This window comes from Ostrinia furnacalis, unplaced genomic scaffold (assembly GCF_004193835.3).
Source record: "Ostrinia furnacalis isolate ACB-3 unplaced genomic scaffold, ASM419383v2 OfSCF0641, whole genome shotgun sequence".
Taxonomy (NCBI): domain Eukaryota; kingdom Metazoa; phylum Arthropoda; class Insecta; order Lepidoptera; family Crambidae; genus Ostrinia; species Ostrinia furnacalis.
Genome location: NW_021130880.1, coordinates 1 through 218,130, shown reverse-complemented (window position 1 = coordinate 218,130; position 218,130 = coordinate 1). Strand labels below are relative to the sequence as shown.

General features: G+C 36.9%; 8 protein-coding genes and 3 non-coding genes across 15 annotated transcripts; 8 read left to right on the top strand and 3 right to left on the bottom strand.

Annotated features, from left to right (window-relative positions):
- Nucleotides 1-81: 81 nt before the first annotated feature.
- LOC114366616 (putative serine protease K12H4.7) lies at nucleotides 82-1,206 on the top strand (the record flags this gene model as incomplete). Its single annotated transcript, XM_028323546.1, has 1 exon — nucleotides 82-1,206. A coding segment is annotated over one exon (1,099 nt), but the record flags the coding sequence as incomplete, so codon positions are not given.
- A 9,730-nt stretch (nucleotides 1,207-10,936) lies between these two features.
- LOC114366615 (putative serine protease K12H4.7) lies at nucleotides 10,937-12,683 on the top strand. Its single transcript, XM_028323545.1, has 2 exons — nucleotides 10,937-11,825; nucleotides 12,660-12,683. The coding sequence occupies exons 1-2, from the start codon at nucleotides 10,941-10,943 to the stop codon at nucleotides 12,681-12,683; spliced, it is 909 nt and encodes a 302-aa protein (XP_028179346.1). The 5' UTR covers nucleotides 10,937-10,940.
- A 510-nt stretch (nucleotides 12,684-13,193) lies between these two features.
- Nucleotides 13,194-14,335, top strand: LOC114366614 (putative serine protease K12H4.7). Its single transcript, XM_028323544.1, has one exon. The coding sequence runs from the start codon at nucleotides 13,194-13,196 to the stop codon at nucleotides 14,304-14,306; it is 1,113 nt and encodes a 370-aa protein (XP_028179345.1). The 3' UTR covers nucleotides 14,307-14,335.
- Nucleotides 14,336-16,190: 1,855 nt separating this feature from the next.
- On the top strand, nucleotides 16,191-17,637 carry LOC114366619 (putative serine protease K12H4.7). Its single transcript, XM_028323550.1, has one exon. The coding sequence runs from the start codon at nucleotides 16,201-16,203 to the stop codon at nucleotides 17,635-17,637; it is 1,437 nt and encodes a 478-aa protein (XP_028179351.1). The 5' UTR covers nucleotides 16,191-16,200.
- Nucleotides 17,638-18,531: 894 nt separating this feature from the next.
- exp (expansion) lies at nucleotides 18,532-122,795 on the bottom strand. Of its 3 annotated transcripts, none has more exons than XR_003657032.1 (9): nucleotides 113,869-114,006; nucleotides 89,366-89,523; nucleotides 59,595-59,667; nucleotides 56,013-56,180; nucleotides 50,593-50,791; nucleotides 27,875-28,125; nucleotides 23,654-23,744; nucleotides 20,285-20,698; nucleotides 18,532-19,650 (listed from the first exon to the last, which is right to left on the bottom strand). XR_003657032.1 is itself a non-coding variant. In XM_028323542.1 (9 exons), exons 1-9 carry the CDS (start codon nucleotides 122,763-122,765, stop codon nucleotides 19,535-19,537), a joined length of 1,410 nt encoding a protein of 469 aa, XP_028179343.1. In that variant the 5' UTR covers nucleotides 122,766-122,795; the 3' UTR covers nucleotides 18,532-19,534. The 3 variants fall into 3 exon arrangements, 2 of the variants coding, with proteins under 2 accessions (XP_028179343.1, XP_028179342.1); XM_028323542.1 differs by lacking the exon at nucleotides 113,869-114,006 and adding an exon at nucleotides 122,658-122,795 and having other exon boundaries at nucleotides 20,453-20,698; XM_028323541.1 differs by having other exon boundaries at nucleotides 20,453-20,698.
- A 2,561-nt stretch (nucleotides 122,796-125,356) lies between these two features.
- LOC114366617 (putative uncharacterized protein YOR053W) lies at nucleotides 125,357-128,592 on the top strand. 2 transcript variants are annotated; one of them, XM_028323548.1, is made up of 2 exons: nucleotides 125,357-125,422; nucleotides 126,213-128,592. In XM_028323548.1, the coding sequence occupies exons 1-2, from the start codon at nucleotides 125,360-125,362 to the stop codon at nucleotides 126,411-126,413; spliced, it is 264 nt and encodes an 87-aa protein (XP_028179349.1). In that variant the 5' UTR covers nucleotides 125,357-125,359; the 3' UTR covers nucleotides 126,414-128,592. The 2 variants fall into 2 exon arrangements, with proteins under 2 accessions (XP_028179349.1, XP_028179348.1); XM_028323547.1 differs by lacking the exon at nucleotides 125,357-125,422 and adding an exon at nucleotides 125,430-125,526.
- A 15,345-nt stretch (nucleotides 128,593-143,937) lies between these two features.
- daw (activin beta chain dawdle) lies at nucleotides 143,938-158,903 on the top strand. Its single transcript, XM_028323549.1, has 5 exons — nucleotides 143,938-144,340; nucleotides 154,814-154,920; nucleotides 156,267-156,485; nucleotides 157,436-157,714; nucleotides 158,179-158,903. Exons 1-5 carry the CDS (start codon nucleotides 144,025-144,027, stop codon nucleotides 158,338-158,340), a joined length of 1,083 nt encoding a protein of 360 aa, XP_028179350.1. The 5' UTR covers nucleotides 143,938-144,024; the 3' UTR covers nucleotides 158,341-158,903.
- Nucleotides 158,904-160,915: 2,012 nt separating this feature from the next.
- On the bottom strand, nucleotides 160,916-196,347 carry ClC-a (chloride channel protein 2). Of its 2 annotated transcripts, none has more exons than XM_028323540.1 (18): nucleotides 196,263-196,347; nucleotides 195,391-195,479; nucleotides 194,000-194,121; nucleotides 192,370-192,471; nucleotides 191,198-191,300; nucleotides 186,342-186,470; nucleotides 183,659-183,821; nucleotides 182,107-182,198; nucleotides 180,478-180,616; nucleotides 176,268-176,371; nucleotides 174,975-175,181; nucleotides 172,766-172,859; nucleotides 171,344-171,488; nucleotides 169,732-169,843; nucleotides 168,145-168,261; nucleotides 165,593-165,688; nucleotides 164,924-165,010; nucleotides 160,916-164,590 (listed from the first exon to the last, which is right to left on the bottom strand). In XM_028323540.1, exons 1-18 carry the CDS (start codon nucleotides 196,318-196,320, stop codon nucleotides 164,426-164,428), a joined length of 2,124 nt encoding a protein of 707 aa, XP_028179341.1. In that variant the 5' UTR covers nucleotides 196,321-196,347; the 3' UTR covers nucleotides 160,916-164,425. The 2 variants fall into 2 exon arrangements, with proteins under 2 accessions (XP_028179341.1, XP_028179340.1); XM_028323539.1 differs by lacking the exon at nucleotides 196,263-196,347 and adding an exon at nucleotides 196,145-196,206.
- On the top strand, nucleotides 176,905-176,986 carry TRNAS-GCU (transfer RNA serine (anticodon GCU)). Its single transcript has one exon. It is a non-coding gene; the product is annotated as a tRNA-Ser (tRNA).
- TRNAS-GCU (transfer RNA serine (anticodon GCU)) lies at nucleotides 178,018-178,099 on the top strand. The gene has a single exon. It is a non-coding gene; the product is annotated as a tRNA-Ser (tRNA).
- On the bottom strand, nucleotides 185,580-185,661 carry TRNAS-GCU (transfer RNA serine (anticodon GCU)). Its single transcript has one exon. It is a non-coding gene; the product is annotated as a tRNA-Ser (tRNA).
- Nucleotides 196,348-218,130: the final 21,783 nt, after the last annotated feature.

Here is a 218,130-nt window from a genome sequence, read left to right as displayed (position 1 = left end):
ACTTGTATTGTACCTAGACAACTATAATCCCTTTGGGTTTTTTTCGGGTTTGGACAGTTATATAATCACGAATTTTGCAAGTGAAGTTAACGCTACCGTGATGATGCTAGAACATAGATTCTACGGTAAAAGTGTTCCTAACGGCGATATGAGTGTAGAGAACTTGGCTTACTTAAGTTCGACGCAAGCTCTTGCCGATTTGAAAAACTTCATAGAATATGTAAAGCGTGCAGATCTTTATAAAAATAGCAAAGTCGTTGTCTTCGGTGGTTCATACTCAGGAAATTTAGCCACCTGGGCGAGGATGTTGTATCCCGATTTAGTAGATGCAGCCCTATCAAGTAGTGCTCCCCTGTTAGCTAAGTCAGATTTTTATGAATACCTTGAGGTAGTTGGTGATCTTTTCAAGAAATATGGATCCTCTGCTTGTTATGAGAAAATAGCTGAAATTTTCCAACGCTACGAAAAGTTACTGAAATCTGATGAGGGAATTGAGCAGCTTAAAAAAGAACATAAAATTTGCGAATGGACTAATATGAAGGTCCTGGAAAACCAACATACCTTTTTTTACTATATCTTAATACATTTAACATCTATGGTACAAAATCCAAAACAGATACAATATTGGTGTGATGGTTTAATCACTTCAAATAATATTCATGATTGGAAGTGGAACAAGCAATTGCAGTTTGAAAAATCACATTCCTCTTGTTTTAACTATGACTTTGCCGATATGATTGAACATAAAAAAGAACATTTTTATTTCAAACCATGGCTTTATCAGACTTGTACCGAATTTGGTTATATGGAATCCACTTCATCGAATAATCATCCTTTTACAAATAACTTACCGGTATCATTCTTTTATAAAATGTGTACAGATGTATTTGGCCCAGAATTTGATCAGGCACGTATGGAAGATGGTGTTAAGAAAACCAACGAAAAATATGGTGGCCTGACGCCAAATGTGGACAGAGTAGTTTTCATTAACGGAGACATGGACCCATGGCACAAACTTGGGGTTTTGACAGATCTTTCAGATGAAGCTCCGGCCAGGGTCATACCAGATGCGGGTCATTGTTCAGACCTCTGGCTTTTCGGTGAAGACGATATACCCGAAAAGGTTGCAGAGGTCAGAGAGTTTACGAAGAAGAAACTAAAGGAATGGATTGGAATGTAAAATACTCTCTTTATCAAGATTGTTGTGTATTTGGATGCCACTATCAGGGTTGACATTTTAATATATATTATGTTTATTCGGGATGACCTCTAGAACTGTGACGCAAGGTTCCACGTGTCGAGAGACAGATCAGCTTTAATTCCAAGCAGATGACAGAAAGAAGATACGAGTATGAAGTACCTAAATGCAGTATTATACATAATCTTTATAGCTGCAAATGATTTGAGACCATACTGTGTCATACTTTTTTAGTTTGAATGAGGTGTACCCAAATAAATTCTAAATTCGAAATTTTATTGCAAATAAAGTATTTATCATAATGTGTCTTTTATTTTACGACCGGTGTACCAAGTTTACCCATACATAGGTAGTACCTAGTCTATATCTTTACTTCTACAGGGTGGAAACGATAAGTGATCTCACTCGATTATTTCTAAACTATACAAGATATCGAAAAAATGATTACTGATCTTGAAAGTGCTTCACGAGTTCTTTCAAACAATATCAATAATAGGTTACAGAATTAACTGGATCTATCCAAAAATTCAATGTTTTCAGCCTCCATACTAAATGTAGGTATGCCACTATGCCAGCCACACAATATTAGAAGTGTTAACTTTTTTATTTTAATTAATAAACACTTAAAATTAACTCGTAAATTGCATTCTTATTTAAAATTATTATAGAGAACAGTGGTTATAGGCTTTACTTGCTATAATATTATCAAGAGATGAGTGCCGTGACTGCGGCAGTACTAAATGTATGCAAGCTGGAAACATTGAATTTTTGGATACATCCAGTTTATTTTATAACTTATTATTGGTACCGTTGGATAGAGCTTGTGAAACACTTTCAGGATCAGTAACCAGTTTTTGGATATCTTGTATAGTTTTTAATATACTGTGGTTTTACTAAATGAATGGAAATATTGAATTTTCAGATAGGTCCAGTTTATTTTGTACCTAACCGTTTATTGGTACCGTTGGATAGAGCTCGTAAAGCACTTTCAGGATCAATAACCAGTTTTTGGATATCTTGATAGTTTAGAAATAATCGTGTGAAATCACTTATCGTTTCCACCCTGTATATACTATCTATACTAATATTATAAATTCGAAAGTAACTGTCTGTCTGTCTTGCTTTCACGCCTGTACCACTGAATCGATTTTGATGAAATTTGGCATAGATATAGTTTGAGTCCCGGGAAAGGACATAGGATAGTTTTTATCCCGGTTTTTGAAACAGGGACGCGCGAGATTAAGTTTTTCTGTGACAGACAAAATTCCACGCCGGCGAAGCCGCGGGCGGAAAGCTAGTTATTCCATAAATCAATTATGAAGTACCTACTTAGATAACAAGAACTACGAGTAGGTACGCAGGTACAACTCATGTAACGTTTGTCGCACTCACGTAGGTAACCCAACACTATGGCTGGATTGCACCATCTTACTGTAACAGTAACTACGACAATAACCGGTGTTCTTTTGTTTGACAGATTTATGACGTTTGTTAAAGTTAAGGGAAGATGGTGCAGCAACTCAGTCTTAGTCACTCAATATTTCAAGAAAATATTTACACCAGGAACTCTTTTTATAAAATAATTAAGGTAAACAGCGTTAGTGCTAGTTGCATAGATTGTGGAGTTCATAAGGTTTCAGCTATTCTGGACCATGATAACAGCTGGAATGTCACTAGCACATATTCCGAGTCAGCACTGTGAATACCAAATGCTTGGTATCTTTAAGATATAGATGACCCACGCTGAACTGTCCCACCAAACTCAATGACAGGGGGGGCTAACATCGTTCAACTATATGGTTTCCAACATGGCAAAAATCGGAACCAGCGATCCGATATTGACGGTGGCGCCCCGCTGTGTGCAATGTCATGGATAGGACAGTTCAGTATTTTGGAACTATATCTATCACTAAACCTCTAGACGTTAGACAGACGTAAGCAAGACGCTATGCCACTTTTGCACCTAAGTCTTCGCTTAAACCTCCTTCTGTTTATCTGTCCACCATCGCGCTGAAATGACTTCTCAGTCTCTCTCAATTAATATTAGTAGCAACACGCATAGAGAAGACTTGACTTTTCTTCACCTTTATTAGGAAATTACTTAATCGGTAAACTGTAAAGTAGTGTTCTGCTTAATTTAATTCAAACAATCTGAGGGTACGGGAGTGCCCTCGCCAAGACGAGCCCAGCGAATCGCAAGGGCACTCGTATGTAGTTAGGTAGGTAGGTAACTATGGTAACTATAATAATTGTTGAAATGCATAGTCAATTTTTGAATACTAGGTACTCATTAAAGTTTCAATTGCATAGCTCTTTTTAACACGTTGAGTGCGAAACCAGGTCTATAGACCTTGTGTACGTCTCGCTTACCGTGCGGCTAAGAAAATTATAGTCTTCCTTGTCGTGCGAAAGGCATAACTTCAATTGGGTCCGGTGTAGGAAAGTGATGAATATATATCTATGATGTATTCTTAAAATAGAATGTAATGATGTACCTACCTTAATACCAGGTTTTTAGACCTGGTACCGCACGGAAGTAATAAAATGTCTTCACAATGCGAAACCAGGTCGAAGCACCTTGTACCCTGCGCACCTGGTACCGCACCCCACGCTAGCTTCGTGCAGCCAGTGTTGCCTCGCATTCGTAAGAAACGCACATGTCGACATGGCGTCAAGAGAAACAATCAAAATCAAAACTGCAAATTGATTATAATTTAATTTGCTACACGATTTCTTGCTAATTTAAGTAATGTTTTTCATGACAAACATTTGAAGTTGTAACTAAATGTTATTAAATAATATGTTTTCTTTAAATATAGCTTATTTAAGTATTTATGCACGTATGCCATATTTGTAAAATATTTAGACTAAATTATTAAAACATCTTTGTTTGTTACTTTTTTAAATTTTTATTAAAACTTAATTTAAACTATCGATATTTGTATTTCACATCCCTAGAATACCCACCAGACTTCCCTACTTCAGTGCGGCACAGGGTGCATAAGCCTTGTATTTTGAATATAGCTATAATTTTTATACTAAACAAGTTATTCACGAACGCCTTCAGGTGTATGTCAATAAATGCATTATTATTAATATTCAAAGAAAAAAAACACAATATCTATTAACATGAAGCCAAAAATAAAATTAATATATCTTAAATATTACAAGGTCTTTAAGCCTTGTGCCGCCACAATGTAAGTTTTAATACCAGGTTTATTGANATTTTGTCTGTCACAGAAAAACTTTATCGCGCGCGTCCCTGTTTCAAAAACCGGGATAAAAACTATCCTATGTTCTTTCCCGGGACTCAAACTATCTCTATGCCAAATTTCATCAAAATCGGTTGCGAGGTTTAAGCGGGAAAGCGTAACAGACAGACAGACAGACAGACAGACAGACAGACAGACAGACAGACAGAGTTACTTTCGCATTTATAATATTAGTTGGGATAAGGATACTTCCATTTATTATATTTTATAGTAATTTTTCAGGCTTCAAAAGAAAAAAAGTTTATTTTTGTTATTAAATTTAGACTGATGTAAAATTTTGTTTAAATTTTAAGTTTGATTTAAAGGCTGATTAAACCAAAATATCTATAAATATAAAACTTGTTTTAATTTTTTTATGCAGTTAATACCTTAACGTATAATTTAAAGCAAATTATAGTACAATATAGCACACAATTATACTATAAAACACGAGCTCAACTTTCGGTCTGAGAGACCGTGCGCGGGTATATGTGTAATGCTTTTTGGCGCGGGTATACGAAGGTTAAATTATAGGGTCTAGGACTAAATTGTTTGTGAAGATAATAATATAATTAATTTTAAAATTAAAACACATTTTATACTCGACTTTTGAAAGAGAATTCTTGTAATCAAATTCCAAAGGCGACATTCATAATAATTAATGGATAACAATAATCGAAAAACTTTAAAATTCTTAGTGCTCTCACAAATCTCTCATGCAGAAACTCTCTTCTCTTCTTCTAAATATTATGTCAAAATGATAATTTTATTCTTGAGTTAAAAGATTTAAACGACGGTATTAAATCGTAGGACTGATTTTTTCCGACAAGTGACAATGTCATACAATGATTGTGTTGGTAATACACAAACACAATGCGGGCTGCGTTCACTTTGACCTGACCGCAGACTTATGGTTACCTACATAGATTGGAGATAGGTCCAGCTGTAGACTGCTGTTGTTGCTTTGTGCCGGAACCAGCACTCCCATTCTTACTATGGATGTCATAAAATGCTATTATGGGGCCAACATGCGAGCATCAGGCTTCTCAAACCCCTCTGGCCAGCGTGGGGAGTTAAAGCTTTTTTTTCGGACGGTCTATGCTGACAGCCGTGAGCCGCTTTTTCAGCTTCACCGGGCAAGTTAAGCAACGAGCCTAAGGGCGCCCCCGAGTGGGGCTCGAACCTCGGCCTAGGCCTAGGGCGTTGCTGGGGGACGGTAACCTAACATAGGTTTGGGGAGAGAAGCCAGAAGCGGCGGGCACGCGCCGTACCGCGCATCCTCGCGGCGAGCACGATATGTCAGTTGGTATGCAGTGGTGGCAGTTTTCGCGAGCTGTTGGGCGGCCTCGATGGCTAGGGTGATGTCTTCGTCAGGTTCGCTGATGAGTTATAGTCTGAAACCTTTTTGCCTCTGGTACACACCTTTATTAGAGATGGTGGTGCAGTTGAGACATTATATTTATTTATATTTTAATTTACTTTTTGGTTTACCAGTGCTGTTACTGACTATTAGAGTAGTATCTAAACTTACAATATAGTTTTAAGAGGGCATCAATCAAAATCACTTTTGACTGATTTTTGCAGTCGGAAGTGGTTTTGATCGATTATGAGTTTTGACTGAAATATATTATATAGCCTGACCAGGAACATAAAAACCCTGGCACAGAGGCGCGTCAATTGCATTTGATAGTGCAACANAGTTAGAAATTTGATATCATCATTTTAAATTTTTTAATTTTCATACAAAATAAATTTTATAAAATCCGGTTTGTATGAAAATTAAAATGATTAAAATGAAGATATCAATTTTCTGACTTCACCATACCATTTATATGCCCATGTTAACATGGGCTATTGTCGGCTCATATACCCATTTACCTAACACCCTGTATAGTTAAATAAATGAAAAATGTTAAAAAAAATATATTGGAGCTCAGAGTTATATTTTATTTTCTGTACTTAGCCCACTGTAGTACTTTTGTAACTCTGCATCAAAGCGTTCTCGATCGACAAAACTAGTATTGCTCACTGATTGTTCGTTTATTTCTCCATTTCACTCATCATAAATAAAATGACTCGTTATAATGAGAATTATTACCAAACAAAACAACAATTATTGCTAATTTTACTACTGTAAATAAAGAAAAACAAGTACGGACTAGATAGATTTCTTTACGTTTAAACCGGTAATGGCGGCGGCCGGGTGGCGGGGAGCGGTATAAAAGCACGTGAGTCTTTTAACCAATCAACGTACACCTTGCCTTTGTCGGATGATTTAACGGCAAGACGCCGTAAATTAATCAACTTACTAAAATACATACGTTAAATAGTACATTCCAAATGCCGTTTATTATTTTCCGAGAGTTGATCAACTACCTAGAAAATTGATCAACTTACGAGTCTTGTTATTTTCCGGTGACATATAGATAGTATTACCGTGGCTTAACTGTAACAAAGCATTCAAGTGATTTTCGCACACAAGCGGAGCCGCGGTCAAAATAAAGTTGATGTAGCATATAATACATAATTACCTACTGGTTAGTAGATTCATATTTAGAATTCTGTACTAGTTATCTTAACTATGCAAATAAAGTTAACAATCATTTAATTTTAATTACATCTATTTCAATAATTCAAAGTCGTTAACAATAAGAAACATACCTAAATAAATTAATAAAATGTATCCAATAAAATCAAAAGAATGTAGATAGCTACGGGAGGGGAAATAAGGACTAGTTGTGTTTTTAATTCACACATAAATGATTAATCTAATGTTTTATTGCTTTACTTACTTTGATAAATAAAAATGTATACGTTTTTTAATTTTTATTTTATAACACGTTGCTCGTGCATTAAAGCGACAGATAGCGTAGACGGTGTGAGTCGCGGCGTTTTCCTAAGGTTTTCTTAAGGCTATGTTCAGATGGCAAAATTTTGACGCGCGTTTTCAAATCGCGCGACTAGACATCGTAGTATTTAAGGNGCACTAGATAAGTAAAAGTTGAAAATATATTCCGTTATTTATTTACTAGGCCTTTGCAATCAGTATCCAAATTAGGAGCGAGTCAGAATCAGTAACTTAATCGATTTACGTGAAAAAAACAATTCACATTTTTCATACTTAGGCTCGGCGCAAATGGGCCATTTAGAATTAAATTTTCAATATGTTTCTTCGCGAAAATACCAAAGTTGAGAAAAATAAGATAAAGTGGTATTGATAAATTGTTCTAGAGAGCTTATTAAAAAATGTGAATATACGGATTACAAATGCCCGTATATCATGATTGATATTTTCGGAGTCGGTGACAGCCTACCTTTTGGTGATTCGTTTTGGAGTTGGTTTTAATTTTTGGTAAAAATTAATTTATTTCATGCCTTTAATAGACTATAGGTACTCAATAGACCTTGTTGTTGCCACTGAAGGTGCATAGGTACACAGTACATTGATACCATATTTTTCATGTTAAGTGCAAATAAACTTCCCTAAATTACCTAACCATGAAACGTACCTATAGTATATAATAATTAAAAAGTTTCGTCGATAAAAACTGAAATCCTCTTATAAGATGATGAATTTTGGGAGCATGTCATGAAACTAAAATTATTAGCATACAAAAACTTGTTTAAAAAAAAAAAGGTTTTTTCTTTTAATTTATTTTTTTATATAAGATGCGGAATTTGCTGCGGCGTAGTAGCAAAGATTTTTCGTTATGTAGCTCGTAATAATTTCGAAGATTAAGGATGTTTCCTGGGTAAAGCAAGAGTTTGAATTAGTCCGTCGGTCAACTTACCAAAAAAATACTTTAAATGTATTTTTCACTTTTTTAAACTTATGAAAATTTAAAGAGATAAAGCGCGCCAAAGTTCAGAAGAGGCCCATGACGTTAAGGCGTGCTTAAAATTGTTGCGATTTGTGACGTCACGCGGAATTTCATCGCATCATAACTTCGTAATTACTTGTTTGTTGACAAATAAAAACATCCCGTGTCCAATATTTTTTGATAGTGTAATTGACGGACTAAAAGTGTTTTTTTAAGAAACTAGCCTATTCCTACGGCCACATTCCAGCTCCATCATCAGACCCTGTTTGCCTTTGAGAATTAAAGTAGGTAGGTACTCGTGATTTTTAAAGTAGCTTACTTAATATTACTTAGTTATATTTATATAAATAAATAAATACAAATCAAAGGAGTCTAAACTCGATGGAATCGTTTAATCCCGGAGTTGCTATGGGGCCACTGGCATTCCAGCTCTATCATCAGATCGATTCCATGTCATCACAATATTGCATTGTCATCCGAATTACATGTATATCCAAAATTTTAACTCAATCAGTTGTTGAAGGATTTCTAATAAAAAGACGAGATTAAACACATTTTCAGTTTATTCTTCGACATAGACAAAAGAAGAAACATTTCCTTTTTTAAACCATAGACAATACTACTATGTGTTCCAATACCTACAGTTGTCGTCAGGAAGTTGGTCTAACAAATTCAGCTTGCAAGATTCCACCCGAAGTTACCTACATATTACGTTCAAATTTCGAGAACGGCTGAACCGACAAAAACATTAGAAAATTTACGAAAAAATAAAAATAAAAATGTCCCGTACAAAATGTTCATGGATTGTGTTATTTTTATTAAATACCTTTACGCCTGAGTTAAATGACCCCGACATCAAAGTTCATCAATTCAAGTTTAAAATAATAGGCAGTAATGTCATGAAAAAAGAGCTTCTATTCTGTATCTACCTATGCCCGTGTAATTTTGATTGGTGTCAAATCGGAGTGTTCGTGCGGGGTGCGCGGGTGTTTCGCGCGGCGTGAAGGTCAAACGCCCAAGGTCATTGAGGACTCTAATCGCCTTAAATACAACAGCCCCCCTAGACAAAACGCACTTTTTGATCGAATCGAAAATCGAATCTGTCAAAACTCCATACAAAAAAGGGGCTTTTCGACCACTTTTCGACTGGTTTGCGATCATAATTTGCACTTTGTCTAGACCCACTGATCACTCATGAGCGCACGTTAACGCACGTCAGCGAAGGTTGTCGCGGCGCTCAGAGAAAAAGTCTTTAGACGCAGGCGATCGCGGGTTGACGCGCGCTTTGACAGCTGCTATGTAACGTCTGTTGACTGTTCAGATGAACGCGAGCTTCCATCGCGATAGCTTTTTCCACGTCCATTCTCTAAGCTCTATCGAAACAAACTGACGAGCTCCTCGCAACGCGTGTTAAGTAGCGCTTGTCATATGGACTCTTTAGGCTATGTTCACATGTTCACCCAATTTTGAAAAATAGTCTCAGTTTTTTTGCAACATTATATCCGAATCTGAGAGACAATTAATCTAAATTCTTTAATTACTTTAGAATGTCTATAAAATCATTCGACTACTTGTTGCAACTCATCCAGGATGAAGCAAGTCGCAAAAAAAACGTGCAATTGCGATGGAAGCGCGCGCTCATCTGAACAGTCAACGGACGTTACATAGCTGTCAAAGTGGAGAGGGTCATTAATTATACACATATTTTCTACTTTTCCGAACATTTGCACGAGAACGGTTTGTTCAAAACATATGAATTTGGTCTTATTTAATGCAGAATTAAATGCCCTTCAACCAACAGGAGGACCACTTTTCGATAGGGTAAGTCCTTTAGGCGGTATAACCGGAAAACCTAAAAAGCGCCCCTTTCGGGGGCCCCACCACTTAAGCACAACTCCGTCGAAGTCGAAAACCTAGGAGAGTCTTAACAGGCAACTAATGAAGCCATTAAAGCATTAAAATCTTTTGTAGGAATTATTTCCGATTTAAAATCTAATTCTACTGGCCTATAAGGTACAAATAGGCGGTCTTATCGCTATGAAGCGATCTCTTACATATTTTATGCTTAGGTATAAAAACGGTAAGTACCTACCTGGCTTTATTAGCTTAAGCACAACTGAATGTACACTTGGTCAATATTCACCAATGTTTTAAAGAAAAAAAGGCCATTTTGAAAAGTGCCCCTTTTTCCCCTTAGTGACGTGTGCTGTTCCACGTGATTCAAGTCACGTGGAACAGCACACGCCAGCCTACCACCTCGACTTGGTATATAAATAAACCCTGTGTTCGGTTACCAACATACAGTTGTGTTCTTCAATATCAGTAACAATGATATTTTTGAAAGGGTTGTGGTTTTACGTTATAACCCTCCTCAATCTTAAAACTTGTTATGGATTCTTCCACTTCGAAGGAGATCATCATCTGCGAGATGATTCACCGCCAAAACCTGATGTAATACCTATTTATGAAGCTACGATGACGCAGCCATTGGACCACTTCGATCCTGCGGAAAATAGAACATGGGAGATGTATTACCACTATTTCAATTATACACATTTTAAACCTGGTGGGCCTCTTGTATTGTACATAGGAGGCAATCACCCCTATTACATTAATCAGATCGACAATTTTGTAATCAAGAATTTTGCAAAAGAAGTTAACGCTACCGTGATGATACCAGAACATAGATTCTACGGTAAAAGTGTTCCTAACGGCGATATGAGTGTAGAGAACTTGGCTTACTTAAGTTCGACGCAAGCTCTTGCCGATTTGAAAAACTTCATAGAATATATAAAGCGTGAAGATCTTTATAAAAATAGCAAAGTCATTGTCATCGGCGGTTCATACTCAGGAAATTTAGCCGCCTGGGCGAGGATGTTGTATCCCGATTTAGTAGACGCAGCCCTATCAAGTAGTGCTCCCCTGTTAGCTAAGTCAGATTTTTATGAATACCTTGAGGTAGTTGGTGATCTTTTCAAGAAATATGGATCTTCTGCTTGTTATGAGAAAATAGCTGAAAAATTCCAACGCTACGAAAAGTTACTGCAATCTGACGAGGGAATTAAGCAGCTTAAAAAAGAACATTCTATTTGCAAATGGACTGATATGAAGGTGCTGGAAAACCAACATTCCTTTTTTTACCACAAAATATCAGACTTTTCAAATTGGATAAAACTTAATAATCCAACACGGATACAAAATTACTGTAATCATATCATTACTTCAAATAGTATTCATGATTGGAAGTGGAACAAGCAATTGCAGTTTGATAATTCGTATCCCATTTGTTTTAACTATGACTTTGCCGATATGATTGAAGATATAAAAGAAAATGTTTATTTCAAACCATGGCTTTATCAGACTTGTACCGAATTTGGTTATATGGAATCCACTTCATCGAATAATCATCCTTTTACAAATAACTTACCGGTTTCATTCTTTTATAAAATGTGTACAGGCGTATTTGGCCCAGAATTTGATCAGGCACGTATGGAAGATGGTGTTAAGAAAACCAACGAAAAATATGGTGGCCGGACGCCAAATGTGGACAGAGTAGTTTTTGNCTTTAAGATTTTTATATTTTACAAGTATTCAAACATTTAGATAATAACGTTAAAAACATTTAAAAATCGAATGAGAACGTTTTCGACTTCTCCGCGGACGAAGTCGCGGGCAAAAGCTATTTGTAAAATAATTAGACTAAATTATTAAAAGTGCCTACCCAAAGTCATTATTCCACGCGGACGAAGTCGCGGGCACAGCTAGTAGCTCATAAGATAGGCCCCCACAATCAGCATATCTTTTTCATAAAGGTTACTAAACCTTTGTTTGTCACCTGTCATCCGCTTTGCAACGGAGGGATTAGTCGAACCTTAACTTCGAACTCCTCCTATGTTCTACTGATTAATTTCGTTGCGGGTCCAATGACAGTTGAACTTTCCCCCGGGACAAACTTGACCTTCACTGGTTGGGTTTTTTTTGGCGGTCAAGCTGTAGATCCTGGCTACACAGGAGTTGCAGTGGTGGGAAAGGGAGGTAGGAATAGTCCCGTATAGCTCCTTGCATGTGCCACCAACTATATTAAATAGAGACATACAAGGATGCAAATTTCGTTGAACTTTGCGCCAGTTTACGTCTTGCACTTGCTGTTAAATAATAAGCATACAAGCTACTTTTCCGTTTTACTTGCATGTATTTCAAACAAAAAGAAAGACTGCATCTAAACTATTTTACTTAGTTGTGGCGCTTTATCTCGGGCTTGTTAAAATGCAAAAAAAAAATTAAATAAACAGCCTATTATGCTTAATAATATTATTTGTCATTTCACCTACCCTATATTATAGGGTAGGTGAAATGACAAACCAATTTCCAATTGTTAATAATTCACAGTGTTTGTCAACAATTAGTGGCTAATGCTCTTATAACAGTTTTTAACAAAAGTTATAACATTTCAGCGAGTTTGTAAAGAAAAACAGGATTTTTTTTAAAAGTGCCCCTTTCTCCCCATAGTAACGTGTGCTGTTCCACGTGTCTTGAAAGCCTCGACTCGGTATATAAACCCTGTGTTCGGTTGACAAAATATACAGTAAGTTGTGTTCTCCAATATCAGTAACAATGATATTTTTGAAAGGGTTGTGGTTTTACGTTATAACCCTCCTCAATCTTAAAACTTGTTATGGATTCTTCCACTTCGAAGGCGATCATCATCTGCGAGATGTTTCACCGCCAAAAGGTGAAGTAATAGTTATTGACGAAGCTACGATGACGCAGCCATTGGACCACTTCGATCCTGCGGAAAATAGAACATGGGAGATGAATTACCACTATTTCAATTATAAACATTTTAAACCTGGTGGGCCTCTTGTATTTTACACAGGAGGCAATCACCCCTATAACATTAATCAGATCGTCAATTTTCTAATCATGAATTTTGCAAAAGAAGTTAACGCTACCGTGATGATACCAGAACATAGATTCTACGGTAAAAGTGTTCCTAACGACGATATGAGTGTAGAGAACTTGGCTTACTTAAGTTCGACGCAAGCTCTTGCCGATTTGAAAAACTTCATAGAATATATAAAGCGTGAAGATCTTTATAAAAATAGCAAAGTCGTTGTCTTCGGCGGTTCATACTCAGGAAATCTAGCCGCCTGGGCGAGGATGTTGTATCCCGATTTAGTAGACGCAGCCCTATCAAGTAGTGCTCCCCTGTTAGCTAAGTCAGATTTTTATGAATACCTTGAGGTAGTTGGTGATCTTTTCAAGAAATATGGATCTTCTGCTTGCTATGAGAAAGTAGCTGAAATTTTCCAACGCTACGAAAAGTTACTAAAATCTGACGAGGGAATTGAACAGCTTAAAAAAGAACATAAAATTTGCAAAGGGACTGATATGAAGGTCCTGGAAAACCAACATACCTTTTTTTACTATATCTTAACATATTTTACATCTATGGTACAAAATCCAACACAGATACAACATAACTGTAATCATATCATCACTTCAAATAGTATTCATGATTGGAAGTGGAACAAGCAATTGCAGTTTGAAAATTCACATCCCATTTGTTTTAACTATGACTTTGCCGATATGATTGAAGATATAAAAGAACATTTTTATTTCAAACCATGGCTTTATCAGACTTGTACCGAATTTGGTTATATGCAATCCACTTCATCGAATAATCATCCTTTTACAAATAACTTACCGGTTTCATTCTATTATAAAATGTGTACAGACGTATTTGGCCCAGAATTTGATCAGGCACGTATAGAAGATGGTGTTAAGAAAACCAACGAAAAATATGGTGGCCGGACGCCAAATGTGGACAGAGTAGTTTTCGTTAACGGAGACATGGACCCATGGCACAAACTTGGTGTTTTGACAGATCTTTCAGATGAAGCTCCGGCCAGGGTCATACCAGATGCGGGTCATTGTTCAGACCTCTGGTTTTTCGATGACGACGATAAATCCGAAAAGGTTGCAGAGGTCAGAGAGTTTACGATGAAGAAACTAAAGGAATGGATTGGAATGTAAAATACTCTCTTTATTAAGATTGTTGTGTATTTGGATGCCACTCTCAGGGTTGACATTTTAATATATNAAAATACTCCCTTTATTAACATTGTTGCATATTTTGATGCCATTATCAGGGTTGACATTTTAATATAATTATGTTTATTCGGGGTGACCTCTAGAACTATTTTTTCTTGGGTTTTCCATACTGATACAAACCTCCACGACTCAAGTGATAGCACAGCTTTTAATTCCAAACAGACGACAGAAAGAAGATAAGAGGCAGTAACAGTAACTGCCTTAATGCAAATATAATAAAAAAACAACAACTCTATCTTTGACAAAATCCTCATCGGTTTGTGTCATTGAGATACTGTTCACTTACGTCAGAATGAGGTTTACCCGCATAAAATACAAAATTCGAAATTCCATTGCAAATAAAGTATTTATCATACTCGGTGTCTTTTATTATTTTACTAACACACAACAAAAAAAAAAATGAAGTAGCTACCTACATAATGTTATTTTTAAAGACATTTATTTGAAATGAAATGAAATAAATTTATTTGCTTCAATTTTGATTGAGTAATACATTAAGGTGTTCTTAAAATGGTTTGTTCGTCAAAATCTACTTTATAAAAGCATGCAAACATTTTACATAATAATTTAATAGTAGGTATATAATATTCAATTTAATTTTATTTAATACATTAATATAATTTACATTTAAAATTAAATTTATTTATTGAAATAGGTAAGTGCAATTGACAACAAGCGATGCCATTTTATTTCATTTTAAGTAGTTAGTGTAAGTAGATACAGTGTACCTGCCTACAAAATAATTTATGCTATCGCATTAGGTTATTGACCTGTAAAGATAGTTTAAGTTGGTGAAAATAAATAAATAAATAAATAAATTTTTGAGTTGACATCAAAATCTACGTAGATTTTGATGTCAACTCAAAAATGGCATCGCTTACACCAGATTAGCCTACCTACTCTTAATCACAAAAAAAAGTTCGTAACCAGAACTACTTTATGTACTTAGGCACATACAAAGAATAAGTTGGTACTTATACACCATTCACTAAAATTTTTATGAATATTATCATTAGTAAGGTTCCAACATAGTGCTAGAACAAGCAAAAAGAAGAGTGTGTTAATACGAAGTTTATCAAGGTATCCGCTCGTAATTTTTTAAAATATTATTTTAATTTTGGTGGATGTTTACGAACATTTCTATAATGAACAAATGTTAAAAGAAAAATAGGCCATTTTGATAAGTGCCCCTTTCTCCCCTTAGTGACGTGTGCTGTTCCACGTGAATTGAATGACTCGACTCGGTATATAAATCTTGTGTATCCGCTCGCAATTCTGGTGGGTGTTTTATTTTACCCATGATTTTACGAACATTTCTGCATTCAAAATTAAACTATCATCTGTTTAAAAATTAGCCTCTGGTGGTTAATGGTTACTTAGGTAAAATAAAGAAATTAAATTTAATATACAAATTGGTTAACTTTGGTCATTGGCATATAATTTATATATGTTCAAAATTTAATTGCTAATTTAAGTAGGTAGTAGTTTTAATCACTTTGATTTTAGTTATTTCAATAAATTGAAGCTTACCCTTTGTATCTTTAACTCAAAAAAACTTAAAAAAAATAATTCACATTATGTTTTGAGCCATTGTTGTACTGATGGCCAACATTACTCAGATTGCCTGTAATTAAAATCTGTATAATTTCGGTTACTTTTTGTGTTCTAGCTACTTAGGCTACATTCAAGTGTGGAAGCTGAGTGTGAAAACTAACCGTGATAAGAAGCTTACGCCGAGTTTTCAGTGAGGTTAAATACTAGAGCTGAGCACCCGTTACGTGAAATCATTTCTGATTACCAAGTGCACTCATCGACTATGCTGTTTCTGTGTTTGGCAGTTGTATTGTTCAACACTGGCCGTACAAATGGCCTTTCGTTTCACAGTTTCGGCAACGAATTTGAATATATAGCGACAGAAATGAACGAATCGCTAGTAAATTTCGACACATCAGCTGTTAAAACGAGTTGGATGAGACAACCCGTAAACCACTTTGATCCTATTGATACACGGACATGGAAAATGAGGTATTTTCAAAGACATGACATGTGGAAACCAAAGAAGCCCATATATTTATTCTTGGGCGGCGAGGGTCCAGCAAGTCCTGTTTTCTTGAAGACCGGCATAATGTACGATCTAGCAAACGAGACGAATGGAGCTATGTTTGCATCCGAACACAGGTACTATGGGAAAAGTAAGCCGTTTCAAAATTTCACTTCAGAAAATTTGGCGTATCTGAGCGCTAGACAAGCACTTGCTGACTCAGCCAGATTATTGAAGTTAATTAAATCAATGCCTAAATTTAGATCATCGAAAGTAGTGGTAGTTGGTGGATCGTATTCTGGAAATTTAGCTGCGTGGATGAAATTATTGTACCCTGAACTAGTGGATGCAGCAATAGCAAGCAGTGCGCCCGTTTTAGCGAAAAAATATTTCTACGAATACCTAGAAACTGTTAGCGATGACTTCGAACAATACGGACCTGCCGGCTGTTGGGACAAAATTGCTGCAATGTTTTCAAGATATGAAAAACTTTTTCAGAGTGACGACGGAATCGAAACGTTAAAAGTTGAAGAGAATATTTGCGATAGTTGTGATATGAGCAAATCGGAAAATAGGGAACTTTTCTTCATGGAGAAGGCCTCCCAATTTATGTATCGAGCCCAGTATGGTAATCCTGGAGTCATCAAAGATTATTGTGAGAGCAACTTTACTTCGAATTTTAGGAAAGTGAAAAATCAAAACTTAATTTGGAATGAAAGAAGCGAGTGTTATTACTATGATTTCGATGAGATGATTGTAAGTATTAGGAGCATTGATTGGTTGACTGCTTGGATCTATCAGACTTGCACCGAGTTCGGTTACTTTCAAACTGGGTCTTCTGATGACCAGCCGTTTACTAAAAACATTTCGGTAGAATTTTACTACAGGATGTGTACCAAGTTGTTTGGGCCAGACTTTAATGAAGAAAGAGTTGACAGAGGCGTTAGAGATAGCAATAAATTGTATGGAGGTTTGAAGCCTAACGTGAGTCACGTTGTGTTCGTAAATGGTGACATGGATCCATGGAGCAGATTGAGTGTCCTAGAAGACTTGTCCTATGAATCGCCAGCCAAAATTATCAGTCAATCGTCGCATTGCAGAGATCTGTTTTCTGATAGAGAATCGGATCATGAGGAACTAAAAGATGCAAGGGCGTATATTAGATATCTCATTAAAGATTGGATTGGTGAAGGCAATTATAAAAAACCATAAGCCTTTCTAAAGGTTTTCTATCTTGATGAACGAATACATTTTTGTCAAGGATTTGAAATAATAAAGCAATTAATTACAAAATTATTGTATTTATCCATACACGTTTCCTTAAAATAGGTTACTCATTATCCAACACCCTGCGTTACATAATACATTTAGGATGTTGATAAGTATTTTTAATGTTTATACTAGTATATTCGTTATATAAGTGTACAAAACTGCTATTAAACTCTAAATAATAATACAAATAATTATTTAATTTAACAACAATGACCTTTATTTAAGTAATTTAGAACGAATCTAACGTCTCGACAGTTCCAGGACTAAAGAAGAAAGAGAGTCTAGACCAAATTTTAATGTTGTCATTGTCTAAAACCTTCGAAAAAATATTTGGAAAATTCAAAATAAGAGCAATTTTATCACCTGACGACGACTCAATTTATAAATCCTTTATTTCATGTATTCTATTTTAGCATAGTCGTAAAAAGATACAATGGTAACCTGCGTAGCACCTCCGAATATACAATTTTGAATGTACATTATTTACTGCTGTTTATAAAAATATAACCACATTATATTTTTCCAAAAAAGACTACTGTTAAAAGAATAATAGTCCCTTTAAGAAACATAATTTTTTAACAAGCTCAAATTAACCACATTTTAACGTTGTATTAAAAGTACAAAAATAAAAATGTGACATATACATTAATATAAAAAATCTTTTACAATAAATTACATACAAATTATTATTATTAATTGTACAGAACTAAATATCCATTACACGTAATTGAGTATTAAAAGATATTGTAACATATTAAAGTGATACACTGTTTTTTTATAATAAAATGATTATACTCGAATATATTTACAAAAGAGCTTATTTAACTTAGGTACTAAGTTTATATTATTGCTTTCTATAACAACTACACATGTATGTGATTACATTTAACTTATGTTGTGACAAAGACTTGTAAGGTACTTATTAATAAACATACAAAATAACTCCTAAACTATGAAACAATTTGAAATAAAACTTGGTATTTACACGGAAAATTCCAAAGTTGTTGCTAGTCAATTGAAAATACTATTAAACATAAATTACATTATTTATGTCACAAGCCGTTTTCTATGTGATGTTACAGTATTAATTTACTCTGTGTGTTCTCTGTAACATCTTTTATTTCTTTTAAATAAATGAAAATAAAAGAGACAGAAGGTGTGAGAACACTGCACGAATTTGGATTTCAACATTTACTAGTTCCTAATAAATCATTCCCAACCCTGTATTGACTAGGATTGACACCTTAAATATTAAGAAAGAAAAACCTTAATAAACAAAATCAAGTATGAACACACTGATATCGTCGAAAGTGGCAGTGATTATTTAAAACACACAATATCTTAAATACTTAATTCTAATCATGTATCAAAATGGTAAAATTCGCGTCTTACAAACTTCAATCTTATCAACAAAAACTACACAAGTTAAAGTCTGCGATGGTTTTAAAAACTAAATTCGTAATTTTACAGCATTGCCCAGTTCAATTCGTTTGCTCTTCAAAGCGATTTTTGAGTGATACATTGTCAAAAGCTGCTTTGAAATCGATAAACAGAAAACGATTTGACTAATAATTTACAACTGTGTTATATATTTACATGTCAGGGCATACTGTCTGAATATCGCTACGTCTATTTGTTAGAAAACTCGAAAGTTTAACATCGATGTGACCATATTCAGTAAAACCAATCACAAGGTCAACCTTTGAGATAATCAATCAAGCTACAGATTCTAAAATTTCTTCAGACAATTGTCTCGATAATAATTTATATTTTTTAGATTATGTCATAGATTGGTCTCGTGGTTTTTAGTGGTATTCTCCAGTGCAATTGATGGGGTTTAGTCCCATTCTCCGATGAACATGTGGCGAGCGTTGGGTGCCGGTGGAGGCGGGAAGCCGCGGCCAGGCATGGGTAGTCTGCCGTATATCGCGTATGGGTCATAGTGATCTCCATCTGCAAGATTGTGTCCGTTAGTCGTGCGTGAGTGGGGGCCAATGATTTATACAGGTGTGCCTTTGCTTAGCGTTAAACTTTTCAAATTTGCGTATGCATTAGACGTTAATACTTCTTTTTAAGCTCCAATTTTATTATGTGCGCGATGTACGATCTTTTAAACCCAATCAGTGAATTTATTCTTCCGGCTTAGGTTAAAGGGCAAGGGCACATCTTAGATAAATCAATGGTGTGATGCTTCATCCAAGTGGTAACGCCTGCCTGTACAATCGCAGTGGCTTGTTCATATACGGAAACGTTGCAGCGATTGTATTCACTGTCGATGTGTTATTCGTCAAACGTACGATTTTAATCTGGGTAAATCAGAAACTACGGTCAAAGGTGTTTAAGGAAAGTTTCAATAGAACATTCGATAGAATTCAAAGGACTACTAACACTACCATTCATAGCAAAGCTTGCAATGCTGAAAGATTGGGATGCGCAGACATAAGAGAACTAGGAAAGAACAGTATCAGAAGATTGTAGTAGTAAGTGAACACAGAAGTGTAGAAGTGAAGATAAGTGAGTTAAGATACCAGCTACAGGCAGAAAGTGCTACCAAGCTAAGCGTTTGAAATACGGAAAGTTTAAATACCAAGATTGGAGCGGAGATTCCGCGCCGAGGCGGTGTGATTTTAGTGCGGGGTTAATCTTATGTACACCTAGCGCGGTTGCTGGATGACGATCGGTCGCAGCCGTTGGTCCCTGTTAGGATAGAATTGGTACATGAGCTTTTCCTTTCTGGGGGGTCTTTCGTACGCACCGATTCCGCTCTCGTAGGAGCGAGCGTGCCAGAGCGCCGCGGGGGGCATGGGAGCGTGGGCGAAAGGGGCCATGTGTGGCGGGAAGGGGCCAGGGTGGGCGTGGGCCACGCTGTAGCGCTTGCTGGGAACGGGCATCGGCGCCTCCTTGAGGGTCAGCCGCTCAGTCATCGCCGGCAGAACTTTGGCCCCGTTCGTCTTTACGAAGTTGGGCACGCGGGCGCGCAGACCGCAGTAGTACGGGTCATCTGAAACAAAGTTGCACGGAAAGTTAATTTTTTTTACAGTCAAAATATGATTGTGATGAGGTGGAAAATTGTGTATGAAATATATTATTACAAAACGATATTTTAATATTTTGTAATTCAACTATGTCACTCAATGAATTTTAAAAACTGAAAATTATTTTCGAACACCCTTATTGCTTGAATTTTATTAACTTATATTTACTACAAATTAATTGACGCTTAATTCAATGATGCTATATGTAAGTACTTATTAAATAAATTCGTTTTCGCTTGCTCCCGTAAAATTTATTCAAACTCAGAAAACCCCATAACTAAACACTTGATTTGACCCTTAATAAATGTGGACCTAGAGTAGATCCTTGGGGAACCCCAGTGGCATTAACGCGGCAAAATGTTAATCGTGTTGCTGCGCACACTCACAACACGCGTGCACGTTCCTCGTCCTACGTTCCAAATACCGCCAATCCAAATATCAAGGATATGCCGAAATGCCAACGAGGTTGCGACACCGGAGCATTGTCTCGGTGTAACCTCTGCACTGAATAGTGTTGCTATGATGACAGACGATATAATTAAGCTGAAACTAATAAATCCTGCGCGTGAATTCAGATTATACAGGAGATGCAGTGCTGTAAATGTATGGAGTCCCAAAAATCACAATTAGTGTTGTGTGGTTTTGAAATTATACTTAGCTAAATTTCGTGTTGTGTACGTAGCTTTTCAAAAAAAATGTTTTATCAACTTTGAATTCATTTTTTTAATCAATTGATTATTAAAAAACATTATTTGAATTATGAACGATATAAAAATTATGAAGGCCTTTGTTTTCTTAATTGGGATTTTATAAAAAAATATTTCACCAGTTTGTGACCTTCAGCCATCACATATTTGATGAATGAAATGCGACGCTCTTCAAACAGGCATAGTGAAGTGAACTAGAAACGTCACACTCGATCATACATACTGAATTGAGAAACGATAAACGTGACTGGATACATTTGCCCCTAGGTAGAGTCAACACTTTGGACACTATTACAACAAGCTCTACATAGATTTCAATCAGGATCAAATGTCATAATAGCCACGGTTGATTTGTTTTATAACCACTCATTGCAACACCTTTTATGATTACTAGAACGCATTGGATATTTGGATATCATGCAACACTTTGTTTACATTTTCTCGAAGATTTCCACTATCCTTAAGAACTTTTTTCCCCAGGATCTAGCGACCGACAAATCTTACACCTTTTGATTTTGCCGCTCGCGTTTCTTTCTTGAAGCAATCATATTTCAGAGTTTTCAATGTTATCGAGTATATTAAAACGTATAAATTCAAAAAGGTACTTTAACAAAATTTATAGAACGCCTTTTGTGCCTTATCAGACCGCGTAAAAGCTTTTCTGGGCTGAATGTGAATTTCGCGTTTAAGTAAGAGCCCTATCACACATGCGGTTTTTCAAATAAGTAATAGGTACCCACTACAGCAAAAAATTCTTAACTATACTTAATTATACTCCGGACAAATATCTTATGAATTTATGCTTCTCAATCCCCTGTTCTTTCTTTTATGAAGGTGTCACAATATTTCAACTGAATTCTATAATGTTTTCCTAATAGAATACAGTGTTTTACATACAGGGTTGATAAATGATAAATGTAAAAAGACACGTAATAAGTTTTTCGTGTTTGGACTTAGAATATTAATACTTATTAGGAAATACCATATTCTGAAGACAATTACCAAAATCTAAATAATTCCCATGTGTCATCCCCTTATTCTCTATTTCAATATTTTACCCCGAGGGCGGTAAATCTGAACGCTGGACGTGTATTTATAAATGATGATCTGTCGGCCCAACACTGATATTGATATAATGTTCACACTTCGCCTTGTTCACTTCAGTCGGCCACCATAAATACAGGGCAACTGACAGGTGTCAGCCTTACACGCGCTATACAGGTTAATACACGACAGATTCCCTTGATAAGCCAAGAATTGCTATTCGAGAGGCTATTTACGTAGATAATCCTGAAAGAAGACCTTTTAATGTCCATCCGGCAAATGTCAGCAATTTACCATCCCGTAAGATTAAAGTGTTGGACAAAATATTAAAATGGTTACTAGCACCTCAGGTGTTGGTAAAATAAAAATAAGCAATGATTTATAGGGAGTAAAAATGTTGATACCTACTTAGTATCCTTAAGTAAGGTTATATTTTTTGTCTACTTACTCTCACTTCCTATAGTAGGTAACTTTTTTAGTTTGGTAAAGTTTGGTTTGGGTTTTTTGGGGTATTCTGTTTTTTTCTTAATTCCATGTGTATGAATAGTAGGTACTTCATTTTATTGTATACCTTTAGCAGTAAATACATCTAGTTTTCTTAAATTTATGACTTCTCTGCTTTCAATTAGTGAAATAACTTAAACGAATTAAACTGAACTTTTTAAAACAAGTTTCATTAAGGCAAGTATTTATTGAGGCGTAATGCCCAAACATAGGCGATGCCATTTTAGACGCGTGCGCCGCCTTAAATATACTGTAATAGCCGACGCTGGCGGGCATACTGTTCAAGGTTCGACTCCTGCACGGGACAATTTATAGTCGCCTTGTAATTAATGCTGCAATTGTTGAGTATATTTTGAATTTTTTTCGGTTTGCTTTTACTTTCGCTTTCGTTGGGGTTTATTTTTAGATGGTTCTAAAAATAACTGTTTACTCAAGGCACGGTTCTTTTGATTTTTAAAAGTTCATTCATGGTTAAATCTCCAAGGTATAACTTACTAAAACTGAGTTGCACCATCTTACTTTAAACTTTAACAAACTTCAAAAATCTATCAAACTCTATACCAAAAACACCGGTTATTGTTATAGTTAGTACGGTTAAAATAAGTTGGAACAACTCAGCCTTAGTTTTTACTCAGTCTTTGGCAATATTATTATCAATTAACTTACCATATTTCTTGTTGTCTTTGCCCTTGTCAGATTTGCCCCTCGGGAACTGCGTTGGGACGCGCCCGTTCTCCTCTATGTCGTCGTAGTCCGGCTGAAAAGGAGATATAAAAATACAATTACACAAGTATATAAGAATTTCAATATATTTATTTATAAACGACACATAAAAAGGTAGGTCATATAAAGCTTATTGTACTTTTTTATAGTAACTTGGGTCTACGATTATAGTATGACGATGAATGATGCTCATCGCCCTATAGTTTGGTACCTCTATGTAAATTTTATTTTATTTGTATTTATACAATCTTACTTCATAGTACAAAAATTTAATCTGATAAATTAGTATTAGGGTCAACTAATATGTTTAAAAAAATAAACAAACATTAGACTCTAGAAGTCGTTTCTAAAAACAAAAAATGGAGTTACAATAAAATGCGTAGGCGCAGTACAATCTTTTAGCACAAGATCCGATCGCATCTGCAAGCTCATATAGTAGGTGGATCTTATCACACAGCGCGAATTATTAGCGCCACCCTGTATTTCCCTTTTACACTAAATTACATTGCGATAGATATAGGGTGTGAATAAAATGTTAAACTACAACGGCGCGTACGCACGAACAAAGTTTACTACGGAATATAGCTGTAAGCATAAAAGGTTTTCTTGAGTTTTTTTTTACTGTTAGCTATATTGTAAACAAAATACAAATAAAGGCAGACTTAAATGGAAATACTTCGCTATTCAAAATATGAAAGTGTTATATTCAATAGGGTTAAAAATAGAACGTCTTTTATCAATGCCCTCTGTACTAAATCTGCCGATATAGAAATTGTAAGTAAAAGACATACAAAAGACATTGTTCATTTGTATAACTGCAGCCGCCTCGATGGCGCTTCGCGTAAACGAATAAGAAATATCGACATCGAATATCGATATTTATCTCGGAGGTGAGATTGAAGCGAGATATTGGGACGTCACTATCGCGTCTTTGAAAAGTCTAGTTCACACTATATCAGAGGAATGGGAGTCCTTAGAACATTGCTACGAATAAAACCTCCTTAACAAAGAATAATAATCATGCATCGATTTTTAACTCATTTTCCAGTTATCGTTGCGTAGGTAAGAGATAATAGTTTAGGTACTGAAAAAAACTTGATACTTATCTAATTCATACTTCAAAACAAAAATCGATATCAAGATGTAAAGTAGTTCAATTTTAAACAACGACTCCTATTGATAAGTATCAGAAATCGACAGCATTTCAAATGTTACATAAAACAAGATTACGTATTAAATCTGAACCGGTGAACTAATCTCGATAGCCCAGTAAGGATCAATTTAGCGATGATTTACATAACATCTGTCGGTGACATATGAGATTAGAATACTAATGTCAGTCCATCGGGCGGTATTGTTGATCCATCAGCTATCGTAACCCGTCCTGGTAACGAATTCCGAATAACTTGGGCAATAAATATTTTATAACATCCGTTCAGATATTTTAATGTCAAATCAATTAGTAATGCAGACAATGTGAGAGTATGTGGGGATCGTTTAACATATTTTTTTATGTGGTTAATGTGTGATAATATCTAAAATTTGTCACTTCTTAACCCTTTCGTGTTGCCTCTGCTTTTATAACCTCTCAGGTATTTTATGTATGTAAGTTAAGAATTAAATCTAAAAGCGTTAAGTAAATGTAAAAAAATACCAAACTAAGCTTAGGAAGAACGCTGTTAACAGACTTAGGTATATTAGTTACTTTTCCGATTATTTTGTACCCTTGTCAAGATAAATGTCTCACATCAATGGATTTTGCGATCTTTAGCTAAGCGTTTTCGGAAACATTTTTCCTGTTCACCGACCGCTAAACGAAAGAAGTGATCATTCACTCTAAATCCGATTACGTTAAGGGATTCAATCTGCATAAATTGCATTTTATCATTAATATATTGCATTTATTTTATCTTGTGGTTGACAAATGAGGAACTTGGAACTCTTTTATTGGAGTTTTTGGGAATGAATTTGATTTAGTTGTTATCAAATTATGATTTCGGTTTATTTTTCTAAATATATTCTAAATTATAATCAGTGGAAAGCTATAAGTACTGACTTTTAAACTGAAAAGAAATAAAAAAACACTCGGAATATAAAAGCCAAAAAATATAATACTCTGTCCCTACGGCTTTATACATATACAATCGTACATTATAATTTGTACCATATCAGCGATTAAGACAAACATCACGGCAAACATGAATCGGAGGCGTCAGAACAAAGTCAGTCCCCACACCCCACTAGTTGCCTGTTTCATCCTTCATGTAACTTTAATTTTGCTTCTCATTTCAACCTCTTATTCGCTGGTGCGTTTTTATTTCAAAATCAAATTAAGATGGCGGAAAAAAGTGTGGAACAAATAAGGCTTGCTATTATTTTTAAAATTGCATCAATTATAGTAAAAGAAAAAGTGAAACGTAAATTGCTGTAAATCTCTGGATGTGCGACTGGGCAAGTGAAATTTTAGTTCCACTTATGGTGTTGCTTTGATTCGACTCCGCCAGTTGTATAGAAAGTTAGAATGACAAGTTTTTGTAAACTTGCTCTTACATTGAAGTAGATAGACAATGACATGCAAAATGTTAATAATATTAGCAAGTAATATTAATATTCTTTGTTGAGATGTCTTGTTATTTATTTAGCAAATCAATGCAGCTTTTGGGGAACTGATATCATTGGAATATTATATAATTTTTTATTTATAAAGTTTTAAAATGCTAACTTTATTGTTTCAAAGTTGGTATACAAGCAAACTTCCACATAATATGGCTCTTACAAGTACTACAAACGTTCATGACTGTGGGTATTAATGATCGTCAATAAAATTGATTTGTTGCAAAACAATACCTACTTATAATCAAATTAAGTACCTCTTTTCCCATACGAATATCGTCAAATAGCATAATTTATTACCCAAACCATTTTATTTCCTCAATTTATTTCGGGACCTCGCCTTTTTTCTTCCGGACCTTAATGCATGAAGTAATGACGTTGTAATGCACAATGCAATTTTCACTTGCAACAAATTACTCGGGGAATCCAAACCGCATTCGATGTGTATCGAATTGCAAGTGGCTTGTATGAAATCAAGTTTGCATTGTTCAGATGCGAGTGAATTGAATCAGGTGTCGTTATTAAAGTCAATGTCAAAACTGGGGAAAGAGCAGTAGTCTCGTATCACAATTGACTTTCTGTATAAGCTGTCATAAAGTGCCTGTCCATAAAATATGTAGAGCAAACGGAACCTATGACGTCACTTTTTCACGAACTGACTGTATTAATTTCAGTGCCATTACAGAGCCAATAAAAATCAAATGCCTTTGTCTCTTGAAGTTGACAGCAGGGTTTTAAAATTAGTTTTTATAGCTCAGACGGCAGAAGAGATGAAATATCTCTCTTTCTCACAGTGTGTATGTGTGTGTCTAAGAGACTACTATACACATTCTGTATCGTTTCATAGTGTTTGTACTTACTGAATCTGTGTCTATTACGCGTATATGAAGGGCAAAGCAGGCTCGCTTCAAATGTGTTGAAAATTGAATTACCAGTGGCCTGTGGCAAAAATTGCCTTATGATTAGCCCCTCGGAATTACTTACATAATATAAAAATTGCTTTATTAGATTTGTAACGATAAACGTCATGGCGTAATAGTCAAAATGGTCGATAATGTTGAAAGATTTTCAAATGCGAGGACAATGCAGGTCAATTGTTTTATTATGATAGTTATAGTTCGATTAAATGATATGTTATGGGAATTAAATGAGGCTTTTATTATGCTATAGGCTGTGGTATTGGCGTAACGTGATTACACACACGAAAGTGTACTATAATAAGCAATAAAGTATTGAGTATTGATCGCATTAATTTGGATACTCCAATTTCTTTAGTTCTGTAAGAGTGTTAAAAATGTGCCAGAGATCCAGGAAGTCCCGATAAGATTTTTTTTATTCCCATTTTCTGGTAAACAATAGTTACCAAATCAGAGCCCGCCTACGTATTGTTACAAGTGCTACAGTTATAATTCTGAAATCGCTTAAGTAGAGCGTTTTTTGTACGTAACAACTAAGTACTTTGCTTCACGAAACTATTTAAAAGTTGTTAAGTTTGTTACTTTGTCTATGCATTGAGATAAAATGATTAATAAAAATTACAACCATACAGACCTTGGGAATATCAGCGGGCCCGTAGCCATTCTCCCTAGGCGGCAGCTTGGGAGGCTTGTCGCCTCTCCTCTGGCCCATCTGCATCATCAGCTGCTCCCTCGTAGCCGCGACCACGCCGTGCCCGTTGTGGCCGTAGCCGCCTGAACTGCCGCTCGACCCGGAGCCGTTGGCGTTTGAACTGGCAATGCTGTAGGGGTCTTCATCCGGGATCGGGATGCGAGGCCGGTTCTTGATGTCCATGGGTCTTTGGACTGTGGAAGAGAAGGTTTGGTTAGAAAATACTGAAGTGAGAATATAAGACGTACAATAATGGCTATTATGACAAAAAAGAGCATGATAATTATAGGGTAATTAAAGTCCTTGGACTAATAAAGATTTTTTAAGAAATAAAGCGTGATTTTCGGTGACATTATCTATTTCTATCCGAGACTTGTGAACCCCTGTGTGTGTGAGATTTAAAGCAGTTTATATGAGAGATAAGTATAGCCTGTCCGTGTTTTTTTTTTTGTTAATGACACGTACAGGCCCTAAATAATATAATAATAGTCCTTAATAGTTGCAAAGTAAAATGTATTTGATAACGTTCAAAGCAACTAAATTACCCGTACAAAATTAACAAACTGCACCATAAGGTCCCAGCACCGACCGTTCACAATTGGCAACATTTATCCGTGTTGCAACTTGGAGCAGCATGAGTGGAGTCGTGATGCTCAGATCGGATGGCAATCAGACCTGTTCACGACTCAACCTATGGTTATTAGCCGTTTAGGGACCGAACGTCATTATTTCATCTCGCACTAAATGTGCATAAACGAAGGCAGAACTATTATAGACAATTGTTTGGATATTGCGAGGTTTTTACGTAATTTTTATGGGTCTTTAAGAATTACAATATTGTGTCAATTCAATAAAATTCATTTTGGAAATTTATTGTCCTTTTCTGCTTCTGAACAATAAAGTACCAAGGTTGGTACTTTATCAATAATAAGAAGAAAAATGCCAGCCTTTTTTAAAAGTTTATTGGTTTTGCGTCGCAGAAGATGCTACGAGGAAGTCTTCATTTAAATGTAGTTTATTGTAAGGTAACCACCAATGTTTAATTTTTAGTTCAGTATAACCAACAAAGTTAAGATACATTTCTAGATTTTTATTACTTGTGTTTATTTTTATAAATAAGCTTCAAGAACAAAGAATCGTGAGGTCGTTCGTAGATTATTCCATAAACAGACATTATAAGACGAAACAAAAACTCATATTATTTAGCCAAACGATTAATTGAATCATTTTATGAGGATCCCATCTTTTTATAGTTGCCTTAAAATGGCAGTTCGAACTACAGCAATAAAAGTTTCTAAAGCAATTTTATCGTGGCCATATATTTCATCACCAAATAGAGCCAAATTATGTCTCATAAAAACAGTTCAATATTTGCACAACTACATAATTGATTTATAGGTATGTAGATACGCACCTATTCATAACATTCCTTAGTTTTTCATATGTAGTTTTCGATTCTTTAGTCCTTTTATAAGCTGCTCAACTACCTATTTCAGAAAAGTTCCAAAACCCAAGGGGGTTCCTTTGTATTATTTCAGGCATTATATTAAAGAGTAGAAACCTCCTATAATTTTATGATCAATATAGGACTTTTCCCATTTCTGCATCTTCTGTAGTCAGGTAGGTACTACTCATATTCATATTATTTATTTATTTGCTCACTAAGTGTAGGCACTACTTGACCATTAGACCTCACTTTAGTCGGGGAATTATTCTCAATGGATCCGCAACAAAATTATCAGAAGCTTTATTTCCAGTCCAAAGCTGTGTTGACAAGTGACGACCAAAGGCACGGAGAAAGCTTTAAGAAAGTCTTGCTTTATATGCCTCATATCAAGTCATAGATAATAATCGATTGCTCTTCAACAAAAGTGTTGTCCTAAATGTTTGAATACATTCTGCATTAATTACCGAGCATGATCGAGCTAAACCATAATAAATTGAGCAACTCCAAAAGCAATAGCCAATTACTGAGCTACCCTAATTACGAACGCTTTGATTGTAATTATTAGTTGAATGGAAGGCAGTGATTATGATAATCTGTCTATAAATCGCCGGAATGAAACTTAAACAATTGAACTATGGGCGACTGGTTTTAACTTGGGATTAGGAAGTTGCGCTAATAGCTTAACATTAAATAAATTGCTTTCGTGGAGTGCGGTATGACAAAATATTGTACGAGACATATTAAATGTTTTATAGCAATTATTATAACTTAAGTAACAATGGTTTCAATTATATTTACAGCAAGGTCATATCAAAACGATTGTTAATATGCTGTATTGATTGTATTGACTTTGCGATACCTAGTTTTAAAGGAATTACCGAGAGACAGCCTAACTATAAGTAAGTACATCTTTAACTTACGTAGGCATTATTTTAAACTAGGACTGAGATTTTAAGCCGCGTGTTACCATTGTTTATGAAACTTCTCAGACAATAAAACTGACCAAAGCTAATGTTAACTTAAAACAGTGATGTTATGGACAGATATAAACATTTCGCACATCTCTACTTTAAAAGATGTCGTCTGGAAATACCGCAGACGATATGCCCCAACGGGATTAGAATCCAGATTAGTTTACTCAATGTACAACAAAAATAATACAGAAAGTCCACTCCATTTAAACAATGAGACGACGTTTAATAAAATACCATTACTACTACTTACTTGGGTTGGGACAGCAGCTCTAATAATTTCATGAAGCTTCAGTACCTGTCTCTCAAACATTCAAACATCATCAGCATTTAATTTTGAGGTGTGAAAAAATATCTAAATGAAACTGACTTTACATAACTTGAAGTGTAAGATTTTCAACCGACTTCAAAAAAGGAGGAGGTTCTCAATTCGACCCGTATGTTTTTTTTTTCTATGTTTGTTACGCGATAACTCCGCCAATTATGAACCGATTTGAACAAATCTTTTTTCGGCGTATAGGTAATATCTCAAGGGTGGTCCCATTTAAATTTAATAATAAAAAAAACAACCCCCAAGGGTGGAAAATTGGGGATGAACTTTTTTATACGCAATATCTCCGCCGATTATAAATCAATTTGAACGGTTATTTTTTTGTTGAATAGGTATTATCAAAAGGGTGGTTTCATGCGAATTTGAAGAAAATATTTCACCCCCAAGGGTGGAAAATTGGGGATGAACTTTTTTATACGCAATATCTCCGCCGATAATGAACCATTTTTTTTTGGTCTCAGTGTACTGCCTACCTTCAGTGGTAACATCAAGGTAATAATTAGTTAACTAAAAAGCAAGAAATAAGTAAAATTTTATAAAAAAAAATAAAACCGACTCCAGGCAAACTTTACATGTTTCATAATCTTGGCACCGACTCCAGAAGTATCAATCATGGTATACCTACATAAATATTAATAATTAATTCGTCCTAATAAATAAGTAGGTAATTAGTAATTATTTTTCTACGTTTTAGTGTAGGTTTTTTGGAGTCGGTTTTATTTTTTTTTAATAAATTTTACTTATGTTTTTACCTAAGCATCATTATTGCACTTAATGTTATCAATTTATTACACTTTATTGATAATTGCTTGGTCATTAAATGCCCGTTGTTCAGTTACGCCAAATAGATCAAACTTCAGATACCTACTCGAGTGTCAATGTCCTTACCACAAAATGGAATTACTGCGCCTATTTACACTGTGGCCAATGACCGGCATACAAATTAAAGAGACCACTGATACGGCGATTACTTCTATGCCGTGAAAAATACGTGGGTCTATTCACAATGTGGGTATGAATAAATATGGCGTGGATGGACGAAACAACACAAGAAATGTTATCGGAGAAACAATAAAACAATCTAGGCCGTTAATATGTGACTAGATCATCAACGATATAAAAAATAATGCTCAAACACTAGTAAGTGTTTATGTGTCTTTTTTCTATAAATAACCACTCTACTACTTGATTTTGAGTAGGGTCGTGTCGCCTGTTGGCGTCCAAATGACGAATTACAAAACAATGGAAAATAAAATAACCATGAAATGTTGAAATTATAATCAGGTTATCCCCTGAATGACAGGTGACATTTTAATGTGTTTTCTATTTTTAAAGAGTGATCCGTCAGTAGGACCCAACTGGATATCTTAGCGTAACTCTTATTTGCAGACAAAATAACATGCAAGTAATTAGAAAATATGGCAACTTTGCAGTTTTAATAAATGCTATTTCGCAAAAAAAAATGTTTAGTATGATTTGCCGTCGACTGTACATAAGTATCATTCAGACTGAAAANTGTCAATTAGTATTAATTGAAGCATTATTCAATAAAATTCATTTTGGAACTTCATTGTCCTTTTCTGCTTTCTGCTTCTGAACAATAAAGTACCAACCTTTTTCTTCTTATCAATAATAAGAAGAAAAATGCCAGCCTTTTTTAAAAGTTTATTGGTTTTGCGTCGCAGAAGAAGCTACGAGGAAGTCTTCATTTAAATATAGTTTATTGTAAGGTAACCACATGTTTAATTTTTAAGTTCAGTATAACCAACAAAGTGAAGATCATTCTACATTTCTAGATTTTTATTACTTGTGTTTATTTTTATAAATAAGCTTCAAGAACAAAGAATCGTGAGGTCGTTCGTAGATTATTCCATAAACAGACGTTATAAGATGAAACAAAACTCATATTATTTAGCCAAACGATTAATTGAATCATTTTATGAGGATCCCATCTTTTTATAGTTGCCTTAAAATGGCAGTTCGAACTACAGCAATAAAAGTTTCTAAAGCAATTTTATCGGGGCTATATATTTCATCACCAAATAGAGCCAAATTATGTCTCATAAAAACAGTTCAATATTTGCACGACTTACATAATTGATTTATAGGTATGTGGATATGCACCTACTCATAACATTCCTTAGTATTTCATTTATATTTTTCGATTCTTTAGTCCTTTTATAAATAAGCTGTTTAACTATCTACCCATTTCAGAAAAGTTCCCAAAACCCAATGGGGTTCACCATTGTATTATTTCAGCCATTATAAACTTCCTACTATTTTATGTCCATTTATAGGACTATTACCACATCTGCATCTTTTGTAGAGTCAGTTACTACTCGAACTACTTGACCATAATTAAATTAGACCTTACTAAAGGCTGAAAATTAGGGGAAAATTATTCTCAATGGTCTCTAAATTATCAGAAGCTTTATTTCCAGTACAAAGCTGTTGACAAGTGAGGACCAAAGACATGGAGAAAGCTTTAAGAAAGCCTTGCTTTATATGCCTTATATCAAGTCATAGATAAATCGATTGTCCTAAATGTTTGAATACATCCTGCATTAATTACCGAGCATGATCGAGCTAAACCATAATAAATTGAGCAACTCCAAAAGCAATTGCCAATTACTGAGCTACCCTAATTACGAACGCCTTTGATTGTAATTATTAGTTGAATGGAAGGCAGTGATTATGATAATCTGTCTATAAATCGCCGGAATGAAACTTAAACAATTGAACTCTGGGCGACTGGTTTTAACTTGGTATTAGGAAGTTGGGCTAATAGCTTAACATTAAATAAATTGCTTTCGTGAAGTGCGGTTTGACAAAATATTGTACGAGACATATTAAATGTTTTATAGCAATTATTATAACTTAACAACCAATTGTTTCAATTATATTTACAGCAAGGTCATATCAAAACGATTTTTAATATGCTTTATTGATTATTGATTTTGCTTGTATTGACTTATCCATGTCTAGTTTTAAAGACATTACGGAGGGACAGTCTAACTATAACTAAGTAGGTACATCTTTAACTTACGTAGGCATTATTTTAAGCTTGGACTTAGATTTTAAGCCGCGTGTTACCATTGTTTATGAAAGTTCTCAGACAATAAAACTGACCAAAGTTATGTTAACTTAAAACAGTGATGTTATGGACAGATATAAACATTTCGCACATCTCTACTTTAAAAGATGTCGTCTGGAAATACCACAGACGACATGTCCCAACGGGATTAGAATCCAGATTAGTTTACTTGATGCATAACAATACATTAAACAGAAAGACCACTCCTCCACTACGCATAGTATAGACCATAAGTAATAGTTGGAATAGTAAGTTTTTAGATTATGGTTACACGAAATCTTCAGGCTTTAGTCTCATCATTTCAGCATTAGAATGTAGTAGTAAAGCTGAACACTAAGATTCACAGAAATTATTGGTAATTGAACATAAGCGTATAAGAGTAAAACTGACTCTACATAACTAGAAGTACTAAACAAAGTTGTCTTTTACCAAATTCTTCTTTACACTGACTGAATGCCGATAATTTATAAACTGAGATTAATTTGACTTTGATAAACAATTTCTAGATCATCAAGACTTGTGTTTCAGCAACCTTACCTACGCTAGTGTCAATGTCCTTGCCACAAAATAGAATTACTGCGCCTATTTACACTGTGGCCAATGACCGGCATACAAATTAAAGAGACCACTGATACGGCGATTACTTCTATGCCGTGAAAAATACGTGGGTCTATTCACAATGTGGGTATGAATAAATATCGCGTGGATGGACGAAAGAACAAGAAATGTTATCGGAGAAACAATAAAACAATCTAGGCCGTTAATATGTGACTAGATCATCAACGATATAAAAAATAATGCTCAAACACTAGTAAGTGTTTATGTGTCTTTTTTCTATAAATAACCACTCTACTACTTGATTTTGAGTAGGGTCGTGTCGCCTGTTGGCGTCCAAATGACGAATTACAAAACAATGGAAAATAAAATAACCATGAAATGTTGAAATTATAATCAGGTTATCCCCTGAATGACAGGTGACATTTTAATGTGTTTTCTATTTTTAAAGAGTGATCCGTCAGTAGGAGTCGTTTTCAGACAAAATAACATGCAAGTAATTAGAAAATATGGCAACTTTGCAGTTTTGATAAATGCTATTTCGCAAAAAAAAATGTTTAGTATGATTTGCCGTCGACTGTACATAAGTATCATTCAGACTGAACACAATGTATATTTAGGTCATTGTTCGCCTTCCAATATCTTATGTAAGGGACAGAAACTTAGAATGGTAACATTAGTGATTTTGGAGCTCAATTTGTGCGATATTGGATCGCTTTCGCATTTCAATCGTTCGCTTCCTATTATTGGCTCGCGCTATTTTGCATAACGACAGTCACGATTTTTCTAAACTCAAATTATTTTTTGAATCCGAATTCCGAAGTAATGGATTATGGAGAAATGGTGCCTTCTCAACTGAATCACAAGATACTGTCTTTAGCAGCTAACTGCAAAATAAATGCAGCAAACAGAAAAAACAGAGACAGTTTTTAATAAGCATTGACTGCGAAGCGAGTTGGTTACGGAAGCTCCAAAAAATTGATAAATTTTCGTCCAAAATAAATATATTATAGATGATAGCTTTTATACATGCATAGTCGCATACACATTAGCAGTTCCATGGATTTATTTTGTCTTAAAGCATTCACTCCGGCAGTAAGCCAAAGGCTTAAAAATTTTGACCAGATCAGAGAGCGAGAGATCAGATGAAAACGCAATAGTGTAAATAGCAATAAAATAAACGCTAAACGTCAATGCTACAATTAAATGTATCATATCTGCATCCGCCCTAAGCTTTGACACAGTCACGAGTCTATTGACCTTCGAATCGAAAACGAAATCGCAATGGCATGCGAATGGTGTTCACAATGCAACGGATACAAAGAGTGATACACGAGATTATCGATAACGTTAGGGTGTGTCTTTATTGAGAATCGAGAAGCATTCGGAATCGATTTTATTGAGGATGATGCGTTGTAATTTCCGGTGCGTATGTGGCGTGGTCGGTGGTCCCAAAATAAAACAGGAAAATAGGCCCTTAGTAATTAAATTTAATGCCAATGTGGTAATAATGTAGGCACAAATTTTTATTAGGTATGAAAAATAAAACAGATATTTCATTGTACATTTGTAATGCGCGTGAATTATCTTAACTCCATGTGTACGCTGCACAATAGGAATCACTTATTAGACCCAGTAATGCCGATCTTATCGATACTAATGTTATGAACGCTTATACACTTCAGTCAATTTAACGCAATCGTAATAAAGCATCCATTCGGTAGGATACGTGGAAGGTCAAAAGAGGTGAAAATAACAAATCAGCCGATAAACCTACCGACCACGGAGTAAACGTTTTTAGTTAATATCTCCTAACCTTCTGGTCCCCAGTAAAGTGTCACGATTTCTACACAGAGAACATTAGTTTTGTTGGCCAATAGATTTATTTTAGTTCCTCATGGCGATAAACAGTGACCAGACCGCGTAACCACTAGAAAATCTAGGAATGGATCTTATCCGAGCTGGAAAATCAAGGGAATCTAGCTGTGCGGTTTCTTTCCCATGATTTGAACAAAACCAATATTGGTTGGATTGTTGCTAACTCGGCAATATGGCTTGGATTAGAAATTTTCTTTATGGCTAAAGTGGAATGAGATGCCACAATGGCGGCTACTGAGAAAAGATGCGGTTGCATCCTATGAGAATTGAATCAGATGCGTAATTTGATATAAAATTAGGTTCCGCATTTTATCTATTGTTGCTAAATTGACAATTGAATTGTAAAGTTTAGGTAGCATCAAATGAAAGTGTGTTATGAAACATCCAGACAAAAACTACTTTACCAGTGCATAATGTTTTACTTTTTTTCCGGTACTAATAAAATAAAAAAAAAATTGTGCAGTTGAAGATAGAGAATACGAATTTCAAAAAAGTTAAAGTTTATCGATACTAAGTTAATTATAGAATAACATAGTGCCAGTACGTGCAGACCAATTAAGTAGGAGCAATCATCATCTGTTCGATCCGGAAGCGATCTGGATGTCATTACACCTGGCCGACGATTGGTCGATCACCTTGCATTATGTGTGGAAGTGTGAGTCGGACTCGAAAATGAAGGGTTCCGTATTCTTGTTAAAGATTTGACATCGTAAATTTTTATGCTTATTTGAAAAATTGTTGAAGAAACGAAATCTCAAAAACCCTGTATATGGGTAAGAGTCCCGAAAGGTTTATTATTTACTCAGCATCATGCCGAGGTGTCACTTGTGTCGAGGTGTAACAGAAATATACATTTTGTGAAAATTTGAACTAACTAGGTAATTAGGTACCTTCATCATTATTATCGTACCTATATTTTATGAAATAGCTGACAGACAGAGATAACGGTGAATTAATAATTATTAATTATAATAGGTCCCTCCTTCGAGTAGGTACAGAACTCTAAGAAACCAGTCCAGCTCCACAAAACTCCTCAAAACACTAACCAATTACCCACAGACACAGATGATCCTGCTTTTAAGGTCGACTCAAATTATCGGTTTGCATCAATATTTTTTATCGTCACACCCAAAAGAGACGGAATTAATGCAATTAAACCATTCATGGACTGTGGCGTTGATGACGTAGTTCAGTGTTGCCAAATACAAACTTAATTTGTGTTTTGTTGCAGCAATTGAGATGTTTCTTGCCAAAACTTGGATGATTTGTGATAATGATTAATGATGGTCTTCTAAATAAGGTGCTGTGGTTTTTAAATCCATGAGAAAAAAGGTCTTGGGATGGAAATTAATCACTGCCTGGTTAGAAGTTCAGAATCCATTTCCTTAAAACTTAACACAAAATTGAGGGAATGAAAAATACACGACCTAATTTTTACATACGAATGGAATTTGAAGACTTTTATCTAATAAACTTACATAATAATACCCTGGTTACAATATACCTACCTATGGACAGGTAACTAAGATCTACTAATGTTTCTTTTACAATACTTGATTTATCACCCAATATAAATGAAAATCTTCTTGCTAACGTTAGACGTCAGAAAAAACCTTATAAAACATGTTGTTTTATAATTTTCTGATTAAAGGTTTTAGCTAAGTCTTCGCGTGAGAACTCTTATTGTAAAATTTAATTTCATACATTCGTTAGCGTTAATGATAATTTTGGAGGTCGGCGTATTGTTAGTCGTATGCGCGGGCGCAGCTGAAGGCAACTGTATCAGCAATTAGAATGCAATCCTCTTTGCATTACTGTACTAATCTTATTTCCCCTTTGTGTCTTTGGAAATAGAGATCATTGTAATGCCATTTGGGTGTTGATGATTGTATATCATACTCCGATTCAATGTTAATTATTTTGATGCGGATGATGTATGTTGATGAAGTACTAGGAATATACTTCCTATAGGTACGTTATAATAATGTACACTTTCATACATGATGACGAATGTACGATTAATCAAATTCTTTCTAAGCCATTGAAAGTGAGAAATCTTACAGGTAATCATACAAAAATAAAAAATATAGAGTCGTTTACTATCTGCAAACGTTTTGTGTCAAACAGTTGTAAACATAAATGATGACCTTACGGGCATTATTATCTAGTAACAAAAATGTTATCTGTAGATAACATTCAATTCAATTTGTAATCAAATTAGTAAACGTTAAACGTTTCATCGAAAATAAGTTTCTCAATCGCTTGAGAATCCAAGTTAGTAATGGTTGTATCTTTATTCATTGCGCTTGATGGCTACCACGATATTCAACGCGCATCATTAAACGTTTAAGGCGTGTTGATAAATGTCACAACACTAATGGACCATTTTTCTGTTCACAGATAACGTTATGCATTTGAACGCGACCCGCGATATTTCTCCGTCCGATTGTGTGCACTTGGTAAAGGGGAATCCATATGGCAGGTAAAATCACGTTTTTTGCTTCTATCATTCACGTTTGATTTGATCTTAATCATCGATGTCTTAATGGATTAGGGTATTTTATCGTATCTATAACCCTTTAGCAGACAATGCATTCAAGAGCATATTTAATCTGAACGTTACGGCCTTGATTAAAGGTCAAAAAGGTGAATTTCAACTTAATTAAAGGTCTGTTAAAAGGTTGGGACCATACACGTTATTGATGTTTAAAATACAACTTTGCTATAGATTAATGTCCTTATAGAATTGATTTTTATTTTATTTTTTATTAGCTCTACCATTCACAACAAAATGCTTGATTAATTGAAACCTACTAACTTTTACGACATTACTCATACATCTGTTTCTGTGTGAAAGTGCCCTTACGCTATTTATTCGCTATGACACGATACTGCGCCTGCGTCTCCGTCGCTTTGCGATTTTTCCACAGATCTCGTTTTCTACGCCATTGTCCGCTCAGTGTGAAACCTCGTGCTCCCATTGTCAGTCTAATGGTGCCGGATTCGAATCGAGAACGATTGTTAAATGGGGCAGTACCATAGATTGATGGTCCCCATGCAAGATCTAGAAAGACATTTCTAACGTTTAGTCTCTAGTCCAGGCAACACTTATCAAAATGTCGTGCGTAAGGATCAGGTGGTTTCTTTATGGAAGGCAGTGTAATATGAATAGGTACTTTATGAGTTTAATAATAAGGTTTTAAAAATAAGTTATGACCAAATACATCAGAATGATAATAAAAAGGAACAGTCTGACAGAATTGTTATCATTGACATGAAACAAAAAATACAAAAGTAATTTTTAACTTAAAAATATTTCCTGAGAATATTGTTAATCTCGAACAATAAACTATGTCAGAGTTTTGTGACAACGTTATTTTTAAAACATCCTTTTGATAAAATAAAAAAAGTCGCCAAGAAGCGTGATAAAGTTGAAGTAAAATTCAAAACAATAATGACTGCGATACTTTGTCAAAAGCTTAAAGTTTTTCAAGTTTCACAAGACATTAAAAAAGCATTTTTAAGTTAGATTTTTTTGAGTATTTATGAATGCTTCAATTATAGGCCTGTAATTGGTTTTACACACGTTTTATTTGTAACCATTAGTGATGTCTTAATTTTTTAAAACTGTTTTAGTTAGTAGGTAACCCAATGCGGAACTACACTCCATTTCGTCAACTGAACACAACTAATTTAAAATTAAATTAATCAAAGAAATACAAGTTCAATTATTTCCTGGTTCGACTTTTTGTAACTCATGTCCCACGTTGGTTGTTGAAACTTAAATTTAATTTTATTGTGCCTTTAATTTGTATATGCTCAGACGTATTACATTTTATTGTGGATGCTAACAACATTTCATTTAAATTAGTTTTTTTACAGCCCACAGACTGCAGACTGTTAGTCGGCCGATAGTTGGATCGGGCTGTTCAGTATGAACATGCATGAACATTACACCAATATGGTATCGGCCGACTAAAATTTTGCATTAAAAATTGTATAAGACCATGTTTATCTTTTATTTTCAATGGAAGAAGAATTAAATTACTTAAAAATATAAAAAATAAAGTGCCTATTACCTCAATCGTCAATGTCAATCAAGATCAAACGAAACATACCTACGAATATTAGTCAAAATATTGTAAAACTTTTTTGACCTTTGACGATGAATAATAGGCTGTTCCGAACCTAATGAAGCCAAATTAGCGAAGAGCAAAAACCGTCGATAGATCATAATCTGAACCCAAACTTCGATCTCGTTAAATACTTATGTGAAACACAGTAAAATAGTTGAACAGTAAGTTCGTCTTTCTTTGGATATGTCATGAGCCTACTTGTATGTAAAGCCTTACACACTCTTCTTAATTGATCAAGTTAAGATTGATTTTTACTCTGATTCTATGTTTCCACTATAATTTGATGCAGTAAATATTACGGAAATTTATCAATGGGTAAATTATAGTACTTACTCAATAATTACTCTTTAGTACGCAAGTTTATGTAAGAGTAAAGTTTCTGTAATAATTTACACTGTGCTTTAGTTTTTAGCGCGGATATGTGAACTTTTTGCATGTATTATGAAGTAATACCAACATCCTATGATATTTTTATAACATGTAGGTATGTACGCAGTAAATATGTTAATTCTCATACTAACGCTACATTTCTGGCAACGTTACATCTTAGTCCATTTAATTGAGTTGTAAGTTATTTAAAATAATATTTGAAGAAAAAAACGAATGAGTCGTTTAATGGTGATTTAAACGAATCGTAAAGTCAAATGGATCAGATAAATAAAGCTTCCGTTTCCATAAAAAATGTTTCATTTAACCCTTATCTTGGCATGACCAAAAATTCACTACGATTTTAATTTTTTTGATATTTATGAGTTAAGTATGATCCTAATAGGCCAATAAAAATGTTTAAAAAAATATATTGTTTTCAGTTTTTCAGAAACCAGGTGTATCATATATGATACACTGCCAATTTAGGGTATAGAAAATTAAAAAGCTAAAATATTCAAAAATTTATTTTGAATGAACAAAAACATACATAAATAATTTAAAAAGGTAATTTTTAAACTTCGTTATCAAAACAGAAACTCAGAGTGAAAAGAATATGCTAAATCAAATTATAGCAAATAATAATTACTCAGACTCTTTGCTTTTTATACTTACTAATAATGATAAAAGTCATAAAATCGAATAACTTTTTACCACACATAAAAGTTGATTATATTTTGTGCATTTTATATGTATCTGCCCATTTTTCTAGTATTATATTTTCCACAAGAAGTGAAAATAGGCCAACATTGTCATACTTGACGGCATCAGAAGGTAGGTTGGATGGAGTTTAATTGATTTTTGTGAACTAATTGCACTCCACAAGCTTTTTCACTCTAATTACTGTATTTCCTACTAATGTAACACTAATATCTTTTAAAAATACGCATTTTTCTTAAATTATTATTTAAAAATACATCACGAAGCACTTGGCAATGTAACATATATGATACACAGGCACATGGACGGTTATAAAATCGGCAAGTAGCAATACACACCATCCAAACCAAACGAAAAACACAGAGTAATCCTTCTTCTGTAAACTACATACAGAAAATAACACAAATATTTTGTGATATCTCCAATATACAAATTAAATTACCACGCGTTTGAAGTCAACATGCTTAGGTTATCCAATTTTGACAATAACTGACAGCCGAGTGCATTTTTGTGTGAATAGTTTTTTTTATCTCATTCTATGATATATCAGGAACGGGTTATGTATAAAATAAATTATTTATAATGCTTTCGCTGCCCTCAGGATTTTTTAAATTATGATGTATCACCCGTGTTACGATGCCAAGAAAAGGGTTAAATCCAAATTTGAAACAGTAGATCTTTCTCAACAACAACAACTCAGCTGTTAGGAGTTTGTAATTTTCTTAATATCATAGTTCTCAGAAATTTGCGTAAAGTATCATTAAACCTAGACTGTGTGAGAAACGTAGAAACCCGAGCCTTTCCAATAACAAATTATTATTGTCTGTCTATCGCAATAGTTATGTTATTATGACTCGCTCTAGCTTTCCAATTTATGGCTTTAGTATGATTGTAAAGAAGAATAGGTAAATATTGATAATATTATATTATTTATTAACAAAGCTTCAATAAACGTATACGGTGCTTAACGCCTACATAAGACTGCAAAAAAGACAAATTGAATTCGAAAGATTTCTTTCTACGGTTGGAGTAGTGGCAGTAGACGGCAATGAAATCACCTGCCACAAACATACACTTCCCGGGTTCAATTTTAAGTGGGGGCAAACATTTTGTGCTTCTATTTTTTTTTGGTAAGTAGTAAGCTACCACCATCTTAGTATATCAGTCGTTCATCTTAGTATATGTTTTAGCATAGGTAGGTACATCTTAGATTTTTGGGTAGGTAGTTGGGCTTATTCAAAATAAGTAAGTTCATAAGTCATATACCTACATATAAATTGTCAGTTTCCCGCTTCTAGCCTTAAGAACATGCGTAAGAGCATAGAAAGTGACAGTCATAGAGAATTACTCAGGAGCCAAGGCCGAATATGACGCGGGCGGATACGGCTTAACTTATTAGTATTAATGTACTTAACAGTAGCAGTGGGCAAATGTCAAATGATTTCTACTTTAGTCATTTCGGCCTATACTTTTTAATTGCAAGATATAAGGCGAGTTAAACACGGGCTGGGTTGCACGACCAACTTTGACCGTAACTTTGACGATAACCAGTGCTTTTGGTATGGATTTTGACAGATATTTGACGTTTATCAAAGTTAAAGTAACTGGTGCAACCCAGCCATATACTTTTTGAACTGTAGGGCAATTAAAATTTTACTACCTCCAACTTCCAAGGTTCAGTTTTATTGAAACAAACGTAGATTTTTGCAACGACTGTGTTTTATTTCTTTCATTTATTAGGCGTTACAACTGACTAATGTAATAGGTTTTGTCATGATTAATTAAATGAAACACAGTTTGAATTTCATAAGTTTATTTTGTTAAGTGGGGGTATTGATATTAGAACTTCTTTGTAACAAAATATATATTGTTTATGGTAGCATGTGAAAGAAATAAAACACAGTCGTTGCAAAAATCTACGTTTGTTTCAATAAACTCTGCGTCTGCTACTGCTGATGCCGCTAATCCACAATCTGCTTCCTTTGTCATAAGCTTGTAGACTCCATTAGTCAATTCTGCAGTTGCAACCAGTACATTTTTCTTGTTTCTGATGTAACAATGTCTTTCATTGAAGTCAACTTTGTTCCCATTGTTAATCAATGCACTTACTGATAGCAAATTTGTAGTTAAACTTGGCACACATAGCACATCTTTGATTGTCACATCGTAGTCATAACTAGTAGTTATCTGTACGTCTCCGGAGCACACAACTGGCACTTTCGTATCATTTGCAACAGTTATTTCTGATAAACTTGGAGAAAAATTCGCGTTGTTTATCCAATTCTTGTTGGCTGTCATATGTGCGCTGGCACCAGAGTCAACGTACCATTCAGTTTTATCGTATGTACCATTCAGAAATACCACACTGAATGTGTGGCGACATCTACTCGCCACTACAAACTAGTCTACCAACAGATGGCGCTGTCACTACTACACTATGGCACACTCCGCCGCTCATACAAACCTGCATCGCGGTGACGGAGTTTTAGATCCTGCCAAAGTATATATAGACAAACCAAGATGGTGTAAANTAAAGTCATCGAACGTCTCAGTCATTAATTTAGTGCCACTAGAAACACCTAGTTGATCAAAACTGGGTATTTTGGGTTATTTTTAAAGACAAAAAAGATATTTGGACTATTATGTATTGAAACAAACGTAGATTTTTGCAACGACTGTGTTTTATTTCTCATGCTACCATAAACAATATTTAATACATATTTTGTTACAAAGGAGTTCTAATATCAATACCCCCACTTAACAAAATAAACTTATTAAATTCAAACTGTGTTTCATTTAATTATTCATGACAAAACCTATTACATTAGTCAGTTGTAACACCTAATAAATGAAGAAACCTATAATGCTTACACGACATTAATCCCTTTGTCAACAAGTCAGCAGGCATCTCATTTGAACACAAATATTTAATTTCAATAATCTCATCTTTAATATAATCTCTAATAAAATTATGTCTGACATCAATATGCTTTGACGTATTATGACATTGGTGACTTGTTGCCAAACTTATCACAATACAAAGTTATTACTTCTAATTTGCCTGTAAACTCATAAATATATAGCCTCTCTAGCAGCCTATCTATATCTATAGTTTTACAATCTGACATTTGGAACTTAGACAATAACTGCTCTATATATTGAAGCTGATCTACAGTTATTACATTGTTTTCTCTATCAACATTAACATTCATGCCCAAATAACGTTTGACAGGTCCTAAGTCTTTCAACTTAAATTCTGAACCCAACATATTTTTTAATTGTTCAATTTGCAAGCTATTATTAGAAAATATAAGAAAATCATCAACATACAAGCAAATTATGATCTTAACATCATCATCAAATTTTGTAAACAAGCAAGGTTCAAACTTACTAATCTTGAAACCTATGTTAACTAAACAATCTTTTACTCTTTCATACCATGCTAATGAAGATTATAACTTATGGTTTCCACAAAACCTATCTCCTCCATACCTGCTGCACTGCTAGTGCATAGATTTGTGAAACCATACTTTTGTGGTGGTCTCCTCTGTCTCTTCGGCCTGGTATTTGGAGTCTGAGTAACTGGATTCACATCTGAAGTATTTGTTGCTTCTCCACCATCTGCACTTTCTGACGATTGTGAGACTGTAGTTGCAGTGGTTGGACAGTTCAGGGATTCTTGTTTCACATCCCCCACTGAATCCCTATCCTCTGCACACACCACAGCTTCATCATTATTCAGGACCCAGATATTGTTGGAATCTTCATCTGAAACTGTCAGTCCTGTCTCTCCTTCCATCACAATAACATCTCTGCTGGTGTATACTGCATTCCTTTTTGGATCATAGATGCGGTATCCTTTCACATTCTCGGAAAATCCCACAAGTATCTGTCTCTCCGCTTTTCTATCCCATTTCAACCTGCGTTCTTTTGGGATGTGGACCATTACGGGACTTCCAAATAAACGAATGTGACTTAAGTCAGGTTTTTTGCCATGCCACGCTTCATATGGTGTCATATTTTTCAAGCTTGAAGTTACACATCTGTTCTTCAAGTAAACAGCTGTGTTAGCTGCTTCAGCCCAGTACTTTTTCTCGAGTTTTGCATCAAACAACATGCACCTGGCCTTTTCAATGATGGTTCTGTTGGCTCTCTCACTCACTCCATTTTGTTCTGGCGAGTAGGCATTCGTTCTTTGATGAACTATTCCATGGGTCTTCAAATAGTTCTCAAATTCTCTACTACAAAACTCACCGCCATTGTCTGTGCGAAGTACTCTTATTTTTCTGTTTTGCTGATTTTCTGCAAATGCTTTGAACTCTTGAAAATACTTGAACACTTCATTCTTATTTTTCATGAAATATATGAATGTCATACGGCTGTAATCATCTATGAACAACACAAAATATCTGGCACCTCCTATGGATTTCGTTTCCATTGCACCACAGACATCTGCATGTACTATCTGTAGAGGTTCTGCACTTGTGTTACTTGAATNTTAACTTAATTTAGGAAAAGTACATAAATCAGATGCGATTATTTTCACAGTAACCCAAACATTCTGCTAGTAACGTACTCCACCCCTCTGCAAATACGTCACATTTTGGGTTTTGGTCCAGGAAACGATTGAGAGCACTTAATGTACGTGGTATAAGTGATTTCGATCTTGAAACCGTACGACACGGAGGAACAGCAAACAATGCATGCCTTCGACCACGATAATAGTTGTTGGGTGCGAACAGCCTCAGTAATTGATTGAGTAAGCCAGACATGTTAAGTCTGCCGTGTAGCAGCTTGAGGATGAAAACAATTTGTTGCATAGACCTCCTAACTTCCAACGAGTTGTACCCAAGACACCCAAGAATAAACGAGGTGGGATATAAATATGGATAGTATCCATAGACACGTTTATAAAGAAATCTTAGAAAAGCCTTTTGCACCTTCTCCAACAATAAAATATAGGTGACTTCATAGGGGTTCCAAACACACGCGCTCGATTCCAGTTTACTGCGAACAAGTGAGTTGTATAAAAGATTTATAACACACTGGCTCCGGAAATCGCGAGCATTTCTGAGGACAAACCCTAGTCTTCTGAAGGATTCTCTTGCCGTTATCGTCATGTGATCATGAAAGGTGAGCTTCCGATCGAAGGTGACTCCCAGATCTTTGACAACTGATGATCTTGTTATTTTATAAGATTTGTTACTAAATCTTAACACAAATATATTTTTTTAATTAAATCTACTAATGACAAGACAACATGCATTTTTATCCTATTTCATTCATAAAGTATTTTGTTTGTCAAAATAAAATAAAAATTACAATCACAAAATACATTCACAAAACTAGATAGAAATTCTAAGTAGGCAGTTGTAATGAAAATAGGGTCTACAGGTGGGCAGCCCTATCGCATGTTGTCATACCGTGACGTTCCGCGCGGCTGTTGACATTTATTTCAAAAATATGGTCGAGTTGGAATACTGTATAGATAGTATTACCGTGGCTTAACACCTGTATTTGTAGGTATTTAAGTAAGGCTCAGTTGCACCATCTAAATTTGACCGTAATTATTACGATAACCAGTCATTTTTGTATGGAGTTTGACAGATTTTTAACGTTTGTTAAAGTAAGATGGTGCAACCCAGCCTAAGACTGCAAATAAGACAAAAATACGGAAATTTTGTTTGTATGGTTGGAGTAGTGGTAGTAGATGGCTTAGTAGTAAAATCACCTGCTTCAAACATACACTTCCCGGTTTCAATTTTAAGTGGGGGCAAACATTTTGTGCTTCTATTTTTTTTGGTAAGTAGTAAGCTACCACCATCTTAGTATATCAGTCGTTCATCTTAGTATATGTTTTAGCATAGGTAGGTACATCTTAGATTTTTGGGTAGTTGGGCTTATTCAAAATAAGTAAGTTCATAAGTCATATACCTACATATAAATTGTCAGTTTCCCGCTTCTAGCCTTAAGAACATGCGTAAGAGCATAGAAAGTGACAGTCATAGAGAATTACTCAGGAGCCAAGGCCGAATATGACGCGGGCGGATACGGCTTAACTTATTAGTATTAATGTAGGTACTTAACAGTAGCTAAGCAAATGCCAAATGATTTCTACGTTGGTCATATCGAATATTTTAATTTTTAATTGCATATGGCGAGTTACGCACAATCACTGCGATGTATGTACCTACCTAACGATATAAATATTCAAAACGGTCAGATGCTAAACCTTTTCTTAGATAGAGTTGTTCTTAAAAATCTCAGAACGTGATGCTGCTAAAAAAATCTAGGAGTTCTGCTTTCGATGTCACAGAATCTGGTCTACCATGCTTTTGAGGGTAAGTGAAGCATCAATTTCTTTATTGAAAATTTTGTTTATAAAAGTAATTTACAGTGGCGGATCATTTATTGTGCCATGTTAGACGTCTATGGTGGTCAGAACCAAGGTTGAGACCTTATTTTATTAAATAATCAACGAAATAATATCGATGTGGTATTCCACATCGACGTTGTATGATCTGATACAACCCATACGATAGAAGAAAGAAGAAGTACACTGACCTGGAGGCAGCTTCGACTTGAGCATGTCCATAGCGACGACGTTGATGACCAGCACCCATATCGGGCACTCCAGGAGCTCTCCCTCCGACTTGACGAAGGCCACCGCGCTCAAGCACTGCGTCTCAAGTCTCCGACGATCAGGGTACGCACGGCGAAGCTCCCGGTTCACGTTCGACTGGAATTTCTTCATGTCGAATAACTGTGGAAGAAAATAATATGGTTAGTTAAGAAAAGTTTCGTTTTTAAAAGTGTATGTAATGGTTCGACGGGCCTAAATATTACTTGTATCATGAACTTAGGGTCGGCTTCATAGATAAATACTAGATATGCGGGATAAAACGTGTTACATTATTTACAAAATATATTTACATTGTGAGACTCATGGACCTATAAAAAAAGTCGGACGGATTCTCATCAACAAAATACTGTGACATTAGGATACACCAGCTTTCCTGTACGTACAGGCCGGCACGCACACATTCACACCCTGACGCACCACTTCGAGTGCAAACTTCACACACAGTTGACACATTTAGGCGGCGAAAAAACAACACGAATACGACATGTCTTGTGTGATGAAATTGTGTAAAAAGCGTGCTGTTCTTACAAACAAAAATTAAGGAATCACATTTCACAGGTAAAATAATAATCCAATCACTTATTTCCCGAGATTAAAATATTGAAATTAATTGAAATCAAACGTCATTCACTCGGAAAAATAATACGTCAAAGACCAGTGTTCTCAGTTATTTACGTGGGAAAATTACCCGAAATATGTGAAATTAATAATAATTTTAGGACTTTAGTTATTTATTACGCATACTATAGAAATAAAATAATTTATCATAATAATTGTGTTTTAATGGGATATAANAGATCCTGCCAAAGTATATATAGACAAACCAAGATGGTGTAAATTGGACCTTGGTCCCCGAGCACAACACCCGCTCGGAAGGAAGCACTAACATCTAGCTTCCTTATTGTGGATGAACATCATATCCCACAAATGCATTGGTTTCCTTTTTCTTTAACAACGGACACTGATTTCGATAATGCCCCTCTTGTTTGCATTTGTAACAAGTGATTTTCTTTGTTGATGAATTATTAACTGTCACTGTCTTTTTGTTGACATATGACGGATCACCATATTTTTTCGGCTTAGTGTTGCCAGAGAAAATTTTGTTTTTCGCTGCAAATGCTGTTCCACTAGTACTGCCTTCAAAGTCACTTGCAACTTCCATGTCGAGCAATTTTGTTTTGATGACATCTGCAGTTATCGAAATCCCCGAATGTTCAATTGCCATGATCATTGGAGTATAACGTTCAGACAATCCTGCCATTAATAATGACCCAACCCATTCATCAGTAATTGTAAAACCCGTGCCATTTAACCGTTGAGCCGTTTCGACTATTTGCGTTAAGTAGGTAGCCATTGAGTCGCAATTTTCGAGTCGTATAGATATCAAATGTCGAAGTAGGGTTAGTTTCCTTGAGAAACCAGAGTCATCGAACATGGTCTTCAGTGTATTCCATAATTCTGCCGAGCTCTTAGTGTTCTTTATGTGCACGTACAATGCTGGGTCAATCGTCAATATTAGCTTTGCCTTCGTTTTTGCGTCATCTATCGGTTTTAGTTCAAAGTCATCCGTTGGCTTTATATACATAACCATGCCTTCTAAAACCAGTAGGTTTTCTGCCGCAAAACACCACTCGTCGTAATTCTCCCTGCCTTTCAATTTTGGCACATTAGCAATATAGTTCGTAGCCATTCTGTTTCCGCAAAAATAACGTAACACAATTTATCTATTTTGTACTAAAATAAATCTGATAAAATTGTTTAGGCCCATAACCTATTGAAACAAACGTAGATTTTTGCAACGACTGTGTTTTATTTCTTTCACATGCTACCATAAACAATATATATTTTGTTACAAAGAAGTTCTAATATCAATAAGTTTTGGGAGAGTGAGATTCTCTCAACTTTGGAGGTAATCGGTGCGATTCCCAAATGAGTCAATATGGTGTGACATCACTTTGTGTATTTGTTCTTTATTTTATGAAATCACAAGCTTTTGCCCGCGGCTTCACCCGCGTGACATTTCGTTTGTTACAGATCGTCATAAATTATAGCCTATGTTATTCTGGGTTATAAACAATAATACTGTAAAGTTTGAACAAAATCCGTTCAGTAGTTTTTGCGTGAAAGAGTAACAAACATCCAGACATCCAAACTTTCGCATTTATAATATTATAGTAGGATAGTAGGATGACCGTCCGAAAAATAAGTGTCAAAAGCCTAAAGTATGGCGGCTCTAATTAGATGTATACTTATTGGTTTGCCATGCATCAGAAAGCCCGTGAAGATGACATGTCAGATGCATATGGCAGTTCATTAAGTCTGGCCAGAGTTGAGACCTTAGTTGTTACAACGTTGTCCAAAAGATAAGGAGACATGTAAAGTGCCCCATATGGGCTACCTTTTTTTATTTTACTACATTTTGACGTTCATAAGTGCCACCAGTGGTCTAAATTGAATAAAATATTTTTGATTTTGATTTTGATTTTTGATTTTGTTGGTAGAAGAAGAAGAAGGACTCACCTGGAGGCAGCTTCGACTTGAGCATGTCCATAGCGACGACGTTGATGACCAGCACCCATATCGGGCACTCCAGGAGCTCTCCCTCCGACTTGACGAAGGCCACCGCGCTCAAGCACTGCGTCTCAAGTCTCCGACGATCAGGGTACGCACGGCGAAGCTCCCGGTTCACGTTCGACTGGAATTTCTTCATGTCGAATAACTGTGGAAGAAAATAATATGGTTAGTTAAAGCAAAGTTGAGTATTTAAAAACGATATGAGGGCTAAAACGTGTTATTATTACATATTAGAATATAATATATATAATATTTTAGACGTGACGAGACGTGGAAAAATATTGCGTAAAAATTCAAGAGACAAGGGCGAGAGAAAAAACAAAAGAACATCGATATGCTTGTCGACAAAAATAATGCAGTTTTCTTTTCTTGGTGGCCAGTGTCACGCAGCCAAGGAGGCGGTGGAGCGGCCGCAACAGTGTGACGGGGACATCCCTGCGATTTAGTTTTTTTAAAGTTCCAAATTTGAACTGGCAGCAAAAAATTAATCAATCACTGCTAGTGGCCTAAAACGCAGAGCCGCTTAGCGTTTTCAATGTAATGAATATTGTTACGCATAATATCTTAGCGTGAGGGATATTAACAGTTGGTTTTGTCGCATTTTTTGCCTTATAGCCTTAAGCAGAAACTTATTTATAAACTAATTATCGGGTAAGTGTTTACGTTACCCTGAAAATCACTTTGAACTCTACTTATCACAAATCTACTTTTTTAGAGACCGTTTTAAAATTAAGTAGCTCAGTGTAAGTACACTATTATTACGCTGATCATACTCGTAGATATATTCAATGCATGTATTACAAGTTACTTATAATAAATCATTAGCAATAATCGGATTCTGTTAAAAAGGCATTAAAGCTGCATTAGTAAATCGAAATAAAAAATCACGCAACAAAAAATCATCTACTTATCTTTTGTTAAGCGTGTATTACAAAAAGTGACGGCTGCAGTTTTTATCTGTATTAAGCAATTTGATCATACACGCGATGGTGATCTAAACAAACAATCTAATAAATGAATGCACTCGGAGATGTTATCTAAATTATTATTACATCACAATAGAGCAGTCGATATTGGATAATGAAAAGACAATCGATCATCGAATCATGGTCCAGTCATCCGACGAGTGCATCCTAAAATTAAAACTCGATGAAGCGGAACTGCTCGGTGCTCGTCTTATAATGTAGATAATAATGCAGTAACTTCCATCCCTGTTGTTTGTTTTGGTATTATTCAATGGTGTTTAGACTAAGATTTAAGCTAAATTAAGACCTTACATAGAATAAACGGCCTTGAATTATCGACTGTAAAAATGCTCTCCTATTAGTAGGTACTAAATAAATTGCTGCAATGTATGTGTTGATTTTCAATACCTTTAGACCTTTTGAGGTTGGGGGCTTTCGACTTTGATTATTAATTATACAGAATCATTTTAGACAAATTCTGCTAGCGTTTTTTGTCGTCCTGAGAATAAAGATATTTGTCAATTTTTGATACCTCTCTAAACGTGAGCCTTTTACCTAACATTGAATTGTGTGTAATTTGGATACAAAAACCATGTAATTATTCTCAAAATTCTTTAAACTATCAGCTCTATTAGCAACAATGAGTTTTTATTTAACAATACACTTTTTGTGGAACCTATACTAAGCGTGAAGACTTCTTAGAATCTAGAACTATTGCATTAGGGTCATCATCATCAATATCATCTTCAATCGATAAAGGTTTACTTTTCAACATATTCCTATCATCTCTATGATTCTTAAGGAAGTTAGCATTGCTATTAGCTTTTGCAATTGACAATGCGTAGTCTGGTATTGAGATTTCAGTCGTTGATTTTTCACAATTTCGTTGTTCCAACCCTATCAATACTTGAATAAATTGTTATTTTGATTCATAAATTACTTGTTCCTCTGTATCTACCGGCCTTTATAAGACTAATTCTTTATCAGCCAGTCATCTCAACTCGGACTCTTAAATCGAAACTGTTCTAGTTTAATAAAGATCTTTCTTATTTAATGGGGACCAAAGCAAACAAAGCCGAAAGTGCCGCGTCAGATGCATCGACGAAATTGAATGAGGCTTATGAAGTTGTTACATAATCGGTGCACTTTCGACTAGTGCTGTTACATGCCTCAATAGCTTTTCTATCGATATAGATTACTTTAAAAATTAGATTTAACTGTATATATGGATTAGAAATGAACAATAATGAATTCTAAATTCCTAACAAACTCTTTTGCAGTTAATGTTGCAGATAAGTAGTACGAACATTTGGTAAGGCGATTTGATTGCATCAGATACACCTGTCAGTGTAGCCTATTTGCTTTCCAAAAGCAAATGATGGTAAAAAGCATAAGATACACGTTTTGTTCTGTAGGATATTCAAACTGTGATTAACTGTGGCATCTTGAAAAATGCCAATCCTTATATTAAGTACCTTAACATAACAAATTATTGTGATATTCTCTGAAGGTTTACTATAGGAACCTAATTGCTATTGTTATTTAAACTGAATGCCAAAAAAGAGCTCAATTTGTATGCCACCAAATTCAATTTTCCTCCAACACTAATCGGAGCGTTTGAAACATCACTTGCATCAAGCGGCCTGTCGGCCGGTGCGCAAGATTCGATGCTATCTAAAAACACAAAACCACCGCCTACGCGTCTCTTAGCTCATCTTTCGGCCTTCGGTGCGTATGTTGATGCGTTTTTGAGATTCTTAATTATTACCGGAATGTTCGTGGTACCTACGTTACGAAATGGACATACCTACAGCTCCGGTTAATTGAGCCACAACAAGTGATGAATTGTTTACGAAACACATCGATGTATACGAGTCATCTAAGTTGACATGTGATGATAACATTGTACCTATCTTATTAAAAGTCGCAAGGGAATTCGGTGTGGGAACACGGATTGCATTGAAAAAATCCCAGGTATCAATGTTGCTACATTGTATTGTTTGGAAGATCGAAATTACTAACTACTATGGAATTATCTAGCATCAAACTAATAGTCCCCAATTTCAATTTGTCTGATCCCTTATCTCAAAGATAGTGTTGTTTCTTGACTAATTAATAAAGATAGGAGATCTCGTATCTCTTAAATATCATTTGACATTGGAAAGATGTCAATTAAGTTCCAATTTATAGTATCAAACTAACTAGATAAACAACTGATATCTATTAGATCTGAGACTGAGAGATATGATTAATTATTCTCTTGATACAATACCTATTTATATTTTTTTTAGGTAGGTAGGTTTTTCTAGGTACAGTAAGCACGTCGTGTGGATAATTACAAATAATTTCTGGGATTCTTATTTACGTCTTTATTTTAATATATAATGATCTGTAGGAACTAGCACAATTTATGGATTGACACTAAATTGTATATTCAATCAGGTATAGAACAATGCTTTTCCTTTTCTACATATTCGCTTTCCTCGCTCCCAAGGAAACAGTATAAGCGCCAAACAAATAAATGAAGCAATGATCATTCTTTTCCTTGCCTAATGTTGCTATCTTCTCTATTGTTCTTGCAACTGGCTTACGTAAAACCCGAGTAGGTAATGGTCTATGAACCAGTGATGTATCTTAGCCGGTTCACTAGGAAGTGAATCTTCCATTGTTCGATAACACGTCCCTATTTCGGACGCGTTATCGTATTGTTCATTCGCGTGTATTAATTAAAATACGTGTAATGGACTGTGTTCAATTTCAGTTATGTAACTAATACGGTCAAGACGCAGCATTTACAGTTTAAAAGATTGCATCTTAATTTAACTACAATTAATTACAGTCCGCTATTATTTAACTCAATATTTACCTGTGATTTACCCCAATATTTGAAAATATCGAAATCCTCTAAAACTCCAAACCACAGTTCCAATGCCAAGTAATTTAAATCCAGAAAAAGAAACAAATGAATAAGCAATTTGATGTCATTACCAGTGTGTACTTTCCAGATTAAGCAATTCTGTAACAGCTATAAAGGAATTATGTGGCAATGTCATGGTCAGCCCGAGCACTGATGTGATGCGTTCTAAATGACCAGTGCAGCACAATGCAACTCACATTAGAGTAATGCACGGTCTTTTCGACTTTTTGTAACGATCGTTGTCTTAGAAAAGTCTTGCGTAAGAAGAAAAGGGAGTATTAGTATCAATGAGAGATGTAATTTGTACATTTGGGTCATTAGCATTTGAGGCATAAAGCACTTTGGTTAAAATATATCTTCAACTTGCTCGAGTATCTGTAGCATCATGACTTATGTGTAAAAGTATTTCAACACTCTTCTGACTACTTCTAATGTAGTGTATTTCAAAAGAAAATATCTGGATTAAAATTACATTAAGACATAGCATAAACACCTTTATAATTTATTACAGTTTTGCGAAAAAAATACGGAACTTAACAAGCTTCAAGTGGATCGCAAGATCTCATCATCATCATCATCATTTCAGCCATAGGACGTCCACTGCTGAACATAGGCCTCCCCCAATGCTTTCCATGTTGATCGATTGGCAGCGGTCTGCGTCCAGCGCTTCCCTGCTACCTTTACGATGTCGTCGGTCCACCTTGTAGGTGGACGTCCCACGCTGCCGTACGCCGACGTACCGGAAAACGCAAGATCTAGTTTTGGATTTTTTGTTTGTACTGTAATTATAGTTACTTTATAAAGAGGTTTGTCGTCAGATCACAAGTAACTAGCCTTCATATTATGAGCCAGTTCATTCACCTCTTGGACTTCATCAGTTCAGTTTGCAAATAACAAAAACATTTCCTATTCTTTATAAAGGGCAAAACAAGATTAATATACTCCAATCTGGTTTTGAAATACTCGTTACCTTAGATTTTGCGTAGTTCTAGTTATGTTTGCCACAAAATTATACATTGGAATTACTATATCTCAGAAGTAAAGTCATTATGTAGGTAGGAATTATACAGGAGAATTTCGACATAGCTTTGTATGCTCCCATCTCGACAGAAATGATTACTTGTAAACATCCATTTGGTTGGCTTGGTACCAACTAATGCATTTTGGACGTGGAATTAATAGCTTGAGCTTTGTAATTTAATAGTGATACAAACAACTAATCTGTGTGTGCATTTATGTATGAGTTGCAGCAAACGAACTAAAGCTATCAAGAATTATGTACGCATTAGTATGAGTAAGTTTGACAAACATGAAAATAAAGAAGTTCTTGGCATAAGACTGGCTACTTTGCAAAAGAGTTGCAGTTAACTATAAAGTACCTACAAACTGTGAGTCTTTTTGTTACACAAGACTATAAAAATAACGCCACTTGCTGAAAAAAAAACTAGGTGCCTTAATTTGAATTACGAATGATAGCAACATACCTTAAATATTTTTTCCTGCTCCAGCGCGTAGCCAGGCAGTTTCAGTATGTCCTGTCCTATAGCTGTCTCTTCGTTGCTGGTGGCTGCTGTACTCTTCACAAACACACTACTCTTGGAGTAGCGCCTGACGAGTATGTTACCGGCGTCGTCCATCTTTATTTTGACACCCTGTTGAAGAAAAATATATGACGGCATAAGCACTAGGAATTTTAAAATGGTAGAGGAACCAATTTCTTTTCTTTGAAAGAGAGTCATCAAAGCTCTTTGACATAATAGTAATCGTTTGATTGTCATTATTTATTTATCATCAAAGCTGCTTATTGAGTTTGAGTAACATCATTCGTATCAAAAAATGTAGGGACATTGACTCTAACAGAACATAATTAAAATCTGTTAGTTTAACCCACAAAAACGCACATTAGCAGGTACCGAGTGCAGTGTTGTTTACAATAAATTGGGGGACAATCACCTTATTTTTTGCAAATGCCGTTATGTTGATGACATCACAGTTATGTCCTTATATTGCTAACAAAATTGATTCAAGGTCATCGACACACGGCTGTACGGTTTTTGTTTGTATAACACCATTTGTCTTATGATGATTTACGACATGACAGGAGTGCTCAACAATGGAGTAGGTTCCAATAATCGTCTGACCTATGACATCAGCGACCTTAGCCACATTGGTGCATGTCATACTACAGGCATTGTTACGACTAATTTAGATGGGAAACTATTTTTTACAGAATTACCAAAACTCAAGGAAGATAACATTGAGATATAAATTGAGGTAGATGATTTTTTTCACCGGTGTGAAATCGAATCTGTAAGCTATTTTCGACTTTGGATGCGGCAAGATGTAAATCCGTGAATATAATTTAAATGATTGTTATAAATGGCTTTAAATCTTATAACACAATGTTATTAGCATGTTCATCGTTAAACGTTCTGTCAATATGATTTGATGGATAACATTTTAATAAAATAACAATCTATCAAGATATCATTAAACGGGAAATGTGTGCTTATGACTTTATAATAAGTAGCTTTTTAAAGTCTGTTGTAATGTTGTTTATAATGCACTAGCTGTGTCCGCGACTTCGTACGCGTGAAAACCCGTTTCCGCAACATCTTTCATTTTTGCTCTGCACCTATTACTCGTAGCGTGATGGTATATAGCCTATAGCCTTCCTCAATAAATGGGCTATCTAACATTAAAAGAATTTTTCAAATCGGACATCACGCTAATAAACAAACAAACAATCAAACAAACAAACAAACTCTTCAGCTTTATAATATTAGTATAGATTTCTAGCCGCAGCTGAATTCTAGTATTATCCAATATGGCAGCGTAACCTTTGTCTATTTGGTACACGTCCTTGCTATTTGTAGAGAAACTCGAGACGCATCGCTTTAGCTAGACAAAATAAAAGTGTATCAACTTTATTCAAATCTTTGGGACAAGGTCGACTGGTGCTGCATCATAGCCACTTAAGCTTGTAGTGCTCAGCAAAGATTAAAGTTTTGATATTATTGTTTACCAAAACATTGTAATCATGAATTTATACATTTATAGTCACGAGAAAATTCTTTAAATAAAAACACTTAACGAAATAATTCGCGCTTAAAATCATTAAATCTTCATGAATGGTTATTCATGATCCAATTGACTTGCAGTTTTACCAGCGCGTCCGCAATTACCTGCAGTTAGAAGGAAGTGTAGCAACCAATTGACGAAACGTTAATTGTCGCGTCAGTTTCGAATACCGTCTGCTCATCCAGCCGATGATAATTTAATCGAATGGGCTTTTGATCCACAATCGATTTTGTATCGGACCGGTCGCATCGTTTACTTTGATCAAAGTGAAATACTTCAGTATTATTCAGTACTTTTTTTTTGGAAAATAAATTCAAAATGAAGTGTTTACTATAAAGCTATTTTAATGGACAATACTTTTAAAAACTATTTAAAATTACTTATTTTAAATATATTTTTGTTATAGCATTAGAGCGTGTAGTGCATTGTCCTAATCACGCTGATGTCAATAGATATTATTTTTAGTAAGTTCAATGTGAAAATCGTGAAGAGATAAAAGATAAAGGTAATTGGAAACAGGTAGCAGATAGGTAGAAATGGCGCAGTCAGAATTATAATATTCATAGATCGAATTAAAGTAGCTCTTACTATGTTTGAACCTTGCAACTCGATTACATCATTACGATTGACCATGAACAAAATATCTAAGTAAATCAGGCTATAACGTTCAGGTAAGACACGGGTTTTGATATATAGAACGTGCTCCGTATCGAATTGTGGGTGGATCTAAAATATAATTTAATATGGAATGGTTTGTGCATAGATTACAAAAATCTGACCTCACACAGTTGTTACCCATGATATTTGAATTTGACCAAGACTACTAAAATTTAGATACGGCTAATAAAGCTGATGTCTACTCTGATTACGCCTATGGCCTTACGTTGTAAGAAAACTATGTATTATTTTTTATTTTACTATGAGTACATAATATTTATGGTAATTACGCTCTACTAGATTCATTTTTGAGATTTTTTGATTTGTACATTACTTTTCTTACATTTTTTAACTGTTTCTTTTTTCAATAACTATTTACCATTTTCTCATTCTATGTATAAAAAAACCTTTTTATTAATGACCACAAACATAGTGGAAAAATTCTAGTATAGCCGCATTCATTTATCAGTTATTATCAAAATCAATATTTTACAAATATTTTTTGTTTACTTCATCGGCTTAAAAGCTATTCTGTGTAAACTTAATCAATACAATTCCCATATCAGCTGACCTTGTATTGGACAGCTTGTTACCGCATCTCATTTGTGTCAGAAGTATTTTCGGATCTATTGTTCACACCGTTTATTTTCAATGAACCGTACCGGGTTACATGTCTGATTTGATAACGAGATTTTGCACGCGGCAACACTTCCTTGAACAAATTATTCGATTTTACCTATTGTTTTTTTATCTATAACATACTCAGTATTTACGCCGTGCACATTTGCAAGTATGATTTCGTCTACAATCTGATTTGTAGTAGTATCATCATAAATAATTTTAATCTTCTCACCGATCTGGTTTTCGAGCAAGTGTTATTATTTTAACAGATTTTGATTTGATACATATGACTATTGCAGTAGTGGGTGTACTTTGATTAATTTACTAAAATACATGGTCATCATCTAAACTATTAAATGATGGGGTCATCATTTAAGATGGAATACTTGTAAAAAATTAGTTTCATTCGATTTAGGAGTTGTATTGTATAGTCCAAGTTTGATTGCGTCCGTCTAACTAGTCGTGACCTCATCAATGTTTTTAGCTTTGTGTCATCATGGGCATGGGAATCATAAAGCTCATTAAAATAACACGCTGGTGTTAATATTATGTTTTGCTTTACATGCAAATATACCTTTGACATGCGAGGAATCTCTATTACCCATTACGAATTAAGATATTATTATAAGAATAATTCTTACTAAATTATTAATAACTTACGGTCGTGCTGATTATACAGTATTTATAAATAATGGTTTGTGACTCACCTGTCCTATATGCCTTTTCACTTCATCTGTTTTCTGATCTCTGTGTGGATTGTTGAACCCGCAAAGGCCAATTCTGTAAAGACAAAACACAAAACATTAGTCAAATGCAAAACAGAAAGATTTGGATTCACATCGCGTGAACCATAATTTCTGATGTGATGATTTTTGCATTGCTTGGATCTCAGCCAAAAGAATTTATATGTATAAATGAGTGAAGTGCGAAAAAACCCTTTTTAGAAATAACCGTCCTATTGTTTGCACGCGTTGGAAATCACAGGAGTAATTTACATGTAGCCATTCACTGTCACGCTTCTTAACTATCAATGGCGATGTATTGCGCTGCAGCGCTTTATTGAAGTGTCTTTGGAATCTACTATTTAAACGTATCTTGTCCGATATTCGGTTCTCATGTAACAAATTGAACAATGACGACATCGGAATTTGTGGTGCATTAGTATTTTGTCGTCGTCCTGTATCGGAATATTGTTTTCTTAAAACCGTTCCTTGGCATTGGCTGAGAACTCTCATTGTCATTCCGATTTGGTCCGAAGGTTCGTCTGTGCCTACCGATTGGAAATTTCTATTTGATTCAAATACCGTTCAAAGGTAAACTTTTCTATTCAACGCGTGTAACAATTAAGTTTGACGGTGGATTGAATAATGTGATTTTAACGAAAGTTGTGTGTTGTCACGCACATGGAGAATACATATGACGATATCATTTGCGAGAGAAAGTCAAACTTTTGAATGTAGCCTCACAATGTAAGGAACATAAAATGAAGTAATTACTGTAGAAAAATAGAATCGTGTTAAATTAGTGAACGATGCAGTTCCAAGTAGAATTAATCTAGCAATTGTAGATCCTTCAACTGCAAAATAATTGGTATGATACCGAATACGTGTAGCAAATTCATGGTTCAAGTACCGATTACTATACAAGAGTGATAATTTAATAGAATCTGGGCAACAATGGAGGTATACGTGATCACGTAACGGTGTATTATGTCTAGGCGTATATTTAATTTGACCTTAATGCATAGCGTGTATTATAGAAAAGGAAAATTTAGGTCAAGTTGCATTGTTTATAGAAAAAAATCTTTATACACATAGAAACATACAAAAGTGTTTGTCACTCAATAAATGAAGTTACAGGTTTTTGCCTATACAGTAGGTAGGTACGTGTCTGTCATGATTTTCAAGGACGACCATTTTATATTTTGACCAGTAGAAAATGCATTACAGTTTCACAAGAAGGCAAAGTAAAAAATATCGATAAGACCTTTGATTCTGTATTTCTTTTATTTGCTAATTTTGTGTGGGGTACAATAAATATTATCTATCTATCTATTGTATTGATCTTGATATTTATTTGCCATGCCAAAACAAACATAAAAAGGAGTTATGTATCACAAAAACGTCTATCAATGAGTTGCCATGACTCTATGTGATTGAATAAGGCACAAAGGTCACGTGTCAAATGTTGTGGGTTCATGTGGGTTTGCTGTTACTTGAATATAACCAGCTATGCTTATATTCATAATACCTACCGACTATTTTGAAAAGTGACATTAAGAAAACTCACTGGGTATCGAACTCAGGACCTCTAAGTCTAAGACAGCTGTTCTTATCTCTAGATTATCATTTCTGAGCATAATATGAGGGCGCTCAAGCCTTTGAGTCCGATAAGCAGAGTTTTTTGAGCAGCGCCCCTTGTGAGAAATGTAGCTACTGCGAAGTTTACATTATGAGTAGAGTACTAGTTTTTCGAAGTATCGAACTCGAAGCCCCCTTGCTAATTACCCATAACTTGTTGGTTTCTCTCATTTATATTACTTACAAGGCCGAGTAGTATGTGTTCAGTTAAATATTACCTATAATTGATAAATTACTCCCCATGACTAAGCAATCACTCTAAAATATTTTAATTGTTACTAGCAAATGACAATAGCGACCTTTAGTTTATAAATGGTGTCCAACAAGGTACGGCCCAACTTTCGACAATCCATCGATCACGTTTTAATTACAAGTCGCAGATAACTTATTGTTAATTACTTGGTAATTTATCTACTAGTTTATGTTTGTCGCTTTGTTTTGTTGAAAGTAAAAACGATTGCTAACTTAGACTGCAAACGGTCGAATAATAATTTCCGATTTATAATAATAGCTGCATTAATAAAATTATAAGTAATTTATAACTTGAATATACTTGAATGTAGTGCAAAACTTATAAACAAGATTTAATAACTAACCCCTTTACTGATAAAAAGTTACACAGTTGCTGAACACTGTTTTAAAATTACATTTCCATACTAAACGTCACTTTAAAACACTGTTCAACGAGCGTGTAAGTTTTATTAGTAAGGGGGTAAAAGTTGATTCTTCCAAGGTTTTTTCATGTAGGCTTTAGGCTTTCATAACTCTGGATCCAACAATTTCTAGGGATTTCTACATTTTTAGCATCCCGAGTGTCGAAGGTATTAAATAATTATGTCCATTATTTGTATCCCAACAGGTAGGTAATTTTAATTTAGCGTTACCTCAATCACTCTCGAATATTCCATTTTAGTTATGTCTTGAGATTATTTTACACAGCACATCAGATTTTACATTTCTGCTGCAAAATATCATTTATCACAACTGCATAAGGTATCCCAGTGTAAAACATGATGTGGTTTCAGGTATATCAAATGGTCGTCGAACCAATAACGCGACGGTGAGCGGCGGCCTTGCGACGCGGGCGCAGTCGGCGCTACTATGTCATTTCGCGCACGTGGCGCCCTCTATCTTGATCTTTAATTCTTTAATTTAATTAATAGTTTGGATTTTGTTTGCGCGAATACTTTTCATTTTATGGCTTTGTTTAGGTATTAAAGTAAATGCAATTAATAAGACATAAGTAGGTACCAACTTTTTAGTATCATTAAAAAACTACACTCTACACATACTCTTAATGTTATCAATTTATTCAGGTATTTATTATTGCAATCGAAAAAAGTAGTGGTAGTTCACAAGTAGGGTTTACCTACTTAATTTTACATTAGGTTAGGTATAAACAAAACTGACATTCACTTACATGATTCAAGATACACGGACATACATATTATGGAACAACATTAAAGTAAATATTTATCTGCGTCATAAACATTATTTTGAACAAACTTTTTTATCTTACAAATACATCTGGTGGATTCTTTTGTCATTTTCGCAAACTGTTGGAGAAGGTCTGTTATAAACATAATAATCATAAAGGTGTACAATGTAGGTTTCCGTGTTTAACCAAGTTTTCTTAATGACAAAGTACGCTTCTTTCTTTTCTTTTTAGATACGAATATTTTATCCAAGCATAGTATTAACGTTACATCATAACTGTGATTGTGTAGATGTGTTTCCTCAGAAAAATAATGCTTAAAAAAAGTAGTAAGAAACAAGTAATTATTTTACATTGAAGGACATGTAAAATAAAAGAAAATATCGCGTAAAGGCTTACTCTTGTTAAAACTGATTTTGTAGCACCACAATTTGAATTATATCTAGGCAAAATTAAGGTTTAAAACGTATGAAAAATATTTCTACATTCTTAGGATTGGCAGCACTACCTACAAGCCAAGTTGTGCACATGCGTGACTAGGTTCAAGGATGTGTCAAATAATGAAATGCTACCTCCGATTCGATTTTGTTCCGATATCTAATTCAATTATGTGTTATTTTGCCATTAACTTCTGCAGTCACGACTTGAAACTATGTAAATTGGTTGACTTTGACGTTTAATTGGGGGTGTCAGGTGATTTTCTTTTGTATTATTTATAAATAATAATTGCCGCAACTGGCTGTAATTTTAAAATATGCGTACTAACTATTGTTATTGTGGTAGAGCCTTGATTGAATTATTGATAGAGAATACGTTTAATATTACGCCTGCGGGTATCTAGATAATTTGATCTGACAAAATACGTTTCGCCCCTTGATTTAATAGAAAAATACAAATTGTGACGTCACTTATTTATTAGCCAATTTCTTTAACTAATTAATGATAACTTATTTATTTCTTCAAAATCGATGGAGCATTACTACCGTTTTTCTTGGGATGCTTACATCCAGCAGTGGATTGTCATTGATTAAAATGATGATTATCTTTTTAAGGAGACCTCTGCCTTGGAAATAATTGTCAAAATAATGATGAAACTTCTGCCTTGGAAATTAATTAGTGTCAATTACCTACTATATCCAAATTGTCTCTACAAAAAGATAACAAGTATGAAAGTCGGTAAACTTAGTCCAAAACAATGGTCTTCCGGGAAAGTTCACGGCAGTGGTGATTGACAGTTTGACACTGGTTCAAGGGTGCTCGATCGGAACTCGAACCCGCGCCCGTGAAATCCGCGAAAATGCCCATTGTTTACCGAATAAACGTGTCACAGTTCATTTGGCACTAATTCTAGGCCGGAGAATGTTTACAGTTAGATAGATATTTTTAGATCGTAAGTAAATTATCGTTTAGTTCCTGTAATAATTTTAAAATTAATTAAAGAGTAAGAAACACAACAACACAAGTAGCCTAGATTACTCCTATATATTTTCACCATGGGTAATTTAAGATGCGAATTATAGCAATTTACCAATAAAAGAACAACCCAACTACATAGATATTTATTTAAAAAAAAACTCGTCAGAAATCTTAAATGGATATGATTCTAAATACTTAATTCACGTTAGTAATTTGAAAATAAATCCTACTTCCTACTAATATTATAAATGCGAAAGTTTGGATGTCATGATGTCTGGATGTTTGGATGTCTGGATGTTTGTTACTCTTTCACGAAAAACTACTGAACGGATTTTGTTGAAACTTTACAGTATTACTGTTTATAACCCAGATTTACATATAGGCTATAATTTATGACGATCTGTGACATACCAAATTTCACGCGGGTGAAACCGCGGGCAAAAGCTAGTTACGAAATAAGTAAGTAAGTACGTAGACATTCACATAAATAAGTAATCTTCTAGTTTATTACCATCCACAACACTAGAGAAAGGGGTTTCCAGCAATTATTTAGAGTTTACATAATCCAAACAATTTTCCTACCGAATAGGTATTATCGTTGTTTCCGCCCAAGTATTTTAAACGTTTCCTGTGCTATAATTATATTAATTATCAATTGAGACAGTGAAAATTCTCTTTTAATGACAATATTAAATTAATGACCAAATAAAACCGCAATTTGGAGAGTTGTTTTTGGTTAACATTGGTACTACTTTTTAAGAAAACGTGCTGATAAAATATTTTGTTACTCATAACGATAATCGAAAAGAAAGTATGACGATCTTGGTTGTCAGTTTGCATTTGTTGACAAATACCAAGGTTAGTGATGTTCTGATTCGATGATTACGTATCGATAAATTGGAGTTTAATTTCTTCATTTGCTTAATGATCCACACGTAACGTTAATATTAATAGTGTTAAGTTATGCCGCATTAAAACATGGTAGAATCTGTTTGCATGCCTTAATTGATTTTGACGTGAACTTAACACGGAACAGACTACGATTGTAACAAAAAATATCGTGACCAATTATTTCCAAAAAAAATTGCTAAATTTCACACCGCATAGTTTTTATCAATAGTAGGTAGATGCGTAACGCAAAACATAATGAATGATACGACTAAACGCGAATTGAATTTGATGGACGCCTATCATAGAGGGTTAATCGAAGTTTTGTAAAAAATCTGCAGACCAGCAACTTTATTATTGACTCTATCAAAGTAAATGGTTTGCCAAATTATAATATCGTGATCAATTTATAAATGCATAATTTGTACAATAACTTACTGAAATCATGTAAACCATGGTCTTTCTCATACAATTAAATTCATGTTTTAAAAATGGCATCTCCAAAAATCACAAGTTAACTTCACCTTTCTTTAATAACAGACAATTAAAGGACCAGCGAAAAAACAGAAGCCAAAACGCAAATTACAGGAACATCGACATCGATTATCGAAATTGCAACAATCCATCGATAACAAGATTTAAGTGTCTGCAGCGCGGAAATCACTTTCGTTCGCGGAAGCGGCGCGCGCGACGAAAGTAAAAGTTGATCGGCGGGTGCCGGGTTAGCCGCAGTTCAGACATCAGAGTTTACATTTTCGTTACAAACTCGACCCTATTACAACGACGTAAGATGCCACTGTATACCTTGACGTGATGTCGTCTGTAGGTACATGCGATTGGTGGGAAACCTCTTAAGGCTAGTGTTTATGAAGATAGCTTCGAACACTTTCTTGTTAACATACGTTTTGTTAAGACTATGTCCTTCTTTCAGAGGATGTCAGAGACAAAAATGAAAACATAAGGCCACCCCAAACCGTCTGAACATTTTGATTCTGTTAACAGAAGCAAGAGAGGGCCATTCTCCTACAGAGAAGACTGAACGGCCTGACGATGGTGACGTCATTTATTACATTTATTTAGGTTGAACTTACTGAAAAGTTAAATTTATTTAATTCCTAGCAGTATTAATTTCCGAACGTAATATCTCCGGTGCTTTTAAGTTATTATTCACAACTCTGTTAAAATAAGTTGTAATATTATTAAAAACATATTTTTATATTTTAAAAAGAAATCGTTTGCCTTAGGGTATTCAAATTAGCGCAGTGTCGGCCGCCTACTGGCGGTGCTGTGGTGGTTATATGAAAAAAAAATTGCTGATAATTTAAAAGTACCTTTAGAGGTATCCTTCCGTTTGGCCANAACGATTATTTTTTTGTTGAATAGGTATTATCAAAAGGGTGGTTTCATGCGAATTTGAAGAAAATATTTCACCCCCAAGGGTGGAAAATTGGGGATGAACTTTTTTATACGCAATTTTTTTAATTTTAAGTTTTTTTTTGTGTTCACGCATTTGAAGTCGGTTTTTTTTTTAAGGAAACTTCTGTCTTGGAAATTAATTAGTGTCAATTACCTCTATATCCAAATTACGTCTCTACAAAAAAGGTAACAAGTATGAAGTCGGTAAACTTAGCCCAAAACAATGGTCTTCCGAGAAAGTTCACGGCAGTGGTGATTGACAGTTTGACACAGGTTCAAGGGTGCTCGATCGGAACTCGAACCCGCGCCCGTGAAATCCGCGAAAATGCCCATTGTTTACTGAATAAACGTGTCACAGTTCATTTGACACTAATTCTAGGCCGAAGAGAATGTTTACAGTTAGATAGACATTTTTAAATCGTAAGTAAATTATCGTTTAGTTCCTGTAATAATTTTAAAATTAATTATAGAATAAGAAACACAACAACACAAGTAGCCTAGATCACCTACTCCTATATTTCACCATAGGTCATTTTAAGATGCGAATTATAGCAATTTACCAATAAAGGAACAACCCAACTAGATATTTACTGAAAAAAAAACTCGTCAGAAATCTTAAATGGATATGCTTAATACTTTATTCACGTAAGTAATTTGAAAATAAATTATGAAATAAGTACGTAGACATTCACATAAATAAGTAATCTTCTAGTTTATTACCATCCACAACACTAGAGAAAGGGGTTTCCAGCAATTATTAAAATTTAGAGTTTACATAATCCAAACAATTTTCCTACCAAATAGGTATTATGGTTGTTTCCGCCCAAGTATAATAAACGTTTCCTGTGCTATAATTATACTAATTATCAATTGAGACAGTGAAAATACTCTTTTAATGACAATATTAAATTAATGACAAAATAAAACCGCAATTTGGAGAGTTGTTTTTGGTTAACATTGGTACTACTTTTTAAGAAAACGTGCTGATAAAATATCTTGTTATTCATAACGATAATCGAAAAGAAAGTATGACGATCTTGGTTGTCAGTTTGCATTTGTTGACAAATACCAAGGTTAGTGTTGTTCCGATTCGATGATTATGTATCGATAAATTGAGTTTAATTTCTTCATTTGCTTAATGATCCACACGTAACGTTGATATTATTAGTGTTAAGTTATGCCGCATTAAAACATGGTAGAATCTGTTTGCATGCCTTAATTGATTTTGACGTGAACCTAACACGGAACAGACTACGATTGTAACAAAAAATATCGTGACCAATTATTTCCAAAAAAAATTGCTAAATTTCACACCGCATAGTTTTTATCAATAGCAGGTAGATGCGTAACGCAAAACATAATGAATGATACGACTAAACGCGAATTGAATTTGATGGACGCCTATTATAGAGGGTTAATCGAAGTTTTATAAAAAATCTGCAGACCAGCACCTTTATTATTGACTCTATCAAAGTAAATGGTTTGCCAAATTATGATATCGTGATCAATTTATAAATGCATAATTTGTACAATAACTTACTGAAATCATGTAAACCATGGTCTTCCTCATACAAATAAATAAATTTCATGTTTTCAAAATGGCATCTCCAAAAATCACAAGTTAACTTCACCTTTCTTTAATAACAGACAATTAAAGGACCAGCGAAAAAACAGAAGCCAAAACGCAAATTACAGGAACATCGACATCGATTACCGAAATTGCAACAATCCATCGGTGTCTGCAGCGCGGAAATCACTTTCGTTCGCGGAAGCGGCGCGCGCGACGAAAGTAAAAGTTGATCGGCGGGTGCCGGGTTAGCCGCAGTTCAGACATCAGAGTTTACATTTTCGTTACAAACTCGACCCTATTACAACGACGTAAGATGCCACTGTATACCTTGACGTGCTGCCGTCAGTATATGCAGTTGGTGGGAAACCTCTTAAGGCTAGTGCTTATGAAGATAGCTTCGAATGACTATGAATTATTGATGTTTCATTCAGACGCTTTCTTGTTAACATAAGTTTTGCTAAAACTATGTCCCTCTTTCTAGAGAGTGCAGGTCAACTCCATTTTCCTCTGGTAGGAGAGATCCACAACAAGAAGCTTTTGGATCTACAACTACTTACTGGATCACATAATGGAAAGTGATTATCACTTGATGATGATGCTCGTATTAATACATTTACAAACATAATTATTTACTCTGAAGGTCTAAGTTTACATAGGTAGAGCTTACTGAAAATTTTTATATTTTTGAAATAGAAATAATTTGATGTCTAGCGGAATATTAATTTCTGAATGTAAGATCTTTAGAGCTTTAATATTATTCACTGTTCTTGCTAAAATAAGTTGTTATGTTATTAAAAACATATTTTATATTGGAAAAGAAAATCGTTTGCCTTAGGGCATTCAAATTAGCGCAGTGTCGGTCGCCTACTGGCGGTGCTGTGGTGTTTATATGAACGAAAATTGATAATTTTAAAGTGCCTTATTATCTTTTCAAATACATCGTATAACTTCTCCTTAAATAAAGTGTCATCGATGTTATTCTTTTTTACTTACAGATAATCCAACTGTGTGAAAACTGTATTGTTAATAGGTATTTAAGACGCTAGTGCATAAGAAATCGCTTGTTCAGTAAATTATGACAGTTATGAGATAATACCAACTGTGAAATAAGAAAACAGCGTTGAAAATATTTACCTATGCAGTTTTAAAATTACTAACACGTAAATATTATTGTTTATCGAAAATGAATACAGTGAAGTGTTGAACATAAATATTATGTTCATGATATTTCACTTGCAAAAACCAAGCGCCTCAGGTGTATACGGAACACTACCCTACGATTCATCAACTTTTTAAGTGAAATATCGTATAATGTTCAGTATTATGAATGAAAAAATAACAGCATCAAATTATTTTATCGCGACAACTCAACGCATCGCGCCGCCTTTACCTAATACTACATGCGTTATTATTTCACTTTTGACTGAGCACATTGTAGGTATTATTAACCTAGGAAAAATAATCTTCCAATAAGTACCTGATTCAAATTCAAATTTTTTGTAGTTATATTAAGTATTTTACATAAAGGTCTAAGGTCTCCACACGCAAAGATGTCAGAACTACAAGTAAGTAAGCCCTTTAACAATGAAAAAATGGCGAATGCTTAATTGAAAGTGAAAAGTCAGAATCAAACAGTTTCCTGCATCTTTTTATTTCAAAGTTCGTAAACTTAGTTTGGCTTAGTTTGGTTGAACGAATAGTTCAACAATCACCATCTGGCACACATAACCAAAATGGCATCTTGATCAGTGAAAGCATAACATTACATTCTCGTCTCTCTATAATTGATTTGACAGAAGCCTCGGGCAGTATGACAGCTCTTGATAATAGGGTCCTATCACAAAGGTCTGTAATTGACCGCAAATTATATATTTATAACAATGTTAGACAACAACAGGAAGTAATGCTCATAATACATGTTTGCTTAGTGAAATAGTGGTTATGTCTTCGGTCAATCCTTGTCAAACGAAGGTTTCATAACATAATACTAATTGAACGTTTCCAATCCTTTTGTTGTTATCACATATCCATCCAATTTCAACGGACTATGATGTGAAAAATTCACTAATATTGTACAAAACAGTCAACTATCAAACATCGATTGGGTAAAGATGGGCTTATAGCCTTTCTTCACCATCTAGTCTAGTCCAAAAGCACCCTTTTGCAAGTTTATAATAACCGCCAAGAACTCGAATTAAAGGAATTTCAAGAATGCACACCCAAGTCCCAAGGTCTCTACTATACATAATAGGTGGTTCTTTACAAGTTTCACGCCATACAATTAGATGTATGATAATTATTGTAAAATTGTAACGGACAATAGCAGTTACAAATGATACAGAGGTCAGAACAGTGTTAGATGGACAATCGGATCGTCCATTTAACGGACGCCCTCCACAAATTCAATTTAACACTTCATAAACTTGTTGTAGGTCAACAATGTACACGTTATTAAGAACACAATAGGGCTGCGGGCACACAGTACGAGTAAAACAGACAACACACTTCGTGCAGACAAATTATGTTTCAAAAGATCAGTTCCAACTGAGATTAAACTATAATTAACTATTAATATTTTGGAGTCTTATTTGGTTCCCATACACGTTTAGATAATTTTGCCCTTGTATAAATTCTCAAGCCTAGAAGTTTCAAAAGTTCCAGACTTCAATTACTTGCAACAAGGTAGGTGCTAGTACATTATTTGTTTCAAAACGAACCAGTAACTTGAAAAAACCGATCTTTCGAGCAATCGTTTTACAGTGTCATCCGAATAGCTATACAAAATTATTTGGCTTTACAGTTAAAAATCTATAAATTCATATTATTCTAAACTCCAAGGTGGCTAACTGTTCTCTTTTATCCCACAAGAGATGTGATCCATGAAACCGAACCGATGTTCGAGTATGTGCCAAGGACTGAGGAGATTGTCCACGGATGCGCCTCTCTGTCACCTTGCTTGCAATCACAACTGGGTCGATTGAAGATCGGAACGCGCACGACTCGAGATATCGATACGATTCGATTATAGTGCGCTAATCGATTTAGTGTTTGGGTGATGATTGTCACTTAGAGGAGATAATTAATATTTCTATGGCGTTTGAGACATCTTTATAGTTAATTTGACAAATCATTCAATAGCTGATGACGCTATTTGACTGACAATTTTTGAATATAATAAAATAATAACTAGATCACTCGTAATAATAATACTAGGTAGTATAGGGTGTGCAGAAAAAGTGACCTACATAAGAGATGCGATCGGTAATTTATAATAATTTCAACAAGTTTGTAGGTATTACCTAAATGAATAGCGCATTAAACAATGCATATTTTGCACAACTAAGAGGGTGCTAACTCATTAGAATTAACACCAAATCAATTTACAATGTAAATTAAAAGGAAAAGAACTTAGCATAAAACAATACTGATTAACGAATTAAAAATTTCCGTGAAGGTAATATTGACCTGCTTTGCGTAAACATAATAAAATCATGACCGAATTTCTCCGTATTTTGGATTATTTACACCTCTACCGTAAAGCAATAAGATTTAAAATGGCTTGGAGAAATTTGAACGCAATAAAAAGTAGCTGTTTACTAAATATACCGCTTCCGCGGCTACACTTTCCGTATTGTCGATAAACCAATAGATCGATGCGTTAAATCAATTTACCACGCTTCGATAGCAATACTTTATTTTTATCAATTCTATGCTAATGACTTTATCACTGCTCTGTTTACTATCTAGAACACTATTACGAGTAAATGAAATACAACGATCATTGAATTTTCTACTCAGTGACCTTTGGGAACCATTTCTTTGTTGTGTTTCATGTTTTCTGTAAAAACATGGTATAACCGGTTTAATCTACAAAAAATTGAGGCATCGATTGGATGATTGACATCGTAATGTTTCTAGAATATAAACAGTTTTTTTATTGCAAATATAATAACAGTACTTTGATCTTTGATTTTTAGCAATGATCGATCCATCTGATTATCTTTTCAACTTTTGCCCTCCCCATCTTTAGGATCAAAATCGAGCGGCGCCCATTCATCATCTATCTTGACATTTGGTTCATTAAATGGGTTGTTACGTTTCCCAATATGATCATTACCGTTCGCTCTAGGTTCGGTAGGTTTTGTAACTAGACATTTACCAGACACAGTCAAATGCCTGCTTCAGGGCGCCATGCTAACTTTGGTTGCTCAAACATTATTGGCTAGAATTGATGGATTTGCCTGCTTACTGTGAAAAATCGTGACCATTGTATTAATGTAGCCGCTTGCAAATTGTGTCTTTGTTAGTTGATCGGATTTATTAGAATCGTGGCTGTATAGTGCAACTGGTTCGTTATTAGCTTCATTAAATGCAAATACAGTTAAAGCTGTATGTGAATGTAAGGATAGCTTTAATTGAAGTCAAATGCTTAATCGTGATCTGATAAATGTTATAATTCGCCGGGACTGTGAATTATGCAATATAAAGAAGTGCTTATAATATCGCAACACTAATCGTTTGTGTTGAAAGGATCTTAGTAAAGTTGTGGGTGGAAACACCGCTGATTGCTTTTGATTTACAACAATTTATGAATTTACTTCTGCCATGTTCGGGTACGCATTTGAAGCATGGATAATGTGCAATAACTCATTGTTCCCATAATTCTGTCGATCTAACATTTCGAATTTTCGACTGTTCAACTGCACCGCGGCAAAGTTCAAGACAAGCATAAATTTCGTAAACTGCACCCAGTTGCTGTAAGATTTATGTCTCGTTTTCTGTTAACCTCTAACATTTTGTCGGAAGCCATCATTTTTCTTAGAGCATTAGTGTCCGGAAAACGTTGATATTGGGAGAGGAAATACGGAAGAAATAATAGTTATGACGCAAAAAATAACTAATGGGTATTTCTACATGTGCATACTTTTGAGCATGCAAATCCGGGACCATGGACTATACAAAAAGCAAACTAAAACCAACATTAAACACCTAAGAGTACTCTTATCAAACATGCTTTCACGAATGGATTTATCGCAGCGATTACTCAACGTTTTGATACGTTCTGTCAACGCGATCATAATTATTAGACTCTCTATGTCCACGCACAATGCGAGCCCAGGCAAGCGGCCACATACCTCACTCGCACAATGACCGCACTAACTTCACTAATGCACAAGAAATACAAATCTTGACTTACAACGTCACATAAATACACCAAGAAAGTGAAACCGTTGGATTTATTAAATTAAACCAGTCACAGCAGAAAGTAACGATCACACACCACTGACAAGTTGCTGCGCCCACAAAAGCGACATTGTTTGTAAAACCGCTCATCTTGATCCCGAGTTAAATGTAGATTTTGTAGATTAAGCACATAAAGGCTAGAATAAACAACAAATTTTGCAGTAAGCATAACATCTAAACGGTGGTACAACAAGCATTGTAAAGGCAAAAGAATTCGTGTTCTGGACACAAAAGCAAAGAATATAATTTAAGTACATTAATGTCTGAGGAGGTCCCATTTAATTTTGTAAAATGATTCAATTCAGTCAGAAAATTATTTTTAAAGCACAGAACGAGAATTTATTTTATTTAAGCCATTTTTAATGGTCGGAGTATATTTTTACACAAACGATTACCTACATTCGTAATGCTTGAAAGAGTTTATTTATGATCTGTATATTTACAGAGATTTATAATATTGTATGTAATGTGTTATAATGGAAGAATTTTAACTACTTTTATACGTTACTATGTTATGAGCGTTACTATTAATTTACACTCTAGTGCAGTTATCTGATCCGCTGCCAGCGTTTAGAGTTCAACCGTTCAGATTGTGAGTTGTCGGCCTTCATCACACCTACTGAACCATTGATACCAGTTTGAGAACAGGATATCGTCGTCACGACATTTTTGTCTCAAATTTGCATTATTTTAAGATTCCAATCTCTACAGATGATACTACTATCAACATACTAAACGATCACTAGAAGCATCAATATTTTTTGAAGACTCTACTACTTTGAATTGTATTTCCATATCTATATCACTATCTTTTACGGATCCTATTAAAGTGATAATATCACTAGTTTTTATATCCAGGTATAATTGAGACATCCAAGTGTATTGAACTGCTTCCAACATTATTGTTAGTTCATTTCGACTACCGAGCATCTTATTAGTTTCGTTGATTTAATTCCATCTGATAATATCGTTTTTTTCGTTGTTACTATTGTGTTTCTTGTGCTTTAGTTTATTAACATCGTTATTTATCGCTGTAATGTTTTTAGTCATGATGTATTTGGTAAGCTTTTGGTATGAATTGTTAGGTTTGTTTTTAATGTCTAGCCTAACGAATATTTTATGTCAAAAACTCAAGGCCGTTCTCATAATAAAGAGACGTAAAATTACAAAATTGCATACCCAGTTGAATTGTACTTTCAATTTATCCTTTGAAATGAAAACTCCACTATTCGTTCGGTGTTTTATTTGGTTATTTTGCAAGGTTGGCAATTAAGGTTAACGAGCTAATAAAATGTTGGTGTTATGTATAATTATAACGTCTTAATTACATTTTTGGCGATNTTGGCGAACTTATTACGTTACTAGAGTTTGATTTTGATTCCTTTTATGAATGCAGTTTATTTAGATTTCGTTTTTGCAACATCAATTTTCTATTCATTGAATCCCTTTTCGGCGCTCAGTGGACTGTGGTTCAATTAATAAACTTCTTCTATTTGGGCAATCTAACTTAATCATAGATTGCATTCGAGCTCTTTATTTTACAAATTATGTACGAATTGTAAAACAAACTTAATTTCATCGTGTTCATAGGTGACGTAATCTTTGCTCAATCTGTTCTATTTTATTGTTAGTACCTATGTGCTTTGAAAATCTACTTTCAGTTAGTAACAGATTAATTTAAAAAAACATATTCGCAGATAAATTAATAATTACTACCAGCAATTAAGTGTTAATAAACTGCACAAGTAACGAATCGTTAATTCGTTACCCTTGAAATATAGCCCGAAACTGCGAACTAGTTTCTAACGAGACTTGAACTAGTTTTTATTACAGCTTGGACCTTATGAAACCTGTCAATCTTCCAATGAATAGACGCTGACATTTTGTTAAAAACATTGTAGGCTGTTGCAAAGATTCAATTTTGTAACTGATTGTAGCAAAGTAATGGTTACCAAAAATACTGATACGAAATTAATTTAAAAAACCAAAAACTTTACATTTCATTGTAATAATTTTAAGACTTAGTTTCTTTTAAACTAGGTGGACAAACTAGACCTCATAATGGCAAGGTAGCAGGACGGCGCTGGATGCAGGCCGCTACCATTCTGCGGCTAATCTGGAAGTCAATGGGGGCGGCCTATGTTCAGCCTATGGACGTTCTGTGGCTGAAATGATGTTGATTTTTTAATTACTCTAAGTTTCTTTTATACTGAATTACTGATTGACTAATACGCAATATCTAGTATTTAGGCATACGCAAATAACATAAACACCAAAGTTAATTAGCTGTTAACATATTCCTTCACTCTCTATGCAAATGTACGGCCATTACTTTGACAAATGCCACAACTGAATGATGTGTCACAACATGCATTTATAGCATGAGATTGCGCTTGGAACTTGGTATTATTTGCTATTCAACTTCATTTAGCATCCTGTTATTTGCTTATTAAGGTTTGACCGTTAGAAGATGGACCTAAAGGTTACTTGACCAATTTAGGAGGCTCTATACTCACTTAGGCACAACATACGAAATAGTAAAGCATAGGAAGTATTCAATTTGGGGCTTATTTTTCAATCGTCAGTCAAATGTTTTTGTCTGAAGAATACGTCTTGTTTGATATTTTAATGGATTTTGTGTTGAGGAGTACCTGTATGGTAAAATTACTTAGGTAAATAAATATTATGTAAGAAAAGCACGTGTCGATTCACAAATCAGCTTCATAATAGAAAAGGTAAAAGTTTAAATATCTAAACATTATTATTTGATGTTTACAAAGTAGGCATATGAATATGACGTAGTGAACAGACTAATGATGTTAAAAAACGTATTCTGCCTACTCATTTTTCCGACATTAAAATACAACTATTTCAATCTGCATATTAAGTTTATTTAGAAACATGTCTTACGATACTCTTAACTAAGAGCTTAAAGGTTACTTGACCAATTTAAGGAGTCCATATACTTAGGTTTCGACATCGGATGCGCTGATATACCGACGATCACAGAGAGGTCAGTTTTGTAATAGATGGACGATGTTGCAGGATTATTTATACTTATGAAGATTTTGATGCAATATTACCATTTATGTCCTATATTAAATTAGTGGCCGGCAAATAAACTAACGAAATTATAGGCCTTTAAGTCACTTAGTTTGTAACCAAATTCTTCTTGAGAAATAATTTCAATGGTTGGTCATTATTGCAAATTATACACACTTTGGGATGGATTCCTAAAGTTACAAATCAACCTGAAGATCTAAAAAAATTACGATTCTGTTCTGTATTAGTTAAGCATGACAGATGCCTATGGTGGCTCAGGCAGTCTAACCCAAACCAATGTTATGATCTTAGTTAAACTCTTATATTCGTTTATTTAGAGACTAGATGAGTGATTTGAATCACACCTATTATTGTTAGCTGCAAGATTATGATCAAAAGCTGAAGCAAACAATATCCCAATCTATTAAAATCCAAAAAACTATCAACATTAAACCAAAGCCACACCTTAAATGATTAGCCGAGGCGTCATGTCGCTGGTTAATATAAGTTTCCGTGCCTGCAGTCAAAAGGTCGTTGTGACCTCTTGTCTACTCGTATACTAATATTATAAAGATGAAGAGTTTGTTTGTTTATTGAACATTAGAATCTTAGAAACTACTGGTCCGATATGAAAAACTTTTTGTGTTGGATAGCTCATTTACCGAGGAAGATTTTAGGCTATATATCACCACTCTACAATAGGGGCGATGCAGTAAACAATAATGTCACAAAAACGAGAAACAATTCAAACTATTTTCACGCGTACGAAGTCTCGGGCGCAGCTAGTATCAAAGACGTAAACACTTAGCCCCAGGCTATCCCCGAGTTAGTTACGTTACACCGACTAAATATGTTGGATACAAATCATGTTAAAACAACAAACCGTTACGGCCGTCTAATTGTTACGAAACGAAATAGTTTTAATGGCGGCTTTTGTAAGAATTAAAACTATTCGTGGATTAGTGACCGTGAAAATAGAAATTGAGTGCCTCGCATGTTACTATTAAAACAACAAGCTGCCCGTGGCTTGGCTTGTGTTGATTTTGGTCTTCCATCGAATAGATAGGGTCCATGTACTCGTACAAAGCTTTCGCTATTGTCTTTACCTCTTTTAAGATTTCTTGGCAATAAGTAAGACGTAAGCTTGAACTTTAAAAAGGTTTATTGTAACTCTATTATCAACATTTAATTTTATAAACATTGTTTCTGAGGCTTAAGTGGTTGGCGTTTATAATATTAATTAAGAATAGAAGTATCAAAAGCAGTTTAATGATACATTTACAAATACAAACAGATAAACATGTCATAATATCTAATAAGATTACATATCATGCTCGTTACAATCATACAATTTAAGAAATGTGACGAAAACACAATTACAATTGACCTCAATGATTGATCGTTGTTTGAAACAATAAACTTTCTGCCCATTCGCAGAACAAGGTCAAGCCCGAATCGTAATCGATCTTGGGATCGATGCATTGATACAGAAAGTAAGAAACAATGGTACTGTCGATGATCTTTATTGATGTAGGTCAAAAACCATTACGATTGCTCGTGATTGCCGGCTTTATGGTTCGGTATGTAATCAGTAATTAATAGTTCGAGTAGTGAACTAATGACCTTGGGATACCGATAACTACCAAAGACAACGCCTACACACCCGAAATACAAGTAATTAGCACCTCACGAAGTAATGTCAGGAAATGGACAAACAAATTGCACTTTTAATTAAAGAGTCCTCAAAAAGGCCTAATGATATCACTTGTTTATTTTTGAAATTCATTACTTCTACACTAGACTAGAGTAGTAAGAGAGATGAGTCAAGGTTACATTAATAAATTGTGTCTGAAGCTAACGATCACATATTCATAATTAACCAAATTAAAAAATAGCGTCTCAATATTATGTACTTAGACAGTGCTTTTGACTATGAAGTTACTCGCTTGCTAGTGACAGTAATTATTTGTCAGGTTGTTACTACATTATTATAAGCATTTTCGTCAAGTCAAGCCTACACAGTGATCAAAAGAATGTCGACAATAGATATAAACAAAGCTTATAAGTTGCCATTTGAAGGAGTGCCTCCGGGGAGTCTAATAGGTCCACAACTGTATCTTCCTTCACAGATAAAATCTGTTTAGATATATTCCGTATTGACTTCTATTTTGTCGGTAAAAGGCAACTCGACTGACATCTGTATCGCACAATACATCTTCTTTAACTCGTCGCCGCACGCGTGTTGAGGCAAAGTACGCGCGAGATTGTCAGATTACATTGTCACTTACGTAGGGCGGACTTTCTCTAGCTGACAGCTCATAATACATTTCGATTATAGATTCAGGAAGAGATTTTGAACTTTACGTCATGAACTTTTAACTACGTATTTGAAGCATTGCCATGTTTCATCTTGCAAGAATGTAAATACGGATTATTTATATTTAAATTGAAAAGGTGAAATAAATCGAGGTGCAATTTATGGGATCACGGTATTTAAATTCTGCCTCATTCAGAGAGCTCATGTCAAATTCATGATGTCCGGAACAAAGCGCGAAATTCGCAACGAATGCCTTGCTTTAAGCTAACAGTGACATTCATCTCGAAATAAGAAGAATTTCTAAACGAGAAATACAAGTTCACATTAGAGAGAGTGCACATTAGTGTCAGACGCCGCTGTGGTTTGCGGTCGATTTTGAAACAAAGTCTTGTTTATTGTTAGGTTTGAGTATAGCCTAAACTAGCAAAATTCCACTAAATTGGTTAGCATTCCAGTAGATACTTGTCATTCAGTTGCGTATCGGGTTTTGGTATAATCAACATTTCTGGTCAATTTACCTTAATCTAATTAAGCTCAGTCAGGACTGGTTTTGATAGAAAATATAGATTTGGAATTGGTAAACGTGACTCACAATTGGATACGATTTGTTTCTGCGGCATTCGTCGTAGCAATGTTTATATTTAGTTCTAGTGTCTATAATTGCGGTTGAATATCGTTGAGTTATGCTATTCAAAACAATATACGCATAGTCAAACTTACACGACAATTGATAACTGTTCAATTGACCTTGTCGAGAGAGAAAGGAAAGAACTCTTAGATTGAAATTGTCTTATTGGTTATTTTTAATTTGTGCAATTTACGTCTATTTTGGTGCAGTAAGTGTAACATAGCTCTAACTGTTGAAAAATCCCGAGCAGAAACAAGGAACAGGCTCCCGTGGGCAGAATCAACGCCACTAATCTTTTATTAAACAACAGAAGCAACTAGCCCACGTGCGGCTGCGCATCAGATTGACGGCATTTGCATATATTGACTGTTTAGATCTCAAAAATGACCTGAGAAAAGTCACTCCTCGAAATGTTAACACGCTCGAAAATAGCCTCTACCACCATGCAATAGAAGTCTAATCAGAAGGCGTCGGAGCGCAAAAAGTTTAAAATTTTTAGATACTTAGGCGTGCCAAAGGGTCGCATGCACAAATTGTGTTAAATCTTAATTGACTTCTTACGAGTTGTTAGAATTGGAATTGCCATTTTTATAAATTAGATCTAGCACGCGAATGTGTAGTTAACTTTAACTGCCCATGGTGGTTAATTTAACAGATTTAAAGGGTTTTCTAGTGAAAGTTCAAATGACCGTGGGACATGGAACAAATTGACTTTTTGTTTACAAATCGACTAATGCAACAATTGGTTGCACTAGTCGCAAAAGGCATAACAGAAATATTCGAAATTTTGTTGTGTTATGTTAAACACTTTTTTAAACAAAACGGTTTGAAGCAAGATTTCAAAATCAGTGAGACAAATTCATTGGCACTGACCAACGTGATCGTTTGCAAAGCCTACCTCAATGCCGCCCTACTTTCCACTCTATCTAGAGACAATTATGTGGACAATACAACAAACAAACATACTATTATATCACGCAGTCGGCCATGCAATGGTGCTTCCCAAATAAGTGACTTTACATCTTAAGCTGACGACATAAGGTCTGGTTTCAGATTTCGGATTGCAAATGATAAGTTTGTGGTCGAAACAGACAATAGAATATCGAGAGCACTACCGGTCGTGGCAAAGACTTATGTGAGGTAGCTACTATTTGCAAAACTGATGTGTAGGTCCTTATAGATAGAGTTGCAATTCCTGTAAAGAGTGACAATGCAGGATATGCCGGCGCCAAGGTTTTGGTAGTTGGCATTATCAGGACAATTACGAAACTAAGTTTATTGGAGTTAAATCTGTGATCTAGACCAAGTTTGTGCAACGAGCTCAATTCTGTTGGGCGGTAACTTTGTGAATGGTTGTTACTTAATTAGAGCCATTGTAAGAGAAAAGTTGTTCTAAGGTCTGCATTTTGTACATTGTATTTTGTTAATTATACGTATACTTATCTAGTAAAGGAAGGGAAAAACAGAAAGTTTTAATTTGGCAACCTTTTGACTAATTTTGGCACTGTTGTTATAAAGTGAAACACAAAAAGTTCCGAAGATTTAAAACAGACAAACGCAAAGTCATACTACCGTATTACGCTTTAATTCCACAAAAACCAAGGCTGTGCAAACCATTGTGCGTGCGTCGACCGCCTGGACTAGAGGTGCTCAAACTATTGCGGCTAGTGTCCACTTTTAGTTCAGATTGAAAGCAGAAAAGATTTTTGCACTGATAAAATATTTGAAAATACCTATGGGAGGACATACGAAGTAATCTACCTAAAACTTTTCCGAGCTAAAAAATAGATGAAGACTAACATGTCTGATCAATCATCTAACTAAAATCAGTTTGCAATTCTTCTCAATGTGTTAGTATTTAATTGTAAAACGTTTTTGATAAGAATTGAAAGAGTCACTATGTATTTGAAATTTAGAACAGCTAGGTGTATTAATATTGAAAGATAAAGCGATTCCATCCAAATGATACCGCAGGCAACTGCTAAATTACAGTACGAAGTGTAATATGAACTCTTATTTAACGCTTCCATGTAATTAAAACCAGTTGTGTGCTTGATAAATGACCGATAGCACACTTCTCAGCGCCCACCTGGGGGCGTGTCCGCCCTCCTTGGGAACCGCTGGTAGCGCCAAACTAACAAAGCGGTGAGATATTGATAAGAAGACAATAAACAATAACACTCAGGTATTGCTTGGTTGCAACACTGTCGTTATATGCGACCATGGATATGCTTCACAATGAGCAGATTTTTTAATAATGTTTTAGCGCTGGAGGTATTGAGTCGGAAAATTCGCGAAGTGACCAAATTGATAAGTTTAATCAATCGTTATTAATTTCAACCTATGACTGTCCACAGAGAGTACACGCTGTAAGAGTGCTCTTTGGGAGCCTATTTGCATAAATAAATAAAATTAGTTAAATTTGAATTTTGAACAGTTATGCAGTTAGAGAAAAGCCTCCTTAAAGGAGTAAGTAACACAGTAATTTCCTAAAGTTATCAATCGTCAATGAGCTCTACAAAAATGTTAAAAAATAAAAAATAGAAAAGACATGATTTATGTTATGTAAGTACCATTATAACATTATAATAACATTATAATGTTATTTTTTAAAATTCTTGAATAATATATAGAGTTTTTATGGCACTTAAACACGTCCCGAATATAGCTTGCAGCAGCTAATGAATGATATCCAATATGAAAGTAGTCGCGATTCATATCTTGATATCACAATACAAATCACAATACGAATTTAGCAAGTGGGTGCAGTATACCTAGCAATAAATAATGCATTTGTTTGCCTCCAAACTGCGCGTGGGTTTATCTGAACGCAGCCTTCTTTGTAATTGCAGGGGCTTGACCCGACTTAGAAATTAGGACGATTATCTCATAGCAAATGCATTAGAGCCAAGCTATTGTCTTGTATATGTCCATTATCTGTCTGTCACGTTGGGTGGCAACATGTATGTCTGGGCTATAATTAAATAAGTTATTGATAAATAAAATCAAGTGTTAGTTGATACTGGCTAACAAATAGGCAATAGGTTATATTATCTGTTAGCGGCGCTGTTACTGTCGCTAAGTTTAAACATAGAATAAAAAATTGTGACAAAAATAACAACTTTAAAAAATCTAAGTGACACCGGTGAACATTTTAAAAGAGTCTAAAATGACTTCTAAAAGAAACCAAACGCTACATTTGCAACATCTCCAAAATTAGTTTGATGAAACTAATTTTCTCATAGTGTTAAACAATAGATGATATTATTGTCATAAATTATATGGACATACTAGTCACGTCATGACCTTTGAAGAAGAAAAATGCTAATCATCATTCGATTATAGACACTCAGTGACTTTTCATGGGAAATTAAAAATGAAAGTAAATACCTGCTTATAAAGTCGGCCGTTTGGTGTAGTGGTTCGAAACGGACAACTTTTCCTGAGGTAGCGGGTTCGATTCCCGCACAGTACAAACATTAATTGTGTGCATGAACATATTTTTTTGTATTGGACTGGGTGTTTTCTATGTATAATAAGTATGTATTTACAAAAAAAAGTATTTAAGTATGTTTATATCCGTTGTCTAGTACCCATACTCCATAGTACAAGCTTTGCTTAGTTTGGGACTAGAAGCGCAGTGCAAAATGTCCAAGAATATTTAAAAATTTAAAAAGTTCTATGAAAAGTGCACAAACAGAAACATGGGAATGGTGACCATCAACAACGATTATTACTGCTACAGTTGTTATTAGAGTTAAAATAATATTTATAATCATAATACAATCAATGTACTTTCTATATTGTACGTTATACGTGTACAGTTTTTCATTCATGCCTTCATACAAAGCGTGGACATTTCACTTATTTTTACTGATACCCAAGCGACAGGGCCCCATTCTTTGGCCTGCAAATAGAACGATTGTAAACCTTAACCAGTGACATTGGTTGTATTTATAAGTCGGCTTTTTCACAATTTCCCTCTGTTTTTGTGACAACGCACCAATTCGATGTCGGTTTGAGGATATTTATTATTTTTAAGTAAGATACGAGGCACAGAATGTACAATTTGGTTTATGGGCTTACCTTATACAGATTTTTCCCGCGATTTTAGTTGTGTGGACTTCAGAATTGAATCAAAAGAAAATAATGAAGGACATAGGTATAAATGAAGTGCAAAAAATAAAGTTAAATTGCTCGTGAGCGAATTCTTGTCAAAATTATTAAATTCATAAAGTTTCTAATTAAATAAAATTGAAAATAATTGTTATATGTTAGGAAAATTAAGTTATATTGTCACAAATAAATCAATCGTATTAAAATAGCTGTCGTAAAACTATTAATTATACAGCTGGTACAGCTAAGAAAGTGCTGAAGTTGTTAGTTAATTTTATGCAAAGTGAAACCTACACACACACTTGTAATTGACCTAAATGACGTGTAATTTAACTCCCCCGCCTTTTCCCATCCCAGAGATTTGACAGCAACAAAACGAACCCAACTAGTGCGCCACCACTTCCTACAAGATATATCCAATTAATTCCTCGAAATTAACTCCTGGCCAGCCATTTCCCTATCAGACGTCCTGAAACAAGTCCTAATTATTACCAAGGGAATGTACTGTCTTTATTGTTCGTTCCTGTAATGTTTCAAGATAATTCAGACGATTTTAAACCGTATATAGTGGGCATAAGTCAGCGCCGTGTATCAGAAAATGTGGCACCATGTTCTCTGGATCTGCACTAATTAAATGTTGGTGTAAGAGTGGCCAAGTCCCATTAAAATGCCGATTTTCGTATGTGTGCATCTGATAAAAAGCTAGGGAACATAGGCGACACTTCCTAGAGTACAGTCGCGGGGAAAAGTAATTGGCGAATATTTATTTCATCGATAGAAAGGGTTCAGAGCGAAGTCCCCGAGGTTCCAATTATGAGAAGTGTTTATTTTACTGGTCTGCTTTGAAATCAGATTAACAACAATTTTATGGGCTGTTCAGAAGTTTCTTAAGGCGTCGAAATCAAAATGAATTCGAAAATCGTGAGGAATAAAAATCTTTTTTTAGATTACAAGGATTTACGCAGTGCGTCGACTGGAAAAAGCACAGCATTCAAGTAAATTGACTGGCAAATTAATGTTTTTGTTTTCTAAAAATTTCAAAATGCTTTCAAAAGTTTAATTAAATGCCCTTTGCACATTGTTTTTTTGCGTTGTGGCGTATTTTTTTCACTTAATTTTGTAACGTTTATTTTGGAATACTTTGAGTAAAATTATTTAAATATTTGTAGGAGCCCTATTCTAAAGGAGACAGTACGGCGATGATCTGCTATGCAAAGATACTTCCGTGTCATTACGCGGCTGCGCGCGCACAGATGCAATCGACACGCTAGGGCGCGCGATTGGGATTTGTGACGTTTTTGAACGTTAGTGGAGAAAATAAAGATGATAGATGAAGAAAATTATAGTGAATTTTTAACGTAAATAGAGAAAATATGCCAACAATTTCTTACTTATAGAAGTTTTTGGATTATTTTTTTTTTATTAAGAGGGGTAGTTTACTGCTCGTAGGCATGTCAAAACGCTAATTTGATTAAATTTGAAGGCACATCCACAATAATGTAAGCCTATAAATTTTGTAGGTCTTACATCTCTGGAAGTCAGTATCCAAATAATAATATAATAATAGTATATTATACTTACGGCGTTAAATTTTTTTTAGAAGTAAGTAATTTTGGATCTTTTTATTCAGTTCAGTTGTTTTAATTTACGTAAGTTTTTTTTCCCACTTTTAAAGTAGAGTTCAGAATATTTTTTCAATAGGTATTCACTCGTAGATACAACTACAATTCTCGACACGTTCACATTCGTGACTCGTGCGATCATTGCGAGAACTAAGGTACTCAAATATTGATTTGAATGGTAAAAGTTTTTATTTTAATACAATCATATTTTAACTGCAACAAAAAAACACGTGCGCACGATCGACGTACCTCCATTGAGCACTTGACACTGTTTGCTTATTCTTCATACATTGTATGGATATTTGGTCATTGTGATTGTGAATATTCCACTTTCATCTTCGTCTGCCCTTTGGTGGTGACCGCCCGTGAAGTGTGGATACTTTTATACTTATTTGACCTTTTAATAATACTTTGTAATGTATTTGATTGTATTTCTAGTGCTTCGCTTAAACCGTGCGGATTATTATACTTATTGAAGAATCGCAACTAAACATTCTCAACTCTAATCTCATGGCTCTTATACTAAACAACGACTTGAATTTTCTTTACTCTAACCGTAGACAAAATTGTTCATACACAATAAGTTATTGTAATTGTATAAACGTCTTATTAGGAGTTAGCCTTGAAGATACAATCTATCATAATATGCAATGTATCTTTGTCTAATTTCGGAATTGTTGCAGCTCCAAGTTGCAGCTAAATTGTTTTTGCAGATCAAAGTATGAATTCAAATAAGCGCCCACTATGAATGGGCTAAAGCTTATTATCAACACATTCATAGAATAATTCATTGAGTTTTTTGTGGGTATCTTAACGAGTCAACCTTCTTGTAACTAACCGCTTGTCTAAACGACCTCATAACGGGAGTCATTTTTAAGAGTTGCAAAAGTCGCCTCGGTCTTAACAGGTACTTAATAGGCCGGATACACTAAGCCTATTAAAGGCTATTATGGCACGTGTCTGTTCCAAATAAGCTTATTATCTCATTTGTTTGCTTATACTACTAGCGAATTTATCTCTTTGTTGAATGTTGAATGGTGTGGGACAATCAATCTCTGTCAAATTAAATCAAGTGCACCGTTCTCTTATGCTTTGTTATTTGCAAATACTTCATAATTAGCCACCTCATTATTCTGATCTACAAACAGAATGGAAAGTTTTAAAACTAATTTATGAAAGTGCTAATGATGATCATCGCTTGTAATTGATTGAACTGTTTTCGACCATAATTATTAGACAGTGAAACGTGTAATTAAGATAGCGACCTGAACTACTTTAAATTTTTTATGGGCAACTAAAAATTATATTATGCCTGCCTACTTCTTATTACTGTTAAGATAAAAATGACAGCCAATGCAGAATTTTACAAGAAGCAATTCGACGAAAGCAGGTAAATATCCTTGAGCTCAATTCAGCATGAGCAAAGGGTACGAAAATACTTAAACCGTCGGATTTACCTGATGTAGGTTATGCACCTTTTATTAATGAACTCCAAAACTGCTGAGAAACCACAAAAATGAAAACGAGTTTGCAAATGACGTGGCATAAACAGGTATTTGACAGGGGATTAACTGTTTTCGAGTTCTGAGTCTTATTCCATGAGATATAAGTTTTATAAACGGAAAGTAAAGCATGGTAAAGCCAAAGGAAGTAATTAGATTTCAAAATCTGGACTATGCAATTAGCTGTCACGAAAAATTGAACCAGACGACGTCGGCCAATCTTTACCTGTCACTGAGTTTATCATAAGTGCAGTGTTGCCGGTTCAACTAAATCATTTCCCAACAGCAACTTTATAATTGCCATTGCGCAATTCAAATCACGAATGAGCTAGATTTGTTCAACCTACGTTACCTGTTAGGAGTCACGTTGTCGTGATACGTACGGCTTATCGGCACAAACAAACTTTAATTTATTATTGTTCTACATGTATTTGGCAATTTAATTGTTCAACACATTCCCCTCGTCAAGAGTTTCGACAATCGCTTTGATTTTTATTGCGTCCTATTCAACATTTGCATAGAAATTATTTTAGCTTTGACCGTGAAGTGTAATTGCATCGGTATCTTGATCACGATCGTATGTTACATTTCTTTTGGTTTTTTAATTGACCTTGAGTTTCGTATCAATCGTAATGGCTTTAATGAATGTGGCATCTTCAACGTTTATTCCATTTAGAGCTTATGTAACTTGAATAATTGTCATTGCTTTACCAATTTCCAGTAGAAGAATATTTAGTATCTTTAGTTTACTCGAAGCACTAAACCCGATCTGTTACTGATCACTGTCTATCAACAAACTGTCTTGCAATTATTTCTAATCATTACTGATTTGGGCTAGTTACATTTCTGAAATTTGAAGCATTAACAAAAGATACGGGCTCAACGGAGCGTGACATGCGCAAGGTTGCTGGTTTCACCTGCTAACGGACTGAGATTTTGATTCGAGCTAGCGAATGTGATAGTGAAAGCTACCGGTGTAGTAACGCAATTTTTTGTAACAACTTAATAATTTGTACTTAATAAAGATTGTTGAGTCATACTAAAAAATGCGCTTCAACACCGGTTCAGAGTTACAATGAATGATTGAGGGTCTATAAATCAGTGATGTTGATTTCATTCGATTCTGTAGGCTAAAGTAACGTCTAGTTTTTAAATAGACCAACTATTTTTCATATCTCTAGGTGCAAAACAACGTTTGCTGGGACAGCTAGTTTTCTGTTAAAGGTTTCCACATATTTTAAAGAAACTACTGAAAAGGTCGTCAAAAAATCTAAGTCAATAGATTCCTGATGCATGTAACCTAATTCCCACTCGGCCTTGAATACTCCATCAGTTTATTTAAAGAAACAAATTAGCACTAGATTAAGGTGATACTTGGCTTATCGGTAGTGAAAGTGACTTAAGTCGTGTTGGCCAACCGTGTGCAAATACATCGATACCCGATTTAATTATGGCAGTTGCTCAACCAATGTAACTACAGGTCAACTTGAGGTAGTTGTTTGACATGTTAATCGTTTGGTAATTTTATTTTGATGACCAATAAATCTTTACCAATAAAGTTCAAGTTCATACCGTTTCTAGTTAGCACATGTCTAAATAATCAGCAATTGGTGTCGGCAATTTTACCAAGTGGTTCGTTTGAATCATTTCCAAGATGATTTTGCTTAAATTATAGGTTTGTGAACTCATTAGATTTTCCGATAAGGTATTTATTAAGTATGAAGATTTCGAAAGTTACAGTTAAGTCCAATTTAAGGTGACTCAACTAGATAATGATATAGAATTTACCGAAGTACTTAAATCTTATGAGTTTAATAGTTTTAATCATAAACTCAGGCTATTTTGCATCTTAGTTAGGAAAGGCGTAGTTGCTGCACCAGAAATCGAGTGACACGTCCGTTCCCACCCACAGATTTTTACCATATTAATGCGTCCAAAATGTTGTTGAGTATTGCTTCCATTTGTATGATTTTAAATAATTTAAATTCGCTTTTCATGTTTTTTCAAGTCTCAATTATCTTCAGTTTTTCAACAAGAATTCATTTAATTTGGGCCATAAAACTTAATTATCAAAATGAATCAGCTGTTGATGATTTTGTAAATGATTTTCGAAATTAGTTAATGAGATTTTAAAAGCCGTTAAGAACACGCAAAAGTTGGGTGAAAAAGAAAACATTGATATTGAAAGAAATCGTAACTAAAAAATTACTAATTAAAAAAATATAAAATGGGCACGCCTTTTCTGTGTCTACTAAGAATGTTCTAAGCTTTAAAATACACCAATGCAATGCAACATGTCGCAAATACTTACACAAACAAAATGGATCAAATTGCGCTAAGCGATGCCATTTCGACATTGTATTCTACTCTATACTACTTACACAAATTGATATACGTTGCATCGTCACATATCAACATGCTTTGGATCAAAAGCTTTGTAGACGAGCAAATATTTATTCATTTAAGTTTTTCCGCATCGCTCCTGATGATGATCAATTAGGCCGAAGGTGGAAGCGAGTTTCACCCAGAATATTTAACTACAGAGGAACTGGCAATTTTCAACTGCCGAAAATACTAGTACTTAAGTAACAGTCAAAGGTAATATGGTGGTAGCTAGCCAGGAAGACTTTAAAAGCCTTACCAACGGGACTAAATTGCTTATCATTGAAGAATTTTGCTCGTCTACAAGGACTTTAAGGTCATCTTCTTCTCGTGTCGACAACAAATCTCAGTGTCAGCCCAAAACTCCGCCACAAGAGTGGCGTTGTCAGTAGCCTTCGTTAAATCTTCCTGCGTGCAATGGTTTGGGCACGCAGGGCACGACATCATGTGCTTTGTCGATTGGGGAACAAAACCACACTAACTTGCACTCCAAGTTTGAGCCATCCCATTAAGTTAAGGTCATTAATGGTATATCCTTACCTCATGCCGTCAAATCCGTCATCTGAGCCGTTGATAGTGAGTACGGGCGCACGCGCATACGCTTTGGCAACGCGTCTGTTCTTCTCGAACACTATCACCTTCGCCCAGATCTCATCGTCGATTTGAGTCCATTTATCCAGCACTTCTTGTATATGTTCCTGAGGACAATAAAAATGGCAGAGTTAGTTTTGTTGTACTTACATTTATTTATTTGTTTGAAAAAAATATATATGTCAGAGCTTTTAAATTTAAATTACTGATAAGGATTTCTTGGAATGAATAAGATCGGCATGCATCGGGTTTTTGTCTAAACGTCAAGATGTTATCTTACATGAGGTAATATCTAAGTTTGATCTGAGGAAGCAAATATTATAAAGATTTATTATAATGTCAGGATTAAAACCTGTAGATACTACGTACGAGGACTTCATTAGTCTTTTTGGGTAATTTGCTTTATCGATTTTTTTTGCAATTTAAACACTCCTTGTTTTATCGCGAGCGTTCTAAGCCCTTAAGAGTCTAGAATCCAGAACTCACGAGTCGAGGGTCTAACGCTCCTACTTCTGGACTAAACAAACGCTGACACTAACAAGTTTGCAAATATATTAATAACTTAAATGTATTGATCGCCATCGCTGCACGCCGCGTGTGATCGCGTTGGTTTGGCCGAACCTTATGTGATACACCCACCTCCAAGGATGTTCTTTGTAAGCCAAGATTACCAAAGTTTAGATATTAATACTCGTGTGGCAACGGTGTCGCAAGCGGGCGACATCGGGCGCAACGACACGCTCTAGTAAACCACTTGATGTGTGAGCTGCTTGAGGATTCTGCGGATTGGGTGTTGGTGGTGATCGAGATAATTAACTGCTATTGTAAAGGTTTTTTGTTGTTCCGTATTATGTTACTAACTGGGTTTGTAACAGACAAAAGATTTTTATTCAATGTGACAATAGGTACTTAGAGACTCATGTGAATTTAGAAACATCTGATACTACAGTATTTTAAAATACCCAACAAAGTAGGGCTCGCAGCGAGCGAGAAAAAAGTGCAGCAGATTTAGAAATTCATGAAATAACAAGAAGATGAATATTAGGTTTCAAACTTGTAGATGCACTATCAATCCTTAGGCTGGGTTGCACCATCTTACTTTAACTTTGAAAAACGTCAAAAATCTGTCAAACTCCATACAAAAAACACCGGTTATCGTCATTTGTCGGCCGTTTGGTGTAGTGGTTCGAAACGGGCTACTATTCCGGAGGTAGCGGGTTCGATTCCCGCACAGTACAAACATTTGTGTGTATGAACATAATATTATTTGTTTGTATTGGACTGGGTGTTTTCTATGTATAATAAGTATGTATTTACAAAAAAAAAAAGTAAGTATGTTTATATCCGTTGTCTAGTACCCAATACCCATAGTACAAGCTTTGCTTAGTTTGGGACTAGAAGCGCAGTGTAAAATGTATAAGGATATTTATTTATTTATTTATTATAGTTACGGTCAAAGATAGGTGGTGCAACTCAGCCTTAGTCTTTCTTGCAATGTCACTTGTTTTCTTTTCGTTTGTTTAGTTAGGTAATGTTGTTATGCTGTAACTCCACTACTGTCTTTTTTCATACGAAACAATTGGCTGTTTATCAACAGCGGACTCCAACTCTAAACAGACCGTTAACTTAGCAAAAAGTTTTGAAACCAACCGCATAATCAGGGTTATCCAAAATATCAGAATGTGCGTGCACTAAATCATTGTAATTGAAACATGCATGTCTATTTACTCGTACTTTGCGAAATCACCTTATTAAAGAACTTTTATCTTTAACCGTGTACTTAATTTTTGAAGTCAATGTCACTATTAATGTTATTACGAGCTGAAGTTTGGTAATGATTATAGTAATTTTAATGTTTTACTATTTTAGTAGATAAATAAAACGTATTCGATAGGTCATTAGGGCTATTTACTGTAATGAAAATCAATGCAGTAGTAATAATGATGTTGTTAAATAAGAATTACAGCTTAAAGACTAACTGTAATGCTATTTTTAAAGGAACTGCAGCCGAGTAAATATGCCTACTTAGTGTACATTAAGTAGGGATATTGATCCGAACTGTGATTTTTTTTTGATAAGTCTAGCTAGTCTACATAATATTTATTCAAAAGTTAGAGGTTCAAAATCTCAGCACAATGCTAGGTGCTTGAACGTATTGATCAAGGCATTTGTATAATGTGTAAGACTGAGTATTTACATAAAAAAAGTGTTTAAAAAGTTTAAATACCTATGTTAGGTAAGACAGTTCACGAATCTCCATAAAAATCCTACGCATAACCGCTGCAAATAATAACAATAAATCTAACAATACTCGAAAAGCGAAAGTCAATTAAAATCGTGTAGCGAACGTTTCAGAAATCGCAACCAAATAACAGTAATCAAAACGTGTTCGCTTTCGTGAACGAAATCGAGAGTAGATACGCTCGTTTCTGCAGAAGTGGAAAGCATAAAAAGTTGTAATGGTGGCGATGATATACGTCATTATTGTTGATTTATGGTTTTATTTTTAACTTGCATCATTTTGAGTTGATTGTTGCTAAAAATAGTAACAGATGTCACGAACGATAATAGAACAAAACATACTTATCTAACGCCCGTATTCACAAACATTACTATGAGGTCTCACAGTGCGCGTGGACGCACAGTGTGACACACGAACCAATCACAGAGCTCTATTCAACGCCGTGCGTTCGATTTGCTGCTTCATATAAGCAAGCATCGTTTGTGAATACGGGCGTAGGAATGTGTGTTAAATGGTCTTAATAACTTAGTATGTGTGAATAGTATGTAATTATTGCATTTTTTTTTATTTTGCATATTAAAATTGGGAAGTCCACCCACAAGGTGGACCGACGACATCATAAACGTAGAAAGAAAGCGCTGGACAGGCCACTAGCAACCGGTCGACATGGAAATCATTGGGGGAGGCCTATGTTCAGCAGTGGACGCCCTATGGCTGAAATGATGATAATGATATTAAAATTGACCACAAAGCAACTGAGTGACCATTCTGATCACTGATCTATCGGTAGCTTTAAGGAAAATGGCAAACTGTACACAAGCTCTTCAGGAAAGTTTTGGGCTATGAGCTTTTCTTTCAATCATTGCCCGTGATGATGGAATACGTAAATAGGTTGTCTAATTGTGACCAAATTTTCCAATGTAAATGAAAGAAAGAAGAAATAATGAAAATATTTATTGTCAGATTAATTAATACAACACAAAGATACTGACCTCCACACTAGGCATTACCTGTCCTGTGGAGTAAGGTTTTATTTTTTGGCAATCTAGAAAAAGCTTAGTTATGATTTTAAAATATACGAGTACTTGTGTATTTCTGTCGGCTAGTTTGCTTGCTTATCAACTTTTCCTTGTATAACTTTCACATTGGTAGATCATTAGCTTCTTTGTCCATCTTTGCAGTTCATGTCATAATGAGAGTAACATGCTTTCGCTAAAGGATTGTACACACTTTGATATCATCTTAATAAAGATTTGATAAGTAATAAAAAATATCATTTTAACCACCGCACCGAAGACCTGGAGAAACCTGAGATTGCTCTAGATAGGATTTTGTATTTCTTACTTTGAGTTGAATGAAGTTTTTAAAATCTCCCGGCTTTTATCCAGTTCCTTAAGCCAATTTATTATTAATGATAAGCTTATTCTTAGGACTATTTTTTTAAACTATCTCTTACTTTTACATCTGAAAAGGTTTCTTACAGTGTTGGTAAAGTACCTAGGCAACCTACTTGCCCTATAAATACTTCCGTGTTGCAAGATTTAACTGAATAACGCTATAGCACTAAGCCTGCATTCAATACACCCAATAGGTACTAAATTATACGACCATGTGCATTGCCCCTAAGCTTTCCCTAACTTGTATACTATAACTAGGTATGATCTGGTACAATCTAGCACATTGTTGATCGGTGTTGCCGTATGTGAATGGTGCTCGTTAGTGTACAGTCGGTTGCGAAAATATCTGCATTATGTATTAAAGATAGGTACTTAATATGAATTTTCTTAAGAAGCTCACAAGTGCATTCAAACTTAAGCGTAACTGGTTAAAATTTTAGTTATGTAGATTTCTAGAGTTTGAACCAATCTGAGTATTCTCTTAATATTCTAATATTTTACTGCCATTTTACAATATGGGCCTATGCAGCTGTGACTATACTATAATAATTAATAATGTAATTTTATCAAACATGATGCAGAAAAGTGAATTGCCTTAAAGTTGGAAAACTATAATTTCCGGCACTTTAGGAGGCTTGGCGAAGACAAATTAGTGGAGCGAAGCGAATGCAACAGGTTGAAAACGTCGTGCAAGCAGATATTTTTGCGCTAACTGTACATAGTTTTGCACTTATTCGCAAAGGCTCTGTCATGCTTAATCATTCTACGGCGGTTCTTCTAAAAGACACATTTGTAGCCCTCAAGGACTAATGTTGTGCTTAGAACAATCTTAGAACTTCAAGATCGCCTTGAAAAGGGTTTGTTGGGCCATTGAAAATTACATCACATTCACAGTTATGTTATTGTTACAGTGGTTTTGCCGTGGATAAAATATGATGGAATTGGACAAACTTACTTTTGATAAATGTACAGATCCTTTTTTGCCCGACTGCGCCAGAAGGAGGGTTATGTTTTTTTAATGGTAGCCTATGTTCAATCCTATACGAGTATTCTTCCAGTAGTTAGTATTTCTGTACAAATTGAGGCAAGCGGTTTAGTTAATTGTGATAAGTTGTCAATATTGTGGTCGAGTTATGACAAAGATTGACAAAGCTAATATTTTAACGTGGATGGATGTCTTTGCATTTTTGCCGCGCAACTGTGCTAAACGATAACCTACACCCTTTTGTCTGATAGCGAGCACAGACAGTATAAAAATACAGAAAAAAGTATTCAGAGCGCTTCTTGTATGACTCACCATTGACAACTAGGAAATATTTTCGATAAACATCTTGAGAGAGGTGTTAAATACTATAATAACCAGTTAAAGATAAAATAAATTGTAGTAAACGCGCTCTAGGAAGGTACAGCTTGGCTTTTAATGAAAAAAAAAGGTTGACTCAGTCATGTGATAGGTATTTAATATCGTTTATTAAGTAAAAACAACAATTTAAATGCGTATTTAAAAAAAATATTGCCTCATCTTTAGGGCTACCTTTTTTATTATCTTTGACGTTCTTGTGTGCCGAAATACTGGTCAAAATTGAATAAATATAACACCTAAATTGATTAAGATTGATAAAGTTATATTTTTAGTTATAGTTAAATTAAGATGCTACAGCTAAAGTAATTATCATCATTTCAGTCACAGGATGTCCACTGCTGAACATAGGCCTCCCCCAACGATTTCCCCATCACCCGCTTTCCTGCTACCTTTATGAAGCTAAGTAATGTTGCCATCCTTTGTCACGATGAGCTGTGGTGGTCACTTACGGTCACCACCATAGCAACTCTGCGCGTTGATGTATCTTATGGCAAAATCACGACTCATAACTTCATGAGTATTACGCAGAGTGCGTTTCGCGTTTAATGACAGTGGTTTTATAATTTGGGTTAATATTAAAGTGGTTGAGTTTTAAAATAAATTGGGTAATAATGTCCGGTCTTGTTAGTAGGTAAGTACAAGATTTATACAAAATGAAGAGTTATTTAAAAATAAAAATTATTTGCAAATGCTTTAAAGAATCCGCAAACGTTTAACCAAATGCAAAATTTTATAAAAAAAATGTCTTCTGTATTGAATCGACTGGTGGCTCACGGTTTAGTTCTTTCTGGAATTCTAATTTTGGGATTTTGAGATAACTAAACTTTCGTACCTGTTAACCAGTTCGCTGTCCTTTTTTTGGGACGTGTCTCCCAAAATATACCTAAAAATACTTTTATTGGTGGTCAGTTTATTACCCCGTTCTGGACCGTGTGGCAGTAAATTATTGAAAGGTCTGAGATAAAGGAACTTCGCGATCCACTTAAATTAGAACTTCTAAATATCCTTGAAAGGGATTAAGCTGATGATTGAAAAAAATAATTAAAGAACTGATTAGGAACAGAAAAAAGCTTTAATCTTTTTTACCAGAGGATTTAATTAATTGTTGTTTATCTTCAAATAAACTTTAAACTGTGGCATCGTTAAAGTAGTCCCTAAGCTTACTTTGAACTTCAAAGTTTGAAGGCTCAAGCGTGCCTTTGCTAACAGAGTTCGAGAGTCGAACTTTTAACCTCTCACACTTAAACAATTTAACAAATCACTACGCTATTGGTCTTATAGAGTGCTACCATAACGATCCTTACCCAATAACTTCAGAGCTTAATCACGATATGTTGAGCAACCAACGATCATACTACTGAGTTGCATTATAATGCATCGGACCATATATGGCCAAACGCAAATTGCAAACAGGCGAAGGTCGGTGAAATTGACTATGCAAAATAGACCTTGCTCTTTTACAATAGAACACGATTCAGTTTGTCGTGATTGGTGATTTTCGGTTAACGGAGGCGTGCCTAGCAATTCGCGTGGGCCCGTTAGTCTCTTATACCAATGAAAATGGTTTTAGAGTAAAATATTAATTTTTTATAGCTCCAGTGCCATATTTTGTTATTCTCTTATCAAAAATAGCTATCAATTTACTTTATCTAGACTTCTACTTAGGACATAGCTTCTATTAGTGGAATGGAAGGAATGAGACTTATTTAAAATCACTTATTTAATCAATATAACACTTTTTCCTACAGACACAGTCTAATCTATACAGACCGCAAGCCTTGAAGTTTATGGCAGCGAACGGGTTAAAGTAGCAGAAATTAATTTGTTCAAAATCAGTGATTGGTAAAGGCCGACAAAAAATTTAATATTGTTAAAAAATACAAAATCACTGCACTAGGGGCACCAATGTGGTTAATAAACATGTTTACATTCTGCGAAATGATTTTGATTCCGCATAACTTCAATGCAAATATCAAAAATCTATTTTCGACCTTAATAATATACAATTAAAATTCAAACTGCATTCTTATTGAATACTCTACATACCTTGGTAACAGCTTACAACGGCCTTGCAGGGTCAAGTTACTGTAGCCTACATTCTAAGACAAGTCGATTGGAATTTACATAGTAATTATATTTAATTTTAATGCAAATGCTATTTAGTAGTGCTTAAATTCGTAAAAAATAGAACTTTAATTTAATTGAGAACCAAGTCATTTTGATTTACGCACTTATTTAACGCAATTTATCTTAATTTATTTTGACTTTTTTTATCCTAAATGTCGTCCCTTAATAAATCTCCCGCTCGCTATATTTTGTGAGAGTCCTTGAAGTATCCCTTTTTCATTAATATCACAGATTAGATCTCGTTCTGCCAACTGAGGCTGCCTTGGACGGTTTCCTTTTCTTCAAACACTGGCCGCTTGTAACAGATTGACCTAATAAATAACTCTTTGAAACTTTTTAAATTTCGAATATAGAATACAAGCAAAGGCACAAATAAATCAATAAAACCTCTGAGCGAGTTTTTCATTACGGAAAACACGACGAATTTAAAAAGTAAAAAACAAATATTGCTACAGATGAAAAAGCAATCTCTAATGCAGTCTTTTCTCAGTGACGTCAAAAATTGAAAGCTAATTGTCATTCAGTAATGAGCGTAATGAAATAAAAATAAGGTATTTTGTCGTTTGCCTTCTATAGAATAAGTCGAAGAAACAACAAGATGTTGTATATACGTACTCAGCGAAAACAAGATGGTTTTATTCATGCATTCGAAGTAATTGCATTGCGTTATATCACCGCAAGTGGAGCAGCCTTGAGCATCCCTCCTGACCTTTGCTATGCACTTTGCGTTTGATACGTGAGAGGCGGAGAGTAAGGCCGAGTACAGTCTTGAGACTGATATAAAGTTTATCAGTCACAAAATGTTATAGGAAATGGAGATAAACCGAAATAAAATGTAGTAATGATAATTAAATATGCAGCTTGTAATTTAAAAAATAAATAAACATTCCTGGATATTTTTCACTACGCTTCTAGTCCCAAACTAAGCAAAGGTTGTACTATGGGTACTAGACAACGGATATAAACAAATAAATACTTTTTTTTGTAAATAAATACATATTATACATAGTAACACCCAGCCCCATCACAGAAATTTATGTTTGTTCTAAATTAAAATTCATTACACAGTCCCCAAAACAATGGATAAAATCCTATAACAATCGATAGGCCGCGCCATGGTCTCTCTAATATCAAATTTTGACCGTAATAAAAATATCACCGTTTTCAAGATTTTTAAGTTTTTGTGCATTTTTAGAAAATTGCTAATTTAGATAACAACTAATTAGATTATTACTAATTTAGATAATAGTTTGAATCTATGCTTGGGACTTTTTGATGTTTCAGAAGAATTAGACATTTGGCCAGTTTTAACAGTAAAACGTTTCTGAATGTGTACGACGTACGTCTCTAAAAGTTACTTTTTTCGTATTTATAGCTAGTCTTTGTCTGCATAACATTGAGATTTTGTCGCTCGCCTGCACTTGCCCTTAGTAAAGGGAGCGGACATTGGCGACATAGTCGTAAATGTCTCGATACGCGTCACGACTCGCACTACACTTTTGTAACTAGTCTCGCACGCGACTCTATAGTTGTCACTCCTTTGTAGAATGAGCCAAAAGGACAACTGGTAACACAAGAACACTTCAAGCTAAACAGGCATATTTCCAGTCGTAATAGGACCTATTTTGCTACGAAAACTTACAGTTTTTGTGCTGTGGTATGCGTAGAAAGAAGGAAGTAGTTTTATGTCTAGCCCGGACTCTACTAATGAGACCTTAGACTTATTGCTTCGAATACAGTCTAGACCTTCCTTGACATTTGTAACGATATATTTGAGGCCGCGAGACGGACGTCCTGAAGTATATCTGAGTGAATGATGATGGATGTCTTTCGTTTTGTCTTTTTTATTCCACTACATAGATACCTACATACCTACATAAAATCGTGTGTAGATGCAGGTCAGTTCCTATCTGTTCAGTACTTTAGTTATCAAAAAAGCGCTTTGGACCCTGGTTCGAAATAAACGTATTTTATTTTATTTTGTGGTGAAATGTGGATGGAGAGAGAATGAGAAAAGAATAAAATGAGAAGAATATCACGTCAACCTGTGTCTGGTTTGTATTATTTACGTGCGTTGCTCCATAGCGCATAAACTAATTAAGTACGAGAAACATTTGGTTAAATTTTCATCGACTTTAACAATAGGAGTCGTCGAATAAGCCCTGATTTTTTTCCGTAGTCGGGTAATACTTAGTTAATAAAAATACATATATATAACGATCCAATTCTAAAGTCATACCTACAATTATTTCTTTTAAATGAAGTAATTAACTTAAGAAAAAACTAGAACTTATTAAGTCAAGCCATCAAGGCAACAAAAGTCGATCATGAATGCATACCGTACCCTTCTAAACGCTGTCATTGCATTATCTATATTTACATGATTGCAAGTCTAGCAAAGCTCCTCTAACTTCGTAATTATCATAACTCCATGAACGTATGGCGAAAGGAAAAAGCAAAGAAATACTGATTTATGTCTGCGCAAAATTATGTTTTTGAAATGTCAAAAATAAAAAAAGAACAACTATATCAACAAGTGTATAGTCAAACGTTTCTGAAACGTCAAGTGGCAAGGCTAATAATCCAGTATTCATTGTAGCGCCCTCCTAACAATATCATAGCTGGCATGGTTCACTGTTGGACAACTATACGAGTGTTTTGGTTATCTGATCTTTCTTGATCATTGAAATGAATTTATTCACATTACAACACTTCAAGTATTCGTAAGTTTTTAAATAAAATTATCTTTGAAGTAGTAGTTATTTTCATAGGTCTACAAAACTAAAGTTACTACAAACACGAGGAAAATTCATAAATTTTGATGCAGTCAAAACCGGCTTACCTAATACCTATCTATTCTTAGAATACTCACGTGTGCGTCAAAAAATACAGCTATTGATATTTCCTTAAACGCAGTGAAAACACGTGCATCTTTAAAATATCATTAAGATTTTTCGAAAACAGCTATAACATAAAGTCATAAATGTCAAAAATATTAAAAGGTTGGTTTACTATTTTATTTTGGAAATTGCTTTGGATATCAAAGGATTATAATCGCCTTAAAAATGTTTTCTTTGAGAGTCCCAAGTGAGCGTGAAATTGCGGGCAGAAGCTTTTTTTTTAAGGGACGCGCGCTGGTAGCTTGAAGAGCTTTTCCAGCTTCACCCGGCAGAGTGGCGAGTACAGAAGGTACTCTAACCGTTTGGCGATCGTCGCAGGCAGAAGCTACTTAGTAAGTACTAAAAATCTCTAAAAATAAAACAAAGATGGCTGGACAGACAACAACAAAACACAAACAACAACAATTGAATAACATAAAATTACTTGTAATAAAATTACTCTTCGTAATCTTCTTATGACATTATTCGAGTAGCAATCTGACATTTATGTTTTGTTTTAGTAAAATAAACTAGACAAAAACAAACAAGTTTAATAATAATGCAAATATATGTCATAGCCCACATGACCTTTACTAAAAGCAAGACTAAATATGAATGTAGATAAATCAATTGTTCTTGCTATTTAGAAACGCTGCATGGATTACTGGAATTAACCAACATTTTAGGTTAAAACATAAATTTGAGAAATATTGCATGAAATCTAAATTATTTTGCACCTTAAGCCAGGGTATTAAGCCATCCTACCTATCTTACAAATATTCACATTATACGCTCAAGGTACAATCAGGAACAAAACAAGTTTATTTATTTATTTATTTATTTAGTTACAGCCAAAACCTTTATTAACTATTTGAGACGTGTATAAGCGCCCTGGTAAGGTCCTAAGTACTGGATAAAAACTTAGATTTTACTAAGAACACACAGATAGCGGCGCAGTTAGCGGCGGATGACTTTATTGTACAGCTAATAATTAGTGACAAAGAATGAATGAATAAAAGAAAAACTTCATTTAGCTTCTATTGCTGCCTGTACCTTGAATTGTATGGTGCACCAAATAGGCTGCGAAGTAAAGAGCGGCATTGGCCAATGTTAAAATGTTTGGACCAATTACGCAAGCTGAGTGTGCAATTTCGACGAGTGAGACGAGGATGCGTTCATTGTTTTTTTTTTTACAGAAAAGCTGTTGAACTCTGCATTGTTGAGGGATTTCAATTCACATACGGCTTTTGTAGGGCGTAAGTTTAATTGAGTGTATTTAAGTGCAGTTTTTCTCAATATTCAATTCAAAAGAGTTAAAGTGATGAATGATAAATAGGTAGAGACTCTTTATTGCATACTATGTAACAAACTAAACTCGGGGCAGGGCACCGACGATATGGTCAGACGCGGTGAGAAAGACGATGGGTGGAAGCTTGCATCGCGTGGTCCACACAGCTTATGACCACCCGTCTGTGAAGGAACACTATCTGTGGTCGCGATCCTCATCAGTGAGGGACCGAGGAAGAAGTGAACTGACAGTCACAAGAACTATTTTGGTAGTAATGGCACAATTTAGGCAATTTCATTGTTAAGAATAAATCTCGTGATCCCAATTCAGACAGTTACTTGTCCAAATTAGTGTTATTTAGTAGACCATCGGCTTACGTAACAATTAAATTTCCATTTATCATAACTACTGTTACTCTTATTAGCCGCTCATAAATAAAAGAAAGTAATTAGACTAATTTTACAATTCACGGTTACACAATGCATACCGCACAGTAAAGCCGGTGTTCCACCAAAAGATGCTACGAAACTCTGTTAGTTTCGTAGCTATATTAGGATCTATATCCTGAAAGGTATTTCATTATTTCTCTTCGTGATGTGGATCTTTTAAAGAGGCTTTTTTGCTATCAGGTGAACATCTTTGTTTCAGGTGATCTATGCTATAGATCACCTATATGAATACAAGCATAGACCACCTGATAGCAAAAAAAGCTCACAACGCTTTATGGTCTCTTAAGACGTCCACTGCTGGACAAAAACCCCAATGATTTTTATAACGACTAGTCCTATGACTAGTCTTAATAGTTAAATACTTACTATTATATAACTACAAAAAAGTTAATAAACGGGACTAGTCCCATCTCTCGTTCCCACCGCTGCAACTTCTGTGTAGCCAGGAAATAAATACCCACCCAAAAAAGTAAATAATGTAACCTCTATATTGATTTTTAGATATTTTAATCATTCGATATTTTGATCGTTCGATCATTTGTAAATTCGATATTCTGAACGTTCGATATTTTGAGCATTCGATATTTTGATCGTTCGATATTCTGATCGTTCGATGAAACGTGTTCGATATTTTGATTTTCGATCATTTGTAATTCGATATGGTGTAGGTAACCCATATTTACCTACCCATAGCACAAGACTAAAACTACGTAGCTCTTACTCATCTTTGGAACGGCAGCCTAATGCCATAGTATACCAAATCTACATAATTAGACGAAACATTTCGTAATTGGCTCTGACACAACGCTATTCACAAGTGCAGACGCGAACAAGTGTCAAACTTCACAACTGTCTGTTTAGTGTCAACTTTGAGTTCGACTTAAAAACGTCAAAGAATTTTGGACCTTATGAACTTTGGGTAAGGTTCAAGTAACAAAAACTGGTGCGTTGACCAAGAAGTTTACAATGGTCATGTGGGATTTACACAGTGCGATCACGGATTGACGAATATGATGATGTAAATAAATATGTCCTCTTTTTAAAAGGCGTGTAAGGCCATATTATTATTATGGTCGAAGACATTGTGATTATTACACGAGTGATCACACATTGACACCCATATTAAATATAGATAGATGTTACCGATAACACGACTGTGCTATACAAACATTTTTTTTTTAATTTATGCTAATAAGTCAACTGACAACTCCATAAATTGATTCATAGGACAGCTTCCAAAATTGACTTACGTATAGGACAGCTTCAAAAATTAGCTTCTTTACTTTACATAAAATATTACCAAGTAAAACCTTTAAAAATGTTTTCTTGATAAAACGACTATGCTATACAAATACTTTTTTGATTTATGATACTAAGACTAGGCGCAGACTTTTAGTTGACCGATAGTTGGGCCCGATTTTAATTTGTATGAAGAATCGGCCAAATCGAATCAGCGTAATGTGCGCACTTCCATACATGCCCATACTGATCAACTGCCTGACTAAACTATTGGCCGACGAAAAATCAATGGTCTGCGCCTGCGCCTAGGCTAAGTCAACTGACAGCTACCAAAATTAGCTTATAGGACAGCTTCCAAAATTGGCTTAAAGGACAGATTCCAAAATTAGCTTACTTACTTTGTAAAGCGAGTGGAAACCCTTAAAATTTTTTGTCTTGAAGTCCCGCCTAAGAATGCCGCCTTCTAAAGCCATAAGCGTCGTACCATGTAAACCCCATTCAGCCCACGGTACCTGTGCCATAGTCTACAAATGAGACAAAGTTATCGCGTGCCCCGTGATGGATGGTTGGCGGGCAGTAATTGTTGATTGCCACACCGGCTTCAATGAAATGGTGTTTATAGGAACGATGGCTCAGAACAGCCAGACCGTTTCGCACCACGAGTGGTTCGTGGGTCGAAACGTGGTGTGAAACGCCTGGGAATCCGTTTGCTTGAAAGGGATAAACTCAAACTACTCGTAATTTCAAGCGTCATTTATAAATTGACCTTAAACTGCTGAAAATGATTTTAGAACACTCTTCAACAGGAGTCTTATGCCCGTTTTCACCATCAATCCCTAACTTTTGAGTGACCCCTATGGTAACATTTAACAGGAATTTTGTTTTCAAAGGGGTCAGTTAAAAATTAGGGATTGATGGTGAAAACAGGCATTAGTCTTATGTATACTTAAATTGAAATGTTTTGTTATTTATAACTTTATGGCACGTACATTTATGGTGTAAAAGGGGCTAAGCACTCACTGAAAGTAAAGAGAAATAGATGAGATAAAAGGTGCTGTATGAAGAGATTTCTGTTAACACTTTCTTTTGTAGGTTAGGTAGAGCATAAAGAAAATACAAAACCATTATCTAGGTGTGTGTGTGTAAGCTGTTCTTCTCATGTTATAACGATTGTATATGAGAAGAGGCAATCTATATTGAGGACATAACACGATAAAATACCAGTTTGATAGCGCCTAGTATAACAATCGAATCATAGCCCCTAGAAGCAGACACGGTTAGATTTATCCGTTTATTATCCCAGAAGCAAGTCCAATGTGATTTAAATGCTACGGTTAAAGACCCAGGTGCTATGTAGATTTTAGTTGTAGCCAATAAAATACCAATTAACTAAGCTAAAGTTTAATTAGACACACATTCCCGTGTATTTAGAATGTGTAGAGCTTTTTAAGCTCTATGTGGTCTATTTTCATTCTGTTTATGGTCTTAAAGTTGGAGTTTTTACACTGGCCAATGTGTTTCTTTAAGAACGACATACTAATGAATTGGAAGCGAATGTTGTCCGTTCAACGAATTTGTTTTTCAGTTTACTGGATGAACTTTCCTTATTACTTCGTCATTAATGATATTAAACACATTTAAAAGAAACTTATCTAGGTCAAACGAATTCGATACTTCTTAGAATAAGTTTTTTTGAATTTTTCCTGTCTTGCGCGAGTGTAGGCCGAATAAGTTAAATAAGTAGGAAAAGTGAGAGTCAGTTCACGAATGGTAATGATCTGGCGGTTGACAGCTGTCAAATACTTTCTTTATGGTCGGTAAATTGACCATTAGGAGGGACCGACACATGTAACTGCTTGTAATGTTCTTTTTGTAATGTTTAAATGATTAATTGAATCTCAGAAAGGTAAAAATTACGGAATTGCATCAATAAAATTACGGAAACTTTATAAATTACATGATATAATTAACTGTAGGTACAAACTACAAACTGGCAGAAATTGCCAGTGGCGTGCGGGCTTCTTTCATCAAGAATTCTTGCCATCATTTTCTCAAAAAAATAAATTCTTTCAATGTAAGCCTTTTAACTATCCAAAGCATGATGAGACTGCATTATTTTCTGTATTCCTCACATAATCAGGAACGCTAAGATTCCCAAAACATATGACCCACAATTTTGCGTGTGAAAACCGGCGTACGCGCATTAAGTGCACGCACACTCGTCGTGAGCGAAAGCAAAACCTCATTTTGAGGCAAAAGCCCCTCTCGCTTTACGCAAATTTAGGGTTGCTACCATACAGGGCAATTTAGATCAGATGATTTGCTTTTTGAAACGCCCAATTAGATCAGGCACAATGATTTGCTTCTTGAAACATTTGGCAATTGCACAGGTGCGGGTTAAAATTGCACGTATTTGGAAAATTTGTAAAGAATACAAAGGAGCCCGAATAATTTGAACGCTCGTTATTTGTAAAATGAGAGCATGGTTTAACATCTGGAACCCTAACTTTGAAAAGGATTACGAAGGTATAATATACAAGTTATATAACGTAATATTATGTTATTGAAGTGTGATTAAACAAGATTTAAAGCTTAATAATTAGGTTAAAATTTAAGCAGCTGGAAAACCCGTAAGCTGTAGTAGCTCACTTTCTTGCCACAAAAACCTACATTTTCCCCTTCCCAAAGTTGTTCCAAATGTTGAACTACTAAATTAGTTTAGTTAGTAGATTCCATGTAGAAATGTCGGATAACAATTATTTTTTGATATTGACTATGCATTCATTAATTTAATTATTTTGTTGGAATATTGCAATTTGTTGCTAGGAATTTTCACGATTCAATAAGTACCTTAATGTAAATTTAAAGTGAGTTTTGTTATACTTACAACTAATTGAGCTGGTCTAATAAATCTAGCTGGATTAGCAACATAATTATACTGATAAAAGACTGTTTTATTAATACTTCAAAGGCAATACTAAATTGTCAAATCGCTGTAAGTTGCTGACAAAACAACACGACATTAAATAAGTACCTATAACAAAATCACTATCGAACAACTAAAGTGTGGTGTCGTATGCGAGCAAAAAGTGCATGTCAGGCGCAAGTCCGTTCCCCGTCTCGTTTTACAACTGTGCCCTTTATTACTGGACTTGTAGAGTCATTATCGTATATCAGGGTTCTCGTAGAGTGGCAGGACAGGTGTATGAAAACGAAAGTTGTTCTCTTCCTGGTAGGCCGCTCGCCTCGCCGCAACGGGTATGGCTATTTAGTCTGATTGCAAGGACGATGCAGCTATGCGTTAATAGGCTGCATTCTTTGTTGAGAAAAGTAGATCGGCATGGAATTTATCTCTGTTCATCTGATAAGAAATAAGACAAGTAAAGCAGTTGACAGTTAAGAAGAATATTCTAACAGAGCCCTATGTAAAACTTAGTCTCATCAAAGTCTTCAAAATATTGACAAAATTCGAAATGAACGTAACTGGAATTGTTGCATTTTTCGAGTATATTTAATAAGCCTATAAAACAGATTGATTAAAAAAGATAATTATTTTGTTATGAAATGAAATTGGATCTCATAGGTAAGGCCACCTCATAGGTAATCTATTATTAATAGCAATAACAAACCTATGATTATAGTGTGTAAATAAGTGTTGAAAACAAAAGTTTCGCTCGCCCACCCAAGCGATATTTAAAATAGTTTCAATTAAATTACTCAAGTGCCTAAATATTCAATCAATTTTAATTATGAATTCAAGCTACACTTAACATTCAATTATAAATTAAACCACCTACACACATTCTTTGATCAATCAAGTAAGGCACAAATTGTTAATCTGGTTATTGGGCGGCCAAAATAATTACGTTAAAACGAGCCAAATGCGAAAAAGGTAAATGAAAGGAAAAGTAAGGAACAGACGACTTTCACTCAACACATGCTAAAAGTGAAACCATAATAAGAGTTAAGCAAGTGGTAACTATGATAATAACTTGCCAATGATGAAAATGCCCAAAATAAGTCGAATAAAGACAAACAATGGGAAATGGCCACTTTAAAACCTATTACTGAGGTAGAAAGTGTGAAAACACAATGAGGTACCAAATTACGAAGAAGAGGTATTGGCACTTAAATACATGAACATAAGGGTTAAGTAAGAAGAACTTAATCAAACAGATACAAATGAAGGTAACACAATAAAATAATAAACTAATCAATAAGTAATAAAATTAGTTACAGAAATATGTAAAATTAATTAACATGTAGGTAACGCAATGAAGTACAGAAATATAAGAAATTGTAACAATAGTGGTTACATTATAACCACGCTGTAAGTATGTGAGACTAAATTTAAAGAAGCACACAACTGTCGCAAAACAGGTAAGTTTGGAGGTCGACAAGCTAAAATAATGAGGGAAGGGAAGCAGTTGGGGTAGAATTACTGAACGTCGTACGATTCGCGACGGTCGTTATACGAGGATAGGCTCCCGATGAAATATCAACATCGTTAATAAAGCGGCTGAGTCATTTTAAAGAATTTTAGGCTCTCATTATAAAACCAAGCACAAATTCAAACTCGAATCAATGCTTCATTGAATTCTAATATTTAGAGCAACCACAAGTTACAATCTATTCTTGAGGATATGCCTATAATTGTATACCATTTCGTAATACGGGTCTTAATGTCAAAGATGAAAATACAAGAGCATTCGATAGTAAAAATCAGATATGATCCATTCAGATCGATGTCGAAAACCGAAATATGCAGACTTTTAGCAATAAATCTTACCAAGTGTTTACAATCTCCACGAATTCGGAATAAAGGGCATAATTATCGACGTCTGGCAATATAAACCATGAATACTGTGAACTTTGCTTTAGAGAGGTCAGACTTAAGCTAAATGCCAATTGGGAGTAAAATTGAGTTGCCGCTAAATAGGGCCATTCAAATATACACAATAATGGTTTCGTGAGAATGATTCTATCGAAATTTCAATGCTAGCCAATTTGCATCAATACTTCTAAAATCAATTTCAATGAAACTTGCACTGTAAACAATGATGTTGGGAAATTACAAATTTGTAACAAAGTACCTGTCAATGTCTCAGAAGAAATTAATCATGACAAGCCTGAAATAAATGCATACGTATCAAATGGAAAGGACGTTGATGCTATAACGATTTGGCATCTCAAAACGCGTGTCATTTTTTTGGGGTCAGCGCTATATTTTTATTTTTCAGTTCAATGCGTTCGCCTTGACGCTTGTGTAAATAAATGCATGGAGAATTACTATAAGTGCCAAATGAATTTATTGTTGTGCGACTGTGCTGGAATGATGACTAATGAAGCCTATTCAGTGTCATGAATTTGCAAAGATAAGTGTTCTGACTGACATATGACTATTCCAAAAGAAATAAAGGTGTATCAGATACCAACTACAAGTAGGTTACAGGAAAATCTTTGAACAATTATTTCACAATTATTACTTTCGAACATCCTTCTCAAAAATTATGACCATCTTGATGACGTGTATGCAGGAAAGCGAAATAGTTTTCTTATTGATTCGACTGAAGTTAATTATAGTTTTTATACCCAATACCTTACTTTAAATTAAGCGTTTAAAAGATGGCAAAAAACTATATTTTGCCAGCCGGATGTCGGTTGGGAGCATTCATCTGGTAAACGCCTTGTCAAGGACGTCCAATACACCAGTTTCCACATTTAAAACGTCATCATGTGGGTCGCTTTTTGCACTTCTTTTGTTTTATAAAGGTCTGAATCTCCCTACTCATTAAATGCGTTCATATTCCTTTATGTTTCACGTTCTCATCAAACCATATTTGCATCTTAAGTATTTGCAAGAAGCACTTTGGTAAATTTTCGATTTGACCTTAAAATAATAAATATTTCAAATCGCTTAAATTGAAGTTGATAATCTTATCTAAAATCAACTGCTTATTACTGGCGACCTTTCCGATGTGTGATTACATCTAAATATCAGTGTGTTTATTTGAGTGACAAATCTTTCGCAAGAGACGAGCTAAGTCTGCGGCTACGTGTTACATCATTTCACTTTTGCCTACTATTTAAATGTCAAATATTGACCCTTGGCCCGAAGATGCCACCTGTCTTGTTATTACCCAGCCGAGTTACAAAGACAAGCATGTGAAGAAAAATGATGCTTTAATGAAGCACTGCGATTTTGCTGGTTTAGGAAGTTTCGCAATTGCTGTTTAACATACTAGTAATGAAGCAGGTAAGCAAAAAATGATCATTGAAAAAGATGAGCTATGTGCAATATTAGATGTAACTGTTTTGGTGGATAGGGCCAAACTAAAAGATAAGGTACAATGGTTATTGTTTTATACATGGATAAAGTTGACATTAAATCAAGTTTTCAAGTTGACCAATTAAGCGATCATCCATCCATCTAAACATTATTTTCCTTTACAGGAAGTAGGACTAGAAAAGTCGTGCTATATGAATATATGAGTGACGTTTTCTCTTAGCATACATTCGCGGAGATAGTTGCCGTCACGGCGGATCGTGATCTACCTCCAATTAGTACGTCCACAACTATTACGGACAAAGTAAAATGAATTATGTAAAGCATAAAATTTAGAGAGAAATTAGTTGCATGCTTTAGTCTATGCGTATGCGCTGTAATGATAGTGCTGTGACGTCGTGAGTTATGCAACTGAAGTTTGGATTTTGGGTTTGATGTTGAGTCAACAACGCACCTGAAAATCGCACTTAATCTTAGTACATAAGGTGCCGTATTGTTTAGTGGATGGATGTGCTGTTGTCTATACTAGGATATTGCATGACTGAAGACGTTTTGACATTTCATTTCGGTTTTCCTGTCAGTTAAATGAAGCAAATGCATTTGGTACATAAAAATAACTAAGCAGTTCCTATAAAATTGTTTTTTGATCGGACTTTTCCTACCTACTGCCTACCACGAAATAAACATTTTTAAAAGCTGCCAGTATGGACACTTTTTCGATTTTATTTTTAATTGAATTATCTTTCTATCAACCTCATGAACAACAGATTCAACTAACTTTGGACTAGTAAATTGCCCGGCTGCCTCAAGTTACTCTACAGAAGTGACTCTTGCAACAAAAAGTGAAAATCCATGTGCATCTACAATCGATGCAAGTAAACTAATACCCAAGTACTCTAATGCATTAGTGCTAGGTTTAATAATCTTACGGACTTTATTGCAAGCCGGCCAGGGTGTTGGCCAAGCGGTGTCAAGTATCACATTGCGACATGCGCAGGCGGCCTGCCGATCGCGTAATAAGGACAACGCTGTATAATTCACATGTAGGTATAGTTCGCTTTGTTGCTGTATAAACTTACGCCGTTTTATACGCCGCTCTCGGATTTTCTCCGAAAACTTTACTATACCTTGCGTTTCAAAAACACATCAGTTGATCAATAATTATTGTTAAGAGTGCATCTATGCATGATATTATTATGCTCGTAGATATATTTAAAAGGCTGTCTACATCCCTATTCTAAGAAATTGGTTGCTAAAGTTTACATAAAAGAACGATTCAAACACATCCAATTCAAGTAGCTGCCCCCAAACTGACTTCTTTTCAAAATGAGCTCGCTTTTATATTTCTGAGAACTATAACTTGTACCTAAAACTTTAAATTAGGTCACTGTCTAACTTAGTCGCTAACACTGGTCACTCTGGTCAGTTAGAAATAAAAAAAAAAAAACAAAATTTCAAAATATAACGTTGTAAACGGTCTGTTCACATCAACTTCGGTCGGATCACAACAACTTTAAGGTGCGTATTATTTTCCTGAAAATCGGCTAAAGCTGTTGCTGCATTTTATAAAATATTTTACAATAGAGTAAATAAAACAAATGAAAATTTTTTCTTTAATGCTCACAACGGAACTGTGCGACCTCGAACTACATTTAGCGTTGCACTGTTTCTCAATTCCTCTTTGCTGAAATGCTAGACTAACTTCAGTGCTGTTTATTTTCGTGACTGACATTCGCTTAGCCTAACTATAATGTCAGGTTTAGAATGGATCCTTGTTATAAAAACACGGTTTAATACCAATGTTTGTGTAACCATTCACTGCTAGCATTATATTGGATATACCTACCAAAGATTTTGTTTTATAGGATGCAGTTTTATTTCAGTAATAAATTTGATTTGAAACTAACCTAACTATGACACCAAACATTGATTTTAATAATTTTGACAAAATGAATTAATGTAAGATTAAAGTTAAATTTTATTTATCACAGTAGGTAACAATTACTCGCATTAGAGTGAAGAAGTGTAGCAACATTAACAATTATTAATGTCAGTTTTGACATCACTGTCATAACCGTGACCATGTTGAGGATTACGTGACAACTGTGACATAAAGTGGTCCAATCGCGAACTAGTTAATTTGACATTGCATTTCACTAAGGTCAAACACTTGGACGTCTTTCAACGTGCCGTAACACACACTATTGTTGTGGCCAGTCACGTTCTTGATCAATGGAACATAGCTGACCCCTTTTACATTTGCAGTTAGTCATAAAAAGTCAATATTTCTATGAAAAGATCCGATATTAGTTGCGCAAATGGGTCGAACTGTATCTATTTGTGATTCTTGATCGATTGTATCAAAAATATTATAATTTAAGTAAAGAACAACATCAGTTGGATAAAATCTGTAGATACGCAAATTTCCAAAATGAAGAAGTTCCGGGAAAATGCGAAAACTCCACAAATTAACCAATTAAAACTTACCTAGACGAACATGTATAGTTGCAACAAGTAGTTAAACCGCAGATTGCCATGATACGAGAAACTGTTATGCTTGACCTTGTGGTTTTTTATCACAAAGACGTAACGGAACTCCACTACATACCAGACGTGTCTGTGAAATCCAGGCAATTTATGATGCGATCATCCAGATACACGTCCCGACAAAAGGCCAACGTCCAGCGTTGAACTCTAAGGACCACAAATGACAGCGGTCATCAGGCATCAAAATAAGCAACACAACGGAATCTTTGATAAAATCGTATGACTTACAGGATGCCTATTGTGGATTCGTTCCACTGTTTTTGTCGGACCGTCAACATAATACGAGGAAAATTATGCACCGGAGCTTTGAACGCGGGCTCATTCATGCTTGATCATATTTTAATATGTAAGAAAATGTCTGATGATGTCGTTTGTTCGAGATACTTACATCCATAATCATAGGTACAATTTATTTTTTGTCCACCTAAAACGTCAAGAAAATTGTGAGTAAAGACATTAAGTAAATATAAAGTTTTCAACAGTTATTTTTCTTGAATGTGGAATTGCTATCAAACATAGATGCTGCAACGGCAGATTTTTTCACCAATACAAACGAGGGCGGGCGTCAACTAACAGAGAAAACCATGACAATCGGCACCGCGATCACACCTGTTGCGACAACGTCGTCTTATGTAAAGTACAACGCCGCTACAATTGGTGTAGGCACGAGAACTCCATGTAACAAGCTGTCGATGTAAATCAAACAAGCGATGTTATCGGCGTAAGCGCTGAGGCTAAATGTAACGCAGTAAGCGGCGGCGACGCTTTGTACGGGACGGCGGGTTCTCACGTCCTTAATAACTGTAAGCAGTCGGAAACGATTACAAAAACGTAACCATTGACAAAGGAAAGGAAAACGTAATACGCGGAACAGCTATGGGAGACACTTGCAAATCGATTTGATTAAGACCTTAACATTCGCTATCGGTAGCGACATACTGCTATCTCTCGTACACGACATCACGCAACTTCTGAATAGAATTTGGTAAGGGTTTTCGAGGTTGACCAATGACCGTGAGTAGGTATAGCCAGATGGTAAGTTCAGTTACTTTAGGATGCAAGAGATCTTGCATTAAGATCTTACAAGATATCTCGAAGAACTATTTCATTAAATTGAGCTTTCGACATTGAAATTATCGTCTTCAGACTTACTGATATACCTTCACTAGGTATCTCTATTATTGCCATCAAAATTGCTATAATAAGCAAATCCACAACCGTACAACCGATCACTTTAGCCGCATTTGTGAAAATTGCACATTACACTTTGATTTCACTCCGATAACTTGACATAATGGTCACAACCGTAACCGCTTTCGAGCTTAATGTGTCATTTTAGTTCTATTATCCACTTTTACCAGCACCTGTGTTAACTGATCCACAAATTTTGCGGCAAATGATTCGAACGTGCTATGATTTATGTGTGGAAAGTGCTACCGTAATATAACTGCCTCGTTCATTAGTCACACTAAAATTTAAAGTATAAGTAGTTCTTTTAGTTCGCAAATACTCGTACGCTCTTATGAAGGTTTAATGTTAGAAAGCTAAATTAGACGTTTTATGTTAACAGCTGTAATTAGAATGATTAGAAAACAAATTGTCCTTTCACTTACATTTATGTTGTTTACGCTCATAATAACATAAATTACAGTACAGGCGACAGCACATTAGACTATCAATATCTGTTGCAAACGAGTACCTTTTACAAGTACTTGATAAGATGCCGAAGTTTACCTTGCTGAGCTGTCGTCTGTACCAATAGTACTAAAAGAGTACCTAGTTTAGGCAAATTTTAGTACTAATTTTTATAAAAAAAATATCTGTAAAATAGGCATTTTCTAATTTTTACTCACCCAGACGTGAAACATCAAAAAATAACTTTATACCTGAAAATCTAGTCAGGCCGATGCAGTTCAAGAATCTCGCAATAGAAAACGTGTAAGATGCACGAACGCACGTTGCGTCACGCTGCGCACGCGACGGAGTTAGCGAACCCGGCTCGTGCGTGATGTGAAATTTGTGAAACGGTGCAGACATATTATGTAAAATATTTTTTAAAATGAATTGACTCGTAGAGTATTGAAGATGCGTCAGTGATTAAAGGTTACTTTGGTTACTTTGCGCAAGTTCTTGTCTGTGACGCTTGACGCAAATGTTAGGAGAAAGACATATTGATGTACATTTATAGATAAATATGCGTAATGCCATGTAATAAAATTGAATAAATGTTTTTTCTAACAATCACAGTCATCAATCATCAGCCTCAAACGATAGAGCTTATATGTCATGACAATTACATACTGACTAAACACAAAATACAATAAGTACATTATTATAGTCCTTGACTATGAAACCAGTTGCGGTTGCAGTTTTGAATCCCGATAGAGCAATTTATATAAGTGTGATGACTATGAGCATACAGAGATATAGTAAACTCACATTTTAGTACCTTAGTATGTTTATCCGTCTCAGTTGCTCTTGTATTTATAAGTTTGGGCGAGATTATCTATGTACTTAACGTATGAGAAGCTACCAGGTCAGGTAACATTCGAAAATTTGTTATACCTTTGGGAAAGCCTACGTCACCAACGCTCTATCTGAGCCCAGCCAAAGCAAACTAAACCAAAAGTCTTACCTTATAGAGTTTATCCTTCTGGTACCACACATCCTCCTCCTCTTCCAGCTGCGCGGCCTGCGTGAGGTCGTCGCGGGAGCGCGACAGAATGCGACGCCGTGACACCATCTCAGCACCCGCCGCCGCCTCAAATGGGCCTAAGCTGGAACAAGGAAAGAATAACGTTAGTACTGTTGAAAATTAAGCTAAAGTAGCTCTAAGGCTAAGGCTTAGTTGCACCACCTTACTTTCATAATAATAATCATCATCATTATTTCAGCCATAGGACGTCCAATACTGAACATAGGCCTCCCCCAATAATTTCCATAATGGAGGGTTGGTCCATTGGTGGCCGCCTGCACCCACAGCGCCATCCCGCTACCTTAATGAGGTCGTCGGTCCACTTTGTGGGTGGACGTCCTACGCTACGCTTTTCGGTACGTGGCCTGTACTCCAGAACCATCCATCTATTTTATTTTAACTTTGTCAAACGTCAAAAAGCTGTCAAACTCCATACAAAAAACGCCGGTTATCGTTAAAGTTATGGTTACTTTAACCGTCACTATAACTATAACAGAGACAGACTTTTAATGTTTGTGATAGTAAAAGTAAGTTGGTACAACCCAGGGTTAGTTTTAGTGGAATTTTCGACCCAGAACGTTTGATTTCCATGACATAGGGGTGGCACACCAATGTATTATGGAAAAAAGTATTTCTTCACAAGCTTGTATCATCCTAATTGGCCAATACCTATGGTTTGGTTTACATTTTGGTAAGCTTTGGTTTACACATAAAAAACCTCGATCTGATGGAGACATGTCAATAAAAGCCTGACATAGGTAAGAAAGAGTAAAAGCTCCTTTAATTTTATTTTGTCAGCCTAGTGACTTTAGACTCGACAATGAAAGTGCAAAATGCTATATCGTGCGATGCGAAATAAAATTAGTAAATAGATCACTTGAAAGTATAACTGCTTGCTATCATGTAATGAAGAGCAATAAATTACAATCAAAATCAAGGAATGATAGTTCTACTCGTATAAAACTTCTGCCGAACACGCGCGATGCTTTTTAAAGATAAGATTTATTTAAAAAGTGTCTTTATTCTAAAGGAATAACTTAAAATAAATCAACGAAGATTAAAAAGTAATTGCCCTTTTTAAGAACATAACTTATTAACAATGACAAAACACCAAAAAGCATTTAGCACAAGACCCATTCAAAAACCACGATCCTATTATCGATACAGTTACAATGTAAGACTTTCTAGCAGATTAAGTTACACGTAACAGTATTATGAAACGAAACAATAGGAGCAGTGAAAGCTTGCTATCGTTTAGTATCTTCATCAGCAATCATTCAGGATTAATAGTTGCTATTCGTCAAAATTGGCCGCCAATTCAGCGGCTGTGAGAAAATTTAGGAGATGCGTAGGCTTAGCTTAAGTTTAAGCAGTACAGTCAGCAGTGAGTATTTATTACTGGGAAATATTATACTCAACCAATCTGCTAGTCATTTTCAACTTCAGTTAAAAAGCTCACAATGACATAATTATGGGGTCTATTCCACTTTGATCACCTGGATTTGATCATCAAAGTGGACTGTAATAAAACGGGACTATTCCCACCTCTAGTTCCCACCACTGCAACTCCTGTGTAGCCAGGATCTAGAGCGTGACCGCCAATAAAATCTCAACCAGTGAAGGTCAAGTTTCTCCCGGGGGAAAGTTAAACTGTCATTGGACCCACAACAAAATTAATCTGAAGAACATAGGAGGACTTCTGGAATAGACCAATTATGGACACGTTGGCGTCCTGACAATTACTTTTCTTTAAAATTACCGGAGGTGGAACCGATCCCTAGCTTATTAGTCCGGGACGCAAATCAATAAACCTTATAACATTTAATTTATCACCAATAAATTTCTGCAGTCTGAAACTTCCCGACTGAATTAACGAACGACCAAAAAGGTATATCTAACTACACTATCTAATACCGTTGTAATAACTGATATTTTGCAAAAACCTATAGTTTTAAATGCTGGTGACTGTACTAGTGGGTAGCTTCTCTAGACAAAGGCGCTTCCTTCCGAACAATGTTTGGCATTGGGCGCGACATTGGCTCTGTGGCCCGTGTCTAACGAGCTAGCTGTTCCTCCCATTCATAGAGCCTACAAGACGGTTTGTTTACGATGTTCGCAATAGTCACCGCCAATAAATCTAGCTATCCTGTGGATAGCACAAAAAAAGCTGACAACTATCCAAAAAAAAAAAACTAAAGATTTAAAGAATCCGTTTTTGATGTAAAGATTGCCAAATATTATTGAAATAGGTATACCAAAAATAAACTATAAGACTAAGCTCTATTCACTTTACAGTTAAATTTTTCCTAGCAAATAAAGAAATATAACCAGCCTCTTTACTTCTTTACCTCACGTACATACTTTTAATATTTAACTTATAGCCACGTCCACAGTTTACGAGTAGGTTCCTTATTCAAACCGTTATTTTATTTTTTGTGTGTATTTTTTTCTTGTGTTCAATAAAAGAGTAACAGACTGGCAACTTATAAAAAAAAATGTCATGTCTTCATAGAAATCGAGTAGGTCGTGCTTCGAAAAAGGCGCGAGGCTTTTGTTTTTTTTATGTGTCATTTTTATTATAATCTGTGCAAGTTTAGATTTCTAGCAATTATTTTATACTGCCCTTATTTCACTATAAATACATCAGCATTAAAATACAACAAAGGACCTTTAAGATTAGCACTCAAATATAAATTATTTCTGTAAGCTACTGGAATACCTCCAACGAAGGCTTGCATTTAGCTTAATCTTACTTCACAGCTTAGAGTTGTTTCTACCCACTTGACATATTTCTTAAGATTTAATGTCCAGGCCAACATACATGATTGATTTCAGCGCCATTAATATAAATAGCTTGAAAGTGGAAAGCACCGTTTTCTTTTGCACACAATTTTCTTATGAAAGTCAATGGTGTTACTAATTGAGGGGGTATTGTAAACAGAAACTGTTAACACATATTCTTTGACAGATAGGTAATTTGAATCTTCCAGCTACTTGGCCTACTTTTAGCTTGGTCCATGGGCAAATATTATAAATGCGAAAGTAACTCTGTCTGTCTGTCTTGCTTTCACGCCTAAACCACTGAACCGATTTTGATGAAATTTGGCATAGAGATAGTTTGAGTCCCGGTTTTTGAAACAGGGACGAGCACATTAAGTTTTTCTGTGAAAGACAAAATTCCACGTGGGCGAAGCCGCGGGCGGAAAGCTAGTCTGTAATATTTCCAAGTCCAAATAAGTAGAGTCATTTTGACTTCTTTTAAGTGCCACTCAATTAAAACTCTAATTAATCAGCTTAAGGTCAGTTTTTGTATAGCAATAGATCATCGATATATCGGTCACCAGAACAGTTATACTCACAAACTTCTACAGTAGGTCAAATGCACTTTCACAGTGATACCATCTCATTGTAGAGTCAACAGCATATCAGTTTATACATTCTTCTTGCAAAATAGCCTTTATTACAATTAGATAAGACTCAATCATAATAATATTTAGCTTGATGTGCTCTCGAACAATCAGCAAAAGATTTATCTTAAAATACCGCAAAGCGAATAGTGTTGTCGTAACCTGACATCGATGTATTGATAACCGATTTGTTTCAATATTTATAATAGTGTTATCTCTTGTTAGTATCTGTGTCGATTCAATTGATACTCAGTACTTTGCATGTAGTTTAGATTGTTGATTTATTATAACCTTAATTTATAATCAGGTTAGTCAAACTGGTGTAACTGGATAATCGTTAAATACTGTAAATAAATAGAGTGAATAGACAATAAACTATTCTCTAATGCATGTTGTTTTCACCTTTAATTAAGTTTGCATTTAACAAGTGTCGTTTTTGTAAGTTATTCTTGTGAACCTTGTTGATGATCAAATAAGTAAATAATTCATTTGAAAAACGATCAAAAACATAAGTTTGCAGACTCTATATTACTAGCTACAAGTCTAAAACATTATAAATCATTTGATTGATAGTAAAACTATGTTTTCGTCCATATCCAATGATCAAGATAGCCGTATTCGAATAAATCACGATCGATATGCAGATAGTTTCGTCCGCTCGAAGTTTCACAGAAGGCAAGGTGCCTACGAGATCGATATGATGTAATTGACATCCGATATTGGTAAATCGATTCAAGTTTTATCGATTTCAACAAACTCACGATTATGTTATGGTACGTACCTATTATGTTTCGTTATCTAGGTATATTAAGTGCTCTACAATTACTAGGTTGGACGTGTCATTTAGTGGAATACATATTTATGAAATGTCTACTATGAATAAGCTTGTTACAACAGGTTATGCTATCAACTCTTTTACCTACCAAAGATCCAAGATGGCAGTACAAACTGCTAAATAGGAAATCAACAAAATTAAGGGTAAATTATAGCAAATTAAATTGTTAATAAATAAGGTTTATCAAAACTTTGACCCAAAAATATCAACTTCGACGATAGAAATAAAATCAAACGACACCATCAATATTTATCTGCCTCACCTGCAATTATAGCTCCTTAAATAACGTCACACTCCACATAAACGATTTGAAATCACACAAAAAACACGCGTTACACCTTGTGTGTATAGACGCACGCGCATACCTCAGTTAAACTCATACCTGTCGAACCGAGTATGGTTGATTACTGACTGGCAACCACTATGAATGCCGGATTTTGTAATATTATGAAAGCAATACTTACATACACCGAACTTGTATTGATTTGATATCCTCGCGCAATAACATAGCTATAACGATCGTAAGTATTTAGCGGTATTTATGAGCAAATAGCCTTTTATAGAATTTTCTATAAGACTGCTAAATGAGCATTAAGTTTCTTTAATATATCAAAATACAAAGGTAGGTCGTTAGACTTTACCTATCATTCATCGTAATATTTCATTCGATCCTATTCATATATTTATAACATTTTGAAGTAATTGGTCTTGAAAATTGGAAGGTCTGACATTAACAGTAGTTACTCAATTACATATTTCTAATTATAAATTATTGCTTTACATAGAGAAAAGTTACAATGCAACATATTATAATTTTACTACATAACACTGCACTGTAGTGTATTCAGACAAAGAAAAAGTAATTTTTACATCAGAAAATATCGACCAAATGACGCTAATAATACAAGCTCTAGCTTGGCATAAAAGAAATCTTACTGTAATTTCGCTTGACCTCATAATATCTATTTTCTAATTAATAACCTACCAATCAGTGTCAAATTATTAAATTAAAAATACTTTGGCATTTGCCAGCCTTCTGGAAAGCATCTTTGAAGCACTAGAGTTGAATCGCATACGAAATTACACTATCAGAAATCGAGATACGGCTTATTCCCAAAGGTCCACAGCTCTATTGTTTTCAAAAAATGTAAGTTTATACTTTGATTCTCAGCAGGTCCCCGGCATAAAAAAGCATTTTCTTAATCTATATATATAAAAGAAAGTCGTGTTAGTTACTTCGCTTATAACTCAAGAACGGCTGAACCGATTTAGCTGAAAATTGTCAGGGAGGTAGTTTAGAGCCAGGAGAAGGACATAGGATACTTTTTATCCCGTTCGAAATAAAAAAAAAAGTCTGCTTATTTATTGCCATTAAGGCGGAACAAAGTTCGCCGGGTCAGCTAGTATATTTTAAAATTTAATGGACCCGCTGGGATAAGATTATAGAGTCGTGGACCTTTGGAAATAAGCCTTTGAAATCTTTTTGTGAAATCATTAAAACCATTAATTCATTCCGTACAGACTCAACCAACACCATGTCTGCTCTAGACAGTTCATTTTTTATTTTGTCAATTGTATAATTCAAAATTTACATCCACACCTTAAATTAACACAAAACCAGTAGCAAAATTTCGCAAGGACTACCATGCAAGGTCGATTTGCTAAGACAGTACTGAACAGAACATCTTCAATTAACACCTTCTTTACATGACAATGACAATTAATTGAAACCTTTGTTCAAATTTTGTTAAGCTACAGTGAATTTCTTGAATGGGATTTCAAATGGCATGTATTTAAATGATCTTTTTAAATTAGCAAAAACGGCAAATAAAAAAATCTGAATGGTCATCTATTTTAATGTTGATCCTCTTTCTTTGAGACATAAAATAAATGAAATCGATCGATATTTTAATCTCTTTTGAACTACGCAAAAAAAAATTGAGATATAAAAATTATATCTGATCGTTACTTGTTGGTCCTCNTGTAACGCGGTAAGCGGCGGCGACGCTTTGTACGGGACGGCGGGTTCTCACGTCCTTAATAACTGTAAGCAGTCGGAAACGGTTACAAAAACGTAACCATTGACAAAGGAAAGGAAAACGTAATACGCGGAACAGCTATGGGAGACACTTGCAAATCGATTTGATTAAGACCTTAACATTCGCTATCGGTAGCGACATACTGCTATCTCTCGTACACGACATCACGCATCTTTTGAATAGAATTTGGTAAGGGCTTTCGAGGTTGACCAATGACAGTGAGTAGGTATGGCCAGATGGTAAGTCTCAGTTAGGATGCAAGAGGTATGTAGATATCTCGAAGGGCTAGAGGAGGAACAACTTTATCAAATGGAGCTTTCGACATCGAAATCATCGACTTCAGACTTCCTTATCCTACCTTCAGTAGGTATCTCTATTATTGTCATCCAAATTGCTATAATATTCAAACCCACAACCGTACAACCGATCACTTTAGCCGCATTTGTGAAAACTGCACATTACACTTTGATTTCACTCCGATAACTTGACATAATGGTCACAACCGTAACCGCTTTCGAGCTTAATGTGTCATTTTAGTTCTATTATCCACTTTTACCAGCACCTGTGTTAACTGATCCACAAATTTAGCAGCAAATGATTCGAACGTGCTATGATTTGCGTGTGGAAAGTGCTACCGTAATATAAGTAACTGCCTCGTTCATTAGACACACTAAAATTTAAAGTATAAGTAGTTCTTTTAGTTCGCAAATACTCGTACCTTATAAAGGTTGTTAGAAAGTTAAATTAGACGTTTTATGTTAACAGCTGTAATTAGAATGATTAGAAAACAAATTGTCCTTTCACTTACATTTATCTTGTTTACGCTTATAATAACATAAATTACAGTACAGGCGAAAGCACATTAGACTATCAATATCTGTTTCAAACGAGTACCTTCTACAAGTACTTGATAAGATGCCGAAGTTTACCTTGCTGAGCTGTCGTCTGTACCAATAGTACTAAATTGTCCTTTCACTTACATTTATGTTGTTTACGCTTATAATAACATAAATTACAGTACAGGCGAAAGCACATTAGACTATCAATATCTGTTTCAAACGAGTACCTTCTACAAGTACTTGATAAGATGCCGAAGTTTACCTTGCTGAGCTGTTGTCTGTACCAATAGTACTAAAAGAGTACCTAGTTTAGGCAAATTTTGGTACCAATTTTTATTTAAAAAAAATGCTGCAAAATAGGCATTGAAAAATAAAATAAAAATTAGGTACACCTGAAAATCTAGTCAGACCGATGCAGTTCAAGAATCTCGCAATAGAAAACGTGTAAGATGCACGAACGCACGTTGCGTCACGCTGCGCACGCGACGGAGTTAGCGGACCCGGCTCGTGCGTGATGTGAAATTTGTGAAACGGTGCAGACATTTATGTAAAATAATTTTAAAACGCAGCATTGACTCGTATTGAGTTTGAAGATGCGTCAGTGATTAAAGGTTACTTGCGCAAGTGCTTGTCTGTGACGCTTGACGCAAATGTGAGGAGAAAGACATAATATTGATGTACATTTATAGATAAGTATGCGTAATGACATGTAATAAAATTGAATAAATGTTTTTTCTAACAATCACAGTCATCAATCATCAACCTCAAACGATAGAGCTTATATGTCATGGCAATTAGATATTGACTAAACACAAATACATATTAGAATAATTACATGATATTATTATAGTCTTTGACTATGAAGCCAGTTGCGGTTGCAGTTTTGAATCCAGATGGAGCAAATATTAGTGTGATGACTGCGAGCAACAAAGATATAATTCACATTTTAGTTCCTACCTCTGTTTTGTATTTGTCCATTTATAAGCTCTATCTAGTTTGGGCCAGATAAGTATTTGGATTAGTTTGATAGCATGGCATGGTCAGGTAGCATCATCATCGTCATCATCATTTCAGTCATAGGACGTCGACTGCTGAACATAGGCCTCCCCCAATGATTTCTACAATGGCCGGTTGGTGGCGGCCTGCATTCATCGCCTTCCCGCTACCTTTATGATCTCTTCGGTCCCCCTTGTGGGTGGACGTCCTACGCTGCGCTTTCCGGTACGTGGACTCCACACCAGAACCTTGCTGCCCAATCGGCCGTCAGTTCTGCGTACTGCGTCAGGTCAGGTAGCGTAAATTGGAAATTAAAGTCTACTCCTTTTTTGGTCGCGCAAATGTGACAACGTCACCAGCGGTCTATCCTGAATCCAGCCAAAGCAAACTAGACCCAATGTTTTACTCTATAGAGCTTATTCTTTTGGTACCACACATCCTCCTCCTCTTCCATCTGCGCGGCCTGCGTGAGAATGTCACCAGCTCTCTATCTGAATCCAGCCAAAGCAAACTAGTCCAAATTTCTTACTTGATAAAGTTTAAATCCTTCTGGTACCACCTCCACTACCAGCTGCGTGAGTCAAGCCAAAGCAAACTAAACCTTATACCTTACCTTATAGAGTTTATCCTTCTGGTACCACACATCTTCCTCCTCTTCCAACTGCGCGGCCTGCGTGAGGTCGTCGCGGGAGCGCGACAGAATGCGACGCCGTGACACCATCTCAGCACCCGCCGCCGCCTCAAATGGGCCTAAGCTGGAACAAGGAAAGAGTTACGTTAGTGCTGTTGAAAATTAAGCTAAAGTCAACCGAATTAAGCTGAAGTCAACCGCCTTAGTTAAGTTTAAGGCCGTTTCTTTCACACGTCAAACGACAAGTGGACTTCATTGGTAAGAACGTCAGCCTGTCCTGTCAAGTCTATACTGCATCAGATTTACTCCGCATTTCGTACGCAAAAACTTAGTTAAAATTTAGTTCGCATCTCATCAAGCCAGCCAAAGAGGTCTCAGGAGGGACCCTGCGACGGGACGGCTGGCATTTTTATCACATTCCCATAAAAAACATCGATCTGATGAACACAAACATGTCAATAAAAGCCTGACACTTATAGGTAAGAAAGTGGAAAAAAATAGAAAATATATTTATTTGTAATACATTTGGTACATACATAGGTGTTTTTAATTGGGCATTGCACATTTAACTGAATTTTAGCATAAGAAGTTCCTATAATCTTATTTGTCAGCCTAGTGACTTTAGACTCGACAGTGAAAGTGCAAAATGATATATCGTGCGATGCGAAATAAAATTAGTACCTTAATGACTCACTTGCAGTATAACTACTTGCTATCATGTAATCGATAGCTATAAATTACAATAAAAATCAAGGAATGATAATTCTACTCGTATAAAACTTCTGTCGAACACGCGCGATGCTTTTTAAAAATAAGGCTTATTTGAAAAGTGTCTTTATTCTAAAGAAGGTATTAAGTTAAAATGAATCAACGAAGATTAAAAAGTAATTGCCCTTTTTAAGAGCATAACTTATTAACAATGACAAAACACCAAAAAGCATTTAGCACAAGATCAGACCCTATAAACTACGATCCTATTATCGATACAGTTACAATGTAAGACTTTCTAGCAGATTAAGTTATACGTAACAGTATTATGAAACGAAACAATAGGAGCAGTGAAAGCTTGCTATCGTTTAGTATCTTCATCAGCAATCATTCAGGATTAATAGTTGCTATCCGTCAAAATTGGACGCCAATTTAGCGGCTGTGAGAAAATTTGGGAGATGCGTAGGCTTAGCTTAAGTTTAAGCAGTACAGTCAGCAGTGAAGTTGTTACTGTCAAATATTATACTCAACCAATCTGCTAGTAATTTTCAACTTCAGTTAAAAAGCTCACAATGACATAATTATGGGGTCTATTCCACTTTGATCGCCTGGATTTGATCACCTAGATTTGGTCAAGAAAGTGGACTTCTGGAATAAAACGGGACTATTCCCACCTCTCGTTCCCACCACTGCAACTCCTGTGTAGCCAGGATCTAGAGCGTGACCGCCAATAAAATCTCAACCAGTGAAGGTCAAGGTTCTCCCGGGGGAAAGTTAAACTGTCATTGGACCCACAACGAAATTAATCTGAAGATCATAGGAGGACTTCTGGAATAGACCAATTCTGAACACGTAACGTCCTGTCAATTACTTTTCTTTAAAATTACCGGGGGTGGAACCGATCCCTGGCTTAGTCCGGGACGCAAATCAATAAACCTTATAACATTTAATTTATCACCAATAAATTTCTGCAGTCTGAAACTTCCCGACTGAATTAACAAACGACCAACAAGGTATATCTAACTACACTATCTAATACCGTTGTAATAACTGATATTTTGCAAAAAACCTTTAGTTTTAAATGTTAGCGACTGTACTAGTGGGTAGCTTCTCTAGACAAAGGCGCTTCCTTCCGAACAATGTTTGGCATTGGGCGCGACATTGGCTCTGTGGCCCGTGTCTAACGAGCTAGCAGTTCCTCCCATTCATAGAGCCTACAAGACGGTTTGTTTACGATGTTCGCAATAGTCACCGCCAATAAATCTAGCTATCCTGTGGATAGCACAAAAAAAGCTGACAACTATCCGAAAAAAAACTAAAGATTTAAAGAATCCGTTTTTGATGTAAAGATTGCCAAATATTATTGAAGTAGGTATACCAAAAATAAACTATAAGACTAAGCTCTATTCACTTTACAGTTAAATTATTCCTAACAAATAAGGAAATATAACCAGTCTCTTTACTTCTTTACCTCACGTACATACTTTTAATATTTAACTTATAACCACGTCCACAGTTCATGTAGATACTTCATGTTCCTTATTCAAACCATTNTAAATTTATGAAAACAAATATTAGGGTACATCACATTTATGAATATTATAGTTATTTATTCGAATGATTATGAGTTTCGATCATTAGTATAGAAAAATATATGAAAACAAATATTAGTAAAAACTAAGTGTATGATTAGTGATATTATGAATATCTATGATTATGTTTTTAAATATGTAGGTTTTAAATTTTTTATGAAGAATGATCATTATGGTATCAAATTGTATGAGAAATATTTTCGGACCTTCAATGATAGGAATTGAAAAGTTATGTAAGAAAATGCGTTACCTTATGAAGTACCTATTTAGATAACAAGAACTACGAGTAGGTACGCAGGTACAACTCATGTAACATTTGTCGCACGTTTGTCGCACTCACGTAGGTAAGTAACCCAACACCATAGCTGGANTCATCAGGTGGTGATGACGAGGCAGCCGTCGCGAGGGCATCACGCTGCTGTCCATCACGCACCGGCCCAGTGTCTGGTGAGTACCATCATCATCATCATCATCATCATCAGGTGGTGATGACGAGGCAGCCGTCGCGAGGGCATCACGCTGCTGTCCATCACGCACCGGCCCAGTGTCTGGTGAGTACCATCATCATCATCATCATCATCATCAGGTGGTGATGACGAGGCAGCCGTCGCGAGGGCATCACGCTGCTGTCCATCACGCACCGGCCCATCATCATCAACGACCATTAGCTCTAAGAGCTATATGATTCACCCACAGTCACTTCATCAGTAAGGCCATGAGCCTGACGATTGATATGTATACTCAAACTGGCTCATATTGGTTTCTTTTGCCTCGGGTGACATGGCTTGAGAGTAAAAAGTGCGTGTCTTGCCATAAAGCCGTAGGTAGTCGATCGGTTTGGACTGGCTTATGACTTGACTGTCAAATGCTGCGAACGACCCGTACACTCGGCGCTCAACTCGTGATAACACTGGTAGCTACACTAATATTATAAAGAGGAAAACTTTGTTTGGTTGTAATGAATAGGCTTAAAAACTACTGGACCGTTTTTAAAAATTCTTTCACCATTCGAAAGCTACATTATCCACGAGTAACATATTTTTTGAAAAAAAAAAAAATAGGGTTCCGTAAAATATGGAGATAATGTAGTCCACGCGCGCGAAGCCGCGGGCGGAAAGCTAGTTTTTTATAATCGTGCGTAAAAGAAAAAAACAAAATCTCCCTAAAACACATGTCACGCTCTGATACTCAACAATCGTAAATGTTAAGCATACTTAATGTAAAAATATTTCTCCAGGAAATACCACACGCACGTGCTAGAGTTCGACGGCGCCGGCGGCTGGTCGTTCCGGCCGCTCGACCGCCTCGCCGCCGCCGCGCCCGCCGTCGCCATCGCCGACTACACGCACGCCGCCACCGCTACCGCCACCGCCACCGCTACCGCCACCGCCACCGCCGCCACCGCTACCGTCACCGCCGCCGCGCCGCAGGAGGCTGATAGAGCGATCGCTGTGCAGAATTAGCAAAACATACTTTACTAGCTGTGCCCGCGACTTCGTACGCGTGAAAACCCGTTTTCGCAACATTTTTCATTATTGCTCTGCTCCTATTGATCGTAGCGTGATATTGTATAGCCTATAGCCTTCGCCGATAAATGGGCTATCTAACACTGAAAGAATTTTTCAAATCGGACCAGTAGTTCCGGAGATTAGCGCGTTCAAGTAAACAAACAAACAAACTCTTCAGCTTTATAATATTAGTAAGTATAGATTTGCAGAGTGGCGTACATGGGCAGCATTGCTGTAGTAAAAACATTTTATTTGCTGTGACACGATGTACATTCACTTTTTAAAGGCTGATTTACACGTATTAAGTAGATAAGTAGATAACTATGGTACTTCCTGTCAAGTTGGTGGGCGGGGCTTGTCCTTTGACACGTTTTGACAAACACTTTCATAGTAAACAAGAGCTTGACGTTTGGAATTAAGTTAAAATTTAGTTACGCTGCAAATTGATCACATAAAATTAAGTTAAAGTTAAATACTTAACTACTTAATACGTGTAAATCAGCCTTTAGAGGCAATACCAACATTTTCGTCAATAAATCGTTGGTTATCACCACTAAACAAAAAATCAAATGCTGAGTTGAATGCTATAAAAGTAAATAAAAAGAAAACGAAATAAATTTAGTCAGTTTTGCATCTAACCCGGCGCATTAGACTACATTTTTGTAGCTTAATCTACAACTAAATATTACGGCCATTTTTATAGCAAAACTCACATTTCTTACAACCACATGCGACACAGTGTTTTTCTTAACATGCTGTCGTTTATACCACTCGATTTCCACCAAGCAAGTCACATCACTGGAGTCAGCCTTAGAGCTGCTATTGACGTATGTGACATGACTGTACCAACTGAACTAAACGAAAACAATATGAAAAATTTTTCATAAAATTTCTTCAGTACAATGTACAAATTTTTTTCGACCGGTAACTTTTATCGGACGAACAAAAATGTGTACTAATTACACACAAACGAGTTATTTCGTTACCTAGTGACAAAATTTAAAAACCAACGTTTCATAGTTTGAAGTAGAGTCACAATCAGCAAGAAAACTAATACGTCATAATTATCATCATTTTACAATAAAGAGTGATTACCTCTTTCATCTATCATGAGATGACGCAGGCCGTCAAATTATATATTTATATTATAATATTATCGGTGAGAATTACAAAATTACACTTTTACTATACTTAGCATCACAAAGTAGGCGACACACCATCCAAAATAGGAGATTTTCAATAAACTTTTCATGTGATATAATGAAACAAAAAATCGTAGCAATATAGTAAGTTACCATTATTAGAATCGGCGAGGAACGCGTGTTAAAGTTAGGCCTTATGGTGAGTCCAGGATATGTTAACACGTTATAAAATACAGTTATGTTATATAACAAAAGTTAAATAACATGTAACATAATTTGGACGCACCCTTACGTATACGACGCACAAGTAGCGACCTTAAAGGAATTAGTGATGTACACTACGATTTTATGTAACGTTAGTGATGACGTACACTACAATTTATGTAACGTAGATGACGTTTTATGTAACGTTACTGCACGTTGGATTAAAATAAGATTTTTATAAGGAATATAGTACCAGGAACCACGACACCAGTAGTAAATGTAGTGATTATTATTATGTAGTTTTTGATTCGAATCAGAAATTTGACATTTAGAACTGTCATTGCTATGTGTGATGTGATACGACTGTTCAATTTATATGATTTTTATTATTACAATTTGAAATAATGCAAATGAAAATGTGATTTCCAGTTATTTACTTGATTTTTATTTTATTTGAATTATATGTTAACTGTGTAATGTCATTTTTTACTTGTAATGGCAACATTGCTTCTGTCAATTACTGATTTGAATCGTAAGCTAGAGTTTAGTTAATTAATATTAAGTGATGAAATTTTCTCTTTTATGAGATTATCAAATGGCTGTTGATGACTTTTATTATTGTGATTTATTTTCTTCGTAAATGTTTTATTGTACTTGTGATTATAACATATCGGAGATCGTATGGATATAGTTTTTTATTTTATTTATTTTCTACTTTCGCTAAAGCGTGTATAGTGTAAATACGTTAGTGTAAAGAGAGGTTTTACAGGGCGAGATACAATAAAGGGTTTGTATTAACGTAATGTTTTTTATTCCGAATTATTATTACCTACATAATCTATCCTTACAACATGTACATTTTTACATTGAAACTAGGTCATTTTCAGTCCAAAACGAAAAAAATACTTATCTGGAAAAAGAAGAGACCAATTTTTTTTATTGTTTGCGAAAGAAGAAATGTAACCATCTACAAAAAATAACTATCTAATAATCAGTTATAACGTGAATTAAGAAAACTAGTAAAAGTTATAAAAAGTTATCTGTAAGTTAACATCAAGTAATACTTTTCTGGCTTAGGCCCTGCTACCAGAATAAGTTCTTTTAAAAACGAAAACCTACATAATTATAATGTTAACAACACGGTAGGAAATATGAAGCACTCGTTAGGTATCGAGTAAACACAGGTCACTGGATCGAATAAAAAACAACGCGTTATCTGGGTTGAACGCTCTGCTGAAGGTCAACAAATAACCAGTGAACTTAGAAAGTTGTTGATGTTTACCTGCTTAAATCATTGTTACGTGCTTTCCAGCGACATGTTACTCGCATATGTATGATAAGAAGGCTCTTTTATTCACATACTCGCCAATTTGTGTGAGAATGACACTATAGGGCAGGGGTGGCCAACCGGTCGATCGCGACTATTAGTCCAGACGATCGTGGCAAGGCAAAAAAAACTACATGATTGTGTACTAAACTATGCTGTTACATGATATTGTACTAAACTATGCTGTTTCATTTAAGATTTCAGGAAGTATGTAAGTGGTAGATCGCCCAGGGTTTCGTTAGGAAACAGTAGATCTTATGTCTAATCAAGTTGGCCACCCCTGCTATAGGGTATTTCCCACCAACATTCAATGAGGATCATTTCGATTTTTAGCTGTGAATGCAGATTTATAGGTCTAAGAAAACCTTAATATACAGTCCAAAAATTTTTGTTCTACGACAAAAATTGACCAAGTTATGGCCAAATTACTAAAAAAGTTCACTGACCGCCCGGCGCGGGAGCGATGACGTCACTATATCCGATCCGAACGCTGCCGGCGTACCTACTGCGTGGATAGAAATTATTTTTTTCTAGCCAAACTATCAGTTTTAGAGAAAAACTTGTTATGACATTTATTCATCAGAATAAAGTAAGCTATCGATAGGTATTTTTTTAAAATAGAAATTGTGAAAAATATCGCAAAAAATCCATACGCTCATACGATTCAATGGAACGCGGAGACGTGATTAGGGTCTCCGCGGTGGTATATTTGGCGATTTATTCAAATAAAGTGTTCATAAGTGTTGTTAGAGTCATATCTTCGTCCAAGTAAAATATAAAAATGTATAAGTATTAATTTATTTACTTCATTCAACAATAAGTATAGCTGAAGCAGATACACTCTGCCTAGGCTACAAGACATTGCTATGAAGATCATTTCGATGTACACGCAATACCTACCTGTTATTTAGTTTTTCTGAGTTAAACCGACGTACCTACCTATCTATTCGCCGTTCCCATGGGCGGGCCAGCTGCTCCCTCTTGGAAATCTATTTAATCTTAGCCTAGAAGCTGGGTATACTCCCCTGCCCCTCTCCTCTCCCCAGGTCATAAGCTGGGCATGACTTCCCCCTCGGCCAGAAGCTGGGTATGACTTACCCCCCCCCCAGGCCAGAAACTGGGTATTAGCATCATATTATGTATTATTATGTTCAATACAAACAATCATTAAGTTACACTTGGGTATGACTTATCCCCTCCCCCCCCCCCTCTAGGCCAGAAACTGGGTATTAGCACTCATATTATGTATTATTATGTTCAATACAAACAATCATAAAGTTACACTCACCCCAACCGCGTCTCCGCATTCCATCGAATCCTATAAAAATGTGGTTTTTGGACAAAGCGATACTTATTTTTCACAATTTTTATTTTAAAAAATTACTGGTCGAAGTGGTCGATAGGTTACTTTATTTTGATGAATAAATGTTATTAAAAGTTTTTTTCTAAAACTGATAGTTTAGCTGGAAAAAAATATTTTCCATCCCAATAGTACGCCGGCTGCGCTCGATTCGGATATAGTGACGTCACGCGGCCCTGCGTACGTTGACTTTTAGCGGCAAAAACGGCCTATGTTTGTTACTTAATATCTTCGTAAGTAATGGTCCAATTTGGATAATTCAAAAAGATATATCTTTCTTATGTCTTAAAGATTAACGTAGATACTAGTTTTATTGAATTTTCTACAACAGTACCTACTGATCCTCATTGACGCACTTTTTAAAACTGTCAAAACAAGACTCTCCCATAGATTTTGTATGGCAATACTAGCCAGTGACGTCACTATTTTGTCAACATGCACGTTTTCACCATCAATTCCTATTTTTAAGTGACCCCTAGGAAACAAAAATCCTGTTGTGTTACCATGGGGGTCACTTAAAAATTAGGGATTGATGGTGAAAACGGGCATCAAACTACTTTTTTCAACTACAATGCAACCAACAATCTTAATTGACAGGTAATTTAAAAATAATTAAGTTTTTAAGACCAGAATGAAGTGCCTTTTTAAAAAAGGTGTGCTTTAAAATCATTGGGGAGTGGTAGCAAATACCCACCACCACGGGCATAATAGTACTTTTATCTATCTCCATCTTTGTCACTTTTGTGATACCTACCTAATTTACCCAATACATTATGGTTTGACACGTAGAAAAGACCCAATTATTATAAATTAAAGATGACGAGTTTAGACTTTAATTATTTAGACTAAACTTATAAAAAGCAATGTAATGTTTTTAAATTACTTTGTGTTCTTACTGAAAATTTATTCAACTATTACTTTATGTAGGTACTGTAATATAATGTGAGTGATACAAGGGAGTAAACAAGAATGCTTTGTAATTAAATTACTTAAGAAATTGCACATAGATTTTTCCTTCAATAAAATGAACTTGCACCTACACCATTAAATAAGAAAGATTTAGGTCCGAGCAGTTCCTGATATAGTTTCATAAAGTTATCTGACGCAATGCTGATGATTCGGTGACAACTCCACAAGCTCCATCTGAGACCAGTGAAACCAAAGATTTTCTAATAAGTAGTTGAAAATAGTAATAGACTTTTTGGGAAGTGGTGAAAAAGGCACATCCTTATAATTACCTACTTATCTGTCCGAGAAAAAAATAATGTAGAAAACATTTTAGTAGGTATCAAAATAAATGTGTTTGTTGCTGTCATTTTTCAGCCACATCCGTGTCACAGGAGATAAGTGATGTTCAAGGAAATCTTATTAATTAATTATTTACTACTTGACTACTACGAAAATAATATTATGTATTAAAAAGTATTTTTACGTACCACATAAATATCTGATAAATTCTGTTCCCTGTTAAAAACAAGGCAGACAAAGATGACTGAATTTATTCCGCCACTGTAGCATCATCTGATACATTGTCCCGATCCTGAAGCAGTAGTTGCTATAATTTACAAATATTCACTATAAAGGTTATTAAACCTTCTTTTTGTCACCTTTCATATGCTTTGCAATGGAGGGAAGTCGAAGCTTAACTTCGAACTCCTCCTAGTATGTTCTTCTGATTAATTTCGTTGCGGGTCCAATGACAGTTTAACTTTCCCCTGGAAGAAAATTGACCTTCATTGGTTGTTTTTTTATGGCGGTCAAGCTGTAGATCCTGGCTACACAGGAGTTGCAGTGGTGGGACCGAGAGGTGGGAATAGTCCCGTATATGAAAAACATTTCAATTTTCTATATAAAATATCTGCATTTCGTCAATGAAAGCGAGTTAGAGCTGAAAAGAAGCAGTGCTAGAATTGAAACTTAGTCAGTCCTCTTTCTTCTTCTTCGTCGCTACACTCTTTCCAGAGTGGTCGTGGTCGTCAGGTCCGGTGGCAAGCCTCACAATCCGTCGCCATTCCTCCCGCACTGCAGCCTTTCTTGTGCACTCGTGGAGTGGACCATTGAGTGCGGTTTTGACCTGGTCTGTCCAGCGGATGGGCGACCTGCCGCGTGCTCTTTCTTACGTAATAGTTTAAAACTTTACATCGTTTTAACGGAAATAAATGAGATTTGCTTTACATATTGGGTACTCAATTAAAAGTGGTTTCATCATCTATCACATTTAATTAGCGTAGATCAAAAAGTTTGTGTTTCAACAGAGGTTCAAGTGTGAAATAAATAATTAACAATATCAGGGCGGGTCAGGCCACGTTCGCTATCGCAAATATTTCAAATCATGTGATTCACAGATCTTTTATTCAACGAGGTTATCAGAAAAAGAGGTTAATGAAATACGTGGTGTGGCGTGTAAATAGCCACACCAGGCGGGATCTTAATCGGAAGTCCAAATTACGTTTCCCAAATAATTTTGCCTGCAGAGGAGAAATAGTTGGTCCCACTAACCTCTGAGCCAATCTCGGGTCGGGGTTCCGTCAGCTCGACCACCGCTGGCACCGGGACACTCCGGAATGAAGATGGATCGGCTTCACTTCCCCTGCAGGGGGTTCGGGTCACGAGCAATTTGTGCTTTGAATGCGCAGGTAATTTGCGTAGATGCGTTGTGTGCGTTATGATGCGATTTGCGGGAGATAAAAGTGCGGTTTTTTTACTCGCGAGACTGCGAAGATATGCGTTGCGATAAAGTTTTAACGGTGAAGGTGTCAAAAAAAGAATATATTTAAGCTCGACGTTCAGAGACGCCAAGAATGTCCACAGAGATGTGGAAACCAAACAGTTTTCTACCTGCAGACAAAACTATTTGGGAATTAAAAATAAAAATTAAACTATGCGTAGCTACATCTGCGTAACCAATACGTTTTTTCGTTCGTTTCATTTTTTGCCCTATAAGATATGGTAATGTAGCATCTTGAATAAGCTAACTTTGATTTTTGGGAATATTCGTTTCACGTATAAAAATGCCAGCCACGCGAAGTTTTTGTAATCAGTTACATAAATTGACTTGACCAGAATCCAACCTGGGACTTCTGTACTGACTGTGCCACAGACTGAACTACGGTTTTTAATCACCACTCGCAAAAATATCAAAGGAAATTTTATAAAAATTTCCAGTATTCACTCGTCGTTAATTAAAGTTATTTTAATTAAAGTAACAGAAAAGAGATTACTACGCAGTAACACACTTACATTAAAGTGACCTCCTTATTAATGTTCATACGATCAGTTAATTATTATTTATTTTGGCAATTATGTGCCATTTTATTACATAATTAAAAGCTTGCGTGCGCGTGCTCAACGCGTGTTAAACTATAACGAAACGATATTAATAAACTTATTATAATACTACTTTTTATCAGCGTAAAAATCTTACGTATTGTAAACTTACTATGATAAAAGTACGTAGGTAACTACACTGACTGCCTATTAATTTATCGTAAAATATTACAAAAACGCGTGTATGCGCATGCAAGCTGATAACATACGCACAGCACACGGGTGACGCACTGAAAATCACAAAATACAAGGCGAGAGTGAATAGGCACTTACAGGGCAGATATGTACCACTAGACTGCATCCCACTTAACATCAGGTGCGATTATGGTCAAATAACTAGGTACCTTGGTATGCATAAAAACAATCTTATTACAAAATACTTAAAGTGTTCTTTCGAGTATTAGAATAATGTCTGTCTATTCGTGAATAAACTCATAGAAGAGATTTTATGCAGTTTTCATCAAAAGATATCCTCGCGAGTGAAGCTTCAGGCAAAAGTTACTCATACATAAATATTCAAATCAAATCATATATTCAGTAAGTAAGTAGGTACCTAACCGCGTGGTCTAGTCGAAAGAAATTGTGCTGTAATTTCGACTTACTTACTTCATCATCGAAATAAGCACTGCCAATTTTTTTCTATAGAAAGTCAGTTGCTTACATTGGAGTAGGAATAATTTATTGTCTTTCAAATGATGTTGAAAGAAAAAACCTTCCACTGTTTAACCGCGTGACCCTCGTAGGCGGAGGTAGCAACAATTTTAATTACAAACAAACAGATAAACACCATTTGTTCTCGGTTAGGTATTTGTAAAAATACTCATGAGTAGTAGTAGTGCTGAACAGTTGGCTTCGTGCGAAAAGAGATCAGTAGGACCATTGCACGCGAAAAGAACGAATCGAATTATCAAAACTTGATATAAGTAGGTATTTACTCCAAATAAAAAAAAATAAGTAGAATGAACCTTTTAGGCCCAGAACAGACGGTGAAACGCAACTGCAACGAAACTGCAACTGCTAGTTACTTTTGAGTTGCATCTAAGTTTCTGCCATAGCGTCCGTTGAGAGATCACACATGACGCGACCAGTTTGAAACTTTCAGTTTCAGTTTCATTCATCAGAATCATCAGAAAGTTGCAGTATCGTCGCAGTTGCGTTTCACCGTCTGTTCTGGGCCTTAGTATTGGAATTGCCAATCTTAATCTAAATTAGGAGTACTGGGCAGGCACATAGCTCGTAGAACTGATGGCCGCTAGGGCAGAAAAGTTCTCAACCACGGACCGGAAAACATGAACATCCGGGGAGGCTTTTTTTTTTAGCAGTGGAAGGCATTTGGTTGACTAAGGACGAAACCTTTTGGTTTATTATCCCTGTCACGAACGAAACGCTGTTTTTTTTTGTAAATAATTCGATAATAATTTCGAGTTAATTCATGCGAATTAGTTCTACTTCTATAAGTTCAAGATTTTCGCTTGACAGACAAGATTTTGTTAAATTAATAAGTTTAATGAAGAACGCCAGTAGTAAACGCACATTTTATGGTATTTTATGGACCCAAAGGCGCTCTAGGCTCTCATTATTTTCGTAATATTGTAACGTGGTCTGTCTGTTCCCCGCGTGCTGTGGTCAGCGAAATGATATCGGGGGTGAACAAACTCGTGAACCTGGGACCTGAGCAACAGCCACTAATTGGGGCAACCGGCCCAACGGCCAGATACGTCCTGACCTTTACCCACTCCATAGAATCTTACAATCCATAAAAACCCTAGCTTATCTAATGCGCAGATACTACCTAACTAGTAGTTCTTTGCCAATTTGGAAAATATCTCTTTAAAAATAAAAATATACGGTTTTACATTCTGAACACTTGCCTACTCCAAGCCACATGGTCTAGCTAAAAGTCTAGTCTAGAACCATACTTAATGAATGGATTATTTGAACATGAAACTGCACTGAACTGCTTACAATGACACAGTAGGTAGGTTAGTCTTGCATACCTGCCTTGTCTAGCATAAAAAAAAAAGTGATAAAATGTGGATTTGTACGATGCGCAGCGGCACTAAGCCTACCTCTACCTAGTGTTAGTTTCTAATTCCTAAGTCACGTCACGCTTTTCAACCGACTTCAAAAAAAGGAGGAGGTTCTCAATTCGACCCGTATGTTTTTTTTTTTCTATGTTTGTTACGCGATAACTCCCTCAATTATGAACCGATTTGAACAAATCTTTTTTCGGCGTATCGGTAATACCTCAAGGGTGGTCCCATTTAAATTTAATAATAAAAAAAACAACCCCCAAGGGTGGAAAATTGGGGATGAACTTTTTTATATTTCCTAATCGGCGGAGATATTGCGTAATATCTCCGCCGATTATGAACCAATTTGAACGATTATTTTTTTGTTGAATAGGTATTATTTGTTATTTGAAGTCGGTTTTTTTTTTAAAGTTATAATTATTCTATAGGTAGAGTCCTCCACTTCACAACGGAGGGAAGTCGAACCTTAACTTCGAACTCCTCCTAGTTCTTCTATTTAATTTTGTTGCGGGTCCAATGACAGTATATACCTTTCCCTCGGGACAAACTGATCTTCACTGGTTGGGTTATTGGCGGTCAAGCTGTAGATCCTGGCTACACAGGAGTTGTGGGAACGAGGGGTGGGAATAGTCCCATTTATAGGTAGAGCCCTGTTTCTCCACTTTTAAAAAGAAAAGGAGGGTCTAGAGTAGTAACTTAAGTCAATACCCAGTTACTATTCTGATGCATTATTTTATTTTATGACCGGCACCAATCTATGTTGGCATTGGCAACCAAATCTGACTGCATTAAATTCATGACGTCAAATAAATCAAAGCATGGTAATCATGGTTGTTTCCACGCGACCTTATCGAGCTTTACCTACAATTACCTGTAACATTATGCAATTCTATGCCGCTAAATGTAATGCAAGTTAGGATTACGTCACGGAAGATCAACGATATCGTACAGTCGATTACAATTACAGAGTTTTTATTCAACTGTCAAGGAGTGGAATTCCCGGCCATCCTGTGTGTCCCTTCGCACCACGAAGAGAAGTTTGGGAACACAGGATTCAGGATGGCCGGGAATTCTCCGAGGCCTTCCAGACACGTGTTAACAGAGCAATCTTTTGGAAAGCTCCCACTCCAATAGAAAGAAAGATACATTTATTACAATGGACATCACACAAATACAGGCAATTACATAGACATGACAGTGGCACATAATAATGGAAGAAGAAAAAAAACATAAAAACAAGAGTAAACTGAGCAGTGCCAATACGAGTAGGTACGTGTAGTATATCTGCACCACTGGATTGTGTCAAGAGCAAGCTTTATTTCAAAAAGTTCACTGTTGCTCAAAATGGGGTGGAGTGGAAGAAAGTGATTGACGTTTTGCTTAATAAACACAAGAGGCTTCATAAAATGCATTCGCAAGATGGTAGGGAAGGAATAAGAAAAGAAACGTCATATGTAAATGATCAGATTCTGAACCGCTTCCTAGCGATAATACCTCAAATTGTGCCTTTTAGATTGTGTAGGTATAACTTGTTTGTTAAGTAAGTAACTAGTTCTCTTATGTTGTGCACAAGAGACTAGAGAGCATAGAATTCTATCTACTTAGTTCAGAAAAAAATTTCAAGCGTTTATTTAAATTATCACGATTAATCAAAAGCATTTTAAAGAAATAGAATTTGCCCCCGCCTGTACACCATGGTCACGAGCTAAGTAACAGTTATCGCGGGCGATACGCGAACAATGGTGCGGCGGGTGTAAGGTCCCATGGCCATGGTGTGAGGTGTCCCATGCGCGCGGTGCGTGATCGCACTGCGACTGCCGTGGATTGGACGTTCTATGGTTGTTTTATGGGCATGGAATAACACACCAGAGAAATATAGCTAGGTTATTCCAGCCAATGGGAGTTCACTTCTAGACATAAGCACTTGAAACTAAGTTCTTGAATAAAATTAAGTAAGTATTAGTGTTTTAAATAGTATCTTGAAGGACAACAGTCATGTTGCATTGTACTTTTTGAAGGGCTTCATTAAAGGAAGAGGTTCTAAATTGTTTTGTTAACTCTTGGGTTTAATTTAACTTTTGTTTTGTTTTAACGTCTTGTAAACAACATTTAAATTAGAATTGTAACAAAATTATCAACAAAATTAGCTTTAAATAGCTGTTTTGTTTTGAAATGTTCAACAGTTGCAATAAATATAATTACAACAGTTCTAGAGAAAAATATAATGACATTTAATTGTAATAACAATACAGATAGAGGCAACAAAACAAAGTTATCTTTCATAATAATAGGGACCTGTGTAACAGGGCAACAAACGTATTATTAATCCGGATTTATAAAAACTCTAACAAACAATATACAGCCAATTCGAAGTACTAACTATAACTCGTAAAAAAAGTTTTTTAAAGTGTCATACATCAGATAAAAGCTTCCCGTCGTTCCAAGAATCCAATATTTCACGGAAGTAACGACCCTGCTTTATGGGTTTAGGGATACCACCATATCACCGGTAGTAAACGTCAATTATAAAGTCGCTCGTAAAATTAAACACGTCCCTTTAATGCGACTAGTAAAATTTCAAACTTATAACTATGAAATTACAATGAAGGGATTATATATTCTTTACGGATTTTACTGCTTTCGTTGAATTTAAAACCTCACATACCTACTTAGGCTGGATTGCACCATCTAACTTTAAGTATAACAGACGTCAAAAGTCTGTCAAACTCCTTACAAAAACATCGGTTATGGTAATAGTTACCGTTACAGTAAGATGGTGAAACTCGGCCTTAATATTTAAGTAATACAAATTTTAAAGAAGGTCGAATATAAATCGATATAGTAGAACTTTTACTCTGCCGATGACTAGTGGTAGAGTTACATTTTGACAGACAGACTTACTTACTTTTTTCAAAACTTTCAAACTTTTAAGTAACTAGGTAAGTATATTTACTGTTATAATTTGCACAGCCTATTTTCTCAGCTTGGCCTGTAGTTGACTGGTAGAGAATGCCACCTGTCGTTAAGTCCGCCACCGTACAGTGTTTATGTGCAATAAGTATAAATAATTAATATTGTCTGCTTTAGTTTCCTGACTACGACAGTTCCGCGGGTTGTTTGACCTCCATTATTAGTAAATATGCATCATCTCTGCTATTTTTATAAGTGCAAAGTACAGTGCGTTTGTCCTTCTGAGGTTATCTTGTGCATTCAATAAAATATTATTATTTACTTCTTTTAATGAGGTCGATGTGAGTGAGAGTAGTGGGGCCGAGAGCTGGAGGAACTTATGACTAACTATTTTTTTAAGTTTTAAGGAAGGTGGTAAAAGGTAAACTTTTACCAAAGGAGCAAAATCATCAGACAGGCTTTAAGCATGTAACATTGGGGCCTTCTTCTTTCATGTTCAACTCATGACTAAAGTAACTGGGGTTTAATTTTACGATCTGACTCTTCAGAGGGAGAGATGGAATTTTCAAATCACGTAGGTAGATCAGCAATATGTCCTTCATGTTTGAGAAAGAGCCACAATATGAAGGAGACTTCCCAAGATTTCTCCCATGTACAGTCGCGGAATGAAAAGGTTCGTCACCTTAGTGTCGGCTTGCAGTAGGTACTGTAAGAGTCAAACCTGCCAACATAACCGTGCAAGAAACAGTGCTGCTAACATTTAAATAAATATGACGTTTGCTAACGAATAAGGTTTTGCTTGTTTATTTTTCCATCCCATCAGTGCAATGTTACAAAATGTAGTTTTTTTTATTTAATAGGTAATGGCAGGTTGAACCAACAAGAAGGTTTTAGTTTATCAATCATAATAATCTTCTTGACAAGTTAAATCGTCAAACAACTTTGATCTGAATAATTTTGAACTTTACTGACGAACAGTTAAAGATTATTTTCTCTAACTCGAGATTATTCTGTAACATAGTTCCAAAAGGTAATATGTGCTCGCGATTCGTTGAAGGAATTAATTTGAAAACTGACGAACCTTTTCATTCCGTGACTGTACATTTAAACTTTTATTTTATACAACTCTCATTTCCCTGCTATATGTACATCTTCTTAGCAATAAAACCATCTGAAATTGCGCTATACCGATTTTACATTTATTGTACTTACTTGTTGGTGTACATTATTATAACCTATCTATCTATCAACATCCTCCACAACATAAAGGTATGACTTCGTAGCCGACTGAACGCAGCAGCAGCAGACGACGTGTCGTGGCGACACCACTGGTTTCTATGTATTTCAGTGAAATAGAAGTCGTCTGAAAGTATTTCTATGAAATACATAGAACGTGACATGTCGCGGCGACACGTCGTCTGCTGCTGCTGCGAGCAGTCGGCCACGAAATTATACCATAAAAACTTAGTTGCAACTAAACTGTCACTCATTGGCCTTGCCGTCATCACAAATTGGCGCGTCGTTCGGTGACAGCCAGCCTCCCAACCTCCGATAAATCACCAAATTTGGGTTTGTCACGCGTCGCGATAAGGGGTCACACGGCACACCCGGCAGGCGTGAATAAGATTAATGAACTATAGATAATGAGCCACTGGATAGGTATAGCCCATCGCAAAGAAGGATGGGTCTTGGGCAAGTGAAGTGACTCAAGCTACGAGCGTTTCTCGGGATCAAGATTGGCTTTTTTCGGACAAACCGTCTACAGTAGAAAGAACATGTGAGTAGCACGAGAACATCTCTTCTTGTCGAGTCGACAACAAACCTACACAGTGTCAGCCCAAAACTCCGCTACAAGAGTGGCGTTGTCAGCAGCATTCATTAAATCCTCCTGCGTGCAGTTGAACACGAAAAGATACATAGAACATGAAAAGATAGAAGCAAGAAAAGGGAAGTGAGCCATGCCACCACGTTAACTCATAGACAGTGAGTCATTGGTCGCGTAGTGAATGCAGGAGCTAGAGAGAGATGCAAAGCTCTACTGAAATTCTCTGAAATAAACGACCCGATCCGTTTGTACACCTTACAATATTTTACATAGTTGGTAAACTTAGTAAAAAAACGTAGCGCTTTTCGTCTCTTTTATAATTCATCCAGTCATGATTCGTGACGTCGTCTCTACCTATCTTCAAACCACATGGTGAATAGGCATCTACGAGGCAGACTGAAGCGTTGCGTCATGTCACTTTTACACGTTCAGTACACATGATGAACAGGCATCTTTGAGGACCAGACGTTTGCGTCACATGTAACTTTTAACGTTCAGTTGGGGTGACAATGTCAAGAGCGAAATTAACAATTAAATTGCTATTTTTAGCGTTTTTACAACTCAAAAATAGCCTTACAATTTTGCTCTTTTTGATCTCTGAATGCTAATACTTCCGTGTCGAAAATAGAACTTGACTTTGTACTACAAGTAAGTAAAACAAAAATACTAAGTAAGTGTCCGAAGCAAAACAAAATTGTAGCGTAGTAAGTAGCGTGTATCGCTATCAGGCGCGCGACACGCGGTGATAACCGCATTCACGGAGAAAAAATCCACTTGACGAGTGCAAAGAATAGGCAAAGACTGTTCTGGAGAAGATACTGGGTTCTGTAGGTCTTCTTTCTCTTAAAAAGTGCCAATTTTGGCGCTTAAATTGGTCAGTTCTTGCTGATAAGGTAAATGAGTGAGTACTCTTGACGAAAGAGACACAGATATGTCGCGAAGAAGATTAGTATCTTGACAGTCATCTTACTTACTCTTGAAAAAAAGTTTGTCAAGTGACTTTCAGGGCGTGAGAAGCATCGATTTTTCATCGCAATTATTATTAGTTACCAAGTTTGTGGAAATCCTTGGGGGAGGCCTTTGTCCAGCAGTGTACGTCTTTCGGCTGAAACGAACGAACGAACGAACCAAGTTTCTTCTATACTACATAAAATATGAAAGTCTTGGGGAGCCAGAAAGGAAATCGACTTCAAATGCTTAAAAGTCATCACGAAAATGAAGAAAATACCAAAGAAGCTTAATTTCATAATGCACGCTGCCTATAATATGTAGTGGCTTTGCATAAAAGATGGCGTTCTTCCGACTTTGAAAACGAAAATTTCAGTCTTTAAATAAAAACTGATGTTAGGTACTTCGTTCTACCCTGGTGCTCTCAACAATTGCCTGTTGTGTATTACCAAAGAATACTATGAATAAGTATATTAGTACCTAAAATAAGAATGAACCGTGAAAAAATTCCGCGTTGGCCTTTGACTTTCTATGCCAGAAATAATTAATGACGTAACACCACGGAAGTCTTGATCACTACACACTTGACTGAAATTACCCCTAAATTAACGGTCATGCGCTTCTTTTTTGGGTTCCACGATAAACGAATAGGAACCGCTAATCAAATCCAAATACATTTTTTTATATTAGGGATTTGTTTGAACAAGCATCTAATAAGTGTCTTTTGTTTTTATGTCTTCAGGAACAGGTTAGAACCGAATTAGAAGAATGATCACAGGCATTTTAAGTAGGCATAGATAGTGTACAGATGACGTTAATCATGAGAAAGTTAGAAAATAATATAGAAGGTGTTGGTGAGTATAATTAAGATTCAAGAGGTCCTATTACTTTACATTACATAACTAAGCTTCTTAAGTGGACAAGTGTAAGCATTATTAATTACTAGCTTTCCGCCCGCGGCTTCGCCCGCGTGGAATTTTGTCTGTCACAGAAAAACATTATCGCGCGCGTCCCTTTTTCAAAAACTGGGATAAACACTATCCAATGTCCTTTCCCGGGACTCAAACTATCTCTATGCCAAATTTCATTAAAATCGGTTCCGTGGTTTAGGCGTGAAAGCAAGACAGACAGACAGACAGAGTTATTTTCACATTTATAATATTAGTATAGAAGTATAGACTAGTATAGATTTAGCCATTATGCAAAAGGCTAGTAGGTACATTTTGGGTATTTCACAACAACAACATACCAAACCAAGGTGTAGGTAGATTATGAACTTATTTTGGTTGGCTGAACTATCATGGTGACAAACGTAGATAGCCTCGATTATGGACTAACTGATCTATCCTTTGCCACTCTCAGAACCGCGATGAGCCATGAAACATTCAAACAAATTGTCAAAGTTACGTTTCTCAACTTTGTGGGCAGTCCGAATACTGAAGAGAATCCTGATTTGACACTTAAGGAGAGTTCTTCATAGCCTTCAACTATGTTACTTATGAACTACTTAATAAGAAGAATCAGTGAAATAACTTAAAAAAATAGTAATAATTACATCGTCTGCCCTGCGCAGAAAAATAGTAGCCTGAATGCTGGTCACGAATTCAACCTTTTACGAGTATTTTTCAGACAAACTCAATTTTATTAACTTTCTGTAAGGGGTGTTTCTAATCCTGAAATAATAAAATTGAACTTGGGTAGGTAGTTTGTAGTGTGGGAGTGGAACCCACTCGAAACACGAGCATACCTTCCTATATACATGATATGTACCTTAGCACGAGGAGCCGGGACCATTAGTAATTTGTGCAATACATGACTATTATTCTTCATTATCTCCCTGTTAGGGTTGTATTGATAAGTGATTAATCACTGGCTATAAAGAAAGACCCTACCCTAAAACTAAGTAAACTTCCAAAGTTTTTTTTTTAAATTTATTTATACTTTCGCACATAAAACTGTACAGTGGCGGACTTAATGCCAGGTGGAATTCTCTGCTAGTCAACCACAGGTCAATTAGAGAGACTAATGCCCGTTTACACCATCAATCCCTAATTTTTAGGTGACCCCTTATGGTAACACATAACAAGCATTTTGTTTTCATAGGGGTCACTTAAAAAATATGTATTGATGGTGAAAACGGGTATAAGGCGGTGCAAAAAATAAGACGGTATAGATAGATTACATAGGATTAGACAAAATAAATGACATAAGAATACATATTAATATATTAGACATACACAACACATAGATACATAAACGTAATAATAATATTGGCGTACACATAAATGTCAGAGATAGGAAAAAAAGTTTCCCCGAAACGAACCCTAAACTCGGGGAGGCTGCGCTCGCATATAACCGGCGCGCGCGCGCGTGCCCGCCAGTCGTGCCGCGCCACCGTGCACCGCCCGCATGTGTCTCGACCTGCTGGCATACTTCACCTGCCTCCGCCGCCGCCAGCTCCCGCCATGCAGACGCGAGTGCCAGTGATATTTCTAGTCATTACCTTCCTAAGTTTAGAATGCGAGATGTTGGGGACCTGCGCTAACTGCGCCAGGGGCGACTTCAGCGTGGAGGAGCTGACTGAAGCGAGGATCGCCTTCGTGAAGCAGCAGATCCTGAAGAAGCTCCGGCTGAGCAAGAAGCCGAATGTTGGACTGCCTGTCAATAGCCTGCCCGTGCCGGTTGCGCAGGGGCAAACCCTCAATGAGGGCACGGAGAAGCCGCCCGAGTTTGATGATTATTATGGAAGAACGGAGCAGAAGATCATATTCCCAGTTGAAGGTAAGATCCAGATTATTTTTTGACTTTCAAAAATAAGGCTGGGTTGCACCATCTTACTATAACTTTAACAAACGTCAAAATTCTGTCCAACTCCATACAAAAACAACGGTTAATTATCATAGTTACGGTCAAAGTTAGGTGGTGCAACTTAGGCTAAGTGAAGGAGTGTTCAGTTTTCAGAGTTAGTGTTTTTTTTATCATAAAGCACATAATGTTTTCTATCTATTATTTTAATTGTGCTGTTTAGTACTTTATTCTAAACTCTGTGCTATTAAAATTAATTATTTATCAATTCACGAAGTATAAAAAACACGGTCAAATGAACATTACAAAAAAAATCATGGTTTGGTTGATAGAGACAAAATTATCCTAGACTCTAAAATTAGGAAATCTGTAAAAGTCTATATTAACTAGCCACATTTTCTACCAAGAATTTAAGTTTCTTTGAAGTTTAAGAATAGGTATCTTTTTCCTCTCAATTTCATAACATTATATTTTTTTCATGAAATTACCAACAAACAAACAGTTTAAATTACTGCGATTCCCAGAAGCCGGTACTTCTTCGCATAGCAAATCTCTGTCGCTAAATATTTTCGTATCATTAACCCCTTTGGGTCTTATTAAAATAATTACTGTGGCTCATTAGTAACGAGCTAATTAGACTGGAATCACGCCTTAATTGTGGCTATAGCGACAACAGAACGCGTATCTCCAACGCAAAGGTTAACTTTTACAATTAAATTAATTTGATAAAACGATGCTTAAATTCTAGTTAGTATTACAAAATTTTGACACAATCATACATATTGAAAACAATTAAAAAACAACTTATAACTTAAAATGTTTGCTAATTCCGATTGACTTACAGTAATTGAGGTTTTACTTAATAACCGTAAGATCTTTTAAAAGTACGCAACGGATTCTGATGCTGTTTTTTTTAAAGATAAAGTGATTCAAGAGGAAGGTTTATGTTTACTTAGCACCCGTGGGACGCCGGGGCGGATCGCCAGTTAGTTATGTTAAATCTATATTGCTATAACACAAGCTTAGAGCTATTTATGACTGTTGAAACAATTATTATTACTATCGAGGTCCTTTTCCACTGTCAGTAGGTAACATCCCTGTGTAGTAAATCATTAATGACCTTTTGGTTATCAGCTGTCATCCGCCTTGCACTTTGGTCGAGGGAAGTTACTGTCAAGAATTCATTTCTACGTTTATATAATTCTACTTCAAGGTTTCATTTTTTAACGTTTATTCAATTAAGGGCTGATTTTTCAATCGTCAGACATCTTTTAACTGAAGAATAAACATGTCATTTTGACTTATTTCCCATACAGAAACTGTCAATATGCCAAACTTATCTTCGGATAAAAGTTATCCGACGATTGGAAAATCAGCCCTTAGAAAACTAGGCTCTAGGTCTTGTGGTTAAGATAACATTTTTACAGTTGTTTTTACGTACGGAAATAGAAAGTGCCAATATTTGAATTATAATTTATCTACAATTAGTATCTAATAATAACGTATAGGGAAACTTTCGATAACAGACCGTTCTATGATCTAATTTTATTATCTTCTATATTAATAGTACCTACGTGGCATTTAAGTAAGCATGAAATTATGATGAATCATCATCATAATTTCAGCCACAGAACATCCACTGCTGAACATAGGCCTCCAGATTTACAAATTGACCGGTTGGTAGCGGCCTGCATCCATAGGCATGAATACTCGTGAACTATAAATATTATTATTACCCATGAACTGATAAGTGAAAGGTTTATTAACTCATCTCACCCATGCGTGTCATCGCCATTTTGTGTAGTATCCGCTATTTACACGGTATCTGCGGTATGTAGATAAATATAACTTAATGATCGCTTATCGCTATAACATATTATGAGCTGAGGTTTATTTAATAACAATCACTTACGAGGGGAAATTCAATAATTGGTAACAAAAACGCTAGTTATTGCGTTGCGAGACAGTTTTGACCGTTCCAACTCCTTGCCAGACAATTTTTTTAGAGTAACTGCCAAAGCCAAACTTCATGATTCACCAGCATTTTAACCTATATTGGGAGCAAACGCTGACAAACTTTCAGCTTTTATAAAATGACGTAGGTCTGGCGTTCACTAGCTCTTAGTTTATAAGCTCACCAGTACTTTCTATAATGTAGAGTCATTATAATGACTCTACATTGTAAATCCGTGAAAGATCTGATAAATAAGTAATAGTACGCTGTGGTATCTTACGTAGTTGTAATAGGTTATTTTGCAACCAACAGATAGATAAATTACCTAACACTATATTGTAAGTACACCACCCACACATAGGGTTGCTAGGTCCAAAAACACAAAAGCTTGGATTTGGCGAGTACTTACCATCTTCGAAAAGGTAGCCCGACTTTCACCCAGCGCGGCAGCCACATAAAAGCCGGACAGGCCGGACAAAATAATATTTGGCCGGACAAGTCCGTAAAAGTCAAACATGTCCACCTGGCAACCCTAACCACACAAAACAAGAAAAGAAATAAATACAAAAACAAATGATCAAATGTGTATACATATTCTCATGCGACTCTACTTTGCGCTTTATTTCTATCTTACTACTAGGGTTTTGTCGTTTACTATAATTACGAATATCAAAATTTGTACGCCTTCGTGTTGTGCAATTAAGATAAACATGTTTGTTTGTTAGTAAATATGTCAAGTATATTACAATCGTAATTAAACACTAGACGATTATAATTATAGTTCTGATTATTTCAGCGATAAATTCGTCTATTGGATTGTAGTAGTTACGGATATAACAGCCTTGGTGACTCTATGTGTTTTGTATTTGTGTTTGTATGAGCCAATACACAATCTACTTAACTGTACTACACTGACACTTAATTACAATTACCTCTACTTATTTAATTCCGTTCAGAAAATCAGACTGATTGAAATCTATATCTTTTTAAACCAATCTCCAACTTTTTGGGTACCGAAACAAATTAAGATAAAACAAAAGTCAAGCGCAATATTGTGGCATCTTTAAGAGTAGGCACACCGTTGATTTTTAGTTGGCCGATAGTTGTGCCCGATTTTAATTTGTATGAAGAATCGGCCAAATCGAATCGGCGTAGTGTGCGCACTCCCATACATGCCCATACTGATCAACTGCCCGACTAAACTATCGGCCGACGAAAATTCAACGGTGTGCGCCTACTCTAATACGTGCGATTTTGGAAAATTGTGCAGTTTGATGTGCAGTCTCAGTCAACTGTAGGTAGTTCAATATTTTCATGACAAACGTAAAGCTGCGCGTGCGCCAAATGGCATTGCAGAGCAAATCTCATTACACACCTCAAGCCGGATGGGTCACAGTGATCCAAGATAATTATGTCAAGTTCAAGCGGTTCACACGTCGACGATATCTAGGAAATGACTGTACTTGGTGTGTATTGATAATGGCCGATAAATCTAAATATGTAAAAGGAGAAACTGACTGACTGACATATCAACGCACAGCCTAAACGGCTAAACGTAGGCACTTGAAATTTGGAAGGGACGTAGCTTAGGTAGGTACTAAGAAAGGAATTCCCGAAATTCCCACGGGAACGGGCCCCTAAGGGGGTAAAATGGGATCCACGCGTACGAAATCGCGGGCAGCCGCTAGTCTATACATACACAGTTATGGATTGGCTGGAAAAAATTGATCTGTGATCTCGGTTCTCAGTATCAATAGGTTTCTTTTTCTGCGAATGAAATCTCGAAAGCTCTTTTCTCGAAAGAAAGAAACAGTTTATAGGTTAGCTCTACCTAAATACAGAAAACATATCTCTATGTGGTATGTTCAACTAGGTAATTTACGCGCGTACGATGCTTGCATAAATGAAGCAGCAAATCGCACAGCGTTAACTAGAGCTCTGTGATTGGTTCGTGTGTCACCCTGTGCGTCCACGCGCACTGTGAGACCTCATGGTAATGTTTGTGAATACGGGCGTCAGTCTCCAATGCAAGACCACGACCCTTTCTCATTTACCAGAGTCAAATGGAGGATTCAGTCTACACTCTCCTGCGTTCCGTCTGGTATACAGACAGATTGTCCCAAAAGTAAGGGATAGCCACGTAACTAGCCAGGCTTCATCATGGCCACTAAGATAAAATAATATTTGCAATAGTTCACACTTGTGGCTATTCTGGTTCTCTCCGTTTGTCGAAATCTGATGTAATTTCACTCAAACTGAAAAGTGACCTTTGATCGTAGGTCAGGAATCTCACGCGTTGAAGCGAATGATGAAATATTTTCACGTGCTTGCTCACTGGTATCTGGAATTCTAATCTAGTGATGTGAAAAATAGTTTACTAGTCTCTACATAATTTTTCCTTGAATATAAATTATATTATATCGATATTTTAAACACAAAATCATAATTTAAGAATTTAACGTTCTATTCATTAAAAATGAAGCCTACTTTGATAACGTTTCTGGCGCGGTGACTGAGAAAGTGTCTATAAAGTACATTATTTTAACTTGTTACCAATGGAAATAGTTTCATATCTGATCTCATCTAAATTTTCTAGTAATTCCTGCGCACAACTACTACAAGGTAGCAGGTTTATAATAACAAACCCACGTTTGCCTTGTCTGTGAACTATCGACTAATTTATCGACAACTACACAGCACTACTACTCTAAAGATGTAGGTGAGACAGTCGACTTTGGACCCGAAGGCTGCACGCCTCGCCGGTGGCATGTTGGTTAATTACGCCAATGTTTATACGCATGTAGTAGTATTCGGACTTTGGACGAACTAGCTGAGTCGGAGGTTGGGTAATGACATTTGTATTTTGGGTGAAACACGTGATAGTGGGTGACTTTAGTATGAGATGAAATAGTAATTACCTTTTAATTGAAAAAAAAAAAGAAAAATTTGTAGATTTTTAAAAATTAAAAAGCTTTTAAATCAAAAATTTATGTAACATGTAGAGATTTTACATTGAGATTGGATTGAATCTAGAGATCATTGGGGGAGGCATATCTTTAGTAGTAGACGTCCTGTAACTAAAATGATGATGATGATGCTGTTACCGATAATGGGTAGGGCCGTTTTCAAGCTACTCATAACCATGGGAATTTAAGGATCAAGGGGCCCTTTCCCTCTAAAAAAGGGAATTTGCAAAATTATAGAACTTTTCAGGAATGACGTAGTAATTCACAGGATAGGTAGATACTGTTTAAAATTTATTTTAGAGAAGAAAGGGTTGTTGGCACGTGTCCATGGTGCCCAGTGGGAAAGAGGGGCCTGATGCTGATAATGACACATAATATTTTACACACAGCTTAAAGAATCTGAAATACTTAAACGTTCGCTAAATAGCAGATAATTTGATAGGCCATTGACTTTAATGTAAGTAGTGACACTTGGAATCCCAGCAAATAAAGATTGTAATTAAATGTGCTAACGTTCATCTCGGAGTGACTGCTCCCGGAGTTATCTCTAACTACATTTTTCCACCACGTGATGGGTCAACGTTTTACACTTAAAAAGTTATCTCTTCTTATTTTAGAACAGAATATCGTCATCGCAGTAAATTCAATTTCGATAACTAAACTATAGATGATGGCCGTTGGGGCAGAAAAGTTCTCGAGTGGCGACCATGAGCTGGAAGACGTAGCGTGGGCAGGCCTCCTACTAGGTGGACCAACTATCTGGTAATGGTCGCGGAAAAAACCTGGATTTAGGCAGCGCAGGACCGTTCATTGTGGAAAACCTTGGAGGAGGCCTTTGTCCTACAGTGGACGTCATTTGGCTGAAACGAACGAACGAACGAACGATAAACTATAGTGAACATTCACGCACACGCATTCCACTGAACCCTGGCTTGACAGCGATTGTATTGCACGTCGTTTTTAATTACGAAAATAAAACAATAATTAAGTAATTTCTGTAATTATCACCGACGTAAGTAATTTCAAAACTACCCACGGGGACGGCGCGTGTTTCGCGAGAATACAGATAAAAAATTAGGTTAAATTACGAGTGTTATATCACTTTATGTTTATAAAAAGATACAACAGATAATGTACACGAGTGCGAAATTGTTTATTTTCAATAATTTCCGCTATTTGATTAAATTTTTGCTATAACCGCGCATGTTTTAAAATTGAATAAAGATTTGTTAAGTTATCTAAGCGGGTGTTGGGTTAGTCGGCGATTAATTAATTTGTAACCAATTAGATTAATAACAATCAAATACTATACATAGTATAATAAATCAAAGTCGTTTCCCGCAGTCTGTCCCTATATGCTTAGATCTTTAAAACTACGCAACGGATTTTGATGCGGTTTTTTTTAATAGCTAAAGTGATTCAAGAGGAAGATTAACTATATACGTAGGTACACTTAGCAGCCGGGGCGGGTCGCTAGTATAATAATAAAGGTCAATGCCATTTATTTCTATAGAATAATTTTAACTTCCTAAGCACAAATTGATTGAGATACCATACGAAGTTATACCTAAATAAGTTTTATTGACATTAATCTAATTTTAACGGGAAAATATACAGAGCAGGGTGGGTGTGGGCGTTTTATCAGAAAGTAGACAACAAAAAAACACAAGTTATTTCAAATAACAGATATCATTAAACGGTTTCTAGATGCAAAAGTTCAAAGTTATGGTAGAGACACCTTGTCCAGCGGATAAATGAAAAATGTAGAGTTTGTGAATACCTAATAAATCTGAATATAATAATAATAATCACCTACATCTGCTTCATTCATACTTAGAAATACGAAAACAGCATCCAGGATTAGCCTCGCAGATAAATATTACCTCTACAATAAATAATAATGAAAGATCTTTATATCAAAACACGAGTACATCCCTTTCTGTACTGGGGACACTACCTTTCAGGGCTCTCTTAATGTTTATTATGTTCAAACATTTACATTGAATCATCACAACATCCCGGATCAACTTGAAAACATTTAAAAATAAACTTTATCGAACGCTAGAGGTGTTTATTGAACCGCTTGTTATCAAACGGCAGCTGATACCTCGCAATTAGAGGCGAACTATGATAGATAAGGGGTCATCGGGCCACGGAGAATTGGGGCTGAGTACCCTTGCCTCGGCACACTTCGATACATAGTTCCGCTTGCTACGTTCACTAGAGTTCCCACGATGTCATTACGTGCTATCTATGTATAACTGATTATAAAGCTGAAGAGTTTGTTTGGTTGGTGGAACGCGCTTATTCTCAGAAACTAGGGATCTGATTTGAAAAAATATGCGTGGACAAGTAGCCCATTTATGTAGGAAGGCTATACCATCACGCTGCGACCAATAGGAGCAGAGCATCAATGAAAAATGTCGCGAAAACGGGAAAAATATTCAAACGCTTTTTCACGCATACGAAGTCGTAGCCACAGATTAAATAACGTTTCACAGTAACCTGAAGGCATGAACTAAGTAATCAAGCGATAGGAACGGTTTTTTTTTTAACTAAATGGGCTTGTTGATAAATCTGAGAAGTAGACATCTAACAATTTAAGATGTGATTTAGGTAGAGTGCCCAGAAGAAACTATTCTTTGAAGGGCTAGTTCTGTCAGAGTAAAGTTATAGTCACACTGCACTGGCTAAGAATAAATTCCACTTCTTAGAAACTATTAGATGTTTCGAGGTTTCATAGACTTATTACACTAGGATTTTAGAGTTATTACTCACCATATTATAATAAATAATAGTACAAGTAGTAAATAGGAAAAGTAGTAGAAGACTAAATTCACTTTGCTTAAATAGTTAGGTATAATAAAAAATTCCGCACTGGAAAATTTTGGTTGAACATAAAAATGTGTCTAATTTTTTTATCAAAATATTTTGAAAATGATAAGGAATTACGTCTGCAAATTACATCATTACGTCTACCATAGATAGTTTTAAAGAGGAAATAAAAAATATTTAAATAAACTCTGCACCTATCACCCGATTGTTGGCGATTCGGAAATACGTCATGTTACTCGTGCCTCTAAAATAAGAATGGCACAGATAATGACCATGATGTTTGTACGTGTACAATTAAAATAACCGAGATATAAAAATGTATTGTTTACTTCACCCCGATCAAGAACTTCAAACCTCACATTGTGATGATAACTACGTAAGCACCAGCGGTGTCATAACTGTCATTTGATAACTTTCGGAATGCGCAGAAGAATTTTTTGGAATATTAACGGCTGTCCGCGACTTCGTACGCGTGGATCTCGTTGTACCCCTTAGGGTTTGAATTTTGCAAAATCCTGTCTTATTAAGCACCTACGTTCTAAAAGGAACCCCCATGCACTCCTAGCACTTGTATTTACTGAGATTTCATGATGAGTGAGTCAGTGCAGTGATCTTTCGCATAGGAAATGCGTGCTTATTTCTTAATTCTTTATTTATTACATTTCTTTAAACAACAAATCCACTGACCTCATTTATCTCAAGAAGGTAGGTACCTACATGATACTATGAGATAGGTAGATGATGAATTGTCTGTGGTGCATCGCTATCTCTTTTCAACTTGCCTTTGACCTTTCACGTATATCAGTGACAGGTCTGGAGACAATATAAAACTAACTTTAAACTGGTTCTTAATTACATCAATTTGATCCTTGAAGACCAGCTGATGCAATGACCGCAAGAATTTCTAAGTTCAATTCCGGTGGAAACGATATTTTAAAGCTAGATTAGACTGTCATATCTGGGACACGTCCTCACTAAAACCGGTTTGTTAAGTACTTCAAAGTAGAATAGACCTTAGGGAAAAAGTGAATGTCCTAAAAGCCATCTAGTTACGAAGAAAATATGCGGGAAAATATTAAGAGGGTCGTGCAGTGCTATTGAAATGGAGACTAAAAGGCTGAGTGTGAGAATCAAACAAAAAACATCAAACGCGCTCACTAGTGAGCGTGTTTATAAAATGTAAGATTTTTTTTGTTTTTGAACGTTTCCCGCTAAGGGCGCTGTAAAATCCGTCATACCTACATTTAATGTCATTTTGTCGTTTGACGAAAACTCACACTAGGCCCTCTGATGATGATGATGAAAGCGAAAATTGGTAGGTAAATTAGTAACTTTAATTAATAAGATAACTAAAGTAAGTACGTATTGAGCATTGAGTTGCATTTTCCGGCAATATTTACCTACTTATTTTGTAAGTATTTATTTACCTAAACGATTATCCTAGTAAAAGAGAGCGTCGTGCGTGACTGTTTTTGGTAACTTAGGCGGTTATCACACTGCGCCGTGCTCCGCCGCGGTCCGCGTGATTTCATATAAAAAATCCCGCGCGCGGACGCGTTGTCAGTGTGTTGTGCCGCGCGTGTTTTCTATACAAACTGAGGTACTTGCATACAATGATTAAATCTGTCGTCCCGCGTACCACGGCGGAGCGCGGCGCAGTGTGATAATCGCCATAAAACGGAAATAGTCTAATAACTCTTTAGTTCTCAGATGTACTGAATTTATTTACCTCCTTGACCGTTACTTAATTGCGACTTAAATCTTGTAAACAATTCGGGAACTACGCGCCAATAATCGTGGGTAGGCAGAGTCCACCCGCTATCGGCACCTAGCTTATCGGCCGTGGGGCAGCGGGCGCCAATTACTGCGGGTCAGCGTAGTACGTGCCTGATATACGCAGTGTTGTTGTTAAGGTAAAATGACATTTGCGGAGATGTTTCCTCTTAAACCTTGGAAAAGTAGTTACTACTTTTGGGGGCAGAAGACTGGATAAGTTTCATGGCGACGACGCCACTTCTCAAATAATTATCTGATGATATTTAATAGGCTTACTTTTTGTTTATATGGGTGCTCTTTCGGGTCTTTATCGCTGTAGCTTTTAAATCGATATACCTACGTAGCCTATAGGTACCTACTTATAGCTGATTACTTAATTACATTTGATTATGTTCCAACCTTGAGTCATACTATGTCATACGCTGATACGCTTCTATTATAATATTTCGTAATCTACCTATGCTGTAAGCTATGTAAACCAGTCTCTTATTATGCCTATTGTTCTTCCATTTTTACACTGAATACGTACAAAACACCTAGATTTAAACTTAGATAATGACTGCTGAAAAAGCCAAATTATTTTCCTAGAGAGAGGGTAATTAATTATGAAATACACAAAAAATACAAAAAACTTGCATTTTTAACCATTTATGCAGACTAGCGGCCACCCGCGACTTCGTACGCATTTCACCCCCTCAGGGGTTGAATTTTGCAAAATCCCGTCTTAGTGAGCACCTAAGTTCTAAAAGGAACCCCCGTGCAAAATTTGAGACTTCTAGCACTTGTAGTTTTTGAGATTTCGTGATGAGTGAGTCAGTCAATCAGTGACCTTTTACTTGTATAGATATATTTAATCATCACTTACCTCTAGTCCCCCTCGAACTCCATTGAAGCCTCTAACGGAGTTTTCTCTTGCAGGAGGATGCCTGACTTCAGGGAGGTACCCGTTCAAGTGCCTCCAGTTTGAGCTGCCGCCGGACGTCGAACCCGAGGAGGTCACCGTGGTCGAGCTCTGGTTCTATAAGGTAAGAGATACCTATTACATTTTTGAAAAACGGTAGGATGGTGTGAAGCGATACAGCGTGATTTTTTTTACCATATTGAGTGGCCCTACATAAAGACAGACTGGCCTAGACAGAACAGTTGGGGACTGGAATTCGCTGCCTGCTGCTGTCTTTCCTGAACAATATAATCTGGGCCTTTTCAAATTCAAGGCGAGATTGAATAGGCACTTACAGGGCAGATAATGTAATATCCTAGACTGCACCTCACTTAACACCAGGTGCGATTGCGGTTAAATAAGTACCTTGTCATGCATAAAAAAATGATTAGATAAGTATAGTTAGTAAAATAGCACACTAAAACATGGGATGCTTTATATGATTCCATAAAAAGAATTCTTCCCATATAACCTACTTAGACTACTTACCGTAAAGCTTGGAACCAGCTTTGGTGCCATTGAGTCCAAATGATCGCACGACCCACTTTGGTTTAAAGATTCACTTCACAAATTCACCACACATTAGATCACAAGTCACACACACAAAATAACACTCGATTTGTTAAGTAAAGTCCTTAAAAATCTTTTAAAACCGGCATACACTGATTCGTATGCTTTCCGTTCAACTACCCTCCAAGGAATTTTCGTAATAACTGTCATTTGAATTGACCTTCTTCTTCTTCTTTTTTTATGGCAACGGCTTGGTTTTGAGAACCATGATTTCGCCAATGTCACGTAAACAGTTTTGACAAAGTAACAGGGTTTACAAAAAACAAAAATATTTAACGTTTCTAATAATAAGCAAAATTATTATTTGTGTACCTATAACAAAAAAGACAACACAAATTGAGACACCACAAATAGATACATAACATAGAAATTAAAATGTAAGGAAGGGGGTAGGTGGGACGAAAGATTGGGAGAGGAAAGAAAAAAATTCGGTTACCTACAAACGAATTTTGCGGGATTGAATAAATTTTGATAGTAGTTTCAAAAGCGGTGGGTCCATAGAATTTTGAATTGACCGTCGCGCGTCACTGCTTTTGTTTTGGTTGTCTATGGTCTTGAATGTCAGATTCAGAATTCGAATAGTTTTTTCAAATACTTGTAAAAATAGGAGTCAAATGACCATCTAATTAAATGTTATACAACAAATAGGGTAACACAAAAAAACTGTAGGAACTAGGTAGTTACCTATTTGATGTTTTTTACATTTTCACATCAGAAAAATTGCTAAATTTTTTTTTCTTTTACTTTCCATTAAATGGAACTAATTATTTGTCCATTTTTTCCGTGACGGCGGACCAGTTAAGATTATGAAATTAATATCAGATAAACAATTTGATTAAACCACAACTACCCTCATTCCAGGAGCGCGACCCGCTGGATGAGTACAACCAGACGTTCGTGATCTCGGAGGCGGCTCACTGGGACAGCCAGCAGCAGTTCAAGAAGACCAAGCCCATCGCCATAAAGGAGACCAGCATCGGAGAAGGATGGGTGCGCGTGGAGCTTGCCTGGGCTGTGAGAGTCTGGCTAGAAGGCCGGGAGACCACGCACACGCTCCATGTGGCCTGCAGGACTTGCCAGGTAGGTTCACATAAAAAGACCAAGCCTATCAATAAAGAGACCAGCATCGGAGAAGGCTGGGTGCGCGTGGAACTAGCCTGGGCTGTGAGGGTCTGGCTAGAAGGCCGGGAGACCACGCACACGCTCCATGTGGCCTGCAGGACTTGCCAGGTAGGTTCACATAAAAAGACCAAGCCTATCATTAAAGAAACCAGCATCGGAGAAGGCTGGGTGCGCGTGGAACTAACCTGGGCTGTCAGGGTCTGTCTGGAAGGCCAGGAGACCACGCACACGCTACATGTGGCCTGCAGGACTTGCCAGGTAGGTGCACATAAAAAGACCAAACCTATCAACAAGTAGACCAGTATTGGAGAAGGTTGGGTGCGCATGGAACTAGCCTGGGCTGTGAGGGTCTGGCTAGAAGGCCGGGAGACCACGCACACGCTCCATGTGGCCTGCAGGACTTGCCAGGTAGGTTCACATAAAAAGACCAAGCATATCAACAAAGAGACCAGCATTGGAGAAGGCTGGGTGCGCATGGAACTAGCCTGAGCCGTGAGGGTCTGGCTAGAAGGTCGGGAGACGACGCACACGCTCCATGTGGCCTATAGGACTTGCTAGGTAGGTCCATACAAGAAGACCTAGCCTATCATGATAGGCTTCAAGTAGACCACTTTAGACCGTTAGACGTTGCAATGGCAAGGGTTAGGTTCGCGTGGAATTGGCCTAAACCGTGAGGGTTGGGAGACCACGAATACGCTGCACGTGGCCATCGCCTGCAGAACTTACCAGGTAGAACTTCAAAACTCAAGAAGACCAAGGCCTAATGGCTAGCAGTTAATTCTGTATTTATGGTTTATCCTGTCAAATATTCGATTCGTAGTCTCCCAATTTTTGTGTAACGAAAATAGGCTTTAAAACAATAAAGACATTCTAAGCTCTATTCATAAATTCTGTGGTCTTTGTTACAGCTACGCCGAGCGCCCATCTCCTTCCACAAGAAGCACCGGCCATTCCTAGTCCTCTATACCAAGTACGCCGGCAAGCGGCGCCGGGGCAGAGCCCTAGAGTGCGGAGCCACCACCAGCGAGTGTTGCCGGGAGCACCTCTACGTCAGCTTCAAGGACCTCGGCTGGGACGACTGGATTATCAGGCCTGCTGGCTACCACGCCTACTTCTGCAAGGGGACCTGCGCCCCCATATCCGCTGTGACTATGGCGGATAACAATTACCACCACAATATTATTAGGGTGAGCATTGCAAGATATCAATTTTTATAGTTCTAGTACGTAACACGTTGACTGTACGTTGGTCAACAGGGTCAAATATCTACAATGGGATTGCCTAAGTTGAGAATGTTTAAGTGAGGTGGAATTATGTCTCTTTGCCAGTGGCGGATTTATAGATTTGCCACTTGCGATGATGCACATGCACCATCTCACACTAATATAATAACTGCATTAACTAATAGACACAAGAAGAGGAGTCTGTTACGTACAAAACTAGGTCGATACAATAGACTGAACTGGTCGCAGAGACAGTGTTAGAATTAGAAATTCTAGGGAATCAGGACAGCTGCTCAATACATTTCAAATTGAACTGCTCTTAAGAGCTTGAAGACTTAAACGCCCTTTAATATCTAAGACTGTTCCTTATAATCCTTAAAATTGTACCTATATTTGTCGACATTACTAACAACCTCCTCTCTCCCCAGAAATACTTCTACTCCGTGTCCAACGAGCGGCGGATAGAGTTCAACCCGTGCTGCGCTCCAACCACCTTCAGCTCGCTACAACTGCTATACGTGGACTCCAACAACACGGTCACGCAGAAAACTCTGCCCAATATGGTGGTGGAGACGTGTGGGTGCATGTAGCACAAGTGTATTGACAATAGCTGTCTAAAGAGCATGATCAGGAGATCTTGAAGGATCTTGGAGGTGTGACGCTATGTGTAGCACAAGTGAATCGACAGTCTAAAGAGTATACTCTTGTAGACGTGACTCTGTGTGTAGCTAGTGAATGAACAATAATCTGAAGGACTTATGATAAGCTTCATCATCATCGTGAAGCTGACGTCATGCATCCGTCTCTTTGTCATCAGCCTTCGTCTTTCGTTGGATATAGGACTCTTCATCTGCAAGATATCTCTGTTATTGTTGGATATAGGTTTTCTCCAACAGATGCACTGAAGTGTAATTCTCAGCTCATCCAATTGGTTACGTTCTTCTTTTTCTATTATGAGCCACTAAGATAGGGAATTTCCACCACCACAACTTCTGGCAACGGTTCTATCGATATAACGAGAGAAGCACCTAGTTCTGTCACATGAATTCAACTTAGCACCAATTAAAAGAAGAGACAATATGAGAAAATCGCGGTTGATTATGTTGAGGAAAAACGTGCTTCGCAAAAATATGACGTTTTGGGCACATAAAAGCACACACTGCGAACTTAATCCCTCGTGTGTTAGAAGGAAGAAATATAAATTAGTTAATTTAATAGAACTAAATGAAATGCGGCTATTGGCAATGAGTTTAGAGCTAAGATCATGACATGTTTCAACATTTTCATTGTAACTATATTCATTTGTGTGTAATGTAATGTACGTTGTAATGATTCATGTGAAGTAACTATTTTTAAGTGTGGATGGTGGAAGCTCAATTTATGATAAGGCAATTTTAAATTAGTTCAGGACTTAAATACATTTATACACTTTAGGTCAATTTTCAAATACTAATAAATCTTCTACTTAGCAGATTGAGTTTTAGGACAAGTTTATCACAAAATATTGATTGTTTATAAATGTGTAGTTGTAAAACTATGAACCTTTGTCTCTGAAGGCTGATTTACACGTATTAAATAGTTAAGTAGGTAACTAAATTTTAACTTAATTTTAAGTGACTAAATTGCATGTTATCTCATACTATGTTGCAACTGGCAAGTTGACTAAATTCTCTGTTTACATGCAAATAATCACTTACAATACTAGTTTTAAGACCACTATGTTTACCCAAAATTGTGCAAATAAATATTTGAATTTGAATTTTGAATTTGAATTTAAAATTTAGTTACCTACTACTTAATACGTGTAAATCGGCCTTTACAACCTACTTAATGTGATACGGCAAGTTATTTTAAATAAAATATTACTTAATTATGAACTCTAGATAGATAATGTTGTAATTCGGTATCGAATGACCATTACTTTTAATGAGTTTGCATTTATCTTATTTATATTTGCGCATTAAGTGTTATTTATAAAACTTTTTATATGCATAACGAGAAGAAGAAATATTTTTAACTAGCGGCCGCCCGCGACTTCGTACGCGTGAATCCCGTTTTTCCCGCTAATTCCCGTTCCCGTGGGAATTTCGGGAATCCCTTTCTTAGTGCACCTCTACAGTACCTAAGCTACGTCCCTTCCAAATTTCAAGTGCCTACGTTTAGCCGTTTAGGCTGTGCGTTGATCTGTCAGTCAGTCAGTCAGTTTCTCCTTTTATATATTTAGATTGGAATGCAAAATATGCTCTCAATAAAAGAAATATTGTAGTTTTTATTCCCCATCTGGGAATCGAACTTGAGAGAGTACAATTATCTAACCACTAGATCGCATGGTTTTTTAAATGCGTTGTATTATTTTGAAATAACTTATTTCTTCTTCCCTTAAATATGCATATGGAAATTATTTAAGACATGTTTACGTTAAATAATGTTAAAAGTATGATAAATTATCAAACTAAAATCGATGTTAATTTTATGTTCTTTTAACAATTCGAATACTGTCGTCGAAATTTGTTCCTATAGTTAGCTAATAATTAATTATAGAATAGATTTAATTTGTAAATATTTGTTATGGTTAGACGTGCACTCTGTTCAATCTCATTCAATCGAAATGATATTACTGAATCTGAAAATGAATCGAATAATAAATAATAAGTATGTGATACAAAGCGTTAGTAAATATTTCACAAGCAAATGTACGAAAAAATGTTAGAACCGACTTTTTATCGCCAGATTACATATTTTCATAAGAAAACTACAATGAGAAATGTAACGTAATAAAAGTAATTTCATGAATGTAATTGGCAATTGAAAAATCGGCTCGAAGTCAAAATTAAGCGAAACTTTACAAGATAAGAGAAGACAATGTATGAAAAATTATCGAATAATGTAATGTAATTATGGAAAATGTATCAATAGAGATAGTAACACCAATTATTTACGTAATTGTCAAAGTATAGCAGCGTCGAAAAGTTCGAGACACCCAGAGTAGCCAAAAAATTCGCAAAAAGTCTTTGTTACGATTGAAATAAGGTTGTTGTCAACTTATAGGCCACTTTGAGTGTCACGAATTATTGACGCTGACTGTATCGACATTAAATGGTTGTTTGGTGTTACCATGCTTATTACAATGAATCTTGGCAACACCTGGTGATTCTAGACTACATGGAATTATACAAAATGTACTTAAACATATCTGTTGAAAATCCAGTGCAGTGTCAAGTATTATCAATAGCATGTAAGCTAAAATTGTAAGTGGTGAAATGAAGTACATTAAAAGTAATATATTAATTGTATCTAAGGTATTTTATTTGATCAAATGGCGTGTTTTCCCAAAGTAATGAAAATATAGTCAAATACTTTCCCATATAAATTGTTACAGCAACAGCACAAAATAGATAGTAGACAAAGTGTGCTCGGGCAACGCACACATAGACAACGCTCACGGACACGATATCGTCAATAATCGCAAACCAATCTAAACCAGTGCGAATGCCACCTGCATGAGACACGCGCCTGTGTGCGTATGCAAAATAAAGTACTCATACAGGTGATTGCTTTCTGTTGCTATCTATTTTGTGGCAGCAGTCCATAAAAATAGTATGGAGAAGTGTTTTTTTTTTGTTGAGATTTTGACGTTGGTCCTATACATACTTGTATATGAGCACTTACAATCATCCTCCTTTGAAACAGACAGGGTTTTTACTTAAATCTTAGTAATAAAATAAAACAATAATAAACGACACAACACATTCTTTACTATTCATAAAGCAACAGATCACAACAAAATGCATCTAACGTCAAAATTTCAAATCGCGAAGAGTATACAATAAATAGTTATCACTTAGGCTAGCGGGAACGAGGCGTACCAGACACTATATTCATTGTACACGAGCAATATTGCCGGCAATATTGCGGGAATATATTGACATTCAAAATGGCAGCAATATTGCGTGCAGGGAAACAATATTGACGTAATTTTGCTCATTTACAATGATTTAAGGTTATGCGCTGTATCATACGTAAACAACAACATGATAGGTTTTTTCTTTTATTAAAATAATCCAATCAATTATATTTTTAATTCACGTCAGATGCAGCGCATACTCTTTTATGCATTTGAAGAAATTTACAAGTTGACTGTGCGCATGTTTTGTAGTTTTTAATAAAAATAACTTAGAATAAGTGTACAAGTCAACTCGAAAACTCCATCAAACGCATCTCACCTACAATAATAATTTAATACATAAACTGACCAGAAATAAACTCTCTCTTGTCTTTTGCATAACATTAATAAATAGTTTACATCACAGATTAAAGGAAGCGAGTCCAATCGGAAGCAGAAATCATAAAAAACGCTTAAATAAAATAAAAATAATCGAAATATTTTGAAAGATGGCCAAATTTCTGTCAAAAAAGTGCATACAAAAAGTACTGAGGCAAAATTGGAATAAAATAAATCTATGTCGTCTAAAAACTACGCAGAAAATAATATGCACCGCTACAACAAAAGGACGGATAAAGTCGCGAGATATGTTTAGTTTACAACCTTTGGGGAGGGATGAAAAAAACATGCCAAAAATATGGCACTTCGCTGTAAAAAAAGAAAAACTCCATCAATATGGAGCCACAAATGGCACAAATTTCTGATAAAAACTGCGGATTGGACTAAATAGGCTAACTTGTGACCTAGATTAGAAAATCTTAACCTAACTTACGAACTAGACACTTTTGGAATGGTTTGAAACATCACAAGCCTTATGTTGTAATTTCGCTACGTATACTTTGGAGTTTTATTATTTTAAGGACGTCAAAAAGTTATTTTTCGATACGGATACCTACAAATATCCTTAAAATCTGGTCAAATTATAATTCAACCATCGAAAATACATACAATAAAATTATATAACATGATAAAAATAATAATTATTTCTGATTATTATCTATCACGTTGATTTATTAATTTAAATAATGACTAAATACTTAAGGACATAAAACACATCAAAAATAAGGCACTATACGTCAAGCAATGTACTTCAAGTATTATTGCTCGATTCCTTCTGACTTTAGCGATATTGAAAGTTATACTTTTCATTGGGTCAACTATTTTAAACAGTAAATATTAATTTGTCACTTAATTGGCATAAACAGGTGTAAATTTTGTTATAAAGTACGACATATTAAAATATACAAAGGGCTATTTCAGACTAAACTGTATTCAGAACGTTCTAACAACAATAACCGTTTTTGTAAGAACGAATACATACGTCTTGTACCAGCGTAGACAATATAAGTTCGTATAATTGAACACTCTTATGATAATTTGAGCGTAAAATTACCAGATTTAGAAGTAGTCCGAAATAGTCCTTACATCAAATAGGATTCCACGTCAAAATACAGTTCGATTTGCGACATTATGTGTCTTAGGTAGCACCATAAATAAGGTCGAAAAACTACATATTAAAGACAATCTAAAACCTATGATTAAAAATAAAATATAGACATGATTATGCTATAGTTCATTTCTGAAAGTCATCAAAGTTTGTCACTTGCTTTTGGTCAATATTTTCTAATTTGATTACCTAGTCGACAATGGATCTTACTTGAAGTGAAGATGTATTTACTTATTTCAAAGACAGTACAATGACACTAATCTATTATGCATTTCGTTCCATAAAGTTTTTGAAATAAGATACACTGCCAACTAATCAATTTAATAAAATAACTAAACGCAATCTTGATCAAAATATTTAAATTATTCAGTTAACTTTGGCTTTTCGTCAAAAAAATAAAATAAGTAAAAGTTCTAGTCAGCTGAAGGTCCTAAGATTCCGAAAATATGTCATTCTTTTTTTTTCTTGTTCTTTGACATATGATTATTGAATTACTTCAGATATTTGCTAGTTTTACTGATCAGTATTCTATAAAGTTCATGTCGCTATTGTTTAAATGTCATTTACTTGTAATCAGCCCCTCACTGTTCAATTATTCCTTACTGCTCATTATAACCCTTACTGTTTGTTTTGTTTGTCCTTTACTGCAAGGCTGCTCCGAAACGCTGTTTACGTAGTTTCGTGTCTATCTGTCACCGTCGCTCAAGCTAGCATCTCACTTTATGTCAGTGGGAAGACAATATTCTAAAATTTGAATAACGTTTTCCGGAGTAACCACGCAGTTCATTTGTCCTGTTTTCAATTATCTATTACTCCTCTATTGTCATTTATTGTTAATGTGCTCCTTACTGTTCAATTGTTCCATACTGATTAATTGCCTCTAATTTTTCAATCTCCTTTACTGTTCAATCGTCCTCACTGTTCATATGTCCTTACCGATCATCTAAAATAGAGAAACATGGACCTTAACGCGACATTTTAATATGAATTACATAATGTACTCACAGCTTGACATTTCGGCTGCAGCATTGCAGCCGTGTTACTCTATTTTAGTTGAAATGGAACGCAAAAGTTTAAATCCCTTACTGATCAATCGCTCTTCTCTGTTCAAATGCCTTCTTGTTCAATTGTCCTCACTGTTCATATGCCCTTCCTGTTCAATCGTCCTCACTATTCAAATGCTCTTCCTGTTCAAATGTCCTCTCTATTCATGTCCTTCCTGTTCAATTGTCCTTACTGTTCAAATGTCCTTTCTATTCATGTCCTTCCTGTTCAATTGTCCTGTTCAGTTGTCCCCTGCCACAGTAAGCTTGGCTGTCTCGGAGTCAGTGGGCGGTGCGGGCTGGGCGGCGGGCACGCGGATGACGGCCGGGGCGGGCGTGGTGGGCGGTTCTGGGCGGGTGGCTAGTGTTAGCACGCCCGAGTTCACGTCTTCTATTGCTTTGCGGAGCTGTGGCCAAGATTGTGGTTTTTATTGGTGGTACTGTTTAATAGGTAGGTAAGGCACTGGGTAATTTCAATAAGTTACATAAATTGGACAAGCATAAATGATTCATTGACAAGATTCAAAATGTAGTGAACACTATAAAAACTAGTAAAGGGTTAGAAAAAAGTTTCATCAGGATCTAAATTAACATTTATATTTATGTAACTAACTTGAATTTGACAATTAATTGCCTGTACATAAACAACATCATGGTGCTTTTTTTAACAGTGTTTAACTTACTTTCATTAATTTAATCAATTTTTTTGTAATAAAAACTTCTTTCTTATGATATCTCACCTCTTTCAGCGAAACCACACCTATGAGTCGACCAATAGCTGTCACGTACGCGCGACTCACGCCCAGCGTCGAAAATAGAGAGTGGACCTGAAAATTAATTATAACATATTAGTTTTAGAAAGTCCTCGCATCCTAACAAAACTTATTGATTAGCAGCTAGCTTTGTGACAACCTGTCAATTTAATCACATTGACATATCTAAACAGAGTATGCTCTGTGTAAGGCTTATTGAGCGAATAAAACAGCCCACAACGCGTTGTAGTCGCTGTAAATAAAAGATCTATTCACGAAATTCATATTGTGCTCTCTTATGAAAACGGTCACGACTATACTTGGCCCAAAGACCGTGGCAGGTGGGGCCATAAGTAATTTTTGAAACAGAGATACACACTCGCCAATATTTTATTAATTATTACGTATTATAAACAACGCAATACCTGCCTCTGGATGACATCACCCATAACCAGTGTGAGTGCGAAAGAAAACGTGATATGCACTGTTTTATTATTACACCGCCAGCCACGAGTCTTTGCGCCGAGTATAGGTGTAACTCGTCACGTTCTAGATAAGTTTTTTACATCCACGGGGGGGGAAGAGTGTGGGTGGTTCTACTCTATTCTCGAGGAACCACAAAACTATCTGTCTATCTCTCTCTCTAGAATGTATTACCTTGAGCAAGGAGGTGCGCTCGACGAGCTGGAATGGAGCAGGGTCGATGTGGCAGATGTACAGGCTCTCGTCCTCATAATCGCAGTCGTCCATGCGCTGGTTACACAAAACATTCATAATTATTTATTAACATTGTTCAAGTTATTTCTATACCACACAGCAGAATCGAAGGGACATTAAAGTATCTATTACCATAAATAAAGTAGTGACCACCCTAGTCAGTTGAAACCAAATAATTAGAAAGAAAGAAACATTTATTGCCATCATCTAATTACATCTGATACGTAATGTCATCCGGCAAGGAGCCACGATAAGGTGCGATTGTGGTCAAATACCTACCTTGTTATGCATAAAAAAAAAAAAGAATTAATCGAGGCACTTTTTCGATTTTAGACTATAAGCACATTAGGGTGTCCCTTATTTTTCAAAGTTTTAAATTTGTAACGCATAGGTCTTAGTTTTGTTTTTTTGCCTCTAAAACACTCGGAAATAAATTTTTACCTTATTTGGAGTACGATAACCCGTGCCGACTTGCATCGAAACATGTTGCGCGGCAGTAGCGGTGCGTATTCGCGGTATTTGTCATTTGTTCTCAATTAATCTCGTGATTAACACCTATTGTTTGACATTTAGAAGATGGCTGTGGAATTAAAAAGCAATAAAAAAAGTATTTTCTTAGTCGGGGATGTAAATTTATCAAATAATAGGCACAAAGTTACCGTTAACCGTCAAGTTTTTGCAGTATTTTTAACATATTTTGCGAAGTTAATTAAATATTATTGAAAGCTATAATCTCATCATTCGGGAGTGTATTATATTTTGGGAAAAGCTATAAATCCTACCAGAACCTAACTGTGTAAAAAAACTTGTGTATTTTCACCATGCTTGGAGGGAGTTGCAAGAAAAAATATTTAAAATAAATCAAGATTTATACGCGCCGCGGTGAGGAGGATTTAAAAATAAATAAAATATTTTAACAAAATCAAATAAAACTAAGGCGTCCAGAGTGTTAAGGTGTAGACAAAAAGTTAGTTAAGAAAGTAGAAAGTGCAAGACAAAGAAAATTAAACAAATAAATAAATAAAAAATAGAGCAAATATGTTTCGGAGGTTTATCGTCATCTCTTACTACGCAAGATTCTATACAAACGCAAGGACATCACGACCAGCTTACCAGCTCTGAGGAAAGCCTTAAGGCACTCTTGACATCCACTTCCCAAAAGGTATATGAGAGTGTTGACAAATTGATTTCCAAGGCAGCCCTGAGCAAGTTTAGTCAACATCTTTGGTACTTCATATCAGAAGAAATTGCCGTTTTATCACTCTTTGATGATGAAGGCAATGAACAAACACCGTCAATATTGTCGCAAAAGTACAAAGAGAGAGTATGTATGATTCTGGGAAGAGATACATTCCATCTGAAGAAGGTATGATTATTTCTATGGTAAATAGGACATTGTACTAATTTTTTATCCTGTTTTTAATGAATTGATAATAATACTGCCTTATTTATTGTTGCTGGAAAACCATTGAGTGGTTTTGTTTCTGTCAAGAGTATAAATTTATTTTGTCGATTGAAAATTGATAATAATTTCCCCCTGAGACACATTTCTATATGAGATAAAGATGTTGCCTATTTAAAGGCAAAAAAGTGCTTTCTTTAAGGGTAGTTAATGATACAGCTGAAAGGGCTATAAAGCTTATGCAAGATTTTCATGGTTTGATCACTGCAAAGGAAGAGCAAAAGCTTTTTTTGCTTCGCACAGTGTAGCAAAAATCAGGCCAATATTCAGGAGCATGGAAATCTATATCCAGAATGTAAAAAAGGGTCCCTCAAAAGTAAAATATATTGTCTGATCTGTAATGTTATCTTCTTTTTATAAATATTTTATAAAAATTAAATATTTTAATTGATTTAGCTACATAACGAAAGGGGTAAAACCAGCATTTTTCAAAATCTTCAGAGCTCGGTCGGCACGGGTTAATGTTGACGTAGGAAGATGAAATTTTGTATTTAAGTATGTCTGAGTAGTACGAAAAGAAATAGGGGGTATGCATTTCAATATCTAAAAAAAATTTTTTTTCGGCCATATAAGGGACACCCTAAAGCACATATATCACGACAACCAAAATCGGTAAAAGATTACAATAGATTTTATCGTAATACGGTTTTAGATGCAATACAATCAATGCTATATTTACCTATGTCATGCGCGCTATGATAAAATGTTATCAACGTTTTTAAACGACAAATGTATGGGATTGTCGAACAAAACCGATAAGAATTCCTCATAAACTTTTATTGTGGTGCGCTACAGCTTTTTAGGCCTACAAGTGTCCTTGGGGCAGCAAAGTTCTGAAGTGGAGGCTACGTACCGAAAAGCACAGCGTAAGACGCCCACCCATAAGGTGGACCTACGACTTCACAAAGGCAGCAGGAAGGCGCTGGATGCAGGCCATTGTGGAAATCATTGGGGGAGGCCTATGTTCAGCAGTGGACGTCCTGTGGCTGAAATGATGATGATAATGATGATGATGATGAGGTGTCCTCACCAGGTCTCTCTTGCGCGCCAGATGGAGCATTTTGTCGAAGTCCACCTCCTTGGCCATCTCCAGCTGCTGCCACGCCTTCTGGTCCTCCGGAGACATGTCGCACACGCGCTCGCGAGGCTACGGAACAAGTAACGATGAATCTATCTATATTATAAAAGAAAGTCGTGTTAGTTACTCCACTTATAACTCAAGAACGGCTGAACCGATTTAGCTGAAAATTGTCAGAGAGGTAGTTTAGAGCCAGGAGAAGGACATAGGATACTTTTTGTCCCGTTCGAAATTAAGAAAAAAGTCTGCTTATTTATTGCCATTAAGGCGGAACAAAGTTCGCCGGGTCAGCTAGTTTAATATAAATGTATGATCTATACTAATATTATAAATGCGAAAGTAACTCTGTCTGTCTGTCTCTCTTTCACGCCTAAACCACTGAACCGATCTTGATGAAATTTGGTATAGAGATAGTTCGACTCCCGGAAAAAGACATAGGATAGTTTTTATCCCGGTTTTTGAAACAGGGACGCGCGCGATAATGTTTTCCAGTGACAGACAAAATTTTACGCGGGCGAAGCCGCGGGCGGAAAGTTAGTGGAATAATAAATGGTACGGTGTGGGCTTTGAATCAACGGCCTCAAGAAGGTAGCTAGGAGGGGCGCGATGAAAAACGCGAGAGATCGTGCTTTTTTGCGATTCTTGGGGGAGGTTAAGAAAGGACTACCATCGGCTGAAATGAGGATAATTGTGTAAAGTGTAAAGTGATATTGTCGTGGTCTCCCCTACTCATTTAGCTAGAGTGAGGAGTGTACGCCAAATCTCCCATTTTCTATGGTAAATTAGAAAGGGCCACGCAGACTGTTAGTGGAAACGGAATATCCTAATGATGATAATAGTGAGGGTTGTACTCTTGTAACCAATACTGTTCAGCAGTGGTCAGCAGCAACGTTTTGTGGTTAAAGTGAAGACAATGAAGACTGGGTCTGCGGGTGTCTATGGGTGACGGTAATCACTTACAATCAGGTGATCCGTCTGCTCGTTTGCCTCCTGTCACATAAAAAAGAAAGACAATACAACCCGATTGACTTAATGCACACTTAGCTGAAATGCGACTCTCTCTCGCACTCCGCGTTCGCCCCGTTCGTACCAGAGCGGCGATGTCATCACGTCATGGCTGTCATGGTGCGCAATTAACTCGATCAGGTTGCAGTTCAGTCACATTTGTCGTAAAACCGGACATCTTAAGCAGGCAGGAGTTGCATGCACTCAGGAGGATTTGATGAGTGCTGCTGGCAACGCCACCCTCGTGGCGGAGTTTTGGGCTGCCACTGTGTAGATTTGTTGTCGACACGAAAAGAATGAGTTGCATGAAGAAACGGGAGGTTTTGCTTGCTGGCACTCCTTGGGGAAAGATAGCAGGTAAAGGTAGCAGGGAAGCGCTGGATGCAGGCCGCTACCAATAGATCAACGTGGAAAGCATTAGGGGAGGCCTATGTTCAGCAGTGGACGTCCTATGGCTGAAATGATGATGATGATGATGATGATTCCTTGGGGGGATGCTTGGGACAGCCTTATGGAGGCTTGATGATGACTCACCAGCTGCACTTTCTTGTTGATGGAGGGACTGCGAGGGAGCGGCGTGAGCCCGCCCTCCACGTCTTGTAGCATCGACGACCGCTTGAAGATCGCCTCGAAGGCTGCGCGGATCCTGTAATGATGACATAACCCCATCAGTTAACAACATATCCTACAAGCATAGCGCACTACTGAGTCGGATCCTACAGAATGAAAGCTGCCACGGCATACATATAAAGCCGGTTTTCCACCGCCAAAGAGAAATTAACTAGGAATATCTAGCTCTGTCTTTGTGTACATAAAATGAGATTGCTTTTCCACAGAAAAAAAGTTCGAGAATATCGATATGATAAACGAGCTCATTTTTCCCCGTTTGTCATTTTAGCTCGACTTTTTGTTGATGAAAACAGATGTTTGCATTTTTGTATTGCGAGGTAAACGGAGTTGTTAATGGGCTCGCTCCGTTCGCAGTGGAAAACCCGCTTAAAGTTAGACGTACCAGGCACGCACCATTCCCTCCACCGCTTCACTACTGCAGAAATTTGCTCAGTTTTACGCTTTATGAATGTACATTTAGTAAATGCCGAAAACATGCTAATACTAATGACGCTCTTACCGTGTTCACTACACCAATAAATTGAAATAAAAACAAGTCTGTTAATTTACAAAAAACCTTACACTAATGATCAATGCTTCGCCTAAATAAGTAAATACTTTTACTACTCCTACCAGCTCAAAACATCATCTAAATATAGTATCGTACTGTGTGCTTCTGCTACTAGAATAAGTCTACAGCAACAGTAGTCATTCATAAGTGAGGTACCGTATATCTTGCCGTTGTTTTCTGGCGATGAGGTATGGCCTATACCTGCGTATTAAATTCTGTATTACTGCAAGAACTTATTTTTTAAATACACACATATTATTCACTAGCGGCCGCCCGCGACTTCGTACGCGTGGATCCCGTTTTACCCCCTTAGGGGTGGAATTTCATAAAATCCTTCCTTAGCGGATGCCTACGCCATAACATCTACCTGCATGCCAAATTTCAGCCCGATCCGTCCAGTGGTTTGGGCTGTGCGTTGATAGATCACTATGTCAGTCACCTATATTTTTAGATTTAGATAGATTGGAATAAGTAAGTACTGTTTGCCGCTGACTGTAAGGTATCATCGCGATGGGAACTTTATTTCTGTCGTTTAAGGTGGAAAACCATCTATTCCCAAACTGTTCTGACCTGATCCCCGCTCCAGTTAAAGTGGTGTACACCGAAGATTGAGATGAGGTTAACTTTTGACTGTGTCCAAATAACCACTGTAATAACCTTTGAAATGCAATGCCACATTAAAACTAAGCTTGGTTCTGACCTGGTCTTCGCTCCAGTGACAATCATGTAGACCGACTATTAGCAAAGTTAACTTTGGACTGTTACCAACTAAGGTTTTGGTTCTGTAGCCATAACAAGGTTCAAAAGGCGAAACTAAGCTTGGTTCTGACCTGGTCTCCGCTCCGGTGACGGTGGTGTAGACGGAAGGTTGAGGTGAGGTTAACTTTTGATTGTCTACATAAGGTTTTTGTCCTACACTGTAATAAGGTTCAGAATCCAACAGTACATTTCAAGCTAAGTTCTGACCTGGTCTCCGCTCCGGTGACGGTGGTGTAGACCGAAGGTTGAGGCGAGGTGGGCGTGAGAGCGGCAGGCGAGCCCAGTCCGCGGGATAACGTGAAGGAGTTCGTCTTCTTGAGGATCGACTTCGGACGGAACAGCTGGCCTGGCGCTGGTGAAACAGACGAAATAATGTTTGAACGTGCACTCTTGTAATGTAACCTTTAAAAGCTTTCAAAAATTCATCACCTATATTGTAAATCACCTAAAAAAATTCAACAAATAGAATGTAATCCAACTTATATCCAGAAAATAGCACACCGTCTTGCAACTGGAGCACCTTTTGCAAGGCATGAACAAAAGATCATATTAAAAAAAGAAAAAAAAAAGTAACCTTTCTTTCAATTTGATCTTGATCTCTATTATAATATTGACTCCCTGGTTTGAAGTGTATTTATTTATTTATTTATTTATTTAGGTTCACCATCAACTATTACATCAATATTTGCACAGACACTTTGACAATTCAATAATGTAAATGTATAGCTATATTAAGGTAAACACCGCTTACATAATATTTAATGTTTGCTAATTATTTAAAGGAAAAGAAAAGAAAACAATAAAAAGTCTGTTAATCATTACAATTTACAACTCATTCAAACATGTTCAAAAGTCTCCATGACTGCCTTTCTAAACTGTTGACGGCTATCAAAGAATAAATCCACCGCCACACTGTGCTCATTCAATAACTTGCATAGACGAGGAATTGTGGAGCTCCTACCCAGGACGGTTTTGCGATGGGGGGCACTAAAGGGTGAGATCGGCTTGCGGGGGATCGTGCGTGGTACGCGAAGATTAAATTTACTCAGGAGTTGGCTGCTGTCAACCCTACTTCTCATGATGTTATGGAGAAAAACCAGGTCAAGCAAGTCCCTTCGCTGATTTAGTGTTTGCATTTTGAATTGGTTTGAGATGCTCGTATTGGAGGCTCGTATCCGTAACATTACAGGCTGTAACACTGTAATGGTCGGTTTATATCGCTCACTGATATCCTACGCCCGTCCGTATTCACAAACATTACTATTAGGTCTCACAGTGTGCGTGGTCGCTCATTGTGACACACGAACCAATCACAGAGCTCTATTCAACGCTGTGCGTTTGATACGCTGCTTCACTTAAGCAAGTATCGTTTGTGAATACAGACAAATGCTCCAAATGAGTGAGTACCTTTAGATTTCTATACAGCATATTAGACTTCACCTTATGTTGTAAAATGAACTCTATTACAAGTACATGACGTTTGACAAACACCCATCCTATTAATTTTTTTTTTGCAATATGTCATAACTTAAAATACTGTCAAACTAAAGTAGATCTTATTAGTATCGACCTGAAGATGTGCTTTTGGTCATCACAAAAGCAAATAGCAGCAAATACTTGAATACTGACCTGGTATAAGTCCGCCCTGGTCCTGCGTGGTGAGCGACGAGCCGCGCGTCATGCCCGAACCCGGCACTTGCAGCATGTCGGGCGCCGGCGTCACCTGAAGCAAGTGGTTAGCTTAGTCTGACGTATGTATCTTGATGGAGGTGGACTTAGGCTAATTTGGATCGTAGAAAGAAGACTTGAAGGGGTGAAATAGGTAAGTTAGTTTGGAAAAGAAATCATAATGGCGGGAAAATAACTTCTGTCCTTACTGAAGGCCTCCTCTTCCTGCTGGAAGCGTCCAGCACCTCTTGGATTCCTCTTGCGCATCCTGGAGGCCTACTGTCTCTCCTGGAACGCTCCTCCAGAAGGCCTCTGCCTCACGTGGAACCTGCTTCTTCTGGAGAGACATCCTCGTCTCTTAGCCATATCACATGACTTGCATGATCTCTCACCTCAAACCTAGAAAGCCTCCTACTCTTGAAGACTTGCTGCCCCTCCTGGAGGCCTCCTGTTTCATTGATGGTTTCCTCCATGAACCTGGAAGGCTTCCTGCCCTTTCTGAAGGTCTTCTGCTGGTGCTGGAGGCCTACTGTCTTTCCTGGAGGCCTCCTGCTCTCCTTCTGAAGACTTTCTTCACTTGGAGTCCCCCTGCTTCTCTTGGCTCCCTCTTGGTGGCTTCCTGCCGTCTTTTGCTCCTCCTGGATGTCTCCTGTCACTTTTGAAGGTCTCCTAGCCGTCTTGGCGACCTAATGTCTCTTCTGGAGGCGTTTTCGTCTCTCAGCCGTATTACCGGACCTGCATGAGCTCTCACCTCAAACCTAGAAGGTCTCCTGCCCCTCCTAGAAGCCTCTTCATCCCTCCTCCGGAGCTCGGCCTCCCGCAGCCAGAGCGCGGCGACCTGCAGCCTGCGCTCGCGGCCCACCTGCCGCTCGATCACTTTAACCAGCTCCCAGCGATGGATGGAACCGAGCGGGACCTGGAGAAACCTCACATCGAACCTGGAAGGTCTCTTGCTACTCCTGGAGGCCTTCTGCTGGTCCTGGAAGCCTACTGTCTTTCCTGGAAGCCTCCTGGTCCTTCTGAAGACATCCAGAATCCTCCTGCTTCTCTTGGCGGTCTACTATCTCTCCTGGAAGCTTCCTGACGGCCTCTCGCTCCTCCTGGATGCCTCCTGCCGCTTTTGAAGGTCTCCTACCCATCTTGGCGACTTGTCTCTCCTGGAGGCGTCTTCGTCTTTCTGCTATATCACAAGACCTGCACGAGCTCTTACCTCGAATCTAGAAGGTCTCCTGCCCCTGCTGCAGCTTTTGAAGGTCTCCTACGTGTCTTGGCGACCTAATGTCTCTTCTGGAGGCGTTTTCGTCTCTCAGCCGTATTACCGGACCTGCATGAGCTCTCACCTCAAACCTAGAAGGTCTCCTGCCCCTCCTCGAAGCTTCCTCGTCTCTCTCCTTCTAAAAGCCTCTTCATCCTTGAAAACTGGGTACTTGCAGAAGCTGTGACGTCACTCACCTCAAACCTGGAAGGCCTCCTGCCCCTCCTGGAAGCCTTCTCGTCCCTCCTCCGGAGCTCGGCCTCCCGCAGCCAGAGCGCGGCGACCTGCAGCCTGCGCTCGCGGCCCACCTGCCGCTCGATCACCTTCACCAGCTCCCAGCGGAGGATGGAACCAAGCGAGACCTAAAGTACTCTCACTCTGGAAGGTCTCCTACCTTCCCTGAAAGTCTTCTGCTCGTACTGGAAGTCTACTGTCTTTCCTAAAGGCTTCCTGCTCCTTCTGAAGACTTAGGAGTCCCCTTGCTTCTATTGGCGGTCTCTTATCCCTCCTGGTGGCTTCCCGCCGGCCTCGTGCTCCTCCTGGATGCCTCCAGCCACTTATGAAGGCCTCCTACCCCTCCTGTGCGACTTACAGTCTCTCTTGGAGGCGTCCTTGTTTAGCAGCCATATTACAGGACCTGCAGAAGCTCTTACCTCGAATCTAGAAGGTCTTCTGCCTATTTCTTGCTTTTCCTGGATGCCTGCTGCAGCTTTTGAAGGTCTCCTACGTGTCTTGGCGACCTAATGTCTCTCCTGAAGGCGTCATTCGTCTCTCAGCCATACTGTGGGACCTGCATTAGTTCTCACCTCAAATCTAGGTCTTCTGCCTCTCCTAGAAGCTTCCTCGTCTCTTCCCTCCTAAAACCCTGTTGATCTTTGACAGCTGGGTACCTGCAGGAGCTGTGACGTCACTCACCTCAAACCTTGAAGGTCTCCTGCCCCTCCTGGAAGCCTCCTCGTCCCTCCTCCGGAGCTCGGCCTCCCGCAGCCAGAGCGCGGCGACCTGCAGCCTGCGCTCGCGGCCCACCTGCCGCTCGATCACCTTCACCAGCTCCCAGCGGTGGATGGAGCCGAGGAGTACCATTGATGCTGGACTGTCCACTAAGGGGAAGCTCTTGATTGTCTGCAATTAAGGCATACAAGTCATAAAATGATTTATTAAACCTTGAAGCACCACCGAATCGAGACACTATAGTAAATCAATTGTAATCACGATCTCATGCGACCACTTAGGCCCAGAACACACGGTGAAACGCAACTGCAACGAAACCCTTTTGAAATTATTGATTTGAAACCAGTTTCAACCATTTTCCACACACGCTGCAACCACAATCATTTCGGTTTTCTTTGAGAACAGAAAATGATTTGTCTGTAAAATGAGTTCTTCGAGAGCGAGAGTAGCTTGATAGTGTGGTATTATACAAGCAAGGATACTTTTCCACCTCTAACACAAATGTAATGTTTTTTTGTTCGTCGTCAGCCATTTTGTACAAAAGACGCCAAATCCAATGAATGAAATGCAACGCGAGTTTACTGCACGACAGTTTCAATGCGACTGATTTGCAAAGCGTTTCAAAACGGTTTGAAAAGGTCGCGTCATGTGTGGTCTCTCAACGGAATCTATGGCAGAAACTTAGATGCAACTCAAAAGTAACTAGAAGTTGCAGTTTCGTTGCAATTGCGTTTCACCGTGTGTTCTGGGCCTCAGGGTTCCATGCGTTAAAGCTTTTAAAAATAGATTCTTCGTTGTGGATAAAAAAACACCTTCTAGTTAAACCCTACCACTGCTTCAGGAGAACAATGCTGAAAAAGCAGAACTGACGGCTGATGGGGCAGCAAATTCTGGAGTGGAGGCGGCGTACCAGAAAGCGAAAGGAAGTCCACTCACAAGGTGGACCAACGATCTCTCACCGGTAGTACTGACAGGCCTTTACCGCTTGGTAACGATTTTTACGGAAATCATTCATCATCATTTCAACCATAGGCCTCCCCCAATGATTTCCATTTTGTTCGATTGGTAGCGGCCTGCGTCCAGCACCTTCCTGCTACTTTTATGATGTCGTCGGTACATCTTGTGGGTGGACGTCCCACGCTGCGTTTTTCGGTACGCGGCCTCCAGAACCTTGCTGTCTCTAATAAAATCATTGGGAAGTCCTATGTTCAGCAGTGGACGTCCTATGGCTGAAATGATGATGATGATGATGGCTACCTTGTTCTCCTTGAGAAGGTCCTTTAGCTGCTGGAAGGTCATGCGGTTCCAGATGTACTTCACGTCGCGCACCATGAAGTCTTCCACGCAGATGTCGTACATGCCTAGGAAATTGAAATGTGTAATTAAAGTTATTGCGTTGATTTATTATACGTTCTGTTATAAAGTTTTTAAGTTTCAGATTGTTTTGAGACATTTCCGACTCGTAAGGCCCTTTTCACATGTCCCGGTTGCCGGCTAACCGGCGCCGGGTACCCGGTGGTGAAGTGTATGGGCATGGTACGTAGCTCTCACATGTACCGGCGTAATTAATCCGGCATGCCCATACACTTTTACACAGAGTTTCACTAACCCACTATGATTTTGATTCTGATGCCCTCGAGGTTGATAATTTTATGCATTTTAATGACTAGAAAGAGAACGCTTTTAAACAAATTGAGACTGCAGGAGATTCTAAAGAAAAAGTGTCTCGATATTAGTTATACTACTAGACAGAATCATTACTATGCTCCTTGTATTAATCCACTAGTCGATAGAGACTTAACAGCAGCAGCAAAAAGGAAATAAAACAATAATAAAAAGTAAAGAAAACACAGCCTTTGCATGGGTTGGGTGTATTTATCTCTTATGCGTATGAGACGAAGTGGCCGAGAGGTTAAGGCGTTGGACTGCTAATCCAATGTGCTCTGAACGCGTGGGTTCGAATCCCATCCTCGTCGGACATTTTGTTCCAGGTTCCAATTTCAAACAAGCTTGATTTATTGGAAAATAAGTTAGAATCTGATTTTTAAAACATACCGATTTATTTGGATATGACGTGTTTAAGTGTAAATATTCCATTAATTAAATTATAAGTCATTAAAAATTTTAATTGCAATGTTGACACCGGGATCTAAATTTTTCAATCAGCGATTTGTCGATCCTAAAACTTTATGCTTGCATTAGAATTGAGTGTACTAAAATTGACCAGCGATCGACGAGGATTGAACTAGCGATCTTTCTAGGCCTCAGGGCTAATAGGGCATGGCATAATATGAGTGACCTTTCATTCATTCATTCATTCATTTCATATTCGAACACAAAATCAATAACATGTACAGTCGCGGAATGAAAAGGTTCGTCACCTTAGTGTCGGTTTTCGCTTGCACTAGGTACTGTAAGAGTCAAACTTGCCAACATAACAGTGCAAGAAACATTGCTGCTAACATTTAAATAAATATGACGTTTGCTAACGAATAAGGTTTTGCTTGTTTATTTTTCTATCCCATCAGTGCAATGTTACAAAATGTAGTTTTTTTATTTAATAGATAATGGCAGGTTGAACCAACAAGAAGGTTTTAGTTTATCAATCATAATAATCTTCTTGACAAGTTAAATCATCAAACAACTTTGATCTGAATAATTTTGAACTTTACTGAAGAACAGTTAAAGATTATTTTCTCTAACTCGAGATTATTCTGTAACATAGTTTCAAAAGGTAATATGTGCTCGCGATTCGTTGAAGGAATCAATTTGAAAACTGACGAACCTTTTCATTCCGTGACTGTACCTACGTGAATTTTACTCTCAAATACGTTTCAGTCTTTAAAACATTTTTAATGCAATAAAATGCCTGCAATAGCACACTATACTGCAATATTACATCTAAATAAATAACAAATTCAATTCTTAATGTGCATTCAAATGCATATCGCGATGTGATTTATTACTCGCACCGTAGAGCCTGCACTATTTCTCCGACTACCCACAAGACGAGGTGGCCGAGAGGTTAAGGCGTTGGACTGCTAATCCAATGTGCTCTGCACGCGTGGGTTCGAATCCCATCCTCGTCGGGACATTTTGTTGCTGACAATAGTAATCCTTGAAAAAATGTATGCACTTGAATATTAATTTCAATTTCTCGATCTATGTTTCTTTTGCTGTTTTTTTTTGTTCGCTGTTTTCAATTGCTGTTTTCATTTCGTTTGCTGTTTTCAACTCACTGGTTCGGTCGGGATTAGAGTATGGTAGTGTCGTTTGGACTCCTTTTCAACCGACTTCAAAAAAGGAGGAGGTTCTCAATTCGACCCGTATGTTTTTTTTTTTCTATGTTTGTTACGCGATAACTCCGCCAATTATGAACCGATTTGAACAAATCTTTTTTCTGCGTATAGGTAATACCTCAAGGGTGGTCCCATTTAAATTTAATAATAGAAAAAACAATCCCCAAGGGTGGAAAATTGGGGATGAACTTTTTTTTAAAGCAATATCTACGCCGATTATAAATCAATTTGAACGATTATTTTTTTGTTGAATAGGTATTATCAAAAGGGTGGTTTCATGCGAATTTGAAGAAAATATTTCACCCCCAAGGGTGGAAAATTGGGGATGAACTTTTTTATACGCAATATTTTCAATTTTTAGTTTTTTTTTGTGTTCACGCATTTGAAGTCGGTTTTATTTTTTTTAAAAGTTAATTATTATTAAATACATAAACGCAGAGTTGAATCAATACAAAAGAGATTTCTTTGGCATTTGTCATATCAACATAAATTAGCTAAACAGCTCCCAAGCTACAATACACGCCTAAATTATTTTAAACTGAATAGCTTGGAAGACCGCAGGAAAATATTGGATAGTCTATTCCTGTATAAAATAATAAATGGTTACATAGATTGTCCTGATCTCATTGGACAGACTAAATTCAATGTTCCCTTCAAACTAGCTCGGTTGTCCAGGTATCTGCCGTTTAAAGCAAATGGTTTTAGGACAAATCTGGGTCATTTCTCCTCTATCAACAGGATTCAGTCACAATTTAGCAACCTGTCACGTTCTTCCGGGGCCAGCGTCGATATGTCATCTTCGCTACGTAAATTCAAAAAACAAATTTCTGAATTGTATACTCCGACGGTTAGTTAATTATTTATTGTTTTGCATTCTGTCATTGCTAGACATCGGATTATATGCACTATCAAAATGCCAAAATATGCATGCAAATATGCACTAAAAAAAGGGCGAAATATGCACAAAATATGCACAATCAAAAAAACATTATTAGAATGAACTTTATTTTCACAATACATAATTAATTAATTATATAGGTACTTATTGGTTGTAATTCTTGTGACAATATAAATATAGTAAAAAATATTAATAGTGACAATTTAAAAATTATGTCTTAACTGCATTTAAACATGAATTTGATTTATTGTTTGTTAAAAAAAAATGAATTTTAGCGAATGTTTTTCGATAATAAAACGCAAATCCAGAAAACGTTTTTATACGACCGGTCACTTTTCGGTCTTCATGGAATGGTCATTCATTTTCGCTCCGCAACCCCCCCCCCCCCCTCCCGGATGAAGGTTACTTTTTATTCAAAAAGGTTACATTTTTTATATTTCTGGTAATTTCTGACAAGACCCGACTGGCAACAGTGGTACGGATCGCTCTCAATGCGCTCTCGCAGTGCGTGCGAGGGCGATGTGTTGATATTTGGTGTGGGGACGGCGGCGAAGTACAACACGTCTAACACGTATAAACTTACTAAAATAAGCACTGTCAATGAAANGTGTTGATATTTGGTGTGGGGACGGCGGCGAAGTACAACACGTCTAACACGTATAAACTTACTAAAATAAGCACTGTCAATGAAAAAGTACCAAAATATGCAATAACGCTATAAAAATAGCATTATATGCGTTTGCATATGCAATAATGCAAATGCATATAATCCGATGTCTAGTCATTGCACTTTGGCAACGTTATTGTTATCCAACATTCGGTGCATGTCGTGGCAACCTTTAATTAAGGCAACACCTTAGCTTAATTTATTTATAAGGATACTGTGAATGTATGGTGTATGTTTTGTTGGTTGTCCTTAAATAAATAAATAAATGCTCGGTGTTTCTTTACGAGATCAAATCAGAAATGAGGAGATCCGTAAACGAACTAAAGTCACTGACATAGCCCGACGGATTAGCAACCTGAAGTGGCAATGGGCAGGGCACATAGTACGCAGAACTGACGGCCGATGGGGCAGCAAGGTTCTGGAGTGGAGGCCACATACCGGAAAACGCAGCGTGGGACGTCCACCTACGAGGTGGACTGACCTGATAAAGGTAGCAGGAAGGCGCTGGATGCAGGCAGCTACCAACGATGTGGAAGTCATTGGGGGAGGCCTATGTTCAGCAGTGGACGTCCTGTGGCTGGAATGATGATGATGATGACTCACGGCTGGCCGAGGACAGCAGGTCGGGCAGGTAGGGCAGCTTCTTGATGAGGATGATGCTGTCGAAGCAGGACGGCTGCAGCAGCGCCGCCACCGCGTTGGCTGACAGAACCGCCGCCATGATGGGCAGCAGGTGCGTGACCTGGACACATAATATATAGTCAACATAGTCAGATAGCCAGTTCCTCCGTGGTTGAGGATTCCGGGTGAAGCTCGCTTCCACCTTCGGCCTGATCGTCACTTACCATCAGGTGAGATACAGGTCAAGAGCTTCCTCGTTGTGGATAAAAAAAAAACATCAGGTCATATAAGTGGAGGATGACCCTCTGTTACGCGATACCCTAAGGCCCTTTTTTAATTCGTAGTTAAAATAACTGTAACTGTAACTAACTGTAAAATAACATAACTGACATCTGTCAAATTTGACTATTGGTTAATTTAACTACGAATAAAAAAACTGGGTCTAAGACCCAGTTTTTTGATTCATAGTTAAAATAACAAATTGTTAAATTTTGCTACTAATGGTTAAATATTAACAAAATGTTAACTAATAGTTAGTAACTGGGCCTTAGACCCGGTTTTTTGATTCGTAGTTAAAATAACCAATAGTCAAATTTGACAGATGTCAAGTGACAAGTGGTTAAATTTCAGAAAAAAATGTTTTTCGAACAATGGTTAGCTTGACTTTTAGTACATTTTTTAACTATTAGTTAACATTTTGTTAATATTTAACCATTAGTAGCAAAATTTAACAATTTGTTATTTTAACTATGAATCAAAAAACTGGGCCTTAGTCAGCTATTTTGGCACTTATGAACGTCAAAAATAAAAAAGGTAGCCCTTATGGGGCACTTTACATGTCTCCTTATCTTTTGGGCCCTACCAGCGCTCCGAGACAAACATAATATGGCAAGTGCTGAGAAGAAAGGCCGGAACAAACTCAGTTATCACAAGTTGCCAGCCATTATTTAAAAAGAATACGCGCTCATCGCCTTAGGAATTAGGAGGCGTCAAAAGTAAGAGGATTTTTTCCTACACACTTTATGCTGATCAGACGAGTTGGGGAAGCTTGACGTTCACATAATTATTGTCACATTATGTCACAAGTGTCCACTAGAAGAGTGGGGTGGCCCCATTCAATATGCTAAATTCTCCATTTTGTAAACTAGAAAGGGTCGTGCTCCTGCCTGCAGTGACCTGATGATGAAATCATTAGACGCTTACAGCGATTAAAAGTTTTTATTTCTGTTATGATACAAGAATTAGGCTGAGTTGCACCACCTAATTTTGACAGAACCATAACGACAACTGGTGTTTTTGTATGGAGTTTGACAGTTGGAGTTTAAAGTAAGATGGTGCATCCTAGGAGAGTAAATACAAATGAGTAGGTCATCTTCATAGAAACGCACCGAGCGCGGTTTGTATGTGAGCGCGCCAATATACGTATGCGGCGCGCACGCACACACTGACAAAATTCGGCGCAACCACGACTGGCTCCCCGCTCGCGCTAATCCCCGCTAAATTTCTATGAAGATGACCTACTCATTTGTATTTCCTCTGATCCTAGCCTAAGAATGTCATCAATCGACTAAAAATTAATTAAGCCTGTAAGTCATGTGACGTCACACTGACCTGCCCCGTCATCTCGCTGACGATGACGATGGTGGATACAGTGTGAGTGACGGCGCCCGTGAACGCCGCCGCGCCGACCGTCGCGTATCCTCCTGCAAGGGAAAGAGGACTTTAAGTGGTGGTGATAGGGTTTAAATTACACTAGGATGTAGGAAACCTTCCGCCTCATTATAAAATCTAAGTCAGCCTTGTAAGTGGTGGTGAAAGGGATTAAACTGACTGGGACGCCAAATCTCGTTTAAAACTCAGAGGTGGAATTGTGTAAAGCAATCGTAATCATTTGACAATTCATAACGTACGATAAAGTCAGTTTTACAAAGCGTTTGACAGAATAATCGTACGTTATGAACTGTCAAATAATAACGATTGCTTTACACAATTCCACCTCAGGTCTTATTTTCTATTCCTTAAGTGCGGGGACACCTGGTTCAAAATCAGTTTTGTCCCAATCTGCACCAAAATGCTCCACTCATCCCTAAACCAAAAGCTGGATACGCTTGTGGCTATACTGTGTGAAGTCCGGTATATCTTGCCTAGCAATAACTACTGTATATGCACGCTGTAGCTAACGTGGCTGGAATACATCAACTATAAACGACAGACTTAAATATTCAGTCACGCCTATTTTGTAGGCAGAGAAAAAGATACTCGTCGTCACGTATTTCAATAGATAAAGCTATGCTCATACCGCATGTGGTGGGAGCAGGCAGGGTTTGAAACAGAGTTGGATCATCGCCTCCACCTTGAGTCAAAATGCCCCAGAGGGCAAAATGGTTGTATCCTGACTCAAAAGCTGGATACGCCCACTCCTATACTATGAGTATCAAGTCTGCTCAGCATCATCATTTCAGCTGCGTCCTGTAGTTGCCCACTGCTGAACATAGGCCTGCCCTAATGATTTCCATATCGCATGGTTGGTAGCGGCCTGCATCCAGCGCCTTCCTGCTACCTTTATGATAGACTAGCGGCCGCCCGCGACTTCGCACGCGTCGATCCCGTTTTACCCCCTTAGGGGTGGAGTTTCGTAAAATCCTTTCTTAGCGGATGCCTACGTCATAACATCTACCTGCATGCCAAACTTCAGCCCGATCCGTCCAGTGGTTTGGGCTGTGCGTTGATAGATCACTATGTCAGTCAGTAAGTCAATACTCAATATAATATTTTATTGCATCCATTATGTACTTAAAGTTAGAACATTATGGGCCCTGTAGGGCACGGCAATTAGGAGAGAGGAGGACCACCCTAGATCAACCGAAAGATGTCAGAAGTTAAAGCCCAGCAATTTATCGTTGAGATACTCACTTAGAGCATAATAGTGTTTAGAAATTAAAAGTTCTTGAAGTTTTTTTACAAATGTTAATTCTTTGGGTCTATTTTTTATCGAAATTGGAAGCTTATTAAAAATTTTGATTGACATGGAAAGTGGACCCGATGAGTACAGTTCAAGGCGGGATGGAGGTGTTATTAGTTTTTGTCGATGTCGTAAATTGTATGTACTGTCGATGTTATTGTATGTCAGTCATCTTTGAGTTATATTATTTAGATATCTCACCAGGCAGGATCTTCTGTATGTGCCCGCCGTAAGCGACCCCTAGCGGGCAGAAGTAGTGCATGAGCTCGCCCGTCAAGCGGCCTAATGCCGCGCCCATCTTGAAGGCGGGCACGAATATGCCGGCCGGCACTGGCAGCGTGCACGATACCATGCTCAGGAAGAACTGGAAGTCAAAGTCAAAAGTTTACTAACAAATCATCATACTATAGTCTGGTCCGTGAGCACGTAGAATTTTGTCCAATGACCCCAAGCTACCTATCCTTCTCGCTCCCGTGTAATTATATTGCTGTCGCGACTGTGCGACGGGCGCCCGCAGTGAGTGTCCGAGCGCGACAGCAAAATGATTACACGAAAGCGATAAGGATGGGTAGCTTGGGGTCATTGGACAAAATTATAAGTGCTCACGGACAAGGCTTTAGACTACAATACAATAGGATACAAATAAACAAAATAAATCTAATATGTAATCTGTTCTTTGTTTGTAGTTGGAAAGTACTGATTTTTTTTTAACTATGCATAGGTCAATAAAAAAATGTAATAATCACACACTAGCTTTGCTGGTGAGAGCTGAGCTGTAACTATTATAACAACTACCTTGCTGTATTACCTTGTCTCGGTGAATAAATGATCTTTGAATCTTTTTTAAATAGAGTCTAGATACTATTCATTTTGTTTACTTGTATTTTGTTATTCTAAATGACTGCAACCTGTATGTGTACTTTTGAATAAAATTAAAATAAAATGCTGAGGCGTTACAAACAACAACATTTCACTGTCGTTTCTGAATATCGTCGTAATACAATGATGAAAATGTTGTCTGTAGTATGGAATGTAATAATTAAGATCTAATCTAGTGTCACATCACTAAACAGGGAATTTTGTAGATATAAAAAACAAACTACTCTGATGGCACAAGTCTTCTGCTATCGAGTCGGTTGAACAAGTGAGCTTGAGGCCATAACTGATACTTTTATATTGTATCTTCTTTCTTTTCGGGCAAATCTAGAATGCAATGTCATAGCCAAAGTGGAAACAAATTCATAAAGTGATTTTATAATGAAAATCCGAGATAAAAGTCTAGAAAAAAGTCTAAAATTCTTCGAATATCTTTATTAGCTAAAGGTATTCGAAGAATTCAGTTAAAATAATTGGCATCTTTGATCAACTTTACATAAATTACCTAAATTGCTCGTATAACAGACGATTCCTATAGTCGTTCATATCGGCCATACTATCGCATGCGCAATGTCACGAAATTGGACGTATCGTACAAATTACCTGCTTATTATGTTTGCACAGATGCTACTTACCTACCGACAAAACAACCATACTATAATAATTAATTGTAACTATACACAGTAGTTTTAACTAGCCGGATTACTTAATAGTTACTTAGTTTTTAGTCTGTTGTTGTGATTTGAAACTATAAAATTATCAAATTCAAATATGAATTAGGACGGTTCCCGCAGAAGTACATCTGCTTGTTCTGGCTATTGGACAACTTGTGAATTACCTAGCTACATAAAATTTGTTAATTTCTCATGTAAGTGACTGTAAGGTTTTTAATGAGAAATAAATGTTCTTTAAACCTGAAAGTATAATCAGCTTCATTTCAACGAATTTTTTTAGTCCAATGTTTGACGTAAGTATTTTGGTCTTCAAGGGGGTCTCAAATTATATTCTTTTCTCTTTTTATGAACTAGAATCAGGAAGGTGTTACAACAAGGCTAGTCAATAGGATATAAATTTTGTGGTTAAAAAGTATAGTCTAGAAAAGATTCAATTATTTCAAATTCTATCAAATAAAAAAACCAAATGTGACAAAAAAAAATTTACGTTAATTACAGCTGATTAAATATTATTTCTTTTTATTAAATATCTACCCCCATGCAATAATTTGGTCCTTCGAAAACAAAATGTCCGACGAGGATGGGATTCGAACCCACGCGTGCAGAGCACATTGGATTAGCAGTCCAACGCCTTAACCTCTCGGCCACCTCGTCTTGTGGTTGACACAACAAATTGTCACACCACATACTATAGCAATGACTGCACATCAAGTTACACACAGTGGGGTCTTATGTAGTTGAAATAGGGATGATATTGCAATAAAAATGTAAGTGGTGGTGACTGCACTCGTAATTGCAACATCAACTGTTTATGCAGTTGGTCTATTGTTTTGTTTACTGTCACGTTTATAATATTGCTGCATTGGTACTCTATTAACCTAATTAATATCTTTACATGTACCAAGTACAAGAAACGACGTGAATTACTTTTTATTGCGACGTGACTAATGAATGAATGTGGTTTCTGTTGAATAAAGTACGTATCTACAAAACATTTGCAACATGTACAATCATGACGTTTCCGAAAACATGATGGTTGGAAAAATACGATTCCTCTCTTCGATGACACGTTAAAGGCTCTATGAACAGTAATTTTCGATCGAGGTATGCAACTGTAGCCGACGTTAGTTTCTTCTTCCAGTTCTTTCTTTTTTGTTGACGACGATGGAGAAATTCATTCTCAACTGGCTCTTGTACAAAGTCGTCGAGGTGTCAACAGTTTGCCGCAGGTAAACGGATGGCTAACTGCCGATGGTGACGGCGACTGTAGTCGCTTCTGCCTTCGTCAAAGCGCTACTTGTGTGTTAGAGCCAATGCGGTTGCTCGCTACTTACGACAGAGAGGAAGTAAACAACGAGGCATCCATAGTAGCCGAGCTCGGGTGTTCGCCAGTGAGCTACCACGGCCGCCTGCGCCGCCGATAACTCGTCGCCCCATGTGAAGTTGGCGAACAGAGACAACACCTGGACACAGCACAAAAGGTAAAGACGATTAGTGATTACAAAGCTACGGAATGACTTCAAAATTTAGAGAAACATCGGTGAAAGAATTAAGAATAAGAATACTACTGTATAAAAACTTAGCCTAACCACGTACTAGTTTGGTTTCAATAAAATTAAGGTTATTGTGCGAAATCTTCGATACTTATTCTCGTCCGATACTTTGTTGAAGCAAGACGCGTGCTAAGCCCCAACCAGAAGGATAGTAATTGATTTTCATCCTTATTAACAGTAGTGTACGATCTTAATTGCTTTGTGGCTATATTTCTCTTACGACCACTGTTAAGTTGTGCATTTGAACTTGTGTNCTTCTTTTCGGCCATTTTTAAAAGCCGTAAAAACAGAACATAATGAGCTCATACAGAAAAATGTTGCGTTTGTACGAAACTACCCACATTAAGAGCTTGCCTTCTTGGCCTTACACCTTATGAACCATCAACCGTCTTGGAGCCTGATGACCCGGCGCCGCGGACGCACTCGCCCCAGTCGAGCCTCCGCCTGCTTTTATAACGACCGATGACCCTGTGCCCATACACATTGTTCAATGCTACAAAGGGTAACTGAATAATTTTGTTGTTTCGTATTTTTATACATTACACCAATTGATATTGGTCTAAATACAAAGGCTAGTAAGAAATAAATAAGTATCAGATCAAAATTCAAAGTGCATTTATGTAGATTCATTACTTGCTATTATTATAAGGTCAGAATAAATGATCCTAAATAAACCTTAGGCCGGTTTGTTGACCGAACCGAGTCGAAGTGGAAATAAATGCCTACTTTTTATATGAAGTATGACAATATGTCGTTTTTTTCTATGCAACGACTCATATTAACTGACATTGTGATTGTGAGTACTTATCAGTCTCACATTTTTTTGTTGGAAACTTACAAAGATCTTCATTCTCGTCCGATACTATGTTGAAGCAAGACGCGTGCTAAGCCCCAACCAAAAGGATAGTAATTGATTTTCATCCTTATTAACAGTGGTGTACGATCTTAATTGCTTTGTGGCTATATTTCACTTACGACCACTGTTAAGTTGTGTATTTGAAGNATTTGAAGTTGTGTACAGTATACGCAAAAAACTAAGATAAAATGCAGAGAACTCCGGAACCGGAACACCAGGTAAAATACTCATCATACCCAAACCTTACTATTGAACCGGAAGCTGGCAATAGCTTCGTCAGAAACATTAATTTGAGGAAAAGGAAAACCAACCCAGAGGAGACCCAATTCGAAGAAATGAAATCTGCACTTATGGAATCCTTCAAGGAAATGATGAACTCTGAGATGGCTGAGATAAAAAACCAGAATCTTAAGATTCTTGAAACTAACAATGAGATGATAAAACTGCTGCAGATAAATGCCACTAGTTATAAAGAAATAACTGGAAGAGTAGAAGCCCTTGAAACGAAACATGAGACAGCTATGAAACGTATTAGTGACCTGGAAGCACAACTGAATAGTATTCAAAAGAAGATGAACAGCAATATGGTTGAAATAAGAAATGTTCCCAGGGCGGATGGAGAAGATTTGAAGGAAATTGTGACTAACATCTGTACTACAATAAAAACCCAGCCGATAAATAATGCCAATATATACAGAAGAGGTAAAAACAATGCACCCATAATTATAGAATATAAAGAATCTAAAGAAAGGGACATACTACTAAAAGCCTTCAAGAAATATAATGGCGATAATAAGGACAATCCATTAAATACTGAGAGTGTGGGTTATGGCGGGACGAAGTCTAGGATTTACATATCGGAATGCTTGACGCCTATGTCTAAAAAAATCTTGGCAGCGGGACGGAACCTCGTGAAAAATGGAACCTTTAAGTATTGCTGGACATCACAAGGGAACGTACTACTTCGAAGAGAAGAAGGTCAACCAGCATTGATTATTAACTCACTAGCTCAAATAGAAGACTTAGCTTCAATCTGACTATCTTGCTTGGGAAAATTTATACAATTGTGGTATTTACTTCTGTTCTTCACTATTTTTATTTTTGCTTGCACCTTTTACTATACAGTGTGTCCGGGCTTGTAGTGATCAAACTTTAAGGGCAAAATCTAGGGACAATTTTATCGATAAAAATACTTCAAATTTGGGGCCTGACCCATTTCTTGAAAAATTACATCGATTTAAGTTTTTAATTTTTAGTTTACACCTCTTCTTTAAAAAACAAGTGAAAGCGTGGGTAACTTAACATTAATAGGCAAATATTTTATATCATACGATAGCCAATAAAATTATCTATTAGAAGAAGAAGAAAACAGACACAAGTTTCATACCTTTTATTATTTTTATTTCATACGTTTCCATAGTAATCGGAATAGGTTGTGTGATTCTTTCAGGCAGTGCATTTTCGCATGTCGCGTGCGCTATGGAAACCGCTGGGAAAAAAAAACTATATAATTATATTATTTATAAACATAATAAAATATAAGTATATCATCAGTAAAACTACCTATCCAAAATTTCTACAATTATTATAAAATACTATTTATTACTAAATTCATTAAAAAATGGTCAAGCATCTTATGTTTTTAAGTGGCTAAAGGTTTTGTTAGAATACCAAGAATATTACTACTTGTCGCTTAAACAAACGTCTAAATAATAATAAATTACTAACAGCAAAAACAAACTTAACTCCACATTGTAATAACTTCAAAACTTGTCTGAATATTTTGCATATACTACATGTTTACGCTTTATTCGTCACTTAGTATCGTCATGTTTAGTGTGTCGTCGTATTAATCGCATCATTGCAAAGCAGTCTTTATGTTAATTAGTTAAAGCTGGTATTCGGGAGGCGAGAATCCTACCTTGCCGTAACACAGTTACGACTAGCACGGAAGGTGGGGAACTTTTTTTCGATATACCGCCAATAGATGTTTATTTTATTAGTTGCATTTGTTGTATATTTTTACAAGTTAGGGGTTAACCATAATAATTAATTAGTGTTGTGGTATGATATTGTTGTTTTGTATGGGAAATTTAAAGGAAACAAATTTTTTTGCAAACATTTTTGCGATCTTTTAGTGAACTTTGCTTCGATTTTTGGAGATACCGATTTAATAATTTTTTGGGCAGACTGAGACAACCTATTATAAGAAAAATTTAGAAAATTGCTACCTATAAATTAAAACCAAAGGAAAATTTTCAAGCTCGCTTTTATAGATAATATAGATTAAGTAGTTCTTAAAATTAAAATAAAATAGAAATAATAATGGACATAGCCTATTGTAATAAACTAATACCTACCTAGGGAAAATCGGCGGCTTCACACCGTACCCCATATTGCAACATGTTTGTACCTACTCCTCAATAATCACTAGATAATGTTTGTACTCATTTACAATATAATGTTTAGCTACAACTGATAATGTTCCTAATGATATAAGGCAGTGTACTGTATACTTTTTACTGAAATAAAATATTCTTATTCTTATTCTTATTCTTCTTATGTAATTACTTCGATAGAGTGAAATTTAAATAAATACTTTCACTTTTGACTTTGACAAATTGAAAAACTTTACTTTGACGAATAGTTAGGCTGTCACTCCGGAATAACGTAGCTTTCTACTGGTAAAAGATTTTACAAAATCAATGTAACATAGTGTGGAATCTACAGTTTCACCGTTAATAAAAAGGTCACGTTTGTGCCGGGGGAATTCGTGAGTGGACCAGCAACGAAATTAATCGGAAGATCATAGGAGTTCGAAGTTAGGCCTCCCGCGTACTAGGCAGCCAAGTGTTCATATACCGGATTGGCTTTAGCTAGGCCATAGCCTGGTGCGCGGGGTCGCTTAAGATACTCTGCAAATTATTACACACTTTTTGTCGGCCGACATTAATCAGTATGTCCAAATCTATACTAATATTATAAATGCGAAAGTAACTCTCTCTGTCTGTTTGACTTGCTTTTACGCTTAAACCACTGAACCGATTTTGATGAAATTTGGCATAGAGATAGTTTGAGTCCCGGAAAAGGACACAGGATAGTTTTTATCCCGGTTTTTGAAACAGGGACGCGCGATAAAAATTTTTTGTGACAGCCAAAATTCCACGCGGGAGAAGCCGCGGCGGAAAGCTAGTCATATTATACGGATTTGGTATCGGCCGACTTCTCATACCTAGAAGCCGACTAAAAGTCTGTAGTCTGCGGGGAACCTTAGATCACAAAAAAGGTAAAACTACATAAGTATGATGTATGACAGTTTAACTTTCCCCCGGGACAAACTTGACCTTCACTGATCTTACTACTATTAAATAAAATGTATTATACCATTGATGAATTTTGTAATGATTCTTTAGGTTAAGTTTTGACATAATTTGAAATTGTATAATTTATGACATTAGCTATTATTCTGTTGTATTTAATAATTAGAAAGATTGACTGACTGCATTGACATAGATAATTTTGTAATACCAATTGATTTAGATTATATAATTATTCAAATTTATTAAGAATTCGTATGCCTATACGGCAGATCATAGTGGAACCTACTAACCCCTAACAACTTTGTACCTATGATAATGACGAATAAATTTCATTTTCATTTTCATTTTTCATTTTCATTTGGGTTTATATGGCGGTCAAGCTGTAGATCCTGGCTACACAGGAGTTGCAGTGGTGGGAGCGAGAGGTGGGAATTGTCCTGTTTAAGTATGATGTATGGTACCTGTTCCTGGTTCCCGAGGTCGGCCGCCATGTATTTGCCGATGCCGGGCGGGAACAGGATGGACATCACCACCAGCGTCATGAAGCCCGGGTAGATGAACCGGCTGTAGAATAGAATACATATACATTGAGACATAAAGTCAATGCCGTGCAACGCTCTCTGCCTATTAACCTTTTGGGCTGGGTTCGGCTAAAGCCCGGTCTGTGAGCACGTAGAATTTTGTCCAATGACCCCAAGCTACACATCCTTAACGCTTGCGCGTAATTATATTCCTGTCGCGACTGTGCGACGGGCGCCTGCAGTGAGTGTGCGAGCGCGACAACATAATTACGCGCGAGCGATAAGGATGGGTAGCTTGGGGTCATTGGACAAAATTCTACGTGCTCACGGACCAGGCTTTACATCCTCCTACTTCTATGAAGTATACACACTATACACAATAACAAAATCGTTCTTTACAATGCAAAAGAAAAGAACAAAAAAGCCTATGGCAGTCAACTGCTGGATTTATAGGCTATTTTATTTCTCATCGTGTGAGATGCAGTTTGAAAAGGTTGGCCGTTGTATTCGTCTACGCGGTGGGTCTGTTTGGTATCCGACACGATACTTACTTCTTCTGTAAATAGCCAAAATATATCCTGGGTAAAAAAGCAAGATTTTGAGTTAGTCCGTCAGTAAACTTATCAAAAAATACTCGACATGTATTTTTAACTTTTCCAAACTAATGAAAATTGAAAGAGATAAAGCGAGCCAAAGTTCAAAAGAAAAGGCCCGTGACGTCAAGGCGTGCTTAAAAGTTTAGGACTTTGTGACGTCACGCGGAACTTTAACGCATCATAACTTCGTAATTATTTGTTTGATTGACTAATAATAAATAATATTCTAGTCCAATATTTTTTTGTAATCTATCTATATAAATAAAAATGAATTTATGTTCGTTAGTCTGATTAAAACTCGAGAACGGCTGGGCCGATTGAGCTGATTTTGGTTTTAAAATGTTTGTCGTAGTCCAGGGTAGGTCTAAATGGTGAGCAAATACGCGCGCGATATTGTTTTTCTGTGACAGACAAACTTCCACGCGGGCGAAGCCGCGGGCGGAATGCTAGTTTGTAAATAATATAAAAGATGGACTAAAAGTTTTTTAACCTGCTGTACACTAGACTGGTACTCACTTCTTCTGCAGGAAGTTGCTGAGCGTAGGCGTGTTTCGCATGAACAGCACGTACTGCCGGTGCAGCCACACCCACAGCGCCGCCAGAAGACCGCAGACAATGCTGTAAACAAACTCTGTTGGTTAATTACTTGACAACATAAAACAAAATGGCCGCACTTGAGCCGCGACAGGCACGAAATGTCAAGATATTTTTTGAGTAATTTGTATGATGTGTGTCGCGAGCGTCGCTACACAGAAGTAGCAGCGCGTTGAAGCACAGCGCAGCACCGCTCAAATGCAGTCAGACCTTAATAAGGCCGTTGACACTGCTATAGTCTGGTCCGGGAGCACGTAGAATTTTGTCAAATGACCCCTAGCTACCCATCCTTATCGCTCGCGCGTAATTATGTTGCTGTCACGCTCGCACACTCACTGCGGGCGCCCGTCGCACAGTCGCGACAGCAATATAATTACGCGCGAGCGATAAGGATGGGTAGCTTGGGGTCATTGGACAAAATTCTACGTGCTCCCGGACCAGACTATAGACAATTCAAAACGCTATGCTTACATAGATTCTTTAGGATAAAGAGGACTATGGTATCATTAGATCGCAAAATCAATTGACTGACATTTTATTGATTTAAAAGCTACTGAAAATGCAATTTATCAGCCAATTCAAATCTAGCTCGATTTTAGTTTCAATTCCCCACTATTCCTGTCTAGTACACCTTATACATATACAGTCACCAGCAATCAATTAATTATTAATTTAGTATTAATCTAACCAAATGATGTAATCAGTTGTGTTTTCCAATAAAATAAAAATAAAAAATAAATAAAATAAAATCACTTTGTTGTAAAATAAAAACGTTTGCAATGACAGTCCAGAACTTAGCTTGACGTTTTGACATCTGTACATCATAATCAGGTCATTTATTTAGTCCCTACAGTAGGAACGCGACCCTCTCAAATTTACCAGAAGTCAACGGTAGCCTGACGGTTGCGGAGACCCGTATATAAGGGTGTTTAAAGGTGATAAGGTGCTGTCTGGTGACGGCAGAGTAGAATACATTTGTCACCAACCCCTACTCTTCCCGCGGGTGTCGTAAGAGGCGACTTAGGGACTACACATCAAACAGAGAACGGGCAGCAGCGATCTCTGATAAACATTAATCTTTTAAACTGCGATCTCCAATCCGTCTGCCAAGTGTGGGGATTATGACAAAACCCTCCACTAAAGTGGAGAAGGCTCATAGTCCAGCAGTGGGCTGTAAAGGGCTGTTGATGATGATGAAAGGTGATAAAATAAAACCGCCTCTGTGGTCTAGTGGTAAGACCACCTGCTTCAGACGCAGAGGTCCCGGGTTCGATTCCCAGTGGGGGCAGATTTTTCTGTTCGGTTTGGTTGGTGGTAGGGCTTGTTCTAAGTCCGCCTGGCTAGCTACCACCATCTTACCTAAGTCTGTCGCCATAACAACAATGTTAACAGCATTGTTGTGTTCCGGCAGTTAGAGGTAAGATAGCCAGTTCCTCCGTGGTTGAGGATTCCGGGTGAAGCTCGCTTCCACCTTCGGCCTGATCGTCACTTACCATCAGGTGAGATTCAGGCCAAGAGCTCCTCGTTGTGGATAAAAAAAATAGTGACTCACCCGAGCAGGACGAAGACGGCGAACTCCTGGGGGTCGAATGGGAAGTCCTGCGGCAGGTTGGTGGGGAACAGCGGCTTCACCGTCGGCATCTGCCCCGCCCACACCGACAGCAGCCGGAACATCTGGGAATTACAGTCCTTGATATGTATTTTCTATCTAATGTCAAAGTATACAGGGTGTGGTTTTGTAAAACAACGACCATCTCAGTGGTGGTAGTATACACGACACAGACGATAAAAAAAAAAATTAAAAAAAAAAATCATGTACCACGCAATTTTGTATACCCATTCTTATAAGATACACCACACAAGAATGCGTGGTAAATTCAGTGAACTGCTCCTGAATCAAATGTACCTACTACTGCTTTTTCTATTTATTTATATTAACCGGCAGACAGTGGTGACTGAGTTTGTTGCGGCGCTTCTTCTCAGCACTTGCCAAATGTTGGTTCGAAGCGCTGGTAGGGCAAAAAGATTATGAAACATGTAGATGCTCCTGCTGATATAATATTTGACGATTTGTAAGTAATATTTTTAATAGTCCATGCAAATAAGATAATTTTGACTTTGACTTATATGACTTTAATTACAAAAATCTTTATTTACAACAAGTTATAACTTTACAGTGGTGGATGTTCTCCTTAGTAAATATACTTATATTAGGAGAAACACGCTGAAACAGCTTAGCTCATACCAGTACACATTCTTGTAATAATGTTGAAAAAGATGATGTGATAACTGAATTTCTTACGCTCGGAGCGCACTTACACGGCCTTAAAGAAAATAGTATTTTATTAACAGTTCTTAGAGTCGTAATTGCCTTACAACTGATTAACTGACATTTCAATCCGGACGGCTGCGCGAGCATGCGTTGGAAGCCGGTCGGCTCCGAGCGTATTCCAGCGGATACGCGCGCATTCCACCGTATTTTTGACTGAACGGACGCTGCGCTGCGCGCCGACTCACACCGGTCAATGTGAATCCTGCCTTATTAACAGTTCTTAGAGTCGTAATTGCTTACAACTGATCGACTGACATTTCAATCCGGACGGATGCGCGAGCATGCGTCGGAAGCCGGTCTGCTCCGAGCGTATTCCAGACAGAGACGCGCAGACGCGCGCATTCCAACTAATTTTTACGCTGCGCCACGCGTCGACTCGCGCCGGTCAATTTGATTCCTGCCTAAGATAATAGTGACAATAGTGACTGAGTTCCTTGCGCTGCTTCATTTCATCACTGGCCAATTTATTGTCCCGAAGCAGTGGTAAGGTTTAATACTGGGTCGTGTCAAAGATTTGATTTGATTTAATCTTGCCAATCGTAACAGCGACTCGAGTGCTAGTATCGTTCGAAAAACTGTTTAGCAAACTATGGAAGTCATTTATCACTCACAATAGCACTGCAACACGCCGCGAAGAATCCTCTCCAGTAGTTCCTCACTGCGAAGTACGTTGTTGTGACTTCAATCGAAAACAGAACACCTGGAAGACAGGAAATGGGAATGATAGTAATTATTTCCAAAATTCAAATTATAAGTCTGAAAAGGTTCACTTCAAATTACTCTCATTTACTTCGCACCAATTTTATAGAGGATCAAAAGACCATTCATTTAAAACTCAAGCTTAACCATTATGGCGTGATGGTGCATTTTTATTTGCCGTTAGTCATGTAGTTCCCCTTACATATCCCATGGATGTCGTTGGACAAACGTGACGTCGAGTAAAGAAAAACGGGGACATCAGGTACCCAAGTTTGGCCAGATTGGGGAGTGTAAACCAAATCTTCTATTTGCCGCTGGGAAATTGGAGAGTTCTTGCAATAGAAGCTAATGCTGCGGCAGCCAGCGTATCCGTAGTCCTGGACTCGTTAGCGTAGATGCCTTGGGATGTAGTCACAGCTTCGGTGGACTCGTTGGCTTCCTTAAGAGATGCCTAAGGAGGTAGTCACAGCTCCAAGAGGAGCGTTGCCACTATAGACCATTAGCTAAAGATGCTGATGCTGACGATCTGATGAAGGCCGTCAGAAGTACCTGGATGAGAGCAGCGCAGGACCAGTCGTTATGGAAATCCTTGTGGGACGCCTTTGTCCAGCAGCGGACGTCATTTGGCTGAAACAGAACAGATGCAGTAAGGTAACTGTTACTAACCTCCGACAGGCGCCGCGAAGCAGGAAGCCACTCCCACAGCACAGGCAGCAGCCAGCATCTCCTCGTGGCGTAGATGCCTGAAGGTGGTCACTGCTGATGCAGCAGGAACTGTACTGACCTCCGACAGGCGCCGCGAAGCAGGAAGCCACTCCCACAGCGCAGGCAGCAGCCAGCATTTCCGTAGTCCTGGACTCGTTGGCGTGGATGCCTGAAGGTGGTCGCTACTGATGCAGCAGGAACTGTACTGACCTCCGACAGGCGCCGCGAAGCAAGAAGCCACTCCCACAGCGCAGGCAGCAGCCAGCATCTCTGTAGTCCTGGACTCGTTGGCGTAGATGCCTTGGAAGGTGGTCACCAGCTTCGATAGTAGGGTTGCTACCATGGAAGCGATGTGCACTGATGGACCCTGGAAGTACAGGAGATGGAAGATGAGCCGTGAGGCAAGCGAGAAAGAGTAGTATGTTATTGGGCGTTCTATCTCACATTCGGTCGGTCGCAGTCGCGACCTCACTCTGTGCGATAGATCGCCCAATAACACGATCGTAAGTAAACCATGCCTGCAGTAATGTACGATGAATATGAACCTTTTTCGAACTACATCTTTTAATCATCGGTGTGAGTATATTGTCATCAGTTCTTTGAAATCCACCGATCACGACAGTCGAGTTAAAAATTCTGTTATGAAATTTCTGAAACAAAAAGAATCACTTAAATTGGAATGCGTCTGTCCTGAAGCATCGAACAAGCCTAAGCGTCACGGGAAATTATTGCCAAATACTATACGTAGTATCGTGTGCGGTCCATCGAACTGTGGGAAGACCAATTTAGTTATCAGTTTATTGTTACATAAGGATGGACCACGTTTTCGTAACCTGTATGTGTACTCTAAGTCTTTATACCAACCTAAGTACGTATTTTTAGAAAAAGTATTGGACAAGGTTGCAGGTACATCTTATAACAAGTATAATCATAATAGTGAAATTTTGAGGCCCCACGAAGCATTGCCTGACTCAATTATCATATTTGACGATGTTGCTTGTGAAAATCAAAACAATATACGCGATTATTTCGCCATGGGTCGGCATAAAAACATTGATTGTTTTTATATGAATCAAACTTATACTAAAATACCTAAACAACTGGTAAGAGATAATGCTAATCTTATTATATTGTTTAAGCAAGATGATGTAAATCTAAGACACGTTTACGATGAACATGTTGGGTCTGACATGTCATGGTCGCAGTTTCGTGAAATGTGCTCAACTGTATGGAGTAAACCTTACAGTTATGTGGTCATCAATAAGGATTGTGAACGAAACAAAGGCTGTTATCGAATGAAGTTTGATACATTCATAGTAATGGACTAAACTTTTTATAAGTATAGATGTTAAGTTAGCAAACACTCAGTTTAATTAGAGAAGTCAAACAGAGCAGGAATCTTAATAATGGAACGAAATTTAAAGGAACAAATAGTAAAATCTGCTGCAGCTGTAAAAAGAAAAGTAGAAATGATTAAAGATGTAAAAAATTCAAATGATATGGCTTTGGACACAATATTTAAACCTATCATTAACCCGCTGAAACTATTAACAAACCAAACTGATGAAAAACGTCTTATAAATGAAGGATTGGAGCAAANATAGTGGGAGCCTAATTAATTCATAAGGAATATCTTTTAGGTTTTGTATTCTTGGATGTAACCTAACAGTAAGCTGCCATTGGTATAACATTTTACCTATGTTGGATGGAGAGACATGAGCCAAGCTGGTACAGAATATACATACATACTGTAATTCTGTGTGTTCTCTCGAGGCAATCGGCTCATCCACATGGTTGAACGGTTTACCCATGGTGCTACCGCTGTATAAGGGCATGCGTCATATTGGCCCATGAATACGAATCTTATAGAACTTATGAATTATTATTGACTCTCACTCAAGATATTATAGTGTGTAACTCAATCGGTTTATAATTCTCATATTTGAGGTTCTCGTATACATGGATGTAACCTAACAGTAAGCTGCTATTGGTATAACATTTTTACTCGTGTTGGATGGAGAGTCATGAGCCAAGCTGGTACAGAAAATTACATAAAAGTAAATTCTGTGTGTTCTCTCGAGGCAAGCTGCTCATCCGCATGGTTTTAAGGTTTACCTATGGTGCTACCGCTGTATAAGGGCATACGTCAAACTGACCCATGTATACAGATTTCTAAAAAGGAATTGTAAATTCCAATTGGGTTTGTTTTGTCATGTGATCGAAAGTGCGTGGACTCAAGGAAAAAGGTGATGTTGTGCTAGTAGCCGTGTGAAGGTAAGTCAAGTCTTTATGGAATATTCTATTCTGCATTACTACAGGCATGGTTTACTTACGATCGTGTTATTGGGCGATCTATCGCACAGAGTGAGGTCGCGACTGCGACCGACCGAATGTGAGATAGAACGCCCAATAACATACTACTAGAAAGGATCCTTGGATCATAGATTGGAAATGAAGGAAAATATTTGTACAGTCACGGAATGAAAAGGTTCGTCAGTTTTCAAATTGATTCCTTCAACGAATCGCGAGCACATATTACCTTTTGAAACTATGTTACAGAATAATCTCGAGTTAGAGAAAATAATCTTTAACTGTTCGTCAGTAAAGTACAAAATTTTTTTTTTCGATTTATCTTGTCAAGAAGATTATTATGATTGATAAACTAAAACCTTCTTGTTGGTTCAAACTGCCAATAATATTTCTTTTAAATAAAAAAAAACTATTGTCAATTGGTCAATGTCACCATTGCATTGCACTGATGGGATAGAAAAATAAACAAGCAAAACCTTATTCGTTAGCAAACGTCATATTTGTTTAAATGTTAGCAGCACTGTTTCTTGCACTGTTATGATGTTGGCAGGTTTGACTCTCACAGTACCTAGTGCAAGCGAAAACCGACACTAAGGTGACCAACCTTTTCATTCCGCGACTGTACAATGAAACTTCTTGTACCTAAGCCAGCCTGCATCCCTGATAAAAAGTGATGATGATCAGGTCGAAAGAAGAAGGAACTGGCTACCTAATCTCTGACTTCCAAAATACAACATTCTGTTCACATGGTGCTAACTGTGGTAGCTAGCCAGGCAGATTGAGATCGAGCCATACCACGACTTAAACTAGCAGTAAATTAAAACAAACCCCTTACTAGGAATCGAACCTGGAGTCTCTGGGTATGAGAAAGATGGTAGTGGAAAACATTGAGAGCGAACAAAAGGCTTCTTTGAACATCATCCAGAATTCAAGAAGAATCCTACAAAGTCTTGATAACACTACAAGTCGTACCTCTTTTCCCAGGGGTAGACCAGACCCCAGCGTAGCAGTCAGCCCCACGATCTTCGATATTAGAGCGCGATATGTTAGGTACTCTTTCAGGTGCACCCCGCGAAGTATGGTCTTCATCTCTGGGATACCCGATCCTGGAAAATGACAATTATACAAAGTTATATCTATCAGTAAGCTCACTTGCATTTTAATTAAATAAATAAATAAATATCATGATATGCTATATCTGAAGAAGATACGTCAACTGTGTGCTATATTTTAGCTGTGAGTGTAGAGTTTATGGGACTTAAAAATTACTACTAATGTGATGCTCCTTTGATTTGGCTCTATTGATATCTACGGAGCTGTGAGCGAAAACTTGCCCTCCTTGGTTGTTGATTGATGACCACATGGTCTGGGCAGGACTGATCCTTGACCACCTAATCTTACCTAAGATTTCCAAAGCTCATCATCATCATCATCAACAGCCCCCCTACATTCTACTGCTGGACTATGAGCCTCACTATAGTAGAGGGTTTTGCCATAATCCCCACGCTTGGCAGGCGGGTTGGAGATCGCAGTTTAATATATTGATGTTTTTCAGAGAGCGCTGCTGCCCGTTCTGTTTGATGTATAGTCCCAAAGTCGCCTCTTACGACACCAGCGGGAAGAGTAGGGGTTGGTGACAAATGTATTCTACTCTGCCGTCATCACACGGCTATCCAAACCTATATCCAAATTATTAAATCTATGCCACTTCCACTCTTATCAATCTGGATAACTCACCAATGCTCTGCGCCGCGACGATATGCACGAAGCCTGCCGCGAAGAGTATGAGGCACACCGGGAGCGACACCCACGCCACGTACTGGCTGAAGGTGGACGTGGCCAGGTCCCTGTACATCCACATCCGAGCTGCAACCAGGGCATAGCCGTGAAGTTAGAGTTAGGGCCGGATTAACCATCTCAGGGCCCCTAGGCACAGCTCGTTTCGTCTACATTACGAAATTGAATGAAGGTACCATCATTATCAACCAGCCTTACTTCAAGTGAAAAGACTTTCGCCACAATCGACAGGACGAAATGTCGGAGTCATTTAAATATGAAANCATGATTTGAAATAGTTACGTTTACTGTACACAAAGAATAGGAAAAACTTGAATATTTTTATAAAAGTAACATAAACATTAAAAAATAAAAATGTCCATATTGTACTGATTAAGAAGCATATTTAAATATTAACCCTTCTTATTTTTTTGATACAAAATCGTTTAAAACTTCTTGAAAATTAACCTTTTCTGATACATCCATCTTTAACAAATTCTTTTTTTCATTTTTTTATCGTGAGTGCTGGACCCCTGGTCATAGTGGGCCCCTAGGCACTTGGTCTAAAGTGCCTTATGGATAATACGGCACTGGTCAGTGTTTGGCTGTGGTCTCCTATAAACGCTGTAGGGCGCTTCACAATGCTTAAAGATGAACTACACTGAACTGTCCCACCAAACTCATTGACAGGGAGGCGCCACCATCGTTCAACTATACTCGTATAGTTTCCAACATGGCAAAAATCAGCGATCCGGAATTGATGGTGGCTCCTGTCAATGTCACGGGTGGGACAGTTCAGTGTATTGGGTCTATTGTATTTAAGAAGATTTTAGTTCTTAAGAGTTTCCGCTAGGGGCGCTGTACAATCCGTCATACATTTAATGACACATTTTTATGCAGTCGACATCGAATGCGTTTGACGTAAACTCACACTACGCCCCCTGTTGTGGTCTACTTCAGACGTTGACACCGGCATATGGCGTCGATAGGAACATTTGACGCTGACGTCATACGCCGCGTATAGTGTTTAATAGGAGACCATAGCCTGAATAGGCATTTACTGGGCTTGGTCGAGTACTATTTAGACTTTTGGTCCTGCAGAGTGAAGACTTTTTATCAGCCGATAGTTTGGTCGAGATGTTAATCAGTATGAACGTGTATGGAAGTGCGCACATTACACCGATTTGGTATCGGCCGATTCGTCATACAAATTAGAAGCTGACCAGACTGTCGGCCCACAAAAAGTCTGAAGTTTGCGGGGAGTCCAATGATAGTTTTGGACTCTAGTTACTGGTCCTATTTTCCACTCAATCCTCTTTTTCCATACATAATTATTATACAAATCTCTAGATTAAGTTGAATTCATCTTCACTACATTACTAAGAAATTGATTTTCCAGCAACATAAACGCAATATAAATCACAAACGGTCATTAAAATAGTTAATTAAAATGAGTTAATTAGATCGCTGTTACGCCGATTGTCGGCTCGTACCTTTCACTGGCCTTCGGATGCTTGGAACAAAAAATGATTTACTTGTTACCGCGAAATAAAATAGGTTTAGGCACAAAAAGTATATTTAGGAGTAAGATTAGTAAGACTTCGAAAGGTCCTTTCACATTTAAAAACCTAAATCTTGAGACCTTACAAAAGAAAAACTAAGGCTAAGAACTCACGGCGCGATTATCACCCGCGCCCGCGGCGGTTGTGGAAGTGCGATTTTATTTCAAAACTCACGGGAGCGGTTATTTACGCGGTTATTCTAAGAAGTCACTGGTACAAAATGGTCGCCCGCCGATCGGGCGGTTTTCGCGCGGGCGAATTACAACCGCGCCCTCTGCGGGCGAAAACCGCGTCGTGAGTTGTGTATTAGTTTTTACATAAGTATCTGCATTCTACAGAAGCTGCGGGCCCGCAACAGCCGCGGGCGCGGGTGAAAATCGCACCATGAGTTCTTAGCCTTAGAGTGCAAAAGAAATATGAAAGAGGACAATGAGGGTTTTCTTGCTCTCAGCAATTGGCGCCACTGGCGAGTAAGGTCCTGTCACTTGCTTGTGGCTAGGACAATGGCGTCACTTGTGAGCGTTGAAGCGTAAGCGACTATCGTATTCGCAATAGGGCTATCGTTTTTATACTTAACAGTTAGCACCACTGTAGAGTAAGGCCCTGTCACTTGCTAATGGCAAAGACAGTGGAGCCAACTAGTTAGTGCTGAAGCGGTAGGAGGACTATCGCATTTGCACTCATCAGGATGGTGCCACTGTACAGTAGGTGTCCCGTCAATCTAACCTCAGTGGTGCCAAGATATAGATCGTATCGTGGATGTAAATCCACGAAGACGCGCCCCACCAATTTTTGGTCGAGGGACGCGCGGGGTGCGGGGAGTTTTTACTGTAGTGTGCGTGAGCACTCATGGATGGTTTAGCGTGTACCGATAACACTCAAACATTGGCGGAAGAATGGTGGGGCGCGTCTTCGTGGATGAAACGATCTCTAGCTCTCATTGCTTATGGGTAAGTAGCCAACTGAGCGCTATAGCAGTGGGAGGACTATCGCAATTGCAACCTGGTTGGCGCCACTTTCGAGTACTTAAGATCTTATGGCACATCAGTGGCGCTAACTGGTAAGCGCTATTATTGAAACCCTCAATAACCTCTGTCTCTGTTTATTATTATAATTTGTCAAGTTTTTTCCATCCTACTCATCTGCCGTCAAACTTACCATTATTGCATATAGCGATGCCCCTGTCCATGGCGTAGTTGATGCAGGCCATGATGATGCCCAGCGCCGCCAGGAACACCCAGTCTTCGCCGAGCCGCGCGAACGTGTGTCTCCAGACATAACCTGCGCACACCTTCACATCATTGATCATTGCTTCACGTAAGGGATACATGGTATGTAGCTTTTCAACTACCCAGGGGAGCCGCTGCCCCTGGAAGTAGCTTTGAAGTTATTACACTTGAAAATTTCGACGGGTTCATCCAGTGTCTAAGTAGCTCAGTTGAAAGAGCAGTAGTAGTCAAGTCGTTTATTTAAAATTTAGCTTTGAAGGACCTATGTCAAACTATCTGACCAAAGAAATCTGACTTGCCCTCCCCTTAGGTCAGAAACTGGGTATGTTAAACTGTCATTGGACCCGCAACGAAATTAATCAGAAGGAGGATTTTGCAGTATTAAGGTTCGTTGCCTATACTACGAATCTGACTGCACCAGGCAGTCTGTTAACAGGGAGAGATGGCGGGAGGTCGTGGTGAGCTGTATGCGCCTCTACAACCGACGTGAACGCCTCAACGTGACCAGGACATACTCTTGGCAGAGCGTAACGAATAAGAAGAAGTTGCCTTATTAAGAACAACATGGCTTGCTCACCTAAGACCTTAAAGAACTTTCCCCTAGGCCGGTGCTTGCCAGTTGCTTCTAGCTCCTTCTGCCGGAGCTTGTCGTCTTTCCGTCTCTTCTTGCGCAGTCTACGGAGTCTTCTCGCTTCTTCTCTGGCCGCTTCGCTTAGGTCGCGTTGGTAGCGACCATACATCTGGAAGAAGAAAGAAGTTCTTTAGGAAATTGTTGAGAGAAATGAGATGGAGAGACGAGTTCAGGGCCAGGTGGAAGGCAAGAGAGCATGCGGTCGATCGCCAACCCGCTGGATAAACGCCATCACAAAGGCTACTGAGTCCACCATGGTCCAGTGTACTCATCTAACCGTCAGAAATGGAAGCACATCGCCAGGAGAGCTACTCTCGGAGATGACATCACCCCACCATGTACCTCGTCAGCGCAACCACGACCACTCTGACAAGAGTGCCCGACTAATGCCCGTTTTCACCATTAATCCCTAATTTTTAAGTGACCCCTATGGTAACACAGAACAGGAATTTTGTTTTTATAGGGGTCACTTAAAAATTAGGGTTTGTTGGTGAAAACGGGTATAAGAAGAGGAAATAAATGAGACGGAGTGAAATTAATCAATTAGGTACCTACTCTTCAATTCGGTTACGTTTAAGACATCCTATTATCATAAACGTAGATTTATAACTGGTATAAACCTCCTAATTAACGGTTTTTAGTTGTATAAGTGAGTAAATATAATTCTTAATTAATTCACTAGGTTTTACTCAATTATGTAGGTATTAAGGACTTTGATGTTAATCAGTTGTATAGTTTAGAAGTAGTTAAGTGTTTAAAATAATGTTCGTTTCAGCCAAATGACGTCCACTGCTGGACAAAGGCCTCCTCCAAGGTTTTCCACAATGCACGGTCCTGCGCTGCCCGCATCCAGGCTCTTCCCGCGACCTTTACCAGATCGTCTTAGATAAAATAATGTATTCAGTAGTGTCTAGTCTACCCAGTTTTTAAAACATAAATTGTAATTAATGTTTACATCATAAAGGAATGAAGGCGCTGGACGCAGGCCGCTACCAACCGGGCAACATGGAAAGCATCGGGGGAGGCCTTATGTTCAGCAGTAGACGTTCTATGGCTGAGATGATGATGATGATAATGAATGTTTACAAAATGATCTAGTGATTGTAGAGTCATTAGAACCTCCCCACTTCAGTCAGACTATTTATTTATATCTTAACAAAATATGTATAGTAGTAGTACAATGTCATAAAGTAAAGCTTGATGTGCTATCGTTTATTTAAGTAAGTTCAATGTCCTGATGTTTTTGCGTCAAATTAAAGTAATGATTGAATTAGAAGAGATATGTAGAGACAACGGAACACTGTGGTATCTGTGTACTTCTAATAGGATCAATTTTGCTACGAAAATGTAGAGTCTGGCGTATTGTAGATGTAGACTGTACATTGATAGTAATTTAATGCATCAGTAGAGTTTATTCATGTCGCGAATCGAATCGAAAGTCCAAGTCTGTGATCTAGCCAGTGTCCTACATTGTGACATACCTACTTAGAATAGTTTAATATTTATTACCGCTCACAGAATGACGAACTTCCCTAATCAATTTTATACTTCAAATCTCTAGAGTTCAAAATCAATTGAGGTCTTGATATGCTGACGACTGTTCCTACTTACTTTATAATTTTCATTAGAAAAAGCGAAAATGAGGGCAAATGAGGATCATGTTTCTACATTAGTGCCAATATTCTTTACATCTCGCTAACCCCTTGATATCTGATCTAAATCTAACTCGAGTATAATGCCATATGTCACAAATCGATCCTTCCTTTGTTATGATTAAAAACTTCAGGTTTTCATTTCAGACTATCATAAGTATTTTCATTATTTCCACTCACAAAATTCATAGCTCCGTAACTTCTCAGGAGAATACTATTAATCATCATCAGTGAACGTTCTCGATAAAATCATTTTCAAACAAAAGAAAAACCAAAAACAAAATTTTGAAGTTTAGATTCCACTAATTAAATTAACACGTTAGTTATCTTATCATAGTCTCGATTGAGACACGACATTATTAAAAAACTCTTGTTTGACAGACGGGGGGTTAAGCTAACGCAGAATGATTGAAGAACCATACCACAACTCGCCTGCCCCTCTCCACTAACACGTTATTTCATAGTTACCCCCTTTGACAAACACAACTTTAATAAAAAATCCTTTTTATTTGACAGATGAGGTGTTAAACTAACGTAGAATTCCTGAATACTATAATCCGGGCACTTACAGGGCAGATATGTGCCATCCTAGACTGCATCTCACTTAACACCAGGTGCGATTGCGGTCAAATGAGTACCTGCGTTGTCTTGCATAAAAAAAAATGATTGAAGCACCATACCACAACTCGCCTGCCCCTCTCCACCACATCGTCAATATCCATGTTGGCCCACCACCGATATTGGATCTTAACTGCCTAATTACCGCGAAATCTAACAACCTTGCTATGTTTGCTGATGCTGATAATATGGTCCCGTGGTAGCTGTTTGCTGAAGATAATCTTTGGAAAATGCCTATGTAAGTATTTATAGTGCGGATTACTGAATTTGCCTCTAGAAATACGTATTGAGAGGATATGGCAATATTGACTAAGTTAATTTCAGTGCTTCTTATCAGAGGTCTAAAGTTTAGACCTCTGAAAGAAGTTTAGACTCTAAACTAAAGTACGATGAAGATGAAGAAAACTGCGTGGACTGCAGACTGAAGTCTGTCCAAGAAAAATCTGAATGTAAAAAGCAAGTCTTTTAGAGATCCAATAAGCTTTGCCCAATTCATCAAAATACCTAGGTGACATAATAGACGTGAAATCTTAACTATTGCAGTTTTCGATCAACTGCAGAAAAAATATAGCAAACCTACAAACTTTTTCAACAAGTTTTCAAGGCCTGACATTGACTCCACCAGATGGGCTAGGATGCGCGCCGTGATATACTTTATCGACGTCAAAATGTATGGGCAAAATCGATAAAATGGCATGATAAGCGCTTATCACGGCGCGCATCCTAGGTCTATAGGACAGCACTTGTAAATCCTATTATTCAAATTCAAATCAAACATATATTTTCAGGATTGGTCTCTACAGTAAATAAACACGACACACGTCATAGTGCGTGCGAAGTTTCGTTTAGCACAATTTGAGCGTCGCCGTGTCTGGAGTTGATATCAGAAGGTCGTCAACGTAAACTATTGATTACATTCTGCCGTATTACAAATTCGGCTGTAAACAAGAATTTACAATTACCCACTTCATTGATGACTCTCGTGACTGTTCTTTTTCCGTAATTACTTAGTTAATAGATTCATTGCTTTAGTTTTTCAAACAAATGATAATGAAGGCAATGTGAATGAACTGACTTCCTGAACTTTGTTGCGAATCATGTGACCGCTACCCATATGAGTGTGTAATGCGACACATCCTAGAGATTTTGATGCCCTTTACTCTGACCTTCTAGATATTAAGTGTAAGTGTGGCATTGCCCATGAACTAATAGACTGACTAGGGAGGTTATTATTGGCGGTCAAGCTGTAGATCCTGGCTACACAGGAGTTGCAGCGGTGGGAACGAGAGGAAACGGGATATACCGATAGCTTCATCATCATCATCAGTTAATTTAATCTCCCACTGCAGGACATTTTCGCCAGACAGAGGCCGCCAGATGTCTTCATAGTTTTGAAATGAAAATGAAATATTTTATTCAGCGATACAAAACAGCATCAAAAATGTAAAAACAAAAGTTAGTTGTCCCTTAGCTACCTTTTCTGGCAACAACATTTTGCTCAGAATTGTACGACATAGCTGGCATAATGATATGATATTCCCAAGTAAGTAGGTCAAGGAATGCACAAGAAAGGCTGCAATACGGAATGGCCGACGGATTGTGAAGCTTGAGACTGACTTCAGCTTGAGCTGAATGAGACTGCCACGACCATTTTGTCAAGAGTGTAGCGACGAAGAAGAAGGTCAAGGAAGAAGTTGCATAATTCTTTCATACATTAGGTTGATGTGATGACACCTTGTAGTAATGAAGATCTCACGTGCGTCCCGCAATTAGCCCGCAATCATAATTAACGCAGGCCGATGCGTGGGCGGAGCTATATTTAGAGGTGCACGGTTGTGGGATGACTCGGGTTTCATTCAGTCTGCACGGATTTAGATACTAATTGTTACTCACGTAAGATGCGATTCTAGTAATGAGTTTGGAAAATGACATCGTTGATAATGGGGAAAAATAAGCTACGGTTAAGCTCCGTAAGGAAAGAATGGACGATGGATGAGGTAAATACAACTATTGGCTAAATGCACTTCCCTCCAAAAATCTCGGAACATTTTTTGACAACGTGTCTTTCCGGGTGTGTGTGGGCTTACGCCTCGGTGCACCAATCTGTGTACCCCACACGTGTCCCTGTGGCAAAGAGGTGGACCAATTCGGTCACCACGGTCTATGTTGCCAGCAAAGTGCTGGTCGTCTCGCCCGACACGCTGCTCTCAACGACGCCATCAGGAGAGCCCTTGCCAGCATCAACGTTCCTTCCACGTTAGAACCACGTGGATTGGTCCGTGATGATGGCAAGAGACCTGATGGTCTCACTCTGGTTCCCTGGGAACGGGGACGGGCTTTAGTTTGGGACGCTACATGTGTCGATACTTTAGCCCCTTCCCACCTCAGGGAATCAGTTGCTAAAGCTGGGGCTGCAGCAGAGTCGGCTGAGTTAGCCAAACGGCGCAAATATGAGTCACTTTCTAATGACTACATATTTGCGCCTTTTGGTGTCGAGACCTTCGGACCTTGGGGACCGAATGCTAAATTACTGTTTCGGACCATTTCCCCTAAATTAATTAAAATTTCGGAAAATCTAAATGCTGGCTCTTTCCTTGCACAAAGGCTTAGTATTGCCATTCAGCGAGGAAATGCAGCCAGCATTCTCGTCTCTTTGCCTCACGGACACACTTTTATTTTTGAGTAATATAAGTTTATATTTTTATTTTGTTTAGAGTTAAGTTAGCCTTAGTTTTAAAAAAAAATTCTGTTTATTGTAAATAAAGATTAATGAAAAGTAAAAAAAAAAAAAAAAAAACTATTATTTAATTCATTCGGACAGCATTTTTAGGGCCTGTTCTAGCTAGAGTACAATTTCACAATATCGACTCTACACATTTCGCCTGCATTTTATGCCAAAATTAAACCTCTGCGTACTACACGCAGTACCTACAATGATAAAAATGTACTACTTATATTGAGTACAAGATCTTACATAATCGTTAAAAGGATTGTAGCTAAATATAAAAGTACATTTTATGAATGAAGATCTTGATTTTCCAAGGAAACGGAACTAACCGGATAAATGCGATGCAATCCGCTGATATTATCTACAATTAGACTAGAATTAGTTAAATATGCCTTACATGAGGATGTCTAGGCGCCATTACTCACTAGGATTCCATAAAATGGATGTGAAATAAACGCCCGTATTTACAAACATCCTACTGAGGTCTCACAGGTGACACACGAACCAATCGCAGAGCTCTATTCAAGGCTGTGCGTTCGATTTGCTGCTTCACTTAAGCAAGCATCGTTTGTGAATACGGGCGAAAGAGTGATTGAAAGAAGAATAGAATTGGACGACATCACATCAAGATAAATACAGTGGCATTTTTTATCATTTACACAAAAATGCCTTCCCAACCCGTTTGGCCAGCGTGGGAAGTGTAGATCAAATCCTCCATTTGCCTCTGGTAAATTAGAGAGATTTGTTTTCCTGCAGTGGAGACTGCTAAATGACCTGTTAAAGGAGTTCCCTAACCTATCACCAGAGTCACCCAGACAGTCTAATTTCCCTTCGTTCGTTTCAGCCGAAAGACGTCCACTGATGGACAAAGGCCTCCCCCAAGGATTTCCACAAAGACCGGCTCTGCGCCGCTCGCATCCAGGTACCTCCCGCAACCTTCACCAGATCATCGGTCCACCTAGTAGGAGGCCTGCCCACGCTTCGTCTTCCAGTTTTTTGTAATCTTATCCAACCAAAATTTTCAATTTTCACTGCTACCCAGAAAGTCTAATTTTCCTACTTCATTATTATGACTGCCAATCAGGTTTGTGGGATCAATTTAAAGAACTCTGGGTGTTGCATGCCTCATAGGAGGGATAGAGAATAAGCGACTTGTCACAGCTATCAAATAAATCATTATTTAGATTGCTGCCAAATAGCGTTATGTTTACGTTGCTATTTCTGGTCAAAACTAGTGGATGGTCGTTTTAAAGACTTCTGAAAGCAACTCTAATAGGGTGTAAAAAATGCCACTTTTGAGCCTATGTGTTAACCCAGAGTGTCAGCTAACTCCATACCAAATATTAAAATCACTCCAGTTGTTTAGTTAGACGTGAAGAAGTAACAAACATACACACTCACAAACTTTCGCCTTTATAATATTAGTTTGCATTTCTCTGACGTCATTATTTTTTGTCCAACCATGGTTATAAACATTGATATCTGCTGCTAAGCCATAGGTTATGGGATTACGGTATCTTATGCTAACTGTGTGCTCACGCGCCGACTGGCCTTGGCGATGGAGGTCTTAACTCTGTTTGCTCTTTCATTTCGACATTTTAGCTTATTTCAGGTTTAATGTTTCTGAAACTGTCTCGGCAAACGTATAGATCGTTTCATCCACGAAGACGCGCCCCACCATTCATCCGCTAATGTTTGAGTGGTATCGGTACACGCTAAATTATACATGAGTGCACACGCACACTACAATATTGACGCTCGGATTGATCAAACTACCCGCACTCCGCGCTTCCCTCTAAAAATTGGTGAGCGCGTCTTCGTTTTTTATACGAGTAGTATAGGACGCCCTCTAACTCGATGGACCGATGAGAAAATAGCATAGCTGGATGAAAAAATCTAGAGATTTTTTCTTTACTCTCTAACAAAACTCCTAAATGTAAAGACAAACAGCGTACCTACATTATTATTCTGTAACATATCGCATGGTAAAATATTCCTGCGGTCACGCTCACGACTGTCGAATTGTATGAAAATCATATTCCTCAAGTTTCAAGGAAAATAAAATTTCAAATTCTATGAGGAAAGTTTTGCGCAGTAGCCACTGGTATAAGATCTAGCACAGTATAATTGCGTAAATATACGTCCAGTCTAGCTAAATATTAGGTCCGAAGCGGCGACTCTACATTTAATGATGGACTTTGCAAATATCTAGATAAGGAAAACTTTACTAGGCTATTTTTACCAGTTGATTTAAGAACGATAAAGTACGTGTTATAGTTTATTATTTACTACCATTTATAGTATACACATATATAGTAGTTTATAATTTACCAGTGGTTACGTGCGAAAGTATTATAGTATACACATATATAGTAGTTTATAATTTACCAGTGGTTACGTGCGAAAGTAACTCTATTACGTTTTTTGTTACGCCAAATTCATTGAATCGATTTTAGAATCAATTTTGATGAAGTTTGGTAATAGAGATTGAACTGAACAATCTTGGGTGAAGGGGAATACGTGCTGAGGCAAAAATACATGAGGAATGAAATATTGCTATGGGTAGGGTAACCTATCGTTTATTATGTTAGGGAAATTAAAGTTTACAGATTTTCCTTTGGAAAAACAATATTTCACTAGAAAAACTTTCCCTGAAAGTTTTTCTAGTGAAATATTGTTTTTTCGTGCAAAGCCTGCTATAGAACTAGATTTTAAGGCGCACAAACTTCTTTTCGTGATTTAGATTCGACTTCAAGTGTATTTGTCATTGATTGATGATGGAATTGATTAGCGCCTGAAATACGACGCGATTGCTAGTCTTTGTTTTTGTTTTCATACAAAATGGACCTAGTTAGTAATGTTTACGTTAGGTATGTATAGGTCAATTTTGTATTCAACATTTAGCCTATTTTCACTAAGACCACACTCAGACTGAGTTGGGCAGGGATGCACCATCTTACTTTAACTTTGACAAACGTCAAAAATCTGTCAAACTCCATACAAAAAACACCGATTATCATTATTGTTACGGTCAAAGTTAGGTCGTGGTTAGGTGGTGCAACTCAGCCTAAGATTCGTCCACTTTTCTTTAACCTTTTCACTACACTACTATTGTTATTGTTTGAAAATGTAACAATGCTAAAATAACTTAACTAAGGTAAATGTAGAGTCCATACTCCATTCGAACGAGGGTCCTATTGAGCCATACCACACAGTTATACATCATATTTTTTTTACCAAATTATGACCTTACTTGTTTAAACCTTCAAGATAAAAAAAGCATAACACAGAAAAACAAAAACTCCAAATTACTCGGGAAAGCCTTCATCTACATTCGCCTCACAAATCTTATCTTATGTCAATGTAAATACAGTTTAATATCGTGTAATGTAAGCTTAAGAGTAATTGCTCACATATAAGTGTGTACTGTAACACAGTAATCAGCACGCGCGCAGGTGACGTCACAGTCACAGACGCAGGTCGTTGATCTCGTGCTAAAAGTCGGAGATAGCTTTCTGCTTCTTTCCTGCTCATTCCGAGAAATAAGTATAGGAAGAAAATCTCTAGTTGTCGTGTTGTTACTTGCTAGTTGTCGGTGATATATGCCTTACTACGGACAGTACATCAAGGTATACATTTTTGTTACAAAACAGCCCCTATCACAACTAAATAAGATACTTGATGTGTTGTCGCCTGTACTTTGGTTGCTTTGGTTTAAGTAGTACAGTCAGCATCAACCAGTTCGTGACACCCAAAGTAGCAAAAAGTTCGCAACACGTCTTTGTTACCATTGGAATAAGGTTGTACCTATTGCAAACTTTTTGGCCACATTGGATGTGAATCCTCTATAGTCTGGTCTGTGAGCACGTAGAATTTTGTCCAATGACCCCAAGCTACCCATCCTTATCGCTCGCGCGTAATTATGTTGCTATCGCGCTCGCACACTCACTGCGGGTGCCAGTCGCACAGTCGCGACAGCAATATAATTACGCGCGAGCGATAAGGATGGCTAGCTAGGGGTCATTGGACAAAATTCTACGTGCTCACGGACCGGGCTTTAGCACCAAAATAAAAGTGGCAAAATCTATCGAAATCAAGAAATCGTAATATGCCTGAGTGATTATTTCGTGCCTTCATCCGTACTCAATCGATAGCAGTATAAAGTTTAAAAACCTGGAATAATAGCGTAATAAACATAGGTAAAAACAATAGTGCTCGACGAGCAATAAAATGTCACACTTTGTTTGTCTTAATGGTTGTATTAATCGCGTCAATATTTACACATCGCTCGGCCGTAATTGGAGTCGTGAGAGTGACATTATCCATAGCTTAATTATGTTTGTGATAATTATCTATACAAATATTACTCGTATAGGTACATGCTGTTCTAGCAGCTAGAATAAGATACATTTGTTTGTCACCTGTCATCCGCTTTGCAATGGAGTGAAGTCGAACCTTAATTTCGAACTCCTCCTTTATTCTTCTGATTAATTTCGTTGCGGGTCCAATGACAGTGTAACTTTCCTCCGGGACAAACTTGACCTTCATTGGTTGGGTTTTTGTGGCGGTCAAGCTGTTGATCCTGGCTACACAGGAGTTGCAGTGGTGGGAACGAGAGGTGGGAATAGTCCCGTAGCTAGAGTAAGATACCCACCTAAAGGACGTAGCACATTTATCAACCCGGAAAGCGATCGCAACCGTATCAACTCGAGGCGGTCAGTACTCTTTGTATGAAACTACATACTGCAACGCACATTTATCCGCATCGTAACGTAAACGCCGCCTCGCGGTTGACAGCGCGCCAAAGGTGATGACAGCTCACGAAAGGTGATACGATGTTAATCTTTCCAAGTTGATAAGTCTGCTATGACCTTAAATGTGGTTGTCTATTTGTTTATTCTCATTCCAACATTTTCATATAGGCTTTGTCGAGCAGTGAACCTACTATTGGCTAAAATGATAATGATGCCATAAACCACTAAATTCTGGTGCAGAGGTAGATTTGACATCATCATCATATCAGCCATAGGACGTCCACTGCTAAAACATAGGCTTCCTTCAATGATCGGTTGGTAGCGGCCTGTATCCAGCGCCTTCCTGTTACGTGACTATTCCCACCGCCGCAACGCCTGGGTAGCCGAGATCTACAGCTTAACCGCCAATAAAAACCCCACCAGTGAAGGTCAAGTTTGTCTCCGGGGAAAGTTAAACTGTCATTGGACCAGCAACGAAATTAATCAGAAGAACAAAGGAGGAGTTCGAATTTAATGTTCGACTTCCCTCCAGTGCAAAGCGGATGACAGGAGACAAAACAAAGTTTTAAGTAACCTTTAAGACAAGATAAGTACGCCTTCTTACTACTTTTATGACTACTTTATCCACCTCCGAATTTATTTATTTATTTATTTACATACACACACATCATATCCGAATACACACACATTAAATCACAGAAACGAATGTATTACAATACATTGACAACCCAGTGTCTAATGCACTCGTGACTACTGAACAAATAGTAGGACTTGCACTTGCCCTAAGGTTAACGCAAAATTTATCGGATTTAGATGAAGTCGGACATTGGTTCCAACTTCTCTACACTCTACAACAACAATATTTGCGTCCCCAATAAATGCCAAGTCTAAATATAAACCAATTTATTTACGAACATCTTTATTGATGAGGCCTTGATGATCAATAATTCGACTTTGAGATCATCTGGTTCTATTTGTGGATTAATTAAGCCACTTTCACGCCCGAATGGATAAAGAAACCCTTATTTTGAACCTGAACTTGGTACCCAATAATATAGAGATCGATATTTAAATAACTAAATTAAAAACAAGAAAAAAAAACCTGCCAAAAGAAGTTTATGACCTAACTAACAATGATCTACTACACATCAACCTACCATTTTAATATAAGTATTCTGAACTGTACAGACTTTCGATGTAAATAATAAATAAATATCCAAAATTGAGGTAATAAATCGACCATAGTTATCTATTTTTTGATTAGATGGAAACTATTTCAAAAAATTAAGTCCTAAAGGAAAGAGAAGAATGGAATACACCATCAAAGTTCAACTGCTGGACAGAGGCGCATCCAGGTGCTTTCTGCGACCTTCATGAGATCGTTGGTCTAGCTACCCATTTAATTCATCAATTAATTATCTAATTAGAGACTTTATTTGCGTCCTTTCTATTTCCCTAGAGTGCAGGCGCTTCATCATTAACATACTTTCCAGTAGTTTCTCCTTTCTATGCAAATTAATTAGTTACATACAAACAATACTACTCAACACGTACAGTCATAGTCAATTAGACTGAGCAAACATGTAAATAAGAAAGATTATGACAGATCAAAGGAAACTCATCATAGTCCATACTTGTAATTATGAGCGATGATCTACGAGTAAACCTAAAAAAATAAAGCAATGTTTACATTTTTTACGCCACAAACATTACTATGTCTCACAGTGGACGTGGACGCACAGGGTGACACACGAACCAATCACAGAGCTCTATTCAACGCTGTGCGTTTGTGAATACGGGCTTGATATTGTCAGCTAAGTATTATACATTTAAATCTAACCGCCTCTGTGATCTAGTGATAAGACCACCAGCTTCAGACCCAGGGGTCCCGGGTTCCGGGTGAAGCTCGCTTTCACCTTCGGCCTGATCATCAATTTCCATCCGCTTCCTCGTTGAGGATAATAAAAAAGTAACTTTTCGCCATTGTTTTTGCTTCCACTTGCCTCTGGTATATTACAGAGGGTCAGAATAGGGTGAGCACCAGAAACATGACCGGATGATGATGGTGATTGCTATACTTATGACGCACGCTGACCGTCAGCGCTGATAGCCGAAATGTATGAAGCGTCGGCGCCGAGCGATCAGCGTCACTCAGGAACGTTCCCTTCAATCATACATATTGATCTGTCAGCGCGGACGATCAGCGAGCGGTCAGCGCGATTTTAGCTAAAACCAGCCTTAAGGAAATTCTTCTCAGCACCGGCCCATTTATAGCCAAAGGCTAAAGTTATACTGGGACGTGTAAATGAGCTTTTTAAAAGCCAATTTGCAGAAAGTAAATCGCTTTCATGACTTTTCAAACACCTAAGCGCCAATTTTAGCAAATCTAGTTGCAAATTGCAATACAAAGCAGCCGTCAGTTTACAATAAATACACGCTTTGTCCGCCTCTGTTCAATGGAGATGTTATTAAATATTTGCCTTTGCGCAACGTTTGATACGTTTCTTTATTGGTCGACTACAAAATACGCATTCCTTCTAGAGATGGCGATTTGCATAACAATGTAAAGTGTCTAGAAACGCTTTATGTATGGATCTAATATCAATATTAGCGGTTATCCCATCTTTTACAGCGTTTTCCCATCTTTAACAGCAATTATCCCATCTTTGACGTATTCTTCTCATACCTAAGGTTGCACCCACCCATATTACACTACATAACATACCGGATATAGCTTATGTAGAGTCTTCTGTAGGCCACTAGGTGGACCGACGATTTAGTGAAGATCGCGGGGATTACCTGGATGTGGGCAGCGCCTGTGCAGCAGGACCAGTAGTTATGGAAATGTCTTTGTCCAGCAGTGGACGTCATTTGGCTAAAACGAACGAACGAAGAGTCTTCTGGCGCAGTTTCCGGGGACAGTTTGAAAAATAATCGTGTTGGCTTAAGGCTGCATATTCGTATCACCTCTGTATATGGCTGTTAACAGGAAAGGGCATGCAACTTTCTCCCAATATCAGTCTTCCCGCTCTCCTCCTTGAGTGAATTGGTATTTACTTTGTAAGCCTGCGTCATATATCACTTACTGATGCTAAGTGACGTCATGATTCAGGTCAAACCCAGACACATTTCCAAATAAAAATGTCAGTCGACGTAACAGACGATCGCTTTATCGAGAAGTGACAGTAATATATCTCGTAAATCAAATAAACACGAGTTATCGGTAAGCCATACATTAATGTATGAGATACTCTGAAACGTGTATTAGATTTAATACATTCAAATCGCCACGAGCCGATTCATTACGAGTGATCGAGTAAATGGATATCTGCGGTGAATCTTGTGGCGTTTTGCAATCATTATTATGAGTACTAGCTGTGCCCGCGACTTCGTACGCGTGAAAATTCTTCTTCTTCTTCTCAGTCGGTACACTCTTGTCAGAGGGGTCGTGGTCATCATTATGAATCACGATTCAGAGTGATATTCCTCGTAATACGGCGCCATTCCTCCATTGCAGCTTTCCGCGTGAAAATAGTTGAATAGCAACATTTTTCTTCACTGCTCCGCCCCTATTTGCTGTGTGGTGATGTACTATTTTTTTTTTCAAATCTGGCCAGTAGTTCCCGAGATTAGCGCGTTCAAGCAAACAAACAAACTTTTCAGCTTTATAAAGCTATATCAGTAGGTATAGATACACATTCCTTATTGTTGTGTAATTTACAGGAATGAGCGCCATTTGAAGTTATTTCGACGATTTTCTAAATTACCCCGATTGTTTGTGTACGTTATTACATCACTACTTTTTTGTAACATATCATATTTTTTCATTTGACTGTTTTTAACGACATCTATGACATTCTTCAGTCCTTCATGCTGAAAACTGGTGCGTTTACTTATAACATAAACACTTTTATTGAGATTATAATCGTAAAATACGTCGTGGAAAAATTCTGAAACTGTAGGTACTGTTGGTACTCAATTGATTCATGAATGTTTGGCCAATAGAATCTTTCATCCTTTAACTTTTTTGTTCTATTTGAACAGCAGAATCACTGCGATAAAAGGAATGTTAATTAATGTAAATGTCACCGTAAAATTGTGAATTTCGTCAGATTATAATCTGGCGTAGTTAGATTATAATCTAACCTTTTTTTTCGTCAGGAAATGCATGAAATTTCATACCCACTAGCCTCCTAACCCACTGATTGTTTACAATCTCACGTTTTATATCATGAACGTTGACGTAAATAACAGGAATTCTATTATGTAGCAATAGAGAAATTGGAAGTAAGTATGTGTTGACCTCTGCACTTATCTTACGGAAACAAATAGATAGAAAACACACTTACCAGATTACTTCAGAAGTGATTAGCTTACTACATAATTATCCGTTAAGCAAACGGCTGGGGATTTATCACAGTTCAGATAATTACTGGCCTGCTTCTGGGAAGCATTTGATTGCGAATGCAAAACTTTATCTGTCGGCGATAAGGAATAGGTTTCTTGTGATGTAACATTCAGAGAAGTAAAATATTAATGAGTGAGTGTGAATCATTCGTCGATTCGACGTCATGTCCCATTGATGATTCAAAATGTAAACTTATTAGATGATCAAACGAACTTACCAAGTGAAGTTCGATCTGAATTATCCTGTTTTCGCCGAAGAGATTTATTTTACCGTGTAGTA

Coding starts and splice junctions, on each gene's coding strand:
- LOC114366617 (XM_028323548.1), top strand. CDS start 125,360: ATGACGAGGCAGCCGTCGCGAGGGCATCACGCTGCTGTCCATCACGCA. Junction 125,423..126,212: donor ACGCACCGGCCCAGTGTCTG/GTGAGTACCATC, acceptor ATATTTCTCCAG/GAAATACCACACGCACGTGC.
- exp (XM_028323542.1), bottom strand. CDS start 122,765: ATGGTGTCACGGCGTCGCATTCTGTCGCGCTCCCGCGACGACCTCACG. Junction 89,524..122,657: donor AGAAGGATAAACTCTATAAG/GTAAGGTATAAG, acceptor TATTGTCCTCAG/GAACATATACAAGAAGTGCT. Junction 20,699..23,653: donor CAAAGACAACAAGAAATATG/GTAAGTTAATTG, acceptor ACTTTGTTTCAG/ATGACCCGTACTACTGCGGT.
- daw (XM_028323549.1), top strand. CDS start 144,025: ATGCAGACGCGAGTGCCAGTGATATTTCTAGTCATTACCTTCCTAAGT. Junction 154,921..156,266: donor TCGAGCTCTGGTTCTATAAG/GTAAGAGATACC, acceptor CCCTCATTCCAG/GAGCGCGACCCGCTGGATGA. Junction 157,715..158,178: donor ACCACCACAATATTATTAGG/GTGAGCATTGCA, acceptor CTCTCTCCCCAG/AAATACTTCTACTCCGTGTC.
- LOC114366614 (XM_028323544.1), top strand. CDS start 13,194: ATGAATTTTGCAAAAGAAGTTAACGCTACCGTGATGATACCAGAACAT.
- ClC-a (XM_028323540.1), bottom strand. CDS start 196,320: ATGCTGGCTGCTGCCTGCGCTGTGGGAGTGGCTTCCTGCTTCGCGGCG. Junction 192,472..193,999: donor GCCGTCTTCGTCCTGCTCGG/GTGAGTCACTAT, acceptor GTTTGTTTACAG/CATTGTCTGCGGTCTTCTGG. Junction 164,591..164,923: donor GTGTGGTTTCGCTGAAAGAG/GTGAGATATCAT, acceptor TCTTGGCCACAG/CTCCGCAAAGCAATAGAAGA.
- LOC114366615 (XM_028323545.1), top strand. CDS start 10,941: ATGATACCAGAACATAGATTCTACGGTAAAAGTGTTCCTAACGGCGAT.
- LOC114366619 (XM_028323550.1), top strand. CDS start 16,201: ATGCTGTTTCTGTGTTTGGCAGTTGTATTGTTCAACACTGGCCGTACA.